Below are 245,286 nucleotides of genomic sequence, written 5' to 3' on the forward strand. Positions count from 1 at the left end.
GGCTTTTTTGTCATCACTAAAACAATTTATCTTGCTCCTGACCAAACCTCTTTTTGAAAATCTATCATCAACACATCAATAGGTTGGCTATCAACACCCATTACAGCATATTTAGCCAACACCACAGGTTAGTAGAAAAAAACAACCAAAGGAACTGCCGACACATACTAAATATAGGGTCAGAAGGCCTTGATTACAAATTGAACTCATTGTAAAGTTCACCCACTCTTGCTATTTATACCTGATACGCAAGGTTTGTCTTCAGAGTGGAAACTTCTCGCTTCATGACCCATCTGGATCCTCCGTGTGGTTTGTAGGAGTAGGAAAGTCAGCGATTTATCCAGGTGGATGCATTATTGATTAGTATCGTCATCAATTCTTAATCAGTAATTATGTATTGTGTTACAGTGGCATGTGCGTGGGGGGTTGCTGGTTACAGTTCAAAGTCTGTAACGCACACATACACACACACACGCCTTATCCAAGGGAATATATGATGCTGCTAGGAAGCTCCCTGCCCTACAGGACACCTACCACACACGATGCCTCAGGAAAGCTGGTAGGATTCTAAGAGACTGTTACCACCCATCATTCAGTCTTTTAACCCTGTTGCCTTCTGGCAGGCGATACTGAAGCATTCGATCTCGCACACGCAGACTGGACTACAGTTACTTTCCAAGGGCCATCAGGCTTCTGAATTAGCATTGATATGGACATTGATACACTGTCGACACTCGCACTAGTCACTTTACAAACTGTCACTTCAGCTACTGGTTGCACTATCAGCTACTGGTGGCACAATCAGCAATACTGCACTAATTGTACCCTATTTGTCTCTAGGTTAGTGTAGGTTATAAGGTTAGTATTGGATAGTATGTGTATTATAGGTTTAGTATACTGTATTGTTGATTATTTTGTATATTTAGGAGGTTTATTATATTATATTATAGCTTATCATAGGTGTAACCTATGTTCTGAGTATGAATGTCTGAATGTCTATGGACTGAATGTCCTTAAAAAACTATTTACATTTTGCACTACACTCAATTCCTGTAATTATTTGTATTTTATATTGTATTCTATATTGTAAATTGGCAACTCATATTTTACTTTATTGTATATTTTATTTTAATTATATTCCACTTAGTATTGCTAGTTTATGTATCCTTAGTATAGTTAGACCACATATTTAAATTTAAGATTCCTAAATGTTTACTGTATGCACCTTCCTGCCAAAGCAAATTCCTTGTCTGTGCAAACTTTCATGGCGAATAAATCCCATTCTGATTCTGATTCTGAGTACTTATATGTCATGTAATGCCAAGTTGCTTTGCATAGTCTTGTCCCAAGAATTTCAGTGACCAGTCTGACCCTGTGTTATTCTGTGCATCTAACAATAAAAAACGTGAACTAACTATGTTATTTTTTCCAAGGAACAGTTAGATTGATTGAAGTGATTATACACATACAAATTGTGTGCTCAATGGATTTACTGATTTGAAAGGTTTGTAGAGTCTGAAGGGTCTGCTACATCATAGACCACACAATGGGTAATTATGAAGACTTCATACATCAAGAAGAAAAAAAATCATAATTATACACAGTACATTTCATGTATAACACATGCTAGCATGCCAATACTAACACACAGTCACTAGCTCACATCAAACACAATCTAATGCAGACAACACTGACCTCTACTGCCTTGTTATATTTTGATTTGACTTTTCATCTTTATCGGAACATCATCATGGTCAGTGTATGCAAAACAGGTGTCCTCACAAAGAAAGTAATACATATCTAAACGCACATGCGCACAAACAAACACACACACACAATAACTTGTGTTCCAGTTCTACCATTAGACCGAGACAACATCATTAAGTTCTGAAAGAGTTTTGGGCTCCAAATGTCATGGATGATTTTGACTATGTCAAAGATTATGACACGGATGATTTTTAGCACTACCATATTCTCACTACACATACACACACCAAGGGACACCATCCAAGTACACACACACACACATGCACACACTTCTCAGATGCTCATCTTTCACCTTGTCAGCCTTCCCAATGGAAACAGGGGAATGGGGTGAAAGGTTGTGAGTCAGTCGCACACGGCCTCACCTCACTCCCTCATTGGCTGATTCCAGTCCATGATGTAACCAGAGGAAACCAGATAAATGAGTTGTTTCCAGCTTCAGGTTATCACTGTCCCGGTGTGTGTACAGTTCAACGAATGTAGCTTCACTTCTCAGCAGGGATATTTTTCAAGCATCTCAGTGACACACTGGACACACGTATCCAGGTGTCTAGACAGCCATACACACCACTGGCTTGTAAATGTTTAATTATAGTTGCAGGACTAAAACCTGATCTGGGACTTTACCTGTAATATTTTATCAAATGCATGAGGGGCAAGGTCAACCCCACTGTTTAGGCAACAAAACCATATTGTTATCTTTCAGGGAAAGGTTAAAGGTTTCTGTTGGAACAGCCCAGTTCTATAGCTGTCTTCACCACCTTGTGGAGCTTGCAGTAGAGCGTGTGTTGTACCAGGTAGTACAGCAATGAGAACACTCTCAGTTGTGCACCTGTACAGGGTATTGAGAGTTTTGACAGACACGCCAAACATCTCCTCAGGAAACATATTGGAGAATTTGGGCAGTTCTTACTGCCGCGTCTGATTCGATGGACCGGTAGAATCAGAATCAGAAGGGATTTTATTTGCCATGAATGTTTGCACAAACAAGGATTTTACTTTGGCAGGGAGGTGCATATATTAAACATATAGGAATATTACAAATACATATAGGAATATTTTAAACATATAGGAATATTAGTAGGAGTCATCGTTGATGAACACACTGTGGAACTGGAAGAAGGAGACTGTGTCCACTTGTGCTGCATTGATGTGAAAGAGGCCTTGACCTCCTCCCTGTTGCTTCCTGAAGTCCACAATCATCTCCCAAGCCTTGCTGATGTCCTGGCACCATGTCGCCAAGACATTAACGTCCTCTCTGTAAGTGGTCTTATCATTGTTGGAGATGAAACCTCTAATTGCTCAAATTGTGCTATTTTAGACTGCCACAGACTGTGCTATTTTAGATATATCTCTGTTCTTGTACTGTTTAATATGAATTGTGTCATGAGAGGTTAGACTACGAAAAGCAAGGCTAGGATTGAACCTAGTTAGCCTGTAGAACTTCCCAATGTACTTCATGAAGTTCAAATTCTTAATTGCTCAAAGTTTCCTTACTTTTTTTCATGTATACTCTCCCGAGGTGGCGTTTCAGTTTCAATCCAAAGTGCAGCAGTCACTCAGTCTTTTGTGTCCTCTGCATACATACCTGAAATCGCTTATTTTAACTCCCTCAATCATCTGCCCGTAGGTAAATGTAGCGATAATTATATAATCATGTTCCACTCTCTGCAATGATTCCAAAAATGAAGTGAAGTGAAAAAAAATGTGAGAGTAAATTCTTTAAAACCACAGCAAACATTTTCTTACAGCTTAGTGACACAAAAAGACATGAGTATGCAGTACTGTAAAATCATTTGACTAAAACCTTTGACTGAACATGACAGCAATAATCTTGTACCTGTTATCTGTAGAAAAAACGTACTTCTAACACATACATATACAGTATATAGTATACTGTACTGTACAGTATACTATACCGTAAACATCCTATTTTAATTGTGGACTCATAACCATAGTCAAACATAGTATTTCCATAACTATAATTAATAAATGCAATTGGTGTAAATGCCAAGTATTTTAAAATAAGTATATCAATATTTCTCAGATATCATTTTTTCTACGCAACCCAGATGACAGCAAAATTATTTGGATGATGTTAAATAAAAATGTACTGTCTCTGTCTTAATTCCCTGTTACAACAGATGTTTATTGGTGATTAGCGGTGCAAGCAGGTACATTCCTGTCATGTTGATGGAAAAGGAGAGTCACTCTGATGTTTCCTAGGATATTGGGAAGAGATTGAGTGAGGGATAGTGAGTGTGTCTGAGTGCTTTGATTTGAAAAAGACAGAAAGAGTGTGAGAAATTGCTTTTTCCCTCTTCCAGTTTGTCAGTGAATGTATATGTGCATGTGTGTGTGTGTGTGTGTGTGTGTGTGTGTGTGTGTGTGTGTGTGTGTGTGTGTGTGTGTGTGTGTGTGTGTGTGTGCGTGTGTGTGCGTGTGTCTGTGAAACAGATTACATAAATCGTCAACCATCAGAATTTTTACAAGAAGATTACGCGCCCAGGGAAAATGACACAAGCTGGTCAACCAGGAGGGCTTTTAACATGATCGTGCATCAAAACAAGATCCTCTTATCTCCATCTCAGTTAGGAAAGGTCAATGACTGCAAATGTTAATGTCATACATTATCACCAGTGTTACAAAACTACTCACTCCACAAACAGCAAACAAACACGGACACTAAACAGTATCCTATATTTACCACATTTTAAAAATACAGTTATATAACCTTCACTAACAAAATCCCTTTAGAACAGAGGAAAGCTTTATTAATACCAGATATGTCCCAGAGGGTGAAGTTGGAATCAGAAATCCCAAATTCGCCTAAAGAGGGTGGCAAGTAATGTTTCAGAAACTGGAGAAGGGGATTAAATATTATTTCCTTTCTCTAGTATTGAGTATTTCATCAATTCAGCATTGCAAGTGGTCTAAGTTTTGGTTTGTGTCACATCTTGATCTTAGATTTTTTTCTACTGTGATTGGCACTCATAATTGGCGTTTGGTCCCTTTGAAAACTTGAGGAAAAAATAGATAGGAAGCCTTAACATGCTACACCTTGATTTGGATAAGTTGGGCATGTGAAGTGTGTTAGTAGCTTTTCATGCTAAAATCAAGGCCTATATTGGAAGATGGATATGATTGCAGCACAAATAAAATATTTTATTACACACACAAATGAAATCCGAATATGATCATATTGGAGGTCTCAGCTTTCTTTCAGCTTTACCAAATATAAGCTTCCACGTGAATGTAAATATTATGTTACAGAATGTGATACTGATGTTTATTTGGTTTTAAGGCACTAAGGGTTTTCTAGTGATTAAAAGTTACATGCAGACAGCAATGGAGGATGGAATAAACAAATATAGGTACCACCCCATTGAACACCAGACCTCATAAGCACATCATAAGCACATCAAATTCTTACACAGTGTATATGGACATTGTCTCTAAGGTATATCTTTCCAATAATAACAGTGGAGAATCCATCCTGCCACCTTCTCTCTCTCCTGCTCGCTCTTACTCTCCCTCTCTCTCTCTTGCCCTATATAGAGAATGTATTCTCCTTCCAACAAACAGACTCTCTGCAAGTTCTTATCACCCAGCAACAGCACTGGCAGGCAAGCACAAAGCTGATTGGTGGAAGCCTTCTGAAGGTGAGGTGTGAAGTAGCAACCAGCAAGTCAGGGCAGCGCACCTCCTCTCAGCCCCCTAGCTGTCAATCAACAAAAACTGCGTGGAAATAGGCAAAAAATTCCTTTCCTATTAAGTGAACTGTGAGTGTGTTCACTGGAACTGACTCATACATAAGTAAAGATAACAGGCAATCAAATGTTGTTTGATCTACAAATGGTTTCTCCACAAAACATTATTTTGCTAGGTCCACGACTTCTCACAAACTGTACATATCTCTATTAATGAAAATATTTGAATGACAAATTTGAACATTCTTGACAACTGGTTGCATCTACTCTGAAATCTGTTAGAGGTAGCCTTTTGATAATGAAAAGACAAGACACAGAGAATTGCAATACAATTGATCAACAGCAGAGGGTGACGTTTACAAACGTATGAATACTGCTGTCACAGTTCACACCCTGAAACATGGTATCCTTGAAATGAAACGAGCTGTTGAGAGAGGTAAATTGTTGGGGTAGCAACAATTTCACCAATCAAGGGCATTCTCTTCCTCGATATAGCAGGTACAAAATACTACAACAACAACCAATGAAACACAAAACAACACACATACACACTGATATAGCCATTTCACACACCAGCAGACAGTCTGAAATACCATTACCAGCTAAATACAGTGCCCGATACCACCAATGAGCTTCTGGCTGAGGCAATAGATCCCTAGATTGAATGTAGTTGCCACTGCTAGGTAACATATCTTCATCAATGCTTTCTGCCCTTACATGGACATGAGAACAAATGCATAAGCATGGGGAGGGCACACATCCATCCCCCTATGCACACCAGCCACACCCAAAGGCACCAGTGCACTAATACACACATATTTAGTACATTCACACCCAGGCACAGACATGTTGACTCAGATCTTGTGGTGTCTTAGTCAGGGTCTCCCCTCCCCTCCCTGTCATTGCAGGAATGTCTGGCGAGCAGGCAGGAAGTTCCTGCAGCACTGGTGGAACCTCACCTCCCTCAGTCCAGGCCAAGTTCCATTTCCAATGGCTGCCTTGTGACCTTGTTAGGTCTACGAGTCTCTGACTCATGGTGACTCCCCACGTAATTCATGAAATATAACTCGGCAGCCTAAGTGAGAACAGTGAGACCTAAAATAGTCTAGCAACAAACAATCTGGGATCGCAGGGAGTGAATGAGGATGCAAGGTGAAGGGAGGATGTGTTTTTTTAGAATGGAACCCTGCCCAGTCCTTCTGTTTTCATGTTGCAAGCCGTGACTGAATGCCATTCCCAACAAGAATTTGTAGCCTAAGGATGGGTTGTGTTGTACAGGTTGGTGTGGGTACTATGTGCCAATCCCAAAGCAAAATGAGAACACATTTAGAGATATACTCAAATAATAAAAGAATCTCGATCCATTTGGTCCACATTTCACACATGATCACATTACAAATGTAGGACTCAAAAACATTTACAACAACCCTTTCATCTAAAAAACCTTTACTTCTATTTGTTGTACTTTAATGTCCATATAGCACACAATAAGTCCAGTGGTCCTATGGACACATCTGTATGGTTGGGTATACATTGTTTGTATGTGATGTGTGCTTTAGTATGCGTGTGTGTGTGTGTGTCCATGGAGGTCAGGGCTGGTTGGCTGTAACTTATCCTTGTGGGTTAAGAGCAGCTAAGGCCTACTAGAAAACTGCAATGAGCTCAGCCCCTCGGCCACAGCTGCCCAGGATATCCTGTCTGTGCCCTCCCCTGCCCTCGCTGAGAGGAGCACAAACGCAGACGAAACGAGTGCACTCCTATCAGAGCGTGCATGGCATTTCCTTTAGACACAATGGCCTGACAAAGTGGGCATTTCGTCCCATACTTTCTTCTATGAACATAGAATATACCTCCAACTAAATCATGAGTTTATGGGCGCATGCTAGGTACAGCACACTGCACCATGATCAAACCCTAACGTCGTCATGCTTTTGTTATGCAACTGCCATTTTACCATATGGATCAAATATTCTAGCGGAATAAATTGTCGGGCATTCTCCTCTAAACTTACTTCAACTTTCACAGTAAAAACTGTACCATGAGAGTAAAGAACTGTCTCAGTATAATACTGTGTTGTAGCTTAATGAGACAATGATGCAGGCACTGTGATTGTAGAGGTGGCATTGTCTTGAAGCCAAACCCTAACACTAGGGATTGATTAAAAGGTGTTAGTGTTAATTCATCATTTTGGAATGATTGGCTTAGAGATAACTCAACATTGCAAAATAATTAAACAGGCTTTAGAGGGTAGTCCATTCATGGGGCATGTTAGTGAAAGTCCTCAAAAATGTTGTGAACAATGGGTTTTCCATGCATAGTTTACACATACTGGTCTGTAGTGCTACAGACCTGTTGTGCTGGCAACAATACCAGTAAAGTGCTTTAACGACCAAGCTTAGAGTACAGGTAAAAACATGTGGACAGCAATAAGTCAAATACATAGGAACGGTAATGGTAAAGTGATACCACTGCCTGTGTGCTGGTGAGGTCAGTGCCAGTTGCTCCCAGTGTCTGTCAATCATCAAATGACGTCACCTTTCCATACAGTTTCCGGTGTGGGTAGGCGGGCGCTCCATAGTCTCCGGTCTGGATTCTTTGCAAGCTAGGGAGAGACAAGGCTGGACACGAATTCAGCCATATTCTACTTCGTACCGAGCCACACCGGCTACCACTGTGGAGCCTAGCAAGAAAAAGGGATTCACATTAGAAAAGACAGCCACTCCCTAAATTTGTGGACATAACTCTTCTTTGAGGAGCGCTGAATTCCATTTATTTGGCATGCGATCGAGTTGATAATCCGAACGAGAGAATGGACGACCGCCGGTCAATCTGAGTGAGATTCGACGGGGGGAAAGCCCGAGATCCCATTTTCTGAGTGGAAAGTACAGATTTATCAGGATTATAGCAAATGGGACCAACAAGGCCTCGAGTCGGATAGATTTTAACATCGTGGCAATTCATAAAAACAATTCGCAACTGTGATACGTGATTATAAAAAATGTCGTGCTTATTTTTTTAGCTGGCTAGGCTAGCCTAGCTACACGGCTAGCTAGCAAGTTGGGAGCAGAGCTCCGCATTGGTCAAATAAATACTTTTTGGGGTGAGCTTTAAGAAGGCTAGGTTGCGTTCTTCTCCTATAGCTACCGATTCGGTGGAGCTATTCTTTGGCGGAGGGAGTGGTAGCTATCCGTCTAATTAATAGAAAATGTCAGCGAAGGTGCGCCTGAAGAAGTTGGAGCAGTTGCTCTTGGACGGGACCCAAAAGAATGCAAGTTCACTGAGCGTCGAGACGCTTCTGGATATATTGATATGCTTGTACAACGAATGCAGCAACTCTCCTTTGAAACGGGAGAAGCATGTGACAGATTTTCTGGAATGGGGTAAGTGAGATTTGATCAACACTCCAGACTGTGACATGGTCCGTGTTCTCTCAGCTAACTGCATTGTGCAAATTCTGCTGGCAGAAGTGCAGCCTACCATATGCTTGCTAGGTTGCAATATCGTTTGCTTGTGTCTTGAGAGACAGTAGGCACATAACGTGCAAACAAGGAAACGACAATAACTATTCCGTCTCAGCCCATGAAGTTAACACCATGTTAAAAGTGAACTGGTGTTTTTTGTTGCATAAAACACGTCATGGGGCCCACATTTTCTGTAACTTCAAACCGTTTTGTCCCATTAAAATGACTCATGAAATCCAGTGTTTCCTGAATTGTGCCCTTGTTAATGTTCTCACAGAGGTGAATGTACTGTATTATTGGACTGCTTATCTGTTGTGACTCAGTCTGTGTACTCAGACTACAAACAAAGTACACTCAAAAGGTTTGTTTGGAATCGGTTGCAAAATTCCACCATTCTGCCTGGGTTCATTTACATTATAGATGTGGAAGCAGTTATATAAATGTTATCGTCTTCCCAAGACCAGTAGACCTCCAATGTAATGCCTGAAGTATGCTCCAAGGCAGGTGACCGACAAGCAGACCCCCTAAGTTTAGTATAGCTTCCAAGTTACGATTTGTAAATACACACCATAGCCTTCTCACTCCTACCTCCTCCCTGCTGAGAGGTGGGCTATACCCCATTTTCAAACTGGCCTCGAGCCACAGTCACCCAACACAATGAGAGGATTCTCCTCCCGGGGCGTTTCATTGACGTCAGTAATGAGATTACACCCCAGTGTGTCTGCTTCCGAAAAGAGCGACGCTGTCCTCAACAGTCCTGTCGTCAGCAGGTGCCGTAAGTTGGTTTTGACTGCATCAGTCTTGTACAACGCCCCTTCTTCGAGTCAACTGTCAAAGGCATCCTCCAGCAGTCTGAGCCCTCCTGGCCTTTAGAGTGTAATCTATTTACTGAAGACATGACTGATGTGGATGTCCCCTTTTGGAACTCATCCAGGGGTGTAAAGTGAGGCAATGGATGAGCTAGACTCCATCGTGGATGCAGACAAGCAGGCATGCCATGCAAGATGCGCATCTCAGTGATCCTGGTCTGGGCAACTCTGAGACAGGTCATTCGAGATGGACTAACAATAATCCCCTCCGGCCAAAATGAGTTTATTGTCTAACCGTGAGGCCAAGCGAGATGGCGTCCTTTTTCTGAGTCATGCTTCCGGAATAGGTGGGAGTGTTCTCACCCTACCCCTTTTACACTACCGTGATAAGATAAGATGTGACCCATTGTGATGTAATGAGAGGTGATACACTTAACACCCACTACAGGCGATAGATGAGAGCGCTTGCCAATTAAAGTCCAGCTCCCTGAAGAACAGCCATGTGAATTGTCTTTGAGTTATTGCCGACAAGCGTATCAATCGCACCTCATTGTACCAGTGCAGTTCAGCCCACCACAGCAGAGCTGTTATGACAGTCTCTACTGCACGTATTCATTCGCAATACACATCCTGATTCTCTACGAACCTGAAACTATAAGAAATAGCAGAATGTTGCTGGATGATCTCGGTAATATATTTTCATTCGTTGAGCCCTTGAGTAGGCTTCTTAGGGGTTATGGTTCCGAGATAAAGTATCTTGGATGCATTTCTTTTACTGGCTTTTGTATGTCAATGGCATTATTACATTGATATGCTTGAAGTGTTCCTGTTCCATTACCCAGCGAGGACCCAGATTCTGGTGCACCCAAGGAGCATAGTTAAGTGAACTAGCTGCCAAAGTCAGTGGGGGAAGAAGGCTGGCATGCAGGTGTTTATGCCTCACTGCCACCCAGTTCAGACAAGATCATGGTGGTTGTGGCCAGCTCCACGGTGGATTAGTAGAATGGTCTCGTATTAGCGCAGTGGTAAGTATTGGAGTAGAATTCAGCTCAGATTTGATTTTGTCCTCTCAGAGCAAGCTTGGCCCCCCAACCCCCACCACTACCTTGTTCCATTAATGCCACGCCGCACGCTTGTGCCACCATATAGCCTGAGTAAACCGGGACAAGGTCATGGTCTATGTGGACTAGGAGATTAAGCCAGTACCATAGCACGATCTGCATGTCAGATTTCACTTTATGGGCTAGCCAGCATCAAGAGGAGAGAGAGAGAGAGAGAGAGAGAGAGAGGGGGGGGGGGGTGGCGTCTGGTCTTATTCTACTCCATACGTTCAAATCTAAGTGTTAAACATTGTTGCAATGGTAAACAAGATTAGCCACGCCTACGCAGGAGCACTGAGCTTCGACTAACTCCCTGCATCCCGGCATTCTGCTGGTGTTCACATGAAACAAACCCGTAATAACCTCTGACTGAAGCACAGTCTAGCTTGTTGAACCACTGGCGCACACTGACCTCGCTAAAAGCAAGAGAAAAGCAGACCCGAGCTTCAGCCCCGCCTGAGAAACGGGACAGCGTCTTTATTGACCTGTGTCGATCTTTTGGAGTGGCTCTAGCTTATCTTTACCAGTTTTAAACAGAAAACCACTTCACAAGTCACTTGTCACATGCGTCTTTCGCCACACAGGAGAACTTGAAAGGCATAGATAACCTGCAAGAACGTTTTCCGCTTAAAGCCATGACAGCATTGTCATTCAGACAAGGCCTTTCCCGTGTGTATTATGCCCAGTCACTCTTTGAGGCAGAACTGAACCATCAATGGTCATTATTCTAATGAATACACAGTGTTGACAGGAAGCCTTCTCCGATGTAAATGATACAAACTAAAGCTACAATGCTCATTTAAGGACCGTGGATTAGGCCTGAAGTGTGCCTCTGCATAACGAGTTACTGAAATAACATAACAACCAATCAACCAAGGAATCGGACACATTAGCATGAATGTGCTTTTAAGAGCCACGCTTCCTGAGGAAGGCTGAGTGCAGCGTATAAGCTGCTTCACGATAAAGAAATGCACCGAATGGGAGTAGGCAATATGTGTGGAATGTCCTCTTTCGCCTGTGTGTTGTCGACAACTCCCATTTGGCCAAATGGCTCGGTGTGTTTATTGCATGAGGCATAGACGCACTCTCACAGGGCCAACCCAGCTCAAAGCACATACCTCCCAGCAGCGCCGTTGCATCACCTGCTTAAAGCCCTCTCTCCATGGGCAGGGATAACAGAAACAGGACAGGGCTTGTCAGGATGTAGGAATGCCTCTCAGAATGGACGATGTTCAAGCGCCAAACTCCCATTGATGCGGCTGAACAAGGGGAGTGATGTTGTCGGAACAAAGGGAGTGTTTGCAAAGGGATTCCTCTTGTCTTTCATTCTTGCCCTAACGCTCTGTCATGATCAACAGAGTGAGCCATCAGGAGAGATTGAAAGGCGCGTTCTTTGGGAGTTAAAGTCCGTTTTTTAAGTTGATGGTCAAGGGAAAGCCTCCTGACTGGAAGCGATGGCATGACCAAAGAGAATTCCACTCATTCCTGCTAATATCCTCCCCCAACACCAGGCATGTGTGGGCGTTCACCCCTCCCCCCCTCCTCCCCTCCTCAGCTCCCAGGCGCTAGGCCGCAGGCATGACACAGATTAGCCGTTTGGCTCCCAAGCGTTTGCCTCAAAGCCTTCCTAGCAGGCACGAGGCCTCCACAGTGGAAAATGGCTCAGTATTAACATCCCCACAAGCCTGGATGGGAGATGTAGTTCTGTTCAGACTGCAGGGCCCCTGTTGCCAGGTGATAAGGGTGGGACGATGGGGCCTTGCTCAAGGTCACCGCGTGCCACACGGATTTGGATCTGTCACACCCCGGCGCTTCCAGAGACATTCATTACCAGCATTTGGTCTGGCCTCTCAGCTGTTCGACTGGCCCTGTGAGATCATTCCTGTAGCAGCAGCAGCAGGGAATGGCTGAATGAACAGTGTTTTGGCACTCTCTGTTGGAATGTCACAGCAGTGTGGTGTGGGCACAGGTTTCACAGAAACTCACATCAATAGAGGGCTTTGCACCTTCTTACCAGTGGTCTTTCATCAAATCCCGGAATTAATGGCAAAGTACCATGGAGAGAAAAATATCTGATACAGCATTTTTGTTAAAAAGATTCTGCCCTCCAAGCAGTATTAAAGAGATTTAAGAGCAAATAGATTTAAACATGCAAAACAAGCTCTGATCTGACCCTGGCAGAAAACCTAGCTGTCATCAAAAGTTTAAGTAAGTAAACAAAAGTAGTAAACGTAGCCTACCCAATCTTGTTTTGCTTTGTCAAGAAGATGGTGGTTTCTCCATCAGCTGGTCGATTCACCATTCATTTTCTGTAATCTGAATTTGGCATCTTTGGCACCCTAAACCATAGCATATTTCTAAAGTTATGGATGAGGGAGATACTATCTTGCTTGACACCCATGCATAGCTTGTAACGAAAGCTCTGTCTTAGTAATGCCATGCTGAGGAGCCATTGTAACTGAGCTGCTTGTTTAAAGCACTCAGGTGTACATTTACAAAGCACTTTCATTCTTGAAGGCTTTGTCATCATGGACTTCCTGCCCACAGGAAAGAGTTAAATGAATTTCACTTGGGCTAGATGGTTTAGGAAACACCCTTGCTTATTGGGGTGAAAATGGACCACTCTTTGGAACATTCTATGGACACCAAAACCCCTCTGCAACACATCACCAATGGGACAAATGGGTGATTCCTGTGACCTGCAACCCACCACATATTACCCCTATCCGGCACCCTACAGTCCCTGTCTTGGATAACGGGACACCTATAGGCAATCTTCTGTCTGTGGAGCTGGTGGAACATTCCGCGGTGAGTTAACCTTGGTCTCATCAGAGGTTTTTCTGACACGCTACTCTCTCAACCACAAAAGAAGGAAGTGTGAATTCAGCTCTGAAGCTGTGGGATCTGTGGTTTCTAATGAGTCCGAGGTGAAGAAGTTGTACAGTAGGCCGTTCCAGAGCTGTGGCCCATGTGAAGATCTGCTGTATAAGGCGCAGTTCACAGTTGTGGTTAACAGTTACTGTTGACCCATCAGAATGTCTAATGTTTGTGGGCTTTATAGTCATAAACTTCCCCCAAGCCTAATTTATCCTCTTGCAGTATACTCATGGGAAGTTCAAGTCAAAGAGAACTCCCCACCAAGTCATCCTAGCCTGCAGCACGTCACAAGTTTCTCTCCGTCTTAATGTCTGTGGGGAGGAAGTGGGTTAATATAGGTTTAAAGTCATGTCAGGTAAGAGATTGTGGGTTACATGGCCTACGTCACCCTTAGCCTTGGTGTCGAGAGGGATGAAGCCCTGAAGGTCATGACCACAATTCATGGCTGGATATGTATTTTAAAATCAGATGAAAGTTGAAAACCAGGCCAGGCTCAGCAGCAATGGCAACGGCGTAGCATGTTTGTATGGTCACAGAAAACGACATGTAGACGTAGGGACATGCAGATCGAGACAGTCGTGCTGGGTGTCCATCCTGATCACTACAGCTTTACCTTCCGTGACACTCTACCTGCATTCTGAACCCTGGACTTGGATTTGCTCCAGTAAGACACACCCTGCGGCGCCCTCATCCTCAAGGTAGTAAGCCTGGTCACCAAGCCCAGTGAGCGACATGCCCAGCATGGTGCAAGGCTTGTCCTGAGGTAAATGGCTGGTTCTGTGGGGGGCAGGGGGGGAGGGGGTGGGGGTGGTGGAGGTGGCAGCTGGTGCAGGATAGCAGATTAACCCTGGGCGGAGCCCTGATGCTTTTACCTCCTGCTACCATCCAGCTCCCCCCCCCCCCCCCCCCCCCCTCTCAGCTAAGCACACTCGAGGCCCTGCTCCCGGCATGTCCATCTCAATCTGACTGGCTCGTCAATGTTTAATTAGCCCATTTTGTGTCTGTCAGAATGGTTGATTGAGAAGGCTTTGTGTGTTCTTTATTGCACACCAAGAAAGCGAGTGTGAATGCACTAAAATGGGCGTGTGATGCGTACAAGGTTTTAATGAGTGACAGAATTCTGATCAAGGGGATGATCTTATCGCCATTACAGGAGTATTTTGTCTGTTGTTTGTTACTTAAATCTCAGGTTTGTTTAATTGCGAGTTTTAGGAATTATGGTTTTGGGATCATAATCCTTTCAATAATGCATACATAGCCTAGAATTTTTTTTGTTTCCATTTCTTATAGATAAATTACACATTTACTTATGATCAGGTCATTAATCAAGGCATCATATAAATATTTTGTATAGCATTTGTGTCCTTTCATAGCTGTTGGAAGAGCACAAGGCTTGATTCAAGGGAATGTTTAAATAGCTGTTGAACTGTCAACCAGTTTGTAACATGATACCTATCTGGGGTGTGACCCTGAAAAAGACATTCCCCGGCTTCCTACATGCTCAAGGGAGAGAGTGTCAGGCTTTCAGAAACTGCCACAGGGAGGGGCACACCTCGAACTGAAATGGCCCTTTTGCTGGATCCACCTCAAGTGTATTAGTCTCTTATGTAAACTGGGCGCGGACTCCTTCTCAAGATGGGAGGACAAACTGCAGAGGAAGGTGTTGGCATCAGGTGATCACCCTCAACCCATTGTTTGTCTAGCTGCGGCTCGACATGTACTCTCCCTGCTAAGTGTCACCAGGCGAGGTTAACCGGCCATGGCCACTACAGTTAAGTAGTTGCCTTTTAGTAGGCATTTTGAGTACACCCAATACCTGCCCCCGAGGCAAGGTCCTTCTTTCGGTCCTGCTTTGAGACCGTAGCCTGGGAATGTTTGTGTGGCTCCGTGTGCACCCGCCACGATGTTGCCCAGATTCCAAGAATGATTGAAGCCGAGATGTCATGGCTATGCTATGTTCTCCCAGAACAAATCCATCTCATAAACTTCAAAATATATAGGAGGCCTCTGCCTAACCTAAATACTTCTTGTACCATAGTTCCTAAGATAATAAGGTAATGGTAACTTAAGATTGACTCTGCATGAGACGTTAAATGTACATGTTCTTTGTGGACCCTGACACTACTAGCAAGCAATGTTATCTCAGACCTGGCCAAAGCACACACAGTGGCAGAGCTACTATTTGAAGTTCATAGTTGTACTTGGCCCAGAAGTGTTACTTACAGAGCAGGATAGTGCCGTTACCATCTCTCCCCTGGATGGATCCGAATACTCAAAGAACACTTAGTACGAACACCGACAAATGCAAAGACATTTGATGAAAAAGGGTGCTGTTATTAGGCACCAAAAAATTCTGTAGTTATCGAAAAGAGAATCTTTTTTGAGGAATAGGATAGGGGCAGGCTGTTCTCCCAGCACCTGAAATCATAACCTTGCTGCTGTTCTAGCACGTATTTTCCTGAACACCCACTTATTCCTGGTTTGTGAATGTAAAGCTGCCCCGCATCACCTCAAGTTCACCTGGGTCAGAGTTCCAGGTCTGTCCTGCCCGGTGCCCCATACTGTCTCAGCCCAGCTCCTTCCTCATCATTGCTGCCTGTCAGTCATCCCCAAAGCATTTCTCTGCATGCCCAGCAGGACATCAGATACCCTGCCAATCAAGCAGACATGCTGGAAATCCTAATGGAATTTCAGTGTGGCTGCCAACTTAAAAAGAATCCGTTATGCATCACTTGGCTTAGGTTGAATTTCACAGGCTCCATATAGACTAGTCTTCGTTGTTGGGGTCCCCGCCCCGGTTTATTAGTCTGTTGATTAATTTGCCAGGAAATCCAGGCTGAAGGAAATCATGAAGGAAAACGGCCTTTAAAATGTGAACCAAGTTGGCCTAGATAATGGTGCCTGCCAAACAAACAGTTTATATAAATAAAAGATGAACTGTGTATTTGAGAATGAAGAAGCCACTAGAGCAGGGTCCTAATGTCTGGTGTGTTCACTGTGATATATGTCTACCATCATATAAGTCAGTGCAGATTGTAAATAATATAGGGGTAGCTTGGCTTGTGTAAACAGTCCATTCTTTTATCCTGTTGAACAAGTTCTATAAGCAAAATATGCAGAGCACTTTTAATTTGCCTTTAGACTGCAGAGTAGAGAAGTGATTGACAGTGAGACAAAAGTAAGTATGGCAGGGGAAATAAACTTCATGACACACAACTTTACTTAAATAAAGACTTATGTCCCTAAGCCCTCTCTGGGTCTTCCACTGAAAGTCTGGACTTTTCAACAATCAAATCAAATGTATTTGTAATAGCCCTTTTTACACGCAAGCATGTCACAGAGGGCTTCACATACGCTCATAGAACTGCCCCTCAACCAACCTAAACCCTCAAGCAATTCATTCCTCTCCCTTCCATCCTTCCTCCACCCTCTTCAACAGAACGCCAATACCAACACTGTCCTGACTTGGCCCTTAGTAGTGATCCAAATGCACAACAGGGTCAAAAACATTGTCCCGGGCCCAAGCCAACAATGTTGCCCTCCTTCTCCATCATTACTGACCCAACGTGGACAGAAGAACAGTGCTAGCAGTGTTACCACAAGACCAACAACTACTGCCGTTTCCCTCCAGCTAGCGCAGGACAAAAGAAGCCTTCTCGTCCACTCTTGGTCCCAAATATTCGGTTAGTTATGAATTACAGTTTGAGTCCAAAGCCACTGTGTTTGAGCTGGGCGGGGGGGGGGGGGGGGGTTGAAACTGGAAATGGCCACTGCAAACAGTGAGGCCTATTCTCTCTTCTCTCTTCTGTGGTTGCTCGCCCAGTGTCTGTCGAGTAGTGTCCGCCCTGAGCCTCGGGGGAAACGGCTGTTTCTCAAGACGTATTTATATCTGAGTGATTCACAGAGAAGTGTTGTTGTATCCCTGCCACCCACTGTGCCTGTGTTGGGGAGTGTGTGCCACTGGTCTCTGCCCACTGCTATAGAGCTGTGCAGAGCTAAGCAAGATACGCGAGTTGCCGTACTTCTTGAGGACATACATTTGATGGATTCTTGTTAGGATTTGAACAAAGAACCAGCACTTTATAGCAAGTAGTGTTAGTTTGCCACCTACTATGTTTGTGAAGAGGAATAAAGATGACCCCTCTAAAAGAACCAATGGGATTCAGGGGGTAATAAATGAACTATTATGATCTCCCTAGATGAGATGGTTCTATATCAGGTCTATCCTCACAATGGTATCTGTCAGAGGACCCATATCTTGATAACGATTTTGATTGGGCGTGAACAGTCCAGTCTGTATTGAGGGGCAACAGCACGTGGACAGGAGCTAGTCTTGAGTATTTTCTTCCCTGTAAATTTGCGTTGACATGAATGCATCCATTTAGGCTCATCTATTTCATTTAAAGACAATGGTTTCTCTTGCCACCAACATAAACAGCTGATGCCTCTGTCATGGCGATGTCCCCTTCTCCAAGTGGCACTGGGTCCTGTGCCAAGCAGGATGCCTTTAGGCATGTAACCGAGCCAAAAGCAGCTGTCAGAACAGCAGGCCTCCCTCCTCTATCCCATTTGGCAGATGTAGTTGCCAAAGTAAGTCGCTCACCCAATGAATACTGAATGCCGTGGGGGGACGCCCAGAACCACTCACTAGCTACTTGGGGCGACGGAAGACATTTCCTGGAAGGGCTTTCTGTCTCTGGTTAATTTGCAAACGTACGGCTAAGTATTCAACGTGCAGGTAAGGAAAAGCTATCGATATTGGTTTTTTTAGACAACCTTCGACCACAAAGTGGCTAGATGCGCTCCAATGATGACACTCCAATTCTTGATTTTGTCTCAGAAGCTAGGGCTGTCCTCATTGACATTATGTCTACCTTTTCCAGGGGTCCCTTGAGAAGCCAGACACACAGGCCTGGGTTTGTACAGGCTTGTGTGTGGGACATCATGTGATCAATAAGTGGGAGCAGAGCTCGCAAGCACAACAGTCCTGCAAAAAGACACACTGATATGTTTCCAGACAAAAGCCACCCCAGCTGGTGTTCCAGTTTTGTCGCATAATCATTCAGATTGCCAGCGATGGGAGTTCATTGTAATTGGGAGGACGGGGCTTGCGTGAATTACAGAAAATGTCACGTTATTTAGGCTGAGAGGATTATCAGATTATACATATGAATCCTCCCGACACATACTCTCTCTTCATACAGAATATTCAAGGCTGGCCTTTGTCTTCAGTGGGGATGCGTGTCGAGGCTTTATACCAAAGAAGGCTCCTCTATATTGGGGCGTCCTAATGCGAAGGTGAAGACACCAGTATCTGATTCGTATTGATATTTAGTTTGCATTGTTTGATTGCTGAAGTGCTCTGACTTCTTTCCTCAGCTCCCATAGTGAGTATGTCTACATTTACATTTATGCATTTAGCAGACGCTTTTATCCAAAGCAACTTCCAAGAGAGAGCTTTACAAAAGAGCATAGGTCACTGATCATAACGAGGTAGTCCCAAACATTGCAAGACCCAAAACATGTCTAAGGATATTTCTTTTTGAACACCTATTCCTGCTTCTCCTCCTATTGATTCATCCCTGTCACTCCTTCTGCAATGGTGAGACTAGTCTGCTGATGCCATTTTAGGAGACGGAGAGACACATTTATTTTCACATTTGTTACATAAATGTAATTGACTTTTTTTTTTTTTTTGTCACAACAAGACGAAACCATCTCCGTTAGTGTTACATGACCAAACTCTGTGTTTGGCTTGATCCCTGGGTGGTCATTGGTCAGCAGGTATCTGCTTTGTGTCATGGCGACACTTAACGACTTGCTCACTCTTAATGGGCGGAGGACATCCTCACCACCTCGTATGGTGTTGAACGATACAGTGCTGTGAAACTCAATGGAACAGTAAGCACAGTAATGTGATTTTATTGAGCACGTGACACAAACAACGCTGTAATTCTACCAGACAGATCTTGAGCAGCCGTTTGAAAGATCCATTCTTCCAAACGTTCGCGGTGTCGCGCACTACACATCACGTGAGTGTCATACATGTGTACCCAGGCCTTTGTGGGCCCCATTCTGGACTCGTAAACCCGTCAAGTTTTCTGTTTGGCTCCTGTGAAGGATCTGCTTGGTCAAAGAGCAGCTGATGCACATACGCACACACGCACACACACACACACACACACCCCTACAGAAGGAACACACATCTCCCTTGTCTGTTCTGAACAGAGGCAGCCGAGGGGCAGGTTGGCCCGTGTGTTTAAACTAAAAGCCTTGGGGAGTGATAAACGTCTCTTCACGCACAAGAGAGCGGGAAGCCGACAAGTCTGCATGTCCTCAAAAGGCGAGGAGCTCAGCTCTCCACTCACACGCTCGCACGCACGCTCACGCACACACCGGCCACGGTTGGGTCCGAGCCAGTGCCTCCCCCCAGCCCCCCTGCGGAGCACCGTGAAGCAGGGAGGAGGGGTGGATGGATGGGGTGCCATGCTAACAGTCTATGACTATAATGGCTTGTCTCAAGTGTGAGGAACACGCCACCTCACAATGTTGACGTGAGTTGTCTAAGACCAGAACATTGTGCGTTGTAAAATTTCCAAATAAATGGACTGTAAAAGGGACTAGAATGTTCCCTGAGTGCAAAGATTTTGATCACTTACAGAGCGAATCTAAATGAGCCCCTGCTTGGCCTCATGCACATTTCTTTGTGAATGATTGGCAACTTTTCATTTTGATAGAGGTTTGTTTCCAAAAGAAATGTATGAGGCACATTAACTTTGAAGAGAAATGTTAAACAGCTGTGAATATTTGCCCCTTCAAAGACCTACTTCGTTTTGATTCAATGTTTTGAGAACCTTTTTAAAAGCCGTTGGCTCATATTCGTGTTTCAGGCTTTACCATGTGGGACCAACACTTGACTTAACTCTCAACTTGACCATAAAGTCAAATTCATAACTTTCATTTCTGTATTGACTCAACCGCCGTCCGTTCTGTTTCCACAGTGAAGCCGTTCACCACCACTGTGAAGGAGATGCGTCTTCACAGAGACGACTTCGAGATGCTCAAGGTGATTGGCCGAGGAGCATTCGGAGAGGTGAGTCAACCAGCGATACCTGTGATAAGTAATTTCAGGCTAGTGTTGGGTATAGGCTTAATGACACAGCCAGAATTATTCGGCTCAGTGAAACCTTCCATGTTGAACTTGGTCTTAACCAAATTAATCTATTTTAACAAACATGCTCTCCGTTTGTCATGAAGCGGTCACTGGATGCAAAATAAATAACATCTGAGGTCATTTGATATGCCGTAAAAGGAAACAAAAAGTCGAAAGTTTTCCCCTTTTCACCCTCTCTACTTCATCCAAAAGTTCTTTTTAGGTTTTCTGCCCTCCCCCTCTGTCTCTGAGCTCTTAGTCCCTCTGGGATGTGGCCTGGCAGTGCCGGGCCATTTTGGGGGCCTTGACAAATCAGGGCGTGCATGATAGAACCGTTGTTTGTGAGTGGGACGTGCTGTACATGTCCCCCCCAACAGGACCAGAAGGAAATACATCAGCTAGTGGGGTTTTTTATGGGTGAATTTCTAGAAAAGAGAGCATATTTTGTAGTGGTGGGCATAGATATATATATTTTAATCTAGATTAATCTCACTGTAATCTTGGCGTTAATCTAGATTAAAATGGCTCATTTAAATTCCGCAGAAGGCATTCAGAATATGTATGCTACCCAAATAATGACTAAAAGTAAGTGTTTGAGAACGGGTTTCTCAAGCTAGGTGGCTTATTAGACCAGGGGCTCATCTCCTGTTTCCAAAATGCATCACAAACTGCTTGAGAAAGCTGTTCTACTATGATAATTGGTGATGAAAATGAATTATATTCAATAAGATGTACTTGTGTTTATTACCTGTTTATTAGATTAGTTAGCTTGGCTGATAGAGCTGTGCTGACGGGCTTGCCTCGGTTGCACTCAAACGTAGTAGTTTGACAACGACTCTACGCACTACATCAGTGCTTGGCTCGGCATCTTCCGCATTAGCTAAGGGATGCTTTGCGTTTTGGTGGTATTTTAGACTGGAAGAACTCCTACAGTAAACTAATTCCGCATAGCACAAGGTGCAAACAACCGTAGTCTTGTCGAGGTTTCCATTGGTAAGCTTCTTAAAAATAAATTTTCCCTGAAGCAAACCAGGCGGCTTCATAGCTGCATCCATGTTAGCACGTCACGTTTGATGTGATAATTTCATACACAAGGCATACACACAGGTTAGAAGACTCCCCTACAGTGTAATTGGGCTAGGTATACATCCGCGCTAAAATATCAAGGTAAAAGTCATCATAGCTTGCGTAGTATAGACCCAGCTCCCAACCCAACTTTGAGAATAGATTAACAGCAATATTCTTTTTTATCAATAAGAGTCTCACGTCAACGCAGCATGTTAACGCCGATAACGGCCCACCACTAATATTTTGTCATTTTTATTCTTTCACTTTTCATCTGGATGCCCTTTAACTCCTGCTGTCACATGACTCTAGATTAACCAGCGCCATATAATCCTGATTGCAAGGTTAAAAAACACATGCGTTGTCATGTAAAATCAGCCTGGATTAGAGGGCGAGGCTGTCATTGTCACGGAGGAGATGTATGGCTGAATAATGCATTTTTTAAACAAAGACTGTAAACAACAAGTAACAACTAAAGCCATGACAATGAATTGCCTTCATTTCCATTGAAGCTAAATAACCAATGTGATTCAGACATTTAAAAATGGAATGTGGATGGGCCGTTTCATGTTCAAACAAAACATCACCCAGTGGCCTCATCATGTCAGCTATCATTTTTCTTGCTCCACCTATATAATCTTATGCTTGCACTAAATGACATTCCTTGGCCCTGTAGCTTTTTGAAATCACAGAATGAACCAGCTGAAAAGCCACAACATGACACAAGGTTGTCACATCATTTGAACCGTGGAGCCTCACTTGAATGTCACAATGGTGTTGACCTGCTTTGCTTTCTTAAAGAGGCTCCCATCAACATGATTCAATCGCTCCCCGGCTCAAGCATTACCAGTCATTCTTCCTTACAACTTAGTGATAACGTTGTCACATTGCGCCCGGAGGACAGCCAACCTTAAATAACCTTCCCATCATTAACTGCTTCTGGTCTGATGAGGTGGGTGATGGCTGCCCCACTTAATGAGGCTGCCCCACTTAATGAGGCGTAGCTAATCAATAAGACCCCGGAGTTAATCAATGGCCAACCCATTAGCTTCTCTGGTTCACAGATGGAGGCCGATAACTACCATTGGATGTCAGCCTTGCTGTCAGGCGTGTGTGTGTGTGTGTGACTGTGTGTGTGTGTGTGTGAGAGGTTTAGGTGTTGTGGATAAGAAAACCGGTTGATGAGGTAAAATATCTGACGGATGTGTGGTTTTCAAACACAAACCCACAAACACACAGACGGTGTTGGCAGGCACAGGAAAGAGGTCCAGAGACCAGGCCGAACTTCCAGGAAACACACAGAAAAGGAATACCGTGGCCAAAGAGGAAACTGACAAAAATAGTGTTTCCCTCTGCAGATACTGCGCCGTTTCACACACACACACTCCGCTGGGCAGAGCCCGCTTGCACTGACTCTATGGTTCAGCGATTCTGGCTGTAAGCAAGGATGTGGTTTGTTTGGATTAAGGGGTGCCATCTTAAGGGCGGTGACTCTGCGAAATTCAGGCCGTTCAGCATCATTCACAGGAAAGAATCGCTCTTAGTTTTAATCCAGTTTAGCAAGAGGTGTTTTTTGTTCTTGGTGTTGGTTAACTCAAATTGGGCTCATTTGTCTAACATGTGCTTGTTTGTTTTTCCAACATCCAGAGACACTATTCTTTGCATACGACATTGACGTTTCTTTACTGTACTTCCATAGTGGAGTCTCCCCAGTGTGGTTATGACTGTCGTTCTTTTCAAACCCATATTTTGAGGTAGTTGCTGCTTTGCCTTTCTTTTGCGAGGGTTAGGGTTAAGGCCTCCGTTGCTATTTTGGCGCTGCGCCTCTCGCTCCCTCCTCATGCACAGTTTCCTGTGGACTCCTTGACTGCAGGATGTGTTTCCTGATAAGTGTTGGGCCTGTATTTCCTGTTTATGACCCCCTGTTGTGTCTCTCTCTCTCTTTCTTCATTTCGCTCTCTCATTTACCCCCTATCTTTACTCTTCAATGTTGTCTCTCTTTGTCTCTCTCTCTCTTTGTCTCTCTCTCTCTCTCTTTGTCTCTCTCTCTCTCTCTCTCTCTCTCTCTCTCTCTCTCTCTCTCTCTCTCTCTCTCTCTCTCTCTCTCTCTCTCTCTCTCTCTCTCTATGTCTCTCTGTCTGTCTCTCTCTCTCTCTCTGTCTGTCTCTGTCTGTCTCTCTCTCTGTCTGTCTGTCTCTGTCTGTCTGTCTCTCTCTCTGTCTGTCTCTCTCTCTGTCTGTCTCTCTCTGTCTGTCTCTCTCTGTCTCTCTCTCTCTGTCTCTCTGTCTCACTCTGTTCTATTTCCCTTTTTATCACCCCCTCCCTGTTCAATGTCTGGTGCGAGTGCGAGGGGGAGTGCGAGGGGTTCTAGAGAGACCGGGCCGTGCACCTCGGGACGCTGCCAAACAAATGGTGGCGCTCCCCTCCCTGGACCTTCCTTCCAGTGAAACCCACCCTGTGCGACTTATTAAAACAGGACGCAATGAAAAGATAAAGGTAGAGAGAGACAGGGAGAGAGACAGGGAGAGAGACTGGGATAGAGACGGAGAGAGAGACGGAGAGGAAGACACAGAGAGAGAGACGGAGACAGGGAAACGGGGTCAGGGAGACAGGGAGAGGACAAAGGGGTGAGACCGAAAGTGTGAGAATTCAAGGATTGGAAGGGTGAGACCGGGAGACACTGACTGATCCTTGTTTTGGGAAGCTGATAGCCACACACACACACACACAGATACCCTGAGCCGAGAGAGTGAGTAAAACAGTGGGAGCGTGTGATAAGAGAGGTCGAGGCAGGGAGGTCCAGAAGATACCGTGAATGGTGAGTAAGAGAGCCGAGGTGGCAGACAGCCTCCCCACACGCCGCACAACCCCAGACCCAGCCTCCACACAGCCTGGAACCATGCATGAATATCAGCTCAGAAATCCCAGCAGCAGCCAAGCAGCACAGGCTACCAAACACTACACCCCCCCCCCCCCCTCCAAACCCTACAGACTGCCAGTGGAGCACGCCATGCATAATATCTGTGGTGCCACCACCCGCGTCAATCATTAACTGAGCCAATGGGACGTCAGGAAGCTCTTTGCTCCCACCCCCGTCCCCTGGCCTGTCAGTCATTGACGATCCTTGATAAAAACAGATTGAATGGCTCCGGTCCAAGTGAGAACCATGAAACCAGACCCTGCCTTTCAAAGCTTTCTCTCTCTTCCACCCACCCACCCACCCCCCCCCCCACCCCACCCCAAAGCGCTGCGCACTTTGATACCAAGGTTGCGTTTTTTTTCCCTATGCTGGGGGTTTTTATCTGCAAGTGTGTGTGTGTGTGTGTCGAGGCCAGAGCGAACACGTGACTGGTTCGGCATTTCATGTCAAAGTGCGCCAGTGAGGGACTGGGATATCTGTGTGTCTGGTTCTTGCGCCCTTTTAATGTGTGAGTTTGCGTGTACTTGCTCTCGTGTGTGTGCATATATGCATGCGTGTGTGCGCGTGTGTGTGCGTGCACGGGCGCCGCCACACGCCTCCCACCATGTCCCTCCTGGCGCAGAATCAGGTCAGGCCGACTGGCCCGGTATAAATCTGTGTCTAAAAAAGGAGAGGAGGAAAGAGGACGAGAGTGAGCGGGCGAGCGAGGGGAAAAGAGGGATTCTGAGAGCGGCGAGGGTTGGGTTTGTTTTTGTAATGAGGTCAGTTATCTGGTTTGACGAGGAGGGCGGCGCTGATAAGGAGAGAGAGAGAGAATGTGTGCGTTTGGAACTTTCTGTGTTGTGTGCGTGTTTTTTCTTTGCTTTTTTTTGCCCGCCATGCAACATGGATTACCCCATTTTGTGACTGTGTGTTTGTGTGTGTGTCCGTCCGTCCGTCCTAATTCAAGCAGTGCGTTTGTGTACTTTCCCCGGTTTGTTTACATCCAAGCATGCCTTTCGGCTGGTTTCTTGCTCAATTACTGTCCCGATCGACATGCGTCTTCTGACTGCAGGGAGAGAGAGTGAGCTCTCCATCTCCTGTCAGCTCAAGCTGCCTCTGTGGAGGGCCGCTTGTCCCTTACCTGTGTGTGTGTGTGTGTGTTGTGTGACTGTCTAGGTTGCTATCTGCACGGCTGAGACAGCATCTCGTGGTCTGGTCAAGCATCTCTGATGTACTTCCAACTCTGGCAGTTGACTTGTGTAAACAGGCACACACACACCATGGATAGTGTACACACTCTCCCACACGCACACACTCACACTCACACTCCCCCCCCCCCTCCCCCCACACACACACACACCCTGTATTGTGTGCAAGGGGAAAAAGAAACGCAAGGCCTGACCAAAAGTCACACCACATGTTGACAAGACCGACTAGAATGTACACACATGCATTATGTTTATGTGACTGACGTGCCTGAACTTGCACCCATGCATACATACTCGTTCAATAAACGTTGTTGTTTATTATCTCCACATTAAGGTCTACTATTCCCTGATTGGGAGGTGGCGTGAAACTCATTGACCGTCTTCCAGGAATAATACCTGCTTCGAATTCCGTGTTCTTGCCACGGATGTTCTGCCTCGTAACTCTTGTCTGGTGGGATTTCACCACGGGCCCTCTTGTACACACAAGCTGTAACCCTTGTTGTCACGTTCTGTAAATTGACTTGGCTGCTGTGGTGACCTTTGATCACCGTGCATCCGTCACGTCACTGTCACGAGTGGAGCTCAAGGAAGCATTCAGGTGTAACCGGGCCTTCCGCTCTCAGTTTGGGTTTGGCGTCTGGTGTGTCTGGCTTGTTGCTAACGGGGGTAATGGCCGAAAGGAATGAAGACCGACGGGTCACTTATCTCCTCCTATCACGGCTGTGCTCAGCTGCGACTTGACACACAAACCCACTGTCCGACATGCAAATGCTAACTGTCATCATCACAACAAGCCCATTGTGTCCTACCCGTCGTCACGTTCATTCAAAACGCGTCATGTTACACGTTAGATGGGTTAGATGGTACAGTCGATGATGAGCAACGTGACAAAAACCCAACCAAACACGGGTTCGGGAAAGATACACTGGGTTGTGAGTGCCCGTCGACTTCCAAGTAGCAGTCCATTAACAAGCGTTGCATCCATGAACGCAGCCTTATTTTTCCTCATCCATTCGTTGATGTGTGGTTTGTTAGGGGGTTGAGGATCAAAACTGGAAGCACGGAGCGCTTCCTGGTCCTAGGGGAGACCAAAGAGGCTGACTTCCTGTAAGTAGGGCAGAAGGAGGAGAGGGGGGAAAAAACCCAAACATCAATTAGGCAAGAGATTTCTCCATCTGTTAATGATGATGCATTTGAATGCATCTCTGTATTTGCATTTTTCCCCGGCTGCTGATCGCGTGCGTCTCTCCAAGTCTTCGCTCCTTGTTTAAAAAAACTAACAAAGATTGTTTCTCTCCCCCTCTCTCTCTCCCCCCCTCTCTGTCTCTCTTTCTCTGTCTCTCCCTCTCCCTCTCTCTCTGTCTCTCTCTCCCTCACTCCTCCGTCCCCTCTCTTCTTCAGGTGGCTGTGGTGAAGATGAAGAACACAGAACGTGTGTACGCCATGAAGATCCTGAACAAGTGGGAGATGCTCAAGAGAGCCGAGGTAGAGCACCCCCACACACATTTACATTCATGCATTTAGCAGACGCTTTTATCCAAAGCGACTTCCAAGAGAGAGCTTTACAAAAGAGCATAGGTCACACACACACCAACTGCCATGAACAAGAAAATGCACATTTTCTTGTTCATATTGGCGTCTTTTTAACGTGCCGCGTTTTCTGTGTCTCCCGTTTGACCATCACGGTGTTCTCTACCTTGTCCTGCAGCTGGGAGTTAGTTAGTCAGTCGGGGGCCACGCCAAAGCAATGTTGAAACGATGGATGGCCTAGTTAGATCAACTCGGCACCGCATTAAGAATCCCCTTTGACACGACGACCAATCTCCTTCATCAGCCCTCCCACTTCTTCTGCCAGTCCTGCACCCTGAGCCCTCTTACCTTTCATGGAAGAAAGCACTGATCTGACCCAAGATCTGACATCCCAAACAGGTCCGTCGCGCTTACGCTCATCCATCAGTTTGTATCCGCACCTGACAGGGAACAGCACTCTAAAGGCTTGCCTCTAGAGAGCTCCCCCCCCCCCCCCCCCCCCGGCCCTCTGGACTCCAGGGGCCGAGCCCTGCCGAGGGATCACTGCTACGGCGGCCATTTTCTTTTGACATGGCCGTCTCTCTCGTCTTGACCTAGTTTCAGCCCCGCGGGCTCTGACGGTCCGCGGGCCCACGACTCGGCCAGGGAGCTTTTGTCTGTAATGGTCAGTAATCCCCCACAATCCCTCACTGCGCGGGGGGGGGGGGAGTAACTAGCTCTGGATGTGTCAGCCAGTACAGGGAAATGGCATTCCAAACATGTTAGGGGAAAAGAGAAACTTTAGACATTTGACTGGATTAGATGCAGTTGAGTGGTTTGGGGAAATCCATGTTGAGAAAAATCTGCTCATATCTCGGAAGCATTGGTTATTTTATTCAATTCTATAGAGACATATAAAGCATACTTGTAGGTTTATTCTGTCGATAATGATGAATGATTAGAGATCGTAATCTATCAATGTTGGAAGTATCTCATCCCTTAAGGGGCTCACGGTGATCGATCACGACATTTAAAAGCATTTTTATAAGACGTCGTCGATATTCCATAAACGATTCATGAGCCAGTATATTTTGTCAGTATAAGTCGGGCGTGGCAGCACATATTCCATATATCAACAGTTTTAAATTCCGACTTTTCTCATAAATGATTTGTGAAGCATTTACTCATCTATATTGGATTTTTAGAAAGCCATTACGGAGCGGGGTTTAAACTCCACCCATCCACTTTAAGTCTTTGCATCGTCCCCTGAAGAATGATTCTCTCTAATGGCTCAAACGAGTCCAAACGAGCCCTGTCAGTCGTCAACTCTCAGTAGACAATGACAAAACTTTAATAGAGGACAGGTCAGACAGGTTTCTCTCTTTGTCGGAGTCCCAAATTCGAGAGAAAGGGCTGACGTCTCACGACTCGAGATAGGAAGTCTCTGGAAAGAGCGGCAAGTCAGTGGCCAGTGTCCGGGCGGTCGCCCCCTGGCATCAGTCGTGTCACCTAATGAGGGGAGCGTGAGGGAGGGCGACAGGGCGGCGGAGCCATGAATGAGCGTCAATGTGCGAGGGAAATTGTGCGAGAGAAAGACCGCTGGAGTGAGAAACTGGATGAGCGGGACGGGAGACATGGTGGCCGAGAGAGAGGCTCACATGTATTCACCTGTTATGAGCAATGATGACGTCTTCCATGCTCAAAACCTTTGATAAACGGAAACAATTATCAATAGTATCATTTTTTTAAGGCTCAAACGGGAAATTTTGAAATGAAATATAGGAATATAGTGCATTTAGTACAATTTTCATGGATTTGTAGCCCATTTTTCCAATCCCCGTCTTTTCTAAAATGGTCCTAGCGTCCACGAGACTCGCTAGGGAGTGCTGGGCGAGTCCTGTTGCATTGACCTGACAGTGTATCCCCCCCCCTCCCCCCCCACACAAACACACACACACACACACACACACACACACAGACGGCGTGTTTCCGCGAGGAGAGGAACGTGCTGGTGAACGGAGACTGCCAGTGGATCACCACCCTGCACTACGCCTTCCAGGACGACAACTACCTGGTGAGCACCGCCACGCACACAGGCCGCATGCCCGTGTCTCGGTCAAACATGGCACATGTACGTCATGTGATATGCGACCTGGTACGAAAAATTGAAGGCTTTGAAAGACGAGACTGCGTGAATTCCCTTGTGTTGCGCATCCTGACCTCCTCCTCCTCGTCCTGGGCAGTACCTGGTGATGGACTACTACGTGGGCGGTGACCTGTTGACGTTGCTGAGCAAGTTTGAGGACCGCCTGCCGGAGGACATGTCCAAGTTCTACGTAGCCGAGATGGTGCTGGCCATCCACTCCATCCACCAGCAGCACTACGTCCACAGGTAAGGTCTCTCTCTCTGTCTCTCTGTCTCTCTCTCTGTCTCTCTGTCTCTCTGTCTCTCTGTCTCTCTGTCTCTCTGTCTCTCTCTCTCTCTCTCTCTCTCTCTCTCTCTCTCTCTCTCTCTCTCTCTCTCTGTCTCTCTGTCTCTCTGTCTCTCTGTCTCTCTGTCTCTCTGTCTCTCTGTCTCTCTGTCTCTCTGTCTCTCTCTCTCTCTCTCTCTCTCTGTCTCTCTGTCTCTCTGTCTCTCTCTGTTATGAAAAGGTGAAGGTTGAGGAAAGTGTGAGTATGCAAAAAAAAACTGATTTACCACAGGGGTATGTGTGTATCAAGGCTGTTCACAGAGCGACTTACAGTAAGTACAGGGACATTCCCCTGAGGCAAGTAGGGTGTAGTGCCTTTCCCAAGGACACAACGTCATCGGCACGGTCGGGAGTCGAACCGGCAACCGGTTGGTGGCCCGATTCCCTAACCGCTCAGCCATCTGACCCCCCAGAGAAACACCTTCTCCCCCGTGTTGTCCTGAGCCTGCTTCTGTCCCATACCACTGGCCCTGTACACGGATACCTACGCCTCTCTATGTGGGTGTAGAGGGGCCACTTCCTGGCAGCAGTGTCCTCTGGGAAATGGAGTCCTGTCATTGTCAACCATCTGGCCCAGCCCAGCCCTGCCACACATCCTTCCTGGATCATCCCCAGACAGAGAGCAGGCGGGCATAATTCCATTTCATGGCTGTGCTACGTCGAGATTGAGTGCATGGTGAGGGGGGGAGGGAGGGGGTGCAAAAAAAGAAGAAAACACACTCGCACAACAAAATCGAAATCAGAATCAAAGGCCTCGGAATTTCAAATATCGGTAAGGGAGGGGGAAGACGATAAATAGTCAGGAGCGACTAAAAGGAACACACTTCAGGAAGGAGAGGGTGGTGGAGAGTAAGAGAAGGATCGAGAGAATAAGGGGGGGGTGATGGAGGGAGGGAGAGAATGACAGGATGAGGGGGGGTGGGGTGATGGAGGGAGAGCAAGGGAGAGGATGACAGGATGAGGGGGGGTGATGGAGGGAGAGCGAGGGAGAGGATGACAGGATGAGGGGGGGTGATGGAGGGAGAGCGAGGGAGAGGATGACAGGATGAGGGGGAGGGGGGGGGGCGCCTGGGGAAGCCTCGTCTCGCTACGCACCCGGAGTCTTGACACGCTGTTTACAGTCTGCTTGTGCTCAAGCCAGGGTTCTAAGCTAAACACACAGACAGGGCTGTGCATCACGGGCTCCCAAGGTCAGGCCTCCCGCGCACGCCTTGGATACACTCAGCCTTTCCCTCTCTGGCGTGTTCACGCGAGCGTGTCCATCCCCCCGTCTGAAAAAGGCGAGTGGTGCGAGAGAGTGAAAGAGGAGACGGAGAAATGCATCAACGAAGGTGCTTGGACGTCGTATTGATAGCTGTAAATGGGAATGTCGTGGGTGCGGGTGGGTGTGTGTGTGGCCGGGCTTGTTTGCGCTGGGGGTGTGATGTGTTTGTGTTGATGTGTTTGCGCCGGGCCCAGCAGGGTGCCAGCCAGTCCTGGCACAACAGAGGGCACAGTGTCTGTGTGTGGACACCCATCATGCTGCCTCGTCGGACCCGAGCGGGAGGGGGAAGGAACGAGAGGGGAGGGAGGGAGGGAGGGAGGAGAGAGAGAGAGAGAGAGAGAGGGAGAGAGAGGGAGAGGGAGAGGGAGGGAGAGGAGGGGGGAGGCAGGGAGAGGGAACGGCGTGAGGGAGAAGAGGGAAGGAGGGCTGACGAGGGAGGGAGGGAGGCCGAACAATGCCAAGCTGTTTCGTCCGCACAATCCACTTGGGAGAGAACTGCCAAAGAGGAGGGGAAGGGAAGTGCGTGTGTTTCAGACGGTGAATTGTGAAACTACTGGGTGATGCTTCTGTTAGAATCAGTTGGATCCCAAGTGGAATGGCAAAACACACACACACACACAAACTGACGGGGCAGGATGGAGGAGGAATGGAGGAGGAATGGAATCTTTTACGCGTCCAGCCTAACAAACTCTTTCTCTCTCCCTCTCTTCTTCTCCATCTCTCTCTCTTCCTCTCTCTCCTGCTCCGCCACTCTCTCTCTTTCTGTCTCTCTCTCTGTTTCTCTCCCTCTTCCTCCCCTTTCTCTCTTTCCCTGCCCCCCCTCCCCCCCCCCTCTCTGTCTTCCTTCCTCTCTCCAGAGATATCAAGCCAGACAACGTGCTGCTGGACATGAACGGACACATCCGCCTGGCTGACTTTGGCTCCTGTCTGAAGATGATGCAGGATGGCACGGTGAGCAGCACACACACACACACACACACTACACACACTACACATACACACATACACACACCACACCCCACACACACACTACACTTACAATACACACACACACACTACACATACACACCACACAGCCATAAATACACACACATAAAAAAAACTTAAACAGTAGACTTGTGTGTGCGCGGGCATCTGTGAGTTTATATCTGTGTGCGCGCATGCATGCATTGGTCCGCACCTGCCACATCCTCGAACCACGTCTCACAGTAGAACAACAGACAGCCTAGCCTGCAGTCTGAACAGCGTGCAGCACACGGAAGTATACGACCGAGAAAGCAGACGGCGTCGTATCAGGGGCAAGGTCAATACTTCTCACAGACCTCCCGATAAAAGAGGGAAAGAGAGAGAGAAGGACTGGAGGTGGTGGGGGGGGGGCATTGCCGAGGTACCTCCTCTGCACCACTCAAGTCCACGTCAAAGGCTCGCGGTTCATAATCACACACTCGCACTGCAGACACTTTCGAGGGCAGTGTTGGGGGTAACGAGTTACAAAGTCACGGATTACAGTAACGATATTACTATTATAGGTAGCGAAGTAAAGTAACGCATTACTCTCAAAATATTGGTAACTACACTACTTCACTAGACCTCAGGAACGCGCTTTCCTGCTTTACCCAAGCCATTTTTGCCGGTCCGAAAAGTTCTCTTTTAGTGGTGCTTGCCTGTGTGCTTGCTTGTCTGGGCACCGTTGCCACAGAGACCGATTTGAGTGACATAGCTGCTGGTACGTAGACATTAGGCGCGTTCGACATGGGCTGACTTCATGCAGCACCGCAGGCGGCTGCCTCGAATCTGAGAATGCCATTGGCTGCTTTAAGTCAGCTGGGCTGCAGGCGGCTGCAGACGACACCGGCACTGAATGCATCGAATGACAACCCAGTATCACATGATGCCAGGTTGGTGTAGAAGAAGGAGGGAAGCGGGAAAATGGATGAGACGGAGACAGGAGGGTTTAGCCACTGGCGATATTATCATTATTTTAACTTTGTTGTTCGATAGGACAAAAATATTACAGTAAAATGCACTCCAGGCGAGAGGTGTCTTTCATTTGCCGTCATCTCATTGAGATTTTAAAGTGAGGCATATTTCTTTGGTCAGATAGTGTGTACAGGCTTAATATTCGTTCAAGTGAATGGCTGAGTTTTATATGCCATTTTGTTTTACATGTTTACAATTACAATACACTATGTGGAAAGGCTAAGAGATGCCCTTTATTGAAAATTGAAAAATAAAGTGATGAAAGGGCCATGATGTTTGTCCATGTATCTTTGCGGTAAATTTGGACATTTGCTAAAAAAAAATGAAAGTAACTAGTAGTGAAGTTACTTTTCAAATGCAGTAACTAGTAAAGTAATCTTGTTACAATTTTCAGAAGTAACTAGTAACTTGTAACTAGTTACTTTTTCTGAGTAACTACCCCAGCACTGTTCGGGGGTTAGTATAAATTCCGACACCTCCAGAGCTGGACCTCCAGAGCTGGACCTCCAGAGCTGGACCTCCAGAGCCCGTGTGAGGCCATGCCGATACAATGCAACCCTGTGACGGTGTAGCGGACGGACGCTCACACGGCCGAAGAATGGGACAGTGCGTCTATTCAGGGAGGAAAGGCTTCCATACACCCCCCCACTGATCTGCACGTCACCCGGATGTTCCCGGAGAAGTGGATCCCTTCTGCCGGCGCAACGTGCATCCATCTGCCGGGCGCTGGGAGTCAGATGGCTGAGCGGTTAGGAAATCGGGCTACTAATCAGAAGGTTACCAGTTCGATTCCCGGCTGTGATAATATGACGTTGTGTCCTTGGGCAAGGCACTTCACCGTACTTGCCTTGGGGGAATGTCCCTGTAATTACTGTAAGTCGCTCTGGATAAGAGCGTCTGCTAAATGACTAAATGTAAATGTATGCGGTGACTCTGTTGAGGCACTCTTGGATGGGTTTCAGGGAAACATCTGAAGGTTGGGTTCCCTGGTTGAGTCTTAACTCCATTTGGGATGTCTGTTGTCTGGACTTGACCTCTCCACATACCGTGGGGAGGGGCATAGAACGTGGATTTGGGAATCACAACGGCCGCGCGGGCGGTCCGTCGTAGGCGTTTTGCGGGCCGTACGTTGAGGCGATGCGATTCATTTTAGCCGTCGCTCGGGTGAAATATTTGTGGGATTAGATGGGGGAGTTGGGCCATGATCAAAGTAGGTCCCTCGTAGGTTGAAAGTGATACGTTTAGGCTGGTTAATGATGATTGGAAGAAAGTTTACAACTTTGAAAGCTTGTCGTCCGCCCCCTTCCAAACTTTTTAGGTCTTCAAACAGAGGTTAATGCACTACCCCGATAACTCTCGCCGGTCTATATCGCCGTGAACTTTGTGACCCTCTTTAGTGGCTTGATGTTTCCCCCCCCTCCAACCTAAGCAATATTGTAGAGTGAGTTAATGCGGCATAGCAGACACAGGTCAGCCTGTGTGCGGTGGAAACGAGCGCTCCCCTCGATTCTAATGGCTTTTATGACACGGGGAAATGAATTGTGGGGGGGGGGGGGGCAGCTAAATCTGTAAGCAGAGTGCTACAGAGCCGGGGGTTATTGAACCACATTTATTCCCCCCCCCCTCGTCTTCCTCTTCTATACTACTTGTTTTCATTACTTCTCTCTCCGAGAGTTTGCGAGCAACCTTTTTTTTTTTTTATCCACCGCGCTGCCTGAGGAGATGATTGATTTTCCTTCCTGAAAAGGAACGCTTGACCTCGGCAAAGATGATTCCGCGTTTTTTACGAGGTTCTGATGAGGCCCGAGGGCCATACGGGCGTGATAAGGACCTTAATTGTCTGTTTGAGAACACTGGAGCAAGTGTTGCAAAGGCCTCAGGGATCTCGGTAATTAAGATAAAGGACTGCATTTGCATAGGGCTTCACAAGTTTAATAAGGCCTTTTAAAGCTTTACGAGTGTGCAAACTCTGCTTAATTTCAGTTTTATTTCAAGAGCCCCGAGGTTGAAGCCATCGCACAATACTTCTCAGCTGGATAAGAGAGCTACGCACCATGTCACTTTATGCTTTTACTATCAAATTCACCTCAGGGACAGATAATCCAGACGGCCCAGAATTTAGATTCAATTATATTGGACCAACATAAAGAAAACAGTTATCCGAATTCATCATCCGAGAGACTGGACCCCATTTGAATTGGCAGTCAATCGGATTACAACTCTTAATGGCCTCCTCTTCTTCCCCTTGCCTCCTCCCAGGTCCAGTCTTCAGTAGCTGTCGGCACTCCGGACTACATTTCCCCTGAGATCCTCCAGGCCATGGAGGACGGCATGGGGAAGTACGGCCCCGAGTGCGACTGGTGGTCCCTGGGGGTGTGCATGTACGAGATGCTCTATGGCGAGACCCCGTTTTACGCCGAGTCACTGGTGGAGACCTACGGCAAGATCATGAACCACGAGGTAAGCCCCCCCGCTGGCGGCCGCCATCTTGGGTGAGGTCAGAGAACGAGGCTAAAGATGCATGGCAACGTTGTTTTTTTCTTTCAACCTACTCCCCCCCCCCCCCCCCAAAAAAAAAAAAAAACGACGCCTGGCCTTTAGCCCTTTGAGGGAGTCGTAAAACGGCTGCCAATATGGCGGACGCTCCTCAGATTCCACATTCTTAACCAACACCAGAACCACATTTGCTAGAGGAATGGGCTTGGTGGGGTCACTTTTTTTCTGGGGAGGGAATACGCCGCATAAACAGAATGCCTTGTCTAGTACCTTATAACATTTGACCACCAAGCATATTCAAGGACACGATGAAGAATTGAACTAAGATAAACAGAAGTAAGGTGCGCTCGTTGGGCCATTTGCCTTGACAGCATTAGCTTAGTTACCCATGCAGCAGGAATGAGCTAAACTGCAGCTAGTGCCTAGCACGCAAGGACCCGGGGGGATTTAGCTGGAATTTGCATGGCTGCTTCAAAGGGCCCTGGCCAGCGTCAGAAGCAGAGGCACCCCCAGCCTCTCCTCTCCCCCTCGCCCCAGCCTCTCCTCTCCTCCTCGCCCCAGCCTCTCCTCTCCTCCTCGCCCCAGCCTCTCCTCTCCTCCTCGCCCCAGCCTCTCCTCGCCCCAGCCTCTCCTCTCGCCCCAGCCTCTCCTCTCCCCCTCGCCCCAGCCTCTCCTCTCCCCCTCGCCCCAGCCTCTCCTCTCCTCCTCGCCCCAGCCTTTCCTCGCCCCAGCCTCTCCTCGCCCCAGCCTCTCCTCTCGCCCCAGCCTCTCCTCTCGCCCCAGCCTCTCCTCTCCCCCTCGCCCCAGCCTCTCCTCTCGCCCCAGCCTCTCCTCTCCTCTCGCCCCAGCCTCTCCTCTCCCCCTCGCCCCAGCCTCTCCTCTCCCCCTAGCCCCAGCCTCTCCTCTCCTCCTCGCCCCAGCCTCTCCTCGCCCCAGCCTCTCCTCTTCCCCTCGCCCCAGCCTCTCCTCTCCCCCTCGCCCCAGCCTCTCCTCTCCCCCTCGCCCCAGCCTCTCCTCGCCCCAGCCTCTCCTCTCCCCCTCGCCCCAGCCTCTCCTCTCGCCCCAGCCTCTCCTCTCCCCCTCGCCCCAGCCTCTCCTCTCCCCCTCGCCCCAGCCTCTCCTCTCCCCCTCGCCCCAGCCTCTCCTCTCCCCCTCGCCCCAGCCTCTCCTCTCCCCCTCGCCCCAGCCTCTCCTCTCCCCCTCGCCCCAGCCTCTCCTCCTCGCCCCAGCCTCTCCTCGCCCCAGCCTCTCCTCTCGCCCCAGCCTCTCCTCTCCCCCTCGCCCCAGCCTCTCCTCTCGCCCCAGCCTCTCCTCTCCCCCTCGCCCCAGCCTCTCCTCTCCTCCTCGCCCCAGCCTCTCCTCGCCCCAGCCTCTCCTCTCGCCCCAGCCTCTCCTCTCCCCCTCGCCCCAGCCTCTCCTCTCGCCCCAGCCTCTCCTCTCCCCCTCGCCCCAGCCTCTCCTCTCCTCCTCGCCCCAGCCTCTCCTCGCCCCAGCCTCTCCTCTCGCCCCAGCCTCTCCTCTCGCCCCAGCCTCTCCTCTCCCCCTCGCCCCAGCCTCTCCTCTCGCCCCAGCCTCTCCTCTCCCCCTCGCCCCAGCCTCTCCTCTCCCCCTCGCCCCAGCCTCTCCTCTCCTCCTCGCCCCAGCCTCTCCTCGCCCCAGCCTCTCCTCTCCCCCTCGCCCCAGCCTCTCCTCTCGCCCCAGCCTCTCCTCTCCCCCTCGCCCCAGCCTCTCCTCTCCCCCTCGCCCCAGCCTCTCCTCTCCCCCTCGCCCCAGCCTCTCCTCTCCCCCTCGCCCCAGCCTCTCCTCTCCCCCTCGCCCCAGCCTCTCCTCTCCCCCTCGCCCCAGCCTCTCCTCTCCTCCTCGCCCCAGCCTCTCCTCGCCCCAGCCTCTCCTCTCGCCCCAGCCTCTCCTCTCCCCCTCGCCCCAGCCTCTCCTCTCGCCCCAGCCTCTCCTCTCCCCCTCGCCCCAGCCTCTCCTCTCCTCCTCGCCCCAGCCTCTCCTCGCCCCAGCCTCTCCTCTCGCCCCAGCCTCTCCTCTCCCCCTCGCCCCAGCCTCTCCTCTCGCCCCAGCCTCTCCTCTCCCCCTCGCCCCAGCCTCTCCTCTCCTCCTCGCCCCAGCCTCTCCTCGCCCCAGCCTCTCCTCTCGCCCCAGCCTCTCCTCTCGCCCCAGCCTCTCCTCTCCCCCTCGCCCCAGCCTCTCCTCTCGCCCCAGCCTCTCCTCTCCCCCTCGCCCCAGCCTCTCCTCTCCCCCTCGCCCCAGCCTCTCCTCTCCTCCTCGCCCCAGCCTCTCCTCGCCCCAGCCTCTCCTCTCCCCCTCGCCCCAGCCTCTCCTCTCGCCCCAGCCTCTCCTCTCCCCCTCGCCCCAGCCTCTCCTCTCCCCCTCGCCCCAGCCTCTCCTCTCCCCCTCGCCCCAGCCTCTCCTCTCCCCCTCGCCCCAGCCTCTCCTCTCCCCCTCGCCCCAGCCTCTCCTCTCCCCCTCGCCCCAGCCTCTCCTCTCCTCCTCGCCCCAGCCTCTCCTCGCCCCAGCCTCTCCTCTCGCCCCAGCCTCTCCTCTCCCCCTCGCCCCAGCCTCTCCTCTCGCCCCAGCCTCTCCTCTCCCCCTCGCCCCAGCCTCTCCTCTCCTCCTCGCCCCAGCCTCTCCTCGCCCCAGCCTCTCCTCTCGCCCCAGCCTCTCCTCTCCCCCTCGCCCCAGCCTCTCCTCCTCGCCCCAGCCTCTCCTCGCCCCAGCCTCTCCTCTCGCCCCAGCCTCTCCTCTCCCCCTCGCCCCAGCCTCTCCTCTCGCCCCAGCCTCTCCTCTCCCCCTCGCCCCAGCCTCTCCTCTCCTCCTCGCCCCAGCCTCTCCTCGCCCCAGCCTCTCCTCTCGCCCCAGCCTCTCCTCTCCCCCTCGCCCCAGCCTCTCCTCCTTGCTCTGGGCTCCTGAAGGAGCACACACACCCCACTGGCGACTCGTTATGGTTTGTGCTATAAATAAGTTTCGATGTGTTGGAGAACTGTCTCCTCTCAATTATTTATTGATTGTATCAATCATATATGCGTCCAGTTTTTTTTCACTCTCTCAATAATGGATCGATTGTGATTTATTTATAGTTGACTTTAGGCTTAAGTATTCATAAAGACTGGATTTATCAACAGAACGATTTCTCGTCAAAACGTCTGTGTAGAGGGAGACTCTTATTCAGGGTAGTATTTCCTGAAGCAATCCAGGTTAAGTACTAATCTCAAGGGGCCAGTTCCTAAAACACTTACCTACTTTACAGCTATTTTAATCAAAGGCTTCACCATGTCTAAATAGGAACTAGTTATGCTCTTGTCTACATTCAACTCCCCTTTCTACTGCTGTCTCTTGTTCCTTGTCTTCATCTCTTTCTCCCCCTCTTCGTCTCTCATTCCTTAACATACTCTTTCTCTCCGAAACTACGTCTGGTGGTCTGCGATATGTTGTACGTTAATATATATAATGCAGATATGTATTTCTAAATCAGGACACACATTGATAGTAAATTCTCACATTTGTTCAACTAAAAAGGCGAAATGTTCTATTGGAGATCTTAGGAAAAGGTTGCGAAACATTCACACACCCTACCAAAGAACCACACACGGTTGCCACTCAAGACAACAAACCCACTTCCTCTCCTCCCCAGGAGCGCTTCCAGTTCCCCTCCCACATCAGCGACGTGTCGGAGGACGCCAAGGACCTGATCCAGCGGCTCATCTGCTCGCGAGAGCGCCGCCTCGGCCAGAACGGCATCGGCGACTTCAAGGACCACCCGTTCTTCGCCGGCATCGCGTGGGAACACATCCGCTCCACCGAGGCCCCCTACATCCCCGACGTCAGCTCGCCGTCCGACACGTCCAACTTCGACGTGGACGACGATGTGCTGAAGAACCCGGTGGGTTAGCGTCCCGCGAAACCGCGGAGCTAGCTAGCTACCTTAGCTTAGCGTGTTAATCCCACGCGGTACGTTAGCCAGGAAAGTTGTCTTCAAAGTGTTATTCCCCCTTTTAAAACTACTTTTTAAAATAGAAACGCTTTAGGACACTGCAGTTTGCTACTTCTGTGGAGGGTTGGAGGTGTTTTTGTGTTTGTTTTTAAAAGGCTTTACCTTTATTCATGATTGCGGAGCTATTGAGGAAGACCAGACTTGTGTCCTGAATTTTGAAGAAGAAATAAACTGAATTTTTCAGGGTTCAGCCAAGCGAGGAACAAGGATGGTTGTTGCGTGGGAGCCGTAGTGCTCAGACAGACCCTTTTTTCCTCAACCCGAAACGTTTTCAATCGCTCAGCCAAGTCCGTCGAAATGGCAGGACTGTTATGCAACGTGCCAACTTCTCCCATGTCGGAGGGGGAAAGACTCGACTAACCCTCCCTGCCCTCCGCACACAGGACATCGCCCCTCAGGTGTCCCACACCGGCTTCACGGGTCAGCACCTGCCGTTCGTGGGCTTCACCTACACCACCGACAGTTGCTTCTCCGACCGTGGCAGCGTGGGCCGTGAGGTGCTGCCCGACGGGGGGTCCGTGGAGGGGGGCGGCGGGGGAGGAGAGGAGGTGGAGGCCTTTGAGAGCAGGATCCGCCGGCTGGAGCAGGAGAAGCAGGAGCTGAACCGCAAGCTGCAGGGTGAGCGACAGGGAGGGGAGGGGTGGTTCACGGGACCAGTAGCCCTGCATGTTTGTGTGTCGTCGTTTGTGTAGCTCGTGGCTGAGAAACAAATTACTTTCGGCAAACGAAAAACATGCGGGCACATTTCGTTGCAGAAAAATGGGCACACGTCACATAACAGCAGTTGTACACCATTGGTTATTCCCTCAGACTACCAGCTTACCTGCTGTTAATTTAATGATTTCCACACTCAACACCGTATGATGTCTACTACTTATTTCTGGCAACCTACTCCATTTAACAATCATAGGGACAATGGATCATTCTGTTCACCCGGTTGTTCTTTGTAATAAAACCTGAATCTGACCTTTGACCTCTGGTCTGTGTCTGACCCTTAGAGTCCACCCTGGCGCTCCACGCCCCGGGTCGTGGAGCCGGCACTCTAGGTCGAGACAAGGAGATGAAGAAGCTCAACGAGGAGATTGACAGGCTCAAAAAGAAACTATCAGGTGAGGGCAGGCGCGGGGGTTTATTTCTCACACCTGGCAACCCACAACGACCACAAACCTGGCAATCCAACAATGGTTTAGTACAATTTCCAGGCCGTGCCTATCCCATTATAGAATACTTAACTCTGTTTACCATTATGAATCTAACACCCGGTCGTCTTGAGCTTATGTGCCAGTGGACCAATCAGCCACCCCCTGACCAGGAAGTGCTTCCTCTCCTCAGACTCTGATAGGCTGGAGCAGCAGCTGGAGGAGGCGGTCACCCTGCGGCAGGACTACGAGAGCTCCTCCTCCAAGCTGAAGGCCCTGGACAAGCAGGTGAAGGCCCTCAGGCAGGAGAAGGAAGACATCCACAAGGTAGGTTTTTCACACGCTCAACACCTCCAGGTTGTTCTGTGGAAGAATACGGTAGTTTCACATGCTGAAGTTGGCTGCGCCAGTGGAATTGTCAAACAGGGAAAAACCCTAAAAAGGGCGAATGTATTCAGCCGTTCTGTTGCACCGTGTCACTTTTCCGCCATTTGGAATATTTTGACCATAGGTCGCCATGTTTGCCTTTTTTAGTCAACGTGCTCTGTACGGATGGCAATGACGCAGTTGGTGTATTGACTTAACGCAGATGTCATGAAGAACACAAAATAACCGCACACGCACTAACATCATCAGTTACAATGACATACGTGTACATACCCACACACAGTCTTCCTAACCTAATATCCTCAGTCCGGTACATCAACCCAGTGTACAAACAAAAGGACTATTTTATTTAGATGCATTCCACCATGCCATAAATTAGCGGCGGTCAGAATTCTCGACACACACACACACAACATATTTGGCTAATCGCCTTAGCCAAGCTATTTGGCCTTGACATCTTCCTTAGACCAGGGTTTAAGTGCGTTGACACTAAACTAGTTTGTCTGTTTGTTTGTATGTGGGTCCCTCTCAGAGCTCTCCGTGAAGTCAGATAAAATGCAAGCTTGCCCAACTCCATAACGCTCTACACTAATGAAAGTGTATTAAAAACAGCTGTAAATGGATGAGGAATTTTGGTTAAAAATACCCCTTTTAAAATAAGTAGCATCCCTATGAATACAATTAGATTTAGTAGTGGTCGTAATTTGCTATGTCTGGAGTTTAAACTGATTTGTGGTCCCCCCCCCCCCCCCCCCGCGCCTCCCTTTTCCGTCACTCTCCCTGTCCTCTTTTCGCTCTCCCTTTCCCTCTCTCATTCTCCCTTCATGTCTGCGGCTGGCGTTCTGTCTCGCTCTTTCAACATCCATCCCTCTTTCTGTGCGCTCTGCTCTTTTTTCCCTCCTCACTCATTTCTCTTCCTTTTTCTGTGTCTCATCTCTGACTTCTGACGTTCCTCCCTTCCTCTCAACCCCCCCCCCCCCCCCCCCCCGTCTTGCTTCTTTTGGCATTTCTCCTTCCGTTCCTCTCCTCACCCACCCGTTCGCCCACCAAACTCCCTCTCACCTCCCTCTCTCTGCTCTCTTCCCCTCACTCTCTCGCTTTCTCTTGTTGCCACTCTTTCTTTCTTCCCCTTTCACCCCCCCTCCTCTCTGTTCACCCACTTCTCTCTTACCTCCCTGAACACCCCCTCCTTCGACTCTCTTCTCTCCATCACCTCTCTCTCTCTTTTCTCCATCACCTCTCCCTTTCTCCACCCCCCATCCCTTTCTCCATCACCTCTCCCTTTCTCCACCCCCCATCCCTTTCTCCATCACCTCTCCCTTTCTCCATCACCTCTCTCTTTCTCCATCACCTCTCTCTTTTCTCCATCACCTCTCTCTTCCCTCTCTGTCCACCCCCACCTCCCCTCCTTTCCCCCCCTCATCCAACCCCCCCCTCCCCCACACACACCAGCAACTGGTGGAGTCCCTGGAGCGCCTCAAGTCCCAGACCAAGGAGCTGAAGGAGGCCCACTCCCAGAGGAAGCTGGCCCTGCACGAGTTCTCTGAGCTGAGCGAGCGCATGGCCGAGCTGCGCTCCACCAAGCAGCGCCTCTCCCGGCAGCTCCGCGACAAGGAGGAGGAGATGGAGGCGGCCGTGCAGAAGGTGGACGCCATGCGCCAGGACATCCGCAAGACCGAGAAGGCCCGCAAGGAGGTGAGGCCGAGGCCGGCTCGCGTTAGCTGGCGCCCTCGCGCTAATTCGACTCATGCTAAAATGAGGGCACTCATGCTAGTCAAGCTTAGCTTCTCGTTAGCACTTAGCTTGTAGCTAACACGTGAGCAAACTTTTATCACTTGTCACGTGTCAGTTGACACAATTGTTTAATATTTAGCAAGTGTCTAGTTGCTGTAGGAAGCATATACTGCGTGTTTGGTAGCTAAAGTGTGTTGACATTTCTAACATTTCCCTAGGTAACTGTCTGTTCTCACCAACCTAGCACATCTCCTCTTTTCCATTGCTCTAATCTATGAATATAAAATGCCAACAGTTCTCTTTGTCTCATGATGTTTTTGGTTGTGACAGAAGTATATTTTGCCTGGGGTGTCTGCCACAACTGGGATGTCTTTCAGCTTTTGTTTTGCGACTTCATATGAGTGTATTTGAACATGTTTGTGTACATCGACCTGTTTGTTAGATGCTCGACCTCACGTGTGTGTGTGTGTGTGTGTGTGTGTGTGTGTGTGTTAGCTGGAGGCCCAGTTGGAAGACGCCAAGGCGGAGGCGTCAAAGGAGAGGAAGCTTCGGGAGCACAGCGAGGTCTACTCTAAACAGCTGGAGACCGAGCTGGAGACCCTCAAGGTCAGAGGACACGTACACACACACATGCACACACACACGCACACACACACACACCAGTCCTCACTCATCCACTCTCATCCTCCCGTCTGTCTCCACCCCCCTTGCTCCCAGTACACACGCACTTTCAACGTTTTCTCCTTCCAGCCTTGTACTCCCCTCTTTCCCCTCTACTAACTTTCCACTCTACTATCTATTTACCTCCTCTCATCTCTCCCACATCCCCCTGCCCGACTGCTCTTCTGACAAAGGGGGAAGTCCTTCTGTCCATGCTTATATTTAGCCCCGTTGTTTGTTGTTGTGGACCGGTGTTGCTGTTGGCAATGGCCTCCGGAATAACAGATGGTCCACAGATCATGAGGCGAAGGGAGGGGCGAGGGGTTCTAAACCACGGAAACATCTCCCCTCAGCCAGGCCAAGCAGCCTGGGTCGACCAGGAAGGGCCCCTATGTTCTAGGAGGTTCTAGGAGTTATAATCAAGTCGAAAGGAATCTGTTTGTGTCTGGCCACCATTTGGGGTTTCTTCCTGCCTCCCTTGCTCTGTGAGCTCTGACCTCATTTGAACGGCTGGGCCGCGTACTGTCCCGGTTCCACCTCTCTTCCTCTCCTCCCTTCACTCCCTCTCTGACGTCAGTGCTCTAGTTGCATTCCTTTTTCGGACCCTCCCATATGCCACCCTGCCCTAAAAATGGATGAGTGAGTCGTTACCAACTCGTTGGAATGCGCTTCGGAGGTGCATATCCTTCACATTGTTTGAACAACGCACAAAGACGGGCGGATGGATGACGGTGCGTGACCTCCCGCAAAAAGCGGCCCGCGCCGTCAAGGCGGTTGTGGCCCTGATCCATCTGAACGTCCTGTTCCCCTCTACCTCTCCCCCCACGCCCCTCGACCCCCACCCTCAACACCCCCCCAGATGAAGCAGGGCAGCGGGCGCAGTGGGAGTGGGAGCCCCGAGTCCCAGCAGGAGCTGTCCAAGGTGAAGTCGGAGCTGGACAAGAAGGTGCTGTTCTACGAGGAGGAGCTGGTCCGCCGCGAGGCCTCGCACACCAGCGAGCTGAAGAGCCTGCGGAAGGAGCTGCACGACTCTGAGGGCCAGCAGCTCTCCCTCCACAAGGAGCTGCTCATGCTCAAGGACAAGCTGGAGAAGGCCAAGAGGGAGAGGTGGGCGATGCTAGGCTAGGCTAAGCTAAGCTAGTCTCGGTTTAGATTCCTAGGTTTTGGCTATGCTATGCTAGCTTATGCTAAGCTTGGTTATGAGATTTAGCTTCCCTTCCATACCTATTTCTGGGTAGGGTATAGGTTAAAGACTAAATTACTTTGATCAAGTTTAGGCTAGTCTGGTCTACGAGGCATCATACACTGGCCATTGAGAAACTGCTTTGATCACAGTGAAGGTTGCGTGTGTCCTTCCACGTGTCTTCCTACGAGGGAATCTTCCAACATTGTGTGTTCCAAATCATTTCCAGGCAAACCGAGATGGACGACTCAGTGGGCGCGCTAAAGGAGAAGTACGAGCGCGAGCGCAGCATGCTGACCGAGGACAACCGCAAACTGACCGCCGAGACAGACAGGGTGAGGACCGCGAAGCCCCTGTTTTTTTTTTTCTTCTTCTTCTTCTTTCTATCCACTGAACCTCCTGCCCCCACACACACACACAGGACCACATGCTCCCCCCCCACCATTTCTCCCGAAATAACCTCTCCCCCGCTCTCCTCCACGTCCACCCCGGCCAGCTGTGCACGTTTGTGGACAAGCTGACCGCCCAGAACCGTCAGCTGGAGGACGAGCTGCAGGACCTGGCCTCTAAGAAGGAGAGCGTGGCCCACTGGGAGGCCCAGATCGCTGAGATCATCCAGTGGTGAGTGGGACGCGCACAGCTCCAACACCAGCCCACGCGCTCATCATGCAAGCCCCGCCCCCCCCCCTTTTCCCACTTACTGTCTGACACTTAGGCTTCAACGAACCACAGGATTTGTACAGCCACGCTCGTACAATTCAAAACCACAGGATTCCTACAGCGCATTCATATCGTTGGTGTAAATCATTTCAGTCTGGGGCTTTTTCTTTTCACGGCTGGGTGACTTTGCGCAAGCATCCCGGGCCCTGATGCGACCGTGCGCTGCGTTCTCTCCGCAGGGTGAGCGACGAGAAGGATGCTCGTGGATATCTGCAGGCCTTGGCCTCCAAGATGACCGAGGAGCTGGAGTCTCTCCGGAGCTCCAGCCTGGGCTCCAGACCCCTGGTAGGACACACTCACTCACACGCGGAAGCCCCCTCCCCACCCCCTCGTACAGTACATCATGTAAACATGCTTTTACACAGGCACACGCCAACAAATGAGAGGGAAAGAGGGGGTTGAGAGAGATGATCTAGGACTGATCATACGACTAGAACTGTAGATGATTCCTACACGGGGGCACACACACACACACACACGACAGACAATGAAAGGTTGGCACTATGGATTTTGAAGTCGACCGCGCCTTCACAGATCGGTGAGGAGACACCCGAGACACACACACACACACAGACAGAATACCCACTCAGCGCACTTTCCTACACAGAACGTGTAAGCCTCTTCCCACGGCGAGCAAGGCTCCGCTCTGGAGTAGCCTCCCCCAGAACGCTACAAACAGACACGTGCACGGCATCACTCTTTGTCCTGTTTTTTTTCCCCCCCCCTAAGTCGGCCACCGAGCAGATGTTTGTAGTAAACGTTGCGTAAGAGTTTCACCCGCGTTCAGTCGAGCGAGGACAATGGAGTCTTTATGGGGAGCTGTCCAGGTCGAAATGCTGGAGGGGCAGCGGTGCAGCTGAGCACCCGGGTGGACACGGCGTCTTCTCCCTGCGCCTCGCGTCTGAGCCGCTACATCCCAGGGCTTTCTCGAAATAGAGCGGCCGAGAGGACAAAGGGTGTAGCCTCCTCAAGGAGTCACGGTCGGGATTAATTCCGTTTCGGTTCCAATTAGGGTCTAGTTCAGGAAATTATTTGAAATTGACTTAGAGTAATCGGGACCGGTTGAGTGTGAGTCTCATTCCTTTTTTCGGCATTTGTTTCGATCAAGCTTTGTCAGTAGAGAGTGGACCTGTTTGAGTCGTTCGCGACATTTCCATTAAAGGAAGGGCATTTGTTTTAGCTCTCGCCACAGATAAATACAGGCCCTTAATGTTTCTCCTTTTAAACTTGAAAACAAGCCTGTACGGTCTTTCTGTCTACCTACTCAGCTCTTTACCTTATACCTCCCCCCCACCAAATACTCACACAATTCCTCCCCGCCTTTCCATGCCAGTGCTGATGCCATTAAGCTAAGGCTAAGTCTGCTCTGAGCAGCTGTACCCTAAATAGCCTACCTAATGGGAATAGATGGAGGGGAGATGACAACTGCCAACGCTAGGCTAGGCTACCAGGAGGGGAACCTTGCACTCAAGGTCACGTTTTGATTTAATATCCTGTCGGTATAACAAGGTTAAGGCTGGAAGTAAGTATATGATGGACTCTGCTGGCCAGATAGTTTCTTATAATCCTATATAATCCTTATTTGAGGGTTACAATTGCGCATTAGGTTAGATGTTAGCCACTTGTGATCAATTTGACTCTGGAGACAACAAATGGAATATGACACAGTGGTGCGTTTGTGTTGGTGTGCGTGGACACACACACACAGCCTTTTGTGATGCTGGGAAGTCGTATCTTCCCATTACTAAATGCAGACGAATGAATGACTCTCCTCTTTACGCTTTAATAATCACTTAGTCATGGAGAGAGATGACTCTTAGTCATGAGGGCTGAAAACAAGCCTTTGGAAATACAACCACTACTACTGCACCGCAGTTATATTTAGCTGGCATTTCCAATACGTCCCTCCCTCCCTTTCCACACACACACACACACACACACACACACACTCAAAGCATGTTTTTATTTGGATTCAGGGTTTAAGCCACTATAAAATAGCATGCCCTAATCTCCATAATATCTAGTTGTACATGAAGTGTTTTCATTTGTATGCGTTGCTCCTAACTATACCCAGCGAGACTCGGGAATGGCCACACCTCCTCAGAGGCCCTTGCCCCCTTTTGGTGGGGACAAGAGGGTGAGTCTACCAATCAAATCACTGCCTTTTCCCATTGACGGCAGAACCCAAATCTGCTCTCATGCAATGGGGTAGCCTGTCTGTCACTCATACGGCCCGTCTCTTGTGGTTGGTCAAATCGATGATGCTCCTCAGAAATGATGACCTGGAATAGCCAGCGTGATCTGAATTGGTATTTCAGGCTAGTGTGAAAGTGGGTTTGTAATCCCCAGCCGGTACACTTCTAAAAGCGGCCGGCACTTTGCAGCGTTTTGAGACCTAGAAAGCAAAATTGGATCGAGTGGAAATTGTCAGAAGAATTCGAGGGGCCGTACAAGTGACAGAAGAGACACTGCTCCTCAAAGAAGCCTTTCCACGGCTTTGACGACCTCAGAAACTCATTGAGAGAGAAGCTGTCAAGCGCCACTGCTTTCCCATCAAGAATTACACATGCATGTTACGAGTTCTAACCAAACACAGATTGGGAACTAATCAATGGGTAGAAGCCAACATGTGAATAGAGTGAATTCTAGGATGAGTGCAGTTGTGTCTCGTATCCGTCCGCTCTGCTTTCCTTACTACTGATCTCAGAACAGCGGTAACTGTCTGGAAAATGAGCAGGTCGTTTAGTTGAGGTCACAGGCTGTTCTGAGGTCAGTTTTGACTGGAAGGAACTGTACATCACAGCTACTTCAATCTTGTCCGGACCGGGCCAGACTTCTCCAACTGATCGATGCCTACCAGTAAAAAGGTGACCTCAAATACATTTGATGGGTAGGGGAGACTCAATGAAGAAGATGCACTTACTGACTACGACTGGCGTTTAAACAGGGAAACGGAAGCATTTGGGCTTCAGCAAGATGATGTGGTTCACGTGTGCAGTACAGCGTAGGCTGGGGGCTGAGGGTGACATTGAGAATGGACATCCTTCAAACCTCCCTCCCCCCTCTCCTCCCTATGTAACATGAGTCAGGTTAGCTGGGTCAGGTCAGAGACAGCCAGTCGGTGTCTGGTGAGAAGGTATCGGGGGAGGAGGGAGTGGGGGGGGGGGGGGGGGGGGTTGTGGAGAGGATATGATGCCTCATCATTTCCTGTCCTAGTGGGGGCCGTGATGTCACACGATCTGTCCCGGCATCCATGGAATGTCATCCCGGCTTCCTGAGAAGCTTGTGTTTGTCATGGCCGGGCCTCAGGAATGACACGTCCTCGCTCACTCCCATCATCCGCTCGATAACAGAGGCCCCTACCTTCGCCGCTTGCATGGGGGAGTGGTGGGGGATAGGCTTGAAATCGGATGAAATACTCGACATTGGAACTGCACCTGCCGCTTTGCTGTTCACGTCATGGTGACTCTGGTGTTTGAGGTTTCGAAACGAATGACGCCACTTCTGTTTTTACAGATGTATGATTGTGTGATTGAACGCAGCTTGCATCCCAAATGAATCAGTAACCGAATTATTTCCTGTGAGGCCAGTTTTCCGAGCACTTGTAAGTGAAACTTGCAACTGAAAGATTGCTTCCAGTTAATGAACATTGTTGGCGAAATGCCGAATCACTTACCTCTCACAGGAAATAATGTCTGAGGTGGTTAGCTGGGGGCTTGGTTTAGCTTGATGGGAATGTCTGGGCTCAGCTTGCAGTTTGTTACCTGTTCACTGTCTAGGAATGCTGGGAAAAAAGGCTATTGGTGCCGCAAAAAAATCGTAACAAGGATTACCTTCAGTTAAGTGTGTATGTATTGAAGGATTTCAACTGGCAGCGCATGATAATGCAATTTGAGCCATGGCGAAGATTGCCCGTCAAGCTAAATCCCATGAGGCTAATGAATGTCTTAATTGAAGAGTCCCACCCACACACACACAGCTTGTATACAGCTACTGTGAATTCCAAAGATAATGCCCACACGTATTCAAATTCTCATTGAAAACAAATCTTGAGCGCGTCAATTGTATTATTGCCTGTCAGAAAGTTGCACACGAATCAACTCTAATCACTGAAGACAATTGCCATGTGACTGAGTCAGATGGAGGCTGCCAGATGAGTTCAGGCCAGATGAGTTCAGGCCAGATGAGTTCAGGCCAGATGAGTTCAGGCCAGATGAGTTCAGGCCAGATGAGTTCAGGCCAGATGAGTTCAGTCTGACGTTTGTCGCCTGTTGTTCCCTCCTCCCAGGACCCGCTGTGGAAGGTGCGCCGCAGCCAGAAGCTGGACATGTCGGCTCGCCTGGAGCTGCAGTCCGCCCTGGACGCAGAGATCCGGGCCAAGCAGCTGGTGCAGGAGGAGCTGCGAAAGGTCAAGGCGGCCAACATCTCCTTCGAGAGGTCAGCCCCCAAGCCCCTCCCCTTTTGTTGAACCGGGACCCCCACTCCCCCTTTTAACAAGCCCTGACCCTGACGGCGTGGCTACACCACGCCTGGAAATTCAGCCTTGCGGACGCGGTGTGGACTCAGCAGAGTTCTCATCCGTTGTAAGCAATGAGAGTGGCTGCACCAGACACGGAAACTGAGTTTCCACGCGGAAAATTGAGAAATAGACTGGCTTCTATTTTTATTATCTTCCGCAAGGTTTGCGTGGCCCTTTTTTCATAGTCTGGTCATAAATCTATGAAAATTATTATATATTCTGCTGTAAATAATGAAGGAAGCATTAAATACAATTATTTCTCAAAACCTCAAGAGCTGTTTCCATGAAGATTTTACGTTTCTAACTATTTTAACGTTGCTTTTCTATTTGCAGATAGTAAGTAGATAGATTCAAGTGTTAAATAGTAAGTAAGATAGTTGACAGTGTTTATAAAATAAATAAACAAAGACAGCAAAACTGATTCATTTTCAACGTGTCCAGTGTAGCCGGCTAAATGAAAGATCCGCTCCATGAACGTTCTATTTCCGCACGGCAGAATTTCCGCGCTTGGTGTAGCTGTAGCGTGACCCCTCCCCTTTTATCAATCCCTGAGCCCTCCCCCTTCATCAATCCCTGACCCCTCCCCCTTTATCAAACCCGGACCCCTCCGCTTTCAAGGGAAGCCTGAGACTGTTAAGGTTGGAGGGGGCGGGGTGAGGGGTAAATATGACTGACATCAAGTGACAATGTAGACGGGGCATGGCCGCAAATGTGACTTAATCTGTCTTGTCTCCTCTCACTCTGCCTTTTGTCCCCCCTCTCTCTCTTTCTCTATGTCTCTCTCTCTCGTGTGTCTACAGCAAACTGAAGGACTCGGAGGCCAGGAGCAGGGATATGGCCGAGAAGATGGAGAGCATGAAGAAGGATTTGGAGGAGAGCCGCACACGCTCAGACAAAGGTTGGCCAACCAGAACCCAAACCCTGGGTTTGGCCCTCCACTGGACACTGCACTCACACTGACCACATGCTACATGTTTCTCAGTGCATGAGATTTATTTATATTTTTTTACATGTATACACACCCTTTAGCAGTTTAAAATAGTAGCTCCTTTTGTCCAGTACTCTCATGATACAAATACAAAGATTCAGTGCACATTTCAGTCAGAGCTGACAGCCATTACTGTCCCTGTCTCTCTCTCCCTGTCTCACTCTCCCTCTCGCTTTCAGGACTCAAACTGCCCGACTTCCAGGACTCCATTTTCGAGTACTTCAACACCTCTCCTCTCGCCCACGACCTGACGTTCAGAGTGAGTGTCACTTTCCGCCCCTCAGCCCGTTAAAACACCAGTCTGAATGTTGTTGTGCTCGGGGTGAGTGGGTGTTGGTGGGTGAGGACAGATATCCTGATGTGTCTCTCTGGATGGCGCTAGTGCTGTTCCATCACACACACACACACACTTGATCACACAAACATTTAAACAAGCACAGGGCACACTCTCTTTCCCACACTCCTGACAGACTTGTACTCATTCGTACACACACACACACACACACACAGACATCCGTAGCCAGTTCAAAGCTCCACAGCCCTTATTGGCTGGGCCTCTGATGTTCTCAATCACCTCATCACCTGAAAAACTTCAAAGCCAACAGAGGGTGTATGGGGGGATGGGGCTATTATGCTTCCTGCCTCCCCCCCCCCCCCCCCCCCCATGGAATACATTGGGGTTATGTTACCCATCATCGCACGGTAATCCGATGCAACAGGCCACAGCTTGGACAGGATCCGCTGCTAATGGGCCCAGGTTATGGAGGACGGCTTCAGGGCTGCAAACGGGCAGGAAGTGGCGTTTGGAGGGACGAGCCGTTCAGAGCGGATCGTGACCTGAGCTTAAATGGGAGAGACCCGGTTGGGTCTCAACACCTGCTAAACACTTCCTCTCACTGTCATCACTCCATGTGCTTTACGGTCTGAAAGAAGTCGCTGAACGCAAAGGTCAAATAACGGAACCCCCCCCCCTCTGCTGTTCTAGCAGTGAAAAAGGTGGTTGTTAAGCATGGAAGCCACATCAGGTTGGCGTATTCTGTGCCGGTTTCAGAAGAAACTGATTGCAGTTGAGGGGCCATTCTGGCTCCAGAACGTAGTCTCCTCCGAAATAAACAAACCCAGGGATGGCCTGCCGGAAGTGGTATTCTTAAGCCTGACCCCCGCAGTTAACCACAAAACGACCTTGTCAGCTTATGGCATCTCATGTGTTCTTCATCTGCAAGATAACCCCCACCCCACTCCCCCTTCCCCCCTCCATAAAAATTCCCGAAAACCTGAAGATGTCGTGTGCTTTTTATTTTTTCTGTCCCCCCTCTTCCCTGTGTTTCACCCATCCCATTTCCCAATTTAATAAACAAAAACAAAACAAAGGACTCGGTCTCGTCCTCATCTGCCTCGTCTCTGCTAGCGTTTTGGGATGAAGTAAGTTTGGCTGCTCAGTTGCCCCCCCCCCCCCCCCCCTCCACCGTCCGGTTGCCCCCCCCTAACCCTGGAGAGCTGTGCTGCCAGCATACCAAAAGGTTAGAAGAGGGAAAGGGGACTTTGAAGCAAAACCGTTTCTCTCAAGATGTTTAGCAGGTAGCAGTTCACCATTACCAGTTAGCATTAGCTTGACGTTTAGCTAACATTTTCGAGCATGAAGTGATAGCACCATGTTTGCATTTCAGTGGAGGGGGGGGGGGGGGTCCTAAAATGAACCTTTTCATAGCTGGCCGCACTTTGCTCCCATAGTTCACCTTCTTTAAACCCTGCACTGCTTATGTAGGAGCTCTAGGAATTAACCAAACGGCCTCACTAGAACATGCTTCTACATCGCGTTCTCCAACGTTAGCATTAACCAAGCCTCTAACGGCAAAAAAAAGAAGAAAGCTAGCGTGAGTTGTATAACTCCTCAATAGCGTAGCCTGTGACCTCACAAAAACCCATTACCCATTAGCATAATTGTTTGCCGTCGCGACAGCTAATGAGAAATTAACAGGCGGAGTTGGAGCTTATTAACCCTGTGGAACCACACGGAATAGTAAATGACAGGTCTTGTCTGTATGTGTGTGTGCAGAGCCAGTCAACTGGTGGAAAGGGCAGATTTCCCTTTGAATTTGTCTTTAATTAAAAGCTGATTAGAATAGCATGCCAAATGATCTCCGTCATTCAACCTAATCTTGTATTTTTTGATTAAAGACCATGACGGTGACAGTCGTGTGCTTTTTACTCTCATTTAGTATCTCTTAGATATTGAAAAGGAGTGATAACAATGTTATCACTAGACATACACCTAAAAATGCACCTTCATTGCACCTAGTAAGATGATCAAGCACTTTTACAACAGTACACGGAGACTCGATGCTTGGCTTGGAAGTGTCACAAGGCGATGTTGCAATTCCCAAACAGACGTGAGAGGAGACAGGCTCATGGGTTTTGAGACCAATCAGTGAGAATCACCGCAGCACTCCAAGCCCACCATCGAACGGCCTCGCCGTCAAATGTCCACGGTCCCTCTGTGTGTGTCGGTCGAGCACCTAGCTCCCCCTGCTGGCCAAACGAGCCGAATCCAACAGTCATGTGTGCCACCTAGTGCTCTAGCTCTGTCAGTGCTGGTGAACCCTCATGTGCGTGTGTGTTTGTGTTTGTCCACCTCGTTTCACACCCACCATACACACACGCACTCATAAACACACACACACACACACTGATAAACACACCACCCCCCCACTCTGACTGACTCCTTTCCCTCCTCCGCCCGCTCCCTCTCCCAGACCAGCTCTGTCAGCGAGGTGGACTCCACGGCCCACAGGGCAGACGTGCCGTCCTCGTCGCCCTCCGTGGCTTCCGAGCAGGATGTGAGTGGCCGTGTCACGCCGCCGCCCCCTCACACACGCACACACACGCACGCACTTCCTTCTCGCTCGCCATTACATTTCCCCGACCCTGACTTCCTGGCACACTACTCCTGGCGTATCTGCCCAGTAGCTCTAAAACTGTAACTTCTCATATCTACCTTGATACTCGTTTAGTTTAGCACAGTTCTTACATTTTAAAGCTGTGTTTTTTAACCAGGCCCTTTGAACCGTGGTCAAAGGTGCACTTAGGTCATAGGTCGAGAAAAAACTAAATAAAGTCCCTACAAAGGGCAAATTCAGACACAAAGCGAGCATGGGAAATATACAGTTTTGTTTCTGAACCTGAATAGTGGTCAGGGCTCGTCGCTGCCCTCTGGTGGTCGGAACAATGTTCTCTGAACTAACACGCCCTCCCAATCCCCACAGGAGCCAGTCAAAACCCCTGCTGCTACCCCCACCACCCCCTCTCCAGTGTACCCGACATCGCTGCTGACCACACCAAAGGTACCTCCTCACACACACACACACACACACACACACAGTCCCTGACTTTGCATTCACACGGTACGCTGATGTTAATACTATAACCACATAGCCTTTTGATGAACATTCCCTGTAGAGTTTTTCGAGAGCCTAGTTTGCCTGTCTGGACCCCATGTTGTGTGGCTCACGTCTTCCCTGTGTCTCTCCAGCCCAAAGCTCACCAGCTGAGCATCAAGACCTTCTCCAGCCCCACCCAGTGCACTCACTGCACCTCCCTGATGGTGGGTCTCATCCGCCAGGGCTACGCCTGCGAAGGTCAGTACCGGACCACTGATCCACCCACGCCCGCACTCACACACACACACTCCCTCCCTTTCCCTGGGCCTCATCCAACTTCCAAAAATGAGTGTCAAGAACGTGGGTTCGATTCTGGCACAGGCCATTTCCTGCATGTCTTCCTTCTTCTACTCTCTCTCTCTCTCCTCTCTCTTTCTCTCTCCGTCTGTCTCTCCGTCTGTCTCTCTCCCTCTCTACTGTCCTGTCTCTCTCTGTAACCGTCTCGAAGCCGTGAAAAAAAAAAAAAAAAAAGAGAGGAAAAAATGAACCAAATGAGTGTCACACATTGGACTGTGTTGATCTAAACACCCTCTCCCTCCCCTCCCTCCCCCGCAGTGTGCTCCTTCATCTGCCACGTCTCCTGCAAGGACAACGCCCCCCTGGTGTGTCCCATCCCCCCCGAGCAGGCCAAGAGGCCCCTGGGCATCGACGTGCAGAGGGGCATCGGCACCGCCTACAAGGGATTCGTCAGGGTGGGTAGACACCCCCCCCCCTCCCCCCCCTGTTCCGCTTCTCTCAGGCCACTCAACCCGGTGGAAGGGTCGCTGTTTACGTTGTTCCTGTGGCCCTGCCTCCTCAGATCCCCAAGCCCACCGGGGTGAAGAAGGGCTGGCAGCGGGCGTACGCCGTGGTGTGTGACTGTAAGCTCTTCCTGTACGAGGTGCCCGAGGGAAAGTCCACCCAGCCGGGCGTGGTGGCCAGTCAGGTCCTGGACCTCAGGTAACTCCGGCAGCCCTCTGGGGTGACTGTGTGGGTCTGAGGGGGTGTGGGTGTGTGTGGGTATCTCTGTGCGCATGTGAGTATCTATGGGATTCCGTGTGTGTCTGAGCAACTAGCCAGGTTGTGTACACACTGTCAGAGAGAGTTTCCGTCGGTGATTTTGATGGCTGTTAGTTTCCTTCATAGATTAGAGTATCAGTATCTAAAGGCATAAACGATGTGTTATCTCTGTGTTTGTAGAGATGAGGAGTTTTCTGTCAACTCTGTCCTGGCCTCCGACGTCATCCACGCCACCCGAAAAGACGTCCCCTGCATTTTTAGGGTACGTTCTCCCCAGTCATCAATAAGCCCCTTCGGGAGTCGCTAGGTACCGTACAAACCACAACACCCTCCTTGGCTATTTACCTCGTGTGCATGTAGAAGTGTATGTGCGTATATGTATATTAGTGTCAAAATGGGAAGAATGTCATCTCACACATAAAGTCTTGGTTACACGGTTGTCCCCGATTGAGCCTGAGCGGCAACCCCGCTAGCCTCAGCCTAGCGGAGTCCACCCTAACCGGGCCCCTCCCCTCCAGGTGACGTCGTCTCTGCTGAGCTCGCCGGCGCGGGCCGTGTCGCTGCTGGTGCTGGCGGAGAGCGAGGCGGAGAAGAAGAGGTGGGTGGGCATCCTGGAGGGCCTGCAGAGCATCCTGGCCAAGAACCGGCTGAAGAACCGCGTGGTGCATGCCCTGCACGAGGCCTACGACTCCTCGCTGCCCGCCATCAAGACCACGCTGTCGGCCGCCGTCGTGGGTGAGTCGTGAGGGGGTGGCAGAGGAGTGTGTGTGTGTGTGTGTGTTTGGGAGGGACACGTGTGTGTGTGTGTGTGTGCGGTATAGAGGCCACAGGAGAGATTAGACCCTGATTTATTCTTGTGTGTGTGTGTATATGTGTGTGCGTGTCTGTCTGTGTGTGTGTGCGCGCATGGGTGTTCTCCTAATGCGTTCTGACCGCTCTGTCGTCCTGCGTAGATCGGGAGCGCATCGCCCTGGGCACAGAGGAGGGCCTGTTTGTAGTGGAGGTCACCAGAGATGGTAGGAGAACACAGCCTGCCACGCGTTTACACACCCGGCACTAGCGTTTACACACACGCTATCCTCATAGTACAAGTTCAACCTTTCATGGGCTTCATGTATTTCTGTTTTATTCAATTGTAATCTGCTACTTTTAGAGTTCCAAGTTGTAGGTATCACAAGGGACTGAGAATTATTTATTGGAACTGCCACCTAGAAATGTCAGAGAAGCTAAAGGCTGATGTGCTCCGAATGACCAATGTTGTTCTGTTGAACCACTCACTCACTGAAACCTTTAAAGAAATTCTCGACCATCGAAGCTGTTAAAGGCGAGTCGGCGAATCGCTCACTGTCGACTCCCTTATCGACTCACCACTGACCTCAAACTCCACCTCCATGGACTCGACAAAATCCCCCCACCCCCCGCCCTCCCTTCTAACTGACCCCTCCTGAACCCCAGTGATCGTGCGGGCGGGGGACAGCAAGAAGGTGCACCAGATCGAGCTGATCCCCAAAGAGAAGATGGTGGCCCTGCTCTGCGGCCGCAACCGCCACGTCCACCTGCACCCGTGGGGCGTGCTGGAGGGCGCCGAGGGGGCCTTCGACATCAAGCTGACGGAGACCAAGGGCTGCCAGGCCCTCATCACAGGGACGCTGCGCCCCGGGGGGCCCGCCTGCATGCTGGCCGCCGTCAAGCGCCAGGTGAGGGTCAGCCGGGCGCGGCCGCCGGGCGTGGTCGCTGCGCGCGGGGGGGGGGGGGGGGGGGGTTTCATAGGCTGTCTGCTTTAAGGGGATGCAGGGGGACGCAGGCACACAAGTTACATGTACACAGTGCTGTGGGGAACAAGTCTCGTTAAAACATTGTGACATGGAAACATTTGACCGGAAAAAAGCTTTGAGAAATAACGAAGTCGAGATCTCTTCGGGTCATTCTGACCCATCAGTCATTGTGACCCACCGTCGTTTGCAACAACTTTAACGCATACAAAAACCAAATGAAGCATTTTCTTCTAACAGTTGGGCTGTCTCAGACCCCCATGTTGCGAAGGTTAAAAGAAAATAATTTTTAGTTCTTTTTGTATTGGGTAACATTTGGTAAACACAACGATGGTTCGTTATGAACCTTTTGGTAATGAGACCCGAAGGCAGCACAAGGGTTACACGAAAATGTTCTCAACGTGGAAGGAAAAGACAATCTTGGGCACCTTAAGACTTTTGCTCAGCGCTATACTTTTTATTTATTTGAATTGAATGTTTATTTTACTGTCGAGAATCAGTTGTTGGTCTGACGACAGTTGTGCATCAATCTCCCCTCCCTCCCTCCCCAGGTGCTGTGCTACGAGATCACGCGCGCCAAGCCGCACCACCGCAAGCTGTGGGAGGTGCAGGCCCCCGGCGTGGCCCAGTGGCTGGGCATGGTGCGCGAGCGCCTGTGCGTGGGCTACCCGTCCGGCTTCGCCCTGCTGGCGCTGCAGGGTGAGTCGTCCCCCGTCAGCCTGGTGAGCCCCGGCGACCCGTCGCTGGCCTTCCTGGCCCAGCAGCCCCTGGACGCGCTGCACGCCCTGGAGGTGGGCTCGGCCGAGCTGCTGCTCTGCTTCAGCCAGCTGGGGATCTACGTGGACCCGCAGGGCCGGCGCTCCCGGGCCCAGGAGCTCATGTGGCCCGCCACGCCGCTCGCCTGCAGTACGTGATACCCCTGATAAAGCGTTTCTTTGACGTTTCGTTTTTTTTGACGTTGAGTTGGAAATGCTTTCGGTTGTGATGGTTAGAGGGTTGACCCCTGTGGCAGATGGGGAGTACGCCAACAGAAGAATCCTAGTACTTCCTACTTCCTAACTATGTGTGCCAATGAAAGGAAATGCACTCTGCACTGTATACGCGGACAGCTCCTCGCGAGACTCCATAAGGCCGTGAGAAAAGCTGTGAAATAGTAAGGCAGGACTGTGACATTAAGATAAGACTATACTGACAGTATGTCGATGGTTTAGGCCAGGGGTTCTCAACCCTGGTCCTCAAGTACCCCCTGTCCTGCATGTTTTAGATAGTTCCCTGTTCCAACACAGCTGATTCAAATGAATGGTCGTTAGCAGGCTTCTGCTTAACTAGATAACGACCCATTTATTTGAATCAGGTGTGTTGGAGCAGGGAAACATCTCAAACATGCAGGGCAGGGGGTCCCTGAGGACCAGGGTTGGTTTAGGCTGTCCTCCCCAGCAGGGAGCAGGAGTCATGACTCAGCGTTTCTTGTCCCCTCAGGTTCCAACTCCTCCTACCTCACGGTGTACAGTGAGTACGGAGTGGACGTGTTTGATATCCACACCACCGAGTGGGTCCAGACCATCTCACTGAGAAGGGTGAGCGAGCCGTCCACAGAACGGGCCTGCGCTTTCGCCACCTCCGGCCCTCTCGGACGCGGAGCACGCACGCGCGCGCGCGTTTGTGTACATCTCCTTATCTGCGTCTCTCGTCTCCACAGATAAGGCCTTTGAATATGGAGGGCACTTTAAACCTGCTGGGCTGTGAGCAGCCTCGCCTCATCTACTTCAGTAACGACTTATCAGGTAAGAATCTCCCCCCCTTATTATTTACCACAGAAATGGTCAAGTACTGATGCCTAATTATCTCCCTCTGTCTCTCTTTCCCCCTCTCTCTTCTCTCTCTTCCCTCCTCCCCCTCTCTCTCTTCCCCCCCCCCTCTCTCTCCCTCCCTCCCCCTCTCTCTCTCTCTCCATCTCGGTCGGGAGTAGAAGGTGACCTGGCCATCCCTGAGACGTCGGAGAACAGTAAGAAGCTGATGGTCCGCACGCGCAGCAAGAGGAAGTTCCTCTTCAAAGTGCCCGAGGAGGAGAGGCTGCAGCAGAGGAGGTAACCCACCGTTCTCTAAGCAAGGCAGGAATCTCTTGTCTGTGCGAGGCCCGGTACGAGGTAAAAATGGGTCCGGTGAATCCCTCAGGGCCAGAGGATGCGCCATGTCGCCGAGTGAAATCGTTTGGATGGGCAGTGTGCGGGGGAAATCGAATGGAAATATCGAAACGTGTTTCGCCTCAGTGGGCCACCTACAGGCACGGCGCCGGGCTTGCTATCAGTGCGCTAACCAGACACGTTGTCCCCGCAGGGAGATGCTGAGGGACCCTGAGCTGAGGTCCAAGATGATCTCCAACCCGATCAACTTCAACCACGTGGCGCACATGGGCCCTGGCGACGGCATGCAGGTTCTCATGGATCTGCCTCTGGTAATGGCTCCCTCCCACCGCCCACCACACACCACGCAGCCAGAGCCCAAATGGCTGCCGCTAAACAACCCAAACTGACCTTGCCGGAGCCAAAACGGCGGTCCGTCGTGATTGAGCTGAAGTCAGTGTAGCGCTCGTGGCTTGAGGCCGTAACCCGGAGGTGGACCAGTGCTGGGCTTCCATAACTAGCCAGCTCAAAGTCTGCTTGTGCATTACAGTTAGATTTGAGTCTAAATGGCTGCTTATGCCAAATTGACATTTGCAGGAACGTAAAAGCCTGATAATGACAAACTAACTGACAGTGTTTGATGGCCATAATGGCCAATTACCGGGGGGCATGCCATCAAACCACCATTACAATCACAAGCCACCGCCAGAGACGAACACGGCGGCACCTCTTCCTCTCTAACTCGAACGGTTCCCATCGGCATCCTAACCCCCGAGGGAAACGCCATTCCACTGAACACTTACCCGACTTTCGTGATGTCATCCCCCTATGCCTTTTTCCTCCTCCTCCTCCACCTTACCTTCCTTTCCCTCCTCCCCTTTTTTTCGAGAATGACCCTTTTACCCCTCTCCCTCACCCCCTCTCTCACTCTCCTCACCCCTCCCTCCTCCCCTCCTCCTATGTGTCCTGTCTCCTGTGTCCTTTGTTTCGTCTCTCTTTCTCTCTTTCCTCCCTCCTCTCCCGTCTCCTGCCGGGGCCGGGGCAGGCGAGCGAGGCCGCCACCACCCCCTCCCCTTCCTCCTCCCGCCACCACGCCCTGATCTCCCCGCCAATCAACTTCGAGCACGTCTATCACATGAGCCCCGTGTCGGCGGGCCTCTACCTGCAGAAAGAGCCCACCTCCACCTCCGCCTCGCAGCAGAGCCTGCCTCAGCTCTCGTCCTCCTCCTCCTCTCCCTCCACCTCCTCCCTGGGAAGGGTAGGCCAGGCCTCACCGTTCTGTCTCTCTCTCTCTCTGTCTCTCTCTCTCTCTCTCTCTCTCTCTCTGTCGTTAACGCTCTCTTTCCAGTCTTTTCTTTTTTTTCCCCTCCTTCACGCTCTCGTTTCTCACTTGGCATCCCATCCCAGCCTCGACGCCATTTTGCACCTTCCCAACGTTTTTCCCTTACAGTTCTTCTTCCCCTACCCTTCCTTTCTTATTTTCTTTTCTGGTTTCGCGTTTTATTGGATTTGAAGTGGCTTGAGTGCATCTTGTCTTTCGTTTATTATCATTTTACTTGTAATAATTATTTTCCTATTATTTGATTTTATTTATCCTTTCGCTCAGTTCACTGTTTCGCATACTGGCTGCTGTGTGGTTGTGCAGTGTGTCACCCCAGCAGAGCGCCGCCTTTCCCCCCGGGCTAATCTCAGGGTTCAATGGAGAGAAACCTTTCAAACACAGGACAGGGACAGGCCTCCTCGGCTGGCTCACCTGAGCAGCCCAGACCGCCACTGAAAGGCTCACGCCGGTCGCCAGATGTTTTCCCCCCATTGAATTTTGTCAAAACGTCCCCGCGTGCGTGTGCAACGTTCCCCCCCCCCCCCCCCCCCCCAAGTGTGTCCTTGCCGTGCGTGCGCACGCGTGTGTGTGTGTCCTGGCGTGACGACCCGTGGGGTGCTTGTCGCCGTTGATATGAACGTCTTAACCCATGTCTCACCTGTCCCGCTCATACGACTGCGTGTGTTTGGACACGAGGCTGTGTCTGACTGGCCTGGTCTCTTGTCCGTCCGTCCCTCCGTGAACACAGAGCGTGCTGCATTCCCAGGACGACGCGGCGAAAGACAAGCCCCGCCCGCTCTCCAGCATCTCCCGGCAACAGAGGAGCAAGACCCATATCACCCGCACAGCCTCCGGTGAGAGGGCACTGGCACGCACAGACACAGACACACACACCTGTCTAGTTAACATAGTTCATTGAAGTCATTGCCAAACATGTTGGCGTACATACACGTTCCACTCGACTAGAAATCCCTGTCCAGATGACCTCCCGGTGAATGCTGAGCACCTGCCTGCGTGTGTTTCAGACTTTGGAGGCGCCGGGTCGTCTCGGAACATCTCCGACCCCGACCAGGACTTTGAGAGAGAGGTAAAGACGCACACACCTACACACCTACACACACACCTCCGATACCATCCCAAACCGACTGCTTCATCGTCTCCTAAACATGGAGAAAGACTGGCATCCTTTGCCATTATGATGGGATTCACCTGCTTCTGTCTTTCTCTACTCTCTCTCTACTCTCTCTCTGCTCTCTCTCTACACTCTCTCTCTACTCTCTCTCTCTTCTCTCTATACACTCTCTCTCTACTCTCTCTCTCTCTCTCTCTCTCTCTCTCTCTCGTCCCCAGCCTGACTCGGACTCCACAAAGCACTCCACCCCCTCCAACAGCTCCAACCCCAGCAGCCCCCCCAGCCCCAACTCCCCCCACCGCAGCCGGCTGACGCTGGACGGCCTGGAGCACACGCTGGACGGCTGAGGAGACCTCCGCTGCCCCCTCCTCCTCCTCCTCCCCCCTCCTCCTCCCCTTCTTCCTCCTAACACCCAGAGAAGTCCCCATGCCAACCTCACACACACACACACACGCACACTAACAAAAGATGCATACGCATATTGGAACCTAGGCTTAATCACTTGCACCTCCTGACTAGAAATGCTTTGTTTAAAGGTGCCAAGATGGAGACTTTGAGAACCTCCCCGTGCACCCCCCTCCCCCTCCCTTCTTGACTCGATGACTTTAGGGTTGTACCCCCTCTGTCTGTGTTCACCTGCTTCCTTCCTATGCAGGGGGAGTGTGTTATTAAGTAGATGGCACTATGAGCATTCATGACATTACCCCCCCCCCCCCGTCTTCAGCCAACTGCCTGCCCAAACAACCCACTAATTCATACACACACACACACACACACAGGCATCTCCAGGCCTAATGGTGGAGGACCAACACCTCTTGCGAATGACCCAGAACTCCTTTCTCCACCTCCTAATTTCCTGACGGATTTCAGTGTGTTGTCGCCGGACCCACAATTTGACTTTCCATCCTCCTCCTCCTCTCCCCCCCCCCCTACCTGCTGTTGTTGTACCTGTGTGCTTGGGCTTCTGGTGTGAGAACAATGACATGGGATCCTGGAGATACCTGACTGGGGGTGTCCAGAGGCCTGGGCGGGGACTACTCTCTGAGCAGCCAATGGGGAAGCTTCCTTGTGTGACGAGCAGCAGCTTCGGCAATTGAGGAATGACGGCCTCCTTCTGTGGGCGAGGAATATTTCTTAGCTAACAGGGTAAAAAAAACAGCCCTTGTATTGAAACGCAGTAGTTTGTTTGTTTGTTTTCACTTCAGGCCATTCATTTGTTTTCCCTCAAGTTTTTAAGGTTCCTTGCTTAGTTTAAGTTAATACATAGAGCTGTGATAAGCTGAATTATTCATGGCTCACTGACTATGACACTCTCACAGATAGAAAAAAAAAATCATTATGAATGATCTCGATCATAGGTTTAAGTTTGTATTTCTATAAATAATTAAGGAAAAATGCGAGGGAATAACTTGTTTTGTTTTTAATGCGTATAGTATTTTGATGGAGATGTTCAACTCTATTAGAGGGACACAAACAGAACTGTAAAAAAAAAAAAAAAAGGTGGACCCACTTCAAGGACTACAAATCCCTACTTTCTCACTACCCCCTGCCCCTGCTGTTTGAGGGTTGTAACCCTGTCAGCTGTTCTTGGACCACATTATGAGACCAGTACCCTGGAGTTGCCACCTAAAAGACTGTAGGGGTTTAAAGCCAAACCAATGAGCTTATTTTACTGCTATTATACACTTCCTCCACCAGCCTTTGTAATATTAATTAATTCATTCATGTTTTTAACTTAGATATTTGCCAGAAAATTATGTATAGTCGGTGAGACAATTCACCATCACTGAGAATCTGAAAAGAAAAAAAAATCAAGAGACTGCAATGTATTAATTTCTCGATTGTGCGTTTTAACTCAGAAGAAAAAATTGAGAGAATCTGAGAACGGCTGTTTAAGGAAAGAAAAAAAGAAAAGAAAAAAAAAACAAGGACTACGTTACTCATAGGATTTTAAATGAGTTCTCCACAAGCTGCTGCTTTTGTGTGCTATGTTTAAAGAAGACAAAAAAAGCTAAGTATGCGTGACAACCCGCTTACTATAGAGAGAACCCTCTGGAACTAGGCTGACCCCCCCCTCCCCTGTATGTTTAACTGTTCAATCATGACTGCGAAGCATTTCACAAGAGCGTCCTGTTGTAGAGCTGTATCGCCTCAAGAGGGAGTGTGTGAATAGATGTTTTTTCCTCCCTCTGGAGTGTGGGATGTGTCACTGTACAGAAGTGTGACATACAGGCATGTGTGGCATACAGGCATGTGTGGCATACAGGCATGTGTGACATACAGGCATGTGTGACATACAGGCATGTGTGACATACAGGCATGTGTGACATCATATCCGCGTATCTCTCGAGTGTGCCTTCAGTGCCCTTTTGTTCATTTTTTGTTTGTTTTTGTTTTACAGAATCCACTTACATACTGAAGCGATTTGTTTTTGTTTACTCTGCAGGCTGAGGGGCTTTCAGAGACATGGGTTTATTTCTTATCTTTCAGAAACACTGTATTCAACTTGCACATTGTTTTAGTCCAAGGAAATCCTCTTGATTTTTTGTTTCAGTGATATTTCTTGTTCCCCTTTTTATTTTGTATCGAGTCCCCACCTCCGACTCCCAATGCTCTACTTCCCCTCCCGGCCTCCCAGGACATTGGTTTTCAAGCCCTGCTCTCTGAAGAAGAGACTTTCTCCTCAAAAACACTACTGCTTTTTTTTCTCTTTAAAAAAAAAAAAAATCACCAGTTGAAATCTTTGTAATTATTGAATTGTTAGCAACAAAAATTTGAACAGACAATAAAAGAGTATCTGTTGTGCTTCTGGTGTGTATTTGTGTGAGTGCTGGGAAAATGTTGGTACCCTTGTTGCCATGACTGAGAAATGTGTAAGTCAAGGCTGATGCACTCTTTTAAATAATAACTTTTTAAATAATAACTTTTTATAATCCTACGTCTGTACACAATGCCTTATATTGAACATGTTTTAGACATTTCTCCGGGTGTTTGAAAATCAACTACCAACTCTGGACTTTTGGAGGTAAACGCATCCATGGCAAATGTATATTGGAGGTCAAGGCCCATCACGATGATAAACATTCAATTTATAGTTTAATGTGCCACATACAGCTAAAGTAAAGTACATCTACAGAGGCTACAATTTGGGGGGGAATTGTGAAGTGTGCTTGCGGCTGCCACAACTGGGGTAGTGTAACTACATCACTTCCAAACCTTTTGTTTCAATCTGATGTCCATCATGTTCAAATATTTGGAGGCAGTTTTCATGGGGTGTACTTGCAGTACCCAAGCCCCTGCCCTAAGGCCTCCTGTTGCATGGTGCACACGCTTAACCAGTGAGCTAATAAGGCCCCTATACGATGACTACCATGACTTATTAAGTAAAGATGCATTATTGTCATGTCTCTTGGCTGTGCCAACCTTCAATCCAAGGTAGCAAATGTCTATGTAGATGGACTTCTTAGTTCAAGACTTAATCTAATACCAACAAGATAATACCTTTAAAAAAACCTATCTCCGCTTGGTTGATACTGGGTTATTCTACATTAGACTACACTACCCAGGAGGCCGAGTGTAAACCCATGAACTGCCAATTCAGTGAGTGGAACGCTGCCTGCAAAAATCTACCTAAAGCATGCAGGAGTGCATCGTAATCAACTCCAATCATGCTACTGAGTTCTCTCCTGCAACTTGAAGGCCAGAGCAGAGAGAAAATGTGCATTTATGTTAAGTTTGGTGGAACAATTATTAATATTTTAAAAATTAATTCTACAAAAACAATTCTCACGCAAAGATTTGATGGTATCACTAGTGTTTCATCACTTTTTTTAACTAAAGCGATAGGTATATTAATATGAACCTTATTCCATTACCTTTTTAGTTTTTAAACGAAATGCTGAGGAAAAACCGAACACCGCCTTCCATTTCGAAATGCAGGGCTGAAGTAACGTGGGTGTCTTTTGTCTGTCTGATGTGTGCCTCCACCAAACCAGCCTCGTGCTTCCTGTCCTCCCCCCTCAGTCACAGGGGCTTCCCGCAGAGTCCACCCCTGATGAGAGCAGCAGGGTGCACCCCCCTACCCCCACCCCTCCTCCCCCTCAACTCGTTGAACCCAGGGTGGGGCTCGAGATGCTGCACAGCACGAACACGGAAAACCGACATTTCAAACGCTAGCCTTCTCAATTAATTGAAGGAGTGTTACAGAGATACGCAGGGAAACAGATGGAGAATCTGTGGATGCCAGTTCTCCATTGTGACTGGCGACCGCCCTCACCTGATTCTGCCGTGCGCACTAATAGGAGTGTGGCTACTTGAGTGTTTCTTGACTGCGCTCCATTCCAGACCGTTGTCACAGTAAAATCTTTCGCATTAACACAACGTTAATGAGGAAATACTGAAAGTGCCATGATTGTGCATTCTGTCTGTCAATATTTTAGGGACTTTTCAACAAGTTGATTAAACTTGAAGCCTTACTCATCATCACTCCAACACACAGTCACACTTTTATAGAGATCTGCTTTTCAAACAACACTTTCAAAAGCAGACCTGAGCGAAGCTCCTTCAATGGCACTCCGGGGTGTGCACACACGCTCACACAGGGAGTCTTTGACTACGAAGGATTCCAGATGCTGGATTTCTCTTTTAATTAACAGACAGCGGTGGGCTTTTGCTTCGAGGGATTCCTCAGCTCTCTGCTTGACAGAGCCATCATGGAAATGTGTGCAGGTTCAGCACACAGCCTCCTGTGTTCAAAGCGGGAAGGCCGTCTCCCCTGTAAAACTAGCGAATGAATAAGTCATTGTTTTCACATAGCTCAGTATGTACTTGTCACACTTAAAGATTTCAGAATGTCCGCCTTAAAATGTTGAGGGGAACCATAATATCGCAGCCTACAGGTCACAGTTTTATCATTACAAAAATGCTGCTTCTGGATGTTGGCAAGTGGCATATTCTTTGACTTTCACACAGACTTCAAGCAGGGGGCATGTTAACATTAACGTTTTACATCCTTTGGGATAAATCAGTGCACACTGCACATGTCAAATTGCAGCTAAAAATGGCAAATTGCAGCTACAGTGCCCGAGGAGCCCGAGTGAACTTACCTCTTCCAAGGTTATGAAATGAGTACTTTCAGGTGTCCACCACCAGGGGGCGATCCATGCTTGATATCCAACAGGCTGGGTTCTTTTGTTAAACAAGGATATTTATCAGGTCCCTTTTTCTCCCCTCCATTTTAATAGTACGCTTTTATACTAAGAAAGTACTCTATTCGCAGTATTTACAGCAGGCTTGACAAAGTAAATACAAATACCAGATTTATTTTCAGATTTATTCAGATTTAACTGACCAGCTACAATAATATTGCATAGGATATACATTTCAAAATAGCCTGCTTTGTTATGTACACAACACACAGAGTGTTAAATGGTCAAAACCAGATGACAAGAAAAATATCCATACGGAAAGTGAACTTAGCATGAGACCAGTGTGGTTAAGAGAGCAAGATCATATCCTCTGAAAATCATGTTGTAGAAATTGTTATTAAACATCACTGACACGCTCTCATTTCACAAGATAGTCGCACAACAGTAATGTTCATATTGCACTTGGGACTAAAATGATTCTTTATGTGCCCATGTATTTTCTACTTCTCTTGTTCTGGACTTGAAGTGGTGGTAGGAACCCTAAACGCAGGTGGAAAGTCGATTAGCAAGTTATCTCCTAGTTTGAGTAAACACGGCATTTGCCTGTTTGAAGACACTGTGGTCGATATTCATAGTAGTCAAGTATGAATATAAACAACAAAGTCTTTCAATGAATACATTATCCTACATGTCCTTCTCACCATCGTCGTTATACGAGACCGATTGTTGACAAAAAGCCAGTTCAGACAAAATAAGGTCTTGAACATTTCTGCAGTAACCAGTGTTTTTCTAATGTCCCTGTGTTTCACTGGTGAGTTATGGCTACAGTTGTGACTGCTCTGACAAACGAGCACATAGACTGATTATGGATCAAATCTTTTGGTTAACTCAGCCAAGTTGGTTCAGTTTGATAACCGGGTGAAAAGCTGCCAGTTAGTCTGCCTGGTCCATTGCAATCATCTTTAGAACTTACTGACATAGTAGAAGGCCTGGGTGCATAAACAGTACAACCTCTGGACAATTAAAAACGTCATGATTCACAACAATTATTTACAGACATCTTTTGTTTTCACCTCATCTAGTCAACGGGAATATAAAATACGGGGGGCCAAACTCTGCTACAGAGACCACAGACCGTCCTCTCATAAATAAAACGCAATATATTATTTGAATTTTGTTGTACAAATAAACGAGAAAAATTGTATAAATAGAAATACCTACAACACACACCAAAACAAAAAGCTTACAAAGCTCGAGAAATTCACAACTCATTTTGATGCCCGGCGCGTAGCAGTCTTGAGGAGGGAAGGGCCCACAGAAGAATGCTGATGGTGTCATAAACAAGTCTCCTTGGTTTATTGTTTGTGGTTGAGGTTTTCCAGTGGGAGACTGGCTGGCTCGGGCGAGACTCCTTCGATCACGAGGGTGGGGTCCTTGTGTGTGGCAGCCATGCCCGGGAGTTGGAAAAACAGAGAGAGAGAGAGAGAGAGAGAGAGAGACAGACATAGAGACAGAGAGAGAGACATAGAAATGGGGGGGGGGTCTGTTGTGTGGCATCCAGTGACACTTTGAGAGCTTCACATCAGAGAACTGCTGAAGATCCCGGGTAGGCTCACAGTTAGCTGAGCTGATGAGTGGAGTATGAGGGGCAGTGTGAATTACAGTTCCCATCGTTTACATTTGTTCCATTATATTTTTAACTCATTGGGACACCGGTGCATTTGTAAACACGGCGCAACGCTTGGACCACAGTGCAAAGCCCTCTGTCCCAAACTGAAAACCCCCAGAGACAGGAGCACATTCCACAGAGAGGGAAGGAACTGTGTCAGACTGCTTGCAGTTTGTTATTCAGTTGCATTACTGGTTGACTGGCGGCTCTGGCTCCTCCTCCTGCCTTTCTATTGGACGCAGACAAGGGGGCCCCCTTTCAGGGTGGAGCTGAGCACAGACACACACACATACACGCACACACATACCAGCTGTTGTGAAACTCTCAGTGTAGCCTTTTCCACAAGCAAGGACCTCCACGTGATTGGAGCCACTGCCCCTCACCCCCTTAATCTCTCGCTCTCACTCTTCTCTCCCCTCCCCCCTCTCTTTCTCTCTGCAGTCTCAGGAAGGAGGGGGAGGAGGGGGATGGGGGGGGGGTGGGGGGGGACAGCTTGCAAGCCATGCCGGACAGCCCCTTAAAGCACATAGGCAGACTATTTGACCCCTTTGACAGAAATCAAGTTTGGGATGATGTCCAATCAGTGCCTCTCTTCAGAGTTACCGCTTGATTGTCAGAGCGTCTCGGGCTAGCAACTGTGCTTACGCAACTTGGGCTATCTATCCATGACTTGCATTTTCGAGGGCGTAAAGTCCAAACACGTTATTGGATGCAGAGATGAAAAAAAAAGGAGAAAAAAAAAAAAAAGCCCATGAGGAGAATACAAAGTGTCATGTATTGAAATCCCAATCGGACACTCCACTCGATTGTTCTCCGTAGTGGAGCGCAGCGTTCTCGCAGGGTTCCAGTCTTTGGCGAGGAGAGCTTTTTTGAGGGGGTTCGGGGGTAGACCCCGTCTGGTCGCATGGCTTATCGAGAGGACTGGGGATCCTTTACAAATGGTTAGAAACAGCGCCGTCAGGTTGCAGCCTCCCCCCCTCCCCTAAGGCTTGAGTATTTGTGCTGGGTAGTTCCACCCTCTGCCTGTCTTCTCTCTCCATCATAGGCACTGTGTTTTCCCCCTCACATGGAGGCTTGCTGCATTTTTTGGAACAATCTCACGTGGAAAATACACATTGTATTCAATTTGTGCACAGTGAAAAAAAAAAAAAAAAAAACACTTCTTAAACGCTTCAAAAGATCCTTGGTCAGAGTTGCAAAACATCCTGATCGTTCTTGACCTCCGATGCCCGGCGTCTCCTGGAGATTCTCACGTAAAACCGCCGTTGCGTGAACACAATGGAAAAGCCAGCGTCTCTTGAAAAGTACTTTGGAGCGTGAACATTGGTGTCCACGACCAGTTCAGAATGCTAGCGGTCAAGGCATAAGTGATGGGTTTTTGTGGAATGATCAGCTATGCTTCGAGATTGTGGTTGTAATGAAGGCAATTCTCTCCAGTGCAATAAGCAATATTGACAATCACCCAGTATAGGGAAAAAAAACGAGTCAGAACGTAAAAATGGCGATGCACTGCATTTTTTGTTGTTGTCGTTTTGTGTGTAAATATATATAAACCGCTCTTTGCTTGAAAGAGGTAGTGAGAACATGCATGTCCCCATTCATTTTCATAGGGATTAATAGTTGTAGTGCTCAATAAATACACGTCCACATCCTTGTTCCACAGGTTCTTCTGTTCTCACGGGTTCCATTCTTCTCCATCGAATAAAAATAAGTCTCAATAGTAATACTTCAGTCCCTGCATATTCTCCCTATAGGAACAACAATCAGCACGTGCTTGCCGTCGAAAATGTGCAGTCATCACACGGCACAAGTGTATCTGGCTGGCATGTCTTTCACATAAATATATCGAGTTTTTGTATCAAAAAATAGAAATGTCCGTACAAAAAGGAAACATGAAATTGTCGTTGTCCGCGGCCCGCGGCGGGGCAAACGGCAGAACAGCAGTGTTGACAGTGGGGACGTCCAGGCGGTCAGGAGCGCACCAGGATCTCCATGATGTGGTCGAGGTCGTTGAGGTCCGTGAGACAGAGCTGCAGGGTGCTCGACGCGGTGTAGCCGGAGAACGCCTTGAGGTGGTCCTCGGCGCCCCCTCTGGACGCGGGGCACGCCAGGACGGAGCAGTCGGCCGAGTCGTACATGGACGTGTCGATGTCGTCGAAGATGTCGTCGGGCGCCAGGTCCGTCAGGTAGCTGGTGGAGTTGGTGATCTCGAAGGCTCCGAACAGCGAGTCGGACGACCTCACTTCGGCCTCGGCCGCCCGGGCCTCTTTGTCGGCGCTCGGAGGGGAAGGGGAGGGGGCCGCCGAGAGGGCGCCGTCCGGGGGCGCGGCCGGCAGCTCGGGAGAGTGCCGAGGGGTGGCCGCGTGGAGCAGCGAGGGGGCGGGAAGGGCCTCCGGGAGGCGGGGCCGGCCCTCCTGCCTCATCTCCTGCTGGATGTGACGCAGCGTGTTGGCCAGCAGCACCGAGCGGTGCAGGCTGGGCTCGGCTCGCCGCTGGCAGCTCTGGAGCTTGTCCAGACACAGGTCCAGCACCAGCTGCCTCTGCTGGGGGTAGGGCAGCCCCGGGACAGGGTCCTCGCACTCACTCAGCTTGCGCTTGACCCCCCTGCCCACCATGTACCTGGGGAGGGGGACACATCAGGAGGCAAGGCGTTAGACGCGGGCCAATCGGATCACGTTAGGCAATTTGAACACAATCAATATGGATGATCAAAATCACTTTAAAACGATGTGTTTAGCTATCAGAACTTCCCTTTTGATCTGGGGATGTTTGTGTGTGGGTGTGTGTGTGGGCTGGACGTGACTTGTGTCATTAGTTTCTGTGCTAACAGCTCTCAGATCGGAATGCCATCAAAAGGGTCAACAAGCTCATGGCCTCTCTGAAAAGCTGGAAACTCAATGGACTGGACTGCCGCAGAAGGGGTGCAGAGGGATGTTTCTTTACTGTAAATTCTAGCCTGTCCTTCCTATTTGTCAGACTTCAGAGGCTAATGCGTTACTGCAAACTGCGGTAGCTCTGTGTAACAACGCATAGAGCGGAACGTTATGAAATCGAAAATTTGTCGGTGGATGAATAAAGAATTGACCAAATGCAGAAGCCCTCGTGACATAAACAAGCGTCTAAGCCTGGCTTCAGGGGGCCTTTAGAATCCGACTGAGGTTGTGGCTCTGTGGCTGTCCTGCTTCCAACCACACTGAGCGAGAGAACTGCAGCGCTGCACTCACAGGTCACATGGACTGTTCCTCTCTGGGGGACGGCGGGGAGGGGGAGGGGGAAGCAAGGCGCAGTGTTGGAGAGCCACGCTCGTCGCCATGGCGATCCCCATCCATCTACCTTGGGTGTCAGCTTGAGATCCAGTCCCTGAGGGGCCAGGCGATGGCCCGGCTGAGGGGTGCAGTTCCGCATCGCTGTCTCTTGTTTGTTCCTATCAGAGCCAACTCTGCTTGTACACAAGAGCAAGGGTGGGGTGAGGGAACAAGTTGAGGTTGATTCGATAAAACGGGGCCCCTCTTGCCCAACCAGTGAACGCTGCTCTCCCTAAAAGCTCCCCCAACATCACCAGTGACTTCTATCAACTGTGGCACTAACTAGGCTAGGCTACACCTCCAGTTTGGAGAGTGGACTGAGGGAGAATTTCCCTCCGCTTAAGTTGTCACAGATAAAAGGAACGCAAGGAACACTGTGGTGGATCGCATCGTCTGATGCGAGCGTTCCCGTCCCCCCCCCCCTTGCGGTCCAATCAGAGTGCATTAGGGCTGAGGGGGCGTCGACAGGAAGTGCCCACTCTGCCGGAGGCGCTTGTGCGTCCGCCGCTCGCTCGTCACGCGCGGCTGCATTGGCTACCCGCCATCCTCCGCAGGTCGGAGTGCAGACTTGCTCTTCTCTGCGCTGCGGAGGCAGTCCCTTCCTCGTCCCTCGTGAAGCTCGCCCCCCCCCCCCCCCCCGTCCTCTTCCTCCTCTCTACGTTTTGAATGTCAAAACCCTCTGAGAAGTAGAGCCTTCGTTCAACCTTTTGTGCTCTTCTGACACCCTCGGGGTTCCACTCTCCCCCAACCCCCCCCCCCACCCCCAAAAAAGTGGATATGCTGCGTTGCTTGATATCCATGTGGAGGCCGGTTGCTCTGAGGAGTCTGACGCCAGTGATTACATAACAGCAGCCCTGGACGTTTTTCTGACCTGCATTGTCTGTTAGGCTTGCTCTGAGTGGTGCATGTTGGAAGGAAAGCATGCATGCTCCCCTGACTTGTGCTTCTGCAATGTCTTTGACCGAAACCAGATTTGCTGCTGGTTGCTGAAACGGAGTTTAGGACTAAAAAGGCCGCAATCTCCTGACTTTCACATTGCACGTCTGAGGCTCAAAGTCACCATTAATCCTAGATCAACACAGACTATAACCTATTTCAGTGCCTGAGTGGTCGCGAAATAGCCCACTAGAAAAGTGTGCACGTTCTTATCAGACCTCAAAGTTCAATCAAATTGTTTTTCCTACCAATTAAAAAGTCCCCCGATTTCTGGTGCGCGCTTTTGAAAGAATAAAACAAAAATAGTACGCCGCGGATGGGGCAAGATTGCCTCACGTTGGCAGCTGTGAAGCAGCCAGCCGTGCTTTTAAAGGGGCCTCTCTCATTAGGCTAGCCTCTCTCTCTCTCCCCCTCTCTCTCTCCCCCCCTCTCTCTCTCTCCCCCTCTCTCTCTCCCTCTCTCTCTCTCCCTCTCTCTCTCTCCCTCTCTCCGCCTGCTTACCATGGCAACAGCGCTGGATGTGAGGCCAAAGCCCGAGAGGCAGACAGTAACTGTAACACAGACCGCGCATAGATAGAGGACTGCTACACTGGGAATCTAGCTACATGAACCTCTGCGGTCTACGCTGATACGCCGCATTTCAAATGTTGTGACAACGCCATGCCATTTACAGGCTACACTGGGATGGTGCAGGGTAACTTTTGGGATTGAGAGAAAAAAACCCGCATATTTCTAACCTGTGAAATAACCGCGTTGGTCTAACCGTTCTTCCCCTTTGGCTTGGCCGTTTCTCGTCACTGTTAACAGGAGAGTTCTCACACATGCATCCACAAAACCACTTCATTCCCCTCTACCTCTTGGACATACTCCGAACAACTGTTCACACCAACTGTCTGAAGGGCGACAACTTTGTTTGAACGGTTAATAAAACTGCATGGTGGAGTCACAACATCTCCCATGTTCAGCCTCGGAGGCAACGGCTCTCTGTGCCCCCCCCCCCCCCCCCCCCCGGAGATGGAGGGAGGAGTATAAAGAAGTGGGAGGGGGAGAAAGAGAGGACTGCGGGGAAGGAGAGCTCCAGTTAGAAGGGGAGTGGGGAGGAGGCGGAGCCGTCATCGATGAGCAGAAGAGGAGTCCTGTTGAACGGTTGAGCATACGGACCCTTTGAACGGATGTCTTTATATGGACGGGTTTGTCACTGGGTGGCAGAACCTCCCCGATGAAATGAGTCACGAATGAGTCACGTCGGTTAGTCAGACGCTAGACTTCAGGAAACCCTCGCCAAATGATTGTGTTTGAACCAAATGTCAAATGCGTATGCACTGACAACCTACCTCACACTGCAACTCTCTGGTTACACTGAAATAATAAAGTCTTCTTAGTGTTGAGATTAGAGAATTTATTTCTGTACACCATGTCTATCAAGTTGCTTTAGGATGTCAGTGTCCAGGTTACTTATACAAAAGTTCCTCAAAACTATCTGGAGCTATGACGACTTGACATCGGCTTCTCACTTATGGTACCTAAAAGGATGAGTCCAGTCTGTCACCCACATTTGTGAAAAGTAAAGGCTTTGTAGGTGCTAGTAGCTTTCCGGGTGTCACAATGACTAAATTCATTAGAATCTAGCATATGCCTTAATTTACTATCGTACCTGGTCGATGTTCAGAGCCTTTATTCCGACTGAATTGGCATCATCTGATTTGAACCCATCAGGGAGTATATTATGCACTACACGTGAGTTGAGATCGTTGTCTCGAGCACTGAGGCTCGATAACTTAATGATTTCAACTTCACTTGCTCAACAGAAAATACTAAGCAAACGAGTCGTGTTAATCCAATTACGCAACAACACAGCGGCGCAGTAGAAGTATTGTGCCTCTGCTCAACTCACTTATGAAAACGCTAACTGTGCGTTAGTGGCTACGTCCGATAATCACTTGAAATGGTAAGTACAGTAAGTGAGATTTCCCTTGAACCACAATGTAACATAATAGATTCGAAATATCGTTGGGATAACTTGGGTAGCAGGCCAGTAAACCGGCAAGCTAACACGTTAGCCAAGTTTGCCACAGTGTCATTCTGTAAATGAAAACTGGTGATGGCAGATTCGTGTTTGAGAGCTAGCAAACACTACGCTACTATTAATCAACTTACTGGCCTAGCCAATTCAATTATACTATGCTAGTTCAAGATAGTACTAGGGCAACATAAGATGTGAGGACGTTTGATGAGTCCTTTACGAACATTTGAGAATACGTGTGGGACAACTTCTTAAAGTCTAGTTCTAGAGGGTTGCTTGATGATGAAGATGGCTACTGTACTAGACTGCACTGGTGATTTATATTAGCTCTAACGTAGCTGACAACAAATTATCTTATAGTCCACTGGAGTTCTAAATGCTGAAAATAAGCATGTGTCTAGCATGTTAAATTAATGATAACACATGTTTACTACAGTTTAAACTAGCCAATGTCAAGTAAGTTTTTACCTTGACGAATGGTGGACATCTTCGGGTTGTTCAATTCCCTTCTCGGCTGACTCGACATCCAGTCTGCACATCGAGGCAGTTTGAATTCCGTTTCTCCTTCTCACCAGCGTGGTCTTGTATGGCATGATTTCCCTTTGACCCATGTCGTTGTTTTGCTCTATCTACCTATCTACTTGTTTGGCTGATTGTAAAAACACGTTGAAGTATGTTCGTACTGTACCAGTTGAGCAGGTACAAGTACAGATAGACGGCCGAGCTAACACTGGCTAGCTAGCTAACTTAGAAAAGAAAAAACAGTTTCAAACCAGCTACTTTAATCCCGGAAACTACATTATGGTAAAGCATGATCAATTAAAACTGAATCCCCTACACCTTAGTTTATCACGTCCAAAGTAAAAACACCCCTTTCCAAAACTCCTCCGAGGTTGTATGTCTGTATCTAGTCTTCATTACGGTTGACTGTCTGTATCGAGCTACAGTTTGAACTGAGAAGCGAAGACTGAAAGTCAGTCCACATGTATCAAGCCAAGCAGCGTAAAGCCAGCAGCAATAAACAATGCAACTTCCGGTTATTTTTATTCAACATAATTCAGAATAAAGGCTATGAAACTAAAGTCAACTTTCCCAAACGTTTTTGTGAAATACACAGGATGGTTAGAGTCATATTAACAAAAGGATACAATTGTATATATCCTAATAGTCATTCAAATTAATTAACTAGATATTGTGCCCCCTCAACATGGCAACTACTATATAAACTATTTAGTTACATAATTTATATTGATGCAATGATGAATAGGCACTTGTACAAAGCATGGCAACACCCTTAAATTGATTTGGCTGTTTCATGAAACACTTCAAAGTGCAACGATTTTAACTGTATAAAATCCCTGATTGTTTACATCCCAGGGTGAAAAAGAGTGTCACATTAACATACGCTAACACTGTGTGAAAGCTAAATCCGAATTTGTATGAGAACAGCACAGGTCATGCTCTTAATCTGAAAGTGTATTTGCAAAACCGGAAATGCTATCGAGGACTATTGAGTCGGTTTCATAGTACAATCCATCCAGAACCTACGGGAAGGCAGTCCGGCCTATGAGTCCGGCTGATTGACGGTCGTCAGGTGGGATAACCTCCATTAGACCAATGAAATCTCAGGCCCGCCTAGTAACTACGTCTGATTGGCAGAGTAGAAACCCCCACCTCCCCTACCTTAGTCGTGTTGCGCTCACTGAAACGTGACTACCAACAGGAGAGCAGACGGCACTGCATTTGGAAATACATTTTTATAAAATCTCTAGTAGATACGAGCCGTTCAACATTGGATAAACAAATAGTGACTTACAACCGTGTTATAATCCGCTTCATAGCAGATTATTCCCTATCTGGAAAGTATTGATATTTGATACAATGTAAAAAATGTTCACCTAATATCACCTTTTATTTATAGATGTTCTTTTGGTCATGAATACACAGTAACACCACTAGGGGTTTATCATAGCCTACCATTGTATTTTGTTCAGAAAGAGTAGGATTTAAGTGTTCCTCTTAAGTGGTACAGTAAACCTTCACCAAGGTAGGGCCTATTTTTTTTCATATTTTTGATGCAGTCAGTTGGGAGTTGTATTGTGTCTAAATCAAGATTCAAAATATAGCAATGAACACACCTTATTCTCACAGTACACTGATGCCACACAAGGAACCCACCATAATAATATGCTGTATCCTTTATTTTTTTAAACGTATAAACTGCTACAGTTTGTATGTATAAAAATGCATCATCTATACTAGATCATGGTCAGAAACTGCATAAGTCATCTTTAATGATAAAATAAGTAATATATCTCACTCCTAGTTGTCCCCACGCAGTCAATACAAATTATTCTCCCAATGTCATCATGTGCCTGAGCAAAGACTGTTGAACGTAAAAAGTGAGAATAACAATTTCTTTCGATTCTGATTCCAACATGCAGGTGTCTTAAAAACGACTGCACTGAGTGACAAATGTAGAAATGAAACAAACCATTTAGTAAGACAGGTTATCCGTATACCGCTTTAGGGGTCTCAAGACACCTGCATGTTTTGAATGTCGCAAACACAGCCAATATATAATTTTGCCATAGTTTGCTTAGCCTAACAAAGTTTAAAAACTTTCATTGTAAGAGCACTAAATTCATACAATTAAATTTGTAACCCAATACCATGTTTCACAACTGAAAACTCTGAAGTATGACCAAGGTAAAGCATATATGTTTGCAGTTAATAAATATAATAAGTTAAAAGTCATGATAAATGGGAAATACCCATAAATATTCTTCACTTGAAAAAGAAACAATTCAGAATATGTGACTTCTAATGGCAAACAAATGACAGCGCACAGGCTAGGTGCAACTAACCCTGGTGCATAAGTTGGATGGCTGAAGGTGTTGAGGTTGTAGGAGTCTGAACAATGCTACACTGCACACATAGCACCAAACCAAAGACAAAGGCAGAGGGTGCAATACATTATGAGCATATTGTTTTCTTGAACATGTTTTCTACCTCCTAGCTGCTATAGTTCACAAACATACCCAAAGGTAGGAAGACCAATGCTAAATTACTCCCAATCACATAAGAGATTTTGTGCAGATTCTCTGGATAAAGGCATATAGAAAAAAATAAAACAATGTGAAAATTATCAAAAATGTATAACTTTTAAAAAATATATAGTAGAATACTTTTATATAAACTTTTTATCAATCTTTCATCATTTTTTAAGAAAATATTTGTACATGTAAATATCTTGTTCGGCGCTCAGTTCATGTAGTGATATTCTGCAAGTACAATAAATTAAATGGAAAACCAACAATAGGTACAAACAAAACGTAAAAAATACACATACAAAAACATGCAAAAGAAATAAGAATGATGAAGTTTGAAAAACAATTCAAATACTACTTACTTGCTTTGAAATATAATTTACCAAGTGTCATTGTTGGCCTTGTCACATCACATACAGGACAAAGCGATGGCACACACAAAAATGGGGGCATTATCCGAGCCTTAACCTGGATTAAAACAACATTTAAATGAAAGATACCAGTTTTACATGATAACAGTGTCTGTGATCGGAAGCAAGTCTATGAACCCACAATGATCTCCATGATGTGGTCGAGTTCATTGAGATCGGCCCTACAGCTCGAGTTGGAGGCAGGGCCATGGGAGGAAGCCAGGCTGTCCAAGAGGTCATAAGGACCCATTTTAGGGGCGCTCTGCATGCCAGTGAGCATGGTGTCCAAGTCATAGTAAGAGGCGTCAACATCTGAAAACAGCTCCTCGAGTGCCGCGTCTGACCCGGGGTTATTGTTTTTGATCTCAAACTTTCCAAAAACCTTTCCCGTTGACATTTTGGACTCTTGACCTGACAGCTCCTCCTCATCATCATCTCCAAAACCCGAGTCTTCAGTCGCTCCATTCTTTAACTCGGCCTCTGCCCTCAGCTCGGCCCTCTCCCAGCAGTGGCCAATGGTCCCCAAGAGACAGGTCGTGGCTCCGTCGCTTATAGCGACAGAACACAAGGCCTCGTCGGTCACCACCTCCTCTTCGTGGCATCCATCGTAGCCCATCACAGAGAAGAGCTTGGGCCCCGCATCCTGCTCCAGTCCCGGGGGCCGGCACAGAACCTCCGTGGCAACCAGGCGTTCAGACGAGCTCTGACTGGAGTTGGCGAAGGTGTCGGTGACCACCTGCCAGCTGCCGTCGTGGGTCATCTCCTCCTGGATCTGCCGCACGGTGTTGGCGATGAGCACCGAGCGGCACAGGTTGGGCTCCACCAGCATGTGGCACAGCTGCAGCTTGATCAGAGACATGTCCAGGAGGGACTGACGCTGCAGGCTGTATGGCGCCATCTTGGGACCCTCGGGGTTGCCGCCGGACATCGCGTCTGCTCCTTCAGCGAACTTACGTTTGGTGCCTTTAGAGTACATAGTGGTCCTGAGGAAGGAGGTGAGCCAAAGACCTTGGTTAGAAGATACCGTGACAGATTTACAGACTTAAAAAAATATGTCAGTTCTGTATTGCTGATTACTTGTACATTTCTGTGTAAAAGATGCTACACATTTCTTCATCGGTAGCTAAGTCAAAATATAACTATGATAGAACTAAGGGGTTTCTAAACAAACTCTAACATGAATAATGCTAATCCATTCACTTTCCAACCTGAAGCAACTGCATCTGAACACCACCACAAAAGACTATTCAGAAAAAGATACTTGAAAGGGTTTGTTCATTTACTTTTCTCTACGTTTCCTACGGCGGCGCACTGGCATATACACGAGACGACTTCCTCTTTTGCTCATCACTTCAGCGTGTTACTGACAAACTGCTTCTGTTCTTAACTCTTTCAGGTCTTGTCAAGCAGACCACCAAGATACCTGCTGAGTGAAACACCCAACTTTGTAGATCACTGGACTTAATAAAACAACAACAAAAAACATTTTGCTACCAGATTTCGTTTGCTTCCTGCCTTAGATGAACCACCGGTTTCTTGTCTAGAAACAGGTGACACTGACAACGTTTGATGAAGTGGAAGTAGTAGTAAGATCAATGGCAATCTCGCATTCATCTGAATTCTTAGCACAGAGTGTTGTTGCTTGTCAGGGTCAACATCCACTGAACATCTTCTGTTACAAACCTAAAATGAATGCCTGTCAAAACAAAGGGGTTCAAAAGCACATTTTACACAGATTTTAGAAACGATTTTGCCTAACATAGTACTTGGAATACTGTTCCTAACTACGATGAACTGCAACCCTAGAAAAACATCAGAATCATCACAATACTTGTGCCATGTGATGCAAACCAAAGATGTGCAATAGTGCCTTTCGTCTAAAAGATCCCAAGGCAAGTATCTGCCAAAGCAAAAGAATTGTGCTATGTAGAAATGAAGACACAAAACTGAAAAGGGCTAATGCGTAACAGTACTTGTAAGTACAGTACATTTACTATTGTGCTGTATAGAAATCAAGATGGTAGACACACACAGAAATGGAAAATGTGTCATGGCTGAACAGCACTTGCACTGGACATACATCCAGTACCAAGACCAGTGCTGGGACACTGCAGTCACGGCGACCAGCCACCCACAGGGTAACAGGAGCCTAAAAGTGACCAAAATACTACTAAAGCAGGAAGAACACATGACAGTGACCACTACATGTCAATGTACATTACATCCAACGCCACATGGTTGACTGCTTGTGTGCCACGGGGGGAGGGGAGATACACTGGCCCATACTACTGAATCAGGTGAAGATAAACATTATGAACAGCTGAGGACATCTTCAATGCAATTGTTGATGTTGCATTGCATTGGATGAAAACCAAGATGTCCTGATTCTTTGAGCAAGGTGGATACTTTACACCAAACCATTTTACTGTTAGTTGCAGGCAAAACAAATTAAAGTAGCACATCACAGGATGTCAAATCATTTTTGATAGTGAGGGGGCAGACTTTCTGTGCAATGGAGATGATTTGTTAAATATCAATCACACAACATCACATTGACGTCTCAATAGACACCCCTTGTACAGTAACAGACAACATTAAAGGGGGGGTTTAGTGGAAGTTTAGATAAAGGCATGAGGGTTCAGCCTACCTGACACAAGAGTGATATCCCAGCACTGTAGGGACAGACACCAGAATGCCACCTGACACCAGAATGTCATCCTCTGCAACTAAAACTACATCACAGGGGAGGTGTCACGTAATATATAAACACCTTTCAAGTTTGCACTCATTTTACAAAAAAAATAATAATATTATAAACTGAACTGGGCAAATGTAGGTAAAAGTGAAAGGTCAGTGTCCTACCGAGTATTTCCTGTCAGTAAAATTCATGCTCCAGAAGTGCAGCTGAGATGGTTGATACACCTTTGCATTATAATGCAACTTTTTTGTACCTCTTCAATACTGTCTTATGTAAATTGTGCATAGTGCCTCTTGACTATAAGTTACTAAAGTGACTACGTCATATATTTAAACTAGTAAAAATAAACTTTCTCGAAATTCAACATTTCCGTTTGCTAATTTTCAAATGATCCACTAATGTGATTTATCACAGACAACAGCGTATGCCAAACCGCTTGTTCCACAACCAGTATGAGGGGGGTTGAGTCCGTTCTGCCCATATGCCTGTGTGCTGTGTTCAAGCTCCACCCAAGACACACTCCCCTCCCCCACCGCATTGACGTGGTATTAGAACGTTGCCATCACCGCCGGATGAGTCCACTTCAGCCGTAATACAGTGGAAAAAGAGGTATGAATAACTATTGGGGCCCGGTGGATGTTCTAGGACATTTCTATAAAATAACGGTCGCAACTATTTAATTATACCGTAACTGTAGTGAAGACTTAGAAGCCTCCAAATGTATGCACAATCCCCAACCTGGAGAGGACACAAGAGGCCATCTTGAATCCATTCTACAAAACTTGAGTTACAACATAAGTTACAATGTATTCGGATACAGTCACACAACGTGTAAATAAATATGAAAACCGAAAGAATATCGTTATATAAAATGCTACCGAGTAACTCTTAGCTTACAAGTAAGGTTGATGAGGAATTACGCTCGTGAACTTCCGCATTGAGCACTTGCGTTCGAAATCGACCGCGCATTTACTATATTTGGGGGACTTTTATTTTTAAAGAGCAGACGGACAATTTAACTCATTACAATCGAAACATCATTACATAACGCAGCGTCAATTTTTACCCACTTACCTTCAAATAATTCGTTTTATTTTCCGAATGTTCATGTGCTCTACGTGGGTAATGAAATAACAAGCTGTCCTCTCCGCTTTTCTCAGACAGACTGAATTCGAAGCCAGATCGACTGCTTGGCGGCCAGCTGCGGCAGAGGGAAGGGTAAAGTGGGCGGACACATGCAGCTTGATCGACAGGCCATCGCATGAACCAGGAAAACATGAACAAAAGCCTCAGTGAAGAAACAGATTCCACCACGGGTCTAGCCGGCAGACAGGACACAATAAGGCCTCTGTTTGGGAAACATTTTTAGACTAATGTTCCTTCTGAGATGTACTAAATCAAAAATTAAGTACCTTGACTTGAGGTGAACCTTTAACATTTAGTTGAGCACAAATGTTCCAACCTTAAATTCAAGAGATTGAAATAAAGTGTCAACATTGTATTGCAAAAGAACATTTGTGTATGCATTATACATAAATGCCCCATCAATTGCCCCATGCAAATTAGAGTCCTAAATTGACTTTGGAATATCATTGTGAACTTCCATGTAAGGCAATGTTGAAATCATTTGTGCAATCAAAGGTTTAATTGGACCAATAGGTCTGTATCCCAATAGTGTGTCTACCCTACATACAAACACCACCACCACCACCATGTTGGTTATGCATCTGGTATTGCCCAAAGCTTTTATTTGTGAGACTCATCTTTGCCTGAAAGTGGAGAGTGTAGATTCTCATTGTGTTCCGATGACAACCTTAACCCCCTCCCAACATATGTCCCATCTTTGGCCATCAGTCCACACAATAGGCAGAGACAGCCCTGCCACGGACAAGGCTGAGGTGCAGGAACAAAGACGACAGCAGAGAAACAGGGCACAGCTTGCGGAGGATGCTCCCAGTAACACACTTTTAACACGGTTGCCTTTTTAGCCTGCACATCACGAGGCCCAATGGAGGTTTGGATTATATGGTTACATGATATACACCAAAAAAGCCTCATTTAAATGAATATTTTTTTTTAACTGACGTTTTGGTGGTTTTGTTCAAATAGGGGAAAGAGGTGTGGAGCCAATGAAAGTCATCAATTCTCAGTCGTCAATGAGGTCATTACAAATGACGAGGTCACAACAAACAGGAGTCCAGGACAGGGCTTAACACCTCTCCCCAGTTCATAGCAATATTGAACCAGATCCAATTGAACTAGATTATGTTTCAAATTGATCATGTATATTGAGGATGTAGGTGTCTTCTGAGGGCTGCACAGTGTGCCAAGAATACCTCTACATCTTCATAGATACATAATCAATTTCAAACGCAATCAAGTTCAATTAATATAATAAAATTAAGTATAGTGGACACTGTCTGTTTACCAAGCCCCACTCTTCCCCATGTCGTCCCCTATCAACGTATCACAGTGTAAGATGACCGGAAATCTTTGGTTATCGCAAAGTCTGCCACTGTGTGGGCCTATGTCTCTCATTTTTAATTATTATTATATTACACTTCATTCCAACAGCCAACAGGTATGAGTGCTGTAATGGTCAAGTATACCAAACTGTGTCACATTGTGAGGATAAATATCATATTTGATGTCGAAATGTTGCCATTCCGGAAATGTGCTTCATCATGGTTTAAGACCTCAAACCACATGTCATAGTCTATGAGATTGACTGATGCCAAAAGTGTGTCAAGCTCCCCGCCACCACCACCAAATGAGTGGCAGCAATCCCATGTGCACCCGAACTTGGGCTCAACATTGTCCTGCTTACTTCTGCCTCAACAAAATATATCTGGGACGCATTGGCTGCTTGTTGGGAGCTTGCCAAACTTGTTGAGCAGGTTTTTTTAGTTGTTGCCCGGCTTGGTTACCATGCATTTTTAAAAACAAGGATTTATGCCCTGGCAGCACACGTGTGCCTGTTGGTCTGAGAGTGACTCACGAGCTAACCTGCAGACAAGAGGAAGTGAGTCAGCATGGGAGCACATTTACTTCTCTGCCATTACAGCAGGACTCCACTGGTAGGTATGGAAGCAACTGTTATAAGTATGCTACCCGTTGTCAAAGTATGCAGTAAGATTAAGATTTGAGGTGGAAATATGGGCAGAGTTGGTCAGGTTGGGATAATTATTACATGTCTTTTTCACTGCGTGGAAGGACTAGACATATTTACCCACTTAGTGGTGAGGGCTTTTTAGAAAGAGATTGAAAGGAAGAGAGCGGGAGATTGAGGGATAGAGTAATTACACACTCATAGATATTAGATAAGTGAGAAACATTGTCAGAGATAAGCCAAGGATCTGTGTCTCCATCTAGTGGTAGAAAACAGCTCTATTTATTGTTCAGAACATGGTGTGAAAATGAAAGATTTTCCATCATTTTATCAATTTATTAAATCACTATATTACACTAGTTGTCCCACCACGATCACCCACCCATATTGGTCTACGTGACCATCCATTTATCCATACACCAATCCATTCATCCATCCAACCCACTTAATCAACATGACCCTAGTATAACACTACAAATCATTATAACAAGCCATAACCTCATGTCAAAGACAAGACACAAGGGATGAACTTTTCCACCAAAACGTTCTCAAAGCTCACTGATGTTGGCTAGAGGCGTATACAACTGTTAACCACTAGGGGGAAGCAAAGTGATTTGTCAGTCTATTTAACCCCTTTTGTTCCACTGTCATCAGTTTTTTGGTAAATACGATATAGAAAGCAAATCATTTGCTCTCTTGACCACAGATAATGGATTCTAATACCTTAATAATAGTCATGAGCCAATATATTCCATTTTTATTGAAATAGATGTATTATCTAAGCAGACAAGTCACTAAGTGAAGTTAGTTTTTCCATGTGTACACGTGATATTTTTACTTCCTTTCATTCATCAAGGGTGTTTGGGTAACTGGGCTATGACTACCATCTCTCAATACTGTTAACTAGTTATATGAAGTGTCAGTGAATTGGGGTCAATGAATTATGAATGCCAGAAAATCTATTGACAAGATGATTGTGTGGAAAATAGTCTACCTAGAGCATGATATTTTGCATATAGATTGTATTGAGGTACCATCTGCATTCTAACATCGTGGTTTGTGCAGCCTGAATTCTTATGGATTGGGTAAATATCTTTTGGGAAGTGTTTATCCAAGGAATGACAGAGGGTGTGAGGGTTTGATTGTGTTTCTGAGGCTAAAGGCAGAGGGAGCTGCTTGTGCTTGTTATGCATGAATAATTCACGCTGCTCATGAAAAAAGTAGACAGGAAGAAATATATGAGAGAGAAAAACAAAGCCAAAGACAAGAGAGAGAAAATAGGAAGGAAGTCGAATTTGACCTTACTGTAGCCGATGATTGACAGAACATCATTACACAACACCGATATGGAACTTGATGCGAAAATGTGCTTCTTCAGCATGTTTCCTCATGTACCACTTCTGTAATTTTCTGTGCAAAGTGCAAAAGGCTAAGGGAGCTTAGGTTTGTGTGTGTGCTGACCACACATACAAACCATCTTCAACATTAGCCAAGTCCTTTAATAATACAAGAGGGGAAACTGGTATCCTTGTCAACAACTGCCCCCAGTTCCCTTCCTCCCTCCAGCCCACCATGTTTTTCTCAGTCCAACCCTGCCCAGAAACAACCCCACCCAGAGAGGGGAAGAGGGCGGGGCTGAGCAGTCAGGTGAATAATGCCTAAGTGGCCACCAGCTGAGATTGAGACTCTTGTCACCTGTCAGCCCGACAGACAGATACCCTCAGAACCTCAGGCCATTAGGCTGTCCAGACAGTTGCCCACTCCACCTCACCCAAACAGACTGTCAGGGACCAACCACACTGCCAGGCCAAGGACAAGAGGGTAGCAGGGAGGAGGGGCCGGGGGGGTTTGTGGGACTTCCCCTCTCGGTAGAGAAGAGTCCCAATTGGCTGTTACCAGGTGCTGCCTACTTAATGATTCATTGGGGTACAATTAAGCAGCCTGTCTTGGTCATTGAGTGGGTTAATTATTCATGAGGTATGTGGAAGACAGGAAGCAGATGTACCATATGACCGTCTGCTGTCTCCAGTACGACCTCTGTAGTTATTCCAAAATGTACCTTTTCATGCTGTGTTGTACTGTGGGGTGGTGGGAGGGGAGCAATGGCTTTTTAGTACCCCCCTTGGACATTTTCAGTGATATACTGTACCACAAACTGAATCTATTATGGCTGTCCCTCTGAAACAACCAAATCAGTATGAAGGATATGACAACAACAAAAACACAAATGTGTTGTAGTCCAATGTATACTTAAAAGATAGTATGATATTTAATTCACATACAAATCGAGTTCATATGTGTAAGGGAGTCCTACTTCAGACACTATTATTCATGCAGGCTGGGCTGTGTATTCAGGACTGATTACTGAAATCAGGTTGATGAGGTGGAAACTCTGTACGAGAAAAACAGTCCTTCAACCTCTAGGCAGAAGAATAATGGAATACGTTTGTACAAGCATTTTCCCAGTGGCTGTGACTTGGGTTCAGTATACAGTAGGGCACACTCACTAAACAACAGGATGGTGAATGGACGACCACAAGGGGGACCAAGGACAAGCATGCTGTAAGCATAGACTGTTTCCCTATAAAAACAAACATCACAGATTTCTAAGACTGACACAGTAGCTGCTTCACAACCACAAATGCTGATTTCCTCCCAATTAACGTAGCACAGTCACAATGTCATTACAGTGCACCACGAAAACGTAATCACATTGCTTCCATCATTCCATTGCTGAAAGAATGACATTGTGGTGAGAACACCAGGCAAAGCAACAGTGGCTGCCATGAAACTCTTCCAACAGGGATTTTTTTCTGACAGATGGACAGGTTTGGTTACAGTGAGAGGTGGGGTCTGTTTTTTTGACGTGTCAGGGGTTTTAAAATCTCAGTAACATCCAGCCCATGTCACACCAAGGCTGAGTGAATGTTAGCATGCCTGATTGTATGGCTGTAAGGTTGAACCCCTTGAACATCAATGGGAGAAGTGTGTTTTTCTCCATGAACCTTAGAGATAGAAACAGTATGCTGTCCATAAATCTATGTAATTATGCAAATATTCCTACTTGATACAGTGGTTGGTATTTCCACAAATATATTTTTCAGCAGAATCCTTGTTAGTTTCAATTGCTAAATAAATGACAAGCTAATTTTGTCATTGTGCACAAATTGTGTGTTTCTTTTTTTTTTTGAAACATACAAGGGGATTTGAATCTGCAACCACTTGACTTGTAGTCAAATGCTCTACCACTGAGCTGTCCTAACCATTTCTTTTCCATTGATGCTCAATCTGCGCAGCTGTTGTGTGCTGCTGTGCAGTATTGCTCAACGACTACCATACATGGACAACCACGCCCAAACTCTTACCACCACAGACACCTGTCTTTCTCACACGTAGAGTGCTAACCCACACACACACACACACACACACACACACACACACACACACACACACACACACACACACACACACACACACACACACACACACACACACACACACACACACACACAGCCCAGCAGGATGTCTCACAACCAAAAGTCTACTGTCTAGACTCACACACTTACAGAATGGGAGGATATGTCTCCTGAGAGTCTGCATTTCATGTTGGATATGTTTGAACTCCTGTTACATTCAAGGGTTCTCTGATGATAAAAATAGATGTTGAAAATGTTAATATCACAATGAGTTTTATTTAGGAGAAGACGAAATATGTTACCCCTAGATTCAAAAGTATTTATATTACCCACACAGTATATACAGTAGATGTAGATATACAGATGCTTTAAATTCCTAAAACTACATAATACTGAAAAAGCAAAGATACTTGGGTGAGGAGGAATACCCCACCACAACCTCTACAATCCACATCAACACACGTTTACAGTTAATACACACCAAATCTTCCTATTACCTGAATAGAAATGTGAACTCTGTCTTGGTGAGAAAGCTGTTTCCTGTGTGTCAATCTGAGAATGAACAAAGTATTTCACAGGAAATGAATCTCTGCTTTTCTTGCACAAGTGATAAACACTTCTAATTGGGAAATCACCTCTTGTGATGGGAACCTTATGTGCACTACCCAGAGTTTGGCTCATTCATCTAACGCCTTGCTGTCTATTCTGATGGATGTCCTCTACTTTGTCATATGTAGTTAATCCATCAAGATCAAAGCTTAAAGATGCTGTAAAAATTCCATGATTTGAAATTCCTGAAAGCATGTGCAAAGCACGAAAATGTTGTCGCACCTAAATGTGGAGTTAGACTGTTGAACAGTTTCTCTCCCGTTTTCAGCTCAGGATTTGTAAAGTGGGGGCAAAAACCCAACCTATCTACATGACAGCGACCTATCTAAATCAGATCACAGACAGTTGCATTCTGTTACTCAGCTGGTACGATGCAAAGACAAAGTGATGAACACAAAACACTCAGAAACTGCAGGTAGGTCTGTTCTGATACCTGCACTTGATTTAGCTAGTGTTGCTGTTGTTGCTAAATTCAATACATTTGAAGGGGCAGAACTTATGATCCTTCAGGCGACCCCCCCACCCCAGTCTCAAGCAGAGATGACTGCTGATGTTCTCACAATTTCAAAGCCTAATTTAACATACTTGTCAGTGGTTTTATTCATTCGAATTGGGATGGGTAGTTAACAACACATTCTTCTGTGATGAACTTCAAACTCATTTTCAATTCCACTTTACAGCATCTTTAAGAAGAGCAAGACGGATGTTTTGAAAATGGTCTTCCTGTTAATAAACACGTTTTTTTTTTCAACTGGCAATTCTAAACCACAGATCTGCTGAATCCTTTGAAACATCCCATGCTTAAAGTATTTATATGCATCTTGCAGCCTGATTTTTAGGTTGAAGGCTGCTGACACAGAAAGACATCCACAATGCTGATAAGATCATGAGAAATGTCACACATTTTACTTGCAAAAACAGAACACGATGACAAACATTTACAAATATATTTCTTGTCTTTGTTTAAAAACAAAAAAACAGATACACTATGAATAAATACACCCAATTAACTTGATTTATTTCAAAATCAAAGTTAAAATGATTATTCAAATAGGCAAGAACACTTTACAGTGTAAAACAAGCACAATAAATAGGAAAATAATTCAAGTACAAATTTTAACAAGTATTAACAAGTTGGACTATATTAGACTGGCTTCCACACCACTGTCTGGTGTGAATGGCATCTGAGAGCAGTCCGAAAAACGCTACCCACATTCATGTCTCAATCTTGTATGTCAATAACAAAACAAAAAAAAGAAATCTGGATCCAAATAACTGCTTAAACAATTATCAATCCTTCTGTTAAAACTTTAAAGGAGGAATTTAGTGAAATAACTTTTTTTATTTTTTTATTTGTGGCATTTATCTCTAATACGGATAGTGACAGTAATTAGGGAGACAGCAAAGGGGAGAGAGAGAGGGAAGGACATGCAGTAAATTGCCCAGGCTGGAATTGTACTCGGCCGTTGCGGTAAGGACTTGCTTATGTGGTACCAGGTGAGCCACTGGGACACCCCAGGCAATATCACCATAAAGTCTTCTCTTACCTAAGCAAACTTAACAACCGTGCTTCTGTGGAACACATTCTACAAGGCTGCATTGTATCGTCTCACATTGCTACTGTTCTGTGAAAACTACCACAAGAGTGGTAAACTTCACACCCTTCTTTCATAAAGTCTGCATTCAGATATAGAATCCAATCAAACCTCACCTCCTCCATCAGCTACCACCCACTGGGTCGGTGGTAGCAACCTTAAATGAGTTCTTCATTTGGTGCTGGATGCTGTCTGTGGAGCGAGGCTGCAGGGTTCCTCGGCGACCCCTAAGGCCTGCCAGGCCGCGTCTCATCTCCTTACGGATGTTGTCACTGGACAGCACATAGAGGATGGGGTTAATGGCACTGTTGAAGGTGGACAGACCGAGAGAGATGGTATACGGCGTGTAGATGCGTTGTTCAAAGTGGCAAGCTCCCAGATCAGGAAAGTGGTAGGTGACAGCCCGCAGTAAAAGGATAATATGATACGGTGCAAAACAGACAAGGAACAGCGCCACCACGGCCACCGCTAGGTAGCGCACCCGCTCCTTCTCGCGTGGCCGTAGTCCTGTACTGGCCTGCACGTTAGCCAAGATGGCACGGTTGGTGAACACCAGCACTGCCAGCGGCATCAAGAAGCCAATGACGAAGCGGGCATAGTTAAAACCCGTCACCATGGCAGTGCTCTGACCCGGCTCAAAACAGCGCCTCTCCCCTTTGTCTGTGTTGCCTTCCGGCATTGTAAACACGGGCACGTGACCCACGGCTACCACCATGATGATCATCACGGTGACCACCGCCGCCAGCCTCTGTTGGCGTATGCCTCGGGACTCCACGGCATAAACCACCGCCACGTAGCGGTCGCTGGAGATGCAGCAGAGCAGGAAGATGCTGATGTACATGTTGGTGAAGAACAAGTAGCCCGTCACCTTGCAGGCCATTGAGCCCCATGGCCACTGATGACCTGCGTTCACATAGACGGCCCATGTGGGCAGCGTGGCCAGGTACGTGAGGTCACATAGGGACAAGCTCCACAGGTACACGCCCAGCACGTTCTTCCGGCGCACCTGGAGCCAGGTCAGGTAGATGGTCGCCATGTTGGCGGGCAGCCCGATAATGAGCACCAGGCTGTAGAGCACCACCAGGGGCACGCGGTCCTCGTCGTACGGCGCTGTGCAGTTGGAGGGGGCCCTCCAGTCCGCTGTCCCCGAGCTGGTCAGAGTCACCGTCTGCTCATGCATCATGTCTGGGGGGCAGATAGAGAGACAGAGGAGGTGGGGGGGGGGAATAGAGGTCACGTTTGCTATTCTTGTATGCAGGTCATATCCTCTAGCTACTGTTCCATTCACTGAAACGTCCAAAAACACTTCTACATACGAGTCTAATGAGAGAGTCAAAAGAAACAGACAGAATCATATACAGGGCTGGTCAACTGTTGCAAGAGCAAAAGACGTTTGGTTGGCTGACATTGTCATTTCCTCAGAATTATGTAAATCATGAAATGTGTCAAAATGTGTGGCCATTTCATAGTCACTTCATTATTTTATTTTTAACACTCCCTACCTTCGCTGAAAAGTAATGAGTTGGCAACCACCAACCACATCAGTCTCTTGGGTTATGGTATGAACCTTGAAAAAATCCTCTTAACCTAAAATAATCATCTATAGCCACACAGGATGAGATGGTGGACTTTATCGATGACTAGTTCAATGACACTGTTCAGGGTACCCAGGCATTTGAGATTTTAAGGAGAGTTTTGGGGGTATTTTCTGATTTATTTTTATAGTGACATGAAAGGCAGGGGAGGGCATGACATGCTGTAAATTGTTCAGGCTGGAAACAAACTTGGGCTGTTGTGGTAAGGCCTTGGCCTGTGTGTTTATACGCATTCTACCCAGTGACAGGGGCACCCCCGGGTAGAGATTTGGAATTGCGTTTCAGCATAGTTTTGTGATTGTCTGCACTGCATTTTTACCAGATAAATCATGCAGTTTCAGTAACACAGCAGCTGCACATCAGTCTGAGATATTTTGCACAAGCTTTTAACCTCTAACAGCAAAACAACTCCAACCCAATCCCCACAGCTCCCCACTGCTCCCTCATACAAGCCTCCCAAGCTTAGCAAGACATCTCCTAAAAAATTAATTACCAGTTTCAAAGGAGATGGGGGGAATACTGTAGGATGCAGTGGAAAGTAGATCAGGAAACATGGAAACAGCCTGTAAATTGTGGTCACTGTCAAGAAGAAGTCTCTCAAAGCAACCAATAAGGGATTGTGGAGAGGGTGAAGGGGCTTGTCCATTCATAGCATATCACAGCCCTTTAAACCAAATTTTATGGGTAAAGTGAGCAGTAATTTTATTTAGGTTTTATCAAAGCAGGCATGGTTAGGAAAATTCTGTCTTTAATAGTCTGACATGGCGTCTGGCACCCTGTCATTGTGATTTTTGGAGAACAATATTTTACGTTATTTCCAGCAGCATCAGAAAACGTACTTTTTACAGAGAAACTAAAAGTGCGGCATAGGTCATCATTAGCACCAGTTGGATTCAAAATAGTGTGTCCACACTGGACCACTCAAGGCTACCATCCTGACTAGACACTGTCTGGATCGATAATATATGAATGAGAATACTCGGCACGTTGAGCGCCTTTGTCTTCATTGTGTTACATGTCCTCCTTACTGTCACACGTTAATGGAAAATATGGGCCATATGACTTCATGCGCAAATCAAACCCCTTGTGTGTCACTTTCTATTAGCCATGTGACATGGGCACACGTTAATTTCACACCCGCATCTCGTTGCTACGGGCATTTGGGGGTAAATAGGTTTTTAGTGGATTTCTCTCTTGTACTTTGGATACAACCGGGTCGTATTAGTGAAAGTACATTGAATAATTAAAGTGGAACGTGGAGTCGGCGTGGTAGCGCCGTGGTGATGAACATTTAGATTTTTTCAGCTACTTTTTAAAGTTTTGTTTAAGGTTTCAATTAAACTCTATGATGTATGACACATTTTAATACTTAATTAATGAATTAATCCTGGCTTTATAATGATAATGGGTTACCATTTTACTATCAGTTTAAGTTCCATTCCTATAAGGTGTTTTAATTGTTTTACATAGTCAGTTGTATCTGTGCAATAAATAAACTGTCGCTGATGTAATGACAATGTTAAATACATTCAAATAATTTTGCAAATAGCTCCCTGTGCAGTATCACATTTAGAAAATAAAACTTACCGTTGGACTGTGTCGCTCTTGTTCATAGTAAACCTAGTAAAGAGGATATGTCAGCATGGGAATATCAGCCCGGTATGTACCTTGTGTGCTGGTTTGATGCAGTTCATTGCTTTATGTCTGCTTTGATAGGGGGAGGTACCCGAGGAGACTCAATTGTCACGTGGGTGGTATGGGACGCTACAGACACATTATTAATTTATCACTGAAACAAGCTTACTTCTCCTAAAATATACATTGATATATTTATACCGAATAATTTGGTGTAGAATCTTGTTTAGAACTGACTCTTCAATTCAAACGTGTTCAGAGAAAATTATATCCAGGTAAAACAATGTATTTAGTTATAGGCAACCCACGCACGCAGGCATTGACAGGAGCCTATGATAACAGGGACTATTTGAATTTCAGTTAGTTGAGGTCCTCTGGTTGTAAACCAAACCTGGCATCATTTGCTCAACAGTTAATGAAGGAGAATGAGTGGACCTCCGTTAAGATTGTCCATGGTAAATATGTATTTCACAGGGACAATGGGAGCTGCTTAAACTTGAAACGTGCACCTTAATTAACAAACAAAATAAGTTACTCAGTCTTTGATCTCCAGGAATGTCCTCCGTTCGTTTTCTCTGTGAGAAAGCCAACAAAAATCTCTGACAAAAAGCAAAATTATATTGCAAAATAAGGTGCTCCAAAGGAACAACAACTGAAAAGGGAAACGCTGTGACTGCACTTCCTCAACCGTCTGTGGTCTCTTGGTTTTACATACATACATACTGTGCTGTAGATGTGTTAAGGCAAACATGGCCAGGGTTGGGTAGGTTACTTTTTCAATGTTACTCCCCAACCCTGAAGATGGCTGCAAGCCATTTTAAGCTGCCACAAGTAATATTGGTAGGCTACACTGTTACAACTTCTGACAATACAATAAAGAATCTCATCAAGTCAAAACAAAAGATTGAAACTTGACATGAGGGTATTTTTACATGATCAATGTTCAATTATTTAATTTCTGTGTTTGGTAAAACTAAAATGACAAGGAATGTACTAGGACATCACGTGCATGACAACAGTGTAAAACTTAATTCCAGACGATATCTTCTTCTGATGCAGCTTTTTGCATTAGTTTGGGTCAGGAGCACAGGGCCCAGGAGGAGCGAAGGACACTTGGCAAGGCTGATATTAGAGCTGGGATAAACATTCCATTCCTTTGGGTGCTCTTAATTCAGCTTTCAGTATATGATCAAACATCAACTTAAGTGCACAACTAACTAACAAGGTAAGGTAAATCAAGCACACCCTAGAAGTTATAAAAGGAAAAACCGGACAATGAGTCTTGACTTATAGGGCAAGCTTTATGTGAGACAATTACTACTGCAAAAAACAATGGGAAGCGGTTGGCTTCATGATTTCTTCTCTGCCATCCTGTTACTTTCACCATTTACTTGACTTATAATGTCAGGTAAAAATGTCCATTACCATTGTAGACAATCATTCTTAAATGCTGCATGTTGTTAATATCTTCCATGGGATGAGATCAGTTTTTCCACCGCATTTGCTGCAAGTAAAAACAGGGCACTTGTTCACTGACAGTGAAACTATTTAACAGAAGTAAAAACAACAAAACAATAATTCAACACATATTAAATAGTGATATTATTTTTCAGAAAGGGCACATTTATTCAAATAAATAAGTGCTTCTTAGAACAGGATCTTGATGCAGTCCCTAATTATCCCGCCACTATTGTGGTGGCACTTACAGTAGAAGCCTGTATCATCAGCAAGACAATTTATTCTTCGATAACCCGACCAGTTTCCTATACACCATCTCCATACAGTATCCTCATATCTACACCTCACTAAGGCACCCAGGGAGTTGTTTGAGTCACAAACAAAGAAAGAACAAAACTTATTTCCCATGTCTGTGTCGTCAGAGTCCCCAGTTTTGTCAGCCATCTTACCGGGTTATTTAGGATTTCCTCAATCTTCCTGTCCTCTGGAGATCCCCTCTCCATCTTCCCCCGGTAAACAATCAACTGCTGCCGGTCCTTCAGATCCCGGTAGGTCTATAATGCGGTCACACACAAAAAACATCAGTCATCACAACTGATCCAGTAGAGCTTTTTGAATATTGACATACATTGAGTTATGTGAAGTGTATCCATTTGCATACACGTATCTATAAATATATGTTGTGGTACTACGTCTTCATCTAGTCCTGCTAGCATCTATCCATATCTATGTCTCACATTGATGATGGTATCATGGCACTTGTACTTTTGCGCCAAACTGATCTTCATGTCAGTGTCATCCACCAAATTCACATAATCTTGCAACACCTGAGAGGAAAGGAAAGGAATGGATGGAAATATGAAAGGAGCGTCATGGACCATTCAAATCAAATCAAATGTATTTGATATTACAGTTTGTAACATACTATGGATTATTTTACATGGAATTGTGAGGAACCTTATGTATTTTCTACATAATATGGGGCATATACAGCCGAATACATATATGCATACATAGAGTGCATTCATACTGGATATAGCATAAATTAGGGTGTGGCAATGACATAGAAAAAAGCTAGCCATAGGAATCCTACTTGTGTTGAATACAATACTAGACAAAATCTTTGCTCTCATAACCAAATTCCAATGCGGTGTGAGATGCACACATTCCTTCAAAGCACTGAGATAAAAAATACATAAATAAAAATGATAGTCTGTAGGCTACCATCTTTAAAAGATACTACCACAGCAGCAGATGCCCTACCGAAACAGGTGCGTTGTTTTTCTGCAAGATGTCCACCACTCTGTGGAATCCTACAGGAGACTTTTTCTTGGTGTAGCCTAGCCAGTTCTTGGAGGTGAACAGTGCATCGACATCAAACCACTGTTTTAGCTTTGCCCTGGCACCTAGGGCTGTGAGAAGATACTGTTTCTCTGAAATCTGTGTAATGAAAGAAACATTAGGAAACGTACCAGACCAGTACTAGGAAAAGTAAATGTTGGAATTGTTAGCCTGGGAACCAGAAAAATCTGAAAGCTCATGTTTATTTGCTCTGGCCACCCGACAGATTTCTACTCGGCAGTGTGGTCAATCACAACCGTTTATTTGATACGGGTAGGTTTAATACGATTCATGTCTGTCCAAAGGTGCAATGTTGAGACATCTTTGTAAACAACCAAGATAACGTTGCATCCAGGATGCTTCCGTCTTACCCTGAAAGTCTTCCGAATGTTGGCTGGGCTGCTGTACGTGCCCTGTGGGGGAGAATGGACCACTGTCATCCTTTTCCCTCAAATGCCGCATACTCTAACATGTACCAGTATGATTACATATACATACAGTTACTCAAACAGGCTTTACCATCACACACACACACACACACCAAAAAGCTGGAGGTAATAGGCTCAGATCATAACCAAACAGTCTGCAGTAGCAGCTTACGTCAGACTCTCCGAAGTGGTAGAAGCAGGAGTAGTACAGAGTGGTGATGATGGGCATGTTGAGAATGGAGGCTTTCCTGGGGTACTTTTTAAAAATGTCTGACTGGCCGCTGCTCTCCACCTTTTTGTCATTAGCCTGGTTTTAGCAGGGATGATAAGAAGTTTGTCACAAACAGGACAGTAAGTGAGACATTTTCTGTAAGAAACTAAATGTACATAATGGGCAGTTGGCCCTTCACTATTTTTAAACGCGTACAAAAAATACACAGTATAATACCTACAAAGTACTAACTGATAGAAGTGTACACTTATATTTTACCGCACAATATATGTCACCTCAATGATAATCTGTCGCTCTAGGAGGGTGTAGTGGTCTTGAATGTGCATAGCATCGTCTGGTGAAAAGGGGAGACTGAAAAAAGACAGTTCTTGCAAATTAGGTGATTTCACTCCATGTCAATAACTACATCATTCATGAAATGGCACACTTATTTCACCTGTACTACCTGGGAAAGGGTTTCAGTATCATGATGCCTCATTAATTGAACCTGCACTCAGATATTTTAAGACAATGCTATTTCCCTATGAAGGGAATTCATATTTTCAAAATAATGTTTTTTTTTCAATATTACGTAAAAAACTGAAAAATCGTTTAGTAAGTCTGTACCTGAGGCAGCTTTTCAGGTGATCCCTCCGTTTGTTTTCCTCTTTGATATTGAGGTATTCTCTGTACTGCAACAGCTAATTCGAAACACAACAAAAACAACACACCAATAAACCGCAAGCCTTAAGTTAAACATGCACTGGCTGGACAACGATAGTAGGGATCAAATCCCTGCCTGGCATATTTCACAATGTCCTATGTTCATTTGTTGTGTGTATAATGCTGAGTGAGCTGAATGCTAATCAAATTATATTCTTCTCTTGAATCCCTGAAACTGTTCCCCTTTTCGGCCTTATATTTTTTGTAATGCCAACTCAAAATGTTTAAGGACATACCGACATGTCTTCTGTTCTTCCCAAGGACCTTGAATGCATGAGAAGGTGGAAATAAAACAACATTTTAACAGATATGAGCTTGAAGTTTGACATCATGTGACAAATTCAAAAAAGGACCTTCTCACTGTTGCCACTCTCACACTCTGACCTACCTGAACAGCTCCAACAAAATCTTTTGTTCTCCCATTTCCTTAAGGTAGTGGATATAATGTCGAAGAGCTATTTCCCTACTAATCAACTCTCGAAATAGAATTTCTGTAAAGAGACATTGGACATGTAGTCATTTAGCAGATGCTCTCATCCAGAGCGATTTACAGTAAGTACAGGGACATCCCCCGGACACTGTCATTGTCTTTACCTCATAAAGTCAAACACAATAAAGTTGCTTTTGCTCTGCTGTCAAAAGTATGAAATCCGTTCAAATTAATCTTAACTTCATGCTTAACTATTTTTATCCATTTTTATTAAAATCTTGCAAGAACATAAGGTAAATTACCTTGACATACAAACTGTATGTACAAAATTGCATTGAAATACCCTTACCTTTGCCTAATGATTTCTTTAGATATATCAAAATCTGCAATAAGGCATTTGAGAAAAAGAGTTAAGAGTATAGTGTTAGAATGAAATTAATACGTTTTTTATAATTTCTGTTCCAACAAAATAGAACTGTACCGCTGTGATGACGTTTCCATCATGTGCGTTCACAGCGTCGTCCAAGAGTAGCAGTTTGTCTTGTAAAGAGCGGAACTTCTCCAACGAGTAGCCCTATGGGGGGGAATACAATCAAATGTAACTCTTGATGTAAGGATCACTTAGTCACACGCATTTTTACGCACATCAAACCATTGTTGTAGTTACCTTTCCCTGCTGCATTCTCTTCACTGTCTCCTCAGGTGTCCAATCGCCTACATAGTCCTGTAATCACAACAGGATATGACATAAGTGAACTAATTACATGTTTACAAAAAAGGTACTAATCTAGAGCAGTATCTTTAAATGGTTATAATTTTGGGGAATTATTTCAACTGCATTACTGCTGTACCTTGTATTCTGATTTTGGCTTCCGAAGCTCAGGGGCATAATGTCTGTTGTGCGTATCACTAAAAGCTATAAAGATAGCAACGGAAATGTTTATGACCATTGAAGTTGTGAATAATTCCATCTATTCAAGGTCAGTGAAAATGTGTGTTCTCACCCTGTCTACACACTTTTGAACACACAAACACAATAATTTATCTTATTTAGATTTATCAAATGCTAGCAACAATTGTGCTTACACTCAGAAAAGGACTGTTGATTGCCAAATTTGGTCTTTGCTGTGTGAGAAAAGTACACAAAAGTACAGGTATTTCATATCTCAATATTTAAGTAATAACATGAAGTTAGTATTATAATATGTACTGAGTAATAAGCGTGTCTATATGAACCGTATTAAGCACTTAAGAATTTACCTTTGAATAAGGAACTTAAGGAATACCCTGAGTTATTCTTGGGCAATGAGGGAGCAGTGTCTATTTTGGGGAAACCCATCTCCCGTTGTTCGCCTGTTGTTGTCCGGGTGCTGGAGGCCGTCTCCTTGACAGACCAAGCAATGCCTGAGGAAAACACATGATCACTTCAGTACACACAAATCCCTATTGTTCGCCTCAGTGTACCTTTAAATAGAGCACCTAGAAACAGGCTATTTTTCAGACCATTTTAGGTCTAAGACAATTGGAATTATAGGCTTCACTGCAATATCATGAGGTAAACATTAATAATAATCCTCTCACTTCCAACAGGTTCTCCACTCCAGCTGACCTTCTCCACGTCATCGTCATCTTCATCAACAAGACCACGAATGCTGTTCACTGCCTGCTTGGATTCCTTTAGCTACAAAAAAGTTAATATTAGAAATAAATACTACAACATTGCAATAGCCATTTCTAATTGCACACTGTGTTACATGTTTAACGACTTCTTCCATAATATGACAACGTGTCCATGGGCCTTCTAAAGCAAGGATAATTTCTGAGCTATTTACCTTGGTATAGTCATCATCATCGTCCTCAAACGTGAACGCTTTGACCTTTAAATTCGAACTGTTCCAATAGTCTTCCTCATCCGGCTTAACCCTTATCATCTGAAGGAAAAAAGAACAAATCACGTCCACTGCTACTGTGCAACTAATTGACAAGCTGTTTACAAAACTGAAACTGGGTGACAGAAGTGGCTAGTTAGCTAGCCTACAATACTAGTCTGTGTTGTTTTGAATACTACGATCTAAACTGCTTAACCAACCATAGCGCACGCTATATGATGTTTGAGACGTGGTTTGCTGCCAAACCTTAATAACGTTATTAAATCAAACAGATAACAGAAGTGTTAGCCTATGCCCCTTAATTGATAGCTGGTTTACCCCGGCTGTGATGAAGCATTACATTCTTTCTGGAGGCAGCAAATAGGTAGAGATACCTCAGATAATATTGTACAATTGAAAAATGACAACTTTACAGAACGACACTGTATATAGTTGAATAATAGATAAGTGATACATTAATAGGCAATACATATAAGCAACAATTTACCTTTTACTTGCAATAAGATAGCGTTTTAGCAACACCTCGACTTCAGAAGTAGCACTGTGGTGCTTTTGGGAACTGTAGTTTACACCTGTATCGTATACTTGAAGCTTCCGCGTGTGCTAGTTTAAAACGACTACAAACCAGACCCCCACCCCTCGTCTTGAGGCAACGTCCCCGGTGGATGTTGGTGGTATTGCATTTCCGATTTGGTAGCCGACTCGTCCGGTCGATTTTCTTGATTGCTTTGATGCAGTTGTCAACTCATTTTCAAAACAGTTAACACAAGCCGAAACAGTGGCACTCATGGTCAAAATGTCAAATGTTGTTAGCAAAGGGCTCTAACCGTGCCAAAAGATTTAAAATATGCAACTAAAGTACATTTTGCCTTCAAACACCACAACTGGCAAACAAGTATGAGCTCTTCCAATCAACCATTAGACAGTGAACAACAAAATATAAAATACAGCACTCAGTGCGAATCAGTACACCATTGGTTGTGTCCAGGCAGGTCAAGGATGCACGACAATTAGAAAAAGGTTGACTCGGTTTTATTAGCTCAACGTCGGATCATGCCACCAATCCACAACAGAGTGGCTATGAGTGAAGACTCTAAAATACAGTAATAAATTAAATACAGTAGTTGGACATGTTCAAACATAGAATGTACAGAATCGCTTCCTTAACGGGTCTCAGTGGTCAGTGCACTGATACATTAGAACGTACAACAGGTGAACAAGTCTTACTCATATATACGTCCCTATTCGTACATATTTCCCTCTCATATTGTCTATTAAGAGTCTGGGCCGTATCTATATTCGCTCTTAGGGCCTCACTGCATGACCTCTTGACTTCACAGAGACTCAAGCTTCAAGTACACAGAAAATCCTTCCTACACATTGTATCCTTAGAGGAACTTGACTCAAATATTAAATCTTTCATAGTTTCCACTTCTTTGTGAGTAATGTCTCTCCCGGATGTAAATTGCACATCTGAAGATGTTCATTTAACCCAAACAAAGACCAACTTTATCTAAGTTTATATTATAGACATACAACAATAGTCTAATGCGATCTAAACTAACTTGGAGGGTAAAATACAGTTTGTATGAAAAGGTTCCAGTGAGGAGAGCAAAGTGTGAACTGCCCTGTTATCAAGCTATCAACTGGTAAATAGGAGAATTAACCCCTTTGTTTTACAACCATTCAGTCTCATGACCCTTGACGTGCGAATGTAAATACAGAGAATGTGTGTCCGTACTCCACAATGGATGAAGATCAGTGTGCATTGGACTGATCATCAGCAACATTATTCAGAATGTTTGTTTAGGACAAGTTATTATTGAAATAGCTTCTGACTATTTTGGTATCCAATCAAACAAATCGATTTCTATGATACTTTAAGCGTATAGGTGAATTCTTTCACATCTACAAGCCCATCTAAGTAAGCCTAAATTGTGTTATTTAGAATAAAACAACCTTTTTGACCTTCCAATGTTAGGATTAATTCTTTAGCAGGCACTTTTATCCAAAGTGACAACCAGTATATGTAGAACAGCAGAAAGAAAGTTCATAATGAAGTATCGCCGTGAAGCAATGAATATAAATGTAGTAGGCAATTGTATCCAAAGCAACAGCTAGTGTATGTAGAAAGAAAAGAAGAAATAATGTTCATAGAACAACAGGACTTCAATATAGTCTGAGTAAATATAGACAGATTCAACATAATCAGTCAGTATTGTCTGAAATATATTCAGTATGCTCTGAAAAACCATAACAAATGATAACTTGGTGAGAGACATAGTAACCCTCTACATCCGAACCACCAAGTCTACCATCACAGTGTGTTTGCAGCAACCCACACACCCCTCAACACCTCCTTTATTTACAATACCAGATCATCTTAAACAACAACGGAATATTTCATGTGCTGGAATTTAATTTCTTCAGAACAGAAATGTGTCAACTAGAGTTGACCAGGTTTCTACCCAATCTGACACAGCTTCCCTTCCATCGTTCCATCGGCCAGTTGTTCTTCCAGCTGTGGGTCATACAGAAGTTCTTTCAGGTGATGACTGCTGACTTGACGCTGACGTGATGACTTGGCCCCAGACATCAATGCTTTAGGTTTTGTTCTAGTGTGGATACGCAAGTGTCTCTTCAGATGGTGATCTCTTTTACATGAATAGTCACAGTGTGGGCAGCTGTAGGGCTTCTCTCCTGTGTGGATTCTGCTGTGATTCTTCAGTGCACTTGAGGTAGAGAAGGCTTTATCACAGCATTCACAAGTGTAGGCCTTTTCCCCAGTGTGGGATCTGCGGTGAATGTTGAGAGTACCAGCCAGGCTAAAGGTTTTACTACAGAGGTCACAACTGAAGGGCTTCTCTCCAGTGTGGATCTTGCGTCAACCTCCATGTTAATGAGAACTCAGATTTTACATATAAAGGAAATCTTTTGTCTGTCATAATGTCCACTCTACATATGATGATGATTTGATGATTTGGTGAGAGGTGTAAGTTTCTCAGGTTTATTTTGTCTCCAGAAACATGTAACAATGTGATAACAACTTTAATTCTGGCATACAAATCCTCCTTATAATAATTTGATTTTCTTCAAAATAATATAGGATTAGTTACTACACAAGCATTTAATGCAAATTAATAATACTCTTTGGGTTTTGGAGACTTGGATTGGATCCAATAATAATATTCTCTATTGACCATGCCAATTTCTATTTAAAAATTGAGAATTACAACCTAGAAAATAATTTAGCCTACTGAAGGTTTTTGAGCACTCAACTGACATTGACTCCACCCCAGCAATACAGAACACAGCAAACTATCTTTATGCTGCCCACGAGAGCGGTTCATTTTGATAATCTCTCCGCCAACCACTCATTCTCTCCCTCACCCCGCTCAACCGGGTCAGATGGGACAGGTTTGCTCCTTTTTCCGCATCTTAAATACACATCCACCCCACTCTCTGTCTCTGCCAAATCATTTGAACACCATTATGTGATGCTAACCGATCCTATCAAAGCATTCTTAGTTGTCCTCTATTGCCCACCAGGTCCGCTAGCCGACTTTGTGGAGGAGCTGGACATGCTCCTCAGCGTCCTCCCGGATGATGGAAACCGCTAATGATCCTTTAGGATTTCAACATCCACCTCGAAGGAACACAGGCCGCCGACTTTATGTCTCTCCTGACTTCTTTCGGCCTGACGCTGCTGAACACACCGGAGAACCACAAGGCAGGAAAACAGCTCGACCTCATCCGACAAGTAACTGTATCACTGACTTCACCTCTGTAACCCCACTACACATTTCTGATCACTTCTTTACTTAGTTCTCTGTCTCTCTCCCTCCAACTCCTCCTGCCTCCCCAACTCTCGTAACTTTCCACCGCAATCTCCGCTCCCTTTCCCCCTCCCATTTCTCCTCCATTGTAACATCCTCCCTGCCATTTACAAGTTCAAGACTCACCCCACCCACACTGCCACCAACACCTCACGGATGTTCTTTGTGAGGAACCATCCACCTTTTGGGCAGCTGAGAGAAAATGGCAGAAGTCCAAAGACGGACTGTACCTTGATAAGTATTACTCCCTCCTTAAATCCTTTTCTGCTCACACAACTGTCACTAAAACTTCCCGAACAAAATTACCTCCGCCTCAAACCTTTACAAACTTTTCTCTACCTCCTCCACCCTTCTTACCTGGGACAGCTGTGGCTTGAGGGTGATACACGAGTTCTTGGCCCGTGAATCCAGGGTCACTGGGTAAATAAGTGATGGACCCCCACACCCTTAACCCCCTATATTTGAGCCGGACCTTGGGCAGAATGGCCGGCATGCACAGCTGTCTGCAACTGGAATTTCTAGGGTCTGTCCACTGGTGCTGGTTTGACCCATGAGAGGAAACTCAAAGGCTATCAATTTATAAGTCATCAGCGTTCTAACAGATGCCAATTCTTTCATTGAACTGCACAGCTGTAGGTCTCTCACTGGCCAGATACCGTCTTGTAAATAACCCGTCACTGCTCCTTGACAGTCAGCCTCTAAAGAGGAACGTTTGCCCACTGGAATTGTTTCCCAGCATTCCCTGTGCATGTTTTAAAGAGGTATTCAAAAACCTCTCATATTCAAAGACACCCATTTATATTTAGAAGTAAAATGGGGGGTTATTGATAGCCTCCTCAATGCAAACATTCCTTCCAGGTGGTGGCAGCTGTCCAAATTCCGCAACAATTATATGTACATAAAACATATTTACTGGTCAACATCCACAAACATGGACTAGTGGGTGTTGTTGTTTGGCACTGTATCTTCCATTAGAGTCGAGATATATATATGTATATATATGATAGATATATATATATATCATCATAGACAAATAAATAAATTGGATGTCTGTGGAATTATTATGTTAATAATAAGTTTATCACAGGACTTCATCTATTGGACATGGAGGATTAGACCATGTATGTACAGTACATCCAGTGTATTTGAAGTAGTTATGAAAAGTTAGTTAAAGGCAGAAATCTGAATAATTTCTTACCTGCTCTCTGCAATCCCAAATAGTAAGGGTGTAAATATTTCAGTCACTAAGTCACTACTCTCATATAAACTGCTTGAATTCTGTTAGTGTTTGACAAGCTCAGGCACCATCACTACTGAAGTTTCATAAAAGTATATTGTATTCCTCCTCTCTTCTAACTTCAGTCAGTCTGTGTCCTTTTCTTCCTCTATGTCAGGGTCACAAGAAAAGAAGAAGAGCTTTGTCCTCTCCCAAGTTTGGGCCTGCAGTCTTCTTCACACACTGAGAGGATGAGTGAGAGGGTGAGTGAGCGAGCAAGCAAAGAGAAGAGTGAGTGAGTGGGCAAGACCAGGAGAGAGGGGAGAGTGAGAGGCAGAGGGAAAGGCTGAGATATGAGGGGGTGGGACGGAGTCTTCCCAGGCAGACGAGTGTAGACCAGTGCAGTGACTGGGCTAAATTTAACCAGTGTTTTCATTCACTCATGGCTGTTAGCAGCTAAGCACATGGAGGGACTCAGTTCCAGGCCCCTCTGACAGTTGAACACAACCCTTCTCCGGCAGGGGAAGTCCAGCCTGACCACTCCCGTCAGAGGGAGGGATAGCACTCTCTCACTCTCTGCCCGGTCAAGTGACATTAACCTTCGACTTCCTCTGAGACAAGGCCAAGTTGTGGGGTACTGTAGATTAAATGTGATCACCAACCTCCACCCATTAAGGGTTGAATAAGTGGGTCGAACTGAATTAACAGGCAGTCAAGTGACGTGTTAAATTGCTTGAATGTCAAATGACTTGCCTGTGTTGACATCTGTAGTTCAGTCTGGTCTATGTTGGTTTCCCACCAACATACAGTCATACAACATAGTGTACTGACACAAAAAAACAGTAACTGCTCTTTTTAGAAATGTAAAAAGCACACCTTATGTAAATCTCAAGAATACAAATGATTTCAGACCATACATGTGACATGCCATTGCACACATTCCTTATTTAATAGTACAAGGAAATGTATGTCAGGAAAATGTCCCTCAACAGGCACATCAAATCCTTGGCTTGTTTTTCACCATAACTAAATTCCTTGTCCACAAAATGCAATTGTTTTGCATGTTGACAGAGTGTTGAATAGCCCCGTTCCGGTTTTTGGGAGCTAATCTCACATTTATTGGATTTTTTCCTGTCTGACTTTTTTTCCTGTCTGGTGAGAATCAGAGGGAAAGGAGACTTTGAAAGATTCCTGAAAATATTTAGTTTTTTTTCTTCTAAGGAATGTTCTGAAAGTAGAACAACATTCACAGTGCTCACTGACTGCATGACTTCAAGTTGCTGTGGTTGGTCTCTGGCATCACCCTAAGGTTCAGAAGAGCCACACAATCATCAAAAATGTCATCTTCCTTCCCTGCTGGACAGTACCATGTGATCCCCGCAACCCCGTCCATGAGGACACAGTCTGGAGTTCGGCCTTTGCAAAGACGACGGAAAAACACAGTGTGCTTTTGTTTGGTAATGACACTGTTCTAGATTTGGGACTTGGAAATGAACGACTCTCCCAATCTGATGAAGGATGGAACTGGCACTGGTGTATTAAACATGTGTCTGCTCTTGTATTTGCCAGGGCTGTCTGTTTTAGATTGTGCTTTACTTTGCCATGACTTCTTGATGTTCCGAAGGGTCCAGAGAGGGAAATCTATTCTATATTCAAAAGGTTTAGGTACAAGGAAGGGCAGGCCAGGAGAGTTTTGAAAATATGTACTGCCTCAAAAAATCATCGGCACAGTGAAAAACTGCCATGTGAATGTGTTGCACTTCAATGTGTACTTCTTGGATGGTTTCTTCTAAAAAGATTTTTTAAATCATCTTCATCATGGCTTTCTAAAACTGTGACATTTGGCTCAGGTTTGCAGGACCGAAATCTAGCCCATCATCATTAGTTTGTACAGATACTGAGAGCCCAGCTCTTTTTCTGTTTGAGGTGGTTTAACATCCTGAGGTAAAGCATCTATCACTAGAACATCCCTTTGTTGCAAGCGTTTGGGGAACATGTCGCTTAGACCCAGTTCTTGGAGTCAATTCTTACATCTTGTTGTTTTCCCTCTTGAGACCTTGCCTGAGGAAATAAGTAAGATAATTTATCATTTGTTATTATAGACTTTCATAAAAACAAACTAAAAAACTCAAGGGGGAACTGGACATCAGCTCCCTCACCAAGAAAGCACAACAGAGGATGTACTTCCTAAAGCAGCTGAAGAAATTCAACCTGCCAAAAACAATGATGGTGCACTTCTACACAGCCATAACTGAGTCCATCCTCACCTCCTCCATCACCATCTGGTATGCTGCTGCCACTGCCAAGGACAAGAGCAGACTGCAGCGTATCATCCACACTGCTGAGATGGTGATCGGCTGCAATCTACCTACCCTCGAGTACCTGTACACCTCAAGGATGAGTTTTAGTTTGCTAATGTTTTAACATTCTCAGAGAATGCCCGTAGACTGGCTCTGTGTGTCTGAACAGTCAGTAGCACAAGACACCAACTAACTCTTTGGCTCTCGACGAAGATGGTAGCATTTTTCTCTCCTCGCTTCCCTGACCTTCCCTGCTTTGCTCTGTCTTGTCTTGTCTGTCTCAAGATACTCTCTCATCATCACTCTCTGAAACTAGAAGCATGGAATTAATTAGCTGGTCTCTCAATGCAATTGACACCATCTTCTCGAAGAGAAGCTCGGGTTCGGGGGAACCCAACTGTCCTGACGGGACGTACGCAGCTGGCTACACGATGGACGCGTGGGCGAATTGGCGTGTTGTGTGTCTTGCGGCGCTTTCTGTTGAGGATGTTGAAGACATCTTTATTTTCAGAACCGTTATTACAGGCTTTCTGCTGTTTGGAATAGGCGGTTGGCTTGTATATCAGAAAGTCAAGGAAACGGCGCGGCCATCAAAAGCCCCCTTAGGCTGCCCGATCTGATTGATTCGGTGGGTAGAGCTGTTGGAGCTCTGACTGTGAACTTACAGCGTAATATGGATTACAACAGGGAGAAGTTTGCGGCTCTGCAAAGGAGGTTCGAGGACTTGGAGGCCTTCCTGAAGGGTGGATGAGAAAATTGAGTCGAGTCTACTCGTCTAAACAACTACACCAATCTTATCTACTTTCGGCCCCGTAACCAGCACAGGCCTTGGCCAAGGCCGTTGCTGGAAAACAACTCCCCTGGAGAGCGCTGAAGCGAGACTATCTTGCTCTTCCCTTCCCCCTCCCCCACCTTCATCTGTGGCTTGGTCTCTACCCGGGTCATGACCAAGGATGTCTCCTTGCCAACACAATCTGCATAGGGAGACTCGGACTGATTGTGGCCTAGGTCGAGGGTGCCAACCCAGACCTACTCACACATTAACTTTCACCTACAACAGATACCACCACCCCCCACCCCCATCCAACGCCTTCGACTGGTTGGTGGGTGGCTGGTGGGTCTGTGTCCAGCGCCTACCATGGCTGCAGGTCCAGATGCTGCTTGTCTACCCCCCCCCCCCCCCCCCATTCCCGTTGGAAGTGTTTTTGTAATGTTGTGTTGTAAATGTTTGTGGGCTTATGTGCTGAGGTTTTTGCCTGTTCCCACACTGTACTCCTCTAGGAGCATTGTGGGGGTTGCCTTTTTCTCTCCTCATGTTATGCTTTGCTGTAACCTTTCTAGTTGGCGCCGCTAATAGCTGCCTAGGTAGGCTCTCCTGCCAAAGTCAATTCCGTGTCTGTGCAAACTTTCATGGCAAATAAACATCAATTCAATTCACCGTCTACGGAGAGCCTGTCCACCAGGGGCGGTTTTAGGCACGGGCGTCATTTTCCGCCGAGGGACGGCTTTTCCGTAATTTGTGTGTTTGGCGCCCTCTGCTGGCAAAAAAGGCATTCCGTGTACTATGTTATTAGACATTCTCTGGCTATACCCCTCAAAATCCATTTTTCTCTCGATGTAATTTTTTGTCTAGTAATTTGAATTCTGAATTCGAAAGGGGAGGCAAAAAAATACTCACCGCTGGGTGTTAAAATTTTTTAAAGTCGCCTTTCTGTTCTAAAAAGCCTTTGAAAATGTCATTGACGTCATACACATCGTACGACCAGAGCTATTGCTTGACGGCAAGCTCTGGTTACTTCCACTTTTCTCTCGAGGCATCAACCACGCAGCTGACAGGTTAGGCTCTCCCTGTCAATACACATGCTACAAAGAGTTTTGGCTTGCTAATGTTGTTGCTAATGTTGCCAATGCTCTGACACTCTGGTTTTGCTCCGGATGCCATCAAGCGGGATCTCTGGTCGTAGTCAGTCCTTCACTAACCAATCAGCATTCGTTAGCAGAATGCTAGCGTGTCAGGCGAAAGAGACAAATTTAGCCGTTTAGCTCCATAGACTCCCATTCATTTTGCACTCGACCGCGATCACTCCCAGTGGAACTCTAGTGGAACTGCAACAAAATTACAATGGGGTTTAACAGGGAGTGGCAAGGCTCTCCTTTAACAGGCTCTGAGACAAGAGTGGAAGTGCAACCCATAGATACGGTGAAACCCAGAGAATGTCTAATATCTAATCCTTAAACAGGCTCTGGTGCAACCAGTTCAGATCCCGGAAGTTTCCCGGTCCCATTGAACGTCACAAAAACTGATCACACTGAACTTCAAAATAAAAGATCACATACAAATATATCTAGCTATGCGATCACTGTATGCCTATTTTTTAATTCAAAACTGTGAATAATATTTATATTATCTATGTACTACGAGTTCACGCAATGCATATTATTGAGACATTTCATATTAAGTATGTACGTAACATGTATTTTGAAATGAGTATAAGGATGCTACTTCCCCGTTCGAGAAATTTCTACGGCGAGTGAAAGCGAAGCCATTTTCAGCGAGTTTTCTAGAAACTTGGGTCGTTATAAATCAGGCTGCTATTAGACAATTGAAAAGATCAGAAGACCCGGGGTTTAAAGTCAGTTTCGCAAGTTTTATTTTATTGCGATTTTTGCTATTGCAACTTCGTAAGTCAAGCTGATTATCTTATTTGTTTATCCAATAAGTATTATTTGTGGACGCTAGGCTAGATATTTAGCTATCCAACACATAACACGGCACGCTGTCAGTGTGCATGAGCGTGTGCTGCTGGCGTGGTGGTGGTTGTACCCGGGCTAGACAGTTGATCAATACAACGTTTGCTAGCTGTATTCATCTTCAAATTAGTTGGGTACACCATTTCTACTATTTTTTCTATCATATAATACTATCATGGCTAAGTGGGGAGAGGGGGATCCGCGCTGGATCGTGGAAGAGCGAGCCGATGCGACAAACGTCAACAACTGGCATTGGTGAGTACTGAGTTAGCATAGCTACAGTAACACCCAACCTTGATAGGAAACATTGGGGTCGATTCAGACTCAAAGCTAGATTTGATCATGTGAAGACATAGAAGCGTGGTTAGACCGAGACTGAGCCAGAAACGCTTTTTAAACTAGACTTGCCAGCTGGGTGGAGAGAAATGGCACCGTAACAAATCTACTCCTGCTACCATACCGTACCTATATTAGTCTGAGATACAAGAGAGAAATCAGTGAGCTATATTAATAAAAATCTAGTTTACCGTCTGCATCTGGTCTGTGTCTATTTACCAATATGTCATATTATTGCCATAGCCTTGCACTAAAATAACTGCTGTGTTCTCAGTAGATATCATTTTTTTAAACTTATTGAAATGACTAGCTACTGTAGCTTTTACCTCCAACTGTATATTCTACCATACTGTTTACAATACATTTGAATCAGGGGACGACAATACAGTATTGACTCTGGTGAGAACTAATAGAAGTAGTTGGTCCCTTAGCAGCTGCCCCATGCCATAGCTTGTCCCGAATCCCCTGGAATGTTGGTGCAGGACTGCTCCAAGGGGGAAAGGGAAGCTATTTAAGGAACACCAAGGGTAGTACAGGATAAGCAGATGGGAAGCAGGATATTTTTACATCTGACTGCATATGACTACCGATATGACTGCAAACAAAAGTGTGAAATCATACGGTTTTTACTGTAGTTATATGATGTATTTGTTGATATTCAATATCATTTAGGCCTTGGCTAATTTGGTCCTCAAGTCCAAACCACATCCACATTGAAGAGAACGCTGACAATTATGTTCATTGAATTGATTGTACTAATAATACACATTTCTAACCTTAAGTCTTGAATTAAGTCTTTGTTTTACCTGAAGACCAAATGTGTCTTTTGTATCAAAATATAGTCAGAACTGTACCTTTACATCCCATCCTGGGCACTGTGTGTCCCTCACAGGACGGAGCGTGATGCCACAGGGTGGTCGTCAGACAAGCTGAAGGAACTGCTTCAGGGAGTTCGTGTGGAGGGTGCCGAGGGCATCATCGAAGTCACTGACGTCCCAAAACTGGAGGGGGAGGCATCCATCAACAATCGCAAAGGAAAGCTCATCTACTTCTATGAATGGGTCGTCAAAGCATCCTGGACAGGTAATCCCACTACCAATAACTGAACAATTTGCCAAAACATTTAGATTAAAACAGTCAGTCAGTGTATAGTTGAGCAGTTTCTCCATCTTTATCTGGCTAATTACAAGAAAGCATGAGTCATGTCATTTAATGTATGTTAATGTACTTCTCAGGTAATGATTTATTGCTCTTCTCATATGTTAGTTTCCATGGCAATTCTCCAATATACAAAGCCCAAGGATAGTTGACTTTGTGGGTGGGTGTGTTGCCATTGTATTCGTTTTCAGAGTTAAAGCCTTGTGACTGTCCCTTCCCTCTTTAGGAACTACAAAAAACGGTATCAAGTACAAAGGGAACATCGATGTTTCAAACCTATCGGACGAAAATGATATGGACGACTTGGACGTAAGCGAGAGCTGAGATACAGTCAATATTCATGGACTTATTTTACTTTATTTTATATTTTACATTGGATAGTATTGTTTAGATTTATTTCAAACTGTTGTACATTTTTCATTTAAGATTCTTAAATGTTTATCGTATGCACCTTCCTGCCATAGTAAATTCCTTGTTTGTGTAAACTCACTTGGCAAATAAAGCTGATTCAGATCGACCTGGGATAACATTGTTCCATTGTCGGTCAGATTCAGTTTAGATGCTAGCTTTAAGTGTTCATTTCATGACAACGCTTGCTGTGATCTCATGGGTGTTCTCATTGGCATCACAGATCAGCGTCTCGTTGTGTAAGGATGAGCCCAGCACACCACTGCTGGACCTCATGAAGAAGGAAGGAATCAAGCTGGTCCGAGCTGCCTTGGGGAGCTACGTCGGCCACCTCAGGACAGGTCAGCTTTCAGACCCCATTTGCCTAAATACATCTTTAGTTTGAGCTATTATTTGAATGAGTCTCTCGTGAAATACCATTGTTGACCTTCAAGTAGCATGTAAAGGTGATTGCTGGTGATTCTGGCTTACAGAGTTCACCCAGGGCATGATCTTGCCCACGGTGAATGGTGTCAGTGAGCCACAGCCATCGCAGTCCAAAACTCAGAGCCAGGTTAAAGTAAAGACTCAGGTGGGTGGTCCCCTCTGTGCAGCACAGTGAGCCTTTATGTCCACAGTGACGAGCAAGTGGCCAACTGGCTAAACATTCGTCATAAGTAGAATAACATAGTAACACTATTTCAGAGTTAACATGAGTTCAGTAACTACGGTTGTATTGTAAAAAAATACAAATAAATCCAGGTTCTGTATACGTGTAATGTCTTTTTCACTAGATAATTATCCTTTTATGTTCATAGATTACCTCCTCAGTCAAAGTCCCAGCTCCTGCACCCAGCTCAGGTGTCAAGATCCCCACCTGCAAGTTCAGTCTAAAGGAGAGGTTCCTGACCTCTGCCGATGAGCTGTACAGAACCTTCATCAACCAGGAAGTAAGTACATTGAGCATAAATATGGCAGTTTAAACATTTAGCCAGCTTGATGATTTGCATTGGCTGAGTTCATGGGAAGGCCGCCCTTATGCTACTGAAGATACCTAATTGTACTTAATTGCCACCTGCAGCTCTTACCAGCTGTAATCACACTTATACTTCTCTCAATCATACTGTATGATAACAAAGTGAACAGAAAATGATAGTAGGGTGGATTGTACGTTGTGTACTAGAGTATTATGACAGGTGTCACATTTTGCACTGCTGGTTTACCGATAGGGTTAGCGATACTGTTGCTTTACAGCCTTAAATCTTGGAGTCATATTACACTGCAATAGAGTAACAATGCAACATTGAAAGTAGAGCTTTCAGACAAAACTCACCATTCAAGTGTTTTAAGTGTCTTGGGAAAATTGTGGAGGAACTTTCTACTTTTTATTTTACTCTTCCACAGAGACCCTCATGTGTTGCTACCCCGTGTAGCTTCATATTATTATTTAAGGAAGGAAGAGAACCCACAGTGGGACAGATTTGTACTATGCACAATTACAGAAAGTACAGTAGAAGATTAAGGATCAAAAGTAGGCTACATACTACTACTGTATTTCAATGGTCAAACTGAAGGATGGGTTTGTGTTTACTGTCCACATCGCTTAGTAACCACATCTTGGTTGACAGTTACCAGGCAATGTAAACAATACATTATATTACAAGGGCAACAATAACATTGAAGCCCCTCGCTGACCATTCTTCCCATTTAGATGGTCCAGGTGTTCACTCACTCAGCAGCTGTTGTCGAGGGATATAAAGGAGGGAAGTTTCAGCTGTTGGATGGCAATGTCAATGGAGAGTTCCAGGATCTGGTAAGACTATACTTTTTAACCTGTTTAGAGTAACATGACACCATGAATAAAGTCAAAGTGTCTTTGAAGACACCTTGTGGCTAGTACATGTATAACAGCACATAGATTTCAGGCACTTATATTCAGTTTTGGGTTATTTCATTGAAATGTTTCTTCAATGACCTATTCTAGGTCCCAGATGAAAAGATTGTCATGAGATGGAGGTTCAAGACCTGGCCATGTGGTATGTTGTTCCTGTTCCACCTGTCAGCTGTAGAGTTGGTTTTGCATGAACATGTGTGTAACCCACCCCCACATCCTTCCCTAGAACATTACGCTACGATCAGCCTGAACATGAAAGACCTGGGTGATGAAACTGAGCTCAAGCTGGAATGTAAAGGCGTCCCGTTGGGAGAAGAGGATCGTACGAAAGAGGGATGGAAGAGATACTACTTTCAAGCTATCAAACAGACTTTCGGATATGGCATCAGTCTCTAATGACGATTAATTATTTTGAATTATGTATAAAAGAATAAGAGCCTGGTTATTTAATGTAAATGCTCTCCCCTTTCGACGCGTTCTCATGCAGCACCAGTCCTACAGTGAGCAGAAACAGACCGTGCTTTGTCCTGTTGGAAGACTGCTGGTTTAAGGTTCTTAGGGCACAGTTTACTGTCTGCTTCATGAGCGCATTCAGGAAAGGCAATGTAGAGCACATGTCACTAGATCTATGTAACTTCTATTCACCTGCTTAAAGGATTTGGACTTTGTTCTCAGTTCTAAACATTTGGCGTGTCAGATACGAAATAAAATAAATGCAACTGAATTTTTACCGAACCAGTGTGTGTATTGTATTGTTGGGAGGGGCAGTCCTAAGTATATTGTTACTTCATGTATATGTAAGATTCAGTATATTCAGAATTGTAACCCCCTGCAATATGTGACGTTTTTAGTCTGGACAAAATGTTTTCCAAAATCCTGAGAAGAAATTAATATTTAACAAAGTCAGCACTGATAAAAAATCCAGGCTAGGCAGTTGTACATCAATAATTTACTGTAAGGGATGCATAATACATGTTATTTTGGCCTGACAAGTATTGAAATAATGCATGCAACTACCATTGTAATTATCCTTTATCAAAAAAACGAAATCACATTGCAACAATATTTTCCTGTTAAACGGCAATATTTCATCACATGCTAGTTTATTTTTTGTAATGATGTGCTGTAGTGTAGGCCACAATATTTTCTAATACACCGCATTGGAAATCGGATCACCTGGAATCTGACGCCCACAGAGTAGCAAGCTACAGTAATACGACTGTGGTCGCAGGGATTTTTAGTTGTCGTGGACAAACATGTCAACTCATAATTTCGTTGTGTGTGCGCAGTTGATTGGTTGACATGATCATCGGCTCCAACTATTGGCTAACGACGCGTACTGCTTCCAACGATTGGTGTATCCGAGTGATTAGCGATGGGTTAGAGGTTACAAGATAGCTTAGCAGAGCAGCTGTGTCTTCTGATGAAACTCTCGCTATAGATATTACTGTCATTATAGTCGATTCCAAATCGCACCAAATGTCCATATATTTGGCGACACAACCTGCAAGATATTAGTAACTAATCGTTTGCAAAGGCTGTTGATGGCTAGCAACACCGGACACCTTTTTGTTTAGCTAGCAAGGTAGCTAGTTAGTTAGCATGCTAAATATCCCTATACTGTAGCTTAAATTGTCAGCTGATGTATGCTAGCTCGATGAGCCATTCAGTAATTGGAATCTGATCCTGAAGCTACATTTTTTTGTATGTGTGTCCATATATATTCATTTTCATGGACCTTGGTTAGGTAGCCAGCCGGTGAATGCGTGTCAGTCTTTTTAACTCAAATTGGGGCTATACACACTGGAACTGAATGTTTTGTGATAGAAATAACATCAGTTAACTAACCGCTGGTAGTCACCTGGCTGAAATGGATTTTAAAGGTTCGAGTACGACAAGACTGCTTTGGCTTCTGATTATTTTCTCCATAGTCGTTTCAAAAGTAGTGACAGCTGGTAAGTGTAAACATGTTCACATCCGTATTACCAGTTGACAAATGATCGGGTGCAATATGTTACAGCGAGTAAGTAGGTTGTTGCTGCCTTGGCTAACCTAACATGCCCCAATGTATCTTGTTATTGAAATTGCATGTTAGTATGGTCATGTACAGTGCAGAAGGGCGATGAGATGACTGTCTACTGCTGTTGACTTTGCAGATGAAGAGGCCGAAGGCAATGACACTCCAGAGCTGAAGGTAGACAAATATTTACAAGACTTAGTTCACTTATTTTAGTTCCTATAGATGGAAGTTGTTGGAGTTGATGAACTACAATATACGTACAATGGTTGACTCTAGAAAATACAGGGCAAGTTATTCTCCTCTGCTGTATTGAATGTGCAAATGGCCTTGATCTCAATGATCAGGTCATAGCATTCTCTTTCAGACAATACGCCAAAATATTTGTACAACAATGATCAGCCAATAAGGAGGATTATATCCCTACATCTTCTAGTTCTAGACATTCAGACAACTAACTCTTGCACTTTCTCCTCCCATCTAAAGTCCTACCATGACCCAAGCTCTGATGAAGATGACGTTCCCGTGGGGTCAAGAATTGTAGCAGGCATGGTGACGTCCCCCAGCAAGGCCTCTCAGCCTGAAGTGGAGACGAAGCCTGATAGTGGGGCTGAAGACGGCCTTCTAGAAGGGGAGGAGAAGGAAGACCTACCCACCCAGCCTCCTCCTATCGAACAGAAGCCTAAAGAGAGTAAGAACTAGATGTTGACATCAGTGGAAGATTTACACTGGAAACTGGTGTTTGACCGGTGCAGAGCTAGGAATTGGTTCGTTGCTCAACATTACGATCTTGGTTGTTTTACACGTGTAACTAGTTTGAAGTTGTCACAGCCTTCTGATTCAGCTGAAATTAAAACTGTCGTTTCAAAAATCGCATTGAAAGCCCCATGACTGTTATGAAAGTGTACTGCAAGGCAGACACTCATCTTGGAAGGTTTGCAGTTTCATAGTGAGATAAAATGGTTCCCCCTCATGGGGATTTGAAGTCTTCTGGCACCTGTGGCCTCAGAGTTGCATCAGCATATTTGAGAGTGGTGACAACTTTCTTTTGCTGTGCAGTGTTTTTCATACTTGTTAAGACACCACAATGCTCTCTAGCTTTCACATGATTAAACATTGTTTGACTAAGGATTTATTTTCATATATTTTTAAGTATTCAGAAATGTAGCTCTTCTCAATATTCATCACAATACAAAGAATCAATATTCTTGTCTGAGTTTAAAATGAAACACTTGTCCTTGTTTTTTCCCTTCAGTTCCTCTTGTGGTTGGGGGCACAGCCAATGGAGAGCCCTGCCTCTTCCCCTTCCTCTTCCAGGGTAACGACTACATGGACTGTACCACAGAGGGCCGGGAGGACGGTCGACTGTGGTGCGCTACCACTTACGATTATGACAGGGACAAGAGATGGGGCTTCTGTGAAAGTAAGTTGCAGCGTTAAACAGCTTTGAAGACACTCGCCTGCACGGTGTGACTCGAACTTCCAAAAGTCCAATAAAAAAAAGGTCAACCGAAGTAGTGAATGGTTAAGCTGAGCAGTCGTAAGCACAGGGAAGTTTCAATCTTACCTGTACATCTGGTGAAGGATATCGTTCCTCCTCCATGCTTGTAGTTTTATCCTATCTTCCCTCTCCCTCTCCCCAGCTGAGGAGCAGGCTGAGCTGAGGCGCCAGGCGGAGGAAGCAGAAGAACAGTACCAGGCAGCCCTGCGCATGATCAACTCCACCACCAGGAAGAGCCAGAAGAAAGAGTGAGACATTACCCTCTCCAGCCTCCTAAAAACACAATTCAACTCCTTTACGTGTTCTTTCTGCAGGCACTGCAAACGTACACGTGTATCACCAACACTAGTTCCGACGCCATCTTTGCTTACCACAACCCTTCCTTGCCCATGTTGTTTTCCAACCCCCCCCCCCCCCCTCCTAGATTGTTCGAGAAGCTTCTGAAGGTGGCTGCGAAGGGCCATCACAAAGCCATGGAGAAGGTGGCCCACGCCATGCTGTTTGGAGACTACCTGCCCCAGGACATCCCCAAAGCCAAGGAGCTGTTTGAGAAGCTGGCGCTGGAGGGCTTCCCAAAGTCTCAGACGGTACGCCATCCTATCGTTGCGCCACTCCTGTCGTTGCGCCAAGCCTGTCGTTACGCCAAGCCTGTCGTTACGCCAAGCCTTTCGTTACGCCAAGCCTGTCGTTACGCCAAGCCTATCGCTACGCCAAGCCTATCGCTACGCCAAGCCTGTCGTTACGCCAAGCCTATCGCTACGCCAAGCCTATCGCTACGCCAAGCCTGTCGTTACGCCAAGCCTGTCGTTACGCCAAGCCTGTCGTTACGCCAAGCCTGTCGTTACGCCAAGCCTGTCGTTACGCCAAGCCTGTCGTTACGCCAAGCCTGTCGTTACGCCAAGCCTGTCGTTACGCCAAGCCTGTCGTTACGCCAAGCCTGTCGTTACGCCAAGCCTATCGTTACGCCAAGCCTATCGTTACGCCAAGCCTATCGTTACGCCAAGCCTATCGTTACGCCAAGCCTATCGTTACGCCAAGCCTATCGTTACGCCAAGCCTATCGTTACGCCAAGCCTATCGTTACGCCAAGCCTATCGTTACGCCAAGCCTATTGCCAAGTTCTCCTGGGGAGATCCCATTCAAAGTGGTTTTGAAGTTCCGAAAAACACGGCGCCAATTTAACTGACGTTGTTTGTCGCTTATCAACGTCGCGCCCAATGTCGGATTTTGATGTGAGGGTTGTTATCATCTCAAGTGACGCCATGGTGACTGTGTCACTTTAATATTCTCTCACAGGCACTTGGCTTCCTGTATGCTGCGGGGTTAGGAGTGAACTCGAGCCAAGCCAAGGTAAACATGGCCAGGCAGGCCACACTGCATGGTGTCTGCGTCTGGAGTGGAACACTCGTCTACATCATCCATCTATTCCTCCAAGATGACTTCACAGGTTTATTTTGTGCTTTGTTTCAGGCGTTGGTTTACTATACTTTTGGGGCCTTGGGTGGCAACCTGGTAGCCCACATGATTCTGGTGAGTGATATCTCCCTTCAACACATGGAGGGGGGGTTTTGTATTAGATATGCAGTCCAGTCGACGTCAGATCACTTGACGATTAATGTGTCGACTCCAAAGTCTTATTTACAAATACTGTGAGTCACAGGCGTAGATATCCTTGTTTAGACAAGGGTATTTCCCCTTTTTTGAGTCCTTTTTAGAACGCATTTATTTGGAAGGTCACTCTCTGAGGGAATTTCTCACCTGACTTGTTTGTACTGGATCACTGATGGGGAAGATGATGCGGATGTGTTCATATCTTAAAGGGCTGTTTTGATCTCCTCCCTGTCTGTCTGGCTGTAGGGGTACCGATACTGGGGAGGCGTGGGTGTGCCTCAGAGCTGCGAATCAGCGTTGACACATTACCGCATGGTGGCCAATAACGGTAAGGAACCACGACCCCGTCTACCAATGAGCACTCGCCCTAGTACGCCTTGTATACACTTAAATATGTATATACACACAGGCCAAGTTACTAACCCTCACCACCCCCATCCCTAACCCTCACCATCCCTGACCCTAATCATCCCCTACCTAACCCTCACCGTCCCTAACCCTCATCACCCCCATACCTAACCCTCACCATCCCTAACCCTCATCACCCACATCCCTAACCCTCACCACCCCCATACCTAACCCTCACCACCCCCATCCCTGACCCTCACCACCCGCATCCCTAACCCTAACCCTCACCACACCCCATCCCTCACCTCATCCCTAACCCTCACCACCTCCGTCCCCCCCCCAGTGGCCAGCGACGTGTCCCTGACGGGGGGCAGCGCGGTCCAGAGGGTGCGGCTGCTGGACGAGGTGGAGAACCCCGGCTCCACCAGCGGCATGCTGGAGGAGGACCTCATCCAGTACTACCAGTTCCTGGCAGAGAAGGGCGACGTCCAGGCCCAGGTATCCCCAATCCTTGGGGCCTTTTATAGCGTCTCTCGGGTCAAAGTCGGGGTATCCCCTTGGGGGGGTATCCGTTTCCATGACACTGCGGGCAAGATGTGTCTTCCATGTTTTGGGATCGATGGGGACACATCCAATGGAAGAGCTCCCGCGCGCTGTCTCAATATGGCAATTCATAGAAATATTCCTATTTCAACATTGGATGCTGTGATCTGTGTCAGATATAGTTGTGACTGATGCCAATTAGCCCCAAAAGTCCCTCGGGGGGCAAAGAGCAGGCTGAACCAGGATTCTGTCTCATGTGTGGTGTCTCTCTGCTGTCCTGACAGGTGGGACTGGGCCAGCTCCACCTGCATGGTGGCCGCGGGGTGGAGCAGAATCACCAGGTGAGACCCACACCTAACTCACACCTTCAGAACGAGCCCCAGGCACGTTCTCCTGCGTGAATGGGGCTAGTCATGTTCCAGGTATGTACCTGCCCGTGACTGTACAGCATCGGCGAGTCATCCCTCCCATGTTTGTTGTTCGACAGCGGGCCTACGACTACTTCAACCAGGCGGCGAACGCGGGGAACACTCACGCCATGGCCTTCCTGGGGAAGGTGAGAGGGCTTCCTTGTCTCTTTCACCGTCTACTAGCTTTTACTGAATATTGTTACATGCTGTGGAAATACCCTAGTCTTTCCCTGGTCTTTTCTGTCTGTTTTTTTTTCTTTCAAATATTCTTTCTCTCCATCCACATCTTTTTAAATCGTCTCTGCTCTCCCTCTGTCACGCGCAGATGTATTCTGAGGGCAGCGAGTTTGTGCCCCAGAACAATGAAACGGCGCTGCAGTACTTCAAGAAGGCCTCAGATCTGGTGAGTACCGCCACCGCCTCACAGGGACCGTCCTCTGATGAACTCGACATCTCCACGCGGTTCATTTGACCTGGCTTTACCATTCATTTATGAAGGTTCAAATGATTTTGTTTATGAAGGTTCAAACGTCTTGTGTTCACGTCCTGGGGTTCAATCATTAATGTTGTCTCTTTTGTCTCTCTAGGGGAATCCTGTTGGGCAGAGTGGGCTGGGCATGGCGTATCTTTACGGGAGAGGTGTCCCTGTGGTGAGTGTCCCTCTGACACCATCTAGGTTGAACACATCTTTGGTTTAACGCTCCCTATACAATTTATTTGACTTAAGATGTACCCCTTTGGGCCAAAAATCGGACATTTAGGTTTAGATTGCAAATAATGTTGCCCTTTCAAAATGAAGTGCAGAAGTATTCTGCATGAAGAGCCAAGTACATTTGACTGCCAGGGCAGTAGGAACATTTCACTTGATAACATTTCTTAAAACGACATGTGGTTGACGTAAGTCACTAGATAAGCCATTTATACTAGAAACAATTCCAACTATATTTCAAAACCGTAAAATCCAAGATGAAACGACACACTCGGATGTAGGGTGTGTTCGGGTGAGGATTCCGAATGGGAGTTCAACACCACTGTTTGTCTTGTGTGCTCTGCTCTGTGGTGATGGTGAGGTGGGCTAACTGGTGTGTTTGTCCTTCAGAACTACGACCTAGCTCTGAAGTACTTCCAGAAGGCAGCGGAGCAGGGCTGGGTGGACGGCCAGCTTCAGCTGGGCACCATGTACTACAGTAAGCACTGTCCATCTGGGGATTTATCTGCCTTTTGCCTTTTTTGGGGCCGGAGGCGGTCGAGTGAGACAGGAGAGCAGGAGGGAGGGAGGGAAGGACATGCATGAAATGTTGGGGCACCCCTGTGGATTTAATTGAAGAAATGGAACCATTTATTTAATTGTGCCACTTGGACTCATTTTCTTTTTCATTTATTTCCTGAATAAGTTTCTATATCCCCCCCCTCCTCTTCCTGTCTTGTTTTTGTGCAGTTTGATGTAACAGCTCAGTGTGCTGCTCCTAGTTTAACAGTGCAATGTTAGTCGCCCACCATCATGCTGCTTCCAACTCCCCCTCAAGTCTGGGCTGCCTGCTGCACAACCTCCTTTCATCCTTCCCTCCTTCCCCTCCCGCTACTGTGTTCTCCCTGGCAGACTTGTACTTTCCCTCTCTAACTCCCCCCCCCCACCTCCCAGTCAGCGGTCTCTGAGTCACGCGTCTCTCTCTCCCCCCCCCCTTTCCCTCTGCAGACGGCATCGGGGTGAAGCGCGACTACAAACAGGCCCTCAAGTTCTTCAACCTGGCGTCGCAGGCGGGCCACATCCTGGCCATCTACAACCTGGCCCAGATGCACGCCACGGGCACCGGAGTCCTGCGCTCCTGCCACACCGCCGTGGAGGTGAGCCAGAGAGCGCTCTCTCGAATGGGCCCGTCAGCAGGAAAACGTTAATGTTGCCAATAAGGTGCATTTAGCGGCGACGCCTCAGCGATCCCTGTTCCAGGGTTTGTTTCGGCGGTCGCCGAAGGGGGGGCTCACTGTCCGCGGGTGTTCCGGTAACCCTGACGGCTGTCCCGCGTGTCCCTCGTTCCAGTTCTTCAAGAGCGTGTGCGAGCGCGGCCGCTGGTCGGAGAGGCTCATGGCGGCCTACAGCAGCTTCAAGGACGGCGACATGGACGCGGCGCTCGTGCAGTACCTGCTGCTGGCCGAGCAGGGCTTCGAGGTCGCCCAGAGCAACGTGGGCTTCATCCTTGACCAGAGTAAGCACCGCAGCCGTCACCTCACCACTAGAGGGCAGTGGGGCCCCCCCGGTGGCTTGATTCCCCTTGTGCGTTTTCGACGGAAGGAAAGCAGGGGGAGGGGATTCCAGACTTCAGTGTCAGTGTTTTGATGTGGAAAAGGACCTGGTTAGAGAGGAGTCCAGGTTTCCGGTTCTTTTTTTCCGATTTGAGAAACAAGAACCAAACGAGCAAAGGCCAAACTTTCCTCCACGTCATTGAAACTTGGCGCACCAAGCCGGTGGTCTTAACCTTTGTATGCTGTATATGTGTGTGTGTGTGTGTGCATGTGCCGTTTGAAGCAGAAGAGGCGCGCATCTTCAGCGAGAACGAGACCTACCCCCGAGCCCTCCTCCAATGGACCAGGGCTGCAGCGCAGGGTCAGTACCGTCTCCCTCGCCTGTTTGCTCTCGGCCCCCGCAGGCAGACGTCTTGCTTTTCAAAACAAGAGTCATCCCGCTTTTCAAAACAAAAGTCCTCGGCTCACCAACAAACCTGTCGACTGCTGTTTGTTATTCCTCTCGGGCAGGCTACACTGTGGCTCGGATCAAGATGGGGGACTACCACTTCTATGGCTACGGGACGGATGTGGACTACGAGACGGCTGTGATCCACTACAGGCTGGCTTCGGAGCAGCAGCATGGGGCCCAGGCCTTGTTCAACCTGGGCTACATGCACGAGAAAGGCCTGGGAATCAAACAGGTGGAGCCCACTAGAGACGCACACACAGAGACATGCACTTTGAAAATACATACATACACACACACGCTAACCCCACACAGGTATAAACCCGCACAGACAAGCGCATACCCCACTAACATCTGCTGTCGTCCTCTGTAGGACATCCATCTAGCCAAGCGCTTCTACGACATGGCCGCCGAGGCCAGCCCCGATGCCCAGGTGCCTGTCTTCCTGGCCCTGTGCAAGCTGGCTCTGGTCTACACCCTGCAGTACATACAGGACCTCAACGTGAGTGGGTCGTCCAGGGCTCCTGGGAGTTTGAGTTTATGTTCATTTTATTTTTTATTTAGGGGATCGAATTTGGGTTAGGAAATCACGCCCTACCTCCCTGTACTCTCTCTCTCTCTCTCTCTCTCACTCTCTCTCTCTCCCCCTTTCTTCCTCTCTCCACCAGGTAAACGAGCTCATCACCCAGGTGGACCTGGACCAGCTCCTGGGCCCAGAATGGGACCTCTACCTCATGACTGTCATCGCCCTGCTGCTGGGCACAGTCATCGCGTACCGCCAAAGGCAGCACCAGGCTGTGCTGCCCCCCAGGCCTCCCCCTACCCCAGCTCCGGCACCCCACGCCAGGCCAACCGAAGAGCAGGTGCAGCCTCAACCCGAAACCCCGGCTCAGCCCGAGCCCCAAGACCAGGAACAGGCCGCGGCAGACGCCGAGCCAGAACAGCAACAGTGAGAGCCGGATTGGAGAACAACAGGGAGAGAGAGAAGGAGAGGAGGGTATTGGGTACTGAAAGACAATGATGTGCCCAAGACCATTATCTCCTAAACGGGGGGAGAAAAAAAACAGGGAAGCTACCAGCTAAATAGCTACGAGGCTAGCTAGCTGGTACGTTGAGCCTGACTGCTTACCCACTCTCTCCTGTCCTGCATGCAGAAAAGACAATTTACTCTACTCCCCCCCCCCTCACAATTTTCTGACCTATGTGTGAAGGAAAAGGATAAGGGGAGGTCGGTTGACAGTTATAGAGAATTGAAGTTCAATAGAGGACAATGCAGACTGGGGACTTCTTAGTTTGTGACTCAGGGTACCGTCAGAGGAATTTCTCTCCTCATCTAAGGAATTTGCCACGGGGTTGCCACATTGAAGATGATTTTGAAAATTCATTGTTTTACCTGCAATTGAAACAACAAACGCTATGGGATCTAGTAGTTGGTCTGTGTTCAGATCCATTTGTTTTTTTTGTATTTTTTGCTATTTTGTTTTGACTGGCACATGTTTAGGCTGTCTTGTTAGCTATGCTTCCAATTTTTATTTACAGTAAAGAATAATTAAGACCAATAAAATTTTGCGTCAAGAAACGGAATCAACAGTCCAGATATAAAGACAGTTTGTTGGCGTAGACTAAAATGAGCATTTCTATGCTATATGGCAATGGAAAAGTTATGATATTTAATTAATTCTGGTCATAAACATAATTCCTTATCGAGCCAAGCTGATTATTTTGCTTGTTTTCATCTGATTGTTTGTTTCCAAGCTAATTTTATATTAGCTGCTTTCTTAACGTTTTCCTTCAATGTTTTCCTGAAACACAAACATTAGTTGATGACTATGCTGTGTTTATAACCTGCTAACAGGTTGCTTATCAGTCTCCAAATATTAATAGTAATAATCTCAAACATTGTTGGTATAAAAATACTTTTTTGAACAGTGCAACTTGTTTGTAGAGAGCAAGTCCAGGTCCCTTCAAGGTCCCCATAGCCTGCTAATCTGACACACCTTAAGCGGTGCATACCTGAGTTGTTACTGACCACACCTGGAATTGGAAATTGATTTACTAACTGATCAGTGAGCTAAATATAGCTGTTGGGATAAACTGTAGTCCTCTGATTGGAGTTGTCAGTAATTTGTTCATTCACAGCCAAAACAGTGCAAAATAAATTTGTTTGTTCAACAAATCCTTTGAGTCTCAACACTGTACCTCGGTTTGGTATCCCAGTGGAGCTTCATGTCTGGTGAAACAAAGTAGATAAATGAAATAGGAGGTCCAAGAATTAACGACAGTAGGAAGGGTTGAGTCAGTTAGGATGTATGTACCACCAAGAGTTTGGCCCTGGATCAATCAAGATCTGATCTTTGATGACAATTTTAATTCTTGTCTCAGAAATAATTAGAGCATGGACAAGAATCCATGGTGTTGTGTCATATAAAGCACAAACACAGACACAAGCCTCGACTTAATGAGGCCGTCATGGTTTTCAGTTTGACTTCATGTTCCGTTTTGGTAACATTTTAATTGTGTCCAGAACTTGCGTTCATTCACTGCTTGTCATAAGTTGGATATCTTAAACATTTGTCAGTAGTTCAGATGTCTATGTATTTGGTGGAAGGTGGGAAATTAAATCGATTGAAATTGAAACAGAAATGGACTTTCATCAAACATAACAAAAATATAGGAATTTGAAAGATATAGATTATCCCATAGCTCTGACCATCTATCCTTTAGAGATGCCTTGGAGGGCATTCTTGACTTTCATATTGTACAGAGGAAGATGCAATTGTTTATAGCAATATACTCATGATAAGTCAACATGTAAAGAAACAATCTTTTCAATACTGTGTAACTTTTGTTTTTGTTTTACGGTTCTAAGAAAACCTGCCCATTCAATATAAGAATGATGTCCTCAGTTGAATGAAGGGTATTGAATGGATATTAAAACTAGGATTTAACTCCATGCTCTTTTTTCTGTCTTTGATGAAACACTGGTCAAGTTGTCTGAAATACTGCATTTTTACCATTGCGATGTCAATAGTTTATTAAAGAAATTCATAAAGTGGTCAATGGACATTTATTTAATACATTTACATCATCGACCTGCATTTACTAGTATTTCAGGGTTTTTCCTGTTGCCTTAATATCAGAAACTTACATTTGTGCTGGTTGATAAAACACAGCCAAATAAATGGCTGCCTGTTTGGCGGTATTTACGTACAATGGTGCATTGAATTTTCAGCCTCTCCCAACTCAAATATATTTGTTTGCTCAAGAACAGATGTTTTTTGGTTGCAATTGTATTAACCAAGCGATACAACTAGAAAATGCTACAAAACAACTGCCAGTAACGGTATGCCTTTACGTTAAACAGCAATGGCTGGTCATTCTTCCAGCAAATGACCCTGTGCCATGTGTGATGCATGGGTCTCCTGATGCAACTCCGCAACCGAGCCTTTCTGCTTCATGTAATGGGGTCTGAACTTTGTCACTCAGCTGTTTTGGGTGGGGGAGATAAGGCTAGCAGCATATAGTGCCTGTGCCCTCAGGCCACTCATCACATTGTGCTGTCCCTGCGACTGACCGACTGGCTGGCTTGTGCCACTATGGGATGGCTTTTGATTGCTGTGGCAACGTACGCTTTAGCGTCCTGCTCTGTTAAAGGTAAGTGCTAGAACAAGCAGAAGGGCAAATGGTCTCTGTGCATATTTAACACACATGGTCACACACATGGTCACACACACACACACACACACCCTGTCAGCATGGTTGCTTTGTTTTCCTGTGAGGGGCCTAGTGGAGGCAGGTTGATGCTGGTTCAGATAATGGAGCACCTGCTAACAAAGAATTTGGCCATTGACTTAGAAACATTTGCAGAATGAGTATTACTGCAGTGCTTGTGATGATTCAAACTCAAGGAGTTTTAATTTGAGGAACATCATCAATGTTTTCTTGTGAAAAGTTTGGCTTTAGTTTGGTGTTAGTCATGTTGTTGTACGCTAAAGATTCCATGCTCTCTCTCTTTCTCTCTGTCTGTCTGTCTGTCTGTCTCTCTCCCTCTCTCTCTGGCTCTCTTTTTTCAAGGCAATGAGTGGTGGTGGAAATATGAGGAGGGCCTCCGACACTACAGCCAGGATGCTCTCCTCAAGGCAATGTCTCCTCTGACCGCCTCTTCAAATGTACCATTAAAACCACAAGTGTAACTGGAGCATCATATGAACTCACACATGTTTGTTTTCTTCCTACCACCCATATTTTTCTAGGAGTTTCCAGAGAAAACCAGACCGGTGAACTTCAAACATGATTTGTTCCAATGTCCGGATATGAGTCCCTCCCCTTCGGTCCCCAATTCAGGTGAGCCACTGATCCTGGCTCTGAGAAATCGGATCACGTTCTCTTGTCTCTGCTTCTTCACCTTGACTCCTTTCTCACGCAGTTGAGTTGGTGAAGGCGGCTGACATCAAAGTCATCGCTGCCCTGGGAGATTCCCTGACAGTAGGTGTTTGAGGACTGAGTCCTGGGTCCTCTTTTTCTTGTTTTTAGAACACTATTCGTACAGAGACGCTCTTTGTTTTTGTTTATTTTCTTCATTGAGGAGGACTGCACTTGTCATTTGACAATTCAGACCTTTCTCGTGAAAGAAAAAGTAGGGCCTGGATTAAGGCTGATTATGCAGAAAGAAACAAAACAAAAAACACACGCAATTGGAAGACAGTGAGCTTTCAAATTACTGTATTTCAGAACAGTTACTACAAAATATCGAAGACCACTTTTTTTTTTTCTTCTTTCAACTTGAGCATGATAAGACTGATAATCATCTCTGATATGATGAATTTCACAAGATACATTGAGTGAAGGTTACATTTAACCCTCATAGTACCATGCATAACCTATATGGCCCAGTGAAATTAACCATAATCGGGAAACAAGCACTTACATTAGTATTCCAAATGCTTGTTGCTTATTCTTCATTGACTCTAATGGCCAAATACTCAACTATAAATTACTTGGATTTTTTTTAGACTGCGATTGGTGCCAATGCTACCAATGTCCTTGGTATTCCCATTGAGTTCCGCCATGTGTCATGGAGGTAATGTGTCTTGGAGTTATAAGCATACAGTTATTTTCACAACATACAAAATCAAAGAGTAACTCAAAATCGAGAATATCTTCCAATACAGGTTCTTTGCCTCTGAGTTCAATTGTAAATTTGAGTTTGTAGTTGTGCAAAAACATGCTCCTTTCAATAGCATTGGAGGCCATGGGTCTTTTAGCGATGTCATCACACTGGCAAGTAAGTAACTCATTTAATTGTATAGATATGCATATGACACATGCGGTGTATCCTTTTATAAATCTATAATCAGTCGAATCTTACTACGAAACAGAATACAAGCTATTTCCTATCAAAACTACCTTATTTCAAGTAGTCCAAGTCAAGTCTATTGTTCATACCAATGATGTTTTGAGCATCAATATTATTGCAGACATCATCAAACTCTTCAACCCCAATGTGATTGGCCCTGCCATGTGCAAGACAGTTCATGGAAGCCCCGCCCCTCTCAGCGAGACAGGCTTCAACCTGGCCGTGACAGGACACAATACTTTGTAAGAAATTCTCTTGCAGATGGATCTGATTTAGTTGTGTTACCATGCCCCCACTGTCAACGCAGGAAGTATTTTGTGCTACAAGTACCTTGCTCCAGAAATGAGAGGACCCCAGGATTACTGTCTTGCTCCCAAATATCAGGGGATCCTGTTTTCAGGATACCTTCTGCATTGTTTATGTTCCATATTATTGTATCCTAAATAACACAGTGGAGGATTTGTTTCCCTCCGAATGCTTTCACACGTTTCACCTTGTTAATTGATCATCATTGAATTGAACATGTCATTCTAGCAATCTCCCTGGGCAGACAAGACACCTCATTGATACTTTGAGAAAGTTTGAGGTAATTCTTCATTAACAAAATGTGATTGAAAACAGTACCAAAATATTTTTGTCCCTTTTAATAATGGTGGCAACACTACTTTATTTATATTTATCTGGTACATATTGTATATAATATAGTATATAGTGTATATATATTATTCAGAGTTAATTTATCTGTCTCTCATCAGGACCTGAACTTTGAGGAGGACTGGAAGCTTCTGACCATTCTTATAGGCATGAATGATATCTGTGATTACTGTAAAGATAAGGTATGTGGTTGTCATGTGCTGGCTCTTCACCGCCTCAACCTAACTTCATTCTCCCTGAAATACGTGAAATACATTGTTGTCATCATGAAGAAGCTTAACTTCATCTTTGGAATTGTTTGTGTCCTGTCGAGCATCAGGACAGAAGAGAATACTGCATTTTAATATCACTGTGTTGCTAACTTTTCTTAACAGACTCTTTTTTCAGTGGACAATTTCATTCACTATATGACTGTCTCCTTGGAGATGCTAATGAATGAGGTAACAGGTCAAATATCATGTATCTGAAATGTACCAATGTATTTGATACATTTATATTTTTATTACATTTCAAAGATACAGTAGACCAAGTGCATGTAGTCTCTGTGCTAACTAACTGTTTCAGTGGAATTATGTTTGTCTTTGTCTCCATCATGGTCCAGGTACCACGAATGATAGTGAACGTGGTTCAGATCTTACCCATGGAGACCCTGAGGGAAGTCCACAAACCCACGCCTGGCTGCCTGCTCCAGAGGTGAGGGGCCTTTCTAGCCTGGGAAGTTGACTAATCTGTGAGCTCTTGTTTATTTGCTCTGACATTTTGGTCTGGTAACCTGCCCATACAAACATATTTCCCTCTGGTGTGAAAAGTGCAGTGCCAATAAGAACCATTTATTTGACATGGGGCAGGTTTGACTGCACAGAGCGCTGTTGATGCATTTTTGAAAATAACAAGATAACATTTTGTTGCTCTGATTGGTCAAATGATATCCAATTGTGTCCAGATACAGTCTGCATCCATTGATAATGCCCCTCTGAAATCGAAAATGAAACTGAAAGATTCCAAACCAAAAGCCTTTCTTTTTTTTCTTCCCTCTTTTTCACCTTTATTCATTCATCCATCCATTCAGTCCTATTTTAATACATGCAAATCATCCTGTGAATAGGTTAAAGTTAGAACGACCCTCTGGATCTCATTCTGGAACCTTCTTCCTTTAACAGGTCGTTCTGCTCCTGCCTCATAAAGCCAGTGGCAAGTTCACCTGAACTCAGGGAGCTAGTGGAGGTCAATTTACAGTTCCAGGTAGACAGATTTCTTCCTTCTTTTATGATCCTGTCCTGCAAAGGATATGGAAGCTTGAATGTAGGCTCAGAATGTCACCTGAAGTGAAAGGCTTTTCCCTGGAAAACTGTGTTTACATGAGCAGAGTACATTGACAATATATTACAGTATATTACAGTTGGTTATGTTTCGGCATGGTTATGTGGGCAGACCATTCCCCAAAAATGTTTTCCCATACGACCTGAAATGATGAAAAATTGAAAAACAACGTGTCTTTCCAGAAGAGACTGGAGGTGCTTCTCTACAGTCAGCGCTTCTTCAGGGAGGACTTTGCTGTCATTCTTCAGCCCTTCCTAAAACATGCTGACCCTCCTCGCCTTCCGGTAGTCTCCATTAAATACCTGAACACACACGGTGACTATTGGATCATCAAGTCGAAACATGTAGAAAGAGTAGAGGACTTATAACCAAACCTTGAGGCACACCATAAGTCACCTGAAAGTGGTCAGTCAAGACACCCTTTATGTCAACAAATGTGATATTAGTTTGGTACTATGGGATTTGTTATTCCAACTGTGTTCAAAAATAGCAGCAAGGGATTAGTGGTATGTGAAACACAAAAAAACACCTGGTTCCAGAAGATCAAAATAGCAAATCTGAGAAGAAGTGTCAATGTCACTTTTGTGTCCAAACAGGATGGGAAGATCGACATGACTTTCTTCACTCATGACTGCTTTCACTTTACAATAAAGGGCCATGAGGAGCTTGCCAAAGGCTTGTGGAACAACATGGTGAGCACTACACAATGTTTATTAATTGTCCCACATAGGACACCATCCCATGTGGGACAATTAATTCACCAATAGGCTCTCATTCTTTCCCCCAACAGTTCCAACCTGAAGGAGGCAAATCTGTTGTTGGCAGCTTTTCTGACCCCATCGATCTGATATGCCCATCCATGGTGAGAATGAGATACTTTCTAAATATTAGTGTTTTGCCTCATCTTTCTTTTACTGAACAAACTACACCTTAGTTTCATTCATTTGGACCATACCCTTAATATGGATCATGTTTCCAGATCAAGTTAGGAAAGTTAAGTCACATTACCTTCCAACCAGTTATTGATTGAGACATTGCAATGTGATCAGGTAATGTGACTTGACGAGGACATTCTTTGGGTGCTGTTTATATGCTGAAATTCATAAAGAAGGAAACGGCAGCCATGAAGTTACTTTTATTTGACATGCCATTAAAATTGAAAAGTGAATCTAAACACTTCATGTTACTAACCTCTGTGACTGTGAACCGAATATTAACTTCTGAGCATCTTATTAATGTCAGTATCACTTTACTAATTATGTAGATGATGGTTATCATGACATTGCCGACTGCATAACTATCGCAAGTGCATGACTGCATGATGGACTGACTAATTGAGTGACTGACACGATTGTTTTGAATACACAGGATCACCCGTACATCTACACCAGACCTGGCGCAGCCCCGACAGACGAGCCAAACGTACCCAGCGACCCCAGATCGGCAGGCTCTGGGAAGATAGACATCCATTTTTATTTCCTGGTTTTAACAAGTGTTCTGACAGGGCACTCCATTACTTTAGCCTTGCTGTAGCCCTCCTCTTGAAATCTTCAGTCAAACCTGAACTATGTTTTAGGCAGTAACAGATGGGTGGCTAAAATGCATTTTTCATGAGTACATTTAGAGGTAGGTGCATGCACAAACAATGTTTGGGTAAGTTTAATTGGTGCCCATTGCGTGCATTATCATGCACTGAACACAAGAGGGGGCTTTGATCTAGAGCCAACATTACCAGAGGATCTACAGATGACATGTCATTGATGATGTGTTTGACTGATATTGAACCATTGATCCAAAATGTAGTGACTATGAAGCAGACAGAATTGTGAAAATACATTTTAGTCAAATCAAACATTTGCAGTGCACACCAAACTGCAGTGAAGACCACCTGGGATCAGTACTAAAAGAATGAAGTGTGCAGATAAAAATAAGTGTCCTATCCTGGCCTTTCACATGGAACTGTCAATAAACAACACCTGTATTAACCATTTAATCGTGGACAACATTTGTAAAGAAAAACAATCGAAACGGAACAAAAGAGGCAGGTGAGGGCTACATTTGGGTCTTCTCATTTCCTTTAATGGGTTTGCTCAGCGATGCTAATTCAGTTGGCCCTTTTTCTCTATCCTTTTGAAATGAATAATGTAAAAAACACACAAAGAAACAATACACACCAGTGGTTGGGAAGTCGAAAGCAATGACATTATAAGCTGTGGATTTATAAAGCATGTTGGAAAGTGAACATTTAAAGCCTGAAATACAGGCATTGGGTTTCAAGCTAACCTGAGAAATGTGGACTGGTTCTTCATATAAAGCAATTAGGGGGTGGAGCAGCTTGTGCATGGCTGACAGCTATTGTTTTTTATGACATTCAAAGAAAAGCATTGTTTTATTTCCCTTGTAGATGCACGTTATACAATGCTAGCAAAAGGCCTGTCAATAACACCATGAGATAAGTCCTCCTTTACGTAAGTACAGTAGCATTTTCAGGATACCTTTTGTGACTGGTACATTTGATTTCCCTATTGTTGCTTTCAGATGTCATCCACAGAATCGCAGGTTACTTTTTTCTCATGTGGACGCATCCTGCAGGGTAATCATGTCCCTTCAATACAAGTGTATCAGTGTCTTTTAAAAAGGACTTTGTTATTGCATTCATAGTAAACCCACTCCATCTGCAAACAGAACTGTACTGTACTAAACATAGTCAACACGAGCCATTCACTGACGCAAAACTGTCTTTGTTGTTTCTGATTGGTATCTTAGCGGTAAAGGAGGACATTTGAACTAACCAGCACAGGTGGATCTGTGTAATGGGACATTATGAATGAGGTGGGATGGTTCATATTACGTTGTGTGTCGCCATCAAAGAAATGACATACGTCATTTCAGATTGTACCATGAACATGCTGTATATTGGCACACCTTACATTAACTCTACAGACTGCCATGGCATTAGTATTAGGGGACATTCTGAAAACAAACAAAAATGAATGTCTTGAATTGTTAATTGTTACAAAAAAAGCCCTTAGTGACAACCTCTGTTATATTATACACAATCATTATACATATCAACATGGTTCAAAGGTTTCTTGTCCTCTAGCAGCATGCAACACATGGTTTCAGTTAGTCTTATTTTCTATTTGTAGTTCTCGAAAATGTCATCAGTGTTTACAATGCCTACAGTGCATATCTGCTGCTAACTCAACACTAAGGAGCATGAAATTAATAATAAATTATGTGGTCATGGTGGCCTCAATCAGAAACAAAACAACAAGGTGATACACATAGTAAGGCCAAAATATACTACTTTTTTCATGCTTGTTGAAAATGAAAGGATTAGGATCATTTATTAGACATTTTACATCAAGTTTGTTTCTAATTGACTAGGAATCCTGTACATACCCAAACCATTACATTTCAATTGGGGAACAAACATTCATTCACAATACCAAATACGTATTTAGTAAATAAGTTCATAGTAAATATTGATAAGTAACCAAGCAAAATATACAATGAACCAACCGAAAAAGATCTTAAATAATTCTGGATGTTAAATTGTTCATGGCAAAATTACATCACTAGTTCTATTACAATAATGTATAGCCAGCCTGTTATGAGGTAGATCTGTATTTTGGGATTACAATCCCTTTTCCACACACAGAGAAGTTCTCAAGACAAGGACAAAGTGGGTTCAAATCAAATGTGATTCCACAACAGTTGTCAGTGGAGCATAAAACAGAGCGCACTGGAATCTTTTCTGCTTCTGGATGTCCCAACTTTAACTTGCTGGCACCAACATTCTTCCAGCTAAGAAACAGACAAAGCTTGTTATAAATACAGATATATATATACGTAATAAAATGTAAAGTCTTTCTTTCTTCTTCATTAAAATTCTTCCTTTTAGAGGTTTGTGTTTAAATGCTCTTGCTCTTGCTACTGTCTGAGTTGCCAAACTAAATAAAACATATTGACCATGTCCGTGTGAAGGGAAGATGAACAGGAGTAGCAGGCGTTGAAGAAGGTTAGACATGTTTCCACCTCTAAGGTTAAACTGGTGTCTGGTGTCTGATGACTTAATACTGAGAATGAAGAAGTACAAAGAAACACGTATGCAGGGGTAAAAAGGGCAGCACGTTTATAGGAGAGAGTATGCCTTGTCAGTAAATTAATCAATCTTGGTGAGCATCTATACAAATGTCTTACACTTTGAGCAGATATAAATGGAATGTCTTTACGGTCGAAACTATGTCTGACTCAGCACAATGGCTTGGGACTATAGGAGAAAGAATTGGTGTAAACCTGTTTATGGAGGATGTTTGTAGAGGAAGTCTATAGAGGAAATGATCTTTCTGTTCATACTACAGTGTAACAGTAAAGACCATGAGAGTACTGAACCAGACAATGTAGAAAGTCCCCCACTGGTGAACAGGAAACCCCCACACTAGACACATCTATAGAAATGATTTAATGATTGAGAAAGTGCTGTTCTTTTTCACTTCCTGTAGCAGAAGAAAGTAAGAACCAGTTGTCTTCTCTAAAAATATAACAACCCTTGTGACTCTCTGTAACTGTGGACAACCTCTGTTGTCTCTGGAAACCATTTTGGTTTTGAGGAAAGGTAGTTGTGTTTCAACTATCACATGATTGCATGAAACCTCATCCATGATCCCTGCCCAAGGAGACACCAGACATGACAGCTGGTGCACAACTACAACACTTTGAGTTACAAGGAAACAAACAGTTTGTGAAGCAGCAGAAACTGTATCTCGACACTGGAGTCTACAGACTGATTTTGACACATTACCTTTCAACTGGAAGATTAAACAACTAACAACAGGATAACTTTATTTATGCTTTATTTATGTCACCAAGAACATGATGTTAACATAAAATAACTTGATAGCAGTGAAATACATTTGCATGCACCTTAAAATTTTAAGTGCAGAAAGAGCTATTGCATAGTTATCTAAGTTACACACAATATACCTTCACTATATAAAGGGACATACAGATAATAATGTAACAGTACAAGAGTCATCTGTTATTCTATATGATGGTACTGTGTAATTTAAAGCAGCAATTAAATTGCTAATATAACTGTCCAGAAGAGAAATAAGTAGAGGGTCTAATAATTGAATGTAAAATATACTTTTACTCATTTGTTGTTGTTCTTCAAACACCCTGATTTGACTGTGGTTGTTTTACAAGGAGGAATGTTCCAGCTGCCGCTCCTAAAAGCCCCAGAGTCAGACCCACTCCACAGAACACAGCTGGACCTGCACTGGACTCATTCACCTCCACCTCTGGGGGAACAGCAGGACAGAGAGGTCACTTACCAACTTTGTACATGAGTCAATGGTCAGTCATCAAATGTCAGCTTTCAAATGTTATTACTATGCGTAATGAATCAAGTTAAATTGAAATAAACATAATTTGATTCTTCATATTCTTACCCCAGAATCGGGTTTGGGGGCTTTCCAAGGCTGGGTGCTCCACAGTGCAGGCATAGATGTCTCCATCCTGAGGGGTAAATGTAAGGGTGGAAACCTGGAAGAACGTTCCATCTTTGTTAGGGTGATAACGACCCAATGACCCCTCTGTCAGTTTCACATTATTCTTGGTCCACTTCACATTGATTGATGGAGGGTAGAAATCATTCACAAAGCAAATTAAGGTGTTTTCTGACTCCAGCTCAATCTTTTCCTTGGGGTAAATGGTGCTTCCAGGTGCTTCCATGACAAACAGAAACCGGAAACAAAAGTTGAAAAGTAGATCAATTATTTACATACATTCCCTCATCACAAAGCTGAAATCTATACACCACCAAACCCAGATGTCAACAGACAACAGCCTCCCTCACCTTTGAGGTTTGGTGTGATTGTGCCAATCCATTTTCTCTCCTGGATTAAGTTAGTATGGCAAAAAGTTCTGCTCACTTCACTATATTGGTAAATTAATCGATGCAACTTAGCATATCGAAAATTTTTGAAGTAAGGAACTATCCACATTGCCTCCTTTTTTTTGAAGTCTACATAGAACACCTCATTCCCATCTATCTCCATAACAACCTGAAAATCACCTGAATCAAAGCATCCAAACATGTATTGAATTTCAGGACCTAAAATAAAAAAAAGATAAGCTCTTAATCATTTCTGAATGCAAATGCTTGTTCAATCTCAAAATATTTAGGTGTTTTTATGTAAAGTTATTTTATTATATTACTGTGGGTATTTGTATTAGTTTACAGTTTCTTGTATATCCTTGTTGTTTTGATCAATAACTTATTAATTAATACCACGTCTGTCATTGACTAATGAGGCTATCATAATAAAAGTTAGAAAGACAACTTCATCAAGTGCTTACCTGTTGCCAAGGTGTATCCTGCCACACTGAGAAAAATATATTTAATAAAGTAGTTCATCTTTTATCTCAAGTAAAGGAACTGCAGACGCAAACTCAGTCTAAGAGGGAAGCAATGGAAATAAAGGGTGACTGAAACTAACAGGGTAGTTTTGCACTGTGGGAAGGCCAGCGGTGCAGAGCGTTAAAAAACGCTGCTGTGTGAACGCACCGTTACCTTCTATGTACCGTACCGTACAGGCTATAGACTCCACTCTCATCTGGCCCAGTGCAAACTATTGTGGGGGGAAGGGTAACACAGGATTGTCAGGATCAGAGCTTGGAGATACGTGACAGGATACTTGGATTTCTATGACTAAATGTTTCAATCGCAGACTATGGTTTCTAAAATAAGATAAGATCATTCTTTAATCCGTTTCTATAGGCTAAAATGTGTTTTAAAATTATTTTTGAGGTTGATTTGTCCTACAGTGAAGTGGAAATCCCGTTTTCCATTCATTTAAAAAAAACAATATGCGACTCGCGATGGGGGGGGGGGCAGTGGGGGGCCAGCAATTTTCTCAGGGGGGCCGTGGCCCCCCGACGGCACCACTGTTACGCTCCTCTGAAAGCTGCGTTGTTTTATTGACTGGTGAAAAACATTTATACAAAAAACAGGCTTGTTCTCTTGGCTTCCTCGTTCTCTTGCTTTTTTCCTCCCTTGTCTTGTCCTTGTCCACCTATATAGTTCGAATTTGGCCAGTTAGCCCGCCCCCACTCCCTTATGTCATTGGCAATTATGCTTCAGGAGGTAAAGATCAATTGTTAAAAGAAAAGGGTGAAACAAATATACAGCAACCAAAACAAACCACATCAAAAACCACTGCAAACCAAGTAATACATCTGTTAAACAAAATGTACAAATACACACACTGTACCTCACTTCGAGCCTGACAGTTGTACATTGTCGCCTGCATAAACTACCGCAAGTGCATGACTGTATGATGGACTGTCTGAGTGACTGAATACACAGGATCACCCATACATCTACACCAGACCAGATGCAGCCCCGACAGACCAGACAACCGTACCCAACAACCCCAGACCGGCAGGCTCTGGGAAGACAGTTCCTGGTTTTAACAAGTGTTCTGACAGGGCAGTCTATTATATTACTTTAGCCTTGCTGTAGCCCTCCTCTTCAAATCTTAAGTCAAACCTGAACTATGTTTTAGACAGTAACAGATAAGGTGGCTAGAATGCATTTTTCAAGAAGAACAAGAAGCTGTTAATAGCCACACAATTTAGTACATTTAGAGGTGCATGCACAAACAATGGCCGCGTTTCCCAGATTTGTTAAGAAGCTCTTAAGCGTTGAGAGCGCTCGCTCCTAAGAAGCTCTTAGCGCTTAAGAGCTTCTTAACGAATCTGGGGAAACGCGGCCAATGTTGGGGTAAGTTTAATTGGTGCCCATTGCGTGCATTATCATGCACTGAACACAAGAGGGGGCTTTGATCTAGAGCCAACATTACCAGTAGATCTACAGATTACATGTCATTGATGATGTGTTTGACTGATATTGAACCATTGATCCAAAATATAGTGACTATGAAGCAGACAGAATTGTAGGAGTCAGGTGGTTGAGTGGTTAGCGAATCGGGCTAGTAATCTGAAGGTTGCCAGTTCGATTCCCGGCTGTGCCAAATGACATTGTGTTCTTGGGCAAGGCACTTCGCCCTACTTGCCTCGCCCTAATGTCCCTGTACTTACTGTAAGTCGCTCTGGATAAGAGCATCTGCTAAATGACTAAATGTAATGTTAAAGTATGTAAATTGTGAAAATAAATGTTAATCAGATCAAACATTTGCAGTGCAGACCAAACTGCAGTGAAGACCACCTGGGATCAGGGCTAAAAGAATGAAGTGTGCAGATACAAATACATTTCCTATCCTGGCCTTTCACATGGAACTGTCAATAAACAACACCTGTATTAACCATTTAATCGTGGTCCACATTTGTACAGAAAATCACAATCGAAACGGAACAAAAGAGGCAGGTGAGGGCTACATTTGGGTCTTCTCATTTCCTTTAATGGGTTTGCTCAGCGATGCTAATTCAGTTGGCCCTTTTTCTCTATCCTTTTGAAATGAATAATGGAAAAAACACACAAAGAAAACAATACACACCAGTGGTTGGGAAGCTGAAAGCAATGACATTATAAGCTGTGGATTTATAAAGCATGTTGGAAAGTGAACATTTAAAGCCTGAAATAGAGGCATTTCCCGGTATATTGACGGGTAACCTGAGAAATGTTTATTCTTCATTTAAAGCAATTAGGGGATGGAGCACTTTGTGAATGGCTGACAGCTATTGTTTTTGATGACATAAAAAAAGCATGGTTTTATTTCCCTTGTGGATGCACGTTGTACAATGCTAGCAAATGGTCTGTCAATAACACCATGAGATAAGTCCTCCTTTACGTATGTACAGTAGCATTTTATAATTTTTTGATACCTTTTGTGACTGGTACATTTGATTTCCCTATTGTTGCTTTCAGATGTAATCCACAAAATCGCAGGTCACCTTTTTATCATGTGGACGCATCCTGCAGGGTAATCATGTCCCTTCAATACAAGTGTATCAGTGTCTTTTAAAAAGGACTTTGTTATTGCATTCATAGTAAACCCACTCCATCTGCAAACAGAACTGTACTGTACTAAACATAGTCAACACGAGCCATTCACTGACGTAAAACTGTCTTTGTTGTTTCTGATTGTTATCTTAGTGGTAATAGAGGACATTTGAACTAACCAGCACAGGTGGCTCTGTGTGATGTGACATCATGAATGAAGTGGGATGGTTTATACTAAGTTGTGTGTCACAATCATAGAAGTTACATACATACGTCATTTCAAATTGTTCCATGAACATGCTGTATATTGGTACACCTTAAATTAACTCTACAGACTTCCATGGCATTAGTAATAGGGGACCTTCATTCTGAAAACAAACAAAAAATATATGTGTTGAATTGTTAAATGAGTGTGTGTATGTGCAAACTATGAACTGTCAGGTACAGTGTTTTCTGACCGCTTAGAACCAGGAACTAAAACATTTTCAAGCCATTAGATCGGAGTGCAACTGAAGAAAAAATTACTGTCACCGGTGAAAAATCTTTCGATACAGCACATAATGGTTTTTCACGACCACGTTTGATGTCACACTGTATTGTAGTGCATTGCGTACTGCTTACTCTAATATTTACTCTCATACATATATGAGCACGCTGAGTGTGTAAATATTTACTTTATATCACATCACCGTTGGGCCTTTACTCATTACCGATTACAGGAAAATCTTCATGTTGGTCACCCAATCCACAAACAATCTGAAATGTTAATGAAACCGACTTGGTCAAACACCCCTGTTTGACCAAGTCGGTACAAATACAAATATACTTTTTCAGTTGCCTGTCACCTAGCAATCTGTCCAGTTCATCAAGAGATGCCTTTGGCCTGTTACAATCAGATTGTTATCATTTGTTAAATTTTACATTTAGGTCATTAAAAAAAAAAGATTATTAGGTATTATACTATTGGGATAGGAGTGGGGGACCGACACTGTCTCTAGGGGAAAAACCTTAGTGACAACATCTGTTATATCATACACACAATCATTATGCATATCAACATGGTCCAAAGGTTTATGTTCCTTTTGCAGCATGCAACGCATGGTTAGTCTTGTTTTCTCAATAGTATTTACAATGCCTACAGTGCATCTCTGCCGCTAACTCAACCCTAAGGTGCATGAAACAAATAATAAAGGAAGTGGTCATGGTGGCCTCAATCAGAAACAAAATAACAAGGTGGTACACATAGAAAGGCCAAAATATACAACTTTTATTCATGCTTGTTGAAAATGAAAGGATTAGGATAATCTAGTTTACATTTTACATCACGTTTTTTTGTAATTGACTAGGAGTCCTGTGCATATCCAATCCATTACATTTTAATGTCTTTCCTTCATGGGGAACAAACATTCAATCGCAATACTATATACTTACACCATTAAGTTAGTCAATATTGGTAAATAATCAAGACTAACCAAACAAAATATTCAACAAACCAACCGAAAAAGATCAGAAATAATTCTGGATATAAAATAGTTCATGGCGAAATTACATCACTAGTTCTATTACAGTACTGTATAGCCAGCCTGTTATGGGGTAGATCTGTATTTTGGGGTTACAATCCCTTTTCCACACACAGAGAAGTTCTCAAGACAAGAACAAAGTGGGTTCAAATCAAATGTGATTCCACAACAGTTGTCAGTGGAGCATAAAAGAGCGCACTGGAATCTTTTCTGCTTCTGGATGTCCCAACTTTAACTTGCTGGTACCAACACTCTTCCAGCTAAGAAACAGACAATACTAGGTATGAATACAGATATTTACATCATAAAATGTATAGTTCATGTGTATATCATTATTTTTTTCTTCTTAATTTTTTAACTTTTATAGGTTTATGTTTAAATGCTCTTGCTCTTGTTACTTGTCCTGTCTGAGTTGCCAAACTGAATGTTGTTTACCTTATATATATATATATATATACAATTAGAGTACAACATATAATTCAACTGTATTGTGAAGACACTAGGGCAACCAAATGGTTATTTAAAATAAGAAATATTGAATAAAATGTGTTTTGATCCTCACCAGTAGATTGTAGGTTGTACTTACTCAGTCCTGCAGCCAAACATACTACTCCAAGCAGCAGACCACAAACCCCAACTATTATTTTATTTGTCTCCGATTCAGGCAAGGGGTCTGCAATAACAAAATAATAATGAATAATGTATAGCATTAATTCATTTTACAATATGTTCATTATATATAGCATTTAATTTATAATATGTAGAACACTAACCACTAATGACAGTAAATATCACAGCTTATGGAATATTTTAGTTTGTTAGTTTATCGTCATATGAAGTAGCACACATGCCTGCACAGAATTTATGATTTGCAAGTAGTATATCTCAGTGATAATAGAAAAATAGATAGATAATAATTGTAAGATCAGTATTAGTTTACGAATACTGCACAATGGACCTTTTGGAATTCAATTTCAATCCTAGTCACACACAATTATCATGAGATTCAAAATGACTAATTACACAAAAGGACTACACAGCAAATGCCTGAGCAACGTATAACAAAGCACGTTAGATTCTCTCACACTCTTACCCCAGTCATACAGCTTGGGCCTAGCAAGGCTAGCGTGCTCCACCATACAAGTGATTCGCTCTCCAGGTTTGGGCACGTATTCCAGGTAGGTGTGTAACTGGTAGGTCCAGTCCATATTGGACAACTCTTCTGTGGAGATGACATCTGACGTCCAATGCTGTCCATCCTTCAGCCATGTCACTTTGATTTGTTTGGGGTAAAAGTCGTAAGCACTGCACACCAGCATGTTAGGATGTCCAGAGCTAAAAGGCTTCACTGACCACAGCTGGACGTCGGGCTCGGCTGGAGATTTAATGTTTCAAAATATGAAACCTAAACATCAAAAACAATCTTTCCACTTGAATGTTTTAATCAGTTTTACGTGTCATCATGAATGCAGAATAAAGGGCACAAATCACCTGTGTTCATCCTTATCGTATCCCAAACTGCAGCAGCGTTAGATTTGCATAATAGATCTTTATCACTCTCTCTCATCAGAATATCATAAGTGCCGGACCATTTAGCAGCCACAAGTACTGCTTTGGGGGTATAACCTGTGTACCTTTTTTCAGTACTGTTGTACATCAGCAGCAACTTTCCATTGAAATGGTACTCAAGTATGTACTCCATATCCTTTGCATCTCTTGACGGTATTTGACACCGAGCATTTGTGAGAGAGAAATATCCGTTCGAGGAGCGCGCTTTGAAATAGGACATAAAGAATACTTGTTATCTGAGTGATGTAATTACAAACAACTGTGAAATAACAGAATTTGTAGTGTAAAATGTTCTAAGTCTTGAACATTTGTAAGTCTAACCACTCTTCTAAGTTCAAAAACGGGACTACAAGTTAGCCAAGTTTGATGCAAAGTGTTGATCGGACTCCAGGGTGACAACAATTCCAACAAACGTGTGTGGGATCAGACTGGTCTGTTTCTCCGGACATTTCACTTATATATTTCCCCCCTCATATAGCGTGTTATTTTGCTATTGGTACTTACAGTTGGTCACAGATCTAACCATAACCCTAACCTTTGACCTTACGTAAATTTGTACAAGCCCCCTGTTGGGTGTCCACACACCGGCCCTCTTTGAACGGAGTCTGTAGTCTTAGTAATTAAGACGAGGGTGCTCACACTTTTTTTTCACGCTGACCTTAGTATGACAGCTCGAGACAAGACTTTGGAGTCGGGCCATAAATGTACGTCATAAATTATGGCCTCTGCATTCCAACTAGTGGTCTTTTCTCACATCCTCCTCTGACACCGGGGTCTCACACTAAGGCTCACTAACTTCTATAGTTCATAACCAGTCAACAGCTTAACAAAGGGCTTCCAGTAATACAGAATATAATATAAGGATTGATTGAGAGATTGATTTTCAATCAGATATTTCCATAATTGTAATCTGTCTTCAACATTTCAACAGTGTGCTGTCAATTGTATTTATAAATACACAAGAGTGCTTGTATAACTGTAGGGAGTACTGAAACCTAGGACTAAATTTGTCATAGGAATACATCCTATCAGTGTTTTCTAGAGAATACCACATCCTACATAAAGCACATGAGAAACTACTAACAGTTAGTTTATTACCCTTTTTTGACAGGACTGACTTTCCACTTAGTTGTTCCACTTCCAACTTAGTAAGCATAGAAAACCAAGACTTCAATTACCTTTATCTTACTGTAAGAGCACAAATGAAATAATACTGACCATGTCCGAACAGTGAGGGGAAGATGAACAGGAGTAGCAGGCGTTTCGAAGAAAAGTTAGACATGTTTCCACCTCTAAGGTTAAGTTGGTGTCTGTTAACAACAAGGAAACTGATGACTTCAAAATAAGAATGAAGAAGTAGAAAGAAACACGTATGCAGGGGGGAAAAGGGCAGCACATTTACAGGAGAGAGTATGCTTTGTCAGTAAATTAATCCATCTTGGTGAGCATCTATACAAATGTGTAATGCTTCGGGTAGATATCATTAGAATGTCTTTACAGTCACACACTACTTTACTATTTTATCACATCATAAATGCACATTCTGAAAATTAAGTCTGCACAATGGCTAGTGACTACTCGGAGAAAACAACATTGTTTATGGAGGAAGTTTGTAGTAGTAGGAAGTCTATTGAGGAAATGATCTTTCTGTACATACTGCAGTGTAACAATACAGCTACTGTATATAAGTTCCACACAATGTATCTTTACTATATTAAAGGGACATACAGATAATAATGTCACAGTACAAGAGTCATCTGTTATTATATATAATGTTACTGCAATTGTTTGCCAACATAACTGTCCTAGAAGAGAAATAAGTCACAGGTTCTAATAATTGAATGTAAAATATACTTTTGTTTCGTTTGTTGTTCCTCTTCAAGCACCGTGATTTGACTGTGGTTGTTTTACAAGGAGGAATGTTTTTTTTGTTCACTTGCCACTTCCTGTAGCAGCTGACAGTAAGAACATAACCAGTTATCTTCTAAAAAAATAGAGTAGCCATCGGGACTCCCTGTAACTGTTGCCAACCTCTTGTCTGTGGAAGCCATGATAGATAGGAGGAAAGGTAGTTGTCACATGAATGCATGAAACCTGATGAATGAGCCAGTAATGCCAAAGGAGACATCAGACATGACAGCTGGTGCACAACGGCAGCACTTTAAGTAACAAGCAAAGCACTGTACTGGAGTCTACAGTCTGATATTGACACATTACCTTTCAACTGGAATATTTCAAATAAAGGCAACAGGATATCTTTATTTATGTTTTTATTGTCACCAAGCATATGATGTTAACATAAAATAACTTGATAGCAGTGAAATACATTTGCATTTGCCTCACTAGTTTAAGAGTGCAGAAAGAACTATTGCATAGTTATCTAAGTTCCACAAAATGTCCCTTTACTATATTACAGTAAAGGGACATACAGATAATAACAGTATAAGAGTAATTTGTTATTCTACATAATGGTACTATGTAATTTAAAGCGGCAATTGTATTGCTAACATCACTGTCAAGAAGAGAAATAAGTTACAGGGACTAATAATTGAATGTAAAATATACTTTTACTCATTTGTTGTTGTTCTTCAAACACCCTGATTTGACTGTGGTTGTTTTACAAGGAGGAATGTTCCAGCAACCACTCCTAAAAGCCCCAGAGTCAGACCCACTCCACAGAACACAGCTGGACCTGCACTGGACTCATTCACCTCCACCTCTAGGGGAACAGCAGGACAGAGAGGTCACTTACCAACTTTGTACATGAGTCAATGGTCAGTCTCAAATGTCAGCTTTCAAATGTTATTACTATGCGTAATGAATCAAGTTAAATTGAAATAAACATAATTAGATTCTTTATATTCTTACCCCAGAATCGGGTTTGGGGGCTTTCCAAGGCTGGGTGCTCCACAGTGCAGGCATAGATGTCTCCATCCTGAGGGGTAAATGTAAGGGTGGAAACCTGGAAGAACGTTCCATCTTTGTTAGGGTGATAACGACCCAATGACCCCTCTGTCAGTTTCACGTTATTCTTGGTCCACTTCACATTAATTGATGGAGGGTAGAAATCATTCACAAAGCAAATTAAGGTGTTTTCTGACTCCAGCTCAATCTTTTCCTTGGGGTAAATGGTGCTTCCAGGTTCTTCCATGACAAACAGAAACCGGAAATAAAAGTTAAAAAGTAGATCAATTATTTACATACATTCCCTCATCACAAAGCTGAAATCTATACACCACCAAACCCAGATGACAACAGACAACAGCTTCCCTCACCTTTGAGGTTTGGTGGGAAGGAGGCAGTCCAGTTTCTCTCCTGGAGTAGGTTGGTATGGCAATAAGTTCTGCTCAGTTCGCTATATTGGTAAACTAATTGACTAAACTTAGCATATCGAAAATTTTGGAAATGAGGGACTGTCCACATTGCCTCCTTTTTTTTGAAGTCTACATAGAACACCTCATTCCCATCTACCTCCATAACAACCTGAAAATCACCTGAATCAAAGCATCCAAACATGTATTGAATTTCAGGACCTAAAATAAAAAAAAACAAAGATAATCTCTTAACCATTTCTGAATGCAAATGCTTGTCCAATCTAGAAATATTTAAGTGCATTTATTGAAAGTTATTTTATTATTATATTACTGTTGGTATTTGTATTATTTTACAGTTTCTTGTATTTCATTGTTGTTTTGATCAAGAACATGAATTGATACCACTGCTGTCATTGACTAATGAATTTACCTAACTTATAAAAGTTAGAAAACTAACTTCATCCAGTGCTTACCTATTGCCGAAGTGTATACTGCCACACTGAGAAAAAAATATATTATAAAGTAGTTCATCCTTTATCTCATGAAATGGAACCGCAGATGGGAACTCAGTCTAAGAGGGAAGCAATGGAAATAAAGGGTGACTGAAACTAACAGGGTAGTTTTGGTTCTACTGTGAATTGTGTTGATTTTGTTAAAGGTACAGTGTCAGAAAGATCTTGTGTAATTTTATAATGGAAAATATACCAAATCCGCCTGAAAATAATTGTTTGCAGCTTTTTTATGGCTCCATTGATATACAGTATAATTATGAATATGCAATGCTTTTTTGTGTAACATGTATATGTCTTCTGTTTATAACTTATGATGCAAATGAAGATTACAGGCAGTATTTCAAATCACATATCTGTCACAGCACATTGGGTGTGTCAAACTTAAGTAAGTTGGACGGTAACTAACCACTGAACTCTCAATAAGAATTGCTTGACAAGTTGTACAGCCCTTGGGAGGGTAAGCTGGGCACATTCAAAGTTTTGAACTAACTGTCAAATTCAACATTAAACAATAGAATGGCATGAAAACGATGTATCCACACAACACATTTGAATGTATGCATTGCCACTGAAATTACAAACACTCTGGAATAGGCCAAAACCATTTTGAAGCAGACTAGAGATCCGTTATAAACTTTGGATTTCTGTGTTTCCACACCCATTGGCACTTATCTTGATATATGACTATGTTTAGCCTGTGTTCTGCTCCTCTGTTTCACCAACTGTCTCTGTAGCAGGGAATCCCTCGCTGAACTGCTCCTCCCAAGGTTTCTCCCATTTTTTCTCAAATTAGTTCTTCAAGGAGTTTTTCTTGCCTTCCTTGAGGGTTTAGGTTGGTTGAAAGGCAGTTCTATGTGCGTGTGTGAAGCCCTCTGTAACATTGCTCGTAAAAAGGAGTATACAAATACAATTTGATTGGATTTGAATGCCATGGAAGCCATTAAAACTATGTATTTCACTGAATCCCATTGAATGAAACCACCCCTCAGTAATATGCAATATTATACCACCAAGTACTCAGTTGCCTACTTACCATTCTCAAAGTTGAAAGGTATTATGGTAGCCACTACTTTTCTTGCTGTGATGTCATTTCCTTCTCAGACAGCAGCATCCTATAAAAAGCAGGTGCTGTTGCGGAGAGCTTGTATGTTGACCAGCGGTACATGTCCACTGATGCAAAGGGACTAGGCTCTCCAAAAATAACGAAAGACGACCAAGTTCGATACATTATGCATCCATAATCCATCGGTTTCAGCAAAAAGTGACTGTGACTATTCCGCATCGCAGTGTTTGAGTATCACATCGCAAATTGCGTATTATTTGCAAAGATGATTGCCAGAGGATGCTTCATTTTTACAATTTTGGCTACTTGCGGTAAGATAATTTTTGTTCACTGTGAATATGATTGCTGAGACAGTGAGCTGAATGTAGTTTCATTAAAAGTTCTATGACAAGTGCTCACTGGAAGGATGAACATGTGTGTTTTTTTGTGTGTGTGTGTGCGCGCGCGTGTGTCTGTGTGAGTCCCTTAGTTACCTAGAGCTGCGACGGTGTTTTTTTTTGTTCAGCACCAAGGACAGCATTTTGCTGTTCGGGTGCGTTATGTTGCTTGCTTGCATGGGTTCCGTCAGTGCCTTTAGTTGTGATGATCCTCGTTCAGTAATTGATTTTTGTGAACAATGAGGACTTAAATATTCGCCATTGGAAAATGTAACTAAACGCTTTAAATGAAAGGTACTGGCAATTTACAGAAAGAAAAAACTAAATTGAAAGGACCAAACTACAGCAAAAATGCAGTATACCGTATTCATTGATCAACGCGAGACTTTAAATGTATCCACATTCTCTTATTTCCCACGCAGTTCTGTCATGGCCGGTGCCTGAAAGTCGCTTGGAGAATGAAGACGTGAAGGTAAATTATTTCACGTAAAAGTACTGTGTTCTTGATTTTGAGGAAGAGTAGGCTAGTGCAGGTGGGTGGGGATACAACCTTCAGGCTCATTTTAAGACTTGCATGAACCTAAAGAGTGTTTTTTGATTATTGTATACAGCAGGACTAAGGTATAGCCCACTGTAGCCTATAGCTGAAAATGAATTACACTTTTTTTCCACATAAGGCTTCTTCAACATTAATTTTTCCTTTGTTGGTCAGTGTAATTTTCCCTAATGTTTGAATTGAACTAAAAGTCAATGACATCACAATAACAACACTACTGTTTGGAGAGTGAGTTTTATGAAATGTACCATGAATAAAGAAATAGAGATTTCTTAATTACAACAAACTTAGGCCAATAGAATGTAATGTGCATGCAAGTGACATAACTTATTACTTACAATATCCCAACTTACACTATATGCATAACGTGCATCTATCACGTAACTCCACTACACTATGCAATGTACATAATTTACTCTAACCACGAGACATAATATACAGACTTTGTGTAAATTATGCATATTTATAATATTTACCTTAATAACATAATTTACACTCATAAAATGACTTAAATAAAAATGTTTACAAATTAAGTAATAAACCAACAGCTGTGGACTTAATACAATTTTCCTATGCTGGGTCACTTTCTAAAGATTAAAATACAAAGCTGATGGGAAAATATCAAAGAAATCGAATCAAATTTAGGATATAGGATATACATTATGAATACAATACTCAATAACATTCAGATCATCAATCAGGGACCATGGAAAACTTTTCCTGAAGTTAACAAGGGCAGAAGCAATGTCTGCATGTCTCCATTGCCCATTACTGCTATCAGCCCCCTCTTCTCCTTAAGTGTAAGCTGAAGTAAAACTATATACCGAGCATTTTGGTATTAAATGTCTTATGCTGCCTGTCAGGAGAAAACTCAATGTGACTTTGTCAAAAAATCAATGTTGCCACTCTTGAATGGTAGACTGCGATGGAGATCAATGATCTCACCATTGGTAGGCTAGATATGTTTCCCATCGTGAAAAAACAAAAAAGTGGCTTGTGCAGGCATGTGTACATGCAAGTCACAGAGAGAGAGAGAGAGAGAGAGAGAGAGGGCAGAGGGGTGACACTTTGAAAGGAAATGGAGGCATTAAAGGGAGGGATGGGAAATAGATTGAAGGCCGGGATGCTTTGAAAGAGCCCTTGAAGATGGTGTGACTTTAATGCATATTCCAAAACTAGAACAAGTCAAACAAATCCATTGATTTTTTATTGTCTTTATTGTTGACAACTTTATTGTCATTGGGCATATTACGAGTACAGAGTTGATAAAATGTAATAAACATTTAACCAGAAGTGCAAATAGCAATAGCTTTGTGCAAATAGTAATAAGTCAACAATGCAACAGTGCAGAGTTACGAGATCTGGGGATTCATATGGCAACAGATGCTGTACAGGACAAACAGTTATAATTCTGAAGGTTGAAGCACCAACTTTCCTACCTTTGCTGACTACTGTGTTTTCTCCTGTTCTTTGGCTAAACAGCCTGCAACAATAACAGGCACAGAAACTTGCGCAGAAGTCTTGTGGCTGTTTGACTGGCTGGATGTGCATGTGGTTTTGTGTCCCCTGCATTAAGAGCAGCCTGTCCATTGGCCACATGCCCTCTGTATTCACTGCTATATCCTCCTCCAGTATATTCGGTTTATTGACGGCTATATGCTTGTCCTTTGGGCTGTGTTGTTTTGGTTTCCCCCCAGGTGATGAAATGCATTGTGGAGGCGTTGGCTGATGTGCTATCGAGGCCACAGAATTTACCGGTTCGCCAAGAGTGTGTGGACACACTGAGGAGAGGTAAGCTACTTACTCAGGTGAACTGCATCTAATACTTATTACCCATATAGGATCAGTATCTCCTGGTTTTTTTTACGAGATTGGAATAAGAACAGAATAGAAGGCTCAGCTATTATTCGTTTTTTGTGTATTATACAGTTTTAGTACTTAAAGACAGGACATTGCCCTTCAAGGTGAGTCACAGACAGGTTATGCTAAGGCAGATAAATGGCCAGCCTATCACTGCACTGGAAATCATTCAATAACTCATTATCTTGATGCTGTCCTTGTTTTATTTATGTATTTGCATTTGTAAAAGGATGATAATGGAAATCTATAGTTCAATTTACTCAAGTGCTATCTTAAAAAGTGCATGAATGTTCCCCATTTCTGAATATCAACCTACCTTAAATCGCCACTTAAAGGCAAGTCAATTCACCTTCCTGTCAGAACAATGCTGGTGCATTCAAATGAATCAGCCAATCACAAATACTGACCTGTCTTAATGGAACCAATATTTGCTTTCATTTGCTTTCATGAATACATGCACATCCCATTCTATACCAAAAGCAATTATTGGTTTCAATGCAAGTGTGTGTGTGTGTGCGTGTGTAACAGGACACCTAGCAGAGCAGTCTAGCCTGGTCACTTGGCCATGGCTATTCAATTGCAGGCCCATTGTATTACCTTGACGCTGTCCTTGTTGAGCAAAATCAATCACTGCATTACCCATACAGCTATTGTTACCAGGATGAAGCCACGGCAGGGAAACCGAACACCTCTCACTGAAGGAATAAGAGGGAGAATTGGAGAGAAATGGAGAGGGTCAATGAGAGAGCCAGAGAAAGGGAAAGGGAGAGATGGTGAAAGGTAGGCTGAACAAAAGAGAAGCACGCAGTGATTAAATGAATTAAAACGGTTGGAAGGATGATAAAAAAAGAAGACATTCCAAAGTCAGGCAGGAACACGAGTACAAAAAGATGAACAAAAGAAGAAAGGAAAGAGACATTTGAAGGCTCTGGCGTTCATCTAAAAATAAAGGTGTGGAGACATGTTCTCTTGAGTTCTCTGCAGACAGGGTGCTGTTTCTGGGTCAGCAGAAAGGGAAAAGCCTGGTGCTGCTGTTATTCACTGGAAACCTCTCTCTTGTCCAAATGATTAACTGTGCTTTGGAGGCAATACATTTCAGGGCAATTAACTCTCTGAGGCCGAAGGAAAGTGCTGAGTCTCATAAACAACTAATACTCAGTGACGTACTTGTATGTTCTGCTCTGGGACTTTATTTGGACAATGGCCTTCTTGTATATGTGTGTATGTGTGTGTGTGTGTGTGTGTGTTTGTGTGTGTGTGTGTGTGTGTGTGTGAGAGAGAGAGGGAGAGTGGTATGTGAAATATATCTGATTTCTGTATTTGTGAATATGCAGGTGCACACACTAATACTTCATATGTGTGTTTTGGAATGTTTTGTGTGTGTGTGTCACAGATGAAAGGCTTGTTTCCATCCTACGCCATCACAACTTCCTCAAAGAGCTGCAGAACATTGCCCTCCAAGGTGAGTCCCAGCCAGGTGTTGCACTGCCAGATGAATGCACCACCCAGCAATGATTTGGGAACCCATCCAGAACCGAATACTATTGTAGTCAAGGATAAATTGTTCAAATCATATTTTCGAAATGACATTACATTTACAGGAACTCTAGGTAATAGATTAGCAGTGAAACATAGGAAATGAGCTAGATGCTTGAATAGATCTCGTCCACATGATCAGGTCCCAATGGAAACACTGAGCAGCAGAGTGACATCACAGCTGATCATGTGACAAGGACTCCGCAGCACACAGAGGATGTTGCAGGTGAGTCTTTTTACTTGCCATAGAGGCAGTACTGCTTTTTAATGGCACTTGTTCTCACACCAAGCAATTAATCACAATCCAATTTCCCTGTGTAGTTGACAGCGTCATAATCCAGCTATGTTTGGAATATTCTTTTGACCCATCGAAATAGCTAGATAGTTCTTGTCTGACACAGTAGTCGGACAACAGTGCTGTGTCTATGTATCTATACCATTAGGGACAGACATGAAGGTATAGTCACTGAGACTCTGACAGACAGAACTGGGATATGCACAGTTCCTGTGCCTGTTCCTGTTCCTATGGGCAACTGTTTCCCTGCCAACATCAGTAAGAGTGGGCAGCACTGACAGGGCAGGGTTGTAGAAATAGAATAGGGTTGTCAAATAGAACTATGTGTCATAGTTGTGGTCTACATTAATGCTAAGGTGCACACTACCCAACAACCATCAATTATTATATAGGTATTTGAAAAGGTACCTTGTGGAGACACAAATAATATATCCAAGATTGCATACAGACTGATGTAACAGGCTGTTTTAGATGTGTACAGGACATCAGGATAATTTGCTGACAACAGAAGAAGAGGTCTGGAGTACATGTGATCTATGATGTATTGTATCTATGGATGCAGAGATAGGATTAATTTGCTGATTCATGATCGCTTGGAGTTATTTAGATGTCCTGTGATAAATAAAAACAAGGTTAGCTACCGTATGTATTCTGTAGGTCTGGTTTTGTAATGCAAATGTCAATGTCAGAGCATAATACACAGTTCCTGCCTGTCTACACCGATCAAATGTCTAATTTGCATTTTGATTGGATGTGGCTGTAACTGCAAATGCTTTGGCGTAAAGATTTACTATACATCATTCGGGCTAAAGTCAGTATCTTTCTTAAGCTGTATTCTCCAAGGAAGTATAAACTGGCTTGATCATTTCTACCCAATGTAAAACCGTCAAAGGAGACCCTGAAGATGTCCACTCTGACCATTGATTCCCTCTTTAAAAAAGTGTTCTATAGTATGTTTCCTTTCCTGTACTCCATTTTAGGATCCATTTGATCCAAACAGGTGTTATGTCAGAATTTACATGTTTAAATATATGCTGTTACAAAGTTGTGACACCAACTTCTGAGGATGTACAGTAGCCAGCCACCCACCTCCTGTCTCGCTTTGGAGATGAATCAAGAAAACTCAGACCCAGCATGATCGTAGGAGGTACCAAGCCTCCTCTTCTGGTGTTTTGTAGCATTGTGTGCTTCCATGTTCGCTGGACTGACTGTTGAGGGTGCAGTTTGTTTAGTGTACCACTTTCCTGGATGTTAGGCTAGTAAAATAGCATTTGTATAATTCCAGTACCTCAAGTCTGACAAGGCGGTTTGAATATGTTCACGCTTCAAGTCTTCGTAAGAAATTGACAGGAATCTAAATATTCAAAGCAGTTGTTTGTTTATTGTTTTCTTAGTTTCAAGCACAAGCATTGCACCCTGTCACCATTATCCAAACGTCATTTACAGTGAATACAGTACACTGACTTGGCCACCTTAGCAAATCAATTTCTCTTTGTGAGCAAATAACTCATGGGCCGTGAATCTTCTCCTTCCACCACAGATCGATCGATGCTGGAAGCGCTGGGCGGACCAGGGGAGAGGTCTATCCTTGCAGAGAAAAGGCCAACAGCAGGAGGTAGAGAGGAGGAAAGCACCGAGAAGAATGAAGAGTCACAGGAGGGCAACGAGATAAGGAGAGACAAAGAGGAGAGCGACGAGGACAACAACCCCGACAATCGCATCTCTGACTCCATGAACGAGGGAAACACGGAAAAAGGGGAACTGGTTGAGAAGAAACGAGAGGACGAGGGGGAAGAGGAAGATGACGAGGAGGAGGAGGAACTGGAGTTGAAGCGCCAGATCTCCGAGGAGGATTCAGAGGAAGATCGAAGCCAGGGAGATGATGTGAAACAGGTCCACAAAGGTAAGAAAACAAGTCCTTCTTTGCTTATTAGATAGATAGATAGATAGGTTGATAGGTTGATAGATTGATAGATTGATCGATTGACTGACAGATCCATAGGTACTTTATTCATTCCCAAGAGGAAATTGTAAAAGACTGACTGTCAGCAAGAGTGACTGTCAAACACAATGCTATGTTACCATATTCACAGATAGCTTCTCTGGTGACTACACTGCAGTACACCTTGAAGAGGTGTACTGAGTGTGGAAGTTGCAATGATAAATTGCCATAGGAATAAATTACCTTGCCACTCATTATGTCATATCAATCCAGCTCGTAAGAACTGTTCTCTGGAGTACTGGAGCAAGTACAGAGCTGGGGGAAGGAGAGAGAGAGGATGAGAGAGAGCTTGAAAGGGTGAGATAGAGACAAAGACAAAGAAACACAGAGAGAGAGAGAGAGAGAGAGAGAGAGAGAGAGAGAGAGAGAGAGAGAGAGAGAGAGAGAGAGAGAGAGAGAGAGAGAGAGAGAGAGGAGAGAGGGAGAGAGAGAGAGGGAGAGAGAGATAGAGAGAGAGGGAGAGGGAGAGAGAGAGAGAGAGAGAGAGAGAGAGGGAGAGAGGGAGAGAGGGAGAGAGGGAGAGAGAGATAGAGAGAGAGGGAGAGGGAGAGAGAGAGAGAGAGAGAGAGAGAGAGAGAGAGAGAGAGAGAGAGAGAGAGAGAGAGAGAGAGAGAGGGAGAGAGGGAGAGAGGGAGAGAGAGAGAGAGAGATAGAGAGAGAGGGAGAGGGAGAGAGAGAGAGAGAGAGAGAGAGAGAGAGAGAGAGAGAGAGAGAGAGAGAGAGAGAGAGAGAGAGAGAGAGGCAGTAATAGGCAGGCAGGGCAGTCTTCTACTAAAGGTTTGAAGATACAAAATAAGAATTCTGTTTATGAGGGTGTTTGCGCCATAGAGTACAGTACCATAGCCAAATAGGGCAATACAAGAACAAATAAAGATGGCATGCAAGCTGCTGCTAAAAAGGACAGACTTGGGAGGAAAAAAAGCGAACGAGAACAATGTAAAGATTGAGACTCTAGACCACAATGCCAGATGAGTGATGTGAGAGCTTCCATCCATCTGATGAATTCCAGGGGTGGGTGAAGAGGGTGGGGGGTGATATATGTAATTAGGTAATGGAAGCTGGAGTTGCGCCAACACGACTGGCATTTTGACAGCGCATCTATAGATTAACAAAATGAGTGAACGGCCCATGAATTCAACAGTAGGCATCTTTATATATATATATATATATATATATATATATATATATATATATATATATATTCCAGGGGATATTAATATGGCTTGCCTGTTTAAGTAAAGTTACAATATATATATATATATATATATATATATATATATATATATATATATATATATATATATATACATTGTAACATTACTAAAGCAGGCAAGCCATATTAATATAAATGGCTTTCTTTTAAGGTGAACTGTATGCCAGGTGGGCTTTGATGGGATTATTCCATTATTGTTATTACATAGGGCCACTTATGGATAAAAGCTGACTGCAAAACCTTTAAATGCCTTCTGTGCCATTTAACAGGTACAGCAAGGCAGATAACAACTGACTATCAGCAGGAAAATATTTGTTAATACTTTATTTGAAGGCTAGCTAAATATGGAAGTAATAACATAAGTATTTCATAATACAGCCATAAAGGGTAGCAGCTGTAAAAGGTAGCATACGATCCACAAAGGTGATAATGGATGCTTTTATGCAGTACACAACATTAGGGTGAAAGCAATATTGTATGGGCTTGATATATTATTTATTAGAATGACAGATATAATACCATTGAACCGAAAAAACTTTAATAACACTGTGCAACCCAGTTTTGTAGGGTCAGGGTCAAAAGGACCATAAAATACAGATACATTCAAGTTAAAGGATTTAGAGTGAGGGAGTGGGAGACCTTTTGAAGAGTGCTTCTTCTTTGTCTGCTCAGGTGCCGCATCAAGTGAAAAGCAAGCTGCAGCAGAGAACAAGTCGGAGACCTCTGCAGAGGAGGAGGAGAAAAGATCCGTAATGTTCCTCGGTGACGGCACCGAGTCAGAAAAGAAGGGTGAGAGGGAAGCGGAGGAGGAGGAGGAGGAGGAGGGGGAGTTGAAGGAGGAGAGCGCCGACGACTCGAAGCATTGGAGCAGGAAGAGTGAGCTGGCGCCAATGAAGACAAGGCCCGATGAAGAAGAGGGGCCGGAAGTGAGGTCACTGGAGGTCAGAGAGCCACAGGAAGTGCCCCACCACTCAAAGGAGGTGGTGGGAGAGGAGGGGGAAGAGACAGAGCAAAGGAGCCCTGAGGTGAAGGAGCTGCAGATGATGGCTCGAAGAATACCAACGGAGAAAGGAGCCGAAGAGGAAGAAGGCAGTGCGATCAGGAAGACAGAGGTAATGTCTGAATATCCCCTACGGGTCTAGAGGTTAAGCCTACATCAAAATAACAGTACTGTGCTTCATTCATTTGAAAGATTGTCTTACTCGGTACATGCAAAGTTTTGATGATAATGTTGCAATGCATTTTGTCCACTGGAGTCACAAACTACAGACATTTTACTTTCTACTTTGTGGTTTGGATGTAACACTCAACAATAGTAATACACAAAAACATAAGGAGAGGAGTAGCCATTTTCTTGTCTCAACATTCAACTCCCCCTGTTGTTACACTGTCACAGTTCCATTAATTAAACCCACCTTTTAAAACAACCTTCATTTAAAATGCTTTATCATGGTTTGCTCCTGGGAGTTTATACTTAGCAGAATCAGCTGGCCTCATGCAGCTCACATTAATTAGGTCCTGTCAGAGAAGGGAAAGTGAAGTTAGTTCCTTTGTTTGAACGTCAATGGCAATACGACCACACAGCAACCCCTGCTGTTCTTTTTAATTGATTCCTCCGTCATACTTTGTGCTGAGTGCAGACTCTCTGTCTCTCTCTCCTTCTCTCACGCACACACAGAACGAGAGCGCGTGTGTGTGAGAGGGAGAGCAAGAGAGAGCAAGAGCGAGCGAACACTCTCAAACATTTAAGCTCAGCCACTCTATAGTTCATGAAAGGGCAGAGCACACCCAGTCAAAGGTCGAATTGAATTATGACCTATCCCTAACCGTTGTCCACAACTGTTTTACATTTGGCACTTTTTTGTCTTTGCTTATACATTTCCAATGCGATATGAAGAATGAAGTCCCTTGGAGTCTGTAATAGCAGTATTTTGTTAATAACGTTATGGGTATGATTATTAAGACAGTCATTTTTTTTGTCTCTCTTTCTCCATCTTGCTCTTTTACTCTCTCTCTCTCTCTCTCTCTCTCTCTCTCTCTCTCTCTCTCTCTCTCTCTCTCTCGCTTTGTCTCTCTCTCTCTCTTTCTCTGTCTCTCTCTCTGTCTACCTCTGTAAACATATATTTTTCTAAATTTAGGACCCTGAGATTGCAAGTCTGGCTGCCTTAGAATCTGAGCTGGAGAACGTCGCCCAGAAACTCCATGAGCTGAGACAAGGCTGAGGCGAGAACGAGACCCAAGCCTTCCTCTCTTCCTCCTCTCTTCCTCCTCTCTTCCACCTCTCTTCCACCTCTCTTCCACCTCTCTTCCTCCTCTCTTCCACCTCTCTTCCTCCTCTCTTCCACCTCTCTTCCTCCTCTCTTCCACCTCTCTTCCTCCTCTCTTCCTCCTCTCTTCCACCTCTCTTCCTCCTCTCTTCCACCTCTCTTCCACCTCTCTTCCTCCTCTCTTCCACCTCTCTTCCTCCTCTCTTCCTCCTCTCAACCAGTTCTGTTGCGACAGAGCCCGGTGTGAATTTGACATGAGATTCAATCTCCCTCTCCCTCTTCCTTTTTGTCTGGAGAGATAGCCTTCTCCTGCTCCAGATGTCTTGTGAAATACTCGCCTCCCTCACACATACTTGAGCACTGCAGACACATTCCATGTGCACCCACCCACACACACACACCCACACACCCACTCTAAGGCACTAATGGACCTCCTTTGCTTGGCTGCAGAAGGACCTCATTCACTTATTTTCTCTCCATTGCTATCCTTCTGCTGTAGCTTGATTACTGCGTCGGACCTGCTTTCCAACTGATTTTTGTTAGCACTGCGATGACTCATTAGATAAAGGATAGCAGTTGCAATTATTACTGTCACTTGTCGCTAAAACGATAGGGCTTATGTATGTGGAAATGATTTATAGGATGTTGATTTATTTGATTTATCATGGCTTGATAAAGCAAAAGCCAATGCAATAACAAACATTTTAGTAGGTAAATTATGAACTTGACTATAAGCTAAATCTGTATGGACTTTATCTAAGAAAACGAATAAATTGGATAGTCATCTGGAGATGTCTGAACATGTCTGGCTGTTTATTGTCTGACTTGGTGGGGAATATATTTAGTCTACACTATACATTCAGATTCACAGGATTATGTGTAAAATGAGGATAGGCCTACGGTTACTAACCTACTCTAATAGTAGAGTATTTGACATTTTTATTCATAAATCAATGCACTGTTGCCATGGTAAACCATGTTGAACATACATTTGTAAACATCTTCCAGAAACAATATAGAATCGATGAACACGAAATATGCCCAGTAGATCAACAATAAGACTTTAGTCTGCAGTATTGTATCAGAACATTACTGTCTGTTCATAGTGGTGTCTGTTAATCCCTGGTTTACCACAGAGAAGCTTACAGGTTGAGTGATACTAGTAACAAAATCATCAAATGTAACGACACATGGAATGAGAGATATTGATTCGAACACAGAGGGTGTCATCTGCAACTGTTTGTCTTAGTGGGTGAGATTCCGGGAACACGATTCATCATTCTAAAACACTGTTTGACTTGGATCCAACCAGTTGGAACATGCTTAGCCCTGAACGTCTGATTCTCACAACTCACAGATTTGATCCGTTTGATTTGAGTCGTAATTCTGAAGCACATGTTCGGTGTACAAGGATCGATAGAAACCCTGATGACAGATGGGTTTGTGTGACATTTCCAGAGGAGCGCACCATTACATTGTAGAAAATAGTAATTATCTACACTGCACTCCACAAATGTAGTGCTGTATCACAGCAGCTTGTGCTACACCCCTCCTCCTCCTCATATAAAGGTTGCCTATTCAGCATAGAAGAGGTCAATGCCATCATTTCAGTTCCATTCTAAATTTCAGCGACTCAGCTCAGGTTAAATGGCACCCTAGATAGGCGTGAAGCACTGTCAACATTGGAGTGCGGCTACCCATCAATGCTGCTCACGCCTGAAGAGCAAGGATTTCATTTGTGGCAACAACAAAAAAGGGGTTATTTTCTGCTTTGCATGTAAAGTGCTAGGAGTACCTTCTCTCTTTGTTGTTAGCGTGCCAAGACCAAAGAACAGGACAGCACCGTGTAGAACAGAGCGGTAACCTTGCGATGTACGTTACACTGGAAATAGATTGAAGCGATGGCACAGCTCAGTTTCAACTAGCTCCAGAATAGGCTGGCTGCGACATCTGGACTGAGCATAGAAGGCAGAAGGCACTGACAAAGCTGAGGTAGCTTACTGCATCACTGATGGGCTTTGAGAGGAATAAATTACAGCTGAACACCTTAAACCCAGGTTGTAACCCAGTATCCACTCACCATGTCAGGAGACCATGGCTGGGTCGTGTCAACCGAGTGCAGAATCTGATGTTTTGCTGGGTTTGTGTAGTTAGCACATTGGAAACCAAATCTTGTTTTGAATTATGTATGTGCAAGTAAAACAGAGTGGGAACCCACAAGAATTGAAGTTGCTCCTTCCATGAAATACTATTCTATGAAGTATATACAGAAAATAGTATTCTCAACATAAACGTAAAGATTCACTAATATAATCTAGATGTGAGATTTATTTCAGAATTCTCAATATTGATTATATTTCTCAAAGTATAATTAGAAACAAAACACCTCATTGTGGTAAAACAACATAATATATTAATTGATATGCAGCTATTTATACTGTACATACATTCAACACTCACTTGTTCCTGTGAAAGCACAATAACATTGTCAAGATAGGTTAAGTGAAAGTTTAACCCATGTTAAAAAGGCCGCTTTGGTCTTTTGTATATTTATATACCCCTGTATAGAGATCGAATGAATGAATACATCTGCATACATTTATGTGGATGTACATTATCCACAATGCACAATGTACATTTATCATTCACAAAACACACAATTTGTTCAAAGGCATTTGTTCAGAAAAATTATTTGACAGCAGGTTATTCCCCAACTCACCATAAATTAGTACATATATTTTCCGCTCAAACATGCCTACACCCTGAATTACGTTTCATGGAGAACTAATGATTTCATAGAGTGGTGATAGTCTTTGTATATCCAAGTAAAAAAAAAACTCTTAGGAGAGTCACAGTGGAGGTATGTCTGTCTGAGAGCTTGCCGATACTTCAGCAAAAGGCTTTCTCGATGCCGCTGGGAGGCAGAGATACCTCCTTTCAAGCCTTCAAGCTTTTTAATAAAAAAAACTTTAACCTGAGTATGCACACATAGCACTTGATAGAATAGAAAGGTCTTACCAACCCCCCCACACACACCCGCAAACAAATAGAACATATCAAACAGAACATGTAACATTCATAACATTCACACACACACGTCAACAAACATGTATTCAGTCAGTGATTCACTTGTAAGGACCACTCATGGATATAGGCTCCCACAAGTCAAAAAAGGGAAACATCACCAGTAAGCCAGAACTACATCCCCAAGAACACAATTACAGTACACCAGTCTGCAAAACCACCAGAGGACATTACCCTCTGAAGTCGTCTTCTCCTCGCAATCAGAAAGATTTAATTGGTTTGATCATGTGACATGACGTGTCTGTCCTAGCAGAAGGAGAACAGACTTGGATCAGTGCGAGGAGGTTTTGGTTGCTATGGCTGACACGCAGTGCTGCTGGAAGTTCGCCGGCACTTCCGAGTTACACCCCATTCCCTGATGGGCGCCCCTCCTGACGCCGTCGCCTTCGGCGAAGCGGGAGCCGGCCTCTTTTTCCAGAAGCGCGCAGGGTTTCCCGCAGGGGTTGTTTTTCTCCGACGCCTGCGCCTTCAGCACGCTGGTCAGGTGACTGAGCAGGTCGTGGAAGAACTCGGGGACGCCCTCGTAACCTGAGGAGGGAAACACACAGGTGCTTTTCGAATGAGGATATTGACAGAATGAGGTTGTGTGCGACTATCCGCACAAGAGAACAGAGTTGGGCTATTTCTCACAACAGCATGTACAGCCTAATTACTGTATGTGTGAAACCAAGAGCAGGTTGGAACCATTCAGGAAACAGAACAGCAGAAGCTCAAAACTTTCTTTGTTCTTGACTGTTAAACATCTCCAAAGTCAGGAGTCCACAACAACACACATCCATTCCCTTTGTTACCTAGAAACCCATAACACTGAAGTTTAGATGTCTATACCAGATAGGGTTCATGATGACCATAATGTATTATTATAGGGGATTTCTGCTCTGTAATTTCCTGTCAGGAGACTGCTATCTCTCTCTGGGCTAATGACAAGCACACAGATCATGCTGAGTAGAGAAAGGACAGAGGCTTAAGAAAGCCATGTCGGTGATTGGAAGGATAGCAGACTACTTGTGATCTTATCGTGACATAAACAAGTGACGCCTGTGAACACCCACCGGTGGGAAACAAACCGTCTCCATGGTAATGGGAGAGGTTTAGTGTTTAGTAATCATGTGAAGTGTATGTGTGTGTCTACCTCAGCAAGGTCAAGAGAGTATAAAATCCACATCACAAAGCCAAGCTCACTGGCACTTCAACACAACAACAACGTTGCTATGGCAGTATTTTGAGTGCAAGAAAGGCACATTGTCAATACAAAAAAATATTATTATTATTACTGTGAGTAAACGTCCCCTCTACCATATGAATTTACATACTTATTTTAAACTAATTTAAAGTAAATATCCTACAAATATATCAAATTCGACAGAGTATATACAACTTGTTTCTCTCAGAGTAGAGCAAATGAAAGTGTGTATTACTCAGACACAGTCATGCCGTCCTTCCCTGGTGTTTGGACGTGAAACAGAGAACATTCTGGCAGCGTGACCTCATCCTGAGCTCGTCCATCAGGCTCAACACCGCCACCTTGTGGAGCTTTGCAGAATAAGCCAAACAGTCTGTACGGCTGACCTCTCACACAGCAGAGTTACAATATTAAAACACAATTAGTGGCGAGTTCTGGTTTGTGAAAAAGCCTCAAAATAAATTCAATTCAAATGGCCACTACAGACCTAACTCCCAATTCACCAATAACCTGTTTTGTTATGTAAGTGGTTTGAAGTACAGTACACCAACATAGCTCCAGTGCTGTGACAGGTGTACTGTTAAAAAACCTTGTTTGTGCATCAGTTAAGTATCAACTACCTCAAGTAGCAGTACTGACCTGGAAAAGCGTTGATGTCAATGACACTGTGCTGGCCTGTCTGGTTGCTAATGATGATGTCGATACCAAACAGCGACACACCTAGGGTCTGTTGCAGACACCTGGAGATCTCCCTGATGACATCATCTTTGGGTCGTCTGGACACACCCTCGGCGTTGTCTCTCTGAGAAAAAAACAAACTTGCGGTCAGTTCCTGACTATTCCATTCTCTCCAACTGTGGTTTTCATCTCCGGGGCCCCGAAAAACAAAGGCAACGTCAACCAAAGATTTGTGACCACATCAATCAATGAGCATATTAAAAACAAAGCATGAAGGGGACATTTCGGTCCCACATCGATATGACTATATCAAATAAATTTAACGACAATATGTATTTACAAGACGTTTTGTAGATACTTACAGAGGTAAGGTCAGAGGCACATTCTGGCTTTGACACGTTGTGACTGTTGAAGAAGATCGCCGTTCTCTCTGAAAGACAGAATTCCCAAACAAGAAGCTTTAGAGGGAAACACATCTGTACTGAAATGGTACTAAAGATGCATTCAAATGGACTTTCCAAATTCAAGTGCAAGAACCACTTCATTTATGCAGGCCTCGCAAAGCCCTTTATGGTGACATAACAAGCCAAAGACGTTACAAGTCATTTGATCATAAAATATATATATGTAGATATATACCTTGTGCTTACTTGGTACAAAGGCATTTAGTACTTGAAAGAACAACTATTTAGGTCTTCAACAAAAAGTCAGTCCCTAATGTGTACATTTCCTCAGTCATCACTCCCTAAGACAATTCAGCTATGTCCCAACAGGGGGCGGAAGAGAGCAGTTTGTCCGTCTCCGGACAGAGCGGGCGTTGGCGACGCTTCGCTGTGTCTGCCGCCGTGACGACACTCCTCGAAGGCGCGCCTGCGAGTTGAACCGGGGAGACGGATCCCGTCTACAAACACGTGGCCCGAGATGAAACACAAACACTGACACGGAACAAGGGAGGGCCTCAGGAGGGGGGGGGGGGGCCCAAACGGAGCGTCTCGGAAGTCCCTATGGATGCCAATCAGGCTGCTGCCGACCGCTCAAAGTGAATATGTGTTTATAAACAGTTTGCGTAGCAGTTTTCTTTATAAGGGAATGAACGATGCAGCTGTGGCTCACAGCTTAGTCTGAGCGATGTGACTTTGGGTTCATTTACAGACGCACACACCTCCTTTACACCTACACACGCTCTGTATCCACACTCTGTATCCACACTCTGTATCCACACTCTGTATCCACACTCTGTATCCACACTCTGTATCCACGCTCTGTATCCACGCTCTGTATCCACGCTCTGTATCCACGCTCTGTATCCACGCTCTGTATCCACGCTCTGTATGCACGCTCTGTATCCACGCTCTGTATCCACGCTCTGTATCCACGCTCTGTATCCACACTCTGTATCCACACTCTGTATCCACACTCTGTATCCACACTCTGTATCCACACTCTGTATCCACACTCTGTATCCACACTCTGTATCCACACTCTGTATCCACACTCTGTATCCACACTCTGTATCCACACTCTGTATCCAGAGGCTAACTGGGTTTCTCTGTTTCTAAAAGTTAAGTCCATTCAGGTTTTATCTCACTTAAGGCTGATCTTCTGATCTGGACAATAGATTATGCTAGCTTTGTCATTAGTAGAAGTATTTCGCGGGGTGACTTGAATGCAAGGCTAACTTAGACACGTGTTTGGCACACATACATGGAGATCTTTGATGCTTTGTAGTGAGTCATAGAGTTGGGCAGACTAGCACTCCCTATCTCACCTGCTGGTCCGGAGGGAAAGTTCCGGATAGAGGGCCTCTCCACCACAGTGTATGCCTCTCCCACCACAAAGACCTTGTACAGCACGGCATTGTGGTTAATGAAGTTCTGGATCACACAAGGAGGCTTGATGTCCTTCAGGTCCTCCTCGCTGAAGATGATGGCCATCTAAGGAAAGTGAAACAGCCTTGGGATAAATAAATAAAAAAACAGAATTGTAGTTTGTGCTAGGCGCCACAGAATCACTCAGCTAGCCATGTTGAAAATAGCCAGACTCGAAACTTGTATTGATCTGTGTAAACTTCAACTACCACTTAATTCTAAAACCTGAGCCAGATTTGGCTGTTCATCATTCAACTCCATTTATGTCAAAGATCATTAATACTTTAGATCGCTACAATGCCAAGTTCACCACTGAAACACCATTCAGTCCTATCCTTACAGCTCTGTCAGACATAAGAGAAAGGTGACACAAAACGTGGGGTCATTCACAACGTGTGTGACAAAGAGGTGTGCTCTTATCTGGGCTGAAAACTCAATATTGAAAGCTTTCACAATCAATGGCCTTTATGGCCTCCTGTACTGTCACACCCAACCAGACCTCAAACTGAACTGGTTTATCTCCTAAAGTACACAGTCATAAAACCCAGGTACGAACGACTCGCCAGTAAACGGACTCTCCAATGACACATCCTCCCATCCCTTGTTCCGTGACACACTCAAACACACATCGGTCTCGACAACCATCCAATTCTTTCCCGAGAAAAAGGGAGTTAATGAGTAAAGGCCCTTGCTGTTTTCATTGAAGTTGGCAAAACGTATGAAGGGGGGACAAAATATAATCCGGAGACATAATGTCTGATAGGGTAGTGAGCTATTGGTGAGGTGATCCAATCCTAAATCAATCCCAAGGGTCAAAGGTCACCTTGTTTTCCTCAGAGGTGTTGTCTTTCTCTTGTCCGATGGGGCAGAATGAAAGCTACAGGCTTCATCTTGATATACCGACAAAGTTGTCGCATAAAAAAGGATTAGGGAAAAAAGATTGTTGCTTACCTCATGGGAATTTGTGCCGTGCGCCACCCGCGGTTTGCAAACTGTAGTTGAAAGAAATATATCAAAATGTTAAAAGGTTTACTCTCTTAGGATGCTCTGCTAAAACAGTATGACACTTTGTACCCAAACATTTCCTATAACCTCTCCTTAGACTGCAATTCCTCTTAATTACGGCAATTGAAATAAAAACGTTTTCAATCAACCATAAGCACTTCAAAAGTCACTTCTTTGAAAGTGTACATAATATCCTTAATCATTCATCCACACGGTGGGGAAAAAACAAGTAGTATACAATGTTGTTTTTTCGTGACATCAATGTCTGGTGAATCTTTAGTAAAAATGACTCCACTGTAATTACAGATACTCCAATGCAACTGCAAACCCTCCCCCAGAGAGTGGGGAGCTGGGTGCTAACTTACTGAAGGGGAAGGTGATGTCGTGTTTCTGCAGGAGCTGCAGGGTGTCAGCCCCACACTCGCTGGTGAGGACCATGAAGGGAGGAGAGCGGAGCCTGTCATCTGGGGGGGGAATCAGATTTTCACCGGTCAGTGACCGTCTTAATTAATGTTAATGTTTTCCGATCTAACTTTGCATGTGGCGCCAAGCGCGTGGCTCATTCTACCGTGCAGCGGAATGACAAGAGGGAGAAGGTTAGAGGAACAAAAGCAGAGATTGAGAAAGCTGGAATGAGAGAGAGAGAGAGAGAAAGAGAGAGGGAGAGTAAGAGAGAGACAGAGACAGAGAGAGGTGACAGAGAGAGAAACACAGAGAGTAAGATGACCACGTTGCTGAGGAGGGGGGGGGGGGGGGACCGTGTGACCCGGAGCACTAATCCTGCTTCAAGAAATACGACCATGTGGTGCCGTAGGTCAGAGCCACAACGTGTAAACAACATTCGACTTGGATGTGAAACTCCACGCGGAAAGGCTTCTTCCACCCGTCGGAGATGACGTAACAACACTTTGATCTTTCACTGACGCTCTTCGAAAATATGGAGCCAGCCGAGCCGTGACCCTATGGCTGGCTCCAGAGGCTGTTGGAGATACAAAGGGGAGTGTTTCTGTGTGTCTGTGTGTGTGTCTGTGTCTGTGTATAGAAGCACAACATGAACAACAATTTGCTTGTTTAAATCCCACTTTAAACGCTGACTGCCTAACTCCCCTTTTTCCCTCCCTCTCCCCCATGCAGAAGCATATCTTCCCTTTATGGTCTCAAATCTGTTCTGATGGTTATTTTGAGTCAATGTCTAGGATGCAGCTGGTATTAACACTGCGATGCACACTCCTCTTGAGCAAAATAATCTCTAAATCTGTGGCTTGTCTATGATCTCTCTCTCTTCATCCTCTTTCTCAACATTTACCAGTCCTCCCTCATTCTCAGGTTCTCTCTTTCTTTATTTCGCGTATTTTCTCAATTCAATGGGCTGCCATCGCCATGTTTGCTCACCGTGACCCTCTAGAACACACAGCTCGTTTGACAACAATACGGGCACTGTGACGTCACTGAGCAAGGTGGTGGCCTTAGCCTCCTGATCCTTGAGGACACAGACAAGCCCGTTTTGAAACATGCATACCTACCCAAACAGACGGAAACATTCTGAACACAGTCCATCATTCGATCTCTGGAATCGTCCTTTTTTGGGTCTCTTGTTGCTCACACCTAACTATGGCTGCCTCGTTATCCATCCTTCATCCTATACAACGTCGGCTGTGTTCCATATCTACCAATTGAGGGTCGTTTCAGATAAGAAACAAAGGTTTTGCCCCTCAAGAGATGACTTGGCATTTAAAGCATGACTCCGGATCTGACCTTTTGTAAATAATCTCTAAACTGAGCAAAGAGAGGGGGAAGAATGGATGAGCATATAAACATTTGTAAGCAAATCCCCAAGAGCCAGAACTACTCTAATAGGCCTAAACAGAATCCTAGCTAAATAACCACCAAGGGTATGAAGACTGCGGGAAGTTATTAAAAGGCCAGACAGAAAGATCTTTGGGCCTACAGTAGTTAGGCTGTGGGGGAGGTCTGGAACAGGACTGCAGAGGTGCACAAAAGCTTTTCACTTGGCCTAATGTTGTGACACTTGAGAAGTTAGAGGTAGACTCGGCAATGTCTACGCTATGTTCCTTTTAAAGCTTGATTTAGGCGTGTGTAAGTCCATTCAAGTAGCCAGTTACATAAGCACGAGCGGTTATCTGCTTTTTCCCAGGGTCCTTCTCTCTGTTTCAGCTAATTGCCATGGAAGTGGTTGCTGGGGTGACAGAAGCCCATAGAAAACACACTTTCTCTCTCGAAGCAAAGTTGTTTCTTTCGGTACAAAGTCCGGAGCCAAGAAACATTTCACCTCAGAGAACCCCAGGTCTTCTGCACTGCACTATGGGATGCTTGCAAAAAGGGCAAGTGGGCAACTTTTGACTTGAGGTGATATATCTAGTCCTGCTGTCAATTCTAGATGAATCAGTGAATTTAATCACAATTAAAATTGTAAATTACAATTCATCTGTAAATTATTTACATGGACTTCCACATGGACTTCCACATGGACTTCCACATGGACTTCCACATGGACTTCCACATGGACTTCCACATGGACTTCCACATGGACTTCCACATGGACTTCCACATGGACTTCCACATGGACTTCCACATGGACTTCCACATGGACTTCCACATGGACTTCCACATGGACTTCCACATGGACTTCCACATGGACTTCCACATGGACTTCCATATGAAAAAACCTTTGGGTTGTGCGTACACCTCCATTTCCCACATTCTATGGCAGCGGGTGCCATAGTTCCTAGCTATCCAGCCCCAGGTCCATCTCGCTGGCTAACACCTCTCCATTCCTGATCCCCGTTGGCCCTTGTTTTGGGAGTGCCCCATGCTTACGGGACAAAGGATGAGCCAGTCGGCAGTTTCCATACACGCTATGGCTAAACCCACTCTAAGCCATGCATTTCCCCAGCGGAAAGCCCCGAAATGGAGCCTGCGTTTTGACATCCAGGCTGGAACAAAAGAGGAACCGAGAGCCAGCTCATGAAGCCACTGGTGGCAACACAGGGATTCCCCGTAATTTTGGAATTGCCTGGATTTTCTTCCACGGGGATCAGAGTGTGTGTCCAGACTCATACACATACTGAATGAGGATGCTGAGGGTGTGTGTGTTGTGGTCAGTCGGTGTATGCGTGTATACCCTAATTCCCAGTGTGATGGTAGATCTTCTGCCATAATCTCGATACAGTCTTGAACGAGGTTCAGCTCTTCACCCAAATAATGTGTTTGTGTGTTTGTGTGTCTGTGTGTTCCAGGACAGCCCCATCTCCATACCTCCCATGCTGTCCTCAAGCCTGTGGATCAGCTGGTACGACTTGCAGCGATCCAGCAGGGTCCTGATGGCCGGGAGGGGGTCCAGAACCACTGTCTCAGGATGAGCATCAATATAGTCCTGGGACATGAAAAAACAAAAGAACCACAGTCCAACATGTTTTTTGTCAGTACAAGGTACTGGGGAAAAAGCTGTTATTAAATGAAGCTTTGATCCCACTTTTGAAGATAAACTTCGATGGATGTGTAACATCAATATTAAAGTTCATCATCCCTATTTGTTTTATACTGTATTTACAATTTGAGGACGTTTTTATCTTTTTGTCCTCTATCAATAAAACCATAAAAGGAGGGGAAAAGACTGAGAGGAATTTTGTTTTTTTCTTGACAATACACATTGAGCAATGCTTTTAGGAGTTATGGGTCACAAAACTATTTCATGTGGAGAGCATACTGTTTACAAGATGTCTGGGAATACAAAGCAATGAAAGGAATGCCAGTGAAATTGAGTTGCTAACTTTACCATTGACAGTCGTTTAAGCCTAACTAGGGACTGGGCAGGTGATACAATCTACCAAAATCTACCAAAGACTTAACTGTGTCAAAAGAACACCTAACTATCCCTTTAAGGTTCAGTAGTTACCAAAATCCAACAATACAACAGAATGTCTCCTCCGCATGAACAGGCTTACCTGGACACTCTGCATGAGCAGCAGGGCCTGTGTATCGTTCTGGTCGGCTTCCAGGATGAGGTCTGTCAGCTTGTGGATGATGACGTCAAAAGGACCCTGCTCCTCCAGGGGCTGACTAAGATCCAGCTGAGGATGAGATTGACATTTCAGAGGAGTTAGGTCATAGGAGACCAAAATAGTCTTATATTACCAACAGATCCGTGTCGCAAGCCCTCACACAAACACTGACAAAACGATTGCTTTGAATATCGAGGTTTTGAAAGCTGAGGCGGTTTTGGCAATCCTTTACCACGCACTGAAGCACCGACAAATAATATACGACTAAACACATCCTTTTTAATCACACTGCAGTACCTATAGGTTTATAAAAAATGCAATAGATAAATAATTAGAAAGGCAAAACACTCCAAGCTGAAGGATTGATTTTCCATGGACGCCAACAGTGAAACCGAGTGTTTGAATTGCAAAAGTGAGAGTGTGTGTGTGTGTGTATGTGTGTGTGGGGGGGGTCTTTCACGGTGAAGCCACCACAATCCTTCAGAGGCTGACGCCAGTGGGACGTTCATCACATTGAAAACTAGGGGACTTTAAGCGACCAACACAAGCCCGGGGAGGAAGAAAAGCAGCATTGAACACTGTATCATGATGTTAGGGAGGAGAGGGTTCAAAGTGTGAACGCAGTCACTAAATATAGGAGCAGACTGCAGACCCACCAAGTTGTGGGATGAAGGAAGGGAATATGGGGGACCCTTAGGGGATTCCCGACAAGGATTTCAAAGAGTCTAGAGCAGAGGGGTCTGGAACTTCTTAACCAACGTTGTCTCTGGTTAAAACATGCTAGAAAAGCTTGTCAGCTTAGCTGCTGTATGATACTGATACCACTTGTACATATCCAGAACATAATCAAGGAACATTTTAAATATACTTTGTATAGGGTATATTATACATTGTTATGAAACAATGAATGGGGTTATTAAGAGGATGAATGGTGAGAGCCAATGCCAAAGTGCTTTGGATTCTATTATAAAACCTTTCAGAGCACTTTTAACTCATTAACTTACAGTGAGTTTATGAAAAGATATACATTCACATTCAAACTGTCACGGTCCACTTGCTTAAAACAAACAAGGTCCAACAGAAGGCCAATAACAAACACGGTGGCTTCTGAGGAACTGGGATGTAAAACGACAAACAACCCATTTGAAAATGTTTATCTTGTGGGTTCTGTTCCTTGTTGGTTTATGTTGAACATCATTTAATGGTGGTTCAATGATCGCACGCCAGGGTGCTCCCCCTCTTTCTTTTCCTAAGAAAGTAATGTTATTTTAAACACAGTTGTCCTTGTTGTGCTAGCTAGTTTACCTTGACTGGCCTGTACTGATGTTGCTAGTTCACTAGTAAGTGGCGATCAAGTGACATCTGCATACAATCAACCATTCTATTGGGTCTGCTTGTCACCTGCTTCGCCTTGCCAGGTATCCCATTATGCTACACGGAGGCCATTATGAGATTCTTATTGAGATCGAATGACAGGCCTAAGAAATATTAAGCTGGCAGATTAATTGTGCATCGTCACTATACTGTGTGTGCATGGGTTTTGCAACAAGTGGCAGTGATGTCACAGCAAATAATTTTCAACCAAACTATGAATGACATTTGAAATATAGATTCAAAGCCAGAGAGAGAACGAGAGAGAGAGAGAGAGAGAGTGAGAGAGACAAAGAGACAAAGAGAGAGGCAAAGAGAGAGAGACAAAGAGAGAGTGACAGAGAGTAACAGAGAGGTCATACACTGAAGGGTGTGGATGTAATTGTGAAGTAATAATTGACTCGAGTTAAGCTATTATAAAGTGTATGTCACACCTCCCTGACAACAAACAAGGTATGAACAAGCTTGAAATGACATGGGGATCAATTTATTTTGTCATGTAACACCCTTCTAAAAATAAAAGGTTGTATCCAAGTATGATGCATTACAAGCAAAATGGTAGGACACTGCCAATGTTTGACAGTTCATGCAAGAACAACAAGAAAGAGTACATAAACACAAAGAGTATTTGTACGAATACAGATAACAATTCTTGAAAGTCAGGGCATATTTTGTCTTTTCAAGAAATGCTTCTTTATATAGGTGGGAAATAGTTTAAATAACTTAATTTATATTTGTGAAAAGATGACCACTCATTCTATACTGCCAGCTTGGAAAAACACAGAAAATGTAACAAGTTATATTGCTAATGATAGCTGAACAGACTATATTTATAGAAATTAGGGATAGGCATTATCTCAAGTCTGTGTACTGATAGTGTGAGTAATTATTGTCTCTAATAGAACAGCATTTTACAACTAGTTGATGATTAACAAAAGATTTATTCTGTCTCGTGTGGGCGACCTATGGCTGGGTGTGGTTAGCCTTGGTATGACTTGTGACATAACAGTCCACTCAAAGTGTACTTCCTCTCTGCTTTATACTCAACCCCCGTAAATGCCAATTGTCCGCCTATGTTATCTTACAATATGTGCTAAAGTCTGCGTACATCATTGTATTGCTCAGTAAAGTATGTGCTACATGCAGTCAACAAACAATAGGAAAGAGCCTGTCTTGTTTTGGTGACAGGGTTTATCAGTGTGCTGTTTCTATCCGAGCGCAGATAGTGTCAGTGGAGGCTAGACGTTCTGACATGCTCCAGCACGTTATCAGATGGAACTGCATGCCGTTTCGACACATGCAACCATGTTTGCAGTTCTGCCCCCCCCCCACGCCTCAGTGAATGTCTGGGTTGATCTCAGAGTCATAGATCATGAGCACATGTCAACTCCATGACATGAGAAGGAAGGATGAGAAGGGGAGGAGAGAGGAACCACAGTCCAAGGATAACACGGTACATCAGAAACACGGAAGGGCAACCAGAAAGAACTTCTGGCCTCCAGGACGCACCCACTTCAAGGAATTCAAGAGATTCAAGGAATACACACTGGAGGCCTACGGTGTATGCTCATCGACTCATACACCTACATTGTTTATCCTCAACGCACATACTGTACTGTAACGTTCACTACTAGTACACTGGTCGGTTATGCAACTCGTTCTGCAACTTCTGTGTCTTTTTTATAAAATCATGCAACCCCATTTGTGCGTCTGTGGGCCTGCATTTGTTTGTTTGCTTGTGTGTGTGCTTTTCCTTTGTGAGACTACAGGCTTTGTGAGGCTGTATTCCGTTCCAAACACAGAGAACGTGCAGCCCTCTACAAGCCTTCTCTTCTTCACGTGCTTCTTCTTTAAACAAGGCTGTGCTGACTTTGGGCCCATTCCCAGGACGGATCCCTTGTGACTCCAAATGGACAGAAAATCATCAAAAACAAACGCACCTCTCTACAAATAACCAACTCAGAAATGAACATCTTCATTTGGCTGCTTGTTGGGAAACTCTTTTAGGTAACGTTTGGCTTGCTGCTATAGAACACACTGTTATCATTTCTATGGAAGGATTCATAGGCAGAGCTGGTGGTACATTGGCATTACTGGAGCATTCTTTCAGCTAGCTTTGGCATCTTCATTATGTAAAAGAAGTTTGCGGTGAATATTTGCCTGCAGTGAAAAGAGTGTCTTCAGGTATAGTTTGTTTTCCTACTGATGGCATAGCATTGTAATAGCAGAGCACCTGTAAGGTATTAAAAGAGGACCTTACTGAGACTAAGAGAGAGGGCAGGTGAGGTTGGAAACGATAATGTTTAACGTTTTTTGAAACATCCTCTATTTGTAAGGAATTTTTTGGTCTCTTGAAAGCCTCACATCATTAAAGTTGACATCTTGTAATCACTTGGTTCCATGGGATTATGATTTATAAGATAGTTGGATAGAGAGAGATAGATACAATCAATTGTCCTTTTATACTTGTCTTAGAGAAAGTTTTTATGCTCAATCTGTGCATAAGCAGGTGCTCATGTTGTTTGTAGTATGGTACACACTTTTCTACCACCAAAATTGTAACATTCAGTGAAATGCATCATGCAGACTGCACAAAACCGCACAGCATACTTGCTATATTGAGATGAATCACTGCCATTTACTGAGCAATGCCTGGTGTGACAAGTTGGCCACCACAAAAATGCTTCTAGACACATACATCCTAGATACATCCTTCCAAACTTGTCGTTCTGTTTACAATGTTAATCGTTTACTCACAGAACACATGGAAACACCTACACAGTTATTTGACCTCTACTGATGTGGCATAAGGGTCTTGATAACTTCACCTCCCCGCACGGATACACCCACCCCTATCCCCAGTGTTGGTGCACCATCATGGACACCATTTTGAAATTGGAGATTTTAAACTAGCTTCCCATCTCAATGCCAACATATTGTTGGATGCACATTTTTTTTTTCTCTTGTAGTTTGCCTAGAAGATGGGAACGTCTATTTTTAATGGCATACGGTTCATCCCCAGGGCCCTTGCAATTGGAAAGGTCACCAACTCTTTCCACACTGGCCTTCAGCTTGAACCTCTTTGCACATGTTTACGTCATTTGGCCGACCGCCCTGCATGGCGACCGGGGCATATAAAACTAGCTATGCCAAAATCACGGGCCTGATTGGATATTTCAGGGCTGTACCTTTTCTATATGTACAGTATAGCTGACAATGAACCAGGCTAGGCACAGGTCAAGGATAGAGGGCTTTGCTTCTTTTTATGACTGAGGCTTGGGAATGGCTGATCTGGTTGAGCAGCAGAACTGTGCAATGATTTGCAAATATCAACATGTTAAGTGGTGAAATGGTGGAGTATTAAGGTGATATAAAGAAACTTACCTGGATCATTTCAATGCCTTGTAACCTGTTGGGAGAGGATCAACAATTAACTTTGATGGTTAATAAACACCTGCTTTACCAAAACAATGTACACAATGACACAACTCACAACTGTTGACAAATCAGAGCAACTACTGGCCTAACTAAATTTCACCTTGAACAGCTAGTTTTTCATCACAAAGTACTTGTATTTCAGTACTTTTGTATTTCAAGTACAGACATTTGCTAATAATGTACATTTGCATCAATGTCTTCAACTGTGCATAACAATTCTATTGGATACATTCAAAAGTATTGAATTGTTGTTGAAAGTATGTTGACCTGTGTGATAACCTTGGTAAGAGGAAACCCTATAATTGGTATTGTCAGACTCATAAATGAGCTGGCTGACTCATACAGTGCAAGAAAACCCTACCCACACCTTCCCGCTTCACCCCCCCTCCCCCTCCCACACACACATACACATAGATGATGCGTGTTGAGTAAACACATGCAGTTGGGTAAGAGACACCCCATTTATAGATACAGAGGGGGAGTGCTTAAGTTAATGGTTTCACAATCTTTCTTAGATAACTCAATTTTGTTGCACATAATGCATAATACATTATAATACCTTACTTCTGCAAAAATTGAATGGAATGTTGATACAATCGTAATTTTCGAGCACTTGGAGTTTCTATATTCACTTTAATTGTATTTAACAAATGACATGACAAAAAATGTTTGCACTGATAACTGTCAGATTCCAGTTTCAACTCATCCTGAAGGCCAATCCTAAATCTTAAAGGCTGCTCTCTACTGGATTGTGGCCACACTGAGGATGTTTATAATCAAACAGTTTTGGTTTAGATCTAGTCTCTGACTCCAGCTTTATTTACATAATGTGAGTTGTGACATTGCTCATGCTGACTGTCCAAACCATATCTGTAATAACTCATTAGATGTATGCAACCCAACAAACCACGCAAACATTTACAGGTACAGTGATGCACTAGTCCACAACTGGTTTTGAAAGGGTCTGTTTTAGAGGGAAATTGTAGTTAGTTTGAACTGCTTGCAAATAATAGATAAATCCTAAAGATCACAACAAAAAAAAATACTGTCAGATTCCTTCACAGAAAACCCTCCGAGCTTTATTTTGGAAACCCAAAAGGAAAGGGATACAGTCAGTTATCTTGTGATGTGACAAACACTCCAGGCAAAACAAACAGAAATGGGTATTTTGTGCAATTTCCATGAAAGTCAGTGGGGCCGTGTTCATCAAACGGGTGGACTAATTGAATAATTTGGGGAAGGTGCATCATTCTCCTGCCAATCAAGACTTCTCTAAATACACAATCCTGTACATGTTTGAGGCCTACTGCTGGTTTGTCCTAGCTCATGTACAAGCTGAAAATAATGTAAATACTACTTGTCCTTGTTTGGGCCAAAAATGTGGTCTAAATCATTTCAAGCGTTTGTTCGTAACATAATTCCTTCATATCAAAGGTTAAGCTTTATATTAAATATAAATACACAACTTCAAACACAGCCTGACTGATTTATCGTGAGTGGCTCAGATTCCATTAGTTTTACGTCAGTCCTAATACAGTTAATTTAGCAAGCTAAAGCCATAACTGTAAATCCTCTAGTTACACCATGACAATGGGAGCTGGTCATCTTTAACATCACTGACTTGCTAAACCAGATCTGCAATGGCTGAACAGAAATAGAACATGCAACCCTACTAACCTGTTATTTCAATTATGTTCAAAACCTGTTCTGGAGTGCAAACTATTTCCTGCAGTCTGAGCCAATGGCTCTTGTCTACCATACACCCCTGTGATCTCCCAGCAGGTTATGTAACTCTCTGTGGTCCTGCAGCTTCCACAAACACACACTCTTCAAGTGCTTTCAGGAAGTCACCAAAAAATTGCTTTTTGGGCAGCAAGATGAAGGCTTGTTTTCTTTTATTATCCGTATTATTTGCCAACATTGTGAAATGTCCCATCCTATTTCCAACAGGTATAAGTGGTAGCCGTAAGAAAACTACAATGTGTGTATATGTGACTTCACTTCTTACATCCAAAGCACAGAAGACACGTGTAACCCTGAATTGTTTAGCTAAGCTAACTAGTCAAGAGAAAAATGCTGTCACGTGATTTTGTTCGAGTCTTGATTTGATGCCAGATCACAAGAAAATAAAATAAGCTTATTGATCCATGTTGTATATTATATTGATGTTCATTTTATTCCAATGCTATTTCAATGATATCATCACATATTACAGTATTACTATGATTGTTGTTGTTATTATGATTACATAATGCTGGTATAATGTATTCTCATCATAATATCATATCATTTGACATGTGGCTTTTTTTCTCACCTCAAGACCCCTCTTAGAATAATTAAGTAAGTCTTTTCTATTCTATTAATAAGTAATTATTAATCAGGTGGCAACAACAAGGACTGAAATTCCTAAGAATTAAAGTGTCCAGTCTGACCCTGTGTTGTTCTGTACATCTGACAATAAAAGACTTGAACTTGAACCATGAGTCATTACTATGACTGAAGAAGTCTATCTGAAAGTCTCTCAGAATCTATGCATCTAGTTTGTGTGTTAAGTTAAGGTCAAAATTGTGGAATCTGTTGCAGGTGCATGTAGTATACATCAGAGTTCTTTTAAGATTTCTTAAGACCTCTTAACTGTCAGCTGTATAATGTTAACACATGATATACAGTAGTCTGGTGCAGAAGTCACACTTTTTAATATAATTATAATATTTGGCTGTATTTGTTTAATTGATCAAGAACTCCATAAAGTAAAAAGATTTTAGGTTTGATCTCTACATAACAGGAAATTATCTCCAGCATTGTTTATCCCCTAAGCCTTATTTTATTGCTACATTCATTTATTTTCCAATTAACTAACAAACATTTTTAGTTTTTTTTGAGTAGATATACTTTGCAGTAAACCTGTTTCTTGCTGAATAGCAAGCCTATGATTGCTTGCAATGTCTTTACTCACTTTTATGATGTGAAGAGACACGTTTCAGAACAGGATCACAAGATGAAGTGCTTACCACAACCTTCACCTTTAACTTGTGTATTGCTTCACAACAGACGGAACAGTGTAACAGGCAAATGCTGACAAAAATTTTACCACAGAATATCTCAGTCCAGTATCACTGAAAGTGATGCATTAGGCTTTGTTAGATGTGTCACTGCCTAGAATCAGAAGATTGTTGTGTTTGCATTGTAATTTGGTTGCCTACCAGATAGTGCCTTTGTATTAAATTGTGCTTTATGAATATATGGTTGCACCTTGATGCCGTTACTTGTGTTTGGTCTCTCTACTCACATCAATTTATTGATTGCCTCTGAGGGGGTTATGCTTGATAACAGGTATGCATAATGTAGCATGACAGTCATACTGTTTGCTGTCTCTAGCCTGTAAGGACTCAAACCAAGTGTACCCAAACTGTCTTTGGAGACAAGCCTTTTTTTTCTTTGTGGCCTTTGACCAGCAATTATCTATAGCATCAAGTGTATAGCAATCCTTTTTTTGTTGCAATACTCACTGTAATGTTTTAAGAACTTTGACAAATAACACCATAAAGTGATTCAGTCATACACTTTAGAGATGATTGTTTTTTTGTTTTGTTTTTTTATGAACAGTGAAGAGTTGCCTGATCAATATGTATGACATTCAGATGCAACTTTATTTCTGAATGCTGTGGCATGTCTTCCTGGCAATTTTATGTATGACAATCAGGTGAATAAGTTAGTACCATTTAAATAGGTTAAATGTAAAGAATGTAAATTGCCATTGAAAGATGTACCTGTGACAATAAATTAATTTGTAACTTAAAAGAAAATCAAACGAGGTACATGTTGCCTTAAATAGCCCGTCTGTAGGCTCTGTGTTTCAGATGTAGGCTACAAAGCTGTAAACACTTGTATAGGATATGAGTTAGACACTTTAAATAGTCTATTTTATGAAGTAAAACCATTTAATGTGGACTATTCAACAATGTCGGAACTAAAGTTGAACAGGCTAAAAAAACACTTGACTGAACCGACAACCCTGAACTGCGTTTGCTATAGTTACTTCAGTGTGAATGACTAACCCCGTGCCACTATTATTAATCCAAGTACATGTTTTGTTGAATTAGCAAACATTCATTTGAATTTACCTGCACATTTCGACGAATATCACAAAGTTGAGTCTCTTAAGCTTTTTCTCATTGAGCCAATAGCCCACTCTTCTTCCTTTAAGGAAAGTCTGCATCTCTGAGAAAGTTTCGTTACGATGTTAAGTGAATCTGGCGTAAGTGTCTTCAAAACAAACCTGAAAAATCAAAGATAACTTTGTTAAAGACAATGTGAAAGCAAACTAGGAATAGTAGCTACATCGCTGATGAGGACAGAACATTGCCTACTCTGGCAAAATATGTATTGTCGGCTCTACTGTCGCAAGAACATCCCATCTTCAGGTATATCCTGTTGGACATCCACGGGGATGTTTATTAGGTATACGCAGAACCCCCCTCTCGCCCAAAACAGTCCCTGATATATTAATTGTGGGCTTACCCATGGTTGTGTCCTTCACAGTCATTGTAAATTAATCCCACTTGGTTAGCTACAGTGTTGTGTAAAAGGTGCACCGAGTCTCTGTTAAACCCGAAAGTTGCCTACTGAATGAATGGTTTTAAATGCACTGATTGGCACGCCCTCTGACGCACCGCGTGCTAGCTGCAAGAATGTGAGTGACTGACAATATGTCCCATTTGGAAGCTTTCATTTGTTCTTTGTATACACACTTCATCCCCCCAAGGTGTGTGCATGCCCTTGAAAAATTCGGACCGAAAGAGCGAGAAAGAGAGACAGAGAGAGTGAGGGAATGAGCGAGAGAGATCTCTGGAATGGTCAAACGGGTAAATGGAGTGCATGTATTCCTGTGTAGTTTGGAAGAAAAACCTAGTTAATTCATAGTAATTTGGCTTTGTTTTATCCTTACAGTTCAGCATATGAACAACACTTTTTGCAGTAAAACTTTTTGTTCTCTACCTTTTATTTTTTAAATGTGTTAATGTCTTAGGACTTGGGGGTATCTTTTTTCTATTAAAACCTTGTCATAATGCCAAAACAAGTACCAAACTAATTTGATTCAATATCTTGTGATGTGACAAACAGTCCTGGCAAAACAAACAGTAAAATTTGTATTTCGTGCAATTTCCGTGAAAGTCAGTGGGGCTGTGTTCATCAAACGGGTGGAATAATTGACTGATTTGGGAAGGTGCATCATTCCCCTGCCAATCAAAATAACTCATTGGAAATAACTAATTAAATTGACATATTAGGGGGTACAAAAAGTCGTCTTCATTGTGTGTAATTCTGCTACAGTAACTTGATGTAATCTGCTCACTATATTCAAAGTTGAGAACCAGCAGGCCCCAGAAACAGCAAACAGTTACTCTTCAGGCAGGGGGAAGCCATCCCACACCTGTCCAGGCACTAGCACGTGACGACTCTCACGTTTCCCTTCTATATTCAAAACATGTACTTTCGAGGTTGCCCATACAGGAGCAGGCAACCCCTCCACAGCCTTCCTTTTGGAAAAACATAAACAGGGTCTACAACAGCAAGACACAGACAGCCTTAACCCCTACTAGATCCATCCTCCGTCTTATATATTGCCTCATGAACCTTCCTCAAAACATGGAAAAAGGGAACATATTTCCCTCTCTTACCGATTGCACCAACATCTGCATATGAAGTATTAGTCACAATTGTAGATAAAATGGGGTTCAAGGACCATCTGCCAGATGTAAATATTACTTTGATGATTTCAGATTTTTTAGGCCAAGATGCATTTCATCTCAGAAAAAAGGAGGCAGACATGAGCCAAGAATAGCTTCACATTTATGTTGTACTAATTCACAGTACCTCATATTTGAAATTGAATCATACATGTTACACTGGTGATTCATCATTGCACTGTGTTAGTCCTCCTTATGAACTTCTTAAGTCCTTTATTATAGATCAGTACTCATTCCAGTGGGGAATGACAAAAGGATGTTGTATCTAAAGATGATACTTTTCAATGTACAGTGTTAAAATTCAATTTTATGTATAGCCTACCACACACATGATTTTGAAACATTGTCACAGTTTACGTAAACCTTAAAAAAATAAAAACAAACAAATGTAGGATTCAACATGCAGGCCTATTCCATGGTTACATTTTCAGGCATACATAGCTTGCACACATGACAAATAAATTGAACCATGTGATAGGCTACCTGTGAAACCCATTTGACCCATCACTGGAAATAATATTGTATTCGTGGTTAATTTTGAAAGCGCAGGTGTCGTCATCATTAATGGATCCTAACCTTAACCTAGACACAATTATCCGTTGAGGCAAAATCCGACGATTTTTAAATTCTTGCCGGACACCTTTTTTAGGTCTCGAAAAGAAGACATGTCCAGGTAAAAGAGGACGTCTGGTCACCCTAATAATTTACCCGGGTATGTCACATAACTTGCGGACTCGGCACCCAATTCAGAATTAAGGTAGGCTAAGAAAACATTACAAAACGATGATTATATGATAGTTTCTAAGTGATAGGCATATACCGATGATTTTATTTTGACTAAAACATACAACATACATATTACACGAAGCTAAAAAAAACAGTAGGCCTATTTGCGCTCAAATTAATGCGAATTTTTTTTGCGCGCTTGCATTATGTCCCTGCCAAAGCTGATATCAAACTTGCTTCCCTGAACTGTTGTGAACTGTTAAGCAAGGCAAGTTTCTATAGCCTATAGTGCATTGTGCACAGCAAGCTTGAAAGAAACAAAAGGATTTGAATGAGGTGCCTGTGCCCCAGCCAGTAGAGTTTTATGTATAACAACGCATCTGTTTGTGTCTATAGAATCAGGTGTAGAAAGTGTAACCGTTATTAACTCTTTTAGTCTGTGGAATATTGGCTGTACACATAGTTTACAGTTTCAACAGTAGATGGCACACTGACATATTTTCGATGACACTTCCCCGGATGTGTAGTCTGGTGGTGTTACAAGTCATATGACAACAAGAGATAGAATCATGGTATCAGCCTGGTCTTTGGAAATAATATACAATGAATTTAAAATTAACCATCGGCAAGTGGCCTGAGTCAACTGATTGAGTTGACATGTAAAGGAAGGCGAGGTGAGGGAATACTGTTTTAAAACTTTAGTCGATACTTAAGCTTGCTAGCTAGTGTTAGCAAACTAGGTCGAATCATAATGGGATTTGTTCTAAAGGCTAGCATAATGGCGCTAGCAAGGTAGCCTGACGTGTTGGTTCTGGGTCTATTAGCTTCCTCTACCATTCTCATAAATATTCCACCAGAAGTTTGTTTTTTTAAGTGCATAAACAACTAGATTTGCTCACTAACTAGGAAGGCTAACTAACGTGTGCTATAGAGCTGGTTTGCTAAAGAAATAGGCTACGTTTGTCATGACAGGTTTGTTTTAATTGCCTACTAGTATGCATACCGTCGCCTGTGCTACAGCGATGTGTTCAAAACAAGAATGAAGACCTTATGATTAAACACTGTCATTCCCATATGAGCGACCCTGAAACTTACTGAATTATATTGTATACCTCCAACCTCTCGGCTTTTGTTCCAGGGCCGAGTATGGAGAATGATGAACTTCCGCCAGCGGATGGGGTGGATTGGCGTGGGGCTGTACCTGCTGGCTAGTGTGGCAGCCGTCTACTATGTATTTGAAATCAACCAGACCTATAACCGCTTCACCCTCGAGCATGTGGAGAGGGTAGCCCAGGAGAAGGAGCAGAACCAGAACCAGGCAGGGGACACTGCCTCCTCTCCCCTCCCCTCCTTGTTTACCTGGGCCCAGAGTCTCAAGACTCGACTCCTGCTCTTGCCATTCTGGGTATGGGCAACCATATTCCTCATCCCCTACCTCCAGGTTTTCCTCTTCCTTTACTCATGTACCCGTGCTGACCCCAAGACAGTGGGCTACTGCATCCTGCCTATATGCCTGGCAGTCCTTTGCAACCGCCACCACACTTTTGCCAAGGCATCAAATCAGATCAGCCGGCTGCAGCTGATTGACACTTGAAGGGGCAACCAAGAGACTGCTGACAAGGGGAACTGGGGAGATGCTGTTAACTAGGCAACTTACTTCTGACCCTCTGAACCCTTATGTTCCAAAACACTCCCTCGCAGTATCACAAAACAGTGTTTTATAGAACAGGCTTCACTGGGCAATACGATTTTAAGGGGTTAGTTTTGTAGGCGTCTGGGATCCCTAAAATGAACAATGGTAGGTGTGTCACTCCAATGAGTTTTGTCCTTTCTTGCACAGAACACAGACTGGACCAAATGGTGCGGGGTACTCAACCAATACAACCTGTGAAGCCAGTTTATTAATTTAATGAAAATGCCATTTACATTGGTTTTCTAATAAATAACTCAGTTCCCTGTCTTAAAAAAAAAAAAAAAAACATTTATGAGGAAAGCATTGAAGAAGCCATATTGGCAAGTTAGTTAAGAAAGGACTGTAGGTACTTTATCATTTCAAATCCATTGTGAAACAAGTATCACAGCACTGTGTATTTTTGTTTGAATGTATTCAAAGGTGTTAGTTTGGTGATGTGTGGCATATCTTGTTCTACAAAACATTTATGTCATTCTGTCTCTTGCAATATGGACACATTTTGTATTTATGAAATGGGTTGAATTTAGTAAAATTGAGGGGGGGGGGGGGGGGGCGGTGGTGGTGAATAGCTTGTGCCTTTTTTAGGAATTCCTGAAAATATTGGTATGCTGAAAATTCACATTCTGAAGCCCAGCAACCAGTTATCAAACATTGTTCACATTGCGTGCCATTGAGCTGATGAAACCGTATGATTAATTTGTGAATATATTTGCGTCCTTTTATGTAGGATTTAGAAGCACCGGTCTGTTGTGTAATAATGTAGGAATATTGATAAGCAATTTCAGAATCTTTCAGAAATGTACAGCGCCAAGGTATATTACTACTGCCAATCATATTATCTCAAATACTGAGCAAAGAAATGGTAAAGGAAACGGGATGAAGCCTTCCCATTGGAAATGGAGACTATTTTTGAACTGTTCCCCTTTCTATGAAAATGTGACAAATTAATACGGCTGTCTGTGTCATTTGACACAGCCCCGTGACATGATCTTGAGTCAATTTCCTACATTCATTTGAATTTAAATATTAGCATTGGGTTATTGTGTTTTCTTTATTTTATGTTGATTGACGGGTATACATCTGTACTACTCCTTGGTTCTTAAGTAATGAATGTAATTGAGAATTATGTAACATTCAATCTAGTATAAGGATCTTACTAAAAGGGAATGGTGGACTATTTATTTTCAGTTGATCCTCGATTACAATAAAGCACTGTCTATTTGGAAGTTGGACTGTATTTTAGGTTATCTCTTGTGGCATATGTTTTCTTAATTATAATAAACCCCTTGTCCATTTTCTCAAATTAAACAGGTGCCATCTATTTGGACTTGTAGTTGCAGTGTAACATTGCACCTACTAAAATAAACAAGATCATATAAGCCAATCAGGGTTTCAGTATTTGCTAGTTCAAAACCATTACCTCAATATGTAAACAACTTACCCAGTCTCTGGGAATCCCCACTATGTTGAAAGGTTTGTCTAGATATTCTCTACTTGAGAGGTCTGAGCACAACACTGTAAATATTTGCTGTGTATAATGTAGGTATTAAGTCCTCACCTACATGCAACCTTCTAAAGAAAAGCTGTTGAAATGACAAATTGACTTTTCTTTAACCCCCCAGGTGTGGTCACAAACCTTTATAAATATTTGACAGATGAGTTGCCTCTAAGACTGAATACCTTTCATCTTCTTAATAATAATTTATAATAAATTATTTAGAGTAGACTTCTTCATGGAAGTATAGAAACTGACAGGTCCTTAGGCATTTTGTAGACTTCATTAATGCCAAAGACCTCCATCCCATAATTTGAAAGAACAGGGTTGCTCATACACACAGGCTTCCATTGGAACTCTTCATGGCTACATTTACATTTTCAGTTTTTCCAATATTTCTTAAAACAGTGGTGTAAGAACGCATAGGGCGTCCTAATGTTAATTTTATTGAAAGAGTATTTATGTTTGAGCTTCTGACTGTATTTATTTTGTAAGTGCACTGTGATAAACAAAAACAAAAAAGGCCTGGGATTAGAAAAAAAATGTTCTGGAAAATGTCATTCATAGTCATTTTTACAAAAACACTAGAACAACTTTCTGATCTGTCAACAATGAATAAACCTAAATTACACTCGTTTTGTGAGGTGAAGATTATTTGCCTGATTCATGAGTTATGACAAAGTATAAATCCCACAGTTTTGTTGTAGTGGACCAGGCGCCATTGTGGCCCTTGAGCCCTTATGTTCTCAGGCTTTTAGATCGTTTTGCTGGAGGTTCTGACACAGGAGCCTTGATCACAATTTTTGCATCTTCCTCCTCTTCGTCACTGTCATTCTCTCCATCTACAACATATCAAATATGTATGTTATACACTCATCAATATATGTCTTAGGAGATAATCAGCGAAACTATTGACTGACATAACAAGGCTTTGTTCATCAGCGTTGGTGCTATATAACCAAATCAAACAATTAAGCTACATTTGATAGTGCACGTACATAGTTGTGGTTGAATGGATAAAGAAGGGAAGATGGCTTCCTAAAACCTGTGTAAAATTCCTATTCATATAACTCTTGCAGTCATGTTGATTACCACCCTAACCCGCTAGCCACCAAACACATTTATAAAGAAAAGTCAAACGGATAGGATTTGGGAAACAGCTTGCTATCTTGATTTTTTACTTTGACACCAGCTCTAAAGAAAAAAACCTATGTCATAATTTAAATCTCACCATCATCAGCTTCAAAATCTCCCTGGTCTTCACTGCCCCCTTTAAGTTTTTCTTGCATAACTAGCTCGGTAAGAAGCACCGATACGTCGGCGTTCAATTTCTTTATCCCCACTATCAATGAGGGTAAACTATTTTCGGTTTTCATTATTAATTCTTTCTTTCTTCCGTCTTTATATTTGAGCTCACCCCGTAAATCCATACTTGTTATGCTGCAAACTATGAACTTTCAACTTTCGAAGTCGTCACATCCGTTACCTTTTACGTCCAATCGGATACTTTTGCACTTTTTCAGATGAAACGTTTTGTTGTTAATATAGTTTATGTCAACACATTATAGACTAATGGAATGCCAGTTAAACATAATTTTTTTAGGTATAAGTAGCTGACAATATCTTTCAGACAGAGCAAACCAGGGTAATCAAAGGTCCTTTTTTTTTTTATTCCCGCCAAATAATTTAACGCGTCGCACATTCCGGAAATCGTGCGGATGTTGTCATTTGAAGCAACATTGTCTAGTTGTCAACAAAGCACGCCGCACTCATGGCTAGACGTTATCTATTTTAGGTGGAATTGGCCGACGTACTGTTTTTAACTTTGCAAGCAAAATCCGCGATTTTGTTGGCACTAATCAGCCTGGGTAGTCGCGGTAGCCATTTTTTTTGCCTTGGAACAGGAACTTGCAGTAATTTTCCCTTTCTCATCTAGGATGGCGGCAAATGAGGGAGACGAAACGACTCTTTCCTTAGTAGATGTTTTGGAAGAAGACGAGGAGTTGGAGAACGAGGCATCAGCCGTTTTGGGGGGCAGTGATTCCGAAAAGTGTTCATATCCAGAGGTATCCTGTTGGCGTTATGAAAGACACATAGGCCTACATGCATTGTCGTGCTCTGTATTATTAGCAATGCTACATCTTTGCTATAGATTGTTTGAGTGGTTAGTTATTAAATATTTTTGAATAACAAGCTGCAAGAAATGAGGTCTACCTCAAATAGCAAGTGCCGTGGCACAGGCCAGAAATGGGATACGATTACATACGGTACCTTTGTTTTTCAATTCATAGGTGACCTGTGTGCTATTTTAAGCTTCTGCTTTAATTTATCCAAACGAATCCACTTGGGTAGGCAGGCCAGCTCTGTACTATCTGCCTCTTGTACAAATCAATCTATGACATGCATGCTTTTTTTGTGGCAGGGGCATGTGAAAAGACAGGCCCTATATGCCTGTAACACCTGTACACCGAAGGGGGGTGAACCTGCAGGCATCTGTCTGGCCTGCTCCTACAAATGCCATGAGGGCCATGATCTATTCGAACTGTACACCAAAAGGTGAGCTTGGATATATGCTTGGAGTTGGATTTTGGACAAGATGTTCATAACTCTTAAAAAAAAAAAGTAATGTCTTGCATTGTCATCGTTTTGAAGACCAGTGATGTGCTCAGCAAATTGTGCCTGACAAAACGTAAAATGTGCCAAAAGCTTAATTTTGTTTATGAAATGTGACATGCCCTATCTTCTCATAGAAACTTCCGGTGTGACTGTGGAAACAGCAAATTTGGACAGACTGAGTGCAAGCTGTACTCTGTAAGGTTCCATACAATTGAAGGAATTTGTGATTTGTTCATTCATCCTTTAAATGACAACAAGAACAATATGAAAACATCCTTTTTTTCTTTGACTAACTCTTGTTTGTAGGAGAAAGATCCATTGAACACTGATAACAAGTACAGCCATAACTTCTTTGGTCTGTATTGCACTTGTAACAGACCATATCCAGACCCTGAAGACCATGTAAGAATGTGTTGAATATTCGAATACACAACCTTGTTTTCATATACATCAAGTGAGAACGGACACTTTGACATTCCAATCTATGATGCAATCACGTCAAAACCACAACAGGAAACATGTTTCCCTCGTGTCACAGGTGGAAGATGAAATGATTCAGTGCATCGTCTGTGAAGACTGGCTCCACGGCAGGGTAGGAAGCAAAGCACCCCAGCAAAACTGTCTCCTTGAAATCGACATTCAGAGTCATATATATAGATATACATATATTTATATAGATATATATAAACCTGTTTGACAATGACAGAGGAACACCCATCTGCAAATGACTATCTATTGAGAACTCACCTCTCATAGTCAACGATGTTCTCGCAGCACCTGAGCCGCCCTGTTCCAGAGTGTGTGGAGCTGCAGGAGATGGTGTGCGAGTCGTGCATGAACAAGAACGCCTTCCTGTGGATCTACGCAGCCCACCTGGAAGGTACACCGTCGCACTCTTTACTTTGCGCTGCTTCAAGGTTACTTTTTAAGTCTGTTGTACGACTACTATAAAAGGATGGAGCGGGATAAAAGAATCATTGTTATCGAGTGCCTGCACACATTGAATTTGTGTAGTAGTTGCGGTTGTCGTTTTTTGGGAGTTTGTCGTTTAATCTTCTACGTTGCTCACAAGAAGGCCATGGCGTCAATGTATGGTTGTCCACACAGTGCCCAAAGTCAGCCCGGGCAAAGTAGAGGAGGAGGTGAAGACGGAGGGAGAGCACTGTGAGGAAGGGAAGGACAGAACAGAAGAGGCCTCCACAAGTCTCACAAACCACGGGGAGGACATGGTAGGACAATCACCCCGCTCCGCCTCATTACGGAACCTCATCTTTGTTACGCCAATGACAATGGATAAGGCATTTAATACATCACCTTATAATCCCATACGGAACCATGCGTGCTGTATGTAGCAGACATGGGCAGGGAACTGGCTTGTTCAACTACTTGAGTCGAATGAATGTTGGTTTGACGTGTGTGTGTGTGTATATATATATATATGTAATGGAAAAATTCTCTTAAATCTTGTACTTACTAAAACCGGTTAGACCTCTCCTCACGTAATCTGAAAGAGGTTTTGACTGTGCTCCGGTGAGTGGAGGATTACCACTAGATGACACTATTCCACCACCAAGCAGCAGCAGCATGTGTGTGCGCAGCACCCAGCTGGTTTACTACCCTGTGGGTATTTAGGGGATAAATGGCCCGTGCCAAACCTCTTATTCTCTGGTCTACAGGGAGCAGCCTTAAGGTTTTGCGGCTCCACGTACGATAAACAAGAACAATTTTATTAGTCAGCCTCTCAAGTCATTTGACAGCTAATATGGCAACCCAAGAGCTTCCACATTTCCATACAAACCGTGTTCTCGCTGGGAAGATGTGCACACATCCTGCCTGCTGCTATTTAGTGTTCTCAATAGCGCTGGTGCTTGAGTGAATGGTGTGTGTAATGGCTTTGTCGTGAATTGGCCTGGCCCCATCCTGTCAAGTTGTGTCGACACTCCTTGACCCCTAAACTCACGTCTCTCTTGAATTCAACCGTACATCTAGACACAATTATACATCCAGGATAAACCCCTTTCACTTTGTCGGTCAAGCGACAAAGGGAGAGTTAAGAACGCGAATGAAAACCGTACGTTCATTAAACACATGGTCTGTTCTGCAGTCAAAAGCCAATGGGTCATCGAGCTGTAAGAGGAAGCACCAGGAGACGGAGGTGGCGTCTCCCTCCAAGGCTCCGGAGTGCAGGCTGACCGAGCTGAAGAGCAGAGGTCCGGAGAAGGCCCGGATCGGAGCCGTGTTCTGGCCCTCAGCCTGGCGGACCAAGCTGTGCTCCTGTGCCAACTGCAAGGTAAGGTGCCCTGACTGCTTCCCTGGAACAAAGCCTTTTGAAATATCTTCTCAAGCCGTTGGCACGGAATGAACCCGCGTTTCTAAAGAAGTATGTGTGTATTTGAAGTATTTATGCTTCTGTAATTAGAGGAAATTACATTTGTGGAGACCAGTTCACAACAGACCCTCAATGTCCTCGCCGTGGTTTGCTTATCCGTTTCCTGCCTCCCTGGGGGACGTTCAGAGGTCGTACGCTGACGCGGGCGTGTCCTTCCTGCTGGATGAGTCCGACACCGTCCTGGCCTACGAGAACAAGGGCAAGACCACAGAGCAGGAGCGGCGGGGCGGCGCCGAGGGTCGCGACCCACTGATGTCAGCCCTCGACAGCCTCGGGCGCGTGCAGCAGCTGGAGATCATCCACGGTACGTGGGGTGGGGGGGGGAAGACACGGGCTTGTCCTGGAACATGGCTTCTTCCTGTGTGTCTGTGGATCTACATGAAGATATTCAATTTGAGATTGTGATGGAAAATCTAGAAGTTTTCGTGTCTAGAAGGGTTTTTTTTCCTCCCTGGGCACGTCTTATTCATCGAGTGATGAGTAAACTAAGCCGAAGAAGGGTTTAGATGTAGAGCTTACATTTTGGAGTAATATAGAACTGGGCTTCATGTCTAATAAACTGAACCCGAAAGTGTAAACAGGGGGAAAGGAAAGATGGCAAGCAGGTGTTGAATGGGTTCGACCAATCCATTGGGTTGCATTTATTGAGCCCCAGATTGAATTCCTTGTGCGAAGCTACCGGGGGATCTAGCCAAGCGAGCCCAGCCATCAGAGCTGCAACTGCAGCGACTCTTCGCAGCACGCTAAACCAGTCTCTTTTCCTCCTTCTCAGGATACAATGACATGAAGACCGAGCTGAAGGATTTCCTGCAGAGATTCGCAGCTGAGGGAAAGGTCAGTGACAACTTTGGCCATTAGCGATACTATTCAAGAGGAGGGGACCACTTTAGGGGGTCACGCTCAGTGAGTCGGTATGAGAAAATGATCTGGGAGGTACTCGAGCCAATCGCTTGCAGTTTATTTTTACCGTTACTAACCAGGATGATAATTCAAGTTAATGGGCATAAGCAACAAAAAAATATTTTGAGGGGGGGGGGGGGGATGATTAAATGTTTGCGTTCCGGGCCATAAAAGATGTGGTGACCTTGCCGGTGCTGCCCCCCTCCTCTGCGTCCACCAGGTGGTGACTCCGGAGGACATCCGGCAGTTCTTCGAGCAGCAGCAGAGCCGCAAGAGGAGGCGGGCCAACGCCGGCCAGTACTACTGCAGCTGAAGAGGCTCCATCCCATCTGCTCCCTCCCCCTCCTCTCTCACGTCTCTCTTTCCCACATTCCCAAACACCTGTCGCTACTTGACTTTTTGATCTTCAAGTCCCTTTGTCGTCCCCCCCCCCCCCCCCATGTCTTTGGAGTCCATGTCGTCTGTTCGCCTGTATTTTCAACCAGTATGCATTTGAAAGATGTTTTGTAGCGGAGAATCGGTTTTGGTGTGTGAGCCTTGATGCCGCTCTGATCAACAGTGTGCTTTGTTGTCCTGGCTCCACCTCAGCATATTTACACTGTTCATCAAGTCTCTGCAGGTCACTGAAGGAAACTAACCCCAGCCCGTCATTTTAGAGGCTCACTTTGATCAATGTGGAATATATCTTTATTTCCCAGAAGGAAAGGCATCTTACTGTGGCTCTTTCTCTAGACTTTTCCAGACTAAAGGAAAGAGCTGTATACAGACATTACGGACCCTGTGCTTATGACAGTGGTTCCCCTGACATTTCATTAAGCATTCATTTGAGGGTAGACTTCAATAGGTTCTTTCTTCAAACTGAATGCATTACCCTTCACTGCCTTGCAGGGGTCAGAGAAAAGGGGTCAAACCATAGTTAACCTGGTCCAAACAAAGGCATTTTTCTCCACAATATGCTCCATTGCATTACCATCTTGCTGATTAAATAATGTCACTGCTGTACTTATTACATATTCTTTATTCAGACACAAGTGTAGTAGAAGTCAGTGCGGAACCACATCGAAATCCCTTGTTCAGTCTATAACCATGTCGGATTTTTGTCCCTTTTTAGTGTTCTTTGAGAAAAATAAAGAAATTGTCAATTTACTGTTTTGTCGATCAAGGTTATACAAGAAGCCACACTTGTAATTCACAGGGAAAATGCATTATTTCTTCCCACACAAGGGAATCATAAAATACCCTCTGTCCAGCATTATGGCTTAATTTGAGTACTTTCCTGCTTGATAGATTTTAGGAATGAAACTTTTGAATGTCAATTGAGACGAAAATCTGTTTAGCTTGACATTCCCACCAGCAGTAGTTTTTTTTCATAAAGGAAAAAACTCCACACAAATCTTTCATTTCTATCAAAGCTGTTTATTTTGTCAGTCACCTAAAACGCAGATTTGAGCTCACCACTTTCACACTCTAAATCAAGAAGAGTAGAAAAATAGAATTTCCACAATTCCTTACAAGTAGCTACGAGAATGCGTCTTATCCTCTCTCTCTCACTCTATATATATACAACAAATATATGGGGCATATTTGTTTTATATATAGAAAAACTGTCTATGTACAACAAACCAATACTTTTTCAGAGACAAAGGTACCTAAAATAAAACCCCAAAAATACTCTTTGAAAACCACTATGTACACGATGCATTGGCTACACTATTACAAAGAGACTGGATTGCGTGGGCAGGTAGAAAAAGGTTTGCATAAGACGCAGGTAAGGAGGGTACCCGGCCACTGGCAGAGAAGGCACTCTTTCGTCTCCATCCATGGGTGGGGGGAGGGGGTTAAAACAGGAAGAGAACACTAAACAGTCTTCAACCAAAAGAACCCTCCCCGTACACCCCTGAAAGAGGATGTTTATGAAAGAAGAAAAATAAGTTAAGTTCCTCCCTTCCCCTTCTACCAACCGACCTACCCTTCAACCATGCCCAGCTACAACTGCTGGTTCCTGTGACAACCTAAGGACATTAGTGAGTGCATCGTTTGAGGCAAAACATTGGTTGATGACCTTTGAGAGCTTACCAGCAAATGAATACTTAAAAAATATATATCTTCAGAGAATATGTAGGTGGGTATGTCACGGGTTTCCAGCTCAAACAAGTGAAGGGCACCACTCCACCGTGAGGATAACAAATACTGAGCAGAACATACAATAACGGGAGGGGGTGTGTACTTAAGTGCAAGGTAAGACCCTCAGTCTTTTAATATCGTCTAACATCAACAGCATATGAATCAACAAATGAACATTTTAGACTCAGACGACATTCGAAAACCACGATCGTCGCTCTCGAGCTGTCGTCAACAGCTCAAATACGACAGAACAAAGGAATGAATTCATCTGTGGCATGAAAACCTAAACAGACGTCGCTACAGCTTAGACACACTGCAGAGGCTGGTCTTCATGCCCCTAACTCAAATCTGTGGCCTAAACTGCCCCCCCCCCCCCCCCAAAAAAAAAGAAGAAAAAAAAAAACAAAAAAAAACATTATAGAAGCATTCAAAAAGTCATATCAGTGTCCAGCAAAAGCTTTGTACTTCCAGACCACAGATGGACTACGGGGGTCTGAAATGAGCTCAGTTGGGGTATTCTGAGGAAAACCCACTCCCACCTTACAAGCGAAGCATTCAACACGCCACTATAGCTTTGTTTGTCCTTTCAGGGCCACGGGTTCAAACGGGACAACAGACGAGGGAAGCTCGTCCAACAAGCCAAACAATCTTGGCTCCCGGGATGCAAACGATTCCCTTCAAAAAAAGAAAAAGTTCCAGATGCCAACAGTTCAGTATTTCCTGAAAAAGAGCACGGACTGAAATGGCGGTATTTCGACAACTCCTCGGGGGGGGGGGGCTGTGGTGGGGGAGGGCCGCGTGCAGAAGATCTCGTATCGCTTCGACCCCTTCTCCTGCTGGGTGGGGGGGGATTTCTGTAATGGAAAAGTGTTGACGCCGTCTCGCGTCTGCAGTCCCATACAAGCGGCCGCATCTTCCACCATCCCCTGCCTGACCCCTCGTCTCTCCTGCTGTCAGAAGTCAGCGCCCACGATGACCTCCGCGCTCTTGACAGCAACACGCCTCAGGGACCCAGACGGGGGTGGAGGGGAGGTGGGAGTGGCTATTTCGGGCGTCTCTCTCCAGGCTCTTCCCCTGCACGCTCCGGTGAGCAGCCCCACGGCACTCCCGCGAGGGGCTTTGCACTCCGCTTGGCCGTGGGGGAGGGGCTGACCACTGAACTGTCGAGAGGGCTACAGGAGTGGTGACAGGGCCCTGTGGATTGCCAGGGATGGGCTGCTGCTGACACACTGGGTCTCCTACCCTCATCTGTTAGGGGACGGTCACATGACATTGGGTAGTCTCGTAGCATTGAATAGTGTTATCACTGGATGTCAATGTGACCAACCCCCCCTAGCTGTCCAGCCATCCCATAGCGAAACAAGTACTGATGCAAAGGGTATTATACTTTTTACAGATTCAAGCAACCACCAATCAAATCTAATAATCTTTCCTTTCCTGTAATCCTGACAGATAAATCGGCCAAAATGAAGAAGACCTCGCTACTATAGTGTCCTTAATGGTTTAGGCCTCTAGGAATTCTTGAGCTTCAATTTTTGGCAAAGGAACCATCGTCCCACACCACCACCACACACATTGAGACGTGAACAGTTCCACGTGTACGCGCACACACACGCGCACACACACACACACACACACACGTCCCTTTTTCACCCGAGAGCAGCAGGAAAGGAGATGACTCGTCCACTGACGGTCGATATGATGAGTGTAAAAGCCAGTCACCGTTTGTGTGGATGTTAGGATCTGAGAGCAAGGAGGATATCTGTAGTGTTCAAGCTCAGCAGAGCAGCAGTACCAGCATCCGATGTGCATATATCAAAGTTCCAGCAATTTCCATTAGGAAACAGTGGGTAGAAAATATAGTAAGGGTTTGAAATAAGTATGATTTGATTGAGAGTAGTAGAATGGTGGGGAAGATAGGAAAGAGGTAGACAGTATAGCCAGGGGTCAAAGTCAAGACCACCAAACACTGATCAAATCTCAAGGGGGGTGCCATGATGGGTTGGATAAGCTCTCGCTGGTAAGACTCAAGAATAGCTTGTGTGGACTAGGCCCAACTAGTTGCTAAGCACTTTTGACTTCAGACCAACTTGACTCCAAATATCCTTCAGAGCGTGTCAAAAAATTTGACACAGCAGATATTGAATTTGGATGTAATCATAAATAATGGAGCACGGCTATGAATAACTCCTCTCTGCCAGCTGAGACTGGCTTCAAATCGACACGCGCATCGGCTTCACATCTTGACACCGGTATGTTCTCTTCCACCTGGATATCTGGAAGACTTTGAAACACACGATGCCGCCCTGCATCCAAAACTCATGCTCTGACATGCTCCGACTTTGCTCGAGCGTTTCCATTTTCCATTGCCGGCCTCACAGACAGATGCGACAAGGCCTTCAGGATGGAACCAACCCCCCCCCCCCCCCCCCACTCCATCGGTAAACAACGAGGACCCAGAGACCACACCCCCGAGCTACACGGACACATCCCTGCAGTCGTGGCAAAACCCGGACTGGGATGAAAACGGGAAAAAAAACAGACTGCCGCCATAAAAACAAAAAAACAAAACAAGCATTGCATTTCAAGAACAGACATCAAATCAGGCCATTTGGATGATGAGGAGAAGAAGCCGACAAGTATGTGGGCTGAGTCCTGGGAGAGAAGAGTCAAGTTGTTACCCGTTAAAAGAGGAGGACCTCCGAGTCAGCGTTCTACGGAGGGAGGCTGAACGGTGGTAATACAGGTGCACGACACGACGACACCACTCTGCGTGTGAGATCAGTACAGTTCGAGTCCGAGTTTTTTGACACAGTGTGGGGGGACGACGACAATGGTAGTAGCAAAATATGGAGAAAATTTGAATTTTGCCAGTACTATGCACTCGTTTTTTATGCTACACTGGGTTTTTTTTGTTTATGGTTCAGTTCGGAGGATGGTGAAAGAAAAAAAAAAAAGCCCAACCTTGTTTTACTTGCCCACCCTGTCTGACATCGTAGTAATCATAGTTGTCGGGTGAAGAGATGTGAGGAAGGGCGCAGGGCGTCGCCCCTCTTGACCCGCGGCGTCGGTTCGTGGGACCCAGAGCCGTCTCCGGCTGGGATCCCCACTGAGGAGGTGCGGGGGGGGATCTGGGTTTGGTCGGGCTGAGCTCGGTCTACCTGAGGAGGGCCAGGTTCTCCTGATGGAAGCATCGTTAGTCACAGCCTGTGACGGGGTGTCAAGTCCAGGGGCTACGAAGGAGCCCACGCTGCTCACGGAACCGTCGACCAGAACTCGCCAGGAAACACCGAAATCCACCAGAGGACGTCTTAAATATTCCGCTCAGACGTGGACATTTAGTGAGATCCAATGTAAGGACTAGTTAGAGCTACTAGGACACACAAAAACCAGGGGGGGGGGGAGAGTGAATGCATGAATGATACACACTTCATTCATGGATGGTGAAATACTAGCAGACTGGTTTAAAATGGCAACCGTGTAAGGAGAAAACCCAAACCGTACCATCTTGACCCCTTTAACATACAAAGCCCCCTCCAAAGAGCCTGGAGCAGTTTGGAGTGGAGGCGAAGGGCTGAGAAACTTCAGGCCCCCCCCAAAAAAGCAGAGCCTTCATTGTTTCCTGTAATAATGCTTCCATCTAATTAGTATTCCTGGACCGTGGCCTGACCGGTACTGTGCCCAGTGGGAAGATTAACAATTTTCTTAAATTGCCCATACTGACATACAGCTTGTGACTGCAGAGAATTACAAGGGCTATTACTGCAAAACCAGGAGAGGGAAGAAAAAAAAAAAGTGTGTGTGTGGGGAGGTGATTTTCTATTTCTTTCTAACGTACGCCAGCACAGGGGGAATGGAAGGTGATTGGAGAACAGCTGCTTCATCGACGGGCAAATTGGGGAGAGATGGGGAGTCTGGCAAGGCCAAGGAAGGGGGTGGGGGGGGGGGGGGAGAGGAGACAGAGCAACCAAACCAAAGCCTTCCCCCCTGCTGTGCCCAGGGCTGTGGTGCTTTATGCTGAAGGCACTGTGACTTGCTGCACCTCCCTGGCACAGCACACTCACCTCCCCCCCCCACCCCCCCCGACGTGTTCGGAGCCGTTCCCCTGAACCCAAGACTACACTGCCCATCACCGGATGCAGTTGTCTTTAGTTTGTCTGTATACCATTCTGTTTATGCTTCTAGCTCATCTCAGACTTGCGGTGGGAGGGGGCGGGGGGGGGGGGGGGGGAGTGGGGGGGCGGTCGAGGCCAAAGGTCAGAGTGCAGACTTCCTGTAAGGGTAGTCTGGTTTGCTGGGCGACCTGCGGTCTCTGGTCCCCATCGGGTCTTCGCCCCCCTTGGTCTCTGCTCCGGCCCGGCGTGCCGGGGCCCACTCCTCGTACGCCTCCACGTGCCGGGAGGGCCCCAGTCCACAAGTCAGGTCCGTCTCCGTCCCGGGGCGCCCCCTGGGCCCGTGGGCGGCCGCCCCGGCCTGCGCCCCTCCACCCTGCGTGGCCAGAGCCAAGTCCAGCCTCTGGGGGGGCTGCTCCAGGACGTCCAGGCGGAGGGGGGGGTCCCCAGCGGGGGCGGCCGGCCGGCAGGGGTGCTGCTGGGGGTCCGAGGGGTAGGACGGCGGGGGGCCCCCGGGGGGCGCCCGGCTATGGCTGTAGAGGTCGGGGCCGGGGTAGGAGCCGGCGTGGCGGCCGGAGAACTCGTACAGGTCGGGGTACTCGGGCTGGACTTGGGGCTTGGGCTCGGCGGCGTGGCGCTTGCGGGAGGCGTGAGGGTGGCGGGCCGCGTGGCAGTGGGGCGCGGCCGGGGCCGGGGCCGAGGACAGGTGGGAGGGGTGGGGCTCGGGAGACTCCACATCCATGCTGACCTCCGGGGGACGGCGCTCCTTCAGGGTCATGGCCGACACTCCCATGGCGATGTCTGGCATGAACTCGTTGATGACAGGTTCCATGTTCTGAGGGGGGGGACGAACACACCAACATGAACCAGGAAGGAAGGTGAAAACACAAACGCAGCTATGAAATGGCGAAACACACCCAACCGCACGCCGCTCCCTCTCTAGCCTACCTCGGCACTAGACCCCAGACCTCAAGACTCACCCCTTGTTTGTCCAGGTGCGGCGCACGCCCCCCCCCGCCCTGGGGGTTGGTACAGTCCGGCGGCAGGACCTTCACCCCGGGGGGCAGGTAGGCGGGGCTGCCGTGCTTGGAGGAGGCGGAGGGCTGGCGGTGGAGGAGGCTGTGGTTGCAGGGGTAGGAGAAGGAGCGCGACGGGGGCTGGGTGGGGATGCGTGGCCGCCAGCCCGCCTTCAGCTGGGCGTGGCTGGGCGTAGCCGGGGGGTGGTAGGGTGGAGGCGGCGGAGGGAGGGGAGGGTGGAAGGCAGCCATAGCCTCTAGGTCGGTGAACATGCTCTCCACCGCCGGGCTGCTGTTGACCCGGCAGCGACCCGACTGGCGCAGGGCCAGGATGGGGCTCTCGTCTCCGAAGCGCTCCTCGGGGAAGAACTTGTGAGGGTTCTACAGGGCGGAGTGCAGAATGAGTCAGGAATGATGAGGGGGAGGGTGGAGGAAGAAAGTTTGAGGCCAAAATCTGCCAAAGATACTTCATAAACCAGACGTTAAACCATCATTTATGGCAGTCTGGAAAACCACAGCACTGTGGATCCAAAGCCACATATAAGCCATATACTTGTTGAAGTTCACCTCGGCCCTTTTGACAGGAAGGTAAACAACATGAATAGGGCGAGGAGAAAACTAAAAGTTGCCCGTGCTGCGGCCAAATTCCTTTAACATTCTGTCATTACACGGGGCAGCGGTAACATTCATCGCAGTTCTCGGATGAAAGAAAACATCCCAAATCACATTAACCGCTATTCAATGGCGCTCCGCACTTCCCTCATCTATGCTAGCCATCACATCGTCGACGGATGGGACACTGCATAAGTTGAGGTCCTGTATCGCAGCTCAGCTTTCAAAATGTTTTACTACGCAATCAATTTCGGGGATTTCTAAAAAGAGCAAGAAAGCGTGTGATTGAAACGGTCGCATCGACGGCAACATGCACGACCACCGCTCGACGCCAAGAGACACACGCCGCCAACGTCAACTGAACGACCCGGTGGCGCTGACACTGTTGGCTAGTGACAATAGGCGCGTTCGACTTCTCGCAGCGCCGGCGGCGCCGACAGTCGGCTGCAGTCGGCTGCCTTGAAGCTGAGAATGCCATTGGCTGCTTCAAGTCAGCCGGGCTGCAGGCGGCTGCAGGCGACACCGGCGCTGCGAGAAGTCGAACGCACCTGTTCACACGGGCAGAGGGGCGTGTCAGATAAGCGTCGTATAGGCCGTGTGACTCCAGAGGAGGGTGGAGGGTGGAGGAGGGGAGAGGCCGTACCTGCAGCAGCTCGGCGGCGGCGTCGGGCAGGCCGAACTCCCGCAGCACGCGGATTTGCAGCTCGTAGCTCACTGTGGCGCCCTCGCCGCAGTTGAGGGCGTACGCCCGCTGCACCTGGTCTGTGTGGCGCAGGTCCTGCAGCCTCCGGATCATCTCCTTCACCACCGCCAGCCTGGGCACTGTTGGGTGGGTAAGTGTGTGTGGGGTGTGTGTGTGTGTGGGGGGGGGGGTACAGAGAGACACAACTGAGGCACGTTTTTTGATACATGACTTCATCAATACACATTACGAAACAAACGAAAAAAGTATTAAAACCTTCAATCATTTTCTTAGGTACTAAAGCCGCTTGATTGGATCATTGTGCCCAGCTGATGTGCGGTGAACTGCAACCATTGTAGACATGTGATCGTAAACATTTGGACCTCTGCGAGCCTTTGTATGTTTTTGGACTGCCTGCCGTTGTGCACAGTCTTCAAAGTAGCCCTTGAGGGCATCCATAAAGTCAAGGGGAAGCACATATGAAAGCAGCGCGCACTTTCCTTTTGGCCCTGGCCATAAGGGAAGAACGGAGGCGGTAAAGAGACAGAGGATGGAGACAGAGGATGGAGAGAGAGGATGGAGAGAGAGGATGGAGAGAGATGGAGAGAGATGGAGAGAGATGGAGATAGAGAATGGAGAGAGGGAGAGGATGGAGAGAGAATGGATGGAGAGAGAATAGAAAGAGAGGGAGTATGGAGGGAGAGCAAACTGTGGGAGAGCGTGAAAACAAGAAAGCACGTGTGGGAGAAGTGCAGTTGGGAAGAGAGGCTGTCGCTGCCCGACGCCTCGCTGCCCGTCCATACTGCCGACCTCCTCCTCATCCGGCAGGGAAAACACGCTAACCACCGCTAGAGGTGTGCGCTCTTCTCCAGAATGTATCGCTGTGGTTCCACGGCACCGATCGAAGGCTGACGCACAACTTCGGGGGCCCGTCGAAAGTGTGCGGTCGAGGTTAGCGAGGGACGCAGGCGCACGCGCTCCTGTTCGTGGGCGAACCGAGCCGATCGACAATGAGTAACCCGCCACAAAAGTTCACTCGTCGCTCGGAGAAGGGTGAAGATGGAGGAGTGGACGTCCTTTTCTCTGGCGATAAACGGACAATGCTTGCGCAACCCTGTTTAGTCACGAAGGGAACACTTTGCCAAACTGCAACATATATTTGGGCCTGTTTTGCCGTGGGAGGCTGTGCACAGACGTCACCTTATTGTTACCCGGTAACAGAAAAGCCTTTTTATCTGTGGAAGAGCCATGTGATCCTACTGAATGTGCAAGGCTGAACAGAAGGACTTTGTGAAGGCGAGGTTCAAATAGACTTTTACTGAGCTTTCGGAAAGAAACCCACTTTAAAAGGAGTTTCGCTACCTCTAGTTACCTCTTGTTTCTAAAAGAAAGAATAAAACAAATTGAAAACCGAATGTCACAGAGACGTTATCTTGAGTTGTATGGTTTTATGCATTTATTGCGCTACTGTGTCAGTTTGTGAAACAATATCGTCTTCCTCTTCCCCTGTCCCTTACCTCATCTACATGTGACAGAAATTAAGTAAAAGTCTAATACAGGCTAAACTACCAGTTGGAAAGCCCCAAATCCAGTCCCAATATCCCCCAAAGGTCAAAGATTCCCCAAGATTCAGCAATTATCGGTGAAGATGCCAATCTCTGGGCCCAACCCACCTGGGATCTCATTGGCCACCACGGAGGGCGGGGCCGACTGGCTGCCGGCCATTTGTTGGTGGTTGATCATGTGACAGCATTGGGGCACGGCGTTGTTGACCATGTAGAGGGTGTCGGGGACGTTGGACATGCGCACCATGCGCAGGCGCACCAGGTCGGTCTGCTCCACCATTATCTCATCCAGCACCGACTGGTGGAACACGGAGAGACACTTTAGAGGGGGTTTTCTCTGTGTGTGTGTGTGTGTGTCTGTGTGTAGGAGAGTGTGTGTGATCTACTGTGTACACAACACACTCACCTTTCCCCAACTTGCACCGACACACTTTGCATTTTAACAAGAAAAACCGTTGGCATCTATTCATCAAAATAACTTCCTAGGAAACCCCTGGTGGATGTGAGACCCCCCCCAAAGGTGACGGTGGTGCGAGCGTCCCTGCACAGCTACCTTGGCCTCCTCCACGTAGGGCGAGAAGAGACGGGGGCGCACGTAGATGCCGGCGCTCTTCTGCCGGAGCCAAGCGTTACCCTTGCCCCCCTCGGCCGTGGGGAGCATGTCTGAGGGAGGGGTGCTGATCAGACCCCTCTTCATCTGGGCGCGGGGAGGGAAGGAACAACATGAGGGGAGGGAGCCGGGAGGAAGGAGGGGGAAGGGATGGGAAGGAGAGGGACAACAGCAGAGGCAATAAAGAGAAAAACAGGCTGGAGAATGGAGGAACGACGTTTATGAAGCAAGACAGGACTTTTTGGGGGGGGGGGGGGGGGGGGCAACAGGGGAAATAACAGTGCAAATGTGACAGTGGAGAGGGTCCCATGCTCCCCTCTGAAGTGCACACGGACGCTCACCGTGTCTGAGAGGACCTCGCTGCTGGGGGGCAGGATGTGTTCGATGCGGACGTGAGGCAGCAGTGGAGACAAGATATCCTTCAGCTCTTCCAGGTCCAAGTCCCTCCTCTTCACACCCCTCTTGTTGACGCTGTGAGCCGTGCCGCTCAAAAGGTTGGGCTCTGAGGGGGGAGGGGCGCAAACAGGAGAACAATCATCCCAGGCATTCAGGAGTCGTCGCCAGAGGACCACACCTCACATTGTGTTTGAGCCCTGCACTCGCTGGCCTGAGTCCGGTGCCTTCCGAACCTCCAGAGGATGGGAATGAAAAGAAGGAAGGGAGAGGATGATAGAAGGGAGAGAATGATAGGAGGGAGAGAATGACAGGAGAAGGGGAACAGATGCAGGTGGGAGAGATAAAGGTAAAGGAAAGAAAAGTTGAGGGAAGGTAGGAAACGGCGCAGGAGTAAAAAGAGTTCTAGGAAAAAGCTTACGGAAAAAGGCCATGGAAGGGAACATGCAGTTGAGGAGGGGAAAGAATCACGTCAAGGAGTACAAAAACAACAAATAAAAACAGAAAACAAACAACAAACAGGCGAGGAAAATTAAACGAAGTTGGAAATAAACTGTCTGAATGGAGGGAAAGAAGAAAAAAAAGAAAATCCTGTTTCCACATCCAGACTAAGCGGGCAAGGAACATGGTTAGAGTGAGCTCTGTCCCTTCCAGGGTTAGACATAGCTATTCCATCTGAGCTCTGACCAAGCCTGCTCCTGGCCAAGTCACAGCCTAATTATCAATCCACTTAAACCGGACAAAGGCATAAATCATCGGCCTTGCTGACCAGGGGAAGGAGGATTTGTTGATACTTTGTCTCGGAGAGAGGTGGGCTCGGATGAAAAAGAGAGGAAGGACAGATGGACGGGGTGGGTGTAGTAGACAGAGAGAGAGAGAGAGAGAGAGAGAAAAGGAGTGAGAGAGCACAACGGAGAGTGCGAGCGAAAGAGAGAGAGATGCTCACCTCGGTCTGCCATCCTCTTAATGAGCTGGTGCTCACCCCACTTGACCACGTACTTCAGGATGTCCTGCTCGCTGGCCTGCCAACGAGACAACACAACCAGGCCGGTCATTTCACAGCAAGGGGGGGTTACTGACAAGAGCTTACCCTTTGCCACAAGATCCGCTTCCCTGGCCTCATTAGAACCAATCATTAGGAACCATGGAAAAGCCAAGGCATATTCAACACAGCCAACATGTAGGAGGAAGAACGTGGTACATCTTCGATGGGTGAAGTAAACAGTTCGCCACACGCCCAGTCAAGTGTCACCTGCACGCTTTTTAACTTTCAGACCTTCGTCTGGTCAGCACGGGAGGGTTAGGCTGACCCTGAGAGGAGGGAACACGTGAACGAGGCCATTCCCATAACCTCTACTTCCAACTTCTAGGAGACTGCAAACACCAATGCGAAGCCTACCATCCAAGAATACACCAAGAAGCACCACAAAGGCAAATTTGCTGCACGGTATCATAAACAAACCCACTGATGATAGTAAACTACTCCTGAACAGGGTTGGCCAGCTTGGAGTGTGTTTACCACAGTTGGCCTGTCAGATGTTCAATTTGTTCCGATGAGCCAGAACCCCCCGTGGTGGGCACTAATCTGCTCATCGTAGACCATTTGGCTGGTGATGACGGGCTGTAGTACTGGTGCTGGGGGACCGTGGGGCTGCAGTACTGGGGATGTGAGGCTGGGGGGCTGCAGTACTAGAGATGTGAGGCTGCAGTGTTGGGCTGTGAGGCTGGGGTGCTGCAGTACTAGAGATGTGAGGCTGGGGGGCTGCAGTGTTGGGGATGTGAGGCTGGGGGGCTGCAGTGTTGGGGATGTGAGGCTGGGGGGCTGCAGTGTTGGGGATGTGAGGCTGGGGGGCTGCAGTGTTGGGGATGTGAGGCTGGGGGGCTGCAGTACTGGGGATGTGAGGCTGGGGGGCTGCAGTGTTGGGGATGTGAGGCTGGGGGGCTGCAGTGTTGGGGCTGGACCCTCTCCCCAGCCAGGAGCTTGGCTGCTGCGCCGAGGCAGAGCACACCCTCCCTGAGTCTGCCTCGCCTGGGCCCCCACATGCCTGTCCCCATTTAGAGTTTCACTACCCTTGTCCTCGTATGGTCCTTATCTCAAAGTCCCTAATAAAAGTGTCCCTCCCTCCATCCCTCCCTCATCACATTATCTGTCCCTCCCTCCAATTGGAATTCTCCCCGATCGGCTCCCTGTTACACACCAGCCTCGATTTGGGAGCACATCAATCAAGCATGAAAGTTGATTGGTTCCAGAAAAATCCCCCCCCCCCCCCAACCCCCTCCCTAACAGATTGTCTGGAGAAGGCATATTAGTGTCTTCGAAATGTAGAAGAGGCCTATCTGATAACGCTGACTTATTAAGCCTGGAACGCCAATGAGTCACCGTGTTACGCTCACAACTGGCAAGGAGACAGGGGGGCTAAATCATATCACGAAGCCGTGCATCTCAAATGAAGACTCCATTACCTTATCCCATTCAGCGGCAGGAGGGACTCGCAAAAACCACCTCATGTGAAAAGCAACAGGACAAAGATTGTCTGTGTGTGTGCGCGTGTGTTGCGGCATCTCACCTGCAGGTAGTCGGACTGCATGGCAGCCAGGAGGGGCTCCTTGCTGAGCTCGTACAGCACGTCTGACACCATGACCTGGCTGAAGTCCTCGCACAGGAAGTGCATGGCCTGCCGGTGGACCCACTTGGAGCCGTAGGGCTGCGAGCTCCACTTCAAGATGGCCACCACCGTGTCCAGAGAGATGCTTTCCACCACGATGTCCTCACAGGCTGAGGGATGGAAATGGAGGGTGAGAATGTGAATGCACGCACGCACGGGGGAGATGCGGTATAATTGCAGGTGTACGGTGTAAATTCATATCACCATGACTACTTTATAAATATTGATAAGAATGCATGCATATCAGCATTAAGCAGCACGGTGGAAACTAAAATCTTTAAAGTCAATTGCACATTGCTGAAAGGCAGTGTTCAATATTCTAGTGAATAAGGACCTGTCAGAGTTACTGTCATTCACTGCTATACCGTTTTCGTATTTCATTCAACACGTGATGTTAAGATCCAATACCGCCAGTCACTGAAACAAACTTCACATGAAGCACTTCACTAAAGCGTAAACACAAAGGGCCCTCAAGCAGGCCAGGGAAAAAATACTTAAGTCACATCAAGGTTGTGTTTTTCATTCGGCTTCTGACAAAAGAACCTTCACAATGGAATCATCTGTTTTTGTGAAAATCCCAAATTTCCCAGAGGCTCGACACCCCCTTGCCATCTGTGTCTCTCGCTGCGTGTTGGTCGTGTGGACCATGCGAATGTGCTAGTCACGAGCCGGGCCGCCACGGCAGGCTGTTGGAATGAGCTGTATGTGGTTCACTAGACATGCCCGTTTCTGTGAGCTCCAGCCCTCCTGTGGAGGGGGCTGGGCGGTTCTGAAATGTCAGTTCGCTGGCCCTGGGGGTCTGGGGGGATGAGAGCAGAATTCATGCAAGGTCACTGCTGCTTCTGATGTGTGTCTCTTTGTCGGCTGACTGGTTTAGGTGGTGTTTCTTTGCTGACTGGTTTAGGAAGCGTCTCTCTTTGCCGGCTGACTGGTTTAGGTGGTGTTTCTTTGCTGACTGGTTTAGGAAGCGTCTCTCTTTGCCGGCTGACTGGTTTAGGTGGTGTCTTTTCGTTGGCTGGCTGGTTTAGGTTGTGTCTCTGCTGACTGGTTTAGGTGGCGTCTCTTTGTTGGCTGACTGGTTTAGGTGGCGTCTCTTTGTTGGCTGACTGGTTTAGGTGGCGTCTCTTTGTTGGCTGACTGGTTTAGGTGGCGTCTCTTTGTTGGCTGACTGGTTTAGGTGGCGTCTCTGTTGGCTGACTGGTTTAGGTGGCGTCTCTTCGCCGGCTTTTGAAGTTGGAACGTGGCGTTTTTAATCCACAGCACCAGGAGTAATCATAACATATGTGTTTTGTTCTTTTAATCACATGTATATCCTAATCCTATGTCAAATAGAAACCCATGAATCAGAAAGGACCAGATTGCTGCAATGTGAATTTTCTGTTCCTTTTTCAAGGTGTATTTGTGTCATTGGGAAATTTCTGCCTTACGGCTTTGTGCTGCACTCTCCAGCCACCTCCTCCTTTGTAAAACTAGTTCAGGGACCGCTGCTCAGAAGAAAATCAGATCGTCCTCCCCTGTGGCCATTGCCACGTCATCTTAATCAATGCTTACCTTTACTCTGTGCTGTGAATCGCTGTAAGGCCCATTTAGGACCATGAGTTTGGCGAAAATACAAATAAATTACATTCAGTTTCTAGTTGTCACTTTCTGCCTTGGGAAGAAGGGATAGGGTGCGCAGGGCAGTAAAGCCATAAGCCGTTTTGCCGATGAACTAAATGAAAACGTCACTTCGATGATGGGCTTTGTGAAGCGCCCTGCGGAAAAGCTGGCTTACGCCTCGTTCCTGGGCGGGCTATGAGGAAGGGGACAGCTTGGTTTGGCTGTCTGATACACCAACCCACTCCGATGATTCTCCTTTACAGAGGTGTTGATTTGGAGTGGAAGTGTGGTGATGGGTCTCCACGATGGTCGACCAGATTAATTTCTGCAGACCCTTTGAAAAGATGTGCAAAGAGGATTTTTCTGCTTTTGAGAAGAAAAAAGGGGGAAAAAAACACTTGCTGATGCGGCAATCAGGTGGCATTGTGTGTGCTAGTAGTTTTGTTTTCTCAATTTGCAATGATCCCATGGCCCCGACAATAATTTCATTTCCTGGAAACTGCGGGCTGGATGTGTAAAATCTGGCCCCTGCAGTGCGAGTGATTGGAATTTAAGAGGTGGCAGGATTTACTCTGGTATCAGCCAGAGGAACTGTGACAACCGGACTGGTTTCAAGAAGGAGAGGAATGGGAGAGATATTGGCTGGAAAGTGAGGCTGATAGAAATGCATGGGAGCAATCTCGTTCTCCTTCGACGCACACATACTGGCTTTCCCACCTCCCAGACGTGTAGATTCAAAGTTAATCCCATTAGATTCACTCCCTCATAAGCATGCCGGGTTGCATTAACAGATCTAAACCTCAATCCTTGCGTCCACCATTGGCATTAATGGCTTACCGCTGCTATTTGTCGAGAAAAACTAGGATGTTGACATGGTTCTCAAAATAATCTTCAACAACATTCAAAACAAGGTTTTATCATGACGTGAATGACACCGATTTCTCTTCAATAGTTCTTATTTAAACATTTACAGGGTACTGAACGTCAACCAATAATGGTTACTTAAAACTGTCAGTTTCATATAATAATTAACGTTGCACTGAAGCTATGTAGATGAGTTTCTCCCATCAACCTCCAGGGCCTGGTCTTGGCGGTAAACTGCTGGTTGAGTCAGTCCCTGTTCTCATTAGTTTGATGCATTACAGGGGGTCAAGTGGGTGTATAATCATCTGTGGATCCTTCTCAACAGGAGGCTCTTTGCCATAATTTACTCAATTGCGGTGTGGTATCGCCCACAGTTAGAAATCTGTGTGGAGTTTAGAAGAAAACATTGAAACCCAGTCTGTTACTATATATATTTAAAAAACAAAATAAAAACAAAAGTCCTTGTTCTGAAAAAACGGCACATGGTGAGGTTCTCAGAGAAAGGAGGCCAGTCACAAGGTTGTGCAGGATGTGCACTCCGGTCTCATTTTACACTGATAAACCTGGTGTTGTACACTCAAAGCCAAGGCCAACAACATGGGGGTTGTGGAAATGTGGAGGTTGCCAGTGGTGAAGCCCCAATCATGGACACATCCCTCAGCCCCAGAACAAGTGCAGCCCCGGCTAATTAACTAGCCTGCACCCTGGAGCCCGGTGATGGGCAGGCTAGGAGAAAGGAAAGGAGACAGAGGGGAAGGGGTGGGGGAAGGTAACAAGAGATACAGATATGGTTCAGATGTGCGAGTTGAAAGTGAAACATATAATTGTAGATGTTAGAGGATAGGGTCCCGTGTTCCACTAAAAACAAAATCAACAGGAAACCAGAGTTGAATCCACACATGCGTACACCCACAACCATGTTTACGGGCAAAGCAGAAAACAGCGAAAGAATGTTGGGGGCGTGCTGATCAATGCTGGTTTACAAGACCGCAACATTACAGTGCATCTATCCTAGTGCTGATTTACAGGACAATATCTGCCAGCCTTTAACGACTGTATTGGTTACAATTGTTTAAGAAGGACAAATTGCATTTCCCTGAATTGTTACGTTTGTTTGTGACAGTGACAATTCTTTTTTTGAATCTCTTTAGTTTTTTTTTTTTTTAAACCAAACACTGTCTTTCAATTTGTATGACGTTTCCAAAACTGGGGTAACAATGCAGTTTGCACGTCTGTGGCTTTTAATAAAAGCATGTTATGTTCAATTCTAAAACTGATTGTTCCCATCCTTGATTGTGATTGGCTATATTGCGTTCCATGCCGTTGTAAAATCCAGCATAACCTTACAGGTTGTCCTCATAACATTCTTTAACATTCCATATTACTGCGCATCGAATATTTCAGATTAAAAAAACACGGCAAAGGTGTCCACCTGGCTGTTGCGTGGCAACGATTTATGTAGGAACTATACTTTGTAGTGGTATGTAGTTGTAGAAGAATGACGGTTTATTATTAAACTATTTTGTCTCTAATTGTTTTTACTTATGAAACCACATCAAATATTTGTAGTAAGTTTTAGAAAAGCAACAAGCCCCGCTTCGCGTTGTGCCTAACAACTCCCCTTACCTGTTCTAAAATCTGCGCAAAACATGGCCTCTTGGGGCTTATTGCTTAAATTCAACATGCCAATATATCTTAAAATAGATACTAATTAATAACCTGTCTTCTCACTCATATACATGTGTATTACAACCAATTCTACCCTATTTAATTTGGCCAAATGTGCTGAAACAAACGTTTTTTTTAAACAAGTTTGAAAACAACCCCCCCAAAACACATACAACCTTTCAATTTAAGAGTGAAACAATATGTAAAAGAAACACATAAAATTGGAACCTCAGACAAAGCATGATTAATTCTTCCATTATCTCGCCATTCCTGCATCTCTCCATCCATTATGAAAAGTAATGCATTTTAAGGTCTCCAAGGTAGGGAGCCAGTGTTGTGTCTCCGAGACAAGGCGACAGCTTGGGGGCCCACCGACACACCGTCTCATTTGCACTACTGAACCAGCCGGCGTGCACACTGAAGGGTGCCACTTAACGTTATCCTCACCGGCGCAAGGCAGGCAAGATACTCAGGAGAGAACACCCTTTTATTTATTCACTCGCATCACCTTTCCAATCCCACTCTCTTCCGTTGGTGCATGATGCAATTCTATTCCTACTCGTTTCTTCCCTGCCGTAACTGAACTCGCGATGACGGATACCAAAAAAGTGCTCCATAGTTCCACCTCTATTCAACACTTGGACAACAGTACACAGCTATGGAATGTTGGACTGATGGCTGAGTAAGCGTCTTGTAAGCTGGCATTTAGTTCTACAACCTTCCATAATTTTAAAATTCATATTTTGCCTTTCTGACTAAGAAATTGAGTAAACTATGTTGATGTACTATTGGTGCCAACAGGAATGAAAAGCTCTTTGGGAGTTCCAGACAAAAATAAGCCTGTTGTTGCAAAGTGTAAAATAAAACATGTAGGTGATATTTGACAGTGAGTAGTTGCCTTCAGTCGTTGGCATGTGGCCTGATGAAGATGTATGACAGTACCAGCATCTCTCACATCTTCAACTTGACCTCTCATTTTTCAACAACTTCTCCTCCACCCTGCCCAAACGTCACAAAGGTTTGGTAGAGGTATCTGTCATGGGCAGCGCCGTGTAATGAACAAGTGTAATAATGATTCCCCTCGTGGGCTGACAAATTCACCTCACCGCCCCACTACCCCTAGTTTGTATCTGCTCCACTGTGGCACCGCAGACACATTCATTATCCCTTCCCATCTACCTGTTTGACGTGCTAGACGCCATGCGGGTGTTAAACTGTCGTCAGCGGGTCTGTTTCACAGGGGTCACAACTTCAATTTCACAGCAGAGGCTTTTAACGCATAGTTGCTAAAAGGATTCCTTGGTGCGTTGGCTAGTAGCATGTATTAAGTATGAACGCATGCAAGTATGGCTGGACCGATCCTGAGCATTTAATTGTATGAATTGGATAGAGATAGAAGTTAATTTTTGGGGGGGAAATAATGTGACAAAATGGACTGATTACAGGGCTTAATTTGTAGGCAGGTTAAAAGGTTTTCCTATTCTATATTGAAAGAGTAATTTTCCTTTTCAAGTCTTGCCATCTGGGACAGTAACATCATAAGTGATTCATCCTAAAGACAATGTTAACATTACTACTGACAGAATGGTGGTCACTAAATGTTCACTGGGAAAGTCTCTCACCTTTACCTCGGACTATCATAACCACTGTTCTCTAATGAGCTCGCCCCAAAACAATTCTGGGAAGATTGCAGTGGGCTGAGAGCGAAGTGGCCAAGAAAGAATCCGCTTTGTAATACGGAACGGTGGAAGAATGATAAACTTGCGCCAATGTTGTTCGAGACAGGATGGGACTGATCCTTATCTGACCTGACAGGATGGTAGTGTTCTAGAATTCCGCTGGGTCTTTAACTGAGGAAGAACTCTCAGATTTGTTCCACTACAAACTGATTGCACAATATCTGCTAACGGAGTTGCCTTAGTGCTATTGTAAACTTTCTACCTCCCCTTGATATATATATATATATATATATATATATATATATATATATATATATATATATATATATATATATATATATATATATATATATATATATATATATATATATATATATATATATATATATATATATATATATATATATATATATATATATATATATATATATATATATATATATATATATATGGTGGGGGGTTAAACTAGTTTTACAAGAGTTCTATATTGTAAAGCTAAATACACATACCCCAACATTAAATAATGTGAGATTAAGATACACCAGAGACCATGAATATCAATGGCAGCTTTCCTGTCTAACTTTAGCCATAATTGTAAGTGAAGCCCATTATTTAGTTTGGAGGTAGGTACTTTGACGATTATCATGAGATCAAACAACCTTTTCTGTGCGATCGTAGTGCATTAAACAGTTACCCACCGGTGAATTGAAAAGCATTTCACACAAACCGAGACAAACCCTCAGAAAAAGAGTTAAGAGGAGAACACTAGACTTAAATGCATTTAGACAAAAACTGTATGGAAATGAATGGTAGCATGTGCAGTGAGACTATGACAGGCTGAATACTTTTATAACCAGTCCCCCCAAACTGTTCAAAGGAGATTCGCAGTCACTGAAAAGTTGACAGAGGAAGTGTCTACGTCAAAAATAAACATTAGACACCGGGTAAATGAAACACCCCCACCACCACCACAGGGATGCCACGCCCTAAATGAAACACCATGCAGAGAACGTTTTGAGAAACATTAGCCTAAACGACAGTTTAAAAGACATTAGCGTAAGTGAGAGTGGCTCTTCAGCTTATTTCAGTTTTCCTCGGCTTTCTAAACTCCACTGTCAGATGCTACCTCGGTGAGAAACAGGTATTGATTTAGTCATGTAACACGAGACTTGCTGAGTGAAACACAGACAATGGTAAATGGTAAATAGATATTACAGCATTAGCAAGTTTCCCAGAGGGACTCCTCTGGGTGAGTGGTTTGGGAGAAAGCAGCTGGCTATGGCAGGCTGCTAAACCTGAATAACACTGGGGGAGGGGCCCTGTCCCGGACATGTGGAGCGCACGCTTTAGAACCTGAACAGACTCGTCCAGAAGAAGGTCTGGAAGGGAGAGTTACCCCAAACGTTAGGTAGATATGCTCCAAATGCAAGCGCGTGTCCTCAAGGGCACAGTTCATCCAGATGGATTTAGGCCGACAAATCTAAAATACTGACGCACCTGAAACGTCTCAAGTCTTTAGACGGTGGAAACACTACATCCAACAGATGAGATGGAAAAATTGATTTGCAAGGAAATGGTGCGAGCAATGTACCCTTGCTGATTGCTGAGTTGAAGCCCCCTTGGAGGTTAGGCTTCTTCCATCTCACTCCCTAATATCAAATCAGCTCACATTTGCATACAGAAAGGATGTCATTACATATTTATCTTGTGGTTAGAAGCCGAATCACTGCATCAGGGATTTAATTTCGTGAGTCAATCACCTTCCCTAAACTCACATGTCCAAATCCTTGCCAATTAATATGTATTGAAGAATAATTTGTGCCAACAAGAATTTCTATTTGTAATTCAAATTGCTTCATCTTGCAGTCACCAGTAGAGAACCTTCACAAGAAACCAAGGTACTGGTGGTAAACACCAGACAGCCTTACATGGTTCCACTACATCAATATCCATTATCACTGCTGACAGGGAAGAGGAGTGGAGAGGTCGAAACTAGACACCTGAACTCTCCCAGGAGATCGGAAGCACTTGCACTGTGACCTGAGAGCAGCACCTTTTCCTGCTCCCTAAGGGCAATTCCTTTGGTACGGATTAGCCCTACCAGGCCTATACCATGACATGGGTCCATAAATTCAGTTCATAAAACCAAACAGAAGAGCATGACTAAAGGTTGACAGAGTAACAATAGTCTGTCACGTTACACAGTTCATTTTATTCATTTTTTTAACGACACTTCTCTCTTTCCCTCTGGTTGGGGTGTTGAATTCAGCACTAAGCGACTTCCACACTCAGCGATGGCTGTTGAGCCCCGTACTTGAGGGGATAACCTGTGGGTCCCTTGGGGGCGTGACAGGCTTGTGCAGCACAGCAAGTTCAGTGTGTCACAGCATGTTACCGAGCTGAGAGGCTGTGGTTGTCAGTCACTCCCCTGACGACAACAACAACAGCTCCTGCTGCTTGCAGTCTGGCAGTATTAGTAAGCTCTATGAAAGTTTCCAACTTACTTTACATTTCAATGTTTTACATGATAGACATTGTACAGAAAGTTGATCAAATTTCTTTTTCAAGGTTACAGTATGTAGATTACTGATAATGATGAATGACTGCTTTAAATTGATAAGGAGCAGTTAATCTGTGTCGGTGAGCAACCAACTTGTCTTCCTTAAACATATATTCTTCTGTAAAAAATTATAATAAAAGGAAGAGTCATTTTGAACATTAAAAAACAATCTGTGTGTGGTCTTTATGGAATATGTCTCATCTGAGTGAAACCCAGAAGAATGGCCTTGTCAATACTCCATTTCAAGAACTAAGTACTTTTGAGTTTCCAAATCCATTTCATTACCTGGGGGCAGTGATGTGTGATAGAAGAAATTAAATTTAAGATTGAATGTGGTTCTAGGATCCAATAGGTTAATCAATTCTCCATAAGATGTCAAACCCAAAGACTTTTGAGTGAGGATAAGTAGGCACTTCTGGATTCAAGTTGACTTACATAGGCCTAGTTTTGTGTCGGAAGATACATTGTGTCTGTAAATATTTCACTTTTTTTTCCACGAGAGTTAAAACAACTAACAACTCAAGCCCTTGGAGATCGAGAGGCAACCCCTCACTTAAGATCAAAAGGCATTGCTACATTGCACCGTTTGCAGTGGTTAGTCACTCTAAACAGCCTGTTAAGTCATTAGACTGTAAACAAAGTCCAGTCTAGACAAAACAAAAAGGAAATAGCAAAAGGAAATAGCTGTAGAAAAACACATCAAGGCTTACCTTGGGCAAGCATGCTGAACTCCAGGAAAAGGGCGATGTGGTAGAGTTCCATGGCCTCCTCGGCCCGAGTTCCGCTGCCTCTGGCCCCGGCCACCAGGGCCTGCACCTCCCCCAGGCTCCCCGCGGAGGGGCTTCCCCTCAGCACCAGCCCCAGCTCCACCACGTCCGTGTACATGCAGTGCAGGATGACGCGCGCGTACTTCTTCGGAATGATGGACTCATCCAGGATGATGCGCGTGGGTGTGTGCAGGGCTCGCTCCGTGATCTCCTCGCCGGCCCGAATGCGCCGCTGAAGCAGATTCCGGAAGAAAGGCGAGCGGGCCGAGAGAACAGCCTTGTGAGCACGGAGTTCCTCGTCCGCAGAGCCCGGAGTGACCACTCCACCTCCACTCCCTAATCCCGCACGGCCCCCCACAATGGGCACGGCGCCGTAGGTTTCAACCAGCTCCGAGTCGGAGGAGAAGCTGAGCAGGGAGTCGTAGTAACACATGTGTTCGCAGAGACCTCTCATGTCCTCCTCCAGCGAGTTGGGCGTACCGAACTCTTCACTTAGGCGCACCAACACGTCCATGTTGCGAAGACGCGCGTCCACCTCCGGCCCCAGCTCGCCTGTGTACAGGTAGTGCAGGAGCGCCGAAAACATGGACGCGTCCATGCCCGCCGTCCCCACATCCAGGAGTACCTCAGCCCCGTAGCCTGGCGAGGACGACAGTAGAGTCTTGAAGAAAGGGCACCGGGCCGCTAACACGGCACGGTGCGCGGGGAAACAAGAATCCTGAAATATCAAGTCGACGTCGGTACAGTACTTGTGCTGGTACAGCGACGCCAGATCTCGCTGCAAGGTTCGGGCTTCGGCCCGTGCCAGCCCAGCCTGGAGACTCAGCTCCTTCAGGGCGGCGGTGCCCTCGTACTCCTCAACCAGGGCGTTGGCATCGCGCACGTCCCAGCCCGACAGGAGCTCGCGCATCTGGCGGGCATGGTCGGCGGAGCGACTGGACTTGCGTCGCTTAATAAAGCGCCTTTTGAGTGTGGCCAGGCCTGAGCTCTTCTTCTTCTTGTCCTGGGGCTTGTCCGAGCCCGGCTCCAGGCTGTACAGCTTTCCCTCGCCGCCATAGCCCTGTGGGCTGTAGGATGACGTCCCTGAGAAGACAAGGAAGTGTTAGCCAGGAGACAAACATCTATGTGCAATAAAGTCCCACTGGTTTGTGTTTAATATAAGTAAAAGAGTATTTTGTTGCCAATTTTTTAACCACTCCAAGTTTTTGACTAAGAATTGGGGCAGGAAGCAACTTGGATATTTTCTTCTCCTTGGTTCGTTTTACATGCAGATCCTTCATGAAGATAAAATTGATGTATATTTTCAATTAAGCCTCTTATGAAAGATTGACGATTACAAAAAGCTGACAGTTTAATCTTGATAAATACAAAAGATAAAGGTGTGAGCCTCAAGCTTCGATAAAAATCAAAAGATTTGTTAGGAAAGTGGTAACTATCAAAAATAGCCAAGGACATGTAGAGGACACAGGTAAACAAAAATAACTTTTGTTTTAATCTTTGCAACTACATAAATTTAGTTTTTGCAAGCTTTCAATAAGGGAAGGACTCCAAAGGTTTGACAAAAGAACAGACATCTGGTGGTAACTTTCATTAGCTTCTGAATTTTGTTTGCACCTCTCCACACCTGCTTTCAAATGGAAAGAATGTCTGATGAGTTGGTCTGTGCTTCTCTGCAAGGCTGTCTCAAACACAAAAACACGGATGTCTTCCAAATGACTTATGGTTGTGTCCAATGTTCCATTTCTATCCTAGCTGTGCCAAGGTTACAGCCACAGCCAAGTACAGCATGGGTACACACACACTCCTATTTTCAGCTTCTTTTATAGACCACCATTACCATGTTAATCCAAAACCTATATATAGATTGATGTTATGCATCTTAAAAGATCACGTTTTTTGGGGTTTGTTTCTCCTCATTTTGTTAAGAGACAAGAAGACCCACCTATGAATGTCTGCTGAGACTGTGAATTGCCCCCAAAACGAGGAGAGCATGAATGAGGATAGCTGGAGGCATTGACACCCATCCTCTCCTGCTTCAACTTCCTCTTCACACGGACCACTGAGGCCACTCCTGCTGGCACATTCTGGCCAAGCAAAGGTCCTTCGAGTCAGGGTCCGGACACAGTCAGAGACTGGGTCTCACTGCCTGTAGCTCCGCCTCCCATTGCTGAAAGTAACAGAAAAGGAGAAAAGTTATGTACAATGTATAACACATACACAAACAACATGTTACACATATCACGTTTTCTTCAAGAATAAACCCCAACCCAGTTTTGTTGATATTTTGCAAACGACTATCCAATTTCATTCCGATCAACCGTCTCCTGTTAGCCCGGCGAGGAAGAAACTTCAGAAATTCTAATACCAAACCTTTTATGCTCTTTTTCCCAGTGTGGCTATTGCTACATCCTGATATTTATGTTTCATTTTACAGGCCAATCTCGCCCTGCCAAAAGCAGCACTGGGGGGTTGCCTTCAGCAGCTTAGGGAAGCATCAGGGTCCAGCCTTCACTGCTTGCAACATTAACTGTGAGGAAAGGATTTTTCTTTTCTTTCGTTCTTCCCCCCCACCTCCTGACTGCAATAAGGCCCAAAGAACCTACTCTCTGAAATAAGACACTCAACATGAGCAGTCATTTACATAGTTGAATGTGCACTTTAGAGTAAATGTGGCTTGAGTTGAGATATTTTTATACTCTAAGGACATTACAACCAGAGGGCATAGACAGAACTCCAAACTGTATGAAAGTAGGACTAGACTACTTTGAAAACTTTTTCCTCCACCTCTTTTTCACCCAAAACGGAATCATTTCATTTATTAAACCCCCAGGGGAGCAGTCAGAGCAAAGGTTTCTCTGGTTAACACTTTTGTTATCACAAGCCAAAAGTGGGGGCCCAAATACACGGTTCAGACACAACATTTGAAGGTACCCTTCATGTATGTTTTCATTGGAAAACATACCTAGGTATGTGGTTTTTCAGGTATGTGTTTCCCATTTACCAAAAATGCTGGCGTGCGGCTGCAGACAAAATGCATGACATTCACACAAAAATCCTAGAAACTGGTAATTTTTGGGTTGTCACCTGGAATCAGTTACCATGGCCTGTCTAACACGTAAACAATGAGGCCATTGGATTAGGTGCCATCTGCAACGTAGCCTGCAGGGAGCCTGAGAAATTAATTTGTAATGTCTTGAAGGATCCACCATTTTTCAGAAATGGTTCAATTGGATGATGAAACCAGTGTCTGACTTCTGGCTCCAAGACCTCATCTATCTTGAGGGACTCGGCTGTGGCCTATGCCAATTTGTGAACATCACACAAGTGTCTTGCTGATGGAGTGTTAAAAGCCTGAAGCAAAACACCAGCACTCCCCCTTCATTCTTTTGATCAAATGGCTCAAGCTGTTCCTAAAAAAAAATCACTCAGTGTCAGACGAACCTTATTTTCAGAGAATTGGGAATAACACACAAGGCCAAGTCAAAATAAGTACTTTAGGAATGAAGGGGGGGGGGGGGGGGGGAGAAGGCAAAGTTTGGGAAACAGCTCATTAAACTGGCATACGTTTATCTAATGGATGTGGGGGAGGTTACCCCTATCCCTTCTGGAAGACAGTAGCAGTTGCAAAGAGAAGTCAGCAAATAATAAATTCCGAGCAACAAAAAAAAAAATATATATATAATAATCATAAAATCTTAATAAAAACTATAATAGTTTGTTACGTTGTTCAGAGTTGTCCATGAGTCGGTACTTTGCCAACTATATTAAACAATGGCTGCGTTAGAAAGAAAGGGGACTGCAGAAACTGACAGACAATTGGTACAAATGGCCGGAACATGCCTGTCAACTTGAGTGACAGAAGTAGAGAAGGAATAAATTAATAGGCTAGTTCTCTGACCGAGGTGGCGAGCCAAAAACAGTAGCTGACAAAGAGATAAGAGGTTATGTAAGTGATGCAATGGGGGACTGGGGGGGGGGGGGGGGGGGGGAGAGAACATTCCAATCCATAAAAGAGCCAATTTGCTGTTGATGAGGATGGCCTTGTTAACAAGTGCAAAATCAACAGAAAGTAAGTAGCCTTTATGCTTTTATGACTGACGTAACCAATACAGAATCTGATCATGTATTTGCTTCAGAAATGTAATTGTGAGTATTTAAGGAAACAAACTTTTGCCCATAAAGGCTCACTGCAAAAAACTAGTCACTGTTCCTCACACTTTCACTGTCACACTAAATCATTAACACAAAATCAGCCCAATTACTGGTTCAACAAACAATTCACATGGCTGCCAGTTTCACCCAAATCAACATTCCCAAAGCGGCCTATTTTTCCTGCCGATTCACATTTTTCTCAGGTCTACATGGGAGAGAACTATTTCAAATTTATATAATGGGGAAAGTATTAAATAAAGTTGGCTGGAGATAAATTAAAAACTTTGAGGCATGAAGTTAACACCTCACTGGAGGCTTGTACACTTGGTTGCTAAATGCCTTTCGAATGTGTGAACACAGACCTATAAAAAGAAAAAAACAAGCATCTTCCTTGACAGCTCATAGAGGGTATGTCAGATATGTGGAGTGGTGATAACGAGTTTTTGGTTTCCTCATATGCACTCCTCTTCCTCCTCCTCCTCCTCCTCCTCCCCCGCCCCCGCGGCGCTCTCCATTCAGTGCATTGCCAATGGTCAGAATCTGCTCATAATGTAAACATAGTGTTAATAACTGCCGCTGAGGCTGAGTACTCAGGTTTTTCATGGCCATCGCTGGAGATTCAGCTCAAGACTATTAAGAAAGGTGAGTGTGACTTTTCTCCTGATCTCAGGACCTAGTAGGGGTTACAGAGCAGTATGTTGACTAAGATCAACTCAGCACAGTGTCAACAGCATAAAGCATAACAGCACACACACCTCTCAGGTTTCAGACATGAAGAAAGTCATCGGTTAGGCTTTCAACCTCATCAGACAGCATAAGGGTGTTTCCACCAGGGTGTGGATCTGCAGTGGCTCCCTGTTCTCTGGGCGTGTCTGGAAAATCTAAACCAGTCCTGGGGTTACGTGGTAAACACTATGCCGACAAATGCAGGAGCATTAATTGAGATGTAAAAAGGATTGAGTGTCTTTACAAGTCACAGCATAAACATGTTGCAATGAAACTAGAAAGAGTTGTTTATAGGAAAATGTTTCTTCTATGGTGGAATAATTTCACTAACAGGCACACATTAATACAGTGTGTTCATAGTCAAATTGTGCACATCACACACAATGAGAGCATGGGAGGACTGAGAGCCATTTTTCTTTCTTGTTTAAAGAGCCAAAAACGAGGGGGTGAAAGTTAAATGTGTTTAGGGGACAACACTTTACCAGACCACTGAGCAAAAGCAATGTCCATTCAACGAAATCAGTCAGGATAAAGAGCTCTCTGTTTCCAGGGGCCTCCCAAAAGTTCTCAGGACCGACGGAGAGCCGGGTAGGGGAGGGCGAGAGAGGGGTGGTGGGTACCGCCGTGGCAGCTTCCTGAAGGCCGTGGCAGGCTGGATTATGTGAGACTAATGAGAGGGGACAGAGCCAAGCCACACCGGCCCAGCTGCGGGGATGTCTGATCCACCCAGCAGAGCCTCACCCGTGGAGCAGCTCTGAGGGCGCCGGGGCCCAGCACCACCGGGGGCCCCAGGCTACCATTCCACCCAATAAGGCACATCCCTAAACTGGAAAGTAAAGAATTGTTCTTCAGGCTAAATAAAGCCAAGGCCGTTTACTTTGTGCATCAAGTCGGATTTTTACCAGAGTTCTAGAACACAAGCTCTGATTAAGTGTAATGGGGAATAAAGTGAACACTGATCGGAATCAAAAATGTAGTCTGGGGGGAAAAATGTTCTGAAAGAATAGGTTAAGTAAAAGTGGAAACATAGCGTATATGGACTGAGTCTGTCAATGTCAGCTAAAACATGTGGAAAGAAAATATTACCGCTCTTCGACAAGCACACTAATTAGAATGCCATGCACTGTAAAATATGAACTACCAGACATGACATTAATTTTGCAAGAGCTGTGTCATATTATAATAGATGTTTTTGCTTTCTAAACCAATCCCCATGGTCTGTTCAGACAGAGTAATAGCATACAGCCATGAGTAACCTCCATTTAATTGTGCTGCGTGTGTGTGTGTGTGTGCACTTTTCACCTTCGCCTTAAAACTCACACAAGCGCACATGAACAACACAATTTTCCAAGCCAATGTCTTGGGAAGGACAGGACTGGCGTGTGAATCTGGAGGGGACGTTATCCTACAGACAAATTCAATCACGCACAACTGCGTCAACCTGCAATCATTAAGAGAAAAATATCACGAGTCACTCACGTCATGCTATCTTGGCTTTTAGCAGTATCAACCATGGATGTAGCACCGTGAATACAGTGAGAGTGTGACCGGAAGGACTGAAAGAGACCTGGGAAAGACATGCAGTAAAATGGCCCCCATGCCTGAATCAGACCCAGGTCCCTGCCCTGTGTTAAGGCCCAAGCGCTACACTATCCAGAAAGCCACCAAGGTGTGGCTCAGTTAATAATTGTATGTAAAAAAAACTTGGATTGAGGCCTTAAACAATAAACTCATTATCTTTGTTCTCTCTCAAGTACAAGTTGTCCTACGACACCGCGGGGGTAATTACTTTATGGGACCGAATAGATTCTAATCCATATTAAAGACTGTTGGAATCTGGTATAAGCGAAGGCTGTCATTTAGTAGCTGCTCTGCAGTCTATCGTGGATTTTACACTTTCTTGACTGCATTCGGAATTGAATAACATAATGAATGGACTAACAACTTGTCTTCAGGCACAATTTTCCAACGAGGAACAGAATTATACAGCATTGAACACAGGTCGGGGCACGAATCTCTAGTTACTCCATCACACACACACACACACACACACCATTACAACGGTTTGGCGGTTTAGTGGAAGGGGTAAAAACATAGTATTTAGGCAAACTGTATCATTATGGACAATGGAATCACTATTCCCTGTTCATTGGCTGACTTGCAACTGTGACTGTGGAGAACGAGTGCTGCTACAAGGTTTATACGATATCTGCTCCAAGATGCCTCCAGGGGCACATTGAGTAGCCTTAAGGGAAATGGACTAAAGGATTTCCGCCTGTCTTGCATCATAATCGGCTTGCAATTTTCTTCTCCATTTATTACCATGACACAGGTCTTTGCCAGTCCTGCATCACCTCAGCTTTGAGATATTCCTGAAAGCACATGAATCATTTCAAGGGTCTCTTGTTCAAGCAACACAGGTCATTGACAGTATTCATCAAGACCTGAAGTGGCTTGTGCTGTGCTCCGGGCAGCTCAAAATGGGTCACAATGTGCTGCTCTTTGTAAAAAAATGGTAGCAATGCACAAGATAGTTTGCTGGTGTCCTCTGCATGACTGCATGAACTCATCCTGTTCGAAGAGGAGGAAAGCTGACATTTAATCTGAAGCCAAGATGTTCCGTGGACACGCTCGCCCTTTAGCAAGGAGATCTTGAGGAATGCTTCAACCAACACACAAAGCCCATCCCCCCCCCCTGCATCCAAGTTTGAGATTCAGCAAATACAGTTCCACAAAAACATCTAATTAGACCTAAAAGGTCAGTCCATCACAAGACAACAGGATGTTTGGGGGGGGGGGCTTGGCCCTGCACCAAAGCCCTTATGGCCAGGATAATGAAGATGGAAACCACACTGAACCGCTTGAGGAAAAAGAAGGAAAGGGTGAAACAGCCTTCTTGTTTGAATGCCCTCCTCAGAGACACTCTTACCATCTTAATGAAGGCATCAACAGTCCCAAGGCATGCCGCCTGTGAGGTATAAATCACAGTGACATTCCTGAAGTAAACAGAGATGGGGCAGGTGGAGGAGCGGGGCATTCTTGTGATAATGACAGTGATTTATATAGGAATTTATTATGAGACAAATGCAAGATATCTTGGGTCAATTCTTTTCACGACATCATGCTGCTGGAACAAGTGACAGAGAAGAGGGCATTAAACGAGCGTACGGATAATATCAGTTCTATTCGTCTTTTGTGGCATTTTTACTGCCCCATCGCCCGTTGTGTCATGAGGAGGCGTCAGAGGACCTCCTCACTATCTGAGGCCCGTGCCCTCGTCTGCAACAATAACCACACTGTTAACGGCACTCTCTATCCTTGTCAATAATCGAATGAAAATAAATGCACTGTTGCGAAATAAACACCAAGACGGCGTAACACTCGCAGTTATCTCCGTTTGGTCCCTCTCAATCAATCTCTGTGGGCCAGATATCGTGCTATGACAGTAGGGCTTTGTGGCGATGCTACTGGGCTCATTTCCTTGCAGACGGGACCACTGGTATGGCCTCCTATCTGCCGAGAGGAGATAAAGCATCCCTGAGGAGAGGTCAGTGGTTCGTCTTAGTACTGATACCATCACAATCCAGGACCCCATTTAGTTTCACCATCTAAGGTCAACTGAGTCAAGTTCCTTTATTAAAGCAGAGAACACTGACACGCACATTTCCCCACCTTTTGGGGGGAAATTACATGAATATTTGGTAAGATTTTTGTTTGTATGTGTTATTTATTCTTTTGTGCATAAAAAATAAATAATCGGCAACTGTGTGAGCGGTAGCTCCAGAAAGCTCTGCTTTCTGGATACTGAAAAGAATTAAGCCATTTTACCTAAAATCAAAAGGCAAGATCTTAACAATATGCAAATACAGTCTTGAGTTGCATCCTGAAGTTGTCTGCCAAGGTGACAATGAGGTCTTAAGAGAAAGGAATTTAGGTTTTATGTTTTTTTAAGTGGCAGTTTTTTCTATCCTATCATTCAAACAGGGAACACTGAGAAATAGCCCTCTAGTGCTTTGTTGCCACTTCTGTTTAAATAAATGTCTCTCACCAAGGGATATCGCTAGTTTGAAAACATAACTTGAGAGTTTGATAAACTCAAGACATGATGCAACCACAAAATGTGGTGGTATACAGATGATTAGTTTTGAGTGATTTCAGGCCTAAATACAAAAAACTTTGATTAACATTTACATTTAGGCATTTAGCAGACGCTTTTATCCAAAGCGACTTCCAAGAGAGAGCTTTACAAAAAGAGCATAGGTCACTGATCATAACAACGAGGTAGTCCCAAACACTGCAAGCAGCCAAACCATGAAGCATACATTGTGAAAAACTAAACAAGTGCCAAAGATTAAGATCAAGATTGATTAAGATTAATCAACTTGCTTTGCTATAGGAGTCACAGAGATGGGGAAATAAAAGTGTCTGGTGTTTAGCGCACGATCCAAACAGATGCTCTGAGACTTTGGAAAATTGCTTTTGTGCCATTGAGGCCATAGAAGCCTGTTCCAACGTGCCACAGTATACATTTAGCCAGCAAAGGGGGAAGAATTTCTGCAATTTCAAATTAATCATGTACTATTTCCTGAATTCACCAGACTCGAGCCATCCATCTCTAATCACTGACTTTAATGCAAAACTTTTACTGCAATTTGCCTGAATTACTCAGTCTAAATGGGAGTTGGATGACAGAAAACTCAGAGCCCAGGTGGCTGGTGAGTAACAAAGTATGATTCAAACCTAATTATCAAACAATTTGGCAAACTTAGATTACACTATTTAGTTAAGTTGAAGTAACCAAATTACGAATTACTATTGTCTACCACAATAAAAAGTGGTACGTTGCTCATGCAAAAGATGACCAAAACACAGGGAAGTGATCAGCAGAGGAGCCATTGACTCATCTGTAACAATGTGGGCAGTATTAAAATGTATTTGACAGCTGTGTTCACTTGTCCAGCATTGGAAAGTAGGATCAATCAACAGAAGAAAAAAATGATGGCAGCTCTGCACTTCCGCCTAGAATAGCCCATGAGACTAAAAAGGAACTCTAAAGTACAAGGAAGTACACAATCTGAATAACACAGCAAATAAAGTCCAATTGCCTTTAAGTTGGAAGGTATATTCATGCATGCTGGGATTCAGAAGTGCTCCCAAAAATCTGCATGCAGAGTGATGCAATTAAACTGTCCAGAGAGGCTAAAGTTCAGTATGATTTATAAAACCCAGCAATGAGGGATGAGTGGATGGTTTTAACCAGGTGAAATAACAGTCACCTGGGAGAACAGTCCATTGTTAAAAGAGGTTCTGAGTATCCAAATGACTGGGAGACCTAGGCTTTAGTATAAAGTGAACAGATAATAGGTTGAGTTAAGCAATGTAGAACATACAGCCACACTTGATGTATTTTGTCCCCAAACTTCTATGAACTGAAAAAGGCATCTATTCCGATGCAAACTTTGTGTTAAAGTGATGTTAACTTTGAATGCTAACGATAACTTGTTGGAACATGTCTTTGTCCCATAAGAACTTAAGCACGGTTTTTGATGGTTATATCTGGAAGAGTCATCCAACTAAAGATCACAGAAAACTTTGTGGTTAAACTTCAAGAAACAAAGACCATACAGAAACCAATCTAAATTCAGATGGTTTTAAGGCAGAGTAAAATACATTATAGGAAAGCTGACATTTAATCTGAAGCCAAGATGTTCCGTGGACACGCTCGCCCTTTAGCAAGGAGATCTTGAGGAATGCTTCAACCAACACACAAAGCCCATCCCCCCCCCTGCATCCAAGTTTGAGATTCAGCAAATACAGTTCCACAAAAACATCTAATTAGACCTAAAAGGTCAGTCCATCACAAGACAACAGGATGTTTGGGGGGGGGGCTTGGCCCTGCACCAAAGCCCTTATGGCCAGGATAATGAAGATGGAAACCACACTGAACCGCTTGAGGAAAAAGAAGGAAAGGGTGAAACAGCCTTCTTGTTTGAATGCCCTCCTCAGAGACACTCTTACCATCTTAATGAAGGCATCAACAGTCCCAAGGCATGCCGCCTGTGAGGTATAAATCACAGTGACATTCCTGAAGTAAACAGAGATGGGGCAGGTGGAGGAGCGGGGCATTCTTGTGATAATGACAGTGATTTATATAGGAATTTATTATGAGACAAATGCAAGATATCTTGGGTCAATTCTTTTCACGACATCATGCTGCTGGAACAAGTGACAGAGAAGAGGGCATTAAACGAGCGTACGGATAATATCAGTTCTATTCGTCTTTTGTGGCATTTTTACTGCCCCATCGCCCGTTGTGTCATGAGGAGGCGTCAGAGGACCTCCTCACTATCTGAGGCCCGTGCCCTCGTCTGCAACAATAACCACACTGTTAACGGCACTCTCTATCCTTGTCAATAATCGAATGAAAATAAATGCACTGTTGCGAAATAAACACCAAGACGGCGTAACACTCGCAGTTATCTCCGTTTGGTCCCTCTCAATCAATCTCTGTGGGCCAGATATCGTGCTATGACAGTAGGGCTTTGTGGCGATGCTACTGGGCTCATTTCCTTGCAGACGGGACCACTGGTATGGCCTCCTATCTGCCGAGAGGAGATAAAGCATCCCTGAGGAGAGGTCAGTGGTTCGTCTTAGTACTGATACCATCACAATCCAGGACCCCATTTAGTTTCACCATCTAAGGTCAACTGAGTCAAGTTCCTTTATTAAAGCAGAGAACACTGACACGCACATTTCCCCACCTTTTGGGGGGAAATTACATGAATATTTGGTAAGATTTTTGTTTGTATGTGTTATTTATTCTTTTGTGCATAAAAAATAAATAATCGGCAACTGTGTGAGCGGTAGCTCCAGAAAGCTCTGCTTTCTGGATACTGAAAAGAATTAAGCCATTTTACCTAAAATCAAAAGGCAAGATCTTAACAATATGCAAATACAGTCTTGAGTTGCATCCTGAAGTTGTCTGCCAAGGTGACAATGAGGTCTTAAGAGAAAGGAATTTAGGTTTTATGTTTTTTTAAGTGGCAGTTTTTTCTATCCTATCATTCAAACAGGGAACACTGAGAAATAGCCCTCTAGTGCTTTGTTGCCACTTCTGTTTAAATAAATGTCTCTCACCAAGGGATATCGCTAGTTTGAAAACATAACTTGAGAGTTTGATAAACTCAAGACATGATGCAACCACAAAATGTGGTGGTATACAGATGATTAGTTTTGAGTGATTTCAGGCCTAAATACAAAAAACTTTGATTAACATTTACATTTAGGCATTTAGCAGACGCTTTTATCCAAAGCGACTTCCAAGAGAGAGCTTTACAAAAAGAGCATAGGTCACTGATCATAACAACGAGGTAGTCCCAAACACTGCAAGCAGCCAAACCATGAAGCATACATTGTGAAAAACTAAACAAGTGCCAAAGATTAAGATCAAGATTGATTAAGATTAATCAACTTGCTTTGCTATAGGAGTCACAGAGATGGGGAAATAAAAGTGTCTGGTGTTTAGCGCACGATCCAAACAGATGCTCTGAGACTTTGGAAAATTGCTTTTGTGCCATTGAGGCCATAGAAGCCTGTTCCAACGTGCCACAGTATACATTTAGCCAGCAAAGGGGGAAGAATTTCTGCAATTTCAAATTAATCATGTACTATTTCCTGAATTCACCAGACTCGAGCCATCCATCTCTAATCACTGACTTTAATGCAAAACTTTTACTGCAATTTGCCTGAATTACTCAGTCTAAATGGGAGTTGGATGACAGAAAACTCAGAGCCCAGGTGGCTGGTGAGTAACAAAGTATGATTCAAACCTAATTATCAAACAATTTGGCAAACTTAGATTACACTATTTAGTTAAGTTGAAGTAACCAAATTACGAATTACTATTGTCTACCACAATAAAAAGTGGTACGTTGCTCATGCAAAAGATGACCAAAACACAGGGAAGTGATCAGCAGAGGATCCATTAACCGAAAGACTTGTAATGAGAGAAATCCTTATTTGGATGCAGACACAAGGGATTCTGGGTAAAAAAAACAGCAAAGCAGTGTGGTCTCTCTCTCCACATCTTGGTTAGATTATCCTACATTACTTCTGAAAAAAAGCCAACTGTATTCCCTGATGAGCTGAAAGCCATTGACTCATCTGTAACAATGTGGGCAGTATTAAAATGTATTTGACAGCTGTGTTCACTTGTCCAGCATTGGAAAGTAGGATCAATCAACAGAAGAAAAAAATGATGGCAGCTCTGCACTTCCGCCTAGAATAGCCCATGAGACTAAAAAGGAACTCTAAAGTACAAGGAAGTACACAATCTGAATAACACAGCAAATAAAGTCCAATTGCCTTTAAGTTGGAAGGTATATTCATGCATGCTGGGATTCAGAAGCGCTCCCAAAAATCTGCATGCAGAGTGATGCAATTAAACTGTCCAGAGAGGCTAAAGTTCAGTATGATTTATAAAACCCAGCAATGAGGGATGAGTGGATGGTTTTAACCAGGTGAAATAACAGTCACCTGGGAGAACAGTCCATTGTTAAAAGAGGTTCTGAGTATCCAAATGACTGGGAGACCTAGGCTTTAGTATAAAGTGAACAGATAATAGGTTGAGTTAAGCAATGTAGAACATACAGCCACACTTGATGTATTTTGTCCCCAAACTTCTATGAACTGAAAAAGGCATCTATTCCGATGCAAACTTTGTGTTAAAGTGATGTTAACTTTGAATGCTAACGATAACTTGTTGGAACATGTCTTTGTCCCATAAGAACTTAAGCACGGTTTTTGATGGTTATATCTGGAAGAGTCATCCAACTAAAGATCACAGAAAACTTTGTGGTTAAACTTCAAGAAACAAAGACCATACAGAAACCAATCTAAATTCAGATGGTTTTAAGGCAGAGTAAAATACATTATTGGAGGGAGTGTCCGTCAGCCATCCTTTAAGGCAGAACAAAAACTCTCAAATATCTAGGCCTAACACATCCATGATCATCATCATCCATGATGATCATCATCATAATCCATGATCATCATCATCATCCTAATCCGCACACATCTCATTTGCGGTTGCAGCAGTTTGCTCCATGGCTGAGAGTTGTCTGATACTGGGAGACAGGCTATCCTTGTAAAATATAAGCTTCTATTGTTCCCCAAATAAGCCTCATTAGCAACCAGCTGCTGGTGTTTATTCCCCTTCCCCCTGAAGCAAGGCCATAGACATAGACTTCCACTTTAGCCTTAAACCTGAAGCTAATAAGCAACAGCAAGTTACATTTTAAAGATAATAAAACATAGCTCAAGCTTGCCATCTACAAACTGAACCATTGTATCCACAAGACAAGATAGCGAGATAACGTACCATTGTCAAAAGGCAGTCAATCGAGTCAGTTGTGGATGTCTAACTAGGAACTAGTGGTGGTGAGGATCAAGTCAACAGCCTATCCTATGGAACCTGGTGAAGTCAAAGACAAATTTCCAAAAATGGATAGTTAAAGTATTATCAATCCATCTATTTTGCACATTTAGTCAGGTCCCAGGAATAATATCCTCTAGGTGCTTTATGCATTTGAGCTTCATTTCAAACTTTATTTGTGGGGGGCTGACGGTAATGGCAGATTTTTTGTATATTATGCAAAGATGGGCTTCCTGTGGCATCTTAGACATTTATGGCCTCTGTGAACTCTGACATGTGACTTGCTCTTACTGCAATACTAGCATTCTGAAAGGATGACATTACTTCAAAGAAGATTACTTACCTATCATTCAACTTTTTTTACATTTTAGTTTGATTTTCTTAAGACCTCAGATCCACAAGAGGGTTATTTTTAAATAGATTTGTCGGTTCTCACCATTTAAAATGTGTACACCTCTTCCGACATTGGATGATGGAAGGGGGGACACTAATCATACACTGTCGTCCCTACAATTCCTCATCTTTAGAAATAGCTCGGGGTATAAAGTGCAAATGCCTATAAATAGAACAAATCTCCTATCTGAAGAACCCCCGACTCTCAAACCAAGGCATTTAGTCATTTAGCAGATGCTCTTATCCAGAGTGACTTACAGTAGTAAGGCATTCCCTTATCCAAAAATGCTTGAGTGGGGGGAAAAAGCTCTTAGCATTAGACAGCAATGCATCTTGAGACTCTTATTGTGCATAATTATGTCTCTCTTTTCCCCATGGTCGACAAGGAAGAAACCAAGCCTGCATGTACCGGTGTTTAATTGCAATATCATGTGAAATGTGCAAGAACCGGGTGCTAACAACTCCTTTTTGTAAGATTATTTATACAAAGGTATTCCAAGACTGATAAATGCATGAGCCTTGGCTGACCACCTAATAGACTGAAGGCAGCTTTGAAATGCTCAGTTGAAGAATGTATTGTGGAGAACAAAAAATGGAACGTCTGGGCTAAAGATCCCCTCTGTATCCTTGTTGCAAATTCCTGATACGTCCTGCAAGACAATGTGGCTTCCTAAAGACAGCATTAAACCTCTGCCTTGAGTATTGAGCCTGTAAAGCCAGTATTTGGGGAGATCTACTATGCCCTGCACTGAAGTATGACTCGGGCGTTTACCTTTTTGCAGCCCCTCTTGGAATCTGGCCCAGAAAGAGGCTCCTGCAGTCACTTCCCACACTTTAAAGGGCAGCAGCATTCAGTTTCTCAACTGTTCCACTGCTCCTTATCCAAGAAGCGTAGATAGGTAGGCATCCAAAGATCCAGTTATCCTTAATGGTATGATGCTGAAGACCCACTTTACCATGTTACCATGTCTTGTAGCACACTTTGGGGCAATCATGCTTACTCTTGACATTTTATTGTTCACGATATGAGGACAAAAGCTACATTTCAAGCTACATAATGAACGATACGATTTTCAACCACTGTTTGACAAAGACATTGAGGTTTCCAATAGCTCCTTAAGGCCCACTGAATGTTTTTAAATAAGTAAACATTTTAAACAAATGTACATATCCACTTCACTAAATGTACTTAAATGTTACTCTAGTTAATTCCAAATATTCAGCATCTGCCCTGGATGTCAGACAATGATTTGACATAAGTCTCTGGAGAGAAATGTCCATACTATGCTAAAACTGAATAAACCAGCATAGACACAGCTTTACTGAGACCATAAGAACATAATGAGACATGAGGTTTCCGTATGCAACTCCGTTTTACAGGCAAAACCACAAATGCCAAGCACACTTTTGTCTATTGATTCATTCAGCAAGCTTGAGGGGGGGGCAAAGTTGAAGGAAAAGATGAGGAAGACAATAAGGAAGTAAGGGAAACTGGGTGGTTGGAAACCCCAGGTGGGGTAATACAGCTGAGCCCTTGAAGAACGGAAGAAACCTCTTCTTGCCCAGTTCCGGGTAAGAATGTCATTTGCAAGAAAAGAAAAAAAGATGTTGCCAAGGACAACAAGCATGGGGGGGGGGGGGGGGGGGGGGGACGCCCCACTTTCGTTTCCCACTCCAATTTCTCTCTCTCTCTCTCTCTCTCTAGTGACAGCAGGCAGAGGTCAAACAAAGGTATTTTTGGAGCCGTAGCCTGCAAAAATGAATACTTTACAAGCTAACAGAAATGTTGCCGTCCAAATTTATTGTGCTTTCAGCTTGTGCTAAAGTCCATTGTAGGTAGATTTACCTACTCATTTTTACAGTGCTCATTTAGGAGGTAGTGAGTCCATGAGACCATCATAACAACCAATATCATACAAAGTTATAGGTTTTAGTGGTGGAATCAAAACAAAAAAATCTAAAGAGTGAATTGCAGAGTGACAGTCCTTGATTTAGGTGTGCCATGTCATAAATCCAACAATTTTTCAAAAAGTCTGAACCCTAAGCTATATTTCAGTCTTTCATGTCCAGGTCATTGTAGCCTACTGATAAGAAAGGGTGAGCTCACTAAGGCTACATTAGTATCGCTTATTAGCACAGCTTGAGAGAACAAGGATCATTACAATTTCTTAAATGAATAAACTGCCTCCAACAACTTAATGAATCAACCTGTGGTGTTTCAAGTTAAAAGAATAAAATATGATCTCTGGTTTCTAGGCTCGTCAGCTACTGTTTTGCTTTTAGTGTCGACAGACAAGTGTGTGATGCAGTTAGAGACCCACGTTTCAGGGGTGACACACACCCATATTCAGAAAAAGCAGGACTTTTCCATATAGGAAAGAAATGAAGGGGCCTTATAGACGTGTTTTTATGTCAAGAGGTGTTGCTGATCAAACTGAAAGAACAGGGCTCTGCCCGTATACAATTACTGAGCTCAGCCAGTCGTCATGTTGCAGGCGGTGCCTCTTCCTGTTCGGTCCTCGAACAAATTAAATGTCCTAACTGACAACAATATAAGCGGGTCCAAGTCAAGACAGTGCATACCAGGTCACTGAAGCAGGGCTGTATCTCCAATGAGCTAAAAAGGAGAAGTGTCGGATTTGGCGGCTGTCACTTTGTCCCAGCTAGTTTCACAGGCTTAAGTGGTCTGAACAGATTGATAATGGACAGTGGAACATATATCTGGTCCAAAAAAATTAACCTGTCAGGTGCAATTAGGTGACATCCCATCCTGACAAGGGGGAAACGGGCCGGAGGTAAAGGTTGACTTCTAAGACTAACAATAGAGGCTGGCCTGCCGAGACATTTTCTGACAGTTCCATTTGTAAAAACATTTCCGTGTAGACTATGCCTGGCCTACGATTTCACACATGACTGATAGCCCCATGGCCATTAATATGAGGTGCCACATTCGCTATTAGGTATTTCAAATAGCGTTCTCTCCTTATATTTGTCGGGGTTGGCTAACTTTGACATTGAGTACACTGGCAGTCGAGGACAACTGAAGGAAAATGAAATTCGACTGAGAACCAGTGTTTGTGCTGCCAATCTGGATCAGTAGAATAAGACTGGTACTTGGGCTGGGCAATAAATATTATCAAAGTAATGACTTCCCTCAATAAAGATATAACATTAATTAATTTTCAATAATGTCGATAGAGAATAATTAGGAACAGCAGTCCATTTATTTCTGTGATTCAGCAGGATGTTGCGGATAAATGGTATACGCCCACTAAAATACACTGAGCACCTCGAGTGGAGTAGCTAATATTAACCGCGGAAAACGAGTCTTGTTGCCGAAAACAGTGGCAGCGATTGCCATGGCGAGGAAGCAACTTTCAATGAAGAAATTGTTGATAAAAAGGGTTCGTCTTCTTCAGTTATTTGGAAGTGCTTTGGCTTTTTGAAATCCGACAAAGAGCAGAGCAATGTTCGGTGCAAATTGTGTAGTAACCAAGTGGCTACCAAGTCTAATACGACAAACCTTTTTTTTTACCACCTGAACAGACTTAGTCTTTGTTGCCAGTAGACAGTAACTACCTCAACATACGCTGGCATTAGCTAGAAGTTATAAGGAAAATTGATCGGCAATTTTGTATATCTTGTTCATAACTTGTAAGAGCTTATAGAGCTCTAAAAAAATGAATGTTGTGAGTTGACAATAAAAAAGAAACATTGAAGCCTTTGGTTTGTACGAGGTTCTTGTCTGAAGCAAATATGCACCTTTGAAACAAATTGTATTAATATTGTCTTAATTGTCAAATGGAAATATAAATATCTATCGTGATAAAATTAACCCATATTGCCCAGCCCTAACTGGTACTAAACTGTTTATCTCATATGCATCTTATTGTTGAAATGCCATGTCCTTTAGTTTGCATGTAAACTTGCAACCCACAGTTGGCATAACAGAAGTTAGTCTATGATCTAACACAGAGCATTACTTTAAAATCCCCTAAAATGAGATCATCACCTTTAACAGGGAAGACTTAACAGGGAAACACTTCATGTTTATTTCCATCTTAAGGCACTATAAGGGTCCCAATAGGGAGGGTGAATGAATCAAAGCACTGCAGCAACCAAGATATGAAGCAAATCTGATCTTTTCCAGTGTTTCCAAGCCACTTAAATTGATTACATTATTTAAGAAGATATGCAGTTATCTTCTTCCACAGCGCAGTAAAGTTTATCAATGCAAACAAGTCTTTTGAGTGATTGCATTGCCTAATACTGCGAAACTTTGACGTTATCATTGGTGAAAGGCACTGTGTAGGCTACCCTCCACAGATAAGACACACGAGATGTTGTCTTTTCTGATACCTCTATGAGAGCCAGTGGTACTCTGTTCCACTGACTAAAAGCACTAGGAAGCAGCCAGTCGACAACCTCACACTTTAGATTTTCTCACAGGTGTTATCTAGCCAATCGCTAGAATTTTACATAAACTGCTGGGAGAAAAAGAAATCGATTTTAGGCTACATGTACCAAGGCCGTAAAGCTGTGCACTGTGACATTATGGTCAATGCCAATCACTCTTATTTACCACTGCCTCGGAAAATGCAGTCCTGCTGCTAAAACAACACCTCCTGAGCCTGCCACCAATGGTAAAAGCCTTTGGGGATAGGCTACCGAAAGTACTTAAAAAGCTGAATAAGGGAAATAGGAGCCAGAGGGAAGTGATGGGAAGAATAAAATGTCATACTGTTACTGCAGTTCTTACGTGCAAGCGTTTCATATTTAGCTTCATCATTCATTTTGTACCCATTTTACTAGGTTTAACCAAACCACTATTTCAACATTGACGGCCTGTCAGCTAGCTATAATAGTAGTTGCTGTATAATATATGTAGTATGTATACTTTTGGCAGGCTTGATAAATTGGATTAGCTAGCTAATCCTTCTCCTGCTGAATGTTACAGAATACACGGAAGGTCTATGCAAACTGTGAGAAACGGGAAAGTAGTTACCGATCCAAATATCCCAAGACATATAGAAAATAAACTAGGTATATTGTTGGGTTTTTCAGTACATTTCAAATGCATTTTTCTCAGTAGGAGCTTGTTCATATAAGACCGCAAACACTGCTCCAAATAACTTAACACCAGCCAATTTACTAGCCACTTGGATGCTCTTTTCTAGGCTACTAAGCTAGCTTGCTAAATGAGAACACCTGGATAGCTAAGATAGAATAATTAGCCTCAAACTAGTTGTCATTTAAGGTATCCTAAATAGTTAGTAATATAATATCAAGTAAGTTGGCCGCTCTAAGCGTAGAGGTAGATATCAGTTGTCAATGCTGCATTCACAACTAAATTCAAACCACATTAGCAAGCTAGCTGGCTAGTGGAGGTTAGCAATACAAGCTAGCCAGCTAGACTACTCTTCAATTGACGCTCGCTAGACTGTTAGCACTAGCTTGCCATAAAATCAATCACGCAAGGTTGTACCATGAGAATGTTAGTGGAAAACAGTAGCCGAACGGATATGATATCTAGAGCTATGGCCACCTAGAAACCTACCTGGGTAAAGTTCACACGTTGCGTCGACAACAAGCAGCTTCCAGTGTTGCTAACTAGCTAGCTAGCTACTAATTTATCAGCTCGGTAGACGTTGTATGGTGGTTGGCTATCTAGCTCGAATGCTAGATAGCTACATTTCTGTTATGTGTCGGACTCGGGCGAGTTCAGTTACTACGCGTCACACACCTACCGTCCACAGCCGACGAAGTCGTCCCTTCTTCCAGCTAGTTAGTGTCGTTGCTCCAGTTACCGTCTTTATTCCGTCTTAAAATCCTGAAAATGTAACTACTGACTTACTATGACTGCCCAGAGTTGTTTTTTGAGAGTGTATGTGCTGGTCTCTGGCAAGTCAAGTGATAACTAACATTGCCATTCTAGCTAGCTAGTCTTCAGCTACTCTGCCAGCCGTGGCAGTGACAGGGGTTTGAGTCCAGAGTGGGAAAAACTAAAATCGAAATTCTAAAATGCAAGTATACTGGTTTCGTGCTCCCACTAGCTGTAAAACCTCATCATTGCAGGTTTTTTAGCTTTATACAGTCAATAGAAAAAGCAAGTCAAAAATAAAATTCAGCACAGCTTTCCAAATAAAAGAAAACCACAGATGTTTCAACAGTTGTTTAAATCTGACTACCCAAAAAATAATCACAATTAACATTAAATACTGTAATATATAATGCACGATCATATAAATGACAAATGCCCAGAATACATTTGGACATAAATGTTTTTGAATGAAAGAAACTAAACTAAATGTTATGGATTGCTATCTGTTTCTCCCAGTTCCAGTATGAAGAAATAATAAGGCAGTACAGTCATTTCTCCAAAGGGAGGTGACAAAGTACAGTGTGATGTGGTATTGATTGCATGTTGAACTGCAATTGGTTGACAGTGGTGTAAGCAACTCTGACTGCAACCAAATTCATCATTGGCGTGATCTTAAACCTAGGTCTACATGTATCCTGCATAAAACAAAGATCCAAGGCATAATCCCAGGCTACAATAAAACCAATTTCAGATGTTGTTTCTGGTCCAATCCATCCTCTTGAACTTGTTTTCCCCTTCCGGGTTTTGCAGCAAGTCTATGCCTTCAGCAGATTAAAAGGACAACAGTGTAGGAACATGCATGTTTGTTTTAAACCAGTTTGAATCATATTGTGCTGTGCAATTCCTCTTTTTGAAGGGGCTTTGTCCTTTCTAATATCAAAGTATGGAAGTTGTATATTTGCTTGGCCACCAGCAACTTGCTCACAGGGGTGGAATATTGCACAACAAAGAAGCTGTCACCAATGAGGCACGCTTTTCTTGACCGACCCTGACAGGCAACACAAAAGACAGTTGGCTGCTTTCCACATCATGGTCTCACTCCTTTGATCAGAAAAGCAAATCAAATCACCTGCAATCAGCCGACCATCACACTGGACAAAACACCTGCTGCACAGACAAAGACCAGAACACCAGATGCAGGATTGTTTTGTGCCAGGTTCTATTTGCCCCTCTGTCCTCGTGGCCAAAGTAAGAATGTAAGCAATCAGCGCACATCCTGTACTTGCTTTTTGTTGTGAGACAGGAACTGTATTATCTTGTTGAGAAACATGAAAAGGTGTTAGATCTGAATAGAAATTGATGGACTAGGTAGAACTTCCCCTTTCTGCTATTTTGTCCAATCAATTTTTTTTCGGATCTCCTTAGACAAGTATCCATGGAGCAGAGAGGCTAGAGGTTGTTCTTGAAAAGGCCTGTATTTGTGGTAATGTACGCTTATTACATCACCAAGGGTGATATTTATTACCTGTCTTGCATCATAGGCCTGGCATAATTGCTTTTTTTTTTTTTTACTTTCCCTTATTAGTGGCACCTCTGACCAACCTTTCTTTCGAATAAATCATAGCACTTACTCACTTGTCAGAAAGCAACTGGAACATTCAGGAAGCTTTTTTTTGCGGTTGCAGACACTGTCTACTTCAAGTTCATGATTTGCTTAGCGACAGAAGAGAAGGTTGAGGGACAAGTCACCCCCCCCTTATGACTGCCAAAATCATCTCCCAGGCTCCTCCCTGTTCATGGACTGGTTTGGATTTCTTCTTTTAGGTCCTTGTGTCTGTTTCTCAGGATGTGGGGAGTCTTTCAGGCACTCTTGAGATCAAAACGTAAGAGCTGAATGAGCCTTATCCCACACCCCATCCTTCACATACACACACACACACACACTCAGCGGACAGACCTCACACCAGCATCAGGATGTTGGTTATTCTGAGGGGAAGCTCCCCAACTTCAGCCTTGATCCGGACAAAGAGGGTCCTGCAGGAGATGAGGTCCAACATCTACAGCAAGCCGCCCAAAAACAAGATTGGACCAGGGGTGAGTTCTACTGTCGTTCTAAGCCCCTCTATAGATGGATGGGAGCAGGGAGTCAGATGGCTGAGCAGTTAGGGAATCGAGCTAGTAATCAGAAGGTCGCTGGTTCGATTCCCGGCCATGCCAAATGACGTTGTGTCCTTGGGCAAGGCACTTCACCCTACTTTCCTCGGGGGGAATGTCCCTGTACTTACTGGAAGTCGCTCTGGATAAGAGTGTCTGCTAAATGACTAAATGTAAATTGTAAATGTATAGATACATGGAGAATGGTATTTTATTATAGTAGTACTACATCACCATTTGGTAAGTCATTTAACGATTAATCAACTATAGTCAATGTTGTCTATGAAAAGTTAACTTTATCCTTGTTAATTGGCCAACCTATAGTAAGTCATGATAGATATACTGTGCGTGTAACTTTCATAAGTGTTCAATATTTATATTCAGTAAATGAAAAGGCATAAACATATTAAACCTTGTGGGACTCTTAGCAATGAAAATGATAAATTACTTATTTATGTGCTTCCATTTGAGTATAATCCTGACTTACTTACCAAGCAAGTCTATTGACGTGAAAACCTCCTTATGGTCTTTGGTCTTCATCCAGAATTGAGAGATTTTGTCTGCCAACAATTATTCTGTCCAATTGGATGTAATGAGTTATGAAAAGACAATCATGATTTTATGCTATTGTTGAATATACATACACATTTGATTGGTAGACAAAATGGGGGGACAGGCATCTGTACTTTACTGTAAATCAATCGCATTTCACTAGCTTGCTCCTAGAAAGGTGTGCAAAATCTTCTGGAAAGTGCCTTTCCAACATCCGTGCAATAAATCAAAACATTTTTCGTTTCATATGTCCCGCGTTGTAAAGTTGACTTTAAAGCTTGTAACTATCACCATTTGTTCATTAACATTCAAAACAGTAACATTTTCAACCTGTTTTTACAACGTCAGTTCTCCTCTTTCCCACAGCAAAGCTTCTTCATCATGTCAGTGTTTGCTGTCGCCATGCTGGTGCCGGCTGGCTGGATCATGCATCACCTCCCAGAGTACCGTCAAAGACCACCTCCTCCTGAATCATGAAGGCCCCTCAGCTTGCTTACACACACCATCCACATGCCAAACGGCTGGACCTCATGTATAAGCCACCATGCCATCAGTCCACCCTCCTCTGTAGTTTGTAACAGCAAGCAAAAAACAGCCAAAAACTGAACACACTAGCCACGAGCGCTCACTTAAATGATGAGAGAACCATTAACGAGATTATTCAAATGACAGTATATATCATCTCATTTGTCTGTACGTAAATATTCCTATAGCAGGGTTTCAAATACCTCTGAAAAATATGGCCCTTAATGTCACTGCAGCATCCATATGCAATGACACGTTTGTAAAACTGTCAACTCACTGACATGATCAATAAATGAAAGTAATGTTGGCATTGTGTCTGTTCATTGCGGTTGAAGAAAACACAACACTCTTTTGCTTGTATCAGCATGACGTATGTATATAATGTATGACTTGGAGGTCAAGTACTGTAGACACAGATACAGTACTAAACAGCAGTCAGTAATGTGTTTAGAAAGACAAACTTTATCATTTATAACATAAAACATTTACAGTTTTGAACAGTTTATTATACCAACATCTCGAACATACATCAAACCAAAGCAATAATCAGGGTCAATAAAAAAGATTTTGAAATGCTTTGCAAGATAATGTGAGCGAACCAGTGATTAGAGAAAGGACCTTCATTCTGTTTATAAAGCAATTCATGTATATCTTCAAGACTGTCCCTAAAAGAACAAAACTCCAATCCAAATGACCATAATAACATGTCATACATGTAACATATTTCAGAAGAGACAAACTGTGTGAGGATAAAAGGGGGGAAAGAGGGGTGTTTAGAGAGGTTTAGTTGATGATTCTGAATGAGACAGGACTGCTCAAGTGAGATTGAATTAAATGGATTTCCCTTCAGCCGAAGAGAATGATCTAGGTGAAAAATGGGAGTAAAAAAAACAAATTGCATGTTATTGTCAGGACATGATGGAATAGCTGTCCTCCTTGACTTTGAACAGATATAGTTTTTTGGGAAAACTCCTCAAATGAAAACCTTTCATGGTCACTGTGTCATGTCAAATAAAAAATGCTAAAAGACTGAACCAAAATGAATCAAATTGGGCTTGCTGTTTGCATCTTATTAATAGAGGGATGTTATTTCAGAATTGCTGAAAACAGAAGTTCTTCAGCTGCAGTAGCTGCTGTCCTCAGTCCATCACGTTTGTATGTTTTCTTTAGGAAGCGTCTGAGAATGACTTCCTGGAACTAAATCACATTTTGTGGCTTCAATGTAAATTGTTTCCAAAGAAGGTTGACCTTTTATTAGTGGAGGGATAGCTGGTTGAACACAAGCTTCAATGGAAACAAGACTTTTTTAATTTGAGGACTGAAGCTAGATAGCAACCATCTGGCCAACATTCATAAGTTCCAGGGGGTCTCTAGGGTGTGGGAAGGGAATATAAAACAAACAGTGTGATTCATCGGATTCAAATACAGAATGAACCATACAGAAGATAATTTAATATAGTATGTTTGTCACTTATCACATAGTTCCTTGAGATGTACTAGCATTGACAGTACCGCTGTGTGTTTAATGAGAAACCATTCCATTCAGAAAATAGATTTGCTCTATGGAAATGACTAAACGTGAAAGGACCTTTTTACATATTATGCTAAGTATATTATTTTTGATGAAATGAGGTGCTCTTATGAACTTTTCAAGCTGGCTGTTCACAGGGTTTAGAACCAGCTTAAGTCATTTGGTAGGATGACCCTTCATAGATTCATAAGTAAATAGATGGAAAATTGTACTTCCTTGTATTCCCATGACGAGGTAAAGAATGTTCTTTCTCCCTAAGATTACACCATGCACACAAACAAGACAACGCTATCTCTGAAGAAAAAACAGATAAGCACCATCATTGGTAAGAATAGGTGACAATCGCAATTGCTAAACATAAAACGTCAGAGCAACGAAAAAAATCAATGCATCGTCAAAGTAGATTAAGTAAATAAAGTAGATTGTGAGATGACATGGGGACATGCACCACTGTACTGTAGGTTCGCCACAAGGCCAGTCATTAGTCAGCACTCTACAGTACGTGACCACAGTCATGCTGCAAGGTCAAAATGAGTGTTTTGGACATGTGAGTGTAGGGGGTCCAAAACTCCCATGGGGTTTTTTAACATACTCGAACTTTAGCCCAACCCTGCCAAATGAGCGCACCCCTATTCATCCACACTTGCCGCACTTCTATTGTGTGTTAGACGGAAGAACCAAGTTGCTTTGTAGAAATTTCCCACACTGCAGGTTTTCTCAGACGATGGGCTGTTTGTTTGAACAGCCTTTGAGGATTTTTGGGGGCCCTTTTTGTAGGTGGCATGTGTTTGTGTTTCAGAACGACTGATTGTTGTCATTAGGGGGCCTTTTGGTTGTGTTTGATTGTTGCTGTTTCCTCCTGAACTGACTGGGACTGACCACAAGTCATGGTCTCTGCTGACTGACGGGCTTACTGTAGCAGCTACTCAAACGTTCGTCACATGCAACGTGTCACACGTATGTAAATGTGAGCTCTATTGGTTCCTTCAATTTGCATGCGGACACTCTCAGAAGCCGAAATGTGGGAAATGTCTTCTGTCATAGCATGCCTGGTGAGTCCCTGCTTTTCTGAATGTGATGTCACGTTGCTATGTGTACCTTTAAAGCAGTGGGAACATACTCTTCCAACTGATATTGCTGCAAAACCAGTGGAGTGAAACACAAACAGCCGGCAACGCATCCCTTTGTTTACTCTTGAGTACCACAAACCAGAGCAGACTAAATAAGGTTGGGTCAACAACAGATTCAATCTCAAGTGAAAATTTGTGAGAATTTATAGTTTCACAAGCCACCAATGATCTAAAAGCAAATACATTATGATCTGAACAAGGATTTTTGGCAATAAAGGATTACTAAAAGCATATTATTCCTTACTGGTCTAGCCAGTCTACCTTTTGCAAACAATGTATAACAAAAATAAAGGCATTCAAACACATTCAGAAGTTGGAGTTCGGAATTTTTAAACCAGTCAAGGTCCAGTCAATAAATGTCTAAATGTATTGGAGTGATTCAGACCCATTACTTAAAACCGAGGTCAATGGGCTAGTCACTATAAACAACCTTTATTGCAGAATTATTCAAAGAATAACATTAGCTGTAACAATAGCAGTAACGGTAACTTACAACTACTTGGACAATAAGCAGCATTTTAAGGCCAAGCATGTATTGCTTTTGTAGAGAAAGTTTAGCCAGCTCATGTAGTATGAAGTACTATACATAGCATCAGGCTGACACCAGGTGGTTAGATGTTGAAGTAATTTATTAGATTTTAGGGAACTGCATCACAGCTATGAGAACAATTACCAACAATGTAACTTATTTTAGGCTTGCTTGCTGTGTGATGCCCATTCAGCTTCAATAGATACAACTAACCTGCTTGACCCCAACCATTTGGGCTTCAAGACTGCCCACTCCACAGAAACTGCCCTCCTGTCAGTCACCTCTGCCCTCCAGTCTGCCAGAGCGGCTTCAAGGTTATCCGTCATCGTCCTGCTCGACCTTTCTGCAACATTTGATACGGTTAACCATCAGATCCTGCTTGCCAGACTTTCTGAGATGGGCATCACTGGCACTGCGCTCCAGGGGATCTCATCCTACTTGTCGGGAAGATCCTACCAAGTCCCCTGGGAAGGCAAAGTGTCAGGCCCCCGCCAGCTCTCCACTGGTGTCCCACAGGGCTCCGTCCTAGGACCCCACCTCTTCTCCCTGTACACCACCTCACTTGGACAAATCATCACCTCCCATGGCTTCTCCTACCACTGCCACACTGACGACACCCAGCTGTACCTGTCGTTCCCCCCGACTGATCCGGGGATTTCAGCTAGGATCGAGGCCTGCCTCGCAGACATCTCTGCCTGGATGACCAAGCACCACCTTCAGCTGAACCTTGCTAAAACAGAATTTTTCATTATCCCGGCCAAACCCTCCATCTCCCACAACCTCTCAATCACCCTGGGATCTGCAATGGTGACTACTTCATCCTCTGCCTGAAACCTCTGGGTTACCATGGATGACGAGCTCTCCCTCACAGCCTACATTGCTGCAGTCTCCTGGTTGTGTAGATTCACCCCCTACAACATCCGGAAGATCAGGAGATACCTGTCTGAGCATTCCACCCAGCTGCTAGTCTAAGCACTTGTCCTCTCCAAGTTGGACTACTGCAACTCGCTGCTCGCCGGTCTCCCAGCATGCGCAACCCGCCCTCTCCAGAGGATTCAGAACTCAGCAGCCCGTCTGGTCTTCAATCTTCCCAGACGCTCCCATGTTACCCCGCTCCTCATCTCCCTCCACTGGCTTCCCATCACGGCCCGTATTAGATTCAAGACCCTGGTACTGACCTTCCGAGCGGTGAATGGAACTGCATCCGACTACATCAAGTCTCTCCTCCACCCTTGTACCCCCACCCACCACTCTTCTTCTGACAACCCTCTGGTGGTCCCACCGCTCATGAGCGCCCGGTCCCAACACAAGCTCTTCTCCTGTCTAGCCCCCCAATGGTGGAATCAACTCCCCACCTCCATCAGAGACACTGACTGTCTCCCCACCTTCAGGAAAAGGCTCAAGACGCACTTGTTCCGGGAGTACAAGGGTACTTGAATGATTTGCTGGACCTGATGTTAGTCTCCTCAAGGATCACAAATGACTCTTATTGAGAGACTTGTTGCTCTTGTTGGTTAGTTGTAACTGATTTAAAATTATTGTACTCGCTGCAAAATATATTATTTTTGCTTGCTTTTCTAGAGGTACACTCTTGCACTTTTGAGGTTCATGTTGTTTACTTGTAACTTGTGTAACTACATGCTCTTGTGGCTCTGGTCTATGGCACTTATTTGGTTTTCACAATGAATGCTTCATCTTGTTGTTACGATCAGTGACCTATGCACTTTTGTAAAGCTGTCTCTTGAAAGTCGCCTTGGATAAAAGAGTCTGCTAAATGAATAAATGTAAATGTAACATGGGGGCCAAACATGTAATGTTGTCATTCGTCATTTTGTAAGTGGCTGCACTACCGAACAGAATTTAATAACAAAAACCAGACGTGAATTGTCATCCCAACCTTTCTGCTGAAATGCTAGTGAGCTTTTGTATTGTTGACTAAAATTAGCCATGTACGAAACATCCCTCAGACTCGTTCTTAAAATACCCTCTAAAAATAGGCATCTGAAAGTTTTATAAACACAGGTACGAATCTCAGTCTGAAAGGGGTCATTCGAGCCAGATTATTTTTATCCCTCCAACACTGTCTCTGTCTTCCTTCCCTTCGACCGTCATCTTTCAGCCTCTTTTAGATCTGTGCAGCCTCCAACATCTTTGAATGGTGTCTAGTGTTGTCCTTTGCCAATCCAATCCACCACCATCCCTGCAAGCATCAATCCTTCATTCTTTATGAAGCTTGTAATCCATCCCTAACTGTCTCTCCTCTCCTCTCTCCGTTGGTCTCTCCGCTGGTGTCTCCTCAGTCCTCTCCTACTTCCATGTTGTTCTTTTTCCTTTATCGTGCTCTTTGCCTCCAAACGCTTTAACATCAGACAGTTGTTTTTTGGTTGGTTGGCAATCTGTTGTTGATCTTTCATTCTATATGTCCTAACATTTACTTTTGATCTGTTGTGATGTAAAGCATTACTGTGAAAACATGAGTCACAAACATGGCTTCTTTGACTACATCCAAGCAGTCTAATAAATGACATGAAATCATAAGAAAAGCAATAATAAGAAATCCAATAGCTGTTCATATTAAATACAAAAATAAATGTACATTCACATCCAACTTAGGATATGATTTCTAATAGGAAGATGTTTCCACCAGTGACTTTGGCAGTCTAAATCCAGTCATGTCAGAAACATGCTCTGTCTTGCTTCTCATAGCATTTCAGAGTACCTGGAGACACAGTAAGGGATACATGTAAAAGAAAATGAATAGTTTAATTTTCATCTGAATTTTACCCACACAGGGATAATCTTGCTTGGCACATGGTAGCCAACAGGATAGTCCCCAAAATGATAACTCAATCTATCTGAAATAGACACACCGAAGAAATGTTCATTTTAAATATGATTTCCAACGTCTGCCACCAGAGAGACTCACACATTCCACCAGCAGGGTGTGTCCTTGCACAAGGGAAACTTTCCCAGAATAGTTGCACAGTCATATTACAGCAAGTGTTAGTTTACTTTGACCTTTAAGCTCTTCAAAATGGATCAAACAGAAAGTATTAACAGTGAAGATCACCTGGCATAGTTAATACATCTTAATTGATTGTGATTATAAAGAAAAATGTATGTTCTGGATACATTTCACACTTAACTGAATAATTTCAACATTTTTGTAATTAAGATCAAGCCATGTAAGCAACATTTAGCATTACAGACCTATATTGAAACCTTTGACATTGACCTTCAACCCTTTAGACTAAGGTTAATTGGTTGGGGTCAATGCTTGACCTTTTCAGGGCCTCTCACTTGGTTCTACAGCCCCTGAGTATGGAATCTCGATCTCGATGTGATTCATGTTATCAATTAGAAAGGCCAGCTGCTCCATGAAGTTTTTCTAAAATCACCGTACCCATCAGCCAATTCCACAACCCTTCAAAAAGCATGCTCTATTTCCGATGGATTTTTCCAACCCACCCCCTGGGCCCCAGAAGAGCTGAGGTGACATCTGCCCGGCCCATTCCAGTTCACTCACCACCACCATGGACCCATTGTTACGCTCATTAACCAGCCTTTTGTCTAAGTGGCATCCCGTAAGGATGCTCCCTATCCAAGGCCACCCGCTCAGCACACCCCCTTTCCCCCTTTCCATCCCCCTTGCATGTGGTTGTGTGGAGAAACTGGCAGTCACCAAACAATACCAGAATAACTGAGGGAGATTTCACCTTCTTGTAAAGGCATTTGAACCACACCAGACGTAGCAGCCAGCTTGCAAGTTAGCGATAGGTCGGTGTGTATACTTCTTATGGTGGACTGGAAGATAAAAATGCAGACAGCACTTTACATTCGGTTCCGCAGTGTGAACAGCCTTGGCATTAAAAGTAGGTTGGTTATCACAACATGCTTGTTGGATTTTGCAGTTGGGTAAAATGGGCATCCACACAAGCTTATAGAGATGACTGCTTTTTAAACATGGGTCTGCACGTATCTAGCTACTGCAAAGGGACAATCCCTAATGCTACCATCATGCAGAGTATAAAAGCAGTCTGCCAGTTAATCTGTCTGCATAACTCAGTGCATCTGTAAAATAGCCCCCCAGTAACAACTGAGATCACGTGAGAGGTTCCCTGTGGATGAAAGGGTGCCCTGGCAGAGGTTCTTCCTTGAGCCCACAGAAACCAACAGCGTGGCCACTGTCCCTCGCATCCCGCACACAATCCACCCATCAGCCGCACCTGACGGAGGGAAGATCCCCGCGGGCGGATCCTCCTTGACACCCAGGACAGCCCCTCTCAAGGCGGAAGGCTGTTTTTTGTCAGTGTGGTTTTAAATATGGATGCCAACCCCTGTTGGTCTGGTTCTGCGGAGGGGTGGGGGCAGTGGGGGGGTTGGATGGTGTGTATATGGGGGGGGGGGGGGGCACAGGGGGCCCCCTGTCAGTTCTGACTGGACTGTGGTAGTGCTGGCTGTCAGTCTGTGAGGCCCGGGCCGCTACCCAGATGACTTATTCACTGACCCGAACCGAAAGGAGGCCGCATCTCCTCTGTCAATCAAATGAAGAGGTAAACACGTGAACGCTTTGGGGAGCCGACAAACACACACACAGTTCAGGAGGCACAGAGACCAGAGGAAGAGAAAGCCTTCACACACACACACACACACACACATGCACACGTGTGCACACACAAAGATACCAGTGCTCACACAAACATACAGTACATGCACATGCACACACATTCAAACACACTACAATTCCCTCAAGCATACAAGGGATGAAGCAATGTTCATATTCCACCTACACAAACATCACCAAATATATTTCTGTATCACCGGTGATGTCAGATAAACATTTAACATCGACTGACACTAAAAAACAAAAAAATAAAAAGACAACTGTAACAGTGCACTTGTGTGTTAGGTTCACAACTACAGTTGATGAAAGTGTCGCGGGACATCCCTGTTTTCTGATGCACACATTCACACAAACTCCTAACAGTACCATAGAACTACAACCTGCCAAATGTGTTCGGAGCCCTTGATTTTGAATAGCTGTGTGCTACACTGCCTTGTGATTCCAATATATTGATAGCCTTGCAGGAGCTTAGGTAACCTCCAGCACAGACCTCTGTCAGAAAACACCACCCGTCTCAGACTCAGATGAAGTCAGCTAGGTTGTCCGGGAGACAAGACGGGGTCTCCCTGTCCCTGCCTCGGTGGGGTTCTGGCCAGCCCATTTACAGGCTGTCACATCCCCTCTCGTTCTCTCACAGATCCAGCGTCCCTGGCAGTGCGACGCATGAGTATTCGAAACGGCCCAGACCGTCTAATTGCATTACCTTCAAAGGGCACATCAGAGGATGAGGTTGGGGCATGGTTGAGAGCATTGCTCATTTACATTTTCCAGTAGCTCTCGTTCTACAATGTGCCCTTCTCCCCCCCCCCCCCCACCCGCCCCCCCGCCCGCCCCTGACTTACTTAACATGATGCGTTAATGGTTGATTTCACTTGATAATCGCATGTGCTTAGTCAGTATCCTGAAAAAAAAAAACAATTGTGACAAAGGCCAGTCAAACAAATCCTTTTTCTCAATGTGTTTTCGAATGTTACCTGATTGGATTTGGGCCATTAGAGCTAACACACTGTCAGTGATAGATGTATGTTTGGATGTCTATAAAACATGTCCACATTACTTTAACCTACTATCTACGATCTACTCGCCTGGCCATGCTCACCCTGCCTCCTTGCGACATCTAGAACTCATACATGAACTTACATCATCAATGTACATGAGCAAAATATCACAATCAGTGCATTGTCTGACTAGATAATCACTGAGCTACTTGCAATAAATCTTTTACGGGTTCACATGTAAGTGAATTCATCTCATATACAGTGGTAACCCATACTATGAGGATTGTACCAGCTCAATCATTTCATTCTAAATTACTCCTGGGTCATGACATTATTCTATTGCGAGGAGAGTAATCCCCCTGCCACATATAGGCAAATATTACTTAAACATTACTGACAGGGATGCATATGAAATCCTCCTCACAGTGACAGACACACACGTACACACACAGACACCTTCTTGATTGGCATGAAGTTTCACAGCTGTCATCTTAATTGACCTGCGGCAGCCCTGCGATGACAAACAATCTTCCTCTCCAGTGCAGCGCTCTGATTGACAGGATGCCGGTATACTTTCACAGAAGGAGCTCTGGCTATCACTGGGCTATCCATCAGTGCTTGTCATCTTTTAAGAGCACGGCA

At 44.7% G+C, this 245,286-nt stretch overlaps 17 protein-coding genes, 1 long non-coding RNA gene and 1 pseudogene across 45 annotated transcripts; 8 read left to right on the forward strand and 11 right to left on the reverse strand.

Annotated features, from left to right (window-relative positions):
* Nucleotides 1-8,047: 8,047 nt before the first annotated feature.
* cdc42bpb (CDC42 binding protein kinase beta (DMPK-like)) lies at nt 8,048-64,688 on the forward strand. 4 transcript variants are annotated; one of them, XM_084699630.1, is made up of 39 exons: nt 8,048-8,854; nt 20,723-20,814; nt 27,451-27,534; nt 29,537-29,632; nt 29,802-29,950; nt 32,151-32,244; nt 35,533-35,733; nt 39,410-39,658; nt 40,153-40,387; nt 40,768-40,878; nt 41,102-41,235; nt 42,748-42,990; nt 43,525-43,635; nt 44,549-44,796; nt 45,102-45,207; nt 45,369-45,493; nt 45,772-45,877; nt 47,667-47,729; nt 49,881-50,029; nt 50,912-51,009; nt 51,279-51,358; nt 53,853-53,936; nt 54,363-54,440; nt 54,629-54,734; nt 55,092-55,228; nt 55,336-55,475; nt 55,716-55,797; nt 56,054-56,270; nt 56,489-56,551; nt 56,991-57,232; nt 57,859-58,213; nt 58,787-58,884; nt 59,007-59,091; nt 59,277-59,394; nt 59,645-59,762; nt 60,476-60,688; nt 61,500-61,605; nt 61,777-61,838; nt 62,102-64,688. In XM_084699630.1, the coding sequence occupies exons 1-39, from the start codon at nt 8,680-8,682 to the stop codon at nt 62,228-62,230; spliced, it is 5,382 nt and encodes a 1,793-aa protein (XP_084555756.1). In that variant the 5' UTR covers nt 8,048-8,679; the 3' UTR covers nt 62,231-64,688. The 4 variants fall into 4 exon arrangements, with proteins under 4 accessions (XP_084555756.1, XP_084555758.1, XP_084555757.1 ...); XM_084699632.1 differs by lacking the exon at nt 60,476-60,688; XM_084699631.1 differs by lacking the exon at nt 47,667-47,729.
* Nucleotides 64,689-69,166: 4,478 nt separating this feature from the next.
* LOC146286831 (cell division cycle-associated protein 4) lies at nt 69,167-75,911 on the reverse strand. 3 transcript variants are annotated; one of them, XM_084699686.1, is made up of 3 exons: nt 75,432-75,562; nt 72,033-72,138; nt 69,167-71,318 (listed from the first exon to the last, which is right to left on the reverse strand). In XM_084699686.1, the coding sequence occupies exon 3, from the start codon at nt 71,312-71,314 to the stop codon at nt 70,670-70,672; it is 645 nt and encodes a 214-aa protein (XP_084555812.1). In that variant the 5' UTR covers nt 71,315-71,318; nt 72,033-72,138; nt 75,432-75,562; the 3' UTR covers nt 69,167-70,669. The 3 variants fall into 3 exon arrangements, with proteins under 3 accessions (XP_084555812.1, XP_084555811.1, XP_084555810.1); XM_084699685.1 differs by having other exon boundaries at nt 71,924-72,138; XM_084699684.1 differs by lacking the exon at nt 72,033-72,138 and having other exon boundaries at nt 75,432-75,911.
* Nucleotides 75,912-77,146: 1,235 nt separating this feature from the next.
* Nucleotides 77,147-82,323, reverse strand: cdca4 (cell division cycle associated 4). 13 transcript variants are annotated; one of them, XM_084699680.1, is made up of 4 exons: nt 82,196-82,323; nt 79,939-80,119; nt 79,707-79,846; nt 77,147-79,406 (listed from the first exon to the last, which is right to left on the reverse strand). In XM_084699680.1, exons 3-4 carry the CDS (start codon nt 79,769-79,771, stop codon nt 78,554-78,556), a joined length of 918 nt encoding a protein of 305 aa, XP_084555806.1. In that variant the 5' UTR covers nt 79,772-79,846; nt 79,939-80,119; nt 82,196-82,323; the 3' UTR covers nt 77,147-78,553. The 13 variants fall into 13 exon arrangements, with proteins under 13 accessions (XP_084555806.1, XP_084555804.1, XP_084555798.1 ...); XM_084699678.1 differs by lacking the exon at nt 79,939-80,119 and adding an exon at nt 81,071-81,155 and having other exon boundaries at nt 79,707-79,849; nt 82,196-82,304; XM_084699672.1 differs by lacking the exon at nt 82,196-82,323 and adding exons at nt 81,071-81,155; nt 81,286-81,589 and having other exon boundaries at nt 79,707-80,119.
* LOC146286833 (uncharacterized) lies at nt 81,599-82,620 on the forward strand. Its single transcript, XR_014758443.1, has 2 exons — nt 81,599-81,730; nt 82,282-82,620. It is a non-coding gene; the product is annotated as an uncharacterized LOC146286833 (long non-coding RNA).
* A 6,519-nt stretch (nt 82,621-89,139) lies between these two features.
* gpr132b (G protein-coupled receptor 132b) lies at nt 89,140-93,134 on the reverse strand. The gene is made up of 2 exons (XM_084700480.1): nt 93,033-93,134; nt 89,140-91,035 (listed from the first exon to the last, which is right to left on the reverse strand). Exon 2 carries the CDS (start codon nt 91,031-91,033, stop codon nt 89,975-89,977), a length of 1,059 nt encoding a protein of 352 aa, XP_084556606.1. The 5' UTR covers nt 91,034-91,035; nt 93,033-93,134; the 3' UTR covers nt 89,140-89,974.
* Nucleotides 93,135-94,005: 871 nt separating this feature from the next.
* vipas39 (VPS33B interacting protein, apical-basolateral polarity regulator, spe-39 homolog) lies at nt 94,006-104,815 on the reverse strand. 3 transcript variants are annotated; one of them, XM_084700615.1, is made up of 19 exons: nt 104,595-104,815; nt 99,504-99,602; nt 99,253-99,352; nt 98,932-99,075; nt 98,758-98,796; nt 98,523-98,587; nt 98,339-98,395; nt 98,153-98,245; nt 98,021-98,054; nt 97,630-97,732; nt 97,478-97,505; nt 97,146-97,219; nt 96,815-96,890; nt 96,480-96,614; nt 96,251-96,292; nt 95,802-95,978; nt 95,276-95,365; nt 94,988-95,092; nt 94,006-94,584 (listed from the first exon to the last, which is right to left on the reverse strand). In XM_084700615.1, the coding sequence occupies exons 2-19, from the start codon at nt 99,600-99,602 to the stop codon at nt 94,564-94,566; spliced, it is 1,482 nt and encodes a 493-aa protein (XP_084556741.1). In that variant the 5' UTR covers nt 104,595-104,815; the 3' UTR covers nt 94,006-94,563. The 3 variants fall into 3 exon arrangements, with proteins under 3 accessions (XP_084556741.1, XP_084556740.1, XP_084556742.1); XM_084700614.1 differs by lacking the exon at nt 104,595-104,815 and adding an exon at nt 100,048-100,182; XM_084700616.1 differs by lacking the exon at nt 104,595-104,815 and adding an exon at nt 99,879-99,973.
* Nucleotides 104,816-105,609: 794 nt separating this feature from the next.
* Nucleotides 105,610-108,400, reverse strand: LOC146286836 (interferon-induced very large GTPase 1-like; annotated as a pseudogene).
* Nucleotides 108,401-109,443: 1,043 nt separating this feature from the next.
* ahsa1a (AHA1, activator of heat shock protein ATPase homolog 1a) lies at nt 109,444-114,173 on the forward strand. Its single transcript, XM_084700710.1, has 9 exons — nt 109,444-109,918; nt 110,892-111,082; nt 111,384-111,466; nt 111,789-111,906; nt 112,039-112,136; nt 112,363-112,494; nt 113,256-113,357; nt 113,529-113,580; nt 113,665-114,173. The coding sequence occupies exons 1-9, from the start codon at nt 109,839-109,841 to the stop codon at nt 113,832-113,834; spliced, it is 1,026 nt and encodes a 341-aa protein (XP_084556836.1). The 5' UTR covers nt 109,444-109,838; the 3' UTR covers nt 113,835-114,173.
* Nucleotides 114,174-114,772: 599 nt separating this feature from the next.
* Nucleotides 114,773-125,199, forward strand: sel1l (SEL1L adaptor subunit of SYVN1 ubiquitin ligase). 3 transcript variants are annotated; one of them, XM_084700467.1, is made up of 22 exons: nt 114,774-115,023; nt 115,322-115,393; nt 115,595-115,632; nt 115,942-116,146; nt 116,711-116,878; nt 117,099-117,204; nt 117,381-117,543; nt 118,252-118,305; nt 118,426-118,485; nt 118,813-118,894; nt 119,258-119,412; nt 119,742-119,798; nt 119,945-120,013; nt 120,193-120,270; nt 120,455-120,517; nt 120,967-121,054; nt 121,564-121,712; nt 121,906-122,071; nt 122,392-122,469; nt 122,619-122,791; nt 122,930-123,058; nt 123,225-125,199. In XM_084700467.1, exons 4-22 carry the CDS (start codon nt 116,005-116,007, stop codon nt 123,507-123,509), a joined length of 2,265 nt encoding a protein of 754 aa, XP_084556593.1. In that variant the 5' UTR covers nt 114,774-115,023; nt 115,322-115,393; nt 115,595-115,632; nt 115,942-116,004; the 3' UTR covers nt 123,510-125,199. The 3 variants fall into 3 exon arrangements, with proteins under 3 accessions (XP_084556591.1, XP_084556592.1, XP_084556593.1); XM_084700465.1 differs by having other exon boundaries at nt 114,773-115,393; XM_084700466.1 differs by having other exon boundaries at nt 114,773-115,393; nt 122,395-122,469.
* A 953-nt stretch (nt 125,200-126,152) lies between these two features.
* On the forward strand, nt 126,153-131,419 carry LOC146286839 (phospholipase B1, membrane-associated). The gene is made up of 16 exons (XM_084700636.1): nt 126,153-126,210; nt 126,631-126,695; nt 126,810-126,900; nt 126,983-127,041; nt 127,569-127,636; nt 127,797-127,840; nt 128,034-128,154; nt 128,447-128,498; nt 128,668-128,748; nt 128,941-129,006; nt 129,168-129,259; nt 129,727-129,808; nt 130,069-130,170; nt 130,483-130,578; nt 130,677-130,748; nt 131,255-131,419. Exons 1-16 carry the CDS (start codon nt 126,153-126,155, stop codon nt 131,417-131,419), a joined length of 1,314 nt encoding a protein of 437 aa, XP_084556762.1.
* A 3,380-nt stretch (nt 131,420-134,799) lies between these two features.
* Nucleotides 134,800-136,355, reverse strand: LOC146286840 (H-2 class II histocompatibility antigen, A-U alpha chain-like). The gene is made up of 4 exons (XM_084699518.1): nt 136,253-136,355; nt 135,750-136,007; nt 135,343-135,618; nt 134,800-135,192 (listed from the first exon to the last, which is right to left on the reverse strand). The coding sequence occupies exons 1-4, from the start codon at nt 136,308-136,310 to the stop codon at nt 135,062-135,064; spliced, it is 723 nt and encodes a 240-aa protein (XP_084555644.1). The 5' UTR covers nt 136,311-136,355; the 3' UTR covers nt 134,800-135,061.
* Nucleotides 136,356-140,102: 3,747 nt separating this feature from the next.
* Nucleotides 140,103-143,283, reverse strand: LOC146286841 (rano class II histocompatibility antigen, A beta chain-like). Of its 2 annotated transcripts, none has more exons than XM_084700708.1 (5): nt 143,165-143,283; nt 141,869-142,150; nt 141,471-141,752; nt 140,964-141,050; nt 140,103-140,637 (listed from the first exon to the last, which is right to left on the reverse strand). In XM_084700708.1, exons 1-5 carry the CDS (start codon nt 143,226-143,228, stop codon nt 140,609-140,611), a joined length of 744 nt encoding a protein of 247 aa, XP_084556834.1. In that variant the 5' UTR covers nt 143,229-143,283; the 3' UTR covers nt 140,103-140,608. The 2 variants fall into 2 exon arrangements, with proteins under 2 accessions (XP_084556834.1, XP_084556833.1); XM_084700707.1 differs by having other exon boundaries at nt 140,940-141,050.
* A 1,005-nt stretch (nt 143,284-144,288) lies between these two features.
* On the reverse strand, nt 144,289-145,832 carry LOC146286842 (H-2 class II histocompatibility antigen, A-Q alpha chain-like). The gene is made up of 4 exons (XM_084700709.1): nt 145,734-145,832; nt 145,222-145,479; nt 144,815-145,090; nt 144,289-144,665 (listed from the first exon to the last, which is right to left on the reverse strand). Exons 1-4 carry the CDS (start codon nt 145,789-145,791, stop codon nt 144,535-144,537), a joined length of 723 nt encoding a protein of 240 aa, XP_084556835.1. The 5' UTR covers nt 145,792-145,832; the 3' UTR covers nt 144,289-144,534.
* A 1,524-nt stretch (nt 145,833-147,356) lies between these two features.
* Nucleotides 147,357-157,726, forward strand: chga (chromogranin A). 3 transcript variants are annotated; one of them, XM_084700704.1, is made up of 8 exons: nt 147,357-147,506; nt 147,635-147,684; nt 149,466-149,559; nt 151,022-151,090; nt 151,307-151,390; nt 153,000-153,362; nt 155,347-155,786; nt 156,813-157,726. In XM_084700704.1, exons 1-8 carry the CDS (start codon nt 147,500-147,502, stop codon nt 156,894-156,896), a joined length of 1,191 nt encoding a protein of 396 aa, XP_084556830.1. In that variant the 5' UTR covers nt 147,357-147,499; the 3' UTR covers nt 156,897-157,726. The 3 variants fall into 3 exon arrangements, with proteins under 3 accessions (XP_084556830.1, XP_084556831.1, XP_084556832.1); XM_084700705.1 differs by lacking the exon at nt 147,357-147,506 and adding an exon at nt 150,289-150,408 and having other exon boundaries at nt 147,641-147,684; XM_084700706.1 differs by lacking the exon at nt 147,357-147,506 and adding an exon at nt 150,276-150,408 and having other exon boundaries at nt 147,650-147,684.
* Nucleotides 157,727-159,251: 1,525 nt separating this feature from the next.
* Nucleotides 159,252-178,236, reverse strand: itpk1a (inositol-tetrakisphosphate 1-kinase a). Of its 2 annotated transcripts, XM_084700103.1 has the most exons (11): nt 178,112-178,236; nt 177,715-177,869; nt 173,537-173,561; nt 168,725-168,850; nt 168,036-168,153; nt 165,125-165,223; nt 164,706-164,746; nt 163,655-163,820; nt 162,249-162,316; nt 161,848-162,010; nt 159,252-160,553 (listed from the first exon to the last, which is right to left on the reverse strand). In XM_084700103.1, exons 2-11 carry the CDS (start codon nt 177,807-177,809, stop codon nt 160,297-160,299), a joined length of 1,158 nt encoding a protein of 385 aa, XP_084556229.1. In that variant the 5' UTR covers nt 177,810-177,869; nt 178,112-178,236; the 3' UTR covers nt 159,252-160,296. The 2 variants fall into 2 exon arrangements, with proteins under 2 accessions (XP_084556229.1, XP_084556230.1); XM_084700104.1 differs by lacking the exon at nt 178,112-178,236 and having other exon boundaries at nt 177,715-178,098.
* Nucleotides 178,237-180,572: 2,336 nt separating this feature from the next.
* On the forward strand, nt 180,573-182,293 carry lyset (lysosomal enzyme trafficking factor). The gene is made up of 2 exons (XM_084699647.1): nt 180,573-180,740; nt 181,205-182,293. The coding sequence occupies exon 2, from the start codon at nt 181,220-181,222 to the stop codon at nt 181,658-181,660; it is 441 nt and encodes a 146-aa protein (XP_084555773.1). The 5' UTR covers nt 180,573-180,740; nt 181,205-181,219; the 3' UTR covers nt 181,661-182,293.
* A 1,388-nt stretch (nt 182,294-183,681) lies between these two features.
* Nucleotides 183,682-184,722, reverse strand: LOC146286846 (uncharacterized). Its single transcript, XM_084699649.1, has 2 exons — nt 184,486-184,722; nt 183,682-184,096 (listed from the first exon to the last, which is right to left on the reverse strand). The coding sequence occupies exons 1-2, from the start codon at nt 184,682-184,684 to the stop codon at nt 183,993-183,995; spliced, it is 303 nt and encodes a 100-aa protein (XP_084555775.1). The 5' UTR covers nt 184,685-184,722; the 3' UTR covers nt 183,682-183,992.
* A 260-nt stretch (nt 184,723-184,982) lies between these two features.
* ubr7 (ubiquitin protein ligase E3 component n-recognin 7) lies at nt 184,983-190,305 on the forward strand. Its single transcript, XM_084699648.1, has 11 exons — nt 184,983-185,320; nt 185,677-185,810; nt 186,005-186,065; nt 186,177-186,272; nt 186,409-186,462; nt 186,645-186,750; nt 186,978-187,099; nt 187,975-188,160; nt 188,386-188,563; nt 189,032-189,093; nt 189,380-190,305. The coding sequence occupies exons 1-11, from the start codon at nt 185,192-185,194 to the stop codon at nt 189,470-189,472; spliced, it is 1,221 nt and encodes a 406-aa protein (XP_084555774.1). The 5' UTR covers nt 184,983-185,191; the 3' UTR covers nt 189,473-190,305.
* A 5,229-nt stretch (nt 190,306-195,534) lies between these two features.
* On the reverse strand, nt 195,535-232,760 carry btbd7 (BTB (POZ) domain containing 7). Of its 3 annotated transcripts, none has more exons than XM_084700425.1 (11): nt 232,528-232,760; nt 214,019-214,243; nt 212,020-213,159; nt 202,841-203,049; nt 201,220-201,295; nt 200,222-200,382; nt 199,824-199,967; nt 199,379-199,568; nt 197,667-197,845; nt 196,376-196,792; nt 195,535-196,230 (listed from the first exon to the last, which is right to left on the reverse strand). In XM_084700425.1, the coding sequence occupies exons 2-11, from the start codon at nt 214,098-214,100 to the stop codon at nt 195,541-195,543; spliced, it is 3,288 nt and encodes a 1,095-aa protein (XP_084556551.1). In that variant the 5' UTR covers nt 214,101-214,243; nt 232,528-232,760; the 3' UTR covers nt 195,535-195,540. The 3 variants fall into 3 exon arrangements, with proteins under 3 accessions (XP_084556551.1, XP_084556553.1, XP_084556552.1); XM_084700427.1 differs by having other exon boundaries at nt 232,524-232,760; XM_084700426.1 differs by lacking the exon at nt 232,528-232,760 and adding an exon at nt 232,338-232,516.
* Between the last annotated feature and the right edge of the window lie 12,526 nt (nt 232,761-245,286).

The sequence above is a fragment of the Hypomesus nipponensis genome, chromosome 6 (genome assembly GCF_054491055.1).
Source record: "Hypomesus nipponensis isolate SF chromosome 6, ASM5449105v1, whole genome shotgun sequence".
Lineage (NCBI taxonomy): Eukaryota > Metazoa > Chordata > Actinopteri > Osmeriformes > Osmeridae > Hypomesus > Hypomesus nipponensis.

Coding starts and splice junctions, on each gene's coding strand:
- cdc42bpb (XM_084699630.1), top strand. CDS start 8,680: ATGTCAGCGAAGGTGCGCCTGAAGAAGTTGGAGCAGTTGCTCTTGGAC. Junction 39,659..40,152: donor ACGATGTGCTGAAGAACCCG/GTGGGTTAGCGT, acceptor CTCCGCACACAG/GACATCGCCCCTCAGGTGTC. Junction 54,735..55,091: donor CCAGGGCTACGCCTGCGAAG/GTCAGTACCGGA, acceptor CCTCCCCCGCAG/TGTGCTCCTTCATCTGCCAC.
- LOC146286831 (XM_084699684.1), bottom strand. CDS start 75,574: ATGGGTCAAAGGGAAATCATGCCATACAAGACCACGCTGGTGAGAAGG. Junction 71,319..75,431: donor GATGTCCACCATTCGTCAAG/GTAAAAACTTAC, acceptor CCCCCTCCCCAG/GTACATGGTGGGCAGGGGGG.
- cdca4 (XM_084699680.1), bottom strand. CDS start 79,771: ATGAGCAAAAGAGGAAGTCGTCTCGTGTATATGCCAGTGCGCCGCCGT. Junction 79,407..79,706: donor CGTAGGAAACGTAGAGAAAA/GTAAATGAACAA, acceptor CTCCTTCCTCAG/GACCACTATGTACTCTAAAG.
- gpr132b (XM_084700480.1), bottom strand. CDS start 91,033: ATGATGCATGAGCAGACGGTGACTCTGACCAGCTCGGGGACAGCGGAC.
- vipas39 (XM_084700615.1), bottom strand. CDS start 99,602: ATGATAAGGGTTAAGCCGGATGAGGAAGACTATTGGAACAGTTCGAAT. Junction 98,246..98,338: donor AGAGAATGCAGCAGGGAAAG/GTAACTACAACA, acceptor TCCCCCCCATAG/GGCTACTCGTTGGAGAAGTT. Junction 94,585..94,987: donor AGGAAATCCTAAATAACCCG/GTAAGATGGCTG, acceptor TTTTACTTGCAG/CAAATGCGGTGGAAAAACTG.
- ahsa1a (XM_084700710.1), top strand. CDS start 109,839: ATGGCTAAGTGGGGAGAGGGGGATCCGCGCTGGATCGTGGAAGAGCGA. Junction 113,358..113,528: donor ATGGAGAGTTCCAGGATCTG/GTAAGACTATAC, acceptor GACCTATTCTAG/GTCCCAGATGAAAAGATTGT. Junction 113,581..113,664: donor GTTCAAGACCTGGCCATGTG/GTATGTTGTTCC, acceptor ATCCTTCCCTAG/AACATTACGCTACGATCAGC.
- sel1l (XM_084700465.1), top strand. CDS start 115,309: ATGGATTTTAAAGGTTCGAGTACGACAAGACTGCTTTGGCTTCTGATT. Junction 122,072..122,391: donor GGGCTTCATCCTTGACCAGA/GTAAGCACCGCA, acceptor TGCCGTTTGAAG/CAGAAGAGGCGCGCATCTTC. Junction 122,470..122,618: donor GACCAGGGCTGCAGCGCAGG/GTCAGTACCGTC, acceptor CCTCTCGGGCAG/GCTACACTGTGGCTCGGATC.
- LOC146286839 (XM_084700636.1), top strand. CDS start 126,153: ATGGGATGGCTTTTGATTGCTGTGGCAACGTACGCTTTAGCGTCCTGC. Junction 127,042..127,568: donor CCCTGGGAGATTCCCTGACA/GTAGGTGTTTGA, acceptor GATTTTTTTTAG/ACTGCGATTGGTGCCAATGC. Junction 130,171..130,482: donor CTGACCCTCCTCGCCTTCCG/GTAGTCTCCATT, acceptor GTGTCCAAACAG/GATGGGAAGATCGACATGAC.
- LOC146286840 (XM_084699518.1), bottom strand. CDS start 136,310: ATGAACTACTTTATTAAATATATTTTTCTCAGTGTGGCAGGATACACC. Junction 135,619..135,749: donor AATCACACCAAACCTCAAAG/GTGAGGGAGGCT, acceptor TTGTCATGGAAG/CACCTGGAAGCACCATTTAC. Junction 135,193..135,342: donor CCCCCAAACCCGATTCTGGG/GTAAGAATATGA, acceptor CTGTTCCCCCAG/AGGTGGAGGTGAATGAGTCC.
- LOC146286841 (XM_084700707.1), bottom strand. CDS start 143,228: ATGTCTAACTTTTCTTCGAAACGCCTGCTACTCCTGTTCATCTTCCCC. Junction 142,151..143,164: donor CCCCTCACTGTTCGGACATG/GTCAGTATTATT, acceptor CCTATTTCAAAG/CGCGCTCCTCGAACGGATAT. Junction 140,638..140,939: donor GTACAACCTACAATCTACTG/GTGAGGATCAAA, acceptor TCTGTTTCTTAG/CTGGAAGAGTGTTGGTACCA.
- LOC146286842 (XM_084700709.1), bottom strand. CDS start 145,791: ATGAACTACTTTATAATATATTTTTTTCTCAGTGTGGCAGTATACACT. Junction 145,091..145,221: donor CTTCCCACCAAACCTCAAAG/GTGAGGGAAGCT, acceptor TTGTCATGGAAG/AACCTGGAAGCACCATTTAC. Junction 144,666..144,814: donor CCCCCAAACCCGATTCTGGG/GTAAGAATATAA, acceptor CTGTTCCCCTAG/AGGTGGAGGTGAATGAGTCC.
- chga (XM_084700704.1), top strand. Junction 151,391..152,999: donor GCACACAGAGGATGTTGCAG/GTGAGTCTTTTT, acceptor CTTCCACCACAG/ATCGATCGATGCTGGAAGCG. Junction 155,787..156,812: donor GTGCGATCAGGAAGACAGAG/GTAATGTCTGAA, acceptor TTCTAAATTTAG/GACCCTGAGATTGCAAGTCT.
- itpk1a (XM_084700103.1), bottom strand. CDS start 177,809: ATGCAGACTTTCCTTAAAGGAAGAAGAGTGGGCTATTGGCTCAATGAG. Junction 173,562..177,714: donor ATATTCGTCGAAATGTGCAG/GTAAATTCAAAT, acceptor CTCTCCCAACAG/GTTACAAGGCATTGAAATGA. Junction 160,554..161,847: donor TGACATCAACGCTTTTCCAG/GTCAGTACTGCT, acceptor TTCCCTCCTCAG/GTTACGAGGGCGTCCCCGAG.
- lyset (XM_084699647.1), top strand. CDS start 181,220: ATGATGAACTTCCGCCAGCGGATGGGGTGGATTGGCGTGGGGCTGTAC.
- LOC146286846 (XM_084699649.1), bottom strand. CDS start 184,684: ATGGATTTACGGGGTGAGCTCAAATATAAAGACGGAAGAAAGAAAGAA. Junction 184,097..184,485: donor AGATTTTGAAGCTGATGATG/GTGAGATTTAAA, acceptor GATATGTTGTAG/ATGGAGAGAATGACAGTGAC.
- ubr7 (XM_084699648.1), top strand. CDS start 185,192: ATGGCGGCAAATGAGGGAGACGAAACGACTCTTTCCTTAGTAGATGTT. Junction 185,321..185,676: donor AAAAGTGTTCATATCCAGAG/GTATCCTGTTGG, acceptor TTTTTGTGGCAG/GGGCATGTGAAAAGACAGGC. Junction 187,100..187,974: donor CAAACCACGGGGAGGACATG/GTAGGACAATCA, acceptor TCTGTTCTGCAG/TCAAAAGCCAATGGGTCATC.
- btbd7 (XM_084700425.1), bottom strand. CDS start 214,100: ATGGGTGTCAATGCCTCCAGCTATCCTCATTCATGCTCTCCTCGTTTT. Junction 200,383..201,219: donor TAAGAGGATGGCAGACCGAG/GTGAGCATCTCT, acceptor CTCCCCCCTCAG/AGCCCAACCTTTTGAGCGGC. Junction 197,846..199,378: donor GGTGGCCAATGAGATCCCAG/GTGGGTTGGGCC, acceptor CCCACCCAACAG/TGCCCAGGCTGGCGGTGGTG.